A 288,358-nucleotide genomic window follows, 5' to 3' on the forward strand; every position below is an offset into this window, starting at 1 on the left:
TCAAAAACATCAGAAACAAAAGCATTTATCGTAGCAGCAGTAAAAATAAAAAAGCAGTAGGCATAAAATCAGTTAAAATCCTGGGCAATCTTTCCCCCTGAAAACATCTAAAATGTGGCTCTCTGGGCAACCTAGTCATATGGTGGCTTATAAATAATAGTAATTATTATTAAGAAACGCTACAGAGTGGCAGGGATATTTAGAGAAGGACCTCTGGTGTCAGACTTAACTAACAGGTAGGTTCCTTTTTAAAAAAAGGAAAGAAAAAAGCTTACATTTTTAATGAATATATCCCCTTTATAGATACCTCTGTGATGATGATGGCATTCAAATATTCTGTTCTTCTTCAATAAAAGAGAAAAAGGGAGACGAGACCAAAGGTATTTTGGGGGGAGATGCCCTTGATTAGTCGCCGATGGTATGTGAGGTGTTCTGATAGAACAATACTCCAGATACTATTAACCCAAGCCTCTATTGGTATATTAGAGGTTATAGGAAGCAATTCATAAATGAACAACGGAGTATGTTTCTAAATAAAGAACACAATATTTTGGCCTTCAAACTGTAGATATTGAGTGGGGAGGCCCTGCATGTTATAAAACTAAGATATACTAATTTAGTTCTAGTCTCCACTGACCACAAATGCCCTGAGATCAGCCTGGTACAAGGAAGGCACACTGATTGCATGAAAATATTCCATGTGATCTGAAAGAATCAAGTAATAAACCAAACGACACATTGCAGCCCCATTATAGTTAAGCTGCCACCTGGAAGCTGTTGCCAGCTGGCAACCTAAACCCCCAGAAGACAGAGGTGGGACAGTCTTAATCCATTCCGTTCCAATGCCTAATTAGTGTAATTGCATGATAATGGTTAAACATGTGCTCAGGAGCTGCAGACCTCTGTTTCCCGCTTATTAAATTGCCATCCTTCCACTGTAGGGGAAAGCAATGTCTTGAAGAAAAAAGACACTATGGCAACACCACAGCATAAGCGCACGCTGCTTTATTTATTTGTATTATTAACAGCCCGCGGGGGGCATCTGTATATATAGAATAGCTAGGTCTGTCCCATCACCGGTGTTTTGAGCCATTCAGAGAACATCAAAGAAGCAGGGCATTGAAAATTGGCTTGGGGAAGGCAATGCACCGAAGGCGTGTTGTGTCCTGTCTTGGCTAAATGATGAGAGTCCAAAGGCACTCGGGGCACCTTGAAAAGGGCTGACCTCTGAAGCAGACTACAGGGAACCACAGGGATGCAGACATGAGGCAGTAGGTTCACCAATATTTGGGGATGGTCCCAGGCAAGATGTAAGAACCCAAGAAGATTCTTGCTGGACCACACCAGCCCAGCTTTAGCAATCAGATTTCAACTGAGCTGCTAATTTATGAAGCAGGCCTAGAAGCACTAGCCTTGCTGCTCAGCTGAATGAATTGAAAGGAATGGAACTCTTGGTGGATACCACTGAATGGAAACCAGACATGCCCTCTGCCATAGAAGCCAACTCCTAGAGACTGAGGTTCTTTCAGCCCCCTCTATAAAATATTTGAGGGGGCTGTCCTTCCCCAAGTTGATAGGCATTGCCATTCAAAAGGGTGTGTGTGCGTGCCATGTCTTGTGATCAAATATGCAGGGTGGGGCTTACCCCCCCCCCCCATATTTTATTCAAGTTGGCACTCCAGAGAGCATGGAGGAGTGGACCCGGGTGGTTGATGAACAGCCAGAGCTGTGGAAGCAGAACCCCCAGCCTCAGACGGAAGTCTAACAATACAATAATTAGCTATGGTAGATAAATGGAAATTCCAAATTGAGAGGTAATGTACTTTGGAATGGCAGATGCTGAGGACGAGCAAAAAGGATGTTGTAAGCTTCTCAGAAGCAACTGGCTGTCCACTCTTGAAAAGAGAATTGGAGAACCATCCAAGCATTGTTGGACTCCATATCCCATCAACCCCAGCCATCAACAACGACCAATGGCTGGAGGGGTGATGGGAGTTGTAGTCCAACAGCTTCTGGAGGGCCATAGATTCCTCCCTCCTGTATCAAGTGGGTGTTTGGTGCAATCCAGCAAGCCTCTGTTTATGTAGAGTCAGCTGTCAAGTCTTCTTCAGGGCTAGACCATGAGTTGCTCTTTCTCCCAGACTCTTAGCAGTCCTGGGGGAATGTAGGCTGCCTGGGACCAACTGTTGCTTTCTGTCATTCGTAGAGACTGCCACAGCCTCAGCTGCCATTGTTTGAAAACTGGGATGTAACAAACCAGGGACCTAAACAGAGGTGGGTGGTGTCCATTGGGACTCATAGGGCAAAAGGCAGAGAGGCCAACAGGAGCTGGAACCAGAGCCAATCACAGACAGAGCCAACTAATTCCCCACCCCTCTCCCTGCAAGGGCAACAATGAGGAGGAGGAAGGCAACAGGCAGGGCTACCCTTGGACTGGGCATTTAGTGGGGGCAGACAGAAGCTTGTGAGGCAGTGCCCTATTTGGGCCAACCCCCACTAGATCTAAAGAAGCTGAAAACTTCTTGCTTGTGTCCTTATGTCAGACACAGATCAGAGCCAGAGAGCAAAAAGTGCCTCTGGGAATGAAGGACCTTGAGGGAGGAAGGCACTGGCTCCTGTGTCAGTGTTGCCATGAAGAGAGGCAGCTGGGAAGATAGGAGAGGGACGAAGAACCTGGCCCCAGTCAGCACACTTTTGAGACACATATATTATTGCATTTAAGGCACATGGAGTCCACTCAGCTGTTACGTTCCAACATTAATAAGTCCCAACCATACTCCTTCAGTCATGAACTTTGTTTCCAAAGAAGTTTCACTTATAGAAATTCCAGCAAAGGAAGCACTAAATAGTTAGGTTTCTTCACAGTGACCTTTATACATTTCTCCAAGCTCCCTGTTCCCCAGTTTGGTTAAGAAGACAGGGATAAGCTGTATAATTAGCACCTCTTGCAACTCACTTGAAACCAGTCTTATCACTGAAATTGTGCCCCCCACACAGGAAGATGCTGCTGGAAGGGCTCGTCCTCCATGTTAAATCATTATAATTAGTACGGGCTGCACCTTCTTTAGGGTTGTGCCGCACTGAGTAACCCTTTATTATTATTATTTTAATGACTCATCATCTGAAGGAGTTTAGCAGAAATAAAACCCTAAAGCCTCCATTTCAGTTTATTATCACGGAGAGAAATAATTCTCCATGCGTGTACATGTGTAGAATTCCCAGAGTACCTCCAGAAGTCAGTTAAGGGTGAGGATACTCTATTATGTGAGTTCTGACCATGATTGCAATGCATGCCTGTTAGCTTCCCAAGAAGAATAAAAAAATAAGACATAGAACTTATAGCAGTGAACTTCAGGGCATTCCCTCCCCACCTTCTCTTTGTCAGCCAGCTGCAAGAATTTAGCCTTGTTTCTCCTTTACAGGCTTTGCTTGGCTGGTACATGACTACTCCAGACTGGATTACTGCAATGTGCTCTTTGTGGGGCTGACCGTGGAGACAACTTGGAAACTTTTACTGGTCCAAAATGCTAGCTGGAGTTCCCTTTAGAACTCCTAAAATAGCATTGGTTGCCTGTTTGTTTCTGGTACCAATTCAATATACTTTTGCTTAAAGCCCTGAACGATTTATGTCCAATACCTAAAATATCCCTTTGTACCCTGCAGATTCTCTTGGGTGTTAAGATAAGCTCTTCCAGGGATCTCAGAAGTTTGGGGTGCATGTGCTCAACTCAGAAGAAGGTGTTGACTGTGGCAGCTCCTACATTGTGGATTTTTTTCCTCCCAGAGGTGTCTGGCAGCTTCATTACACAGTTTTCATCATATCCTGAAGATGCACCTCTTTCCCCTGGTTTATTAACAACTTGGAGCCAGTTTACCTGTGGGATTGCCTTACCCCAAATATGCCCATTCAGCGGATCTATGGAACTGGCACTGTTACAGGTGGTACATAATCAGCGGTGGAGCAAGACAATCGGGCGCCATGGACAGCGCATATGCCCTGCGCCCAGGGGTGGAGCTAGCCACTCGTGGAGCGGGGCCAGTCACCCGTAGGGGCGGGGCCAGCTGGGGCGGGATGTTCCACGGGGCCTCCGAGGAGTCTTCCGGCCTCCTCCCACTCAGCCGCCCTATAGCTGAGGGGGAGGCAGACTGTTTGGGGCAGTGTGGAGCCTGCAGGTGCCCAGGCCACCGCGTCACTCCCAGGAGAGACACATTGCTTGGGCACACTGCAGGCCCCGCGGTGAGTGCCGCCCGCCATTTTGTTAACCCCCTCAGTGGTGACAACTGGTTCGGCCCGCCCCTACCATACACCCCCTTCCTCCACCCCTGTACATAATACTCATTCTGCATTTGTAAGAAATCAATCTTTCACTGTGGCAGCACTTACACTTTGGAACTCTCTGCCTATTGACATCAGGCAGGCACTTTCACTGTACTTTTTTGGTGCCTGCTCAAACCTTTTTTTGTTTAGGGAAGCCTATTCAGGTAGCGGGACGCGGGTGGCGCTGTGGGTAAAAGCCTCAGCGCCTAGGGCTTGCCGATTGAAAGGTCGGCGGTTCGAATCCCCGCGGCGGGGTGCGCTCCCGCTGCTCGGTCCCAGCGCCTGCCAACCTAGCAGTTCGAAAGCACCCCTGGGTGCAAGTAGATAAATAGGTACCGCTTACCAGCGGGAAGGTAAACGGCGTTCCGTGTGCTGCGCTGGCTCGCCAGATGCAGCTTTGTCACGCTGGCCACGTGACCCGGAAGTGTCTCCGGACAGCGCTGGCCCACGGCCTATAGAGTGAGATGGGCGCACAAACCCCAGAGTCTGGCAAGACTGGCCCGTAACGGGCAGGGGTACCTTTACCTTTACCTTTATTCAGGTAGCAGGTGACAGCAGCCACGAAATTAAAAGACGCCTGCTTCTTGGTAGAAAAGCAATGACAAACCTAGACAGCATCTTAAAAAGTAGAGACATCACCTTGCCGACAAAGGTCCGTATAGTAAAAGCTATGGTTTTCCCAGTAGTGATGTATGGAAGTGAGAGCTGGACCATAAAGAAGGCTGATCGCCGAAGAATTGATGCTTTTGAATTATGGTGCTGGAGGAGACTCTTGAGAGTCCCATGGACTGCAAGAAGATCAAACCTCTCCATTCTTAAGGAAATCAGCCCTGAGTGCTCACTGGAAGGACAGATCATGAAGCTGAGGCTCCAATACTTTGGCTACCTCCCAAGAAGAGAAGACTCCCTGGAAAAGACCCTGATGTAGGGAAAGATCACACAAGGAGAAGGGGACGACAGAGGGTGAGATGGTTGGACAGTGTTGTCGAAGCTACCAGCATGAGTTTGACCAAACTGCGGGAGGCAGTGGAAGACAGGAGTGCCTGGCGTGCTCTGGTCCATGGTGTCACGAAGAGTCGGACACGACTAAACAACTAAACAACAACAACATCATTCAGGTAACTTAGAATGCTGGTGCTTGTTTCAAGCTATTTTTCAACTTACCATTCATTTTAATTATGTTTGAATATTTTAAATAGTTGCTTTTACTGAAAATCTCATTGTTTTTATTCATTTGGTAAACCACTTTGAGGTTTGGGGTTGGTTGGTTTTTTTTTTACAATCGACTGGCATATCAATGTTATTAAATGATGTTATTCTTTTTATAAAAAAACAAAATGAAACTTGATGGACTTCCCAATGATGATGTGTGTAAGCTGGCTGCTGATGTAAGGACTAAAAGGATTGCCCTGCCTGTCTCTGCTTTATTAGGGTGACCAGATCAAGAATTTGAAAACATTTGTTGGTTCATGCTCCATCATATACTTATTGCTAGAAGGTGAACTTTTGATGAAGTAAGGACCCATGCATTATTTCCATTTGTTTGTTTAAAAAACCTTGTGCAAAATCCTCAAAATGTTTTTCTAGCTTGGGAAGTTTAAATAGCCATTTATAAGTTTACATGAGTGGCTTTCCAAGACAGAATTCCTCTTATGTTCTCTTCAAATTGGCTGTAGCAATGGCCCTGGGGAGAGAGGAAACGGAGGCAGTTTGGACATCTCGCATTCTGTGCTTTCCAAGCTTCAAGGGGCCCCCACACCACAGTCCTCAATCAACTTCTTCAAACCAACGTGGCACTGAAAGCCTGACAAATGCTGCAATAGAAACTTGAAGGCTTTTTAAGTGAACGTCCAGAGAAGCTGCAAGAGTCAAGGGCTTTTGTTGTGATCATGAAAAGTAGCAGAGTTGGAATGAGTCACATACACGATCTCTGAAATGCCAAAAATCACTGTTGCAGTTAATAGACAAATAATTTGAAAAGCACTTGACAAGTTCTCATTTGCAGTGCCTATAAATCTCCATATCGTGTCATTTTGACAGATGAGTCTGAAAACAAGGCAGCTAAATCAAATGGGAGTTCTCCCCCGCCTTCTGAATGTGCAGTTACTTTGCCAAAATATTTAATATCAACAGGTACTTCTGGCACAGGTGGATTTTTATTTATAAGTCACAGAATCACTAGGCAGGTTCTGAGTTTAGAGGAGCATGTCAATTTCAAATGTAAACACACTGGCCATGCAGCGAGAGTCCTTGTGAATTAGCATTTCATAAGCCACTAACAGAAAAGCAGGATGTACAGCCGAGTGCTGGACTAGATGGGTCCTCGGCCTGATTCAATAGGACTCTCCTTATGTTCTTATGATGCACTTTGCACAGACACTCAGAGGAGTGGAGGAAGCTGGCTTATATCACATCAGACCAGTGGTCCATTTTGCTCAGTGTTGTACTGGATCAATCAAAATACTCAGTATTGTCTACACTGTCTGGCAGCAGCTATCCAAGATTTCAGAGCTAGCTGCATATGCTAACTTATCACAGCTCCTTTATCAGTTCAGGAATGTTGGATTCCCTAAAACTTTTTATCCAGCTCCCTAGATAGCTTTCCAAATTGCTTTTTCCTTCCACCTTGTCCTTAGGTTAGCACATCACCTCATTGCCTCCACATTCCCATCTCCCTTCACTCCCGATTCATGTTTACATATTTTAGCTGTCAATTCATGTTCATATTATTTATTTGGTTATTCATGTTGACATTTTGCACAAGACTGCTCTTGCACAAAACCTCCATATTATTATTATAATTAAAAGCTTGATGTATGTTCTGCAAATGTACCCTCAACATGCAGCAATTAGAAATAGCCACGCTTCTCGGGCTTTTGGCTCCAATCAGGTGTGGTATCTGTTCTTATCAGTTTAATATCTGATACGTCCTCTATTTGAGGACTATATATTTAATGGATTTTTAGAGCTGGGAGACGGAATAGGGGCTTGCTTCATCCACTCTATGCATCAGCCTGGTATTGCAATACCACTAGGACGGTGCATCCACACACTAAAAGTGCTTGCTTCGATAGCATATATACTAAAATTGGAACGATACAGGGAAATAGCCACACCTGGAAATAAGCATTTATTCATTTTGACCACCAAAAGCTTCCTGAAGGGCCAATTTAATTTTTAATTTCAATACAGCTGTTTTTGCACAAGAGCAGTTTGGCACAAAACAGCTGTTTTTGAAATTGAAAATGTATCTACTGCAAACGTGCCTTGAACAACAACTGGTAAAAATAGGCATGCTGCATCCTTTGCTTTGGGCTGGTGGAAAGAAAATGACTTGCGTTATGCTCAGGTGAACTGAAGTAGGGGACATGGCAGTAGATGGTACACAGAGAAATGTGACCACATTAAAAAACAACTCTTTCACACAACGCAAATATATTTGACATGCAAATATATATTGGATTGTCTTTCTTTAGCAGATTATCTATGGATTGGGAAAATCTGGATTAATGGGGGTGAGGGGTGGGGAAGAGAGAGAGAGAGAGAGATAGGACACCTTTTCATTTTTTTTCCTGGGAAGGAAAACATTTTTCTTCTAACTTTCACTAATTAAAAATCCAAACAAAACTGTTTTCCTCTCCAAATTTCTAAGCAACTTGGGTTTTCTTTTATTTGCCACTGTGAGTTTCTGCAGCACTAGCACTTTCTGACACTGTATTTCAAATAAAAAAAGGCAAAGGGACCCCTGACCATTAGGTCCAGTCGTGACTGACTCTGGGGTTGTGGCGCTCATCTCGCTTTATTGGCCGAGGGAGCCGGCGTTTGTCTGCAGACAGCTTCCGGGTCATGTGGCCAGCATGACTAAGCCGCTTCTGGTGAACCAGAGCAGCACACGGAAACGCCGTTTACCTTCCCGCTGGAGCGGTACCTATTTATCTACTTGCACTGTGACGTGCTTTCGAACTGCTAGGTGGGCAGGAGCAGGGACCGAGCAACGGGAGCTCACCCTGTCACGGGGATTTGAACCGCCGACCTTCTGATCGGCAAGTCCTAGGCTCTGTGGCTTAACCCACAGCGCCACCTGCATCCCTTCAAATAGATTCATTAAAAAAAAACACTCTTTGTTGTTAAATGATAATTATAGGAGGCAGACAATATTAGAACAGGTTGTTTACTTGTGTGTTCTAGACTGTTACACAGGCCCCAACTCTGTCCCCATCCCCCCAAAAAAGCAAGTTACTTTTTCTCAAGCATCTCATTTCTTCACAATAAGTGCTCCAAGGCCTATTGTCCATCTCCGGAAGAAAGAGAATTCTTATTTTAGATGAGCAAAATGCACCATCTAGTGGCATTTTCAGATTATATTCCCATGGGTTTCTACTTGTGCCATCACAATGTATTATTAAAGTATTGTTAACTTGTATTCAAGTTAGGTTGCTTTTACTCCGATTGAAAATGCCACTGCGGACCTAGGGAAACCTATAGAATTGTTTGGAATATTATTTCAAAGTGCAATGGTTTGTTGGCTTTGACTTTGTGGACTTTGACTTTGTTTTGACTTAGTATTTCTGTCTCTTTTGCTCCCTAATTCAGGCATTGCCCATGTATAAATGTCCCTGACATTAACAGCAAAACATGGGTTCTTTTTGCAAAAGGAAGGTTTGACAACCAATTACACTTCACTTATCAATTTACATAGCTTAATGGGAGTTGCACAATTTCATAGAAGAATTCTCTCATTAAGGAAAGTGATCTAAAACCCTTTTCAGTGAGAAAATGAACATTCTGTGTGCTTGACAAAAAAAATCTGACTGAATTTACATAGAACATTACTTTACTTATTCAGTGATTCACACTGTGGATGAACACTTTGTGCTGGCTAGGATACAATTCAATAATAACACTATTCAGTCCCCTTAGGAGAGTGACAGTCAAATATCTACTTCATCAGAATATTTAAACTCTGGTGAATAATGCTTCTCCTCACTTAAGTATTCCTTATGAGGTTACATTCCTACTGGAACAAATGGCTGCCCAGGTTCATTAGTATCTTTCACAGAGAACAATGGACTAGTTTATTGTCTCAGAGGTGCTTCTTTTATCCATCAATTCAACATAATGATTAAGGCTGTTTTTTATGCTTTATTCATCTTTTTTTCTTGCACTAAGTTCCATAGCACACATTTACTCCTAAATGTTAGGTTTGGTTACAAAATGGGATTACAGTCATACCTCAGGTTACAGACGCTTCAGGTTGCGGTTTTTTTGGATTGCGAACGCGCCAAAACCCGGAAGTACTGAAATGGGTTACTTCCGGGTTTCGGCGGTCACACATGTGCAGAAGCACTAAATCACGCTTTGCACACGTGCAGAAGTGCCGAATCGCACCCCGCACATGCGCAGACGCGGCACTGCAGGTTGTGAACGTGTCTCCCACACGGATCATGTTTGCAACCCAAGCGTCCACTGTATTCCTATTGTCAACATGACAGAGTGAGCTCAGGCTTGCCAGAGATGTTAAAAATATTTTTTAAAGGTTTCTTCGGCTACCTTTGAAGCAAGAAGAGGAACAGGCAAGTAGTAGGTCCTCTGTATAGAGAAGAGAGAGAAATGCTATTGGGTGACAGAGAGAAGGCAGAACTGCTCAAAACTTACTTTGCCTCTGTATTCACCCAAAAGGAAAGCAGCGCCCAACTTAGCGATAACAGAATAAATGATGCAAAGAGGGAGCTGCAGCCCAAGATGAGCTGTGGGGAGACACTGCAGAAAAGGCCAGCTCTCCTGTTGCCAGACTCCAGACCAGGGGTGGTAGCTTGAATAAAATATTGGGGAGGGGGGCAGTAAGCCCTGCCTCACAACACTGACAACAAAACATGGTGCTCACAGACTATTTGAATGGCAATGCCCATGAAGTTTAGACCTCTTGTGGAGGAGGCACACAAAGGATAATAGAATCTTAGAGTTGGAAGGTACCCAAGGGTCATCTAGTCCAACCCCCCTGCAATGCAGGAATCCCAGCTAAAGCATTCCTGACAGATGGCCACCCAACCTCTGCTTAGAAACCTCCATGGAAGGAGAGTCCACCACTTCTTGTGGGAGTCTATTCCACTGCCGAACAGCTCTTACTGCCAGAAAGTTTTTCCTGATGTTTAGTTGGAATCTCCTTTCTTGTAACTTGAAGCCCTTGAATCTTACCCTCCAGAACAGGAGAAAACAGAAGGGCCTCAGATGATCATTGCAGGGTCCAGGTTAGTTCATGTGGAGAGAGGAGGTCCTTGAGGTACTGCGGTCCTGAGCCATTTAGGCTTTATAGGTCAAAACCAGCACTTTGAACTGAGCCCAGAAACTAACCAGCAGCCATAGCAATCAGGCCAGGATGGGTGCAAAATGCACTGGCGTAGCCTAGGGGAGCACCTGCCCACCAACCCAATCAAGTAATGATAATCTGCAATGCTGGATTTACGTATAAGCTAAACAAGCTATAGCTTAGGGCCCCACTCTCTTGGGGACCCCCCAAAAAAATTAAAGGAGAAAAAAAACACTGGTTGTAATTTTCCAAAATATAATATAAAAAACAAATAAAACTTACATACAGAATGTAACATACATACATGTTTTGTGTTGTGTACGCTCCTAGTAATGGGCCCCGCCTGCTAGCATGCTCCCTAAAATATCACTGGCTTGCTCATTTCTATATATAAGGTGCCTACATTCTGCTATTTATAATTATTAGTAGTTTGCATCATATATTTACACCTGTTATTATTTCATGTTACAGTTTCTAGAAACTAGATTATGAGTCTTTGTAAATTGTGTTTCTAAAGAAACTTTCGTTATTGCCAAATGCCAATGTGTTTGCATTATTAAGTTTGTTATGAATAAAAAATCAATTTAATTTAGAGCTTAATCATTATTTCACTATTCATATACTTCTTAATTGTATTTCAGGTCAACAATTACTTTTATTAAATACATATTTTGTTCTGTGCAAATGGTTTTAGATACCTATTAGGTCCATAAATTACCATATAGCGCCTATTCGACACCAAAAAAACCAGCGACAATTGGTTGTTGACAAAGGGCAGCTGGACATATAAAGGGCCCTATTACCTTCAGTAGCCTAGGGCCTCATCAAACCTAAATCCGGCCCTGCCCAGGGGAGCACCTGCCCGCCCACCGCCCAATCAGCTAAGAAGCTGCAAACCGGCTGCACCCCGTATCCTCCTACAGAGCAGCTGTTCCAGCGCCAACGGCTCCTCCCCGCTGCCCTTTCCTAGCTCTACTATCCTGAAAGCGGGGAGGAGTCTGCAGGTTGCCCGTCATCAGCTCGGAAGGAGATGCCGCAACGGCCTCCTCGCGCCACGTAGCTCCTCCTTCCCTCTCTCGCGCCAGCCGCGGAGCGATCCGGGGCCCCTCCCTTTCCCCATCCCATCCATTGCTCGGCGCTCGGCACCCCCAGCCCTCTCCCTGCTGCCCGGCCACCGCCTCGGCGGAGAGCCGCCCCTCCCACCCGCGCCATCGGTGCCTCGGCGCTCGCCCAGCTGCCGCCCGCGCGAGGAGGAGGCCCCCTCTCCCCTCAGGTCAGTCGGGGAGGGATTCGGCCCTTCAGGTGCCGTCACTGAGGCCGCCTCCTCCTCGGGCGGGGAGGGAAACCGCCGCCGCCGCCCCTGCCCCTCGCGCAGGTGTGAGGTGGCCTCCTCCGTCCCACTTGGGGGATGTGGCGGGGGGTCTCTGCGGCGCCGGGGTGGGTCGGGCGAGGCGGCTCCCGGGGTTGTGTGTGTATGTGTGTGTGTGTAGACGTCGCTTTGGGTCACCCCCGCCCCCGCCCTGCCTTCCCATACAGTAGTTCTCGTCCATACTCCTGGGGTTGCCTCTTCATGGGGAGCGGCGGGTGTGTTTGTTTGGGGGTGAAGACGCCCCCCTCCCCCAGCAAGGCCACGGCAGCAGCTGGAGTTCCTCCTCAGGATAAGGATTTCGGTCGCCCCCCCAAAAAAAAACTCCCAAAAGCAGCGAGCCTCTTTCCTGCCCCTTTCCACTCGGTTTTTTTTAACGTCTGGGGTTAGATAAGAGCGACGCTGGTTGGCCCCAAGGGACGCCGCTCCTTTCCCTGACAGGTTGGCATGTGTGTGTTCGCCTTTCACAGCTGTGTGATGCGAAGAGATTAAGGAGATTAAAAAAACAAAACCACCCCAACCTCTTTCTGCATCACCTGTCAGGCAGCTGTTGTTGCCTGTGCAGGAATCCTGCTTGAACAAAAGGAAGCCTCCCCGCCTGCTGTTTCTGAGAGGTGCCTGGGCCAGCTGTGTGGGTGTGCGGCCAGATTCGCATGCCCAAACCAGGAGGGAACAGCATCTTGGGCCTCGCCTACTAGGAGCAGGTTTGAGGTGGTGGCGTGCCAAGGTGGAATGCACCACTTCAGTTGGCGGGTGAAGGATTGGATTTTTGGGTGCTCCCCGGTGGGAAAAAGCCCTTCTAGCAAGCAGAGGGTTGTCCTAAAACCTTTCCCCCTGATGTGATAGGTTTCTGTTTACAGGGAGTCTTTTTAAACCGAGTGTTTGCCTGCAGTCCAAAGTGGTACAGGCTATTATACTGCAGGTGTAGACTCAACCCTTTCTCTTTTGTTCTGATGATTTGTATGGGGGAAGTAATTGGGAGATTCCAACTGGCTTGTAACAAACATGTCACAAGGGGCTGGATTATAACAATGATCTGAAGAAAATGGAGTGTGCGCCGTGATTTGTGTGATAGCCCAATTACACAGAATGCTAAGTTGATGAGGGAGTCGGTGTTTGTGTGTTGAAGTATTTATGGATTTCTATTAGTTGAACTATTCTTGTCTTACAGGCTATGATTCCTTTGAAACAATGAATTGGTATCTTGCCTTAATATCTAGTTCTGTCAATGTGCATTTTTTATTTTATTTAAATCATTTCTATACTGCTTTATATTTATATTTGAAACAATCTTAAAGTGGTGTAAAACTTACCTTAAAACATCAAATAGAACATTTCAAATTAAAACATTGCAAATTAAAGTCAAGTGCAGAATACACATTTAAAGCAGCATGATTAACAGGAAAACAAAATCTTCCCTTAAATTAAAAAAACCATTACAAATAAAAAATTCAGTAATACAATAAAACTCCAAATATACAGCATCATTAGCAACTAAACAAAATAATTGAAATGAAATCTGCTCCTATGATTCCCCTGCCTCAGTAACCACTCACAAGTATATCCATAGCAATTTTATTTTGCAAGCCTCACTCTGCATTCCTACCAACCATACAGATAGCACAGCTAACCCTTAGCCAACCTTTTCTCACCAAGCAATCACCTTGTAGCAGATTCTAACTTTTTACTTTGAGCTAATCAAACCTGGATGTTCCTTATACCACCCTAGTTTTTTCTCCACCATATCCCTTGTATTCAACACATGTAGAGAGAAGCATGATGAAAGAGGATGTAGGGCTGTTTGTTTAGTCTTGTCTCAAAGTCATACTGCTGTTCTGCCCCCACTGCTACCACATTGAGCATAACCTCTACACCATGGGTGCAATAAGGCTGTCATTCTGTCATTTCTGCTTGCCAGATGGAACAATCTCCCTTCTCTCCCATCCACAGCAGATTTGGTGAGGGACCAGGAAGAGAGAGAGAGGAAAGTCTCATTGTGCTAGTGGGTGGGTTGCTGGGGTGAAGGATGACTTAAGCACAGCCCAAATTTACAGAGTAGGAATATGTTTATTGATAAAGCAGTCAAATATTGTGCAAATACTTTGCTTTGGAGAACAACCTATAAGCTTGTACACAGCCCACCCCCTTCTTCCGCTCCTTTGCATTCCTTTCCTTTTGCACTTGCCAATCTTCCCCACCCTAACTGCCTTGTTTGTCTTGCCTAGTTAATGGCCTGGATGGAGCAGTTCAAAAGTGTTGAATGTTTACTAGACAAGACAAAATGTTAACCTCATCCCAAACATGTTTGAGGAGGCTCACTTGGTTTATACACATGGGTTTCTTTTAATTGGCTTCCCCATCCTGCCCCATGCTTCACATTTTATCTAAGGGAAGCACAGTTCTGGCAAAAATGTGTGTGTATTGCCTTCTTATTTCAGAGTCATTTAGGCTGTGTACACTTGAGAGAAAATTTCATCGAATTCAATGGGACTTTCTTCTCAGTTAAAGCTCCCACATACAACACACACACACACACACACACACACACAGGATTATACTGTAAGTTTTAGGAAGGTTTAGGCTGGTCACACAGGATTTTGATGAGCCTCCTAAAAGCCCCATAAAGGTTGCTGTTAAAAACTGGTTAATGGATTCAAGGCCACAAACAAAAAGAAGGAAGCAATTAAAAAACAAAACAAAAAGGAAAACCAATATCCAGAAGCCAACAGTATCAATGCCCAACACATTGCTGCCCATTTTGCTTTGCAGTGATTTCTGAAATTGTTTTTGAACTCTACCAAGGAAACAGAAAACCTCCCAGGAAAGCCTATTTGGGCTGAAACACATTGGGTGTTAACAAAAAAGTGCATTACTCTTGAGATAGCTCTTCCTTTTTTGTCTTTAGAGTTGATTCAAAATAATAAAAGGAGACATGAAATAAAATTCCATGGGTCGTATCCAGCAAATAGAATGAGTTCCTTCTGTGCAATTTAACTTCCACTTCCTCTTTCCCCCCAATGTAAGTCCACACACCCAAATCAGCTCAGGGTTTTAGCCCAACTCTCTGGAGCAGATTTGGGCATAGGGGGAGGAGAAAGGAATTATAATTGTGAAAGCAGTAGTTATTCTGCTCATGCAATGACTTAGCTGGATTCAACTCCATAGCAGCAACTTGCTTGGTCTACTAAAGAAAAAAGTGTACCGTTAAAGGATTACTAAAAGATCTGTTTGTTCATATGTATTATGATAGGTTTTATATGAGGATTAGTTTTTTTAAATTGTGGACGTTGATAATTTGAAAGAAACAAGATTTGCCTTTTGAATGCAATGTACTCTACATTTGGCTTGTTTAATAGACTTAGATGGAATTTTCACTTTCATAAGGTATTTCTAGAGCATCCTAATTACTGCCAGTGTTAATTTTTTAAGCTGACATACTTATCAAATGTACATGACTTATTTATTTATGAAATGGATATGATACATGGTGATTTTTAATTATGTTACCGTTGGGTGTGTGTGCTAAATTTATAAATAAAAGAAGTACATAAGACTTAATAAAAGATTAGAGAAAGTTACTGAGTTAAACAGGTCATCTTATTTAAAACTGTTCCTGGATCTCTTTCAGGGCAATGTTTTGCACAAGCAACAGGAGCAAAAGCTACTTTCTTGCTATTAGCCTACTTCTCTAGTGATGAATGGCATGCCATTGTTCCACTGCTGCTGAGACCTGGAGTGTGTCAGTATCTTTGGAGTCCTTGGACCACTATGGCAACGAGCTACACACCTCCATTTGATGACCCCGGGGAGGTGAGAGAGGGTTTTCTGTGCCCCCTTTGTCTGAAGGATCTGCAATCGTTTTATCAGCTTCAGTCTCATTATGAAGAAGAACATTCAAGTGAAGACAAAGATGTTAAAGGACAACTTAAAAGTAAGGAAGGCAGTAGCTGCTGACTGTTATGATGTAAAATATAACTATCCACCATATTTATCATTTGTTGACTTGCATAATTAGCAATATATTTTCTCAGAAAATATTATATATAGAAGGGTATATGTTTTTGAGTTACACAAAACTTCATTAGGAAGAATAGAAATGCAAATAATGTTCAGTTACAGATAGGTAGCCGTGTTGGTCTGCCATAGTCAAAATAAAAAAAATTCCTTCCAGTAGCACCTTAAAGACCAACTAAGTTAGTTCTTGGTATGAGCTTTCGTGTGTATCTGAAGAAGTGTGCATGCACACGAAAGCTCATACCAAGAATTAACTTAGTTGGTCTTTAAGGTGCTACTGGAAGGAATTTTTTTTATTTTAAATAATGTTCAGTTATACAAAGTAGAAAGTTGGTTACAAATGCAGAATTTTCATTCATTTCTGATAGCACAACTGACTTTAGGCCATGAAAACCTGATATAGGGTTACAAAATCTTGAAATGTTTTAGCTATTCAAAACTTTGGAGAACTTTTCCTTCATTAAAAGAATTTAATTAGCATTTACTAAGGATTAAATACATCTTGATGTCATTTGGATTTGATTTTAGTGTACAATTCCTTATAGAAGGCTTTACAGAACAATGCTATTATGGTCTTGCTGGTGTTAGCAGCTGTTACACTTACTTAGAAAAAAAACTGTACCTTAAGGGTTTGCACATATTTCTGCCCCCAAGGACATATACGCAGCCATATTGCTTCTAGTTCAGGAGTACTCCTGACTGTCCTAGTGATTTTGACATATCCACCTTTGCTCAATGATGCTTTCAAACACTGAGAGTGTCTTTGGGGAATGGCATGGGAACTAGAGCTTCGTAATTGTACCATTTCAGCCATTGAATATACAAATTAGTAGCAAGAGCTGAATAGCTATAAAAATACAAAAGAAATGTAATGTGTTCAATCACTAATTATGGGGTATTTTTTCCTGTTTAAATAGCCAAAAACTCTGTAGTCAGTTCACAGTGAATTGCAAAAGCAAGCAGTTGTGTTGAAGTGCTAATTTTCTTCACTTGTTACAAGTTGTTTCCCAGTTCTTTGAAGGGTTATTAAATGCGTCATTGTTCTACCTTTATAAAGTGCTCTTGTATTTTACTTTGTCCGGTGTTCTGTTTCACAAATTGCTTTCCAAATTAAGGCTGTCTCTGGATACAGAACATTCCTTTGAGGTGCCAATAATTGGACTGACTGATTAACTAGCACATTTGTATTCTTGTCAGGTTGAGCCAGGTAGAAGTATTTTATTGGGATTGTATTCTTATGTGAAGCATTTACACAGGTCTTCTCACCTTCAGGACTTCCCCCCACCAAACTTGTAATTGCATTCCTCTGAGAAGGTAAAACATGATTCTGGTGGTCAACAGATGCAGGAGGTGGGAGGCAGAATGGTCAGTTATATTGCTCAAAGTCTTAGAGGCAAATACCTCAAGGAAGTTTGGAAGAAGATGGGTAACTCTTACAAGGATGCTTAAATAAGTGTTTGTGTGTGTGTGTGTAATATGTAGCATTTGATCTTCTTTCAGATCTGGTCCAAAAAGCTAAAAAAGCAAAGAATAAATTGTTGAAACGAGAAGATGACCGAACTGATGGAGGGCCTCAGGAACGATATGAGTCTTACAGCTATGGTGGAGTGGATCCATATATGTGGGAGCCCCAAGAATTAGGTAAACAGTCAAGAATGATGCAAATAATGCACAGCTTTCACTGGGAAGCCCCCTGATCTCCACTGGAATCTATGCATAATGATGCAAAGTTGTCAGGAATTAATAGAACTTTTAAATAGAAGATATACTTGAAACACTAGGGCCACAATCCAGTGCAAAACTATACACACACTTAAGCTCTATTGCTTAATTGCTTGCTTTGTTCTTAAACATTTTTGCTTAGTTTTGTATTTGATTGAGACCTAGGATTACATTGCAGTGCAAATAGAAAATATGTAATAGTGTTGTGCCATTGATTGTTTTAATGTAAGAAGCTCCACCATGACTGCAAGAACTTGTGGCATGCTAGTATGTGAAAAAATATATTTTTAGTAAGTTGGGCTTGACCAGTAATTGAGAGATGAAGACTGTAATCCTGTACCCACTTACCTTGGAGTAAGCCTGATTGAACACAGTAGGACTTGCTTCTAACTAAATATGTATGGGATTGTACTCTAGTAGCTTGTAGTAGCCAGGGAATGTTGTTGCTGTTGTCTTCTGAAATCATATAGGCAGAAATAAAGAGCAGTATTTCATCAATAAAGATCACAACATAATGTAGTTATACATGTGCACAGAACACTATGGCGAAAACATATCATTTCATTTTTTAACACTGAATTTCAGCCTAAGAGTGAGAGAGGAATAACAACATGTTAAACTGCCTTTTAACTAAGAATATAGAGTTGAATGACTTTGGCAAGTTTTCTAACAGTGTTTCTTACCAGGTGCTACGAAGAGCCATCTTTCTGATTTTAAGAGACACAGAGCAGCCAGAATTGATCACTATGTTGTGGAAGTCAATAAATTAATAATCAGGTTAGAAAAGGTAAATGGGTTACTCTTGCATTTTTCACATAAATGTGTGGAAGTTCATTTTAAACTATATGCTACTACAGTATTGCTTCTGATGTGTGGAGAATAGTTTTGTTTGGATCTCAATTTCAAGTGAACTGACTAATAGGTGGATTAGAATCCTTTGGATTCCACATGTCTTCAAATATTGCTTGGTTGTAGCCTTGAAACTGCCTTGGTTGCTCTGGTAGAATACATTTTTGGAAGAGAGATGGCTGGGGAGTGACCCGTTTGTTTGCCTTGGTCTCTTTGCAAATTTTGATATTGTTGACCACAGTACCCTTTTGAAGTAGTTGTGGGAGGTGGGGGATTAGGGACACTGTATTATAGGCATTCAGCTCTGAATTTTGAGGCTTCTTCTTTATTTTTTCCTTCTCTGTTAGAAGGACAATAACATCTGCCCAATACCAAGATAAGTGACGTAAAGGAATGCTCAGGGAAAGATACTGATTTTAGCGAAATAAATTTAGGAAAGCAGACCCTGTAATATTTTTGAGTCCTGTGCTGAACTGTTGTAAAGAGTTCTCTAGTAGAAAACTTGTATTAAGACCTTTGGTTTTAATATTTTTACAGCTTACATCCTTTGACCGAACCAATACAGATTCTGCAAAGATAAGAGGTAGGTGCAAGCATGTTCGACCTTTGCTAATTTGGATTTCATTAGTGATGTTCGATAGATTTTCTCATTCTATTCCAGCAATAGAGAAGTCTGTTGTGCCTTGGGTTAATGATCAGGACGTGCCATTTTGTCCAGACTGTGGTAACAAGTTCAGCATAAGGAACAGACGTCACCACTGCCGCCTTTGTGGGTCTATCATGTGCAAGAAATGCATGGAACTGGTCAGCCTCCCATTTGCAAGTGAGTACAGTGGTATAGATGTCTTGGACCCATGTCTCTGATGCTGGAACTAACTTTCTCAGGTGGGGGGGAGGTGCTCTGTGGATCTGAGAAGCATGGGGGCGGGGCGGTGGCAAGGCCCAGTCAGCACCAGCTTCAGGCAGGTAGGATGGTTGTAGGGGGTTTTCTGGAAATCCTGGATTTACAGTTTTTCTTATAAATGGCTATCTAGGACATAAACCTCACTTAAGGGCTCTAAAGGCTAAAGATGATGATGTGGGGGGGGGTCCTGATTTAGTTCTTTCTAGCAACTGTGCTATAAAATTGGCACTTGATAATTCCTTTTTATGATGAGTTACTGGAGTTGAGCTGAACTGAATTTTTGAACCCATGTTCAAGACCAGCGTTCTGTTGGTTGGACCGTTGGCTTCTGACCATTAAATCTTCTGGATGTATCATTCCAGGCAAACTCACCACTGCTAGCAAGGAAGCCTTGGCCTCTCATACTAGCCCAAACTGCTCACCCAACAGCATTCAGGGCTCTCGCCGTGGCAGCATCAGTAGCGTGAGCAGTGTGAGCTCTGTCTTGGATGAAAAGGATGACGATCGCATCCGCTGTTGTAGACATTGTAAAGACACTCTGCTGAAAAGAGAGCAACAGATTGATGAGAAAGAGTACACACCAGACATTGTGAAACTTTATGAGGTAAAATGACACTAAACAGGAACTGGAAGTGAAGTGGGATTTTCCAGGATCAGTAACTTAAGCAGTATTATTATTATTATTATTTATTTATTATACAATATACTAGGTGCTGTTCAGCTTAAAAACAAGATTGGCCTGTTCCAATGACATGTAATTTCCAGCTAAATACTTCTAAGGTATAGGAAAGAGGAAGTTAGTTTAACTTTATAGTTTTAAAGAAAGTTTTAACCTGGTATTTTTAAGTGGGTTTCTTTTAAAGTTGGGTTGGCTGAGAAAAATGTATAAAAAAATTGTAACTGAAACTGTTTACTCTGATACAGCCCAGATCCAGTTCTGGTCCTGGCTATTAACAGATACAGCTTACTCATCTAAGCCTGCAAATAAATTGATTAAAACATTCCAGTTGCCTTATAGCCTCAGAGTAAACTGGTTTTGTAACTTTTCAGAAGAGAGACCAGTTACTGACAATGTTACCTTAACAGAGGTGCAATCTGAACCATGTTTACTTGTAAGTAAGTCCTACTGAATTCAGTGGATCTTACTTCCAGGTAAGTGGGCTAAAATTGCAGTCTTAGAGATCTTAATTAGAAATGGTTTCAAAATCTGGAGTTCCACATTTAAAATCTGAGACCTGGTCTTCCGAAAGAATAGATCTTGATTCTCTGGATAGCAACTACTACCAAATATTAAGTTGTTACACATAGAGGACAGGAAAAATTGAAGGCATGTGACGCAATTGTGTGTCTGATTTGTTGCTATAAATAACTTTATTTTAATCTATTAATTTTATTGATTAAAAAAGAAACTCCGCATTTGCATGGAAAAGGTTGACCAGAAGGCCCCAGAATACATAAAGATGGCGGAATCATTAAAGTAAGCCTATTCATTTTTAATAAATATGTCTTTAATATTTAATGTTCAAGAAGAAAGAAGCTTGTATTGTCTACACACACACACACACACACACACACACACACACACACCATTAAAGCCTGGTTGTAGTTTCATATTAATGGATGGATATAAAGAAAAAGGAAATTGTGAGGGGTGGGAGGATGCTTGTGGGCATGATGCATAAACTCCAGTCAGCAGATTAGAAAAATCAATATTCTTTTATTCCCCTCCACATTATGCTCAAGATGCATTCTAAAGAATTCTGGCGAACTTGAAAGCTAGCTCGCTACTTCGACATCTCAGTAGGTCTTGATAAAGTTATTACCCTACTATTGCTTTCATCCCCCCCCCTCCGCCCCGCAGTGGATCAAATTGGCTACCTAGAATTTTTGTCATATTAACAGACTATGACCCAACACAGATGTCACTTCCAGATTCTGTGAAGTCCTTCTGAGGTTATTTTCAACCTCACCAGCTTTGTGTGATGCATACACAAATGTATTGTCTGAATTTGCCCTTATCCTGTTCTCCACTTTTTCTCTGTGCTAAACTGACTTTTTCATTTTACAATTTTATATTGGAAACCACCCTGTGATCCTTGGATGAAGGATAGAAATTTAATAAATAAAATAAAATTCAGTGCAAAGTCCAGTGCTCAATAGTTTGATCTGAGATGGGACCGGTAACAGGTCTTTTAACATGAGAACTTGTTCACTTGCAAGTTATTCATCACACAAAACCGATATGTAAAATTGTTGTTATGTAAGCAATTTTTACATTATCCAAAAGTATGAACTGCCGTTCAGATAATAAACGTAAAAAAGTATTGTTAATGCTTCCTGTGTTAGCACTGTCAGAGGAATATTTCCACATTTCTGAGTTAGTAAAGATGCTACATAGGGTTTTTCTCTCTGTGCTTTAACTTTGTTGTTTTTGTAAAGTGTGTTTGTGTGTGTTGGATGTTGTGAAACTCATTGGTATCGGCAGGCCTGATGAACATGAGGCAATTTTGTTTGCTATCATATAAGTGTCTGCGCATGCAACATTGCCTTTGTTACCCCCAAAGAAGAGCCCTTGAAATAAATCTGTCCCAGCTTCTGAGGTTTCATCTTCTTGTTAACTATGAACAACACATTTTCAACTTCTTGTGCTTAAAGTGTCATACCTAGAAAGTGCCACCTTGGCAAGCTTTTAACGTAGGGCCTTGGCTCAGTTTTGATGATGGAACTCTGCCTCGTTTCTAAACACGTTTGCTGAAACTGGTGCACTGGTATAAGCTTCAACAAAACCACTTGCCAAGGTAATTGTGGTAACAATGCATGTTTTCTTCCAGTGTTGGGGAGACAACTTACAGTCTGGAACATGCTAACAGTCTTAGGATGGAGGTGCAAAAAATGTATGAGTTAATAGATGCTCTAAGGTAAGTGACGGAACTCAAAAGGGGGGATTTCTGCATTTGTATTTTGATTTTTGTGCTTAATCTTTTTATATTGTTGCAGACTGCCTTGAAATCAATTTTGAAGGTGGTGTTGTATAAGTAAATGAATATGAATTGCCTTAGACCACAATCCAAGCATACTTAAAGACGAAAAATTTCAGCCAATAAATTTTGATTGTAGTTTGTATTGTGATCTTAGTTGGGAAATATATGGCTCAAAGACTTAGTATGTTTTAATCAGTCAGTGCCCAAAAGAAGTAAAACTGATTTGATTGGGCTACTTTGTGCATTTTTTTCTTTGTGTGCGCATGACAATACAGTCCTGTTGTTGGAGAGTTCATGAATGTCAGTGACAAAATACTGCGATGAAGTGTGTACTGCAAGCAATGCTAATCTATCCGTTTAAATAAAGTTACCAACAATTTACATTATTGTAACTGGGACAACATAACCAGGAAGACTATTTTATATGCTTATATATTGCTCATAGTTGACTGTTAAGTTTGTATTGCTGATACACTTGTGGTTTTTGGGTTCAGCAAGAAGATTTTGACTCTGGGACTGAATGAAGAACCACAACCTCATCCCCGAACATTGCAGCTTCAGAGAATGATCAGATATTCAGCCACACTTTTTGTTCAGGTAGGTCATCTAGGAGGAAGGAGTAGCTCTTAGGTATACAGGACACAATATGACATACAAATGTTGCAGATAAATATTTTGCAGGATGGTCTAAGTTAGGGGTGGGAAACCTAAGGCCTGGAGGCCAAATGCCTCTCTCTGTGGCCTTTAGAGTCTCACCAGGCTGCACTCTTACCAGCCTTGTTCCACATTCTCAAGTTCTGTTGCTCTACTGGAATGTATTCTTTAACTCTGATAATTCCTTTTGCTTAGCAGGATAGAGATAATCTTGCTTGCTTGCCAGGCAGCTAGCTTTACTTTTAGCTAACTAAAAGTATTTGAAAGTTACTTGAGTCACAGTGATTGAAACACTGGTACTTTATGTACATTTGAAGCTGATCTAAACTTCACCCATGGTGCATTTGGGCTTTAGAGAGACACAGACAAACAAACCTGTGACTTAACCCAATGCATAATTAAGGCTCAATCTTATACACTGGTGCCTGGGAGTAAAGCAGATTTTGCTCTGAGGCTTACTTCTGAGTAGACGTGCAGAGGATTGCACTGTAAGCCTCACAGCTCAGTGACCCAGATCAGTGATAGTAGGAACATCAGAGTTGGTGAGAGTCTTTAACATCTTCTTTGACTGCTCCAATTTTTAACAGATGAGCCAGGATCCACATTCCATCTAGCATGTGCAAAGGAGAAGCCACACTTCCTAGTGAAAAGTTGCTTTTGGTGCTGCCTGGGAGCACATATACTGGGAAGGGGCTGCCCCCCCCCAGCTCAGTGGTAAGGACAGTGGTAGCAGGAACACCAGAACTAAGCAGAAGTGTAATATGTCATTCTTTTCCTCTTGCCTCTTAGCTGTCACACCACTGTGTTAATATTGACTTGTAAGTCACATTGGGGATTTTTTAAGTCAAAAGGTGATTTTTATTTTATTTTTTTACAAAAGCAAGCTAAGATAATTAGGAGCTTCACTCCAGGTGCCTCTACCCTAAGAGATTTGGTGGGTGTAAGAGGCAGAGCTCCTTTACAATATCCTCCCCAGATACCTTTTTTCTGGCACTTAAGCTTTTGTCTTTTAGATGTCAGATACTATTATATTTTTAAAAACTTTTAAGCTGAGTTGATCTATTGATTTTAATGCTTTTGGTCCAGAGATAGATTGAATGAGTGGAAAAGTTGCATGGGAGACAGCCCTGCTGAATTCCTCCAAATTTCACATCATGCTGCAGACCCCACCCGCACCCCATCCTGTACCATCCCAGAAGCCCCTCAATGTTCAGAAGCAGCCTTTTTTGCAGAGGGGGGAGCACAGGGAGCTGTAGTGCATAGGGGAGCCAGGTATGCCCCGTTTCCTGAAAAGAATTCCACTTGACTTGTTTTTGATCCAACTTCTTGTATTGTAAGCTGCCTTGACCATATTTGATGGAGAAGTGTTTAATTTGTCCCCCCAACCCCCCCCAAACAAATGTAAGTATAACTATTATATGTTATGTATTTTGTGCCGCTTCCTGTTTCTGAATAAACTTGAGAGCTTGATAGCCCATCCCCTTTTTTAAAAACAATATTTTGAAAACATTTCCTCAGGAAAAATTGCTTGGTCTGATGTCATTACCAACCCAGGAGCAATATGAAGAACTGAAAGAGAAAAGGAAACAAGAACTGGACAGAAAACTGCAGATGGAGAGACAGGTAAATATTTCAGTCAGTATTGAGACACCTTTCTAAGAGTTGTTTTATATCTGTATGTTGATTAAAACTAACGGCTCTTTAATATCCTGTTGAAAGTCTTGTATGCCATGTTCAATGTGGGTCATACTTCCATATAATGCAAATAGGAGCAAACGAATACAACTAATCCTTTGCAACTTTAAATGTTATTTCCACACCTGCTTTATTTATTGGTTTGTTTGTTTACTTGTGACTAGGCAACACTTGAAACGCAGAGACGAATGGAGGAGAAGCACATGGACTATGCTTCCAGATCTTTGGTAGCATCTAACGGTGAGGTGTCCCGGCCAAAACGGGTTGCTGTAAAGAAAGCTGAAGGTTGGCTGCCCACTGCGAACTTATCTCGCCAGCAGGAACTCACAGACCCACTTCTGCAGCAGATTGACAATATAACATCCTTTATTAAACAAGCCAAAGAAGCAAATCGTCTTGATGAGGTCCAGATGTTGCAGGAAAACCTGCGACAACTTCAGGATGAATACGATCAACAGCAAACTGACAGAGCTATTGAGCTTTCTAGAAGGCAAGCCGAGATGGAGGAGATGGAGAGGGAACAATTGCAGATCCTTTGTGAAAAGGAATGGGAGAGGGAACATAAAAAACGAATGTCTCAGCACTCACGGACACGTTCCCTGGATTTCAGAGAAGTGAAGCACAGTAAGTTAGAGATTGGGAAGGAGAGCATAAACCAAATAGCACAGGCTTTGGACCTTGATACTACTCAGAATACAAGTAACCCAGCCTCTAAAGCATCTTCACCATGTGGTGGTGACAAGCTCCAAGTGCAAGAGAGCCCAGTCTTTCCCGGGCAATTTGTAGAGATCCAAGAGCATGACAGCGTACTAGAGCAAAATAAAAATGTTCCCATAAACCCTTTTGAAGATGTGCCAGTAATTAGCACTCTAAAGAGGGAACCAAATAATCCCTTTGCTGAAGATTCCTCCACAGTGGCTCCCTTGCCCACCCAAACCTTGCACAGTGATAAAAAAGAATATAACCCATTTGAAGACGATGAGGATTGTCATCAAGCAAATGGAATAGCTGTCAGTGCTCCGAATCCCTTTAAAGATGCTGTTGGAAATCCATTCCGTGTGCTCACAGCTCGTCAGGAATCTGGAAATCCATTTGAGGAAATGTCTTCCTCCACGAATCCTTTTGAAGAGGATGATGATAATGAAGTGTCAAGGGAAGACATCATAGAAGAGGAGCTACTGCTCCAACAGATAGATAATATAAAAGCTTATATTTTTGATGCCAAACATAGCGGGCGGATGGATGAGGTTGAGGTGCTGACTGAGAATTTGAAAGAACTGAAACGCACACTAGCAAAACAGAAGGAGAAATCCAGCTAGTTGCTGTTTCCATGCACATACAACTTTACAGTTCTCTGACTGTCCCAGAGGCAAAGGCGGGCAGGTGGAATTAAAATGCAAGAGGGAATTTTGGGATTGACTCTAATTGTCTGCACTTTGGCGTGGGTATTTCCACTATTATTCAGACTTTGCTAATACTGTCCACACTATTATGATTTTGTAATAACCTAAAACTGTGTCACAGACCATTTACAAATCTAAAACGTATCACAACCAGTTTTTATCACAACCTAACCTCTTAACATTGTCATGCTTCTTGGCATTCCTTTTATTTCAGATGTAAACTCTGTAGGCTAATACGGAAACGGATGCTTTAGGTGCAGGAACATACAATCCTTCCCTCTGTGTTTGGTTGTTGCAGTATTACGGACTGGCCTTCTAAGCTGGCTTTTCCACTAATAAGGGATCCAGAGTGTCTGGTAAATTCTGTGTCAAGCATGAAATAAGATGGTGCCTTTAGCAAATGTGTGTAACTGCCATATATGCTAAGGGCAAGTGTTAAAAAGCAGGTTGCTGAGATGCAGTGTGACCTGCACAGTACCAAGGCCAATGATCTGACTGTGCAATACAAAAGATAATATAAAGGGATTTTAAAGTAGATTTGGGTAGATGTGATGTTATAGACATAATATCTGTTTTAGAAAATGTAAACCCCAATGAACTTCTGTTCCCTCCATCACCTGTTTTTTCAGGGCTTTTTTATTTTAATAGCTTCCTCTAGCGAACCCTGGGAACAGCACCTTTTGTTGAGGGTGCTGATTTTTCTTGTTGCTTTCTCTCAGAAGTTGCAATTCTCAAAATTCCCTGGCTAGCGGAAATGCTATGACTGTTAAAACGATAACTGCAGCATATGCATGCAAAATGGGGGGGGGGGGAGGAGAGCACCAGTTATATACTATAAGGAAGTCTGATTTCAATGGAAAAGCAAACTGTTAGCCAACTATGATCTGATCATGTGAAGATGGCCTTCCCTCAAGTTTTAAAACAACACTTAGCTACCTCTCTCAAGGTTTGACACCTGTTTTGAATATAAAATACTGTTCCCTTTATTAATCCAGAATGGGAAAAAGATCATGGTGTGTGTTCCAGGAGAGCACAAAGCTCAGATGTTTGGGAGCTTAATCTACCAGCCGTTGTTGCTGTGTAGTTTCTGTTATTGCTGTGGAGGGTCTGTGCAAGCCCATACCCTGTCAAACTAGAGGCTGTGAAGCAACATAGCTTGGGATTGGGTGGTTAATTTTTCCATATTAAAAACTGGTTAATTATGTCCTTTGGATATTTCTTTACTCACTGGATATTTCCAGTTCAAAATATGAACTGGAATTTTTGGGGAAAGTATAAAAATAATTGTATGTAACTGAAGGGCTATCAAACAATTTCTGGTTTCAGTTCTGCTGAATGAACATGATTTGGTCACATTTGATTATTTTTTTAAGAATGAAGAGCAGTTTGAATGTCACACATGAGAGCTGACTCCTGAGGATTATTATGGACTTCTAGAAATCAAATTTTGCTTCATTCATGAGTGGGGGAAAGGCCCAGCCGTTGGGACCTGAGTTAGCTTTGCTGTGTAAAAAAAATGTAATTTTCACGCATTCAAAAGCGTTGGCTTAAATACTACAAACAGAAACAAGGGATTAATCCAGGAGTAGCAAGACACTAATAGCTGGTTCAGGATTTCTAAACCTGAACAGTAATTCAAACTGTTGGGATTCCAGAAAAAATGTTTACAGAGATGTGTTGTTACTTGGCGGTGTGTGCTTAATATGGTCAAGAGTTAAAGTAGCACTTTACGGAATCAATTCTATATATCTTCTTTATCTGGGGCATGGCTTTAGGCGATTTAGTAAAACCCCCATTCCTTCTAGTTTCCCTTTCATTTGATTTTTCTGTCTGCTGGGAGGAATGTGCTCAGTTACATAACTAATTTAATATACATAGTATTGACTAAAACTGTTTCAGTGGTAGCTTTGGTGGGCCGGGGTAGGAGGAAAATGAGCTCAGCTTCAAAATTAATTTGATTTACGAAGTATTGACTAAAACTATGTCAGCTTGTTTAAAAAGCACTCAGAATTGTGTTGAGCCATCCTGTGGAAACAGACCTGAAGACAGCTCTGAGGACAAGAGTACTAAGGGCAGATGACCTAAGAATTTAAAGTCATCTTTTTCTTTTTCTAATTGGAAATAACTGGGATTGGGCTTGCGGAACAGGTGCACCTAACAAATTTAACAGGACAGGCTATTATCGGGTAACCAGAGATGTGTAGTAAATAAAGAAATTTATGTATATAGCTAAAGTAGGCAAGCACCACAGCTTTTATGTGACTACCAGCTAAGGAGCAGTGGTTTGTCTAAAACAAAACCATCTATATACTTTATTCTAGGCAGCAAGACACCAGACTTAACTGGAATACTTTGTATATCCCAGCCAAAATGAATGTTTCAGTGGCTTTTTGTTTTTTTTACATTTAAAATATGTTTCCTTGTTACATCAATTCTGCCTTGTTTTTAGGTACTCTGTAGTCTAATACTCTTTAAAGACATAGTATTGATGTATTTTTACTAGTAACTATGTTGGTTTGTAGCTCCATGACTGCAAGTCAATGTGAAATGTAACTAGCCTTCTTGATAGGATGGTGGTAGACTCACATTTTGACAGCCTTCCATTTGTACTACTGAATTTACACTATGAAACAGAACAAAACCATGCCATTGTGAGAATTAACATTAAAGACATCCATTTATACACTTGCATGCACTACTCTTAATTTGCAAGCTTTGAAGAAATAAAATAACATATTGGTTTGTATGTGTGATTTATTTCTCATGTTAAATAAGAGGCCCAAGTCAGCTGATGCACTCTCAATAGGCCCCTTCCCTTTGAGGTTTCAGCATCTTCTGTGGCCAGTGTGTGTATATGGGCCTCACTGGGCTATGGGGAGTCCTCTCCTTAGGATTTCCCCTGAGAACAAAATTAATACTTTTGTAAATTTATGCATGGTGCCATTTTAGGTACATAGCAACAGCAATTATAACTTGAACATTGCAAATAGAGGGAATGGTGTGTAGCATCGTCTGCTTATAAGTTGGCAACCCACCTCTGAACTGGTTGTTGGCTGAAGATAAAGCTTCTTCGTAATCAACATATTTACATCAGCTTTAAATGATACTTTTTTCTTGTACAAACATAAAGTAACAAAATACAGAATGGTTCTTATTTACAAACGGGCCTCTTCATAGTATAGGCGATACATCTACATATTGAGATTTAGCAAGGAGCTAAGAACAGCCTTAGCCAAAACGGGGGGAGAAATGCAGTAAATTTTAATGCCAAGTTTTCTCAAGGCCCTATGGTTTTGAATAGAAAAGAATATATTTTGACTAAATGCCTCCACCCAGTAGCTCTTGTGTTTTTCATATGGGGCAGCTCAACCTATTGCCAGCAAAAGCAGTTGGGGGGCTGGTTCAGTTTTGTTACTTCACTCTAAACTTTAATTTCCATGCCGTGACAATTTAATTCCTGCCACATGTACATTACACAAACCTGCCTCATTCATGCTAGTTGGATGGACAGGCAAGGAGAATGACCAGCCCTGAAGTCTAGCTAACCACTGGAGATCTTTTTAGCTACCTTTGTTGCCTGGGACTTTAGCAGGCATTATTCACTCTTTAAAGCATGTATTTGCTTTTATGAACACTAAAAGCTTGTTTCTTTTTAAAGACATCCTGTTTAACCATAAGCATCTCTAGGAAGTTAAGCGGGCACCCAATACAACCCATACCCTGCCCTCTTCCACTGCTCCTACAGATCTGCAGCATACCCAAAACTTGCACATAATCCAGAGATTTGTTAAATCCAGAGCCTTCACCACTAAGAGCAGCTATTTGAGTGAAGGGGGAGCCTGTCCTCCCAAGACCAGGCACATAAAGACAGGATTCTGTATTTGGATGGTTGTATGTTACACAAAAAAAGCACACGATTCATTAAACCAGGGTTTGACCAAGATGTGTTCTCCTTTGATTTAAAAACAAATGGCAAACATGTATATTCACAATCCAGTCCATCACATGAACAATTCCAGAATTTATTTAAAAGATTCATCCTTACTTGTTTTAAGTAAGTCCAGATATTTTTCTGTTACTTAAATGGTGGTTTGTAAAAAGACCAATGTGTTGTCATCAGTGTTAAGATGCCCACTTTCTTGTCAGTCTGAATGCTTTTACTCCCTGCTGTAGAAAGCTGGCTTAGGAAGCAGCACTCTCTTTCATGGCAGTTCTATATTTCCCAGTCATCTCCTTTGGTAATGGCACTTTACCAGGGCAGGGAATTTGGCCTTCAATTTCACACATGCATTCCCGCAAGTGGTACTTTTTGGGGCCAAACGTTGCGGGATGCCGTAGCTTCATTTTCTCTTGTGCTTCTCCCTGCAGTGTTTCCCTACAAAAGAAAAAGAAAGTAAGAAAGAAATTTGGTGTAAGGACAAGAAGTGCTAGACAGTGATCAATGCATCGCAACAATCAAACTAGTTCACACATAATTCTTGAAAGTACAGTTGAGGCACCTCTGTTCCTCCAGATGTTGGGAGTGCAACTCTTCACCAAACTGGCTATGGCTATTAAAAGTCCCCAAACCTGGAAAGCCAATGGTTCTTCCTCTCCTCTCATGCATTTAATAGCAAATTATAATTGTTAACAGTGACTTCCTCTATCACAGATGATTGTTTGGTGTTTGACATGCTGCCTCGCTTCATTTCATGTTTTATGTCAAAACTGCTGGGAACACATAACTGCTGTAATAATAGTTCTGCCCTTGAGTGTTTAGGGCTTCTCTCGGTATTAAAGCTGCTCCAAGTCTGCTGTGCTACTCATCTAGCCTCACAGGGCTGTGTAACCCTAGGACTGTATGGTCTGGTTCTGACCGGATGGATACTAGAATCAGCAAGGGATACCCACATGACCTGAAGGTGCTGCTGTGCAATGCCAGGTCAATGATTCATAAGACCACTGCCATCCGTGACTTGATCATGGATGGAGGACTTGACCTGGCATGTGCAACAGAGACTTGGTTGGATGAAGCAGATGGGCCTGTCCTTGCCGCTGCCAGTCCACCAGGTTTCTCTTACGCACAGCAACCCAGGTCATGTGGGCGGGGAGGGGGGGCTGCAGTGATTTTTAGGAAGTCATTAGTTTGCACCAGGCGTCCTATTGGGAAGACCCAGTTTTCCGAGTGCATGTTCTGGAAGTTGGGCAATAGGGGCAGTACAGGATTCCTTTTGGTGTACCGACCTCCTCGCTGCACCAAGGATTCCCTGCCCAAGCTGCTTCAGGTCGTGGTGGATGTTCTCCTGGAGACACCTAGTTTGGTCATCCTAGGGGATTTTAACATCCATGCCAACACGACCTTACAAGGGGCCACTCGAGACCTCGTGGAAAGCATGGCCTCCATGGGGCTGTCCCTTAATAAGTCTGGCCCAACCCATAGCCGTGGACATGCCTTGGACCTGGTGTTTACCTCTATGGATGTTGGTGATCTGACACTAAGTAAAAGTGAAACGAAAGAAGTGCCATGGTCAGATCACTTCCTGGTGCAACTGGACTTCTCTGCGACCCATCCCCTCTGCAGGGAGGTGGGACCGATTCGGATGGTCTGCCCCCGCCACTTAATGGATCCAAATGGTTTCCAGAGAGTGGTAGGGGATGCTTTATCCCATGTTGATGGCATTTCAGCTGATTCCCTGGTGGCCCGCTGGAATGTGGAGTTAACCAGGGCTATTGACTGTTTGGCTCCGAAGCGCCCTCTCTGATTGCATGGAGCCCGGACAGCCCTGTGGTTTTCCACAGATCTGAGGGCAATGAAACAATCGTTGAGACGGCTAGAGCGCCGGTGGCGGATAACTCATTCCGAATCTGATCGGACACAGGTTAGAGCTTGACGTCGAGCCTACCAAGTGGCGATAGCGACGGCGAAGAAGACTTTCTTCACCGCCTCTATTGCATCTGCAGAAAACAGCAGCAGGAGACTTTTTCAGGTGGTTCACAATTTAGCGGAACCACCTGCAACATCGGGGCCCAGTACAGGCCACATGATCTCCTGCAATGATTTTGCAAAGTTTTTTGCAGATAAAATCGCTCAGATTTGGGAAGAAGTAGACTCCACCGTGGGAGCAGGGCCGGGGCGGGAGAGTGCTAGAGTTTTGTCTAGTCAAGTTGCGTGGGATCAATTCCAATCTGTTACCTCCGAGGATGTGGACAGGCTGCTTGGACGAGTGAAACCAACCACCTGTCTCCTGGATCCTTGCCCATCCTGGCTTATAAAAGCTAGCCGGGAAGGACTGGGCAATGGGCTTTGTGGGGTGGTGAATGCTTCCCTCCGTGAGGGAGCCTTCCCAGACCTGCTGAAAGAGGCGGTTATTAAACCGCTTCTTAAAAAACCATCTTTAGATGCGACCACGATGGCCAACTATCGCCCAGTCTCAAATCTTCCATTCTTGGGCAAGATGATTGAGCGAGTGGTTGCTGAACAACTCCAGGCACGCCTGGAAGAAGTGGACCATTTGGATCCCTTCCAGTCGGGATTCAGGCCTCATCATGGGACTGAAACTGCCTTGGTCGCACTGGTTGATGATCTCCGGCGGGCTAGGGACAAAGGTGAGAGCTGTTTCCTAGTTCTGCTGGATCTCTCAGCGGCATTTGATACCATCAACCATAACATCCTTCTGGACCGTCTTGAGGGGCTGGGAGCTGGGGGCACTGTCAAACAGTGGTTCCTCTCCTTCCTCCTGGGCCGTGTTCAGAAAGTGGTGGTGGGGGATGAGTGTTCAGACCCCTGGGCTCTCACTTGTGGGGTGCCTCAGGGTTCTGTCCTCTCCCCCATGCTTTTCAACATTTACATGCAGCCGCTGGGAGAGATCATCAGGAGGTTTGGGCTGGGTGTTCATCAGAACCAGTGAAGGCAGTGAAGGTCCTGTGTGAGTGTCTGGAGGCGGTTGGAGGATGGATGGTGGCTAACAGATTGAGGTTGAATCCTGACAAGACAGAAGTACTGTTTTGGGGGGACAGGGGGCGGGCGGGTGTGGGGGATTCCATGGTCCTGAATGGGGTAACTGTGCCCCTGAAGGACCAGGTGCACAGCCTGGGAGTCATTTTGGACTCACAGCTGTCCATGGAGGCACAGGTCAAATCTGTGTCCAGGGCAGCTGTTTACCAGCTCCATCTGGTACGTAGGCTGAGACCCTATCTGCCTGCGGACTGTCTCGCCAGAGTGGTGCATGCTCTGGTTATCTCCCGCTTGGACTACTGCAATGCGCTCTACATGGGGCAACCTTTGAAGGTGACTCGGAAACTACAACTAATCCAGAATGCAGCAGCTAGACTGGTGACTGGGGGCGGCCGCCGAGACCACATAACACTGGTCTTGAAAGACCTACATTGGCTCCCAGTACGTTTCCGAGCACAATTCAAAGTGTTGGTGCTGACCTTTAAAGCCCTAAACGGCCTCGGTCCAGTATACCTGAAGGAGCGTCTCCACCCCCATGGTTCTGCCCGGACGCTGAGGTCCAGTGCCGAGGGCCTTCTGGCGGTTCCCTCATTGTGAGAAGCAAAACTACAGGGAACCAGGCAGAGGGCCTTCTTGGTAGTGGTGCCCGCCCTGTGGAACGCCCTTCCAGCAGATGTCAAAGCGATAAACAACTACCTGACATTCAGAAGACATCTTAAGGCAGCCCTGTTCAGGGAAGTTTTTAACGTGTGATATTTTAGTCTATTTTTGGTTTCTATGGAAGCCGCCCAGAGTGACTGGGGAGGCCCAGCCAGATGGGCGGGGTATAAATAATAAATTATTATTATTATTATTATTATTATTATTATTATTATTATTACATTAATTGCTGCTAAGCTTGACTATTCTCTAAGCTCCCCAGTATTTGAACATTTTGGGAAGTACTGCAAAACCTTTATCCGCAATAAGCATCTAATGTAAGCTTGTAATTAGCAGATTACCTGGAACAAGTAAGCATTGCCTCCTGGTGACCAGGCTTTTGTAAATTTAAAGAATGAAGGTGTTTTTTCCCAGCTTTCTCGGGCCATCAAGTGGTGCCCATAAATGACATAAAAATGACATTTATGACAAAGGATATGTGGGCTACATACCAGAAAGCTTATTTTAAGGTGCAGAACTCAAGCCTGCAGGAGGATGGAGTTTTAATAGCATGTTTGTGTGCATTTAAAACATTGCCCTTATCCCAGTCCAATTGAATGGGGTAGACTCAAAAGTTTGGTTCTACAGCCAAAAACAAGCAGAGCCATATATGTATTTATGTGCGTGTTTTACTTACTCGCTTTTACCAAGAACTTTCTTAACATGTTCTGCGATCTCTTTGTTAGTCTTCTCTTCCACATCAACCAGGACTTGCTCTCCAGTATCTGCAGAGGAGAGAGCATGACAGGGTATCTACAGGCAGCTGTCTCGACCAGGATGCTCTGAAGACACCGTCTCCTTTGGAGAGTGGCGCTACCCCTTATTTGCCAACCTGTCAACTGTCAGTCTTGGGAAGGTGTTTGCCTAAGCAGAGGGTATTCCAATGCACTTCAACAAAAGCTAAACAAAACCATGCATGTTACTTACCTAAATAGAATTTTAAGAATGGCGATGGTGTCATGTTCTTAAACATCACAATCTGAAGCCAAGGGTTTTTGTACTGAATCTGAGGTATGTTGAAGAACACAAATTTTCTGTGGAAAGAGCAGGAGAAAAGTAAGGAAGACAGTGGATGCACTCGGCGTTTTAGAATATGAATTCAGTGAAACTTAAGACTCTTGCCAAAGAAAAGGAGAAAAAGGCAGCTCTGTGTGTGTGAGAGAAAAGGCATCAGATTCAGGAGGCAGGAACCCAAGCTCAGAGGTAGTTTCCCTCACCCTCCAGTATGTCTCATAGCAGACATATCCGCATAAGCAATGCCAAAACAGTGGGCATGTTAATCAGTTGCTGAAGAACCAAAATGTCCATGAACACTGAGGAAGAGTAACAAATTTACTGTGGTGTAAATAAAAGCCACAGGGAGCCAATATGATGCAGTGGTTATATTGAGCTAGGATGACAGCCCTGGTTCAAAGCCATGCTCAACCCTTTGAGGCTTTCGAGATGGTAACTGGCTCAAGTTACTTCAAAGGGTTGTTGTGAAGATAAAATGGAAGGGTGAACTGCATGCACCACATTAAGGTCTTGGAAAGAAAGATGGGCTGGGCATTATTTTATTTATTCATTTCATAAAATGTATACACCACTCAATTGCTAAAAAATAACATCATTAAAGAGGTTCACAAAAAGGAATAACAATAACAACAGCAAGCTGTTACTTCATCTGACTGTATGAGGAAACTGTGCAGTCTCAAAGTAGGCCGAGAAACATTAAAGGAACATTAAAGGTAAAGGTAAAGGACTGGTAAAGGTAAAGGACCCCTGACAGTTGAGTCCAGACGCGAACAACTCTGGGGTTGCGGCGCTCATCTCGCTTTATTGGCCAAGGGAGCCAATATTTGTCCGCAGACAGTTTTTCCGGGTCATGTGGCCAGCATGACTAAGCTGCTTCTGGCGAAACCAGAGCAGCGCACAGAAACGCCGTTTACCTTCCCGCCGGAGTGGTACCTATTTATCTACTTGCACTCTGACGTGCTTCTGAACTGCTAGGTGGGCAGGAGCTGCCCAGAAAGCAGGACTAGATCTAATGAGCTTGAACTACAAGAAGGCAGATATTTCAGTTGACCATTGGAAGAAACTTGTTGGTATCAGAGGAGCTAGGCAATGGAGTGGGTGGGTAGGTAGACATCTCTGAGAGGTCTTCCTGTTCCGGATTTATCCCGCACCGGAGCAGGCCATGGATAAGGATGGCCTGCGCGGGATCAACTCCAATCCCGTATCTAGCAGTTCCCCTACGCCAGGGGGGCAGCTCGGCTTGCCTTGGGGCTCGTTCCCCAGCCCCTGCGCGAAGCGCACGGCGAGCGCTTCAGCAGCGTGGCGAGCGCGGAGAGATGCGCAACAATCCCTGGGACAGGGGGACGGAGGGAGGCTCCTTGCTCGAGGGGTCCCCGCTCACCTGGCTCCTTCGCTGAGAGGCCCCCTCGTGTTGTAGTTCACCGTCATCACCTTCACGGCGTCCTTGAAGATGATGTCGCCCTGGCTCAGGTACTGCAGCGTCCTGCGGATGGGGAAGCGGCCTTTCATCGGCATGGCGGCGGCAGTCCTGCGCGCACCGCGTAGCCAAAGGCAGCGGCACGAGTCGGCGGCGGCGCAACTTCCTTGCTCCGACCCACCCGGACGGGAGAGGAAACGGAGCGCCGATCGCAAGGGGATGCGGGAAGTGTAGTTTCCGGGAGCGCGGAGGAGGAGGCGGGACGAGTCGGAGGGCATGGGATCGGAAGAGGAAGGCTGTTTACACTGCGATCGGGGGCTGTTTACATTGCGATCCGAGAGAATAGTGATGGCAAAACACCTAGAACTGCGCAAATGGAGAGGCATTCAGTAAAATGCACAAACGCGCGTTCCAGACGTTCGGCTGGCGGCGCTGATTTGCAACCACCGGCATTGTATTTGAGTGCATGGGAAAGTTACGCAGGCTGTTCTCACAACTTTGCGCTGCACGAGATCCTGTTCTGATGCTGCTGCTGCGAGGAAACGCGGCCAGCGGAAATGCTTCCGCTCGTTTGTAAAGTTTGAAGGGCCGCTTCAGTACAAGGCCGAGTTTTCAGCATTGAAGTAAATGAACTAGGAGGGCAAAGCTTTGATTTCCAAAAAAATCTAGTACCAAATTGAGTATGGCATCTTTCCCCTATGGAACCACGTTTTTTTCTTAAACATACCCTAAATAATATATGGTGACCCTGATCATATGTGGAGAAAGCCAGCTTCTGTTAAAATAAAAATCCAAAAAGCAAGGTTCTCAAAATGTGGAAAAAAGGAAATGCATCTCACACAGCTCAGCACTCAGAAATGTTCAAATGCTTCCTTTCTGGCCAACAGGAATTGTATTGAATGGAGTATTCCACCATGTGGAGCTTCTTCCATGATTGTTAAATATGTATCCCACTGCTACACCAAATGATGGTCAAAGCAATTAACAACACAAAATACACTTAGAAATAATCAAATATAATAAAATATCAGTAATCTCAAAACAAAACAAAAACAGGTGTAAAAAGTCAACATATTTTCACTTCAGCCAATGGACCAAATTCTAAATAAAAATATATATTTGCTGACTGTAGGTAATCAGAGATGCTCCTTTTGCAAGGAGTTAGAGACTGGCATCAGCAACTAAGGCCCTCTCCCGCATTCCAACTGAATGCCCTTCAGAAGTAGGCAGGAAAGAAAGATCCTATGAGAACCAGCAGAGAGAAAGTGGTTGGTTTTTCAAATAACTCAGAAGTCAAGTGGGGCTTTGTAGGTCGCAACCAGTCAAGAAAACAGCGTTTTTCTCCATACAGTTAAAACTGCTTCAGTACTCTGGCCAGTGTCCAAAGAGCTATTTTAGGCATGCCCAATGAGGATTTTTGATTTCGTCCACTTTTAGGCAGAAGCCAACCCCAACTACCGCAAACTGCTTTTAAAATCCTCCTTGTCTGAAAAGTCATTTGCCCTATGGCAAGGATGGGAAAACATTCTTATGTTGAAGAAACACTTCGATAAAACCCTATTAGGCAGGTAAAATTACCGGTAGATGAACAATTGTTTGGATCCTAACATTACTCTCAAGGCATTCTCAAAGAATATTGTGAACCCATTCAACAATTTTTATAGTTATGCCATAATTACTTGCTCTGAAAAAAGAACTCGGAGGCCATAAAAGGGTCCTTATTTATTTTAATAGTATAAACCTTCTGTAGGCAGAAATATTAAGCCACAACAATATAATGCCACATTTAGACAGCATTTAATAAAATGCATAAGCATGCACTGCAATACTCTATATACACACACAACAATGCAAATTTCTCTTCATGACTGAAGACATTGATTAGATATAAAAATTCAGATAAAAAAGAACATGCTATTTTAAATGCTATCACATTTACAAAGCTGATTTCACAAAATAAACTGTGAGGAAGCAACAGCTTTTGTCAGGTTTTAAACCTTGTATTTAAAAAAGAAGATACAGAGACAACAGACAATGAAGAGCACAGGGTTACAAAAGGTACCCCAGGGAATTATCACCTATCTTGTGGCAAATAGGTTAGCTTTAGTAAGAGCTTAGCGCTTGAAGGGTTTTCCAAATACATACAACAATTATATAATGGATAAATATGAGCAGTTGTTTTGTTACAAAACTATTGGGAACAATGGTGTTATTTAGAATTAGTGGTTAGTCACAGAAGTCGTTTCGGCATATGAGTTCCATAGATACTGCAAGTAAATATACTGTATTTTGGTCAATAGACTACTCAAAACTCCTCCAGCCTTATGGTAAGATTTCTATTTTTCCACACCCCTGCCCCTCCAAATGTGGTACAGAAAGCAAAAGTAACATAATTGTTTCCAGAAACAGCTTAAATCATCCACTGGCCAGAATCAGAAATCAGGTTAGTACCTCTATTACAGGGGATTGTACCTTTTAAGGAACAATAAAAAATGGGGAAATCATTTTATGATAGAAGTCTTCTATTCAATGTTAACTTTAATTAAAGCAAACAGAGTACCGATTGTCATAACACTAAATCAATGGAGCTTCCTGCCAAAAATGTTTCAAAAACATCCACAGCTGGAATATTTCTTTTTTAAAAAAACAACACCCCCCCCCCCCACTATGTACATTTATTAAGCAGCAGGTCAGGAAATGGAAGCTGGGCAGAAATACTTCTCCAAGGATTGCATGCCCAACATAAAGGAGCATTTAAATCCTGCAAGTGCAAGACTATGCAGGTGCTAGATTTTATACTACTAGGAGCACTTCTTAGTTCACCAAAACTTTTAAAAGATCAGACCTAGAGCACTGACCAGTAGGAAAATGTATGGAGATCAGGTCTTAGACTGTATAGGCATCAGGAGGATTGTTAAGGTGGTGAAGAGAACAGCAAGCTTCATTTTCCAAGAATTAACTTTGGGCATAGTTCTTCCTAATGCTAGTACAATACAGTCGTACCTTGGAAGCTGAATGCCTTGGCTCCCAAACAAATCAGCTCCTGAACAATCAAAACGTGAGTGTTCCGGTTTTCGGAAGTCAAATGTCCAGTGTGGCTTCAGATTGGCTGCAGGACGCTCCTGCATCCAATTGGAAGCTGCACTTTGGTTTTTGAATGGTTCTGGGAGTCGAATGAACTCCCGGAATGCATTCTGTTCAAAAACCAAGGTACCTGTATGTGCAGTGATCCTCACAAGAGACCAATTTCTCTCCTTTCCTCTCTGGATGTGGAAGGATGTGGATATGGTGCCAAGGCATTGTGGAAAAAGCAAAGTGTGTGTACCTCCCAAGCCCTCCATCAAGCTCCTGCCGCCCTCCATGCTATGCATGCTACTTCAATTCCAAAGAAAGCAAAGATTGGATGATGACATGGGAGGCGCACACAGACCTGCCATAGCCTATAATATCTTGGCTTCCCGCTTGGGTGCATGGCTCTCATCCACACATGCCAAAAGAGGAAGGGGAGAAATGTGTCTTTCTTGGAATGTCGACAGAGATCTTTCAATGTACCAGGAAGCATCTTGTCCTTTGTTTACTTCTTTCATTAAAAGGAAACGTCTCCCTTAAAATAATAGTTCATAATTATCTCGGACCACATTCTATACGACTCGTGCATGCTCAGCTAGCTGTCATTCTTGACCAACTGTTGCCGTCTGAAACCAAAGTTTCTTCCATGGGAAAAGAAGGAAAGAATGCCTAAGCAAGCCAGAGTAACTATATAAACAGGTTTTAGGGAAGGTAGGACAGTAAGAAATATTGTCTGTAACACACAAACTACTTTCCTGTACAGGTTATCTGGAAACCTTCAATAGACTTTCACTAGTAGCAGAAGACAATTCCTAAAAGCTTGTTTGTTTGTTTTTTAAAAAAATATTCCTTTTAGTGGTCTGTCTCTAAAAAGAAATGCATTATATTTGCCAGGAAAGATATGGTGCCATGTATTACGTAGCTAGCAGATAGTGACATTTATGACGCTACTCCTGCAGTTTGCCTTATGCTCAGTTACACAAGATGGTTGTCAATACAAAACTACACACATCTGTTGTGCAGCAACCTTGTTCCTTTTCATTAGCAACTTCAAGGGACATACAGACATTATAAACACAGCGATGAAGCTTTACATGCTTTAGAAAAGAAGACTGTATATATATATATATTTTAAAAAAGCAAAACCTTTCAGAAGAGTTTTAAAAGCCCCCTTTGCATGTTGTCAATAACATAAGAAATGTTTATGGTCCACAGATGCAATTCACCAAACACTATCACTGCACAACCTCATTTCATTTCAACAGGGCTTGTGTGTATTTAGAAATAAGATGTGGAACTATTAAATAGTTTCAGTATTTAAGAAAAAGTGCAAATACATCCTGGGTTTAGAAACAGGTGCCTACTCTACCAAGGAACGTGAGATGCAAATGATCATACCAGGACTGAGCTTTGAGCAAGAAATAAAATTTAGGAAGCTCAATCTTTGCAATGCATTTATAAATCTTTTTTTTGTTAACATATAGAAATCTGATATATATGATTACATGACTGTACATAGTTCTATATACATACATACACACTTTATATTACACTGTACATAATATACCAGACTAAGTTAGATACAAGCACATAAAACATCATACACACAAATAAATATGGCCGGGATCCAAAGCACTTCTTTAGGGGAGCTCAAGAGCCTGGGTAGACCGTATTTGACTCCTCCCCCATCAAAGGCATATTATTCCTCCCTCCAATGTTACATCACAAGTTGGTTTTAAAGAAATAGGAACACCTACAGACACATACTTTTTAAATTATGACTCTCCTTTCACAGAAACTATTTGCAGAACTCAGAACCCCTGTAACTCATGGCAAGCGAATCTCTGGGGGAAGAACACGATGTTAGTTAGCTTGCCACATAGGCTCTCCCATAATCCACTGAGGCTGCAGACCAATAGACATGCATGTCTAAGCCCATCTGAAATCAATTAAACTCAAGATTGCCATCTTATTTAACAATTGACAGGGCACACAGTAAATTTGTTTTAAATGCTAATGTTTCCAATCTTGTAGATAGATAAATACATGTATCTTACTGATCTCAAAAGGAACTTGCTTCCAAGGATGCTTACTATGTAACCCTAGACAATCTGAACTATAATCAACAATGAGCAATTACATACACTTTTTTCCCTTAAGAATATGGAAGCTAGGCTAGATGGGAAACAGTGAATGACGAAACAGGTGCCTTTTCGCAAAAAATTAAATATTGAAATATTTCATAGCAGTCATTAAATGACACTATTTAAAAACAGTACTTCAGCTGGATCCAAAATAAAGCAGAACTAAATTAATTTAAGGTTTGTGGATCAAGCTGTGCAAACCTGCAACACACAGATTTCAGTGTAGCAGACATCACTTTTAAAAGTATACCGGTATGCTCCTCTGATTTTTATAAGGAATCATTTTTGGTCTCAAAATTGTACTAAAATTATTTTTAGGATATTTTATCATGTAAATTACAAATTTCTTCATTAAAAGTGCACACTCAAGTCTTGACACTATACATACTCTAAAATATATGATTATATCTTAATTTGTTTATACGATAGTATAGTAGGCTCATCATGTTGGGTCTTTTGTCATTTTTAATTAAGACAAGAGTTGATTAATTTTAATCATGATTTTGACATCGTATTTTCTTTACTGAAAGACATTCAGTGCTCACAGTACTATTGACTGCATGTGCATAAATTATTTTAGGAATAAAGTCAGAGCTAAACAGTAAGTCAAGGAAACACAACACTGTTTCACTTCCTCTGAAGCAGTTCTTGTGTGAATTAAAAGAAGTGACACCCAATGTTGTCTGTCCACTTACGCAATAGAAATCTGCTTGCACAAGGGTGCTTCTGGATTCTCTTCTCTACCCTCCAGCCCCCTGTGCCCCCATAAAAACTGCTCCAGAGGGCCTCCCAATTCTCAAAAACAAGTTTTGGAGGTTCGGAATGGGGGAAAAGAAGAAATAGCCCACTGTGAAGGCAACTTGCATTACATTGTATCTCACCCTGTTTTTTAAACATTTTTAAAAGTAGGAAGTGTAATTGATTTGGATACACCCAGGTGCTTACTAAGTGAATCATCATTTAGAGTAGTGTAGTTTAATGATCTCCGGGGCTATGCCAGCTTAAGTAATCACTGAATTCCTTCCTGAAATGTAGGTTATAAATGAAGATTCTTATGAATGGGGGTAAATAGGTGACTGAACTGTGACTGGTCCTGTAAGACATCCCTCCAACATTCCACCTGAGAGCTTAACTAGAAAGACAAAAAACAACCTTGTTGGAATATGATCTCAACTGAAGAGCAATCTGAGAAGTTGTTTTTGTGTGATTAACAACACATTATCTTAAAAATAAAGCAACACAGATCAAACAGAAAATGGCCAGCTCTTGGAAGCATTTTGACAGGTTATGACACAATAAATATTTCTTAGTACTCCAGACTTTAAAAAGAATCCACAAAGTTATGTTATGGGAGCAAGGAGTCCCTTCATGCATGATACTTTTCCTATATAGAGGTGAGATCTCTGTAGAAATACAGTGGTGCCCCACAAGACGAACGCCTTGGAAGACGAAAAACTCGCTAGACGAAGGAGTTTTTCGTTTTCTTAGCCGCTTCGCAAGACGCATTTCCCTATGGGCTTGCTTCGCAAAACGAAGCTTGCCCCGCAAGCTCCAGGGATAGCGGGGAAGCACAGCGCGTCTTCCCCGCTGTCCCCGGACCTCTTTTGAAGCAAGGGGCGGCAGGGAGAAGATCGCTTCTCCCCGTTGCCAGCCCCGCAATCTCCGGGCACAGAGGGGAAGGCGCACGCGCCTTCCCCTCTCTCCCCGGACCCCTTTTGAACCAAGGGGCGGCAACAGGAAGAAGCGATTCTCCCCGCTGCCCCTTCCCTTGCTTTAAAACAGGTCTGGGGACAGAGGGGAAGGCGCGCGCGCCTTCCCCTCTGTCCCCGGAGATTGCGGGGCAGGCAACGGGGAGAAGCAATCTTCTCCCCACCGCCCCTTGCTTTAAACAGGTCTGGGGACAGAGGGGAAGGCGCGCGGCGCTTCCCCTCTGTCCCCGGACGGTCTCCATAGGAACGCATTGATTGATTTTCAATGCATTCCTATGGGAAACCGTGCTTCGCAAGACGAAAAACTCGCAAGAAGAAAAAACTTGCGGAACAAATTAATTTTGTCTTGCGAGGCACCACTGTATATTTCCATGAGCCCTGGAAAGTGGGGAAATCATTGAAATGTCTATTTTGTCAAGAGATTTATGTGTGTTTGGATACAGTAGAACAAAGCACACCTGAACAGATGCAAGCATGTGGAAATGGGCAGCTGTATGATATGCATGCAGCTGACTGCTAACTTTTTCCTACAGAATTATGCCCAGGTAGAGAAAATGCCATGCGCAAAGTTGCTCAGAATATAACATGCTGTATTGCAAGTGGAGGTTGGAAAATGGCAAGCAGTGGAATTCAAACCAAAGATTCTCCAGGATGAGAGAGTTGGCTTTCCTGGCTGAGTGGCTAAACCAGCATAAGTCCCCCACTCTGGCTCAGCCGGGGCTCAACTATCATAAGTCCCCCCAAAGGGACACGGCAGAGCAAGGGGAGACCTATTCTAACCCCCTTTCAACTGGGTCATGTGACCTAGCAACCTGGCATAATGTGACAACTGAAAAAGGCGGTGTCAGTCGAATTCCTCCTGAAAGGAGTTTGGGATGGGGAAACTCAAGCTGTTTTAAGTTACACTGACTTACCATAGCTAGGGATTGCTCAGAGCAGCTATAATCCTGGGAGTAAGTTTCACTGAACCCAGTGGAACTTTCTCCTGAGTAGACACATATAGGATCTGGACCGTAAAACAGAGTTTCTAACCTTTAAGAAAAAGACTAAGCCTCAAATTCTGAAGTAACCACAGTACTGGACAATGTGATATGCCAAAATAGTATTCTCAAGTGTCTGACAGAATCAATGAGTTTGAAATTATAATGTACTAAAGGGCACATTTGCTGTTTTTGAAACTGATAGCATCCTCATCACTTAGCGATTGAAGCAGCACAATAAAAAGGCATCTTATGCTACAGCATTTATAAGTAAACAGCACCAGGCTCGAAAATCTCAATGGTTACCCTTTACAAAGCCAAGAAGTTAGAATGCTCTTTTCTAGTGTGAATAACTTCTACGGCACCTTACTCAGCTGACAGCAAAGCCATAAATCTTGTGTCACTTATGCTGTAAACATTTAGTAAAGTTTAACTTCAAATAGTATAGAAATCTCATGGAAAGGATCACATTATTAATGAACACATACAATTGGAATTTTGTAGCATAAATGATTGTCTCCCACAGCTCTTCCATGTTTTCACAGAAATCACTAGCATATGACTGCATTTAAAACACAATTATTCATTTACCCTGAATGCTATTAATCACTTACCTTGCTCATACAAGCAAGAGGATGACAAAATCATAGCTTTAACAAGAAGTGCTTTGAAAGTGCTGATAATGACTACATCCTGGTAACTTTAAAATATAAATTAAAATATATAAAATATGGGCTTGGATACAAAGAACCCTTAATCAAGTGGAAAGCACTCCTGCTTGCTCAAGGGTGAGTGTGTTGACAATTTTCTCTGCCAGCTGCAACTTTCCATGTGGCATTCTGGAGCGTGACCTGACCCTTAGGCAGTAGCAGCCCATGTGGTGGCATAGATAAGGACACTACTGCTCTCCTGGCTTCTGAACACAGTGCATCACTGACGATTACCTGGGGGTTTATTTATTTATATTCTTAAATTTATTTATATTATTAAATCTATATACAGCCCTTCATCTGAAGATCTCAGGGCTGTTCACAAGATAAAAACACAAAATAAATAGTTGAGAAGAAAACAATAACCCCATCTCCCATAAATACATTTAAAAGGCCATAGAATATTGATTAGCTAAAGGCCTGATTGAAGAGGAACACTTTTGCCTGGTGCCTAAAAATGTATAATGAAGGCGCCAGATGGATCTCCCTGGGGAGAGCAGTCCACATATGGGAAGCCAGTGCAGAAAAGGCCCGTTCTTGGGTTACCACCCTCTGCAACACTCATGAAGAAGGGCCTGAGATGATGAGTGAGGAGTCCAGGTTGGTTTATAAGGGGAGAGGCAGTCCTTGAAGTATTGAAATCCTGAGCCGTTTAAGGCTTTATAGATCAAAACCAGCACTTTAATTGGGCCTGGAAAATAATTGGCAGCCAGTGCAATTGGCAGCCAGGATGCAGTTGGGCTCAAACAGAGTTGCTCCAGTGAGCAACTTGGGGCTGGGTGGCATGATAGAACCAATCAGACTTGCCAATCAGATGTGTGTGGTATGACAGAGCCAAACACATGCCCTCATGTGCCTACACAGCCCTGAGCTCCTCACCCCTCTCCATCCTGTGGAGAATAGAGAGTGTGCCAGTGGCATACTGTGTCTGAAAATCAAGAGCAGTGGTGCCCCACCTGCACTGCTGCATGGGTTGTTACTGCTTAGGAGTGACTTGGCGTGGCTGCATGAAGGAAGAGGGATTAGGAGAGAGACTCATTTCATGAGCAGAACTCCACCTGCAGTTCTTTGGATCCAAGCCAGCATTCTTACTTAAGTACTTTTTAATAAGTATTCTGATATTAGAGAACCTATTTTTGCTCACAGATAATTTCCAAATAAAAATCTTGCTCAGCAATTCCCTGTAACCCTTTCATCAAAAGGCATTAAAGTATTTCTTCTGGCAGAAGTGAATCCTAGAAAAAGCGTTTTTTGCAGGTTTTAAAATCTTGTTTTTCAATGTTGATAGGAATAAGTTGTTCTTTCAATGTGGAAAAGAATAAATTTAACAAGAAAAGGGAACATGATCAAAATATTTATACACAATGCCAAGGTTAATCAGTGACTTATGATTACTTGGTTGATCTGTGAAGACGCACTGATTTCTTCTAGGAAGATGAGCCTGTTATTTGGCCATTATATTCTGCTGTCTCCATTTTCAATATGTAAGGGATGATACTGTCTATTGGAACATTTCCAATGAGCCCAGTAAAAAAGAGTTCTTCAGTAATGCTAGAGCTCATCAGTCTAAGTGCTGGCAGGCGAACTAGAATCCGGGCTAGTCTGAAATAAGAAGACAGTAGAATATGAAAAGGTATACATCAGGTTACCAGTTTGGCATCCACTTATAGCAACTTGATTAGGTGAAAAAAGAACAGAAGAAGAGCTTGCTGAGTCAGGCCAATGGACCATCTAGTCCAGCATCCTAGAACCCTGTGCTTTGTAGCAGGGTTTTTTTCCCAGGAGATGGGGAAACACACACACACACACAGAGGAATGTACAGATATATTTATTTACAACCCCCCAAAATAGAGTTTATGATACAGGCAAAATGCTGTTTCCCTATCCTATCTTGAGAAGTTGCTTGAAACAGAATTAGCATAGACAGTTAGTAGTTTCACTGTTCCATTTCATTTCTGTAGAGATAAATAGGAGCCCTGGTAGCTTAGTAAATTAAATGCAATTTTTAAAAACAATGAAAAGGGAAATATGTAGATGAAGCACCATGGGGCAATTGATCCCATAACTATCGAAGAGGAGATGGATTATGAAATGATTCAAGTTTGCCAACATGTTTTACAAATATTTTTAAACAGCTCACAGCAACCCCACTGGCTTGGGAGAGTTCAAATAATTTTTAATCCAATTTTGTGTTTTCATACCTATCTGACTGTTTTGTTTTGTTTGTTTTTTACAAATAGAGAATAACCTCATAAATGTATGAGGTTCTAAATGTAACTATTTATAAGAGCTTAAAACCATATTCTGCTTTTATATATGTAGCAATAAGACCATTATTTTTCATCTAAGTTTTCAGAGTTTTAACAGCTTGTATATATTATTATTACTCACAAATCCTCTAGCTAACAACACTAAATGTTGTTACACTTTACTTGTGGATTTTATCACCACTGGACACCTAAACCAATTCAGGTCCCAATGGGTAACAGAGGGGGAAAAGAATACAACTCAGCACACATCTACTTGGAAACAACAGGAATTACTTCCAGGTAAGCGCAAGAGAGAAAAAATACCTGTAAGTATCTTCTGGATACGTTTTTTGAACATAGTCTTGTAACTCCATCTGAGCTTTCTCCTGGAATTTTTCTATTTGGCTGGAGCTTGTGAGACCAGGGTGATCTAAAGAAAACACAAACATGTCATTGTGCATTTACTTGACATTAATTTTTAGAAAGAATCTTCTGTTGCAATACTTCCAGAGGCAATATATGCTATCGCATGACTTTCTGCTTTCCACAGAAAATAAGCAGGTTGGCCTCTACACAAAATAAATGGATACAAATCTGACATTAGAAATAGTAATATTTCAGTCTCTTGTGACACTCAAATGTTTGTGTGCCATTTATACATTCTTTTAAAGTTATTTCAAAATATTTATATACTGCCTGTCATATAAACATTATCAGGTAATGTACAAAAGTAAAAACAATGAAAATATAAAAAGGTAAAGGGACCCCTGACCATTAGGTCCAGTCGTGACCGACTCTAGGATTGCGGCGCTAATCTTGCTTTATTGGCCGAGGGAACCGGCGTACAGCTTCCGGGTTATGTGGACAGCATGACTAAGCCGCTTCTGGCGAACCAGAGCAGTGCAAGGAAACGCCGTTTACCTTCCCACCGGAGCGGTACCTATTTATCTACTTGCACTTTGACGTGCTTTTGAACTGCTAGGTTGGCAGGAGCAGGGACCAAGCAACGGGAGCGCACCCTGTCGCGGGGATTCAAACCGCCAACCTTCTGATTGGCAAGTCCTAGGTTCTGTGGTTTAACCCACAGTGCCACCCGCGTCCCGAATGAAAATATACAGTAGACTAAAAACACAAAAATATTTAATATTCTTCACACTAAAGTCTCTTCAAGATAAGAAATGATTACTATACATGAAACTGGGAGACAAATTACAGAGTTAAATATTAGATGACTGCACTGTTAATTTGCTTCTTAAACAGTACAAATTTATTGTAAGTTGGCTGTAATAGGTAATAGCATTTTCCTTTATAATTTTCAAAATTAAAAGATACCAGACATATTTCTGTTAATATTCCACATCCAATACAAAACATTGTCAGCTTTGCAAACAAAGCCTTCTCCCAAACTTTAGATGTCCTGCACAATTCAGCTCTTTACTCAAAATCAACAGCGGAGGGCCAGTTTTGTCATCAAGTATTTATTCTGACACAAGGACAGGTAATGTTTCCGAGCACAATTCAGAGTGTTGGTGCTGGCCTTTAAAACCCTAAACGGCCTTGGTCCAGTATATCTGAAGGAGCGTCTCCACCCCCATCGTTCTACCCGGACACTGAGGTCCAGCACCGAGGGCCTTCTGGCGGTTCCCTCACTGCGAGAAGCCAAGTTACAGGGAACCAGGCAGAGGGCCTTCTCGGTAGTGGCGCCTTCCCTGTGGAACACCCTCCCACCAGATGTCAAAGAGAACAACAACTACCAGGCTTTTAGAAGACATCTGAAGGCAGCCCTGTTTCGGGAAGCTTTTAATGTTTGATGTATTATAGTATTTTAATATTCTTTTGGAAGCCGCCCAGAGTGGCTGGGGAGGCCCAGCCAGATGGGCGGGGTATAAATAATAAATTATTATTATTATTATTATTATTATTATTATTATTATTATTATTATTATTATTATTATTATGTCTCTGCAGACTGCATCCCACACTATTAATGTTTCCTCCTGGAAAGCCTAAGTTAACACAAGTGGTGTGCAGGCTGTAGAAAAACTGTAGCAGACTGGTTGCAATCCACCAGCCTTACACTGTCTGCTTTAGGGTTATCCTCAAGTGTATTACTGAGTATTTCATGCTGCTGGGGTTATTCCAGATGTGGACAGATGAAATAGCAGCAAAAGGGTGGATTGATGATATAGCTTTTAAGAAAGCGTCTGGCTAATACTTTGATATTAAACATAAGTAAATCCCAATAAAACCAAAAGCAAAAATAAGCAAAAATATGTCAGTTAATTGAACTATATTATGAAGTACCTTCATTCGTAGCATTTTCTCCAGCATTGGATTTAACTGGTGTCAGAGTATTACCATCTTGTAAATTGAGCACCAAAACAGAATTTAAGAGAAGGGAATAATTACCAAATGCCTTACCAGGACTAAAGAGGACTATAGCTTTAAGGTAAGCATATTCATATCCATCAATATCAAGCTTAGCCATGCTATTACAGAACTCCTGAAGCTTCCAGATGTGTTCCATCACTTGTTTTATTCGGTCTCCGGAAAGTTTATCTACAAGTAGACATCACACATTCTCTTAACAGAGCGCAAAACTGTAAGTCAACCAACTATCTAGACTTTTTCAGATGACAACCAGTTTTAAACTGTTCAAACCTATGCAGTCTTTAATGGAAAAATGTATCAAACTGCTAAATTTCATTCTTTTTTCCACATGTCTGGTTACTCAGTGAGTTTTAATTTGTAAACCAGAAGCTTCCGTATGTACTGAATTACAAAGGCTTTGGAATATGACCAAATGTTCACTGGAGACCTAAGTGACTGCCAAGTAACCTAAAATGCATTACCCAGACAGGCATGTTATCTAGTTATTTGAAAGACAAAGCTTAATGTAATAATGACTGACAGTTTCCCTCTATAAATGCATATTTAGAAATATATGCTTTATCTAGCAGACTGGAATCAGCAGCTTACCCTCATCTTTTGAATGCTTCATAGATTTAATTGAATGTTTCTATAACTCTCCTCCATATGCCAGAAACTTACCCCTTGCTATTTTGTTAACAGTGTAGACAATCTGAAAATTAATGAAGCAGTGTATGAGGTAAGAAGGTGATTCTAGTTGGGAAACTATAGAATTGGTGCCAGGCTGAAGCGTGTAAGGGGGAAAGATGGAATGGGTGTGATAACATTTCAAGACTGTTGACTCCTTCATGCTATTTTCAATGTTTTCTTAAAATGATTGAGGAAAATCCAATCTTTGTTGTAATTTATCAGAATTTAAGAGCACTTGACATTTTTCTTTAGATGATAGGTATAGTGTTGGGGACTTTAAATTGTAAAGGTTTGTGGAATGATTCCTTCTCGGTATGAGGCATTTTTATGGTCTTTATATTGCAACATTTGCATTTATGCAAGTCAATGCAAAAGAGCAGTTGCCATTTGTAGAAAAAGATTCTGAACAGAAAGTTGCCATTCAAGAACTAGTTCCCCATTTTCCTCTGTTAAGAACTGCATGCTGCAAAGTTCACTATAACCTAAATATTTTCCTTGGCCTATGTTGGTAATAACTGTAGATATTTATGACTCTTCTGCCACCATATTGAAAACCTTTAATCTACATTTGTTAAACATTGCACAAATAGCAGGCTGCAAGTTGTCCTTTTCTCTTGATCAAAGAATAGCAATGATCTTGCTGTTTAATCTAACCTACACCCCAAATCTTGGGGCAAGAAACATTGCTTTAATTACTCTATCTATCCATGGCCTTCAAAAATTGGTTTAACTCAAAAGACAGTGCACTACAACCATACAGTTGCAGCAAGCTCTCTTATCTACTGTGATCCTTTGCTTTCCACGAGGCCAGTAATTTCACTGTGCCTGTTCTTTCCACAAATCTGGGATGCTGGAAAATCTTACAGCCCTACACTTAATCAAACGTAGGGCACCTACCTCTCCATGGCCTCTGAATATCCTGCCTCTTTCCTTGCCCAGAGGAACTACATCAGTTCTGTTGTTTTTGAGGGCTTTGCTTGGGGGCGGAACCTGCCTATTATAATTAAGTTTGAAAGGATTTAACAAATTAAATCAGTAAATGCTGGTAACTGCTAACTTTATTTTTCTAGACCCATAACAAGCACAACAAGACAGCCAAAACCAAACCCATCATACTAAAAAGTTATCCTGTAGATACATGAGCCTGCAACTTAGTAATATAGTATTACGGTTCTAGCAGATGGTTTTTGTACAACAACTGATATTTCTGTTATCTGCTGGGCAAAGGCAAGCACTCTTGGGACAGACTCTGCTATATCCAGAAATGAAAGTAGGCAAGAACAGAAAGGTATGGAATTCCAGATGTACATTTTACTCATGTTTATTACTAAACATTGACCTTTTTTTTTGCAAACCATGTAAGTTATTCCACAGTTCAGAATCTCTACATCCAGTAGGTACTCTCCAACTGGTACCTATTCTCTTTGGAAAGAATTAAGCCAAAATTCATGCATGACACTGTTGTTTCTTAGATAGTTTTTCTAGTGCAGTTAAGTGGCTATTCATTGGCTTTCATACAGTAATTGTTACTGTCAAGTGCCTATTAAATAGGCTACAATCATTGTTCCACATTTAGAGCTCCATTTAAAACTTCTGCCTATAATTTTAAAAATAAACACAAAAAAGCCAAAGGACTCTTGTGTTTTTCTGAAGAACTATTTGATTTGGTTTCATAAATTTACTATGAAAATCAGTAAATTCTTCAAGGAAACCTTTATGACAGAAAACAAATATGTGCACAAGAGAATAAATATTACAGTGGTTGGTGTATTCCCCTCTGCCTTGCTGAGTGGGCAAGGTTTCCTTATCAACCACTATGTAGCAGCTGAATGTACGACCCAACATGTGTGATCCATGCCTTGTTGTTGGTGAAACATTTTTTCTAGAAACAACTTAGTAAAATTTTTATTCCCACCCAACAGATGCTTTTAGCCTCTAGATTCTATACACATATACTTGGAAGGCAAGTCCTAATGCCATGATTACAACTTGTTAACTGTGCTTAGAATCACAGCTTTAAAAAATAGCCACACATACCTTCCTGTATGCTGTTCTGTAGATGGTTGACAATGGCTGCCAGAATAGTTGACAAGCTCATCACCTGTGCACATTGTGCAAGGCCTAAAGTAAACAGTTCATTCCAGCATGCACGCACGAGGCTTGTATTACAGTCCTGCCTAAAGGTGCAAAGGCAAATAAATATAGTAAGATTTATCAGTATCATTTTTCTGCATAGAAAATAATTCTTTTTTGTAACTACTGAACATTAGAAGAAGAGTTTGGATTTGATATCCCACTTTATCACTACCCGAAGGAGTCTCAAAGTGGCTAACATTCTCCTTTCCCTTCCTCCCCCACAACAAACACTCTGTGAGGTGAGTGGGGCTGAGAGACTTCAGAGAAGTGTGACTGGCCCAAGGTCACCCAGCAGCTGCATGTGGAGGAGCGGAGACGCAAACCCGGTTCCCCAGATTATGGGTCTATCGCTCTTAACCACTACACCACACTGGCTCTCACACTGGATCCATTAGGATTTTATTGTAGGTAAGTTTATTTTATGCAACAGTATTACATGCAATGTTTGACTGGCTCGTGTTGCTATGCTGAAAAGAATGGTGGGATTTGTGTTAGCTTGTAGGAGGGCAAATGTTCCCATTCAAAAAACAGTTACAGCTGGAAGAAAAATTGTCCTGAAAAATGGACAATATGGCCGCTGCTTACAAAGTCCCTTGCTTGCTCCCCTCATTCCAAACATTTTTTGAGATCCTACCCCCATCTTGGTAGTCTCCATGCTGAATAGCAACACAGAAAATGTAATGTTACATACAAACTTACAGTTAAGAAAAAACCACAGAATCAAGAGAGGGAGAAAAGAAGTCACAGGCAAAATATCTGACAAACAGAATATCAGCAGTTATGCAATACACTACTTCATAGCCTGTGCCAAAATGTTCCCAAGTTCTACAGAAATCTTCAAAACACGATAAAAAGTCAGTAGAATCTTGATTACAGAAAGAAAACTGTAGAACCCTTATTTAAAGATAATGTGCTGGTTACTTTGAACTGCTTAAGCTCCCTCCCACAATAGACATAAAATAGTCTAGCAAAATACACAATAGAATCTGTGTAAGATTTTCTGATGGTTTAACTGAAATTGATAGCCGCATTAGGATTTCACACTAAACCATGGTTTACACAAGAGGCTGCTAATGTGGTGCCCAGGAGGTCTTCCTTGGTGCCTGAGAAGCTTCTGAGCCCCCACCTCCCATTCACTGTCCCCTTGGTCAAGAGATGGTGAGGGTTGTTACCTCTTCTTCCTTGAAGAGGGCTGAATGAGGAACTTGCGTATTTCCACTTCCTCTTTCATCTTTATGAGCTTTCCAAGGTTCAGGTCAATTCTAAAGTGTGCATATAGGTACTTTCTTTCTCCTCTGTGTGTGATTAGGAGGGGTGGCACCCCCAGCACTTGCTCAGAAATCCAAATGTACCCATGGGTATAAAAATATTGGCAACCTTGGATTAGCACAGTGTTCATGAACCTAGCCTCATAGGGATTGCACTTTCCCCTCCTCTCTTTTTTCCAGGAGGTCACTGGAAACCTTTATTTAGCTTTTCCTTCAGCTCTGTATATTGTTGCATCTGAATTTGGGGTTGTAGTTTAACAAATAATTAGTTTCAGCAAGCCAGCTTCATAACCCAGAAGCACGTGCACCAATAACAAAATAAGGGTGAAAGGAATATGGGATGTTGGAAAGGCTTTGGGTATGGAGGGGAAATAGAGACTGGGATATATAAGGAGATGGAAAAGATTGAGTTGAGTCTAGTGAGAACTAAGTGGGGACATGGAAGAGTCAGGAGTCTGACAGGTGGAAGAGTGAGGCGTCATTTGATGTGTGATAATTTCATTCTTCACAGCTAGTTTAGATTGAGAAGATCCCTCCAATTCCTTATGTAAAAAATTAAAAAGAAATCATCTGCTCACCCTAGTGCTTGAAAAGCAGGTATGGATCTAGCCCAGTGCATGGAAAGAAAAAGTAAGCGGGATGCTGACTCACAAATGTAATGCACATTCAGATACTCTGGCATTGGGCTTGGCATGGTTAACTGTAAGAGAACAGAAATGTACATGTATAAAAGCCCATTTTCATCAATTCTTTCAAAAATCATTAATAGATGCGTTTTGGATACAGAACATGTTCAGAGCCTTTTGTTATGGGACCATAAATATACCATATGCCTTTATAAGTTATAGTGTTAATTCTTTAAACATTCAAACTCTGTAACAGTTTAATCCAGCTATCTTAATACAAAGTCTGCCCCATTAAAATGACAGCTCAAATGAAGCCACACTTTGTATTCAGAAAGAATTGGTTTGAATTTAAATTAGGGTCTGCAATACAGTTAGGGATAACACTTCAAGACTGTGAATATAGAGTAACTCAGGTACAATGCATAAAACTAGCAATTTGAAAAGTCTGAAATTTACACATATATTGTGAATTCATTTTTGTATTTTACAGATGTGTGGCATTTGGTACATAGTCACAAAACTCTTCCATTTTATAGTCAAGTAATGTGTCCTGCTCTCAAATTTTACGAAGCTGGAGAACTTTTTCAATCAAAAAACTTCTGTAGCTGTCAGAAAGCATGTGTGGTCACATGTATTTAATTTACCATTGGGGTTTAAGGGGTAACCCATTGCTCCCTCCTTTATAAGTTGTAATATGGGCATCAGCTGAAGAGATTCCAATGAAATAGTTAACTCTCAAGGAAAACAGACAGCATGGGAAGTGAAGATGATGTTCACTGACTTATTTTTGCTTGTTAAAAGTCGTTGTGGTGTTTTTTTTTAGAGCTTCTTGGCATATTTGCCCAAATAAATTAAGGGAACACACACACCTTAAATGTCACATGAGTATCTGTAAGGAGGGGTCCTTCAACTTCAATGATTGGCGTAGACTGATCCCTACTGATTACATGAATGTTCCCACCACCTGTAGGATCCATCCCATCTGCCAGATTCTGAGCTGTTGCTCCATCTGTGGTGTTAAGTGCTTTAGCCAAAGTATCAAATGCACTGCAAAGAAGAGCAAGTCTATTAAAACATAATGTCAGTTATACTTCTGTACACAGATACATATGTATCAATAGTGAATTAATCATCTGGCCTGCTTAACATGTCATGCATGGTGAGCCAAACTATAGTTACCAGGGCTGTGCAAATGTGTGGGTTCCCAAAGAGAAACTTGCAGCTGCATTTTTTTTATTATTCTTTTGCGGTGCCGAGCTGAACCAAAGGTTGGCTTAATGTGTTGTCTGAATATATGCTCATGGTCAAGCTGTTTCCTCACTACTGAAGAACTATAGTCAAGATTTATTCAGGCAACACAGCAAGCCACAGGTTGGCTTAGCTCAGTGCAGCAATAAAAAAGTCCAGGAAGGAGCAAAGCAGCTGCAAGTTCCTCTTCAGGAGCCCACATAAGAAGAGCCAGCTGGATCAGGCCAACGCCCCATCTAGTGGGCAAAGGCCTGTGGGAAAGAAGGATTCAAGCATAAGAGCATTATCCCTCCCTGTTGCTTCCAGCAACCAGTTTTCAGAAGCACTACTGCCTCCAGTTTTGGAGGCCAAATATAGCCATCACTGATAGTGGCCATTGATAATCCCTCTCCTCCTGTCTAATTCGTTTTTACAGCCACATAGGTGGGTGGTCATCACTGCCTCCTGGGGAGCGAGTTCCAGAGTTGAACTATGTGCTGTGTGAAGAAGTAATTGAGAGGCACAAATACAAGATGGGTGACACCTGGCTTGAGAGCAGTACATGTGAAAAGGGTCTAGGAGTCTTGGTTGACCACAAACTTGACATGAGCCAACAGTATGACGCGGCAGCTAAAAAAGCCAATGCAATTCTGGGCTGCATCAATAGGAGTATAGCGTCTAGATCAAGGGAAGTAATAGTGCCACTGTATTCTGCTCTGGTCAGACCTCACCTGGAGTACTGTGTCCAGTTCTGGGCACCACAGTTCAAGAAGGACACTGACAAACTGGAACGTGTCCAGAGGAGGGCAACCAAAATGGTCAAAGGCCTGGAAACGATGCCTTATGAGGAACGGCTAAGGGAGCTGGGCATGTTTAGCCTGGAGAAGAGGAGGTTAAGGGGTGATATGATAGCCATGTTCAAATATATAAAAGGATGTCATATAGAGGAGGGAGAAAGGTTGTTTTCTGCTGCTCCAGAGAAGTGGACACAGAGCAATGGATCCAAACTACAAGAAAGAAGATTCCACCTAAACATTAGGAAGAACTTCCTGACAGTAAGAGCTGTTCGACAGTGGAATTTGCTGCCAAGGAGTGTGGTGGAGTCTCCTTCTTTGGAGGTCTTTAAGCAGAGGCTTGACAACCATATGTCAGGAGTGCTCTGATGGTGTTTCCTGCTTGGCAGGGGGTTGGACTCGATGGCCCTTGTGGTCTCTTCCAACTCTATGATTCTATTCTAATTCTTTTAACTGTTCTGAATCTTCCAATGTTCAACTACATAGGATCCCCACAAGGTTCAAGTGTGTCCTTTTCTGAACCTTTTTCAATTTCACAATACCCTTTTGGAGTCAACTAGAACGGTACACAGTATTCCAAGTGAGGTCACACCACAGATTTGTATAATGGCATTATGATGTCAGTTTTATTTTTGGTGTGGTCCTGGTAACCTATAGTTTGGCTTACTGTGACATGCGAACCAGGCCACTGAGTACTTATCCTTTCATTACCAAAATGGCAACTTCTACACACAAAAGGGAGGTATAAGAACTCCAAGGGCTGAATTCCCCACCCCCACTTTCCAGACAATCCAAGAAAAGACTGAACATTGTTAGTGAATGAAATGAAACAAAATGGCTGGAACTCTGAATAGAAACATTCCACACTGAAAGTTTTTGTTCTAGGTCACACTTGTATCCATTACAAACTTAAAGAGAGTCTCTGTAGCAGAATCCCATGACTAGAAAACATCAAATTATAAATAGTTTAATAGAAAATCCCTTCACTATCATAGTATCTTCACAGCAGCATTCTATTATCTTGCTATTTATAACCCATTCCCTGAAATGCTAAACAGAGTAATTAAAGTTATGCAGGTTGATGACAGAATCTAAATATAGAACTTGACAGTGATGCTTTAATATAAGGCATTGCCTATTATCCATAGCCTGGCATGCTGCTGCTCTAGTTTATTCAGTTAACTAACTACATATAATGGCCTGGGAGATAAGTAAGTTTTTAATATGAAGTACCTACCGAGTGATCTCACTTGCAGATTGGTCTTCTTGTGGAATTTCAGAAGTGTCTCCATTATTAAGTGACTCGTTGAGACTGGCAAGTGAAGTTACAACATTTGCTAGCGTCCCCAAGGCACCCTGGCTTGTCTCAGCCTACAAAAGAAATATATATATATGTAAAGAATGCGTGTTAAGTAAACTTCTTTATTAAAACCAATATGCCACTTTCCCAACATGGCAATGGAGAGAAAATCAATTTAAAACTACATTGAAAAAGAAAAAAGAAAAAAATAAACAAAATATAAATTGGCCAGTTGATTGAGCCAAGTCTTTTTTCTTCATTGCTGGGATATGCTCTACTTCACACAATCATCCTTCAATAGTTTTACTGAGCTGTGCTCCTTGTGAGGAATGATGTATTCATATATATCTGCACAGAAAGCACCTTATTCAAGCAACAACGTATGGACTGTACAGTGAAATCTACGGAAGATACCTTGGAATCTGTAGCCAGGAGAACTGTACCATCTTCTCTTATTAGCGGCTGCTGAATATTCACAAGCATCCCTGAATCAAGAAGGCCAGCTGATCTGTTCAAAAAAGGGGAGCATGAGTAATAATCTATTATTAAAGAACCACACCATTTCCCTTTCAGATATTTAAAAGTAGTAGCATGCCTTTCGGTTTTGATAGATTTCTCTATCAAAGTATCTTCAAGTTTGAAAGCAGGATAGCTAATCCATGGCACTCCAGATATTGTTAGAAGCCAATTCCTGTCAGCCCCAGCCAGGGATGACTGGAGTTGTCATGCAACAACATCTTGAGGGCCACAGGTTAGTCACCTCTTATTTAAAATGTGAATATTGGCTATTCTCCTATAGACAGGTAAACACTTTAGGACTTGGACCCAGATATCCTGGAAGCAGAACTCCACTCATGCAATGGCCACATTGCTGGGAAGGAGTAGAACTATTTTTACCAATTTATCCTCTACCTTGTATGCCGCCCCCCCCCCCCCCCGAATGTGGACTAGAAGTTTAGGGGATCTTTCTGGAACAGGGTGAGTGGCTATTTGGGAGGGAGACTGCAGAAGGAAGAGTAAAAATCACTTCCCCACTTGCTCCAGCAAGAGCCTTTGTTGGATCACAACGCCTTCTGTGAAAGAAAGAGGCCCTTTCATTTTGCATGATACAACAGAGATGAGCACATGACAAGTCTTTGTCTCAGGGAGTTTACAATATCACAGCCTCATTTCCACCTGAACAGTACAAATCCTTTGAGGCAAGGTTCTGTCATACATTAAGCTGTACTGTGTCCTTTATAATAAGATTAAGAAGCTATATTTTCTTATTAACATCATGACTTAAGACAGGTAGAATCCAAGTAAGTATGGGAAGTTCCATACTGATACATTATAATAGCATTTGAACTCACAAGAAAGAACCATCTCAAAACTAGGGACTAATTAGAAACCAATTGAGTCACGTTTTAAATGCTATCTTCTATTTCTGTGATTTTGAAAGAGCTCAGAATTACATACACCTCAGTAAGATTCATTTGTCACATACCTAGCCCCATCTTTATCTGCTACAAAAGTTGGGGTTGCTATTAGAGGACTTCTCAAGTCCTTTCTGATATAGATTTTTTCTGTTGAAGCAGCACAGTTCGTTGGCTTCTCACGTTGCACATCAAATGGCTTCCTTTCACTCTGTACAGCTAAATCACATAAAGATACAGAGCTTTAAAAGTAAATCATTCATTCAAAGACTTGTAAAACATGTAAATTCTTAAAGCAAGACTTTAGCTTGTGTAGTCTTAGCTCAATTTGGTTCAGTGAAAGTGAATGCTTTGCACCAGTTCCAGTTCTACCCAATAGTTCTATCCAATAGTTCAATCTCAGAAATGTGGAGATGGCTGATTACTGGTGGCACTGTGGTCTAAACCACTGAGCCTCTTGAGCTTGCTGATTGGAAGGTTGGCGGTTCAAATCTGTGCAACGGGGTGTACTCCCGTTGCTCTGCCCCAGCTAGCAGTTCTGCCAACCTAGCAGTTCGAAAGCACACCAGTGCAAGCAGATAAATAGGTACCACTGTGGTGGGAAGTTAAACGGCGTTTCCGTGCACTCTGGCACTATGAATCATACCTAAACCAGGACTGGATACCTGCAGACATGGCAGCATTATTAAGCATAATAGATACCTACAAAGCAGCTTCTATTCAGTAAAGAGTGACCTCATTGCTTCTACCATCATATAACTTTCATGTCCATCCTAGACATTACTCATCACTGTCAAGCCATGCCATCTTACTTAGTAGTGTTCCAATGTTCTGCCTAGTTGTACTGTCAGGCTACTGGATCTCATGACCTGTGGCTTCTTAACAACATGCCCTGTGTTTTCTTATTTCTTATCATACTGCCATTTTTCAAGGTATCTGACCTTTAGATACACCTTTCACTATGAATAGCATCTTAGCTATTTTTGTAATGTAATTGGAATTTTATCAAACCTCAACCACTGCTGCTACATGGTTGAAGTAACAAAAAACATTTTAAGTCATTTAATGCTTATTTCTAACATTCACAATGCAAATGATCCAAAAACTATGGCTTAGAATATAAAACATTAAATAAATTTTGATTTTGGATAATAAAATTTAAAAAAAGAACAATAGAAATTGATTTTACCCACAAGCCTCTAAACTATACTTGACAGAACAGGCTGTTAGTCTATGCATATCTATCACTTGATAGACAAAGAACCACTCTGTGTGTTTTAGACTCACATTCCATTTTCATTCCCATCTCAAGGCATTTTTTTAGCCGACAAAACTGGCAGCGATTCCGATGGTGTTTATTGATGATACAGTCCTGGTTGCTACGGCAACTATAGGTCAGATTTTTCCTCACACTCCTTTTAAAGAAGCCTTTGCATCCTTCACAACTGATAGCACCATAGTGACGACCTAAAAAAAGCCAGAAATTAAGAATATACAACTAATGTGACAGGAAGATGGATTTTAGAACTATTTTTATAATATGCAGGGTACTTTGTTCAGATGTTGCTGTGGTTTGCTTTTCAGTTTTTTCACATTTTTAATATGCATTGTATTCCAATCAGAAGAAAATCCTCAAGTATTTGCATGCATTTTCAGGTTTCACACATAGACACACAAGTCTCATGCTATTCTATTAGTTAGACTGGGGTGTATTTTGTGCTTAAACCCATCAGTGATGTACTAGTATGGTTCTAAAATGGTTACTCATAGCATTTATTTTATTTAGAATATTTCTTATCCAGCTTTTCAGCCTGAAGGCAGACCAACTAACAGCATTCAAAACACAATAAAACAAGGTTTAAAAGTAGAAAACACAGAACAGTTAAATATATGCCAGTGTAGGGCCAGCTTAACGCATAATCTAAATCATGGGCAAATGAAACACATCAGACTCAGTACCAAGTGGATCAGAGCACCACAGCTATAAGCCCAATCTCCTTGCCAGGGTGGAAGACTTGAAAAGGGGCCTCTGAGGATGATCGTAACATTGAGGCAGATTCATGTGGGAGAAACAGGTCCTTAAAGTACCCTGGTCCCACATTTGAGGCATTTATAGTTAATAAGCTGTGGGTTTCTTGTAAGCAAAAAGTCTTCACCATATAACCTTAAAGGTTACATCAATATTTTCAACTGTGACCAGAAACAGATCAGGGCTTTAAGAATGGCATGATGTATGCTGCATTTGTCTGGCTCCTAGTCAGCAATTTAGCCATTGAATTTTGTGCAGGAAGGGGCCACAGCGCCCCTTGATGGCACCAACCCTAAAGGGTGGGGCAGAGTGGTGGTCAGGTTGGGACTGCACAGGTGCACTGATACATCCAAGCAGTCTTGACCTTGCCAATGACCTTTCACCCCTGTCTAGGTAAAGAACAGTGATGCTGCTGCTGGCTGAGTGCCTGCACCATGTTGGCCGCTCCTGATTTTGTGTCAGCATTAGGAGTCCTCATGTTGCATGGCACAAATTAACCATTAATAAGAGAAAACTTCTCTTAGGGGGGTAATGCTGTTTGGCATGAGTTTTTGGTGCTGTTTCTTCAAACAATGTCCCTCCTATGATTGTTAGGCAGCAATGAGTTGACTAAAACAAGGTGGACAGCTGAAGTGGCATTAATGCTGAATTCTGCATTAAAAAAAATGAAAACTTAGCCCTATGCCAGATTTTGAATTTATGTATCTACCCACAGATATTCAGAAAGCAGAAAATGCTATCTATGCTTTCATTTAGCTCAGGAAACAAGAGTGGCCTTGTTATTGTGTTTCTGTTGCTAACTGGTGTGATGTACGTAGGAGCGTCAAAATATTAGAATTTGAAGTTAAAGTAGTAGAGGAGACTATATTTGGAATAATCCCCAGGCTTACCTTGATGGTGATAAATACTGTATTTTCTGAGGGTTGTATATTTGGATTGTAAGCTTGAGTTGTGCTTGCATAAGGATCAAGATGTATAACAGCTCTTAGGGGTTGATGTTAAACTTCCATCTGTTGTGAAGTTGCTATGCCAGGCACACCCAAATGTGGCCAGGCAATTCATGTCATCAACCAGAAGCTTCCTCAACACCACCTATGACATGTAGCAGCTTATTCTTCTCCAGGCCCTCATAATATTGCTACTTACTCTCAGGAGAAAGTGGAATAGAACTATACTCTGCTTGGCAATATCTAGCTTGAGCTGTTTTGCCAGAACAATGTTCTAGAATCAAATTCATCTGTTTAACAATCCACAAGTGCCATTTTTTGACATCAGTGAGCACAGTCAATTTCTTGCACCGCATCTAATAATTCTCCTACAGAACATACCTGATGCCTTGTCTCCACAGACAACACAATATTCTACTACTTGGGGTCGCTGGACATCAGTTTTAGCCAACAAACGTTCCACAGAGGCAGAGTCAGTCACAATCTAAAATGAAATATTTAGAAGGCTTACAGTGCCACTCTCCATTTCAAATTAAATGAAAAAGGAGCTGCCTAAATATTTTAAACATAGTTGTATCAGAAGAAGTCCCATTCAAGTTATCATAGAAGAAAAGTGAAAGTAATGACACAATTTTAGGTACTTTGCTAAGAAAGAAAGGGGGGAAGTATGGAGACTCTGGAAAGGGAGATGTTCCATGCAGAAGTAGCAGCAGTGAGTAAGTAACAAAAATGCAGAAAAAATGAGATTTGAAAAATAATGAAATGGATAAATATGAATACAATGAGAAAAAAGGGGGAAAAGATACAGAGGTTCAGGCGTGGTTTGAAGACAATGTGATAAACCTTATATTGGATTAACAACAGGCCAATGGAAAGAGAAAAATCACATTAGTGGCAGCTCCACAACTAAATGTTTTCTGGCTAGCATCATATGGCAGGCTTGCTCCATACATTCCTAATCAAGCCAAAAGTCTTGCAGACTAGCATGCCCTTAAGGCAATCTTCTGGAGGCAATTTTTATAACTCCATTCTATATCTTATTGCCATCTCCTTCTGGAGAGCTGTTGAATTGGTGTTTGGAGTGACTAGCCTGAAATTAAATCTGGACAAGGCAGAGGTACTATCAGCCAGTAGGCCTACTAGAATAGGGATAAAATATCAGTCTATTATGGACAGGATGCACTCCTCTTAAGATCAGGCCTAGGAGTACTTCTGGATCTGGTCTTGTTACAATATGTTCAAGTGGCCTGCAGTACTTTTGTGTGCAGCTTCAGCTGGTGTGCCAGCTCTGCCCATTACTACCATTGGTCCAACCTGCATTAGTCACATATTGACTGGACTACTGTAGTCAGAGCTACCATTGGTCCAACATGCATTAGTCGCATATTTACTGGACTACTGTAACATGCTCTATGTGGAGCTACCCTTGAAAAATTCCATTCAATTCAATTGGTGCTGAATGCTGCCAATAAAAAATTCATGGGGCAAACTGGTGTCTTACTGTATCAGCTGCCCTGGCTGCCCCTTCATTTCTGAGTGCAATTCAAGGTGCCAGTTATTCTTAAAGCTCTAAACAGTTTAGAATCAAACTACCCACTCTTCCCATGTGAATTATCCTATCCTTTAAGACCAGCTGTTCTGTGACAATGTACAGGAGTTTTCTCTGTGGCAGCACCTGAAACTCCCTGCCCCAAAATAACATCCTATTTGCATTCTGCCAGTATTTTGAAGATGTCTTTTCAAACCTTTGACTTCCTTGTTACTTAATTTAATTTATTTATTGTTCTGGCTCTCATTGCTCTTGTTCTGTCAAGCTGCTTTTTGTCTTAGTTTTTTGGTAACCTGTTTTAATTATGGTTTGTTTTATTATTGTGTTTGTTTTTATATTTTGTTAGCCACTTTGAGTGAAGAAGCAGGATATAAATTATTGTATAATTAAGTAAATAACCCTGCGAGGAGCTGATCAGTAGCCACCTCAACTGTGGCAGCACTTACATTTTTTTTCAGATAAAACAAGCAATCCTTCAACAGTAAATCATTTTAGATGAATCAGATTGCAACAAGACATGTTATAACTGACCATAAAGCATATCCATTGAATCAGTATATATAACAATCCAGGAAAAACTATATATACCTTCTGCCACATATAACACATAACTCATTCTCAGAAACAATTATTTTTGTTTAGCATTCATATTTATTTATTGTGGTGAATATGATTACTTTTGTTTCACGTGTACATCTTACACTCACTGCATATATCATCCCATGAAACAAACATTTTATTTTTAATAAGCTATGTAACGTTTCCTTTGCTTAATGGCTGACACATATACCCTTATTTAATTGCTGTTTTTACCTGTATTCTGCCTGGCACAATGTTATCTGTGGTGGTAAAGATAAGTTGCTTGGTATTAGAAGCCTCAGGTGCAGCCAATATCACTTTCCCTGTTCCTGTTCCGTCTGGACTAGCCAATATAAACTGCTGCTTTGGGGAGACTGATGAGTCCACTGCTGTTACTATTTGGATTTTCTGCCCTGTTTGCTGATCTGTGACAATCTATAACAAAAATGGAAATATTTTATCACGTGAGATTTAACAATTTAGTAGAATCATATTTTATAACTTCATAAAGTGTTGTTTCCCCTCCACTGTTAGGTTATATGCACAGTTTAGCCACAAAAGGGTATAGAAGAAGTAAAAAATTTTATGTACATGTTATGTGTGTGACAACTCAGAATGCAAATCAGTATGGAATATGAATTGGCTACATCCAATTGGTGCATTTGCACAAGTGCAAAGACTTCTGATCCAGGAAGAAGTGGATCAGTAGAAGAGACTATTTTTGTATGTTTTCTCTCCCCACTACAGCCCACAATTCCCCCTGAAATTTTGTTTTGAAGGGTCCCAAAACAGGGTTTTCTTTTGAGGGAGGGGGATGCTGGACTGCAATAGAGGGGAGGAAACTGGCCTCCCCATCTCCATTAGCAGATGCCTCCTTTGGAACAACAGTGCTAGAAGGACCAACTGGATTCCACCCATTGCACACACCATCCACAGTGCACAAATAAGCAAGAATAATTTCTTTGGCGAGATGTAAACATAAAATACAGTTCCAATAATGAAACAAAACCTGGCAGTAGTTAATTAATAATTGTTAGTAATAATACTGTCTTCTTACTAAGGATGAAACTGAACACATAGAAGAAAGATCTAGGACCAAGTGACATGGATGGCAAGAAAGCTGCTGCAGTGCCTGCAACATCTGTGCCATGCTTGTCTTTCTGCCTGAGAATGTGCAAAACTACACCTGAACCAAGAAAACTCACACCTGCAGAGATGGACTGTCCTGGAACAGTAATGCAGTGAGGGGTGCCCCTGGGAAGTGAGAAGACTGTCCAATGCATAAGACAAACGACTGAAGGAATAGGACATACAGAAGCAGGACTGTCAGAAGCCATGCTCTGTCACTGGAGCTGCAAAATTGATTACATGCCCCCATCTTGGACACTGATTCTGGACCAGAGGAGCAAGGACAGCAGTTGAAGACCTCAGTACTTAAGGTAGCTATGTAAGGTACAATGTACAGAAGAATTCCTGTCACTCCTCAGATGAGGAAGAGAGATGTAATGGTGATTCCCTACTGAAGGGGACTGAGACAGTAGTGTGCGGAGCTAACAGGAGGTGTGCTGTCTTTCAGATGCAAAGTTTCACGATGCGACAGAGACGTCTTATAAAGCCTACTGTCCTCAACCCTTTCCTGATGACTCATGGGGGTACAAACAATACTGCTAGTATCAACACACCCTTGACTATGACACAAGGGACTATGAGACTCTGGGTAGCTGACGGGCCTTGGGGCTCAGGTGTTTTTTCTGGTTTTCCTTCCTGCTGAAGGTTGTGGCCCAGTAAGAGAAAGGAAAAAACTGGAAGTAAACCACTGGCTGCACATGTGGTGTAATCAGGAAAGGTTTGAATTCTTGTACCACGGTCTCCACTTTGTTGAAGGAGGACTTCTGGCAAGAGATGGATTGCACCTTATGGTGGTTGGCAAGAATGTGCTTGCTAAGAATCTTGTGAATCTGATCAGGAGAGATTTAAACTAAAACTTGAGGGGGAGGGAGACAATAGTACAGACGACAGGAGAACAGCTGGTACTGGGGATAGCAGCTTCACTGATGCACAGGAAACTGAGGTGGTGCTATAGCAACCTATCAAAGGGCAGGAAACTATAAGAAGAAAACAGCTGGAGGGAATGACACATGGTTTCACTTGTCTCTAGACTACTGCACAGAGAATAGGAAGCAAGGTGAATTTGAGCTCTTAATACAGGATGGCAAATATGAGCTAATAAACATTACTGAAACCTAGTGGGATGAGACACTTGGCTGGAATGCAGAAATTGAGGGGTATAACCTATTCAAAAGGAATAGACCAAATAGGAAGGGGTGAGGAGTAGCATTTGTGTAGTGTGCGCTTGTGAAGAAATCCATGACTTGGCACATGCAAGGCGGATTGAGAGCATTTGGGTAAAAAATGTAGGGGCGGGGAAACAACAACAGTGACATAACTGTTAAAGACCTCAAAGCTAAACTGAAGACATTTGACAAAGTCCCCCATGATATTCTTGTGGAGAAGCTGATAAAATGTGGGCTGGACAAGATTACTGTTAGGTGGATTTGTAGTTGGTTAACTGACCAAACCCAAAGAATACTCACTGATGGCTTCTCATCATCCTGGAAAAAAATAACAAGTGGGAGCCACAGGATTCTGTCCTGGGCCCATTGTTGTTCAACGTCTTTATAAATGACTTGGATGAAGGAATTGAGGGGATGTTCATCAAATTTGCAGATGACACCAAACTGGGAGGGGTAGCAAATGCTACAGAAGACAGAATTGGAATTCAAGATGACCTCAACAGATTGGATAACTGGGCCCAAACAAACAAAATTAATTCCAATATGGACAAATGTAAGGTTCTGCACTTAGGTAGAAAGAACCAGCTGCACAAAAATAGGGGACACCTGGCTTGCCATGTGAAAAGAATCTACGGGTCTTAGTAGACCACAAGCCTAACACAAGTCAACAGTGTGATGCAGCAGCAAAATAAAAGGCTAATGCTATTCTAGGTTGCTTCAACAGAAGTCTAGCTCCAGATCAACGGAAGTCATAGTAACACACACTTCTGCCTTGGTCAGACCACATCTAGAAAACTTTGTCCAGTTCTGGACACTACAATTTAAGAAGGATATTGACAAGCCGTAACAAGTGTAGAGGAGGGCGACCAAGATGATCAAAGTCTGGAAACCAAGCCTTTATGAGGAACGGCTGAGAGAATTGTATGCTCAGCTGGAATAGGAGGCATGATAGCCATCTTCAAATATCTAAAGGGCTGTCACATGGAAGCTGGAGTAAGCTTGTTTTTTCCTGTTCCAGAGACTAGGACCCGAAACAATGGTTTCAAGTTACAAAAAATGAGATTCAGATTAAATATCAGGAAGAACTTTCTGATGGTGAAAGCTGTTCAACAGTGGAACCGAGTCCTTTGGAAGGTGGTGGACCTTCACTGGAGGTTTATAAGCAGAGGTTGGATGGCTATCTGTCATGGATGCTTCAGCTGAGATTGGACTAGATGACCCTCAAGATCCCTTCCTACTATGATTCTTTTAAAATTATGATTGAAAATACAGTTTTAGCAGCTAGAGAGAAAAGTCAGATGATATAACCAAATTCACAGGTGGGAAAACCCTTATACCTGAATGCGCTGTGGTGAAGCTACTGAAGAATCTGTGGAGATTATCTGGATGCGTTGGGAAGGGCTGGTCATCACTGGAGATTCAGATAATGTTGTCTGTACGGTTTGCACCTATATTGAATAATTTAAAAACTGATTTAATGCATGGCAAACACAATTGTGAAAATGGTTAAAACTCAAATACTAAGTACTTCCAGCAGGAAATGTTTATCTGAAACAATTCACTAATACTCCCATACCCAAAGGACTAACACTTCCTCTAACAGGATGATCAGCCATGAAATCGGATGCCCCAGTTTAGGACTATAGATAAGATGCTACTTGTCTAGTGTTAAGGTAGTAAGTGTTGCACTGATCACCAGAAATCATATACAAAATTAAGTATGGGGTAGTACTGATTGTCTGGGCATTAAAAAAAAAAAACATTCACAGACATTTCCATTTTTGAAAGGAAAGTTAGAAGTTTCCTTCTACAACCAACCAAATATTGAATCATCATGATCACACTCTGTAACAGTGAACTCAGACGCTCGAGTGCCTGAAAATGAAATAGGGTCATTTAAAAATAAAGGAGTGGTTTCTAGATGAGGGCTTCCTGGATAAGCAGAAGTTTGTTTGTCTATTTATTTGAAGTAACAAAAATGTCTGCAAGGTTACAAAATGCAAACAACAGTTTGTATCAACAGAAGGGGGAGAAGGGAGGACCAACGGAACCAGAAGTTACTGAGACTGGAAGCAGTTAAGACACAGAATGTTGGAACATCAGTTGTTTGTGGGAGAAGAGGAAAGAAAATGGAGGTTCAGATTTGGAGCAGGCAGCCCTGTATATGGAGTATTTGGAGGCGGCCTTGAGGAGGCCCTTTCCTACCCCTGAGCCCCTTGCCCAAGAGACCTGAAGAGGACTGCAAGACTCTTGTTCCTGGCTGTATATGGAGCCCAGGACAGCAGCACTCCACTTAGGAGGTAAGGATAGATTGCAGCACTGTGTTGCAAATGCACTTGTTTCTTCTAATACTGAACTTGGGTGGTTCAGTGACTATCCTTTTGGCAATGAATTGGGGCATATAAAAATAACAACAATGGTTCTGCATACTCAGGGGGCTCCTTGAGTATGTAGAATTATATAAAACATTATTCTGATTCTCCAGATAATACACCAGCAGCCTAAATGGTCTATGTTTACTTCTTCCCAGAACCCTGAGCTCATTCGAATGGCATATGGATGTTGTCAGCTGAGGCGAAAAAAAGAAAAGGAATGGGAGGAGGAATTGGCCAGGTTGAGATGCAAACAGCTTATAGGACTCTGAAGGTGGGGATTAGGTTTTCATGAATGTGTGTTGTGGCATTAAAAGAAATCCTCCTCCCACCACAATATGGGGAGGTATTAGGAGTGGTGGAAGGAAAATGGCTACCAGTTTCCAGAAACATCCTGCTCACCTTATATAGCTATAAAATGCTTAGGTTCAGGGCTGGAAGTCAGCCTTAACTCTGTCCCTTTTAACACTATAGAGTCCAGCAGGGAAAGGAACAAGGACTTGAAGCCTCCCTCTCAGAAGATTGACAGGGACAACACTCCTTCCCTCCCCCAGTTATTCTCTCCACCCCACAAGCTAAATATGGTCAAATTCAAAACAATGCAACTTAGAACTATGCTTCTTCCTGCTTGTGCAAGTTTTGCTAAATCAGTGTGTGACATGCAAACACAGCCACTGCACCTTACAGGTTGGCGTGTTTTTGTCACTGAAATCTACCTCTTTTTTCTTGCAATTACACACCTATGACCTGGGTTATAAATCTGAGTTATCTGCATTTTGATTTGTTTATTTGGTCCTTTGCCTCAGAGGACCTGCTGCCTGGCAACTGCCAGCAAGGGAAGACTGCTTCCATTACAATCCAGTTGCTCAGCTTGCCCGCCTTGCCTCAGAGGATTTCGGTGGGGCTGTTACCATATACAACAAGGAAGAACTAGTTTGATGGCAGGAAATGTTGCCTGAATTAGCCTGGCTCCATTAGGATAATTTTTGTATCCGTACAGTACTAGATTTTTTTGTTTCAGTACTAGATTTTTTTGGTAGCCTCTTCAACAGCCTCTCAGGACTACTAATTGGATGTGGAAAAGAGGGCCCTTCAGGAGATGTACCAACTGTGCCCTTTTCTGTAAAAAGCAGATCTAACGTTGGTCACATAAACTCTATAGAAAGTTGCTTCTGAAAACTATTCAGGAACTTCAGCTTATACAAAATTTGGAAGCCAGAGTTTTGTTGCGGGCCCGTTTTTCAGAACAAATACTTTTCATACTGTTCAATCAGCATGGAGTACCAGTTCATTTCTGAGCACAATTCAAAGTGCTGGTTATCACTTGGCTGAGGATGGAGTAGCACAGTGTGGAAAAGGGAGGATTAACCCATTGCTCCTCAACTGCTACCCACGAAATCCCTGTTTGCAGCAATTTAGTGGGGAAAGGCCCTTTTGTGCAAATGATCCTCCACAAGCATAATTTCCTTGTTGGAAATGGGCGAGATTGAAAAGGGGCCAGGGATTCCCCACCTGTGCCCCCAATGGTTGAAACCAGGATACATGAGCCTGCTTGCCATATTCATCAGAGGCCCTGCTTTGCATCCAATTGCCACTGAAGACTAAGTGGTCAGGGCATGAGAGGGGCCTTTTCAACTGCACAGCTGGGCTGTGCAACTCCCAGTTCCAGGAGGCTCACACTGCCCCATTTTTACCAGTGTTTTGGTGTGCTGCAAATTTTTGTTTTGCTGTATTTTTAGTTTGATTTAGTTTCTTTCTTTCTGCCTTCTATGAATTTAGCTGCTATTTTGTTCACTTGTTTAATTCTTCTATAAACTGTATATTGCCTTAACTGATGTTTGTGAGCCACCATAGGCAGGATATTAAGGGGGGGGGGTTAAATAAAAAGAGTTCAGTATGCAGTTGTTAATTTTTGTCTTAATTTAAAATAGAAGCATAAGTATAATGTGGGGCAGGCATAGAAAAAGTCAAATATTTGAGTGATACCTGAGATGTGTGTATGAAAGACCTCTCTATGGGATCCCTGTCAGTGGAGGACAGGCCATTCACCATCACATTGGTGTGCAATTGCAGCAGTTTACTCCTGCTCTGCTAGGCACTAATGGAAGTCATTCACTTTTATGGGAGAAAGAAAAAATGGATACTAAGGGTTATTGCTTAGGTTGTGCAAACAAGCCACTGGTAAATGTAGCTTCTGGCATCAGTGACGGGTCCAACCCTTCACCCATCTGTAGTTGCAGCCTGCTTTCTTTCACCATACGAAAGTAATTGAGCCTCAGAATCATACACTCCCTCCTCCACAGCATGCTCAGATTCTTTCCATTGCCTGCTTAGTTCAGATGTTCACGGCAAACTATAGTTTGTCATGACCAATAGCACACTCCTGTACAGGTGTATGCAGGAGTAAATCTCATTGAGTTCAATGAGGTTTATTCCCAAAGAAGTGGGTATAGATAGGACTGCAGCCAAAGTCGGGGATAGCATAAGGAGAAGGGAGCATGCAAGACCAAGACTAGTGTATATAATGCCAAACAACAACTTGGTACTGCATCTGAACCGAGCCATTGTGAAAGAACCATTTTTTCTATGTAAGAGAATCTAGGGCAAAAGAAAGAATGAGAGAGAGGCACAGAGAGACTCCTCAGACAGACATGTCTTACAAATATGACAATATAAAGCATTTTGTAGCTATTATTTTGCAAATTCGAAATATGCATCTAGCAGTCAACCAAACAGAAAGTTCTGGCCACTTGTCATCAAATAAGTGATCTTGCTCAGTGTCCTTTCACACACAAGACAAACAGAAATTCTTACGTTCACAATTGTTCCCTTAAGCAAATATAAATTCTACAGAACAAAAAGCATGTAAAGACAAAACAATCCCTATCCAGGCTCAAGGTTCTTGTGTTAATTTACAATGCCCTTAATACCTTGGGTCCAGGATACCTCAAGGACCACCTGATCCGTTATTTCTTGAAGACACCACTAAGATCTTTGGGGGAGTCACTGCCAGTGATTCACCATGGCTTTTATACACAGCTTGTATCTACCAGCAGCCATGCATTCAGAATTGTGGTCCCATTTTATGGAACTCCCTTCCAACTGAGGTAAGACAGGTTACCTCCCTTCTGAACTTCCAGTGCCTACTGGAGGCTTTTCTTTTTGTACCTGGAAGGTATTCTGAATTAATTTTATTTTTATAGTTTTAACCAATGTTTATTTATATAGCATTGTGTTCCTTTTACACCACATTGAGACTATTGTAATTAAACAGTGCATAAATACAAAGGAATGATATTTTAATATGAAACACATGCAACAACGTTATCTGATTACTAATTATTTTTTACATTAAGAACACAATTAACTAATTATTATTTCCCAAGAAAAATATCCTCAGAATGTCACTTGTAGTCTTACAGCTACAGGGAGTATCATGGGGAAAGCACACAAAGCCACCATATTAAAATTTTATGCAAAATGTGTTAATTAGGTAAACACAAATGAAATATACAAGTGGTTTGCAGCTCCTCAGCTTGGTCCTTGGTGCTGTACTGCCTACAGATCTTAGATGAAACAGACCAGCTATGTACATAAACAGGTGATATCCAGTAATGTCATACTCAGAACAGGCCCCCAGTAATCAATGTTACTCTGTGTATGACTAACATTAGCTATCACCCACACAATAAAATGGTATAAGACTCGCAGAATGCTATTGTTATCCATAAGGAACGAACATATGCTGAAAGTTCAAAAGCACAATGCAAGAGCTTTCTGTTTAAAAGCTAACTTTGCATTTTTGACACTGACAAAATATAGCAAATGTTGAGAAGATGCTGCACTATGTAAAAAAAAAAAAAGGACATTTAACTTTAAATATTTAACTCCACTTTTAAAGCTACCCAACATGTTCTAACTAATTTATTTTGAATCCTATATATCTGTAGTTCTACAACTATTACAGTCAGTACCCATCGGTTTCTCTTTAAAATCTCACCTTTATACACAGGTCAGAAAAAGGTTAGTCATCTGCAGCATTTGGCAATAGGTAGATAAACAGTTTACTTGGTATCAGATTTATTCCTACTCTGAAATTTTAACCTGTAATAACCCTTAATTTTTGTTGAGCAAAAGGCAGTATATTCTAGTTTATCAGGAAATACAAACTAAATCTTAATACGCTTGTTGTAGAAACTGCTATAAACTGTGGATTAAAATTCTGTGCTAAAATACTGTACATACTATCTAAAGATAACAAGTAGTGCTAATTATTCAAACTATTAATTAGAAGTCAGCTTCCAGATAAATGGCCATTACTGTGAAATTAGAATATTCTGAATTTTAAATCAATTTAAACTAGGAGCAGTATTAGCAATATACTCTTAGTTAAAATTGCTGTTAAGTTAAAACATTTACAAGGATTAGATAAGCAAAGTGAACGGACTATACATTTAACATAAATGTTTCTTCTTAAAAATAACAACACTCCCATCTTCAATAACCTTTGAATCATTTGCTTCCTGGAGCCTCTCGCTTGATACTGTACAGACTCTAGTACTTACAGTGTCAAATCCTTCTGCAGCTTTATTTACATTTTTCTTCAGCAAAGATCTTTGGCCAAAACAATCGAAGAGAAACGAAGAGATCAGTTTTAGTCTGTTCCCAAATGTTTGTATCCGAGCTCCATTTATAAAGATTCCAATCACAAAACCAGACAGAATTGTTTAAAAATGCCCTCTCTATGACCCTGCTCCTCTGAAGGTCAAGTACACTATCACTCCCTGTAACCAAGGAAGCAGAATCGACGTGTTCCTGCTGTTTTGCCAGCTGCTGAAGCAGTTTGTCTAATAATACAATTAATTTCACTGGGGGAGATGTACCCAGGTTACAAAGCTTTTCCTTCTCTTTGTCTCCCCTGTGCCCAACTACTACTGCTCAATAAAAACTACAAAGTAGCAAAATTCAAGAGAAAATAATTTGTCCAGCTCTTGAATAATTTTCAGACCAGTAAAATGAAAAAAGGAAACTATTTTGTTCCCTATGGGACTTATTTTATCTTTACAGTTCATTAACTTAATATAGCTAAACAAACACTACATTCTTGTGCACCCATCAAATATTTTGCGCTGGAATCAGTTTTATTGCACATAATGATAAATCCATTAATTTCATGGTATGTGTTAGAAGAATTAAGGCTACCATTTTAATTCTCTGGAGGAGCAACAACAACAACAACAACAACAACAACTAGATAACTATAAGTCTTGTAAATTAACACAACACACTAAAATTTCCGAAAATCACAGAAACTTCTGAAAAGGTGGGCGGGGACCACATTATGTTGATTCAGCTTTTTTAAAGTGCTGAAACCATGACATTACAAAAAATTATATGCAATATACTTTCACTGCATAAATTTATGCATTGTGTCAGGTTATTATTGTTCAGAAAGTGGTTAAATTAAAGATGGCATTTTCAGTGACATGCTTTGTGCTGAACTGCAATGCTTCCCCCCAGCACTGGGTGATTTACTGTATTATTAGACCAACTACTTCAGCAGCTAACAATACCATCCTTTCCGAGCAAAACTCCAATCCACATAATGTTTATGCTCATTTGTACAGTGGTGCCCCGCCAGACGAATGCCTCGCAAGACGGAAAACCCGCCAGACGAAAGAGTTTTCCGTTTTGGAGGTGCTTCGCAAAATGAATTTCCTATAGGCTTGCTTCGCAAGACGACAATGTCTTGTGAGTTCCTGCTGGTTTTCTTCCCTTTCCCCCCCTTTTTCTAAGCCGCTAAGCCGCTTATCAGCTGATCCGATCAGCCGCTAAAAGCGCTAATCCGTCAATGGGCTTGCTTCGCAAGACGAAAAAAGCGCTAGACGAAGAGAATCACAGAACGGATTCTTTTCGTCTTGCGAGGCACCACTGTACCTGAGTCTGTCCGCCTTCCTATTTTCAAGCACCTTACTGGTAGTTAGGATAGGCATAGTTTGGAAACTGACAGGAAGGGAAAAGTCATAGGTCACCATTGGTGACAATCCCTCTCCCACATGCTCAACGCAAAACTCCAAGTTCCCTGCACATTTTCAAGGGGTGTATTTCACTGTGCCAACTGAGAAACCAATCTCTTGCCCCTCTTCCGCACTCTGGATTAAACAGAAGATTCAGGGGAGAGAAGCGTTTGGCTTCTGGCTCCATATTTTAACTTGATAACAAAGATTCTCACTGCTCATGCCCTTTCCAAAGACCAAAGCACTGAGACCACTCCCCTGATTTTTCTATGTGTGCCAGAGGACTCAAGGGAAGAAAGAGGAGTATGGTAACCACAAATAATGGCAGACTATGTGAAGCCAATATATGTTGCCTCTTTAGGCATGGGATATATAGAGGTTTGAGTACAATATTTCACCTAGGAATAGAGGGTCCTTGTTACATGAGGAGTAAGTAGATAAATCTGTTCTCACCCTAAAGGTTAACATTTTCTTTCTCTTCAAATGAATGGAATACAACATCATTCACCTGGTGGTGTCCTAGTGCCCACTCAACGTCAGTCTCCTCCAGTAATGCAAATAAGAAAATATAACATACATTCCAATAATTTCATGGGCATTTTGCTAATCAGAAAAAATAATCAAAATAAAAAAATTCCTTCCAGTAGCACCTTAAAGACCAACTAAGTTAGTTCTTGGTATGAGCTTTCGTGTGCATGCACACTTCTTCAGATACACAGTGTATCTGAAGAAGTGTGTATCTGAATACACACTTCAGAAGTGTGTATTTCGTTGTCCCCGAGAGGGGACAATGACAATAAAGATATTATTATTATTATTATTATTATTATTATTATTATTATTATTATTATTATCTGAATACTGTGTATTCAGATACACAGTGTGTATCTGAAGAAGTGTGCATGCACACGAAAGCTCATACCAAGAACTAACTTAGTTGGTCTTTAAGGTGCTACTGGAAGGAATTTTTTTATTTTGACTATGGCAGACCAACACGGCTACCTATTTGTAACTAGAAAAAATAATGTATATAGATGTATTTGGTTATTCTGAACTGAAGACTATTTCAGAATTAACTCAGTTAACTGGACAGCTTGGCTAGTGATATTGAAGAGTAAAAACGTAGAAACAACAAATGCACTGCTGTACATGACAGTGTTAAACACAAGACAGAAAACCCAAATGTAAAAAGTAGATGTTGCAATGCTACTGACAAAACAAAGGACTACAATAACTATATTGTGCAACAGAGGAAACTAGTTGAACAATGTTACTTCAAGGAACATTTCATTAAATTTTAACAAACCTTAATTTCAAATGCAGATTTTAAAAAACTGGGATATAATCTTTGTTAATAAACAGTCATCTAGCCTTAAGATATGGTCACTGGATTTAAATCTGAGAAAAATGAACACAGTATTTTCACTAGATGATGATGGTGAGAAGGCTCCTGGCCATTTTAAAGAGATAGAGTAAGCCCACAACCTACACACATTTAACTTGTGCGCATTCAGCTTTATGTGCATGGCACGCATAAATAAATAAATGGGGCAGGGTGCCAGGGAAAATGACTTTGGCAATCCTACCCACCATTGAACCTAATGGGTTTTGACTATACACAATGTTGGCTTTAGGCACGATCCCCAGAACATAACCCCCACATAAGTTGAGAGCTTACTGTATGCAAAGGATGCATAAATGAAATAGAACCCTACAATGCAGGTTTAAAACAGACAATGGGCAACTACTTATCAACAGCATAATCTATGACCTCCTTGACAGAAATACACAATCACTTAACACCCATTCTGTAAGCAGTTCCTGTATGTTATTATAAGTTAGAAGCCTGGTGCGGAAATAAAAAATGTGTTGGCTGGGACGGTACAAGTGGATGATATGAGATTAGACTAATCAGAAAAACATAGATTAGTTCACAGCTAACAGCAAGGCGGGAAGGTAAACGGCATTTCCGTGCGCTGCTCTGGTTCGCCAGAAGTGGCTCAGTCATACTGGCCCCATGATCCGGAAGCTGTACGCCAGTTCCCTCAGCCAATAAAGCGAGATGAGCGCCGTAACCCCAGAGTCGGTCACAACTGGACCTAATGGTCAGGAGTCCATTACCTTTACCTAACAGCAAATAGATCTGCTTAAAAGCATAAGAAATATCTATATGGATGAAGCAGCAGAAGCCACACTGGACATGTTCAAAGACTTGCACATGCCTGCAGGTCTCATCTAGGCCCTTCAGCCAGGCTGCTAGGAATATGCAGGATATAGGGGGATGGCTGCAGAATTAAGTGCGGCCCCACATTTTTTTCACCTAGCAGCACTGTATGACAAGCTGTCATTAGAAGGTGGAGAAGGGCATTACCCTCTGCTCTCCTGGTGGACATTTTGTTATATACAAATGAAGTTCAGTACAAAACATGGGGATTGAAAAATATCGCTTTATATTTTCAAGGGGAATAACCAGCATTTTATGAAAAAAATCCACTTTAGATCTGACCATCTGTAAACAATAGACAATTATATTTTCTTTTTAAAAACCAGTCAAGAGTTACTGTAATATCATCCTTCACTCACCTCAGCCACCTGCTGTGTCTCCACTATCTGCTGAGCCAGCACCTCCATATTGGTTGTCATGGTGAAGGAGGATCATTAGAGAACCTTTTTGGAGAGATGCCAATAACTTCTATCAGCAACAGAAAAATTAAAGCTTTTGCCATTTTATTACTAAGAACAATTAAATATAGTACAGTATACACCCCCGTGATACTACTGAACACAGTTTCAAACGTTTCATTATAAAACAGTGATATTATGTTACAATCATTAAATTGCTTTATTCATGAAAAAAGTAAAAATAACATTTTTAAAAATAAAAGAGGTACTGAGCTCCATATATGCCATCACCAGGTTGCCAAAAGGACCAGGAATCTCTTATTAGTAACTGTATTTGTGGATGAGCACAACATGGAGAGGCCCCTCATCTCTTTCAAGTTCTTCACACACTGCAGATATGTCTCTTATGCCAAGCAAGAGACAGACCCCTGACAAATTCACAGCTCATGCCACCATGGGAGACACTCACATCTGTTTAGAAATATTATCTTGTCCATTGAGTATCTCCCAGCTCATTCAGAGCTTTCCTCCCAACCAAAATCTAAGCACCTTTGAATAGGCATTAATATTGTTGGTTATTGTGAAATAACCAAATCCTGTGTTCAGTTTGTGAAATAGGGTTAATTTTATCAGATTAATGAAATAAGAAAACATTTGCCACTTTCATGAAATAACCATCTCCACTTAGTTCAGAAAGAAACAACCAGTAGTAGTCATTATCTGCTTTTGCAAGCCTTCACTAGCTGCTTAGCAAGGCCAAAGAAACTATGCTTCCTAGCTTCCATGCTTACTGCAACAGAGGACTGAACACTTCTTGCTTTCACATAGCTTTGAGGAAATGCAGGTGTATCCAACTGTTTTTGGTGGGATAATGGGAACTATAAAGTGACTTAACTATATAGAGCTAAAAGAACAAGCTGATTTCCAGATCTTTTCACACTACTGAAATTGCAAATTATCTTAGGATTTCACTTATTATAAAGCAACTAAGAAAATGCCTATCATTGTACTTTGTAAAGAGGAAAGAAAGCCAGAACACAGGCCTGTATATTACAGGATTCCATGGAGGCAGGCACAACACACTTTTCTGCATCATACACAGTGAACCTTTTTCACATTATTCTGCTTACCAAGGACCCACACCTGTCACTAAACTGTTGCATGTTCCAGGCGATCCTGGAAAGGACTGAAGGATGCAGATTAAGTTCACATAGGTTGGTTATTCTAGACTTCACCACCATGCGTGAACTGACACAAAACATGCTGAAGCTGTGTGCTACAGGGAGAGATAGGAATGAATGGCAGCCACTCATTTAGACAGAAGAGTAAAGAGGTGCACCTGAGTTTGGTCACTCTTAAGTGACAAAGTATTCCAAAAGTAGAATGGGAACTAACATTTATATATGAATACTAGCTAAAGGCCAATCCTCTCTCCAAATCTATTTCCTACAGATGCCAAAGCACCAGTGCGGTGACCATTGCTGAATTGTAGCCGCCACCACCTCTTTAGGACGTCCTCTTCCACTGTGCTATGTTGTTGCCAGGAGTGATTAAAGCAACACAACCACCTCCCACCGAAGAAGAGGTGTAGTGCAAGATGGACAGGTGGCACAGGACAGCAGCTTAATAATGTAGATTGGTGACCATCACCACATCTTCTTGTGCACATTCTCTTGGTATAATCCTCCCTGCAGCAGCTGTGCTGGCAAGGAGTTGGACCAAATTCTCCCCATCACCCCAGAGAGAAAGGATGCAAACAAAATAGAGCAACCATAATCTGAAGAAACAGTCACATTCTTCTTCTCTTGCTATCATTCCATCTAGGCAATGCAACAGGGAGAAATGGGTCCAGCAGGACTAAGAGCTATTTTCCCTTTAAAAAGCTCATTTATTTTATTTGTTTATTTATTGAATTTATTTATATACCACCCTATACATTTATATACTGCCCTACACCCAGGGCAGTTCACATACATTCTGAAATATGGCAACCCTAGTAGTGTCATCACTAATGGAACTAGGAAACAAATTATAGTACAGTGGTACCTCAGGCTAAGTACTTAATTCGTTCCGGAGGCCCGTACTTAACCTGAAACTGTTCTTAACCTGAAGCACCACTTTAGCTAATGGGGCCTCCTGCTGCTGCCGCTCCGCACGATTTCTGTTCTCATCCTAAAGCAAAGTTATTAACCCGAGGTAATATTTCTGGGTTAGCGGAGTCTGTAACCTGAAGCGTATGTAACCTGAGGTACCACTGTAATAGTAATGATCTAAAATTACAAATTACATTTGGTTGAAGTAGGGATAGCCAATGTTGTACCCCCAGATATTGCTGGACCAACACTCCCATACTGGCTGGGGCTGATGGGAGTTATATGGAGGAAACTATGTTGGCTACACCTGGGTTAAAGGAATAAAGCACATTCAGTCTATAGTTGTGGCCCATGAGCTCCTCAAGATGATCTGTTTACTGAGCATTCATCCTCATTTGATTACAGTTTATTTGTAAGAAAGGTTTATTCATTAAGCAGTTGTTCAGGTTTGTTTGCTGGAAAGTTTTAAGATGTACAGTACGAGTCTTCATTCTGATTTCCTTGTGAGGTTACACATCAACAATTTACCCCACACTTCTTAGTGCATCTCCATGTCACTTTTCTAACTGCAAAAAATGAGGGTTTTAAAAGTGCATTTGTTGTGTCCGAGAGTTTTAATCCACTTTAATTGTGCAAACCCAAATGTCCGGTGACCGGATCCCTCCTGCTAAATATTGCCAGCCTGGGTTGACCTGTCTTTAAACTAGTGACGGGTTACCTTTGCAACAAAGTACATCACAGGCTTCTGGTTGTGACAATTTATACATTCCAGAAACACAGATGCAAAATTTGGTAAATTTCTGTTAGTGGGGACAGGCTAAGAGCACAATCCTACTCAGAAGCAAGTCCAGCTGAATTCAGTGGCGCTTGCTCGTAGGTAAGCGAGATTACGATTGCAGTCTGAGCTCTGACACGCAATTAAAACGGTGTTCTTGAATTTGCTAAAGGGAAGAGAAACATTCCTAAACCTTGCGTTCCCACAGGATACTGTTGTTCAACGTTTTTGTGAAAAATGAGGATTAATTCAGCCAGGAACTACGATGGCAGGAACGAAAGATTTGACGAGCGTCACCCTCCACAGAACCCCTTTTCGCGCATTCTCCCGGCCCAACCAATCGGCTCTCGTCGCCAGCGGAAAGGAAAGCCCGCCCTCCCACCGCCACAACGGGTATAATTGGCCAATGCGACCGCCCTTCAGGCCACTTCCCCCCTCCGCCCCCCAATTAAAGTTGCGGGGGGGGGGGGGAAGGAGAGATAAGGAGAAAAAGGCACTTGAAGCACAAGATGGCGGAGTTGGCAGGTAGCCAAGTCCAAAAGCTCCGCCATTAGTCTCCCCGCCTTCCCTAACGTTCCTTCGCCCGTAACTGGTCGGGCCCGGTCGCGGGCACCCAGAGCGTGGCAAGCGGCAGCCCAGAGCGGGAGAGAAGCGGGTGGTGGTAGTAGGGTGGGGGGAAGAGTCCGCTTAAGATGGCGACGGGCTGCCCCGTATGCAAAATACCCGCCGCCCCCTCCCCTCCGCCCTCCCGGTGGCAAAGGTAAAAGGGTCGGGTTCAAGCCACTGCCTCCGCCCGCTCAGACTCCATCTTCTTTTCTCCCTCACTCGGAGCCGGTGCAGTTTTCGCGGCATCGCGGCCACGGCAGACCCCGGGAAAGGAAACGGCGCAGCGCCCGAAGCCCGCCGATCTCCGCCGGCACACCCCCACCCCGCCCGCCCGCCTCCCTCTCCGCCTCGAAAGAGCCGTCGCCCCTCCGAGCCCGAAGCGCGCCGCGACCCGCTAGAATAAGGAAGCTCATTTACCTCAGGGTTTGGCGCCAAGCAAGCCCGGCGGTGGCTGCCTCGCAACGGGTCTCTGGCCAGGCCTGGGTTGCCCCCCCACCTTGCGGGCCCGGTGAGGGGGGGGAATAAAGGCAGGCGGAGGCAGCGGCACCGGAGGGGTTAACGTCTTGCCCTGCACGGAGCAGAGAGGGGGGGAGGAAAGGAGAGCCGCTCTGTTGTTATTATTATTGTTGTTTTCTGGGCGGGGGGGGGTGAACGGGAGTCTTGTGCCGAAAGGTCAGAGTTCGTGACCCCGCCGGGCGCCGCTGCCGCCGCCTCTGCCGCCTGGGAGCGTCCCCTCGTTTCCTCTTCCTAGCATTACGCCGGCCGCGGCCCCCTCCATCTCTTCCCCCCACTGCCACCCCCTCCGCCTAATGAGGCGGGGCCGGAGCTGGGGAAGCGGCAGAGAAGAGGGAGGGGCTACCTGTGGTGGCGGCGGCTTCGAGCGCCCGCGTGCCTCCTGTCCCATCCCACACAGCTTCATTCTCTCCCCCCCCCCCCCTGCCATTCCAGCTCTGCGATCCTTAAGGTGCAACTGGCGGCGTCCGGGTTCCATGCGCGCGGCCTGCGCTTTGCAAACCGGGGTAACGGACTCCGGGCAGAGCTCATTCTCGCGCGCCTCCTGGAACCCCGACGCCGCAGGCGGAAGAGCCTTAACCCGCCGGGCGGCGCCCCCGCCATCCTCGCCAAGGGTATCTCGCGTCTGTTTGAATGCGGCCTCTCAAGGGGCAGACGTTCCCCTCAGGGGCATCCTGATCTCAGGCATGCGAGAGGTAATCTCTTCAGGTATCCTGCCCTCGAGCATTGCTTAGAGCAGTGGTTCCCAAGTACGACAGTCCCCGTGTTTTTCAAAAGCCAAAGCCAGGGACTTTTGAAAAGCTCGATATCTCTGTGGTGCTTTTTGTTGTGTGAATGGTGCCACGGACCCCCTACAGTCCCCGGACCACCAGTTGGGAAGTGCTGGCTTAGACCTTTAAAAGTTAACAGCAGGGCTTTAAATTGGGCCTGGAAACTGACTGTAAGCCTGTACAGATGGCAAAGTAATAGGTTGATTGTATTGGCCAGTCCCGGTAAACAAGCTTGCCCCATTTTGGATCAGCTGAAGTTTTCTGCATCTTAGATGGACCCATTAAAAGTACTGCCATGTTTTTTACTGTGTCTGAAACTTTTTTAAATGCTTTTTTTGCAAAACTAAGGAGAGACCCATTTAGTAAGCTGCTTAATATAAGTTTTGAGAGCATTCAGAGGTGTGGCTACCAGGACATTTAAGAGGGCACCTAAGATTTGTGCTTGGCTATGCGGTCTTTATCTGTCAATCTGTAAAGTGGTTTCCTAAGTGGCATATCTATAGAAATTATCGTTAGCGTCCTGCCTCTTTCCTGTCTATCAGTAGGTGAGAGGCATGCATTGTGATTTCTGATGTAAATTTTGAATAAACAAGTTTTAAGTTTTAAAATCTAGTAGTGGATACCACAGAATTCTAACAATGGGGAAAATGTTTCCCTATATTACCTATTTCTCTCTATTGCTTTCTTTGGAAAGTTTTGTGTACATGCCTTTTTCCACCTAAAATTTATTTTATGTTGTGGGGTTGTGTTGTCCTAACATAACATTTCTGTGAATGATTGATTTTTAAATTATATTTGCTGTAATATAGGCCCTTCAAAATAGATACATGATAAATGGCATGAGGTTATAATTTTTTTAAAAAAAGCCTTACTTCTCTGATAACATTCTCAATAGATCTGATCTACCCATGGAGTTGAAAATTGCCAAGCTTTATGCTTTTTCTAGAAAACTAGTATTCTTGGAGTTCAAACAGAGCCTAATCTGAGGGCTGCTTGTGTGTATTCTCTTCAAGAGAACATCCCTCCCTCCACCTAGCTCACAAGGATAATTTATGTTTCCATTCTTGTTATGTACAGACATAAGTTTGTTGCTGTTCCTGAACTTGGCAAATGATGGATTGTTATTAAGCCAAGATATCAAACAATTATCCTAGAAACCAAGAACCCACTGCAAGGAGACTTCTTACAGACAGCACTCTATTCTAAAATTGATATTCTGCAGCAAAGATAGGCCACCAAATAGAAACAAATGCCAGCATTGTTTCCCTCGGATAATATCTGCTACACTATTAGCTCATTCACCTGCTTGTGTCCAAGTTGATATAGGCCATAACCTGCCAACAATGCCTTTCTGCTCCCTACCTATGACAAACAAGTTAGTCTCTGAAAGAAAACATGGGCATAAAAATTGATATAAAAGATGGCAATATTCAGATATTGCAACATTTCAGTGTCCCAAGACCCTCTGCCACTGATCTCAAGTCACCATTCTCCAACAAAAGAACAGTAAAGGGACACTCAGGTGTGAAATTGCTGAACTAGAATTTATCAGTGAGTTTCATTCTACTGGTTTAGGACTGTTCTGAAACCAATAAGTCCTCTCTTCCAGCAGAATGAAACTTTTTCAAGCCTCATTGTTGTAGGGGAAAGGGAATGGTTAACCCACCCTCCCCAGCTTCATTATCCAGGAAGAATACCTTCCTGCCAGCAGTTAGGCTGGAAAAAAGTTGAAATAATGTTTTCAAGCTCCATTGCCTGGAGGCGAATGTGTGTACATGTGTGTGGTGTGTGCATACACTTATATGTGTGTGATTTGTGTGGTGCATGAGCACTGGATGCAGCTCCCAGAGGGTTGCCAAAGAGGGCTGCTCTAGCTGAAAAAGCTCCTTACCCCATGTCAAGCAACCACAAAGTTGCATTTTTGTCTAAATCTGGGTGTTGGATTGAATTTATGTCAAGATGATAACTGACTGAAGCAGTTCAAGTTGTTATATTGGATGTAGTAAAAACAGGACAATGTGAAACACATTAAAAATCCAAACAATAGCCTGTTTGGCCTTTGTGTCACCAGAGGTTGGCACAAATGAAAAGCTCTGTAGACTGCCTATGGTGCATGCACATGGTGTGCTGAGGGCTTTTAAGGGAGAACATAATCATGGAAGTAAAGGGCATATAACATACCTGATTTGTGTGGTGTGATTCACACCAGACAGACAACTGGTTGCATGATTACAGTACTTCCAACTGGTTGAGCTGTGCTTTATAAAACTTTCAAAAGATGTTTAAACAGCTCTTCATGGTAGAGGATCCTACAAGTATAAAAATGCCTCTTGATAACTAATTCTGGCTTATGCATGGCTGATTTAGAGATGAAATATTGATCCTGTTTCCTATAGTAATTTGCAAATATAGTGTGGGGTGGTTGAGAGAGCTATAAGAACATGCATTAAATGTGTTTTAGCAGGCACCTTCACTGTTCTCTTTTTGGCACCTGCTAAAAACATTCCTGTTTAGAGACCCAGAACTATTTTAATATTTTAACTTTTGTATGTTTTAAAGTACAGTTGTAATTTTTTTCTTGATTCTACTGTTTTATCTTTTGTAAACTGCTTTGAGGTTTGTTTTTACAATCAAGCGGCATGTAAATTTTATGAAATAATAAACAATGAATAATGATGATAAATAGCCACAATGCATGGAGAGACATTCAACAGGATAGGGCTCATTCAAGTGGTGAGCTTTTTGTGTCCATGTCTATGAATACAGGCATCTCAACTTGCCCAGGGGTCATGTTCTGGGGAGAACACATAAAGACAAAATCACATATAGTCAAAAGACATTCATTTGGTTCAGTGGCGGATGGAATTGCCAAAGGTTCCCCCCCCCCGATGCCAGTGTTTATGCCCTCCCCCTTTATTTCAAATTGCTAAGTTCATAAAGCTGAATGCACACAAGTTAAATGTGCAGAAGTTGCAAATTACCTGTACTATATAGCAGCCCAAATCATACAAGCTGCTGCTGATAGTAGTCTCATATTAAGGATGTTTTATGCTAAAACCAACCCTTTGAAATATATACAGAATACACATAGAATCATAGAATTGTACGGTTGAACGGGATCCCAAGGGTCATCTAGTCCAACCCCTTGCAATGCAGGAATCTCAATTAAAGCATCCATGACAGATGGCCATCCAACCTCTGCTTTAAAACATTCAATGAAGGAGAGTCCACCCCCTTCCAAGGGAGTCTGTTCCACTGCCAAACAGCTCTTGCCATCGGAAGGTTCTTCCTGATGTTAGTTGGAATCTCCTTTCTGGTAACTTGAAGCCATTGGTATGCAGCCTAGTCTCCAGAGCAGGAGAAAATAAGCTTGCTCCATCTTCCCATGTGACAGCCCTTTAGATATTTGAAGATGACTATCCTATCTCCTCTTTTCCAGGCAATGTTGGATCCCTGATATTTTAGACTTAAGCTTATACCAATCTGCACACAGCAATTACAGCAATATTGGCAGCAAAGGCATGCATGACCAATCAGTCCAGTGCCCATTTGCTAGACAGTATTGTGGCTTTCTCATTAGGTAGATGGAGAGTGCCACCACAGCAAACCAACATTTGTAATGCAGAAATAAGTTAAGCTTTTTATTTATATACAGCCTTTTATTTATATACAGCTATAGATTTCTTGTCTAGCTAGGCTGAGTCTCTTGCTCCTGGTAATTCAGGCATAGTGGAGCATGCATACATGCAGGGTGTTGGTTGGCTAAATGCCCCCGGTCCAAAAGAAGAGAGAAAGGGTATTTTCACTGGGAAGTTTAGAATTCATTGCAAAGAGTATCTGCCAATTTTATAGGTTCAGGATTAATTTATGTAAATACTAATTTCCAAACCAAGAAGAAATGGCAACAAATTCCTAGGGACCTGGTATTTCCTCATTTTATTTTTCCATGTTTCTTAAAACAAGAACTAAATAATTACTGTATTTTTACAATGAAATTTGAGTAGGTGTTTGTTCTTCTGCGGACTTCATACAACAGTAGTTAAATGCTAGCACCAAAATATCATAATACTGTTATTCTGTAGTGCATATAAAAAAAAAAAAAAAACCAAAGCAAAAACATTTAGTTACTTACAGTGCAATCCTATATCTGTCTACTCAGAAGTAAGCCCCACTAAGTTCAATAGGGCTTATTACCCAAGTAAGTTGCAGTCTTAACCTGGGAGTCAATCCCACTGAACTGGTTTAGTTCTGAGTAGACAGGGTTGCACTGTTAGTGTGTTACATTTGGCATTTAACATTCTGTTCCTGTCAGTGCAATTTTTTCCCCTTCTGCGCCTCCACTTCATAATAGTATGATTTTAGCAAATCCAAATTTGAAACCGGAAATGTGACTGAACGTTAACTTATTTGAAGGTAATGTGAAAGTTGTGTTTTCATAATTCATTTTTATATACTATCTGCTTTATGAAATAGAAAACTTGATAGTGAAGTAACAAATCCATGCTACTGTGTTTGTTCCCTCCCCTAAGACACATAGATTATAGAAACACAACAAATAATTGTGTGTTTGAATTGGTGTGAACCTTTATACAAATGGGGGAAGCTCAAACCCAGTCAAAAGTCTAATTAGGAGGTCAGGTCAGAGAACATAATATAAATACTAAGGTTATTATTTATTATTATTATTTAACAAAAATGTATTTTACTGTACACCTGAAATTTTTGAAGGCAACTTTAAAAATGAATGAAAATCTGTTTTGCTGAAAGATACAACAATATACTGATGCTGTGTGTCACAAAGACTGCCACTAAGGTACCAGTCCTACTCGGATTTGCTTGCCTAGAAGATCTCAAAATAAGCATTTGGGATAAAGGTTTGGCACAGAAATGTGCAGCAGTGTATTGGTCTATGGTGGAACTGTTAGTATTGACATTGCAATATCCACATGGATTATGATATTTGATTAACACAATATTTAAAATCCCCAACCTAAACAGTTATTTGGTAATGCAGCATTAGGCTATGTCACTTTAGTGCAATACTATGCCTTCCCCTCTCCATTACTTGGGTACAAAACACAGCTTTTCAAGCAAAATAGTGCACAAACCCTTTGGATCAATGGGTACCATACCTAAAACATGGCTTCGCTCTGGTAGTCTCAGTGGCTTAAAAATGAGGCCCATCCTCATAAAAGCCCTTTAAAGAGCAATCCAGTTTTCGTATGCTCTGCCACTGGAGTTCTAAAATGCTTCTCTAGGCTTTTTTAAAAGCAGTGTGGAGATGTTTATTTGTGTTACTGGCCCTATTACCTGACTTCTTTATGACATCACATCAGCCTCTTCTGTGGGTCCTGCTACCATCACCTACTGATGCACTCTGATTGAAAGAATGAACCAAAGCCCAGATTTGCAAGTGAGCATTGAGGGAGACAGTATCTCATTCCGATAACCAGCTGCTACATTGTGTGAAATCCACTTACATTTTCATTTACTTAATTTCTTGTTATATTTATACCCCCCTTTTCCTCCAGGGAGCTGAAGGTGGCGTATATGCTTCTCTCCCCCCCCCCCCTGTTTTATCCTCACAACAACCCTGTGAGATAGGTGAGGCTAAGAAAGATGGTGAGCATCATGCCTGAGTGGGATTTTGAATCCTGGTCCTAGTGCAATATGCTAACCATTATACCACATTGCCTATTTAAATACTTCCCGTCAGAGCCTGATTCAAGGTAGCTTGCAAACCCATGGAGCAGTATGAGTATGTGCACCCACTGGAGATACACTGTGAGGTGTAATGGCTGCTACATCTTCGTAATCCTTTGCTAGACAAGGAAGCATTAGTGGCAATGGCCACAGTATGCTTACATTTGCTCCGTTGGCAGAATACAGTGGAATACCAGCCACCATTCTTGAAGTGAGTGGCACAATTAAAGAGTGTAGTTGCGTATATTTCCTTGGATGAAGCAATAGCCCCACTAAGGCACTCAGATGCACATGGTTGCCATCATATGAACAGCGGTTGCCCCTTCTCTTGTGCTTGCTGCTTTCCCCCACCCTACACATTGCAGGAAAGGTCTTAAGCAGGGAGCCTGCTTTAGGCTTGTAGGTTCCTAGATGTTTTACGTGATCAGGGTTCTAACTTGGCCAAGGAGCCTATGCACATACAACAGGTTTGTGTCTTAAGACCTTCATGCATTGAAGATGGGGATGTAAGAGATTGCCACTCATATGTTTAAAGTACTCCTGCACCACTGTAATAGTCATGGCTTCCCCCAAAGAAACCCAGCAACTATGGGCAAAGGGTTGTTACAAGACCCTTCAGTAAGCCACAGTTCCCAATTCTCAAACTACACTTCCCAGGATCCTTGGGGGGAAGCCACAGCCATCAAAGTGGTGCAAGAGTGCTTTCATTGTATGGTGTGGGTGCAGCCTGAGTACCGGAGTAGAGCTGGTGTAAACTGAATGGAATATTTCTCCCAGCTTTCCTTATCTTGCCACCAAAACAGTTAAATGTTTTTCTGCCTTTGGAGTTAAGTGCTGCTGACACTAGATTGAAACAGGTAAGAAAGAAGACTTACCACCATCTATGTAAATGTCAAGTTGAATTAACCTTTTTGTTCCTTACCATTGAAATGGTTTACCATTGTGTGGTTTACGCACATTTTCTTTGGCAGGAATTCCAATAAGCATGACACAGTTTCACCCAGGCACTGTAAATGGATTAGTGGTATGTCAGTCCAGAATTCTTTAGATAAGAAGCTGTAATCTGAATAAAATTTAGGACACCATACTTCAGCTTCATGGCTGACAGAGAAACAAGCTGATGATACTCTCTAAGTAAATAGGACTGAACCAGTTGCTATGAGTGACTAAGCGTATCTTTTTGAAATAATGCATACATTTATTCTAAATCTTGAAAATATGCAACTGTATTATATGGGAGTGGAGTACAGCGAAGGATGAACTTGAACTTGCAGAGATAGAAAAAAGGACCATAAATATTCCTTGTTTTAAAGGTTTCCACCTGTAAGGGAATAAGCTTGAGGAAGGAACAAAATAGTCTTATACAAGTTCTCTCCTGTGTGTTTAGCCACATAGGGATATATACAGTTTCTTCCAACAGAAGGGTGCTGTTGCAAATATAAATGTGTTCATTCAAAGTCCACTTGGTTGATAACTGCTATAATACAGATGCTTCCTCCATGGCTTCAATCCATCTAAGAAAAAAAAGAGTAGAATCATAATCATCTTATTGTATGTCTCTGTTCAAAAGCTCATGCAAGAATTAACACACATATGCAGAATGATGCATAGCCTAGACTTGATTTTTGGGGTTACGGGAACATTGTTCAGTTTGCAACACTGGCTTTTCATCACCTGCTAGGATGCCAGATACCTTCCGCACTTCCCTATTTGCATGGAAGATGGTTGCTATAATGTATGGACAGCTGTAGATACAAATAGGTTTCAGATTTGCAATCTTATACACACCTTGAACTCAGTGGTCCTTACTTCCAAGTAGATATGTGTAGGATTGTGCCGTAAACCTCCTGCTTGTATGTTCCATTGCTCCATTATTATTATTATTATTTTAAAAAACATAATATGCCACACAGGTAAAATTTGGAAAATACTAGAATGAGTTGCCTGATGCATTTTCCACCACAGGATCACTTATTCACACTATCCCTTATTTGTATAAACATTCACTTGTGTTTGCATAAGTGCACAGCTTCCATATCAACCTATGGCTGGCTACAATTACAGGTAAATGTAAGCTGGAGAAAGCACCATTGGACTTGCCTGCTAACAAACATGCATAGGTCTGCACTGTAAATTACAAGCATTCATGGTTTGGTAGGAAACAAACCTACCCTAACAGAATATCATGTATTCCCACGTATGTTCAAGCACAGCAATTACAGGAGCATTCTAAGACCAATACGTAACTGTCAGAGCTGCTTGAAGATCCTAGCTCACAGAGGATCACGCTAGCCAGCGATCATTAAGTAAAAGTCTTTATTGAATTACAGTTTCCATTCTCACGCTGCTGCGCGCAAACTCTACGTCTAGTAGCTAGATCGGCGAAGCTCCGTCTGAGTCTCCGCCCCGTGAGCACCAGCTTAATATCCTAGCTTTGCTCCACCTTTTCCGCCTGACTGTCCTCCTCTGGGTCCCTCTACCCCCCGGGGCCTCCTCTTTCCGGGATTCTTCTGACGCTGACCCGGACCCTCCTGCCTCCTTGCGCCGGGCTTTAGGACCTGGTTCCCTTTCGGGGCTGCTTACTGCGCCGCCTTCCTCTGCATTTGAACTTGGCGCGCGCGCCCAACCTTCCACCTTCCTCTTAACCGTTTCTTCGCTCCCCGATGGAGGTGTGGCCACTCCTGACTCATGCCCTCCCTCCTGTGGTGAGCTGCCAGCGCTTCCCCCCTGGCTCCCTTCCTCTTCCCTGCTTCCTGGCGGTGACGCTGGTCCCGATTTCCAGCTGCTCCCCCCTGAGTCCCTTCTGGCTCTATCTTCCTGGGGTGCCCCCCTTGACTCCCCCCTTGCCCTGGCCACTGGTGCTCCTTTCTGTGAATCCTCTGATTCACTGGAAAGACTAGGAGATCTCGGGTCGTCGTCATCACTCATCTTTTCTTCTGCCTCCTCCCCTTCGCTCTCTGTTTCCTCCCTTGCCCGTGCCTCTGCTCCTAAACCCCTGACATCCATCCCCCCCTCGAAGCCCCCCATTCCCCCCTCCCCTCCTTCCGGTGCTGGAGCTGGGGGCTGCTGTTGCAAAGGGACGAACGTCGGATATCGGTCGCTTCCCGTGGCGGGCCTCCATCTGAAGTCTTCCGGTTCTTCCTCCCTGCTCTCGTCGACGACGGTCACCTCCGCTTCCATCTCTGTGCCGCCGTGCTCGAAACCAGGGTCGTCCCCGAAAATGTCCATGTCCGTCTCTCCCTCACTCCCTCCTGGCGGCGTTGCTCGTCCTGAGCATTCCAGCCACTTTCTGCGGAACTGCTCCTCCGGCCTATCGTCCCACCAATACGAGGGTTCCGAGGCGGATCCCGAGGGTGACCCCTCCGGGGAACGGACGTCTCGTGTCGGTTCCTCGTCCGAGTCGAACCCCCGGAACGTGCTGGCCGAAAGCGTGGGCGTGAAAAGCCAGTCGTCGAAAAAGTCTGCTGGCATAGGTCTATGTGGGAAGAGGGCATGAAACTCGTCTTTGAGCAGAGGTTCGTCTAAGGCGTAGCCCGGCACCCAGCTGTTCGCACTGGCCGGGGTGCCCTCCTTGGCGAGAAAGTATTCTACCCCCTCTTCCCCCCATCTGGAGTCCAAAATCTCCGTGACTTCGTTGATGCGCTCCTTCTGTGCCACTCCCGCGTGCCCTGTTCTGTCTCTGGCCGGACTCGGCGCCGTTCCGGGTTCCTGGAACCTGTGCGGTGCCTTGTAGGGAGTGAGCACCGATCTGTGGAATACCGGATGCATCCTGGAACCCTCCGGAAGTGCCAGTCTGAAAGCTACCGGGTTGACCTGCTCTTCGACTTGGTAGGGCCCCAGTTGCTTATGCCCTAGTTTCTTCTTGGCCAACGACCTGGCCGGCACTGCGTGGGCTGCTAACCAAACCCAGTCTCCCACGTGGAGCTCTTCTCCAACCCTTCTGTGCTTGTCCGCTTGTACCTTGTATGCGTGCTTGGCCAGCTCCAGGTGGCGCCTCAGCTGATCGTGGACTTCCTGCAGCCCCGACGCGAACGCATCTGCTGTCTGCGGCTCCCCCTCCCCCATTCTTTCCAGTCCCGGGAAGGTTCTGGGGTGTCTCCCGTTGTTGGCGAAGAACGGCGTGACCCCCGTGGACACGTGCTTCGTGTTGTTGTAGGCGAATTCGGCAAGCGGCAGGTAATCCACCCACGTCGCAGGCTGTTGATTTGCATAACATCTCAGGTACTGCTGCATGATGGCATTGACCCGCTCCGCTTGCCCGTTGGTCTGCGGGTGTCTCGCCGACGCCAGGTTGATCTTGACGTTCAGGAAGCCCATCAGCTTCTGCCAGAAATTCGAGATGAACTGCCGCCCCCGGTCGGACAGAATAGACCGTGGCAGACCGTGAACCTTGAACACGTGGTCTATGAACAGTTTGGCGGTTTGCTCCGCCGTGGCCACCTTAGCACACGGAATGAAATGGGCCATCTTGGAAAACAGGTCCACCACCACCAGCACTGCCGTCTTGCCCCTTGAGCTGGGCAGATCCGTGACAAAGTCCAGGGCCACCCTTTCCCAAGGTTCGACCGGAGTTTGCAGCGGTTCCAACAGTCCGGCCGGCGGTTTGTGCACCGGTTTGGCCCTCTGGCAGGTGTCACACCTCGCCACGTAGTCTGCGACCTCCCCTCTCATTCCAGGCCACCAGAAATCCCTGGCTACTAATTCCACCGTCTTCTCCTTGCCAAAGTGCCTGGCCGTGGGCGCGTCGTGCAGCTGCTGCAGCACCTTGGCTCGAAGTTCGTCTCCCGGCACGTAGATGGCCCCTTTACGGATGAGCAATCCATCTCTTAGCTGGAAACCGTCGGCCGCTGCCTTGCCCCTTTGCACCTCTGCCATCTTTGCTCGTGCGAAGGAGTCCCCCTGCAACGCTCGTCGCACCGCCTCTAGGTCCACGGTCGCCGCGGCGCACGCCCACACTGTCGGTGCGAAGATGTGCATGGCGGCCGCTGGTGTTGCGTCCTCCAGATACTGTGGCTTACGGGAGAGAGCGTCTGCCATGATGTTGGTGTCCCCCGGGACATACTCTATTCGGAAGTCGAAGTTCGCAAAGAACTCAGCCCAACGTATCTGCCTCTGATTCAGGAACTGTGCCGTGCGCCAGTGCTCTAGATTCTTGTGGTCCGTGCAAACCTGCACCGTGTGCTTGGCGCCGATCAGAAAGTGCCTCCACGCCTTGAACGCTGCGTGAATGGCCAGCAACTCCCTGTCCCATATGGTGTAGTTCTGCTCGGACTTGCTGAGCTTCCTGGAGTAAAACGCTCCCGGTCGCCACACCCCCTGCGGGTCTTTCTGCAGCAGGACCGCCCCCACGGCTCTGTCCGAAGCGTCTGTCTCCACCCTCATCGGCTTGCTGGGGTTGACATGAAGCAGCTGCTCTTCCGACGCGAAGAGACGCTTGAGTGCCTGAAAGGACTGCTCCGCCTGCTCTGTCCAAATGAACTTCTTTTTCTTGGAGCTAAGCGTGTCAGTGATGGCCGCCGTCTGCATCGCGAAGCCCTTGATAAACTTGCGATAGAAGTTCGCAAAGCCGACAAACCGTTGGACCTCCTTCCGGTTGCGCGGGCTCTTCCAATCCAACACCGCTCGAACCTTGGCGCTGTCCATGGCGAGCCCCTTGTCAGACAGCTTGTAGCCCAGAAAATCCACCTCCGTCACGTCGAATTGGCACTTCTCCAGCTTGGCGTAGAGCCTATGTTGCTTTAGCCTGCTCAGCACTTCCTTGACGTGTTTGTCATGCTCCTGCTGCGACTCCGAAAAGATCAGGATGTCATCTAAGAAACAGACGCACGTCTTGTAGAGAAGTCCCGCCAACACGTGATGCATAAATGCTTGAAAAACGTGGGAGCCATTTTGCAATCCAAAAGGCATAACTCTATATTCGTAGGTCCCCAGTGGCGTGAACATGGCTGTCTTCCACTCATCACCCTCCCGCATGCGAATGAGGTTGTACGCCCCCCGCAGGTCCAACTTGGTGAACACTCTGCCCTTCCGTACCTTTGCGAGGAGGTCGTCAATTCGGGGCATGGGGAAGTCCGATGGCCTAGTCACACTGTTCAAAATCCTGTAATCCACTACGAGTCTCTTTTGGGGCGTGTCCCGCTTCTTAACAAAGAATACGGGACTGCCCCCCACTGCCTTGGACTCCCGGATGAAGCCGCGCTGCAAATTATGATCAATGAACTCCTTGAGTTCTTGCAGTTCGTCCTCTGACATGGAATACAGTCTCCCTTTAGGCAGCGCCGCCCCCGGCAGCAGGTCAATTTTGCAGTCATATGGTCTGTGAGGGGGCAGCCTGTCTGCCTCCTTCTCGCAGAAAACTTCCAAAAATTCAGCGTACTTGTGGGGAATCGCTTGCAGCGTGCCGAGCAGCAGCTGTGACTCCTCTTCCTCTCCTTCCTGCCTGGGCACGATGCAGTGTTCAGCACAAAAGGAAGAGCCGAAGGTCAACTGCCTCTGGTACCAAGCCATCGTTGGGCTGTGCTTGTCCAGCCAACTCATGCCCAATACAACGGGCGTGTCAGATAGTTGAGTGACGTTGAAGCTGATGATTTCTCTGTGATTCCCAAGTCGCATCACCATTGGTGGCGTCTGCTTCACCACTTGCCCCCCGAGCAGCTCCCTGCCATCCACCGTGACAACCTGCAGGGGCAGTGTGGCCGGCAGCAACTGCACAGCGTGCCTGTCGACAAAGTCCTGCCCTATAAAGTCCGCATTGCTGCCTGAGTCAATGGTGATTGGCACGTCTATGGTGATTCCATTGGGCAGCTGGAGAGATGCTGTGAGCCTCACTACTGGTTTGGGCGGGAGGGGGTTCACGGGATGTAAAATCTCTGGGGACTGCGTCACTAACACGTCTGGCTGGGCCCCAGTGCCTCTTCCTCCAGCCAGACCGCGTCGTTTCCCTGCTGTGGTCCTCCTTGCTGCGTTGCTGCAGTCACCATTGCTGAGGCTGCAGTGAGCTTGTGGGGCCTCTGGGGACACTCTTTTGCCATATGCCCTGGTTCCTCACAGACGTAACACTTCCTGTTCCCTCTAGGAGGCTTCGCTTTCACTGCTGCCGGTGCTAGGGCTCTGGTTGCTGACTGAGCCCTTGCACCTCCAACCTCCATAGGTTCGGCTCCTCCTCCTGGCGGAGGCGTGGATTGCGCCCGCGCTGCTTCTCTGGGAAGGAAGGAGGGGCCCCCGGCTGGTTCGCGCCCTCCACGCCCTTCGTCCTTGCTCCACGGACGTCCTTCCAGCCTCACCCCCACTGCCAGTGCCCTCTGAACGACCTCCTGGGTGGTTCGGGGTCTCTCCCCCCTCGCGATCTCATCTTTAATCGAGTTGTGCAGCCCCTCCCAAAAGAGGTCTCTTACAGGAGCCGAATCTCTGTCCCATTCCAGGGCACTGACCAAGGCGAAAAAGCGGGCATGATACTGCCTGACGCTGGCCCTCCCTTGTCTCAGCCCATGCACCTCCTTCCGTGCAAGATCCACGTCAATACTTGATAAAAAGCACCCATCCATCGCTTTAATAAAGGCATCCGCATTCTGGAGCGCCGGATCCTTATCTCTCCATAAATTGCGTAGCCATGCTTTCGCATCCCCATGCAGATGGGACATGATGAACCCCACTCTCTCTTGTTCATCTCTAAAGTCTTTATGCAGCAGTTGCAGTGCGCACAGTACGTCGGCTCTAAAGTTGGGATACTGTTGCAGGTTCCCATCGAAGTGAGAGACCAGCCCGCCTGTCCGTCTCGCCAACCCAATTCCCTCCTGCCGGGGTGTCTGCTTTGTCAGCACGTCTAACCTGACCTGGAGATCCCTGCAGGCGGCAGCTGCCTCCTCCTCTCTCTTCCTGGATGCGAGAACCTCGGCGTTCAGTTGTGCCACTGCTTTTCTGAGGTCCTCTATCTGCTGCTCAGCCGTCATGTCGTCTGCCGTTCGTGAGCTCGCTAGTAGGCACCTGTTTCTCTCCCCTCCTCGAGGCTGTAGATGCCCACAATGGAGAGACGGAGCTTACTGTCAGAGCTGCTTGAAGATCCTAGCTCACAGAGGATCACGCTAGCCAGCGATCATTAAGTAAAAGTCTTTATTGAATTACAGTTTCCATTCTCACGCTGCTGCGCGCAAACTCTACGTCTAGTAGCTAGATCGGCGAAGCTCCGTCTGAGTCTCCGCCCCGTGAGCACCAGCTTAATATCCTAGCTTTGCTCCACCTTTTCCGCCTGACTGTCCTCCTCTGGGTCCCTCTACCCCCCGGGGCCTCCTCTTTCCGGGATTCTTCTGACGCTGACCCGGACCCTCCTGCCTCCTTGCGCCGGGCTTTAGGACCTGGTTCCCTTTCGGGGCTGCTTACTGCGCCGCCTTCCTCTGCATTTGAACTTGGCGCGCGCGCCCAACCTTCCACCTTCCTCTTAACCGTTTCTTCGCTCCCCGATGGAGGTGTGGCCACTCCTGACTCATGCCCTCCCTCCTGTGGTGAGCTGCCAGCGCTTCCCCCCTGGCTCCCTTCCTCTTCCCTGCTTCCTGGCGGTGACGCTGGTCCCGATTTCCAGCTGCTCCCCCCTGAGTCCCTTCTGGCTCTATCTTCCTGGGGTGCCCCCCTTGACTCCCCCCTTGCCCTGGCCACTGGTGCTCCTTTCTGTGAATCCTCTGATTCACTGGAAAGACTAGGAGATCTCGGGTCGTCGTCATCACTCATCTTTTCTTCTGCCTCCTCCCCTTCGCTCTCTGTTTCCTCCCTTGCCCGTGCCTCTGCTCCTAAACCCCTGACAGTAACACTCATTGGCCCCAAGTAACATGGTATGCTTGGACTGAGCAACTCCCAATTACAGTGGTACCTCAGGTTAAGTACTTAATTCGTTCTGGAGGTCTGTTCTTAACCTGACACTGTTCTTAACCTGAAGCACCACTTTAGCTAATGGGGCCTTCTGCTGCCGCCGCGCCGCCGGAGCACAATTTCTGTTCTCATCCTGAAGCAAAGTTCTTAACCTGAAGCATTATTTCTGGGTTAGCGGAGTCTGTAACCTGAAATGTATGTAACCTGAGGTACCACTGTATTACACCAGAAATTCATTTGCCTTCACAGAGCTTCCCTATCTGCATCAATCCAAACCATCTCAGACCCTTTGCCATGGCCAAGCCAATTCTGTTGCTGGGTTAATGCTTGCTGGACTGTTTGTGTTAACAGATTGCACTATGTAAAGCTGATGCAAAAGCAGTTGTGCGTATTTAGCAGCATTCAAAGAGCTTCAAAAAGGAAGTGAGAGCACATTAGAAGAGCTAGAAGCGTTGCAAACAGTGTTTCCCCCCACAGGTTAGTATGTTATCGTGGGCAGATCAAACACTCAGTACCTCTGTGCTGAATTGTTATCCTCTGCTCGGAAGCTATAAAACAGAGTTTGCTTGTGGTAAAGATGGAAAACTGCATTCACATTTCCGCCTTCCTTTTCTGGGGCAATTGTGAAACCCAGCAAAGGCAAACTCTCTGTGGCGACTTTATCCTGAAATCAGTGCAGAAGGGAAGATGGGCTTTAGAGGGAGGGAGTGCTACACACAGAGATCTGAGCTCTGAGAAAGAGAGTAGGCCCTTTCTCATTGTACAAGTGAGTATGCCCTGGGGCCTCAGCAAAATATAAACAAAGCTGGGTTCCAGATAACCATCTTCGGAAATCTCCCACTTGACGATCATAGCGAAGTTCAGTGGCACATTTTAACGATCCTGAAGTGTCATACAGGTTTAAAATAACCATTTTATGCCAGTGGGGGATAAGAGTTATCAGTGCCAGATACACTTTCCAGTTCTGTGCATGTAATGTGCAGTACATGATAGATAGCCTAAGAATGATCTCAAATGACAGCAGACCTTACCTCACTCGCTGTGTAGGTGTAGAGCACTTTCCCTTTGATGACAAACCACAGCTTTTTCCAGTGCCTTTTCCCCTTCTTACATCTGCTGAGATAGCCACTGATAGAAGAGCCCTCTCCTGAAGCTGCCACCTGTAAATGGGCAAGAACCAAACCATTCATGACAACAAATGCCTTGGAAAGATTAATTTGAAGGACCAAGAATGTGCCCCTCCCCTCTGATTTAAATAGCTTTCCATTCAGATATGTACATACCTCTGAAACAAGCATCCATGTCAGTAGCAAGAATATTAAAAGCATACCGCTTTGCAACCAAATGGACCCTTTGCACAACCTAGGTGTGTGTTCCCAAATCTTTGGCCATGCTGCCCATTTATACTACAGTGGTACCCCGCAAGACGAACGCCTCGCGAGATGAAAAACTCGCAAAACGAAAGGTTTTTTCGTTTTCGAGTTGCCTCGCAAGACGAATTTCCCTATGGGCTTGCTTCGCAAAACGAAGCTTGCCCCGGGGACAGCGGGTCTTCTCTTTTGAAGCAAGGGGCGGCAGGGAGAAGCGATCTTCTCCCCGCAGCCCCAGGTCCGGGGACAGCGGGAAGCGCTTCCCGCTGCCCCCGGACCTCTTTTGAAGCAAGTGGCTGCGGGGAGATCGCTTCTCCCCACCTGCCCCCACCGCCCGGCTTCGGAACGCTGCTCCGAAGCGGGGCGGGGGGGGGGCGGGAACACCTGCCCCCACTGCCCGGCTTCGGAACGCTGCTCCGAAGCGGGGCGGGGGGGGCAGGAACACCTGCCCCAGCCACCCCGCTTCGGAACGCTGCTCCAAAGCGGGGCGGCGGGGGGGGGAACACCTGCCCCAGCCGCCCCGCTTCGGAACGCTGCTCCGAAGCGGGGCGGGGGGGCGGGAACACCTGCCCCAGCCGCCCCGCTTCGGAACGCTGCTCCGAAGCGGGGCGGGGGGCGGGAACACCTTCTGAAGGCGGGCGGGGGGCGAAAGTCTTTGTCCCCCCTGCCTGCCTTCCCAGGGGCTTTTAAATCGCCCCGGACAGCGGAGAAGTCCTCCGCTGTCCCGGGGCGATTTTAAAATGCCGCCAGCCAGCATTTTAAGATCGCCCGGACAGCGGAGAAGTCCTCCGCTGTCCCGGGGTTTTTTAAAATGGTGGGGGTGGGAAGAAAAGCCCTTGTCCCCCCCCCAGCCTTCAGAAGAGGTCCGGGGACAGACTGTCCCCGGACCTGGTCTGAAGGCGGTTTCCCTAGGAACGCATTAATTGATTTTCAATGCATTCCTATGGGAAACCGTGCATCGCAAGACGAAAAACTCGCAAGACGAAGAGACTTGCGGAACAAATTAATTTCGTCTTGCGAGGCACCACTGTACTAGATTATGTCTACCTGGACAAGGGACAGTAGTTCTGAATAATGGTGCACATGATGGGGTTTTGGTGTCCATTGTAGAAAGCACAGACCAATATTTACTTGGCAAAACAGCATTTTTCAGTGAGATGGAAAGTAAGGTTGATGCTGCTAGATTAGGAGAGTTCTAACTACTAATAATTTGAAACCAAAATGCTGTGGCACTCACAGTTGGAAGATACAAAACTGGAGTATAAGACCATTCTTGTGGATTATCCTAGTGATATTCACAGTGGCATCTCTTGAATCCTAGTGTCTCATGACCTGATAGTCTCTATTTTTGGCAGGAACCCCCACATTAAGCAAAACAGCATTTATAATGCTTCACCTTGGCTATTTTTCCAAGTGCATAGAGAGGCTGTAGTTCACATGTATTTTGCCACTGTACTGCAATCCTTTGTTGAGGGGAGTTTGTTAATTGAAGAGACGCAAAGGGGTGCTTTGGTCTTTATTAGCATTGCAGGGATGAGCATTCACAAGCCTTAACCTAGTGCACTTCCATCACCCCTCTCTTATGTTGCAGCCACAATGAGGTCAGAACCACCTGATTCCCATTTTTAAACCACAGCTCACTGTGGTTAGCTTAAACCCTGGTAAGTGAACAAGCAAGGGTGATAAAGCCACAGTTTGAACTAACCACAGTTCCCATGAGTTAGAATATAATGGAGCTGTGGTTAGTTTAAAACTAGAAGCAGATGCTTCTGATCTCACAACTGCACCAGATGAGGAGGTGGGGCAAGCTCATTCACTAACAGTAAACCATAGTTGAATGCTGCATCTGAAAATGGACTACTTACAGTTTATTTTTATTTAATTGATGTTTACGCATTGAAATGTGTTTTCAATTCCTTAAAGCTACACTTCTGTGCTTATTTTATTTTAAAAGGCTTCCAACTGAATTAAAGTTAAATATGTCCATATATCTGAATTTATTTGCTTTTATTACAATCAGATAAGTTTGGCAGTGTGAATCTAGAAGTTAGTAAGGCCAACACATTTTATATGTTTCCATTCTAGAATATCCCTTGGTACAACAGCATATCCCAGTAGAAGCTCACAGTGACACAAGTGATGTGCAGAGCAGGCTAATTCTGCAATGCAGAAAATTACATATACTGATCATAGAACATGAGCATTCCTGTCTTTTAGTTTCCTTGCCTTTTTGCAGGCATCCTTGATCCTACCTCCAAAAGAGCTGAAGGGATTTTCTTTTGTCTTTTGAAGGATGAGTAGTGGATATTGTGGAAGACAGAAGAGAAGGCACCGCCTGAAAACCTGGATGAACTTGTAGGGAAGCTCACACTTAGTGGCCGCTCTGCAATAGTAGATACAGGAAGCAGGGGAAAGAATTATTTGCTGTGCAGGCCGACCCTGTTCTGTATTCAAGTAACAGATCCAGTCTCAAAGCACTTCATTCTTATTTCTTGCAATTGTTTCCCACCCTTTCTCCAGAGTGCTTAGGACAGCATGCACAGATTTCCTTATTTCACCTTCCCAGTGGCCCTGTTAGGTAGGCTAGATTGCAAGATTGAATATAGCTGAGCTTAGGCTTTTTGGTTCAAGTCAAACATTCATCCTACACCACCAAATTGGATCTCTAAACTCTACACACAAAAGCCCATTGGTCTGACTAGGATGTGGCAGCGATGCATAAAAACACCCCTCAGTAATTAAGTGTTTCACACAAGTCAAAACTTCTGAGATATTATTCTCTGGGAACAAATGTGATCTTTGTGTACTGACTGACCCTACATCAAATACAGCATAATGTTTTCCCTCCAGGAGTGGCGGGGTATAGCTAATTGCTCCAAAGAGAACTGGTGCAGTAACCAGCTCATGCCTGCTGCCTGAATCTTGCTGAATGGCTGGTGAACACAAAATTAGTTCTCTGTCATGGGGGCAAAATGGCCACAGGAAAGTATAATCAAAAAGTGCTGCTCCCCAAGAAGCCTTTTGCTTTTGGTATGTGAGGAGGGACAGAGAGGACTCACCTCTCCTCCTCAGTTCAGTGTAGCAGCCATCACAGACTTTTGCAAGCCGATCTTTGAGGTACTTCAGAGGATACTTGTTTCTTGAGCAATTTCGGCATATAATCTACAAGAACAGAAGATGTGGTATGTATGCATTCTGCAGACCAGTGAGACATGAATAGAAAACAACCAAAAGAGACTTAAAAGCTAATCAGTCCAGGACAATCCAATCTCATTGCTGCCACCACTGCATATTCATCCAACACTCAATGCAATATGCCCTGAAGCGGAAACCAGGTGCATTAAGCAGAGGACAGGATAGAGAGCTTGAGGTGACTCATGTAATGAAACAAGTCTCTTTAATTCTATTTCCTGGATATAACCACATTGTCATCTTCCACTTATGTGTGGCCATCGTCCTTCTCATCGTTCTTTATAGTAAAGCTACATCCTGCCCATCATCTTCTGAAATGAGTAACAGCAGCATCAGCACCATGTCAGGGATCAGCCTCCACAGGCCTTCTGGAAGCACTGTAGAACTGATCTGTGCTTGACTACAGTCCCAGCTGTGTTCATGAAGCACAGGGCAATGCTGTTATGAAATCCTATGTGCAGAAACGGCATCTCCACTTTTGTCATAAGCTGCTAGAAAATCCTACTCGGTGCAATGAAGAAATTTTGAGCAGAGTGCTCTTAATTGCTAAGATATGTGAAAACAGCCAGGTTTAACACGAATTACCTTCCCACATGCATGGCAATGATGACGTCTCAGCGTGAGCTTGAAGTCACAACCACAGTTCATGCACATCATTACATGAGACACGGGTACCAAGGTTGGAGGTCTCTCACCCAAGGACATTCCCAGCCTTTCCCGAAGCTGAAAATATAATGCAGAAATGCACTGGCTTTATTCTTAGCTCTGCCACGTAGTACAGGCTATGCTTCACCTGAAATACTCACTGGCGGATATGTGCATTGGGATTCAGTGCTAGCCCCAGTCTTTTCACCATTCAGCATGAAAAGTGCAACCCACAAAAACCTGATCTGGTGGGTCCTGCTTCCTGGTCTCTCTTGCAATGGCAGTAGAGGGGGTAGGCAGTGCCTCCAAGGCAGTGCTTTGCATGTGCTTTATGTGCAGACTTCTAAAGTGTGGTTGCATTTGAGACGATGCCATCTCAAAGAAGATGCAGACAGTGATGCAATAGATACAGACAGTGATCGTCTTGGAGACATTCCCTTCCAACATTCTGAGGATCAGTCAAGAGGGTGCCATTCCTCCAGTAAATGGAACATGCATGCGCAACACCATCTTTGAGTCACTTCCTCTTTTCTAGCACCATTGTAACAAGAGACCAAAGTCTGCCACCCTAGCATATTCCCCAAGCTTCCAAATGAAGCATGAAATGGCTACATGTAGGGAGCTGGCTCTGGATTCACCCTAAAAATCCAGACGGAGTCTAGAACTGCTCACAGCAGGCGACTACCACAGGATTTAATTTAATGGAAAATAATATTTTATTGCTCAATCCCAGACAAGTCTACTTTTTATGATCGCCTAAAAGAAAATAATGTGTATGTTGTAAAGCTACACTTAGGCCAGATACACGCTATTGTTTATCATGAATGAATGCATGTCCATTTTGCTATATGTGCAAATAAAGAGGTGAGTGCAGCACACAGTTGTGTCTACATGCACAAAACTTACATCTAGGTAGGAAATTGTATGTGAAGCAAGCCTAAACTGTCACTTTAGGGTGTCTTAGGACATCTAACAAATTGTTTATAGATTTAATTTCATTAACAACCCCAAATCTAGTGTTCAGTCTGGATTTTTACTGAATGCATTGGTTCTTATTCCAAATCTTTATCTGTCCTCAAAAAAACGAAAGAGGATTTTTTTAAAAGAAAAAATGTTCCCAAGGTGCTATTTTGCTTTCAGGTTGTACAATAGTGTGCATACAGGTAGATTCATCTGGAAAGGGGGATACCTATGTGGGAAGAAATATAGAATTGCAGTGGAAATTTTTTTTACTTACTGTATGTCCTTGCAAAACATCTTTCATGCCAACTTTATTTACAAGTTACAGTACAGACAATCTTGTATTGCTCTTTTGTTCTCTATTTCTTGCTTTATGTGATTTTTGGTTTAATATTATTGCAGTGTCTGTTACCCTTGCATGTTATAAATTTTTAAATTAAAACAAAACACATTCAAGCACAGAGAACCAGGGTTGAAAATAATCAAAAGGCCATCCAGTGCAGCCTCAGCAGGAGCACCCACCCACCAACTCACACATCAGTCTGAGAATCCTGGACTACCACATAATAGTGCTTTGCAAAAATAAAACACCAACTAATGCTAGCTTCATTACAGCAAGATACCTGGAGTCTCCTCTGTACAGTATCTCATTGCACAACAATAAAACTGGAAAGAATGTTAACATTCCAGGAACAACCGCATGATGGATGAATATTAAACACACATGCTTTGGTGACCTTTGCTGTCTAGCCTTGGCAGAGCAATTTACATGAAAACAATCCAAATGCCTGGCCATAGGGGACTCTTTTCCTTGTTGTCGTTGGCATCCCTCTGTCTCCATAGATAATGGAGTACACCTGCAGGGGTGAAGTAAAACCGCTGCATTAGCAGCACCAAAGTGACCTTCCCGGGGCACGAGCCTAGGCAGTGTGTATGGAGGTCCTGGGCTGCCCAGACGACAAGACCCCCTCCCCTTTTGGCCTCACTGATGTGATCCAAAGGAAAGCAGAGCAATACGTTTGACACCAGCTTGGCTGCAGGAGTTTACAGAAGGAGGCGTACAAGGCACCATCCAACTGTTTTAGGGACTGCACTCCGAATTTGTGTAGGGTTTACTCTCCCAAAGATAACCTGCACGGTTTATCATCAGAGTTTTCCTTGTGCTAGGTGAGCTACCTTCCCAGGTTGACAAGCCCCATCTGCCTCTCACTTCTCTCTACAGTACGTGCAGAAAACCTCCTTCTTGACCATTGGACCCACTATTGGTCTTGTCCACTCAATCTGCTGGAGCCTTTCTTCACATGCAAGGGAAGACCCTAGCTCACGGAGGGTTTTCTTAAACCTACTCAAATAGGTCAGACAAGCCACTGGAACATGCTCTTACTTCAACACTGTTGTGAAAGGCAGCTGTAGTGTGAACTCTGTAGTCATCCGGGATACATCTACTGATGCAGCTGTACCACTCATCCCTTTCAGAGCATGAGCTGTGGAGAGAAATGCAAGCAACTTGGTCAGAGTTGGGCATCCTGTTTCTTAACGGCAGGTTTTTGTCCTTAAGATTCCTTTCCCCTTGCTCTTCTTCTGGCTGTCCACGGAGGTCATGCAAAGCCCTCCCAATCATGGCAGTCTGTCCATGTGCCCTTCAGCAGAGGAAATCTGCATTGATCTGGGGTGCTTCGAAATGAGTCTTAATTTGCAATGGGTTATGGAGATGTCACAAATGAGTCAATTAAACAACAACAACAACAACAACAACAAACGCGTCGTAGAAGACACATTTTTGTTTTACAAAAATACTTGCTGGATTTCCCTGGGGGAAAATACATTTCTGATGGCAACGACATGTCAAGGCTGCAAAAAATGACAACCCCAAAAGTTGCATGCAAGAGCAGTAAGCCCATACTTCTGCAGGCTGGTCATTAGAGGTCGCTGTTGCACTATGAAAAGCTTTCAGAGAGCAATTCTTAGGGAGTTAAAACTATTCCACCTGCTTTGCCAGGGCTTCAATAGGAATTGGCCCTCTGCAACTGGCATATGGGTATCTGTATGTTTTCCCCCATAGGGCAAATAGCAGCTGTAGGCAGGTAGGGTGTGAAGAAATAGATTTAGAGCACCAAAAATATGTGCAAGTAAAGGCTTGTCCGCCCTTCTGCATGTCTCATGCCTAGAAAGCACAGGTCTGAGCAGTTTTGGACCCAAGTGGCTTTTGTCCTGCTGCTTTCCCCCAGAAAACCTGCTCTTTGGCGCTAAATTGGAACAAATGACAAGCTGCAGAAACTTGATTGCTGTTGGTTCCAATTCAGTGCTAAACCGGGGGCTTTTCTGGATGAGCCCTAAGGACCCCTCTCCTCCATTGCCGGGGATCAGAGCTGAATCCCCTTCCCAGCAAAACTGCATTTGCTTTTTTCTAAAAACATGGGCGATCTAATTACGAATTTCCTGCCCTCTCATCTAGTTGTGAGGAAATGGCTCAGTGGTCACAAAAACCTGCTCCATTGGAAGTTTTGTCTTGCTGGTGCTCTAAACCTCCTTCTGTCTTGAAGTTGAGAGAGAGCAAGTGCCTGAAGCAGAAATTGCAGCTTGTAGGCTGAGTAGCCTTAAGAACGTTAAGAGTGGGCGAGGGTTAAAGGAGAGCCAAGATATCAAGCTGAAGAGTATAAAGGGTTGATCCCCTGATCCCTCCTGCACTGCATTCCAGCTTCTTTCTAGTCTCATGTGAAACGCCATTTGAAGAGTTCTGCATTTCAGTCGGTTAGAAGTCCTAGATTTTATAAAGTATTGCTGGGTTGCAGGTTACTAACGTTGCAGGTTGGTTGGTGTAACCACTGGCAGGGAATGAGACCAATGGTTATTACAAGAAGCTAAATTAAGTTCCCCTTTGCAAAAAAACCCAAAAACCATTCGTTCCAAATTTAGACTGAGGGAATTTTGTATCAAAAGCATGCAAGATGCTGGTGACTTTGCTCCGCCGTGAGTGTGCAGTTCTGAGGTCTCTCAACTTTACAAAGAATTGACACTTGAGATATATGTATTTTAGGACCCACCCTGGTCTTGTGACTGTAATCCGTTTTACACTGGTTTTAATGCTGTGTTTTAAATTGCTGTAACCAGCCCTGGAAATTTGTGGTTTGCATGGACAAAAAATAGAAATTAACAGCAGCAGCAGCAACATCTTAATGTGACCTACTCTTTAGTTTCTGTATAAAACCACCACTAGCATCAGTGCTGGGCCTGCAACATTGCCCCTGTTATCTCTCTAGCCTGTGCTCTTGTGTGCAGTATCAGGCAAAGACATCTGAGACTAGTTTATCTTTTGTGAAAGAAAACCAGAAGCTGATCAATGGTGCTTGACTGAGGCTGAATCCCCACACCCCCATGAGCACTTAACTGTGAAAAACATCAGCTGCTATAAAACTCAATTACCCTGCTGGTGAGAAGAAGGCCCAGGACGGAGGCATAATGAGATGAGATACCTTGCGCCACCTTGCGTCTGTGCCTCCCAGCTTTATTTACTCTCCACGTGCTTCCCGCACCCAAGTCCTTACTTGCAAGATGGCATGCACTACAGCAAAGTTAGCCAGAACATCTGATCAGGGATTATATGCCAACAAAAGCCTGATCTTCCACAGACACTTCCCATCTGCTTTCTGCTCCATTAAACTGCTTCTGGACTGATATATTGCTTAAGTGAGGAGAGAACACTTGGCTGCTGCTTTGTTAATTGGCACTGATCTTTTCTGTGTAAGTAGTTTGCTGGGGATGAAGAAGGGCACATAGCTCTGGATGCACAAGCCAAAACTACCAAAAGTACCACCCAAGGTATCTTGCTTCTGATCTGTAAGCTGCCTTGAGTCCCATCAGGAAAATAGGTGGGGTAAAAATAAATGTATTGTTATCATCATCATCATCACCATCACCATCATATTGTTGTGGCCTCCTGAGCCCTCATTGTGAAAGCTGGTTTGTTTTTAACTCTGCATATCAAGTGATGAGCAAACCGCAATATGTTTTTTTTTAGCAGAACCCTGCTTCACCAAGTGCAAAAGAGATACACTTAGAATTCAGTAATTCTCAGCCCTGGAATTTGTTTTTTGAGGACCAGAACTGAACTAAGCTTACAGTCCTTTCACACACAAAAATCATTCCTGGTTACCTCTTCACCCCTACCCCCAATTTCAATGGTATAATTACGAAGGGGGAGTCATATTGCTGTGGTCTTGTTCAACAGTTTGGGAGCCAAAAATCCTTGCCTATTCACTTCAAATTACCCAGAGATCCAACAGTTAATCTTGATTTACATTTTGCCAATTCCTGGTTTAAGAACAGTGGAAACGTGGACCCTGATTGCTACTGTACTGTGACAGGCAGCAAAAAACATCAGTGCAGCATGGGAACTAGCCACAAGGAAGACCCTACAAATCTCAATGCTAAGCAGGGTTTCACAGCAGCCTAAAGATAATTTTGCTGAATAGCTTCCTACAAGACTATCTAAAGTCTCGTTGTTACAGGGGCACTGCCTGGTTGGGCTGACAGACAGATAAAGCACAAATAATCTCATTTGCAGTCTGCAGAAGAGCTAACTCCAGCCAGCTACACAACAAAGATGAGAGAGATCTCAAGGCCAGATATACCACTAGCTCTGCCTACAGATTCCCCCCCCCCCCGTGGTCTTGATCCGTGCCTATGGCAGACTTCAGGGGTCATCTGATTTCTTAAAAGTTGTTTTTAATGGGTCCCTGCGACCCATGCATTGATACAATTCTAATCCTTTGGCTATTTCCTTCTCACAGTGCTTAATTGCAACTCATGCATCTTATTCATTCCTACTTCATGAGAATGAACTGCTCAAAGGTAGGGAAAAAATAACTTTGACTAACGTGTGGTTCTAAACATGTGCTCTTCTGATTCCTACCTGAACTGCTGCTCTTTGCCAACTGAGGTAAAGGGAACTAGTGGGCAGGGTATAGAGGCAAAACCCTATGAATGTAGTTTTTTCTAAGACCTAAACTTTTCTTCACTGAGCCCAGATGCCGTAATAGCAGCAAGGTTCCATTTGTGCTGCCGGCAATCCTGTGATCTCAATGCACTTTTTGGTTTTAATAGTTGTTAATTCATTAGGAAGGTTCCTTGTAAACAGAGACCTCCATTACATTGTCAGTATTTTTTTAAAAAATAATCTTTCCTCTTTCATTTAAGCACTATAAAATGCCCTAAAACCCACCAGGCAGAATTAGGTAATTATGACTTTTTATTAGCCCACCAGTTACCTCAGGGACATGACAAGTGAAGTTATAAGAAGCGAAAGAGGCAAAGCGTGACAGCAGGGAAGTTACGAAAGATCAAGAGACAGACCACGAGTCTATTAGAAATAGATTTTCTGCTCTCCGCTCTCTGTCTAAGATCTTCTGAAGTGCTGAGCTAAAGCCTTCGGCTCATTATAAGTGCTGAGACAGTTATATCTTCTGAGCTATACGTTCAAAATGAATGCCTTCTTTATAGTTGAACACTTGCCCATTATCCACTAGGACACCATGGATATGAATGGAGTTTAAATATAGTGAGATGCCAGCTAAGTCTTGGGATGCAGTTGCACTCGTCTAGGGAGTCAATTTTTTCCCAGAAAAACAAATAGTGCTATGATATGGCTTACCTTGCCGATAGAGTTAAGCAATTTTCAGCGTATTCGATCTTCAGGACATTTTGTGCCTTTTCTGTCACTGGACGGCTAACCTAAAAACAAATGACATTTGTCTGTAGGTAGGAAGGAAATCTGTTAAAAGCCATCCATGCCCAGAGCACGCAGACACTTAAATCTCTTTTGTCATAGAGCTGGGGCAACGTGGTGGCCTCTGTTTCCCAAGAAGGTCTCAAAGTGCCCATCAACACAGACAGGCTTTCTGAGGTGTTCACATATTATAAAACTAAGTGATGGATTTTCCAAGGAGACATGCCAAGTGAAATATACTCAAGAGAACAGCCATAGGTTTCATGGAGTTTTTTTCAGCTGGTAAAAACAGTCAGTCATTGGGTGTGTCACCTGCTGGCCCCTCCCAAACCCAAGCTATATATCCTTTTATTCACACCCAAGGTCACACCTGATAGGCTAGTTCAAACTTCTCTTCTGGAGCCAGATTGGATGGCTCCAATGGCCAATCAGATGCTACATTATAAAACCCTCCCTGCCTATTATTCAAGGATCCCAACTCCAGACATAACACCGAGTAAACACAGGAGGAAGGCCAGTGGAATGAGTGAAAGCCTTTGTACTCTGTTGGGAGCAATGCATCACCTCAGGCAGCTGCAGGGCCAGACCAAGACATTTTGGCACCTGAGGCAAACCTCAAAATGGCTTTGCGAGTGAAGGTCTACATCAGGAACAAAGGGGGGGGGGAATAAAGATCTACAAATGTGGGAGAAGACCAGCAGTGCTTCATATTCACCAAGAGGCCTCTGTAGAGGCAGAATTGGGGGGGGGGGACTACTGGGGAAGCAGCAGATCAAGCCTCCAAAGAGCATGCCAGCAGATCTTTATTCCCATGTTATGAATGGGAAACCGAAGCTGAGAAACAAAGGGTTGAACTCTATTTTAGTCACACTCATTGAAATCAGCAGACATCACTAAGGTGTTTTAATTTAAATAGGTAGAGTAGAACTTAGTCGGCTACAATGCCAGGTCAAGACCACCTGGTCCACTGGATCCCACTCTCTGGAATTGAGATGGTGGAAAAGTGAATGTTCTTAAAGGATGAAAAAGAATAATAGACATTTGAAGAATAAAAAAATTCCTTCCTGTAGCACCTTAAAGACCAACTAAGTTAGTTCTTGGTATGAGCTTTCGTGTGCATGCACACTTCTTCAGATACACTGAAACAGAAGTTGCCAGATCCTTCTATATAGAGAGAAGGTGGGGAGGGGTATTACTCAGAAGGGTGGTGGGAATGGGAGATTGGCAGATAGCTGAGATGAGCCTGTTGATGACTCTTAACGACTGCAATAGGTCTTACAGGAAAAGGCAAGGGGTAAGAAGATGAAAAATGGCTAAGTCATGTATAATGAGATAAGAATCCAATGTCTTTGTTCAAACCAGGTCTCTCCATGGTTTTAAGTTTGGTAATGAGTTGCAATTCAGCAGCTTCTCTTTCCAGTCTATTTCTGAAATTCCTTTGTTGTAAAACAGCTACTTTGAGATCTTGTATAGAATGTCCTGGGAGATTGAAGTGTTCTCCTACTGGTTTCTCTGTTTTGTGATTCTTGATGTCTGACATTGCCACTCATTACCAAACTTAAAACCATGGAGAGACCTGGTTTGAACAAAGACATTGGATTCTTATCTCATTATACATGACTTAGCCATTTTTCACCTTCTCACCCCTTGCCTTTTCCTGTAAGACCTATTGCAGTCGTTAAGAGTCGTCAACAGGCTCATCTCAGCTATCTGCCAATCTCCCATTCCCACCACCCTTCTGAGTAATACCCCTCCCCACCTTCTCTCTATATAGAAGGATCTGGCAACTTCTGTTTCAGTGTATCTGAAGAAGTGTGCATGCACACGAAAGCGCATACCAAGAACTAACTTAGTTGGTCTTTAAGGTGCTACTGGAAGGAATTTTTTTTATTTTGACTATGGCAGACCAACACGGCTACCTATCTGTAACTGGAGACATTTGAAGGTTTGGATCCATTCAGCAAGGCTTCGGACAGCAGCTTTCTAGGCAGTGTGGAGAAATTAAGCTAAACAGATATCACAGGCCTTTCCCTGTTGTTTAAATTTAAAATGTTCTGAATACTTCACAAATCAGGCAAATACTCTGCCCTCTCACCAATCTCTTAAAGAAAAAAAATTGGGGAGGCACAGGTGCAATGAATAATTTTCACATTCTTCAGAAACATATTAATTTAAATTTATCCAAAACTTCTTACACTGCCACATCCAACAGCACATTGCTTCACTACTTGTTGATGTGGAGGAGGGCTTCTTGTTAGTGCTCCAACATTAACCCCTAGCTAAAGCAACTCTCAGTAGCTGCAAAGAGAACCAAAGGGAATCCTGACTAGATAGTAAATCAATTTTGATTTACATTATTCAGGACCAGCCTCTTTGGAAACTGCCTCATTAGGACTTTATTAACATCCCTGCCCACTGCTGCTGAACTTGTTCTAAATTCCTGCGCTTCAAATACTTTTCTCATTTTAGCTCCTGTAGCAAACAAAGATAACCTGAAGATAAAACGCCTCTCCCTCCTTCCAGCCAAAGAGAACTAAAAGGCTTCCAGCTGGATAAAAATGCAGTGCTAAACAAAAGAGAGGGTGTTCACGTTACCCTCATGCCAGACACAGCCAAGGTGTTCTTCAGGCGATACTTGCCATCCTTCTGGGGATACGTATACAGCAGAACATCATTCATCTGTACAAAGAGAAAGACAAAATCAATTACTTGCAACATACCTTGCAAGTCTCACTGGTATTCTAGGTCCACTAGAAGGAGCAACTTGATGAACTATCTGGGGAACGGTCTGATTGCCAAATTCCTGAAAGGACCAAATGGAAGTGTTTCAAATGTGGGTGGGAGGATTTGTCATGTGGCGGAGTGGCGGCTTTACCACTCGCCTGCTTCATAACCCGGCTCACATTAACCAAACACCTGCGTAACTTCTACCAGTGGGTCAAATGACATAGGGCATTTTCAGATTATCTGTTTATAATGCAATGAGCAGACAGTTCTTCTGGAAATTTTGTTGTGGGAATAGACATTTCTCCAGCATAATTAAATATGCAATATTTTGGGAATCTGTAACAGGGATGGGGGGAGAAATAGGCCGTAACCAGCCAGGAAAGCTACTGAATGTTTGCACCACAGGGGAAAGTGTGCCGCTGTTCCATTGTGTGTGTGTGTGTTTTAAAATCAAATGGGGCAACGGAAGCTGAACATGGAAAACATGAGTGGAGTATGTTGTGATTATGATGTTACACAGATACCCTGTAAAAGTGAGTAAAGCACGGCTATTTCACAGTAAGCAGTGACACTCAGCTGAAATCCTGAACTGCTATTTGTAGATTTTATATAACAGCACACACCTTTCTAAGTGCTGGATGCCACAAGTTAGCCAACTGTACCACTGTGTCCTGAATGATTCTATCTAAGCAGGCTTGTTTTTAGTGTGCTTTAGCCAGTATTCACAATACATTTTCTTACTGTTATTACTTTTCTTACTTCTTACTACTTTTCTATATAACTTTTGATAGTTAATAGGGTTCGTGCTCCTGCTGGGTGAGGCTACTGTGTGAAACCATGGATTCATACCTCACACTGGGATTGATCAGGTGTTAAGGGCCAAGCTAGACAAAATGGCGGAAGATTCAGAAGATCTCTCTTTTAAAGTATAATCTGCTACAGTGGGGAGAAGGCAAATCAGGGCCTTCCTCCCCCTGTACATTTTCTCAGGCTATCATTATTCCCTGAATAGTATCTATATGATTCCACTCCATGAATCTCCACAGGGTCAATAAAAAAAAGCAACAATCCACTACTATGCCACTACCGCCAGATTATTTAATCAGGCTGCCAGAACGTCTTAATAAAATCTCTGGATAAAAAATGAACCCCATTATTATCTTGGGATCAGCTATGTAAGCAAGAGGCACATGGATAGGCAAAGACTGAAGATTGAAAAGCACAAGTCACAGAACTGATATTAAAAGTTAAGATTGAATTCATTATGAGGGAAATCAGACATCGCAATGCATTTAAAACTAAGAAAATATTTCAAGACTGGGGAAAATGGGTGATTTGTATGATTGGAGCATAGTGGGTTCCACCAGCCCTATGGACAATATGAGAGGAAAGAAGCTCTCTTCACAAGGAAATGTAGTGTGTTTATCTGTGTTTCTGTATATTGCACCCACGCAAGTGTAGAATTCAGGAGCAAACTCCAGCCACCATGATGGTGACATAGTGTTGACTTACACAGGGTCTTTGTTCAGGGACGCGGACTTATAAAAAATATTGGGGGGGCCCGGGAAAGCTCATGAATAATAAATAAGCTCATGAATATGCAAATAAAGTGGTGCCGCCTCCTCGTGAGCGAATAGGGGAGAGCGTGCTGCACCTATTAATCAGCTCCGGAACAGCTGATATGCGGGAAACGTGGGGCTAGCCGGAGAAGAGAGGGCTGGCTGGGAGGTGTGGCCGGTCGGGATTCCCCTGTTCTCGCGGGGGCTGAAACCGCCAGGAGGAAGATAATTCCCCCCGGCAGTGCCTTGGCAGTGGCGGTGGTGCTGCGAAGCAGCGAGGCAGGAGCCCCCGCCCCCGGGGATTCCCTAATCTCGCGGGGGACGCCCGGGGCTCTCCGACTAGGGCGCGCGGCTGGCTGGCTGGCTGGCGAGGGAGCAGGTGGGGAGGAGGCAGGGGACGGCGGCGGCGCTCTGCTGGAAGGGCGCCCGAGATTATTGGGGGGGGGCTGAGCCCCCCCAAAATTTTTTTTGAGGGGGCTCGAGCCCCCTCAGGCCCCATGGAGTCGGCGCCTATGTCTTTGTTCTGTCTGACTACTGTCAACTTTTAACAGCAGTTTGCCTTCTTAACCATAAAACATGCAGTCCTTTAACTGGAGGTATTAGGCGTGCAACCTGGGACCTTACACCTGGCAAAACATGCACCATAGCTCTGAACACTGGAAAATAGAACTGGAATGCTTGAATCCTGATCATTAGTTCCTTCCATGCTATACACTCACCCTGCTTCCTGCACATTATTCTTTGTCTATCAGATTTATTATGGCACAAGGAGAAATATATTCTTTTCTTATCCCTTTAAAGAGCCCATGTTTGCTTCTCAAACAGCCTCAACAGCAGACTTTCCATATGACAAGGTGACAAATGGCTTGTCAGGGAAGTTTTTGTATCATTTACTTATTGCTTCATAAATTACCCACCCTGCCAACATTAATCTAATCATCTTGGTGACCCCCACGTTGTTGTGATCTCATTATGTATCCCTGTTTAACAAGGGCTAAACATACCCTCAGAGACAAATTCATTACAGCCTCTTGGAAATTGGGGATTGGTGAGGTTAGCAGAGGAAAAGCCTCAGCTATTAAGAAATAGTTCACTGAAATGAATTCGGCTGTGGTTATTTATTTCAAAAACAGATTAAATATGGGAACTAATGCCACAGGAAGAGTATCAAGAAAAATTAATTTTGATACTAAGCCACAAAAATGCTCTTGGTTCATGCAGCTAGTAATTCAGCCTCCCAAATGAGATGGTGCTGGTGCAAAAAAATAAATAAGAGAATTGGGCTGCAGCACCCTTTGCATATTCAAAGTTTGCTTAATTACAGAGAAGGCCATACATACACTTTCTTTGCCTGTAATGCAGCCACATTGTTCAGGGTCATTCCAAGTCTCAGAAAAGACAGCTAATGAAGGGCACCCCGCCAACAAAAAAAAATGAGTTCATGTGAGGCATTGTCAGGCTCTTCCCAGCATGCACTGCTACACCCCTGGCTACAAATTCTGCTTATTTTATTTATGAGAAATATTTCCACGAAACCAAAGACACTGTATGGTTGGTGATGATTAAGGAAGCCACCCTAGTGCACTGTTGCTATGGTAGCCATGATTAGTATCCCTCAGTTTTATTAAACATTAATGGTGGTTGTGTTTTGTTAATTGCCCATTAGAGTTATTTCCCATCTGTTTTGTCTTTACATTCAAGGAAATGTGTCTGCAGTCTCTTCTAAGGCCTCACTGGCCATGACTTGCCACTATGAAATTCAAATTAATGCTACTCAGCTTACCAGGAGGGGGATGGTAATGCTAAATATCCATGCAGGGTCTGAGTATCTGTATAAAAGAGCAGTATGAATGAGATTACGCTGGTGTAATTACCTAACCAGCACTACGTACCAGCCATTCCCTCCTCCCCATTTTTCCCCCATTGCTATTTCATTGCTACCATTATAGCAATATTTTAGCCAGTTCTTGACTGACTGAAAATGCTTCTAGGCATCCTTAATCTGCAGAGATACCAAGGCAGCATACAAATATATAGCAGGGGAAACCCAGATAATACCATTAAGAATGGTAAGTGGCAATAGCCAACTAAGTGATGCTCAGACTTAAGTAATTTTGTAAGTGCCTATCAAAATGTTTTCCCTTTTCCCAGTTTATAAGACAAATGAGAGGCAATGTTTTCCTAAATAATGCCTGGCATAGTGGTATTGTATCTGAAGTAAATCAGTGAGCATGTACACATGGAAAAGGTTAATTTCAGAATGGGCTATTGATAGCATTTCTGGGAAGAACTCTATACCTCATCTATGCTATTATATGTGGATGGGATCAATTAAAAAAGTTATTTCCATGAGATAAAACAAAACAAAACAAATTTACAGTGAGCTTTACTATCTGTCCAGTCAGATCTGCCAGGAAACCCAAGACTTGCATTTAGCCTTTTTGTATAGATGAAAAGATTGGAATCACTACAAATACAGAAGATAGTCCGACAGAGAGTATATTGGTGTGTAGGTGTCTGCATGTGTGAAGAAGTGTGCATGCACACGAAAGCTTATACCCAGAACAAACTTAGTTGGTCTCTAACGTGCTACTGGACAATTTTTTAATTTTTAAAAATTTATTGTAAAAAAGAAGTTATTTAGGATAAAGATGACAATATATTTGTACAGTATCTTCTCATGACTATAAAACAGCATTCATAAATTTAGGTTGGACATCAGACTTCTGGAGCAGTTTTCCTAGAGAAAGTGTGGGAAAGAACCTCAACAATTTTGAGATGTTCAAACGAGCTGCAGAAGAACTGTGGAAGAAGCGTGAATGATTATTTCCACGCTGTAATAAAAGCAGGGATTCATGCATTTCCTCTGATGCAAAGTCCAAAAAGAACAAGGAAACGGGAAACATAAATCACTTGGTCTTCCTCTGTCACTGCTTGCTTCTTTCATCTGTGACCAGTTGCATCTAGTTCTTCAGATGAGGCCCTCTTCAGTTTCATCTGCAAAATGCAGCCTTAAAGGACAATGCCTTCTTGGTGGTGATCTCCCAGCAGTGGAATGCCCCCCCCCTGCCCCCAGTCAGACTGGCACAGACATTGTATTCTTTTTGGTTTTCAGTGCCAGGTTAGGACATTTTTTATGTGCCCAGGATTTTTAATCCTGCCTACTTGTAGTGCTCTGTGATATGAATTATATGCATGATCTTAGTTTGTGCCTCTCAACATTTGAATTTGGGCTCCATTCTAAGGTTATGCTCCGTTTTCGGTGCTGGATTTTGGGGGTGGATGCAAATGTACCTCTTCCTCTAGTGTGCAAGGATCTCTGCATATTCACAAATCAGCATACAACCCACAAGTAGCCACCACACACACACAAAACCATTAAGGGCTTGTTCCCATTCAATCCATCCAGATACAGGCTTCTGAGAGATCAAGGTGCAGCCTGACTCATAATCTTGCACCCTGGAACCTGTGCCTCCTCCTCCAAATGTTCCGGCACCTTCAAATTTGATCCAAACCCCACAACTTGAGAACTACTTCATTAACTGGTAAGGGGAATAATGAATGGGGAAAACCTATGCTACGCTGGGAGCCTGGATGTACCGTATTTTTCGCTCTATAAGACGCACCTGACCATAAGACGCCCCTAGTTCTAGAGGAGGAGAACAAGAAAAAAAATGTTCTCTCCCTCTCTGCTCAGCGCCTCTCCAGCAAAGCGGGAGGAGAAATGGAAGGGGCTCCGTTTCTCCTGCCACTTCACTGAAGGGGTGCTGGGCAGCTTTCCCTCTCTGCACAGCGCCCCTTCAGCAAAGTAGCAAGAGAAGCGGAGCCCCTTCCATTTCTCCTCCCGCTTTGCTGAAGGGACACTGCGCAGAGAGGGAAAGCTGTGCAGCCTGCATTCGCTCCATAAGATGCACACACATTTCCCCTTACTTTTTAGGAGGGGAAAAGTGCATCTTACAGAGCGAAAAATGTGGTAGTTTTGCAGCCACAAAGTTGTGCAGTATTGTTGAATTTGGTGCATCCTGGCAGGATGTTTGTTTGCTCTGTTTCACTGGATGCCTGCCTGTTTCCTGAGTCCATTGTCTGTTTACAGAGATGCTGGATCCTCTTTTCAAAGATCACCAGGTACGCTGCTGAATTACACTCTCTACCCCCTCCAAGCTTAAACACCTTTGGAATATTCTGTAGGCATTGAACTGTCAGCCAATTTACATGTGGGGCATGGAATGAAACCTGCATATGGATCACCAAATTATTTCAAATAAAAAATTGTCTGTTTGCTGTGCAAAATGTCATTTCTAAAGGACCATCTTTCTGCCACCTGAAGATCCAGAAATCCCATTTGGTCAGCAGCCCTTTATGTAAGGAAGTAAGTCCCACTGAACTCGGTGTTACCTCCTTCGAAGCACACATTTACTCAGACTGTTTCAGTCCCACGCTAGAAAATATCACTGCACAATCTACATGTTGGCTCCGTTTGCACAGCAGGCTTTCACTTGCACAAAGGAACTTCCCTGTCTTCTTCCGTGCCCCTGCATCCCCACACAAAGCCTCAAAATCTGGTAGAAACATCACAGTCTGATAGCATCTCCAGTCTACATGGTCTTTACTACTCATGCAATGAAGCTTCCCCATCCTCTCCTCTGCAGCTGCCTCCCAACCTCAAACTCCAGATTGTGATATTCCTACCAGAACCACTGATGGCTTTCAGTTCAATCGATAGTGTTGAGAAATACATCACAGGTTTCTCAGGCTTTTATTTTCCTGGATTGTCCTAGAAATCTTTCCCTTTAAAAAAAAATCACAAGAAACTACCAAAAATGGGACTGCATGGCCCAGATGTTTCACTTTTTAAAATTGGTTGATCCCTATTCTTCCTTTTCAATCTAAACCCCAGCAGTTTTGTCTTTCGTGATACTACACATGCATGACCATATCATTCATTTCTGGCAGGAGAGCATTAAAAAAAAAGTCACTGGTATGTCTGTTAAATCCCACAAGAATGAGCTCATGCAGTATCTCCATATGCCAAGGGATTATTATTATTTCCCCCCCTGCAGTGAGCAGCCAGTTTTAGCCCATTCAACACAACGTTTAACAGAAGCCTAAACTCATGTCTCATGGAGAAATTGCCACCCCATAGCCCTTTAATGGTAAATTTACTCTCATTTCAATGCACACTTTGTTTCAGCAATAACACTGCCTCCGTCTCTGCAACTTTTTATGATGAGGACAACTGTGAAAAGCATAATTGAAGCCGCGGCTATGCTTACATCTCCCACTGCCTCTTCAGCATTGCAGCAAGAAGGGCGAAGGAACACTATTGCAAGGAAGTATTCTGGTCCCTGGAAGATCTGCCTGCTAAAACCACAGCAGTGGCTAGCTGAAGCTCCTTAGTAATCAAAGGAAGGCACACTTCTGCTCAGAGGCACCTCAGCCATGGATATTACTTTGCATGCTCCAGAGCTAAGCATACATGAAAATAGGTTTTAGTGAAAATAAGGTGTCAGCCTGATCTTATAGAGTATTAGAAGCAAGATGGACATGATGTTGAATGTGTGTGATTGCATTCTACCTGTCTAGTTTTGTTTTGTTTTCCAAATAAGAGCCACAGCAGGACCAGGGACACCAGGGTCAGGACTGTAGCAGAGGTGATACTGAACCTCTCCCCCAACAGTCCTGACAGAAATCCTCCTGCCTAGCAAATTTGTATTTGCTCCCAACAGAGGCACTTCCATCAGCATCAAAGGAAGCTAATATATACCTAAATACATTGAAATCAATGGGTTGAGGAGGCACACCTAACTAACGCTGCATAGGATATAGCTGTAAAAAATAAATAAACCCTGCTACAAATTAAAATATTGTCATTCCTTGTGCCAAATAAATCCTTAGACCAAAAGGGTGGCTCCTATTGGCCCATTGTTAGGGTATAGTGGTTATGAGACAATTAATATGCAGAGTCATATACTATGCCTGTTTATGCAGAAGTAAGTCTGCTAAGCACACTGGGAATTACTTCAAAGTGGGTGCATGGAATTGCAGTTTCGCTGTGCCGTCCTAACCATGTTTGCTCAGAAGCAAATCCCACTGCATTCATTGTAGCAGGCCTCCTAGCTGGGATGTTTAGATCACAAGCCTCAGTCACCAAGACCCACTTGTCTGCATGGTGTCAGCAGTGTGAAAGAGATTAAAGGATTCTTACCAAGAACAAATGTCGAGGGTGCCTATTTTTCCCACACACCTTCATTAGCGTCCCTTCTTTAAGAAACACCTGAGGAGGAAAACAGAGCCTTCAGTCAGTACCTCCTGCCTTCAAAGATGGGACTGCAGGCGGCAGCTAGCGCTGAATGTGGCAGCTAGGTTGCTGGGGGGGGGGCAAATCACAACTAGCATATAGCACCTGGTTGCAGGATTTGCACTGTCTGCCAATCCGCTAGTAGGCCAAGTTCAAGGTTTTGGTGTTGACATGCAAGGCCCTGTCCAGCTCAGGACCAGGTTACTTGAGAGACCACTTTATCCCTGACATAGGTCACTGCATTCTCCTGCAGAGTTTCTTCTTAAGGTCTCCAAAATATCACAACTCAGTTCCACAGTAACTTGGGGTAGGGCTTTCAGTGTCAAAACCCCTGTTCTATGGAGCAGCATTCCCGTTGAGATACAACAGACGTCCACGATCTGTACTTTCCAGAAACAACCAAAGACATTTTTGTTTTGACAAGCTTTCTCAGCTGCATGAAAAGATCTCTGCCTTAGATGTTTGTCTTGTATTTTCTTTAAACCCATTTTGGGGTTTGTTTGTTTTTTGGACTGTTTAAAAAAATGAATTTTGCCTGTTTTGATGACATGCATATAAATTGCTTTGAGACTTTTATGTAAATGGTGATTCATAAACAATTTAGTAGGAGTAGGAGTAGTCATAAGAATAAGCCTGGGTGAATTCAAAGTGTTTTTTGCTTTCTGCCTAGAAGTTGAAAATGTTGGGGGCAAGGGAAGCCTCTCCAACAATGGTACTCCATAACTGAGATGCTATGGCTGAAAGGACCTTCTCCCTCACCACTGAAGGAGGCCTTTGGAGAAGGGCATCAGCAAAAGAGCTTAAAAGCACCAGCAGCTTTTCTCTTTGGGGTGATAACCAATTCTAGCAGAGGAAGCAGTCCTTGAGGTGATGGGGCTGGGGTGTTGCAGGGTGGAGGTGAGGTTGTGCCTGCAAGGATGTGCTGCCAGACCCCTTGCTGGTGTGTCGGGGGGGGCATCCTTGCCACCACCCTACCCCATCCCAGGCCTGTTCTGCTAAGATGCAGGGATGCGGGTGTCCAGAGGGCAGTTCAGGACTTACCATATAAGCTGCTAATGATAATAGCTATTGGGGCCTTGACAGAAAAAAGGATGGCAACCTTACAGTAAGTGGAACCGAACCCAGGTAGAACTCACCCTTCCTGGTCGAAGGAGATTGCTCTGCCCTTTGACACTGTGCTCTATATGTACCAGCTTCTGCAAATTTTCCTGTGGCAGAGAAAGGACCAAAAACAAACAAGAAAGGTTTAGCTTTTGATTCTTAGAAGGTGATCAAAACATTCCCTTTTAAGTTCAAAATGCACCAAGACAGGGCATTTTGCTACCTGAGGCAGAACAGCAAATGGCACCCTCTTCCCTACAAGTCAAGGTAAATAATTTCCAAACCTCACCAGGTTATTTGGGCAGTTGAAGCAGGAAATGCCACAAACATCTCTGTCTAGCTGTTATAAAGAAACAAAGACTTAAGTCACAGTTTGCTGCCCTTTCATGACCCCCTAATCATTTTTTCCCTGAAGCAGCTGCTTTGCTCTGCCTAATAATAGGGCCGGCTCCACACCTAGATTTCACTAACTGGCTGGGCCGAAGGTTGCCTTCCCATTAGAAAGCATTATCATTGCTGAGGCATTAATCTTCTGAAGTGTGCTAGAAGCAGAATTAACCTGAAGGCTCCAGACAGGCACTTCAAAAAAAAATAATCATTTATTTTCAAATATTTCTACCCTGCTCTCCAACTCCAAAAGAGGTTCCAGAGTGGCCAGCAACTGAGAACCAATAAATTTAAAGCAACTTTACAGAGCATTAACAATAGCAGGGATGTGAAAAGCAATAAACAGCTGCACAACTGTTAGTAGTCACACAACAGGTGTGGCACGGGTGGATTTGAGCAGAGAGTCACTGAACCCTGGAATACCTCAGTGTAGTCTTGTGAACCAGCCTTTATACAAGAAACACTGTATTGCCCAGAAGTTAATGTGATCTAGATCATCTTATGATGATTAATCAAGAGGAAGCAGCATTCCACAAAGGTTCACAGCAACATTAATTAAAAGTTTTTTCCTTTTGGGTGCAGTATGTAGTCTGCAAACTATTCCTTTGAACAGCTTGTCTTAAGTGCCTCCGCTTCCATTTCCAGGGTCACACCTATACTTTTAAAGCACATGACTTCCCCCAAAGAATTCTGGGTAGTGTAGTTTATCCCTCTCAGAGCTATAATTTCCAGCACCCTCAACAAACAAAAGTTCTCAGGATTATCGGGGAAAAGCCATGTACTTTTAATGTATGGTGCAGCTATGAACTATGTGTACAAAGGAGAAGAGAGTTGGTAATTTATGTTTTTATACAGAAATTTGTGTATTAAAAAACAACAGCACAAAAATAATGAAAGGAAACTGCTAATTGTTTCTCCCACTTCAGAAACAGACATTTCTGCTGTTCAAGGGGAAAGCAATATGCAATTTTGTCACTCAGCTATCCTCACTGGGAAACAGTAAAACCTGCTGAATCTGCAAACAGGAAGTGTTTAATTAAAGACTCAGGAGCCCTTAGAAACCACAACAGAAGTTTGCCTGCCCACAGTAGACAGGATGGAGCGGCATCAGGATTTTATTGGGGGTGGAGATGTACCACAAATCAGGGCTGAAAAAGCAAATGCAAACAATACAGAAAATAATGGAATGCAACATCTGCATTTTCCATAAAAAGTGAACAGAGAATGGTAATTCCAGAGAAAAGGGTTGTTGTGGAAGTAGCCTAAGGCCCCTATATAGGAGTGTTGCCATATTTTTATGGAAGAAGAACTATATCTTAGGAACTGAATCAACACCAGGTCAACATGTGAAACATTTCTTGGCATTGAGATGCAGTAATGAGAAATCAGCTATTCACTCACTGCCTGCCATCACAAAGGCACACAACAACATCAGTATAGTTAACTGTTTTGTCTCTGTGGACAAACATTCCTTCCCGGGATATTTAGTTCCGTAACAGGGGCAAGGGATCTTTATGAGAGAATTTTCTGTCTACAGCATCACCAGAGTACCATCCCAAAGTCTACTTCGGAGACCAGGAGTATAAAATTACTTATATGCAGTCACAATATTTGCCACGTATCTGTAATGTTGGGAAGTAGTCTAGTCCATTTCAGACCTCCTCTAGGTCATATACATCACACAATCCAAAGTTCATAGACTTTATGTGGTTTAGTGCATTACATTTGTTATTAACTGAATTCTAAATAGGATATTTTATACTGGGTTTGGGTTTTATTATTGCAACTTTTCCTGAGCTGCTTTGGGCTGGATTATAAATTCAGTTGCAAAAGAGAGAGACAGTAGATAAAAGGGAGTTATAAATAAATAAATAAATAAATAAATAAATAAATAAATAAATAAATAAATATTATGCAAATTCTTAAAAAAACAAACACCTCAACAACAACCCACCTTTGAATGTCATAGAACTGTTGACAAGATTATTTGTGATGCTTCACCTTCAGTAGCAATAGATATGTAGCTGTGGTCTTTACAAGCAAGGTTAAGTATTAAGTAAGTAATGAAATCTGGTGTCCTTTGCAGAGATTAGAGAACTCATTAACGGAGTCTGACCCTATTAAGGGCCTACCTGCATTGAAGAGCTTGGACACAATCAATGAGTCCTGGCAAGTTGTGTAATCTTCCACAGTATGGTATTTAAAATGAATCTAATGAGACCTTTGTTCCTATTACAGTGACAATGCTGGATGGCACTTCAGTACGAAAGGGATGAGTTTTTAATGAATTGCTCTCATTACATCCACAGCATCAGTGCGTTTGGTCTCCTAACATCTTGGTCTGCACGTCTCCATTGCAGTGATGTTTTCTTGTTCCCATGAAACATTTTAATTGGGCAGATGGTTTGTTGAGGCTGCAAGTCTATATACGCTTACTCCAGTGTTAACTGCTTTTGAGGACACTGGGTCTTATTTCCAACTTAACACACACAGGATTGAGCTATGAAGGAGACTTGGAAAGGAAAAGAACAGTGCTAGTTAAGTTTTGCCCGGTGCCAATAATTACGGCTGAATTAATTGACTAATTGGTATGATGAATTGATTAATCAAAAATTAAAGGAGTGGACTGAATTTTAATCAGGACCCTGTCTGGGGAAATGGAAATCCACAGGTGATGCTATGTCTCGTGATACAATCAATGCTTTTAAAAGCATTTTCTTCACAATGCATCTTTTTTCGGGGTGGGTATTTCGCTGAGAAAATTTGCTAGCTTCATTAAACAACAGAAAAATATCAATTGAATCGGGGGTAATTATTATTTTAATAGGTTAATTAAACAGCCAGTTAGTAAAAAGCAAGATATATAATTTATTTTAAAAGTCTTTCATTCAACCAAAAGTAATGTTAGGAAGTGAAGCGTCATTCATTTTTATTGCATTTTTCATTGTTGCTTTGGTATATATTAAATTTTACTTTTGAAAAAGAGCCATACACCTTGATTAGTGACCATAAAGCTTCATAAAGCAGTTTCAGAGTTGGAGGGCAGAAGATAAATAGGTGGGTATGTTTAAGGGGAGACTGGTAGACTTAGTTCATCTCTCCACCTCCCCTTTAAGCAGTTTTCATAGAGTTTAATAACAATAATAATCAGTTGGTGGACCGGTGGGTTTCATGGAGGCAGCTGATGAAAGGGAAAGGGATGGCATAGCCACAGACTTCTAGATCATGACCCTAGTCTTATTCTGAAAGGAATTAGATTTCTGGTCTAACATTTATTTTCAGGAAATGCTTAATATCGATTCAGCTCCTGTGGGCAAAGTTAATGCAAAAAGAGTGAGACCCTTGGCTTTTCAGGATTTGTGTCTTCAGCTCTTTAGAAAGTTGCCAGCTTTTCTGTTGTCCTCCCTCTTGGGCCTTTCACAGCAGTCAGATGTGCAAAAATTAAACATTCCCCCCAGCACTTCTATCAGTATGCCAGGGGAAATTTCACCTTCAAAATGTATGTGTGCCAACCTTCAGAGAAAGGCACAGGAGCTGCGCCAGAAAGATGGCGGTGGGGAGGAAGATGTAATCCTGCTTGCAGGTGGTAATGCACCCAGCCCCGCCAAATCCATTTTCTTCCCCTTTAATGAAGTGGAAATGGCAGTGTGCAAATGTCTACAGACTTTGCAGTGCAAAGACCCATCTGTTTTTTGTCCACAAGGAAAACTGTTGCTGAAACCTGGGCAGTAAAAGAGACCATGAAAATGTTGGCCGTGCTCAGTCTTGGCACATGTTTCAGAGACATGGATTTTAAATCCCACAATCGGAGATTCCCAGCTGTGTGGAAGTGGGGGACATTCTTGGCCATATTTTAAGCAGCTGCTTTGACTTTCCATCTTGACAAAGCACATGGCTTCCTTTTTTAATTTTTTTTTTAAGTGGAAGCTTCGTTTCCTCTTCACAGGCACACAGCAATCCTAAATTTCTGTAAAGAGAAGGTGGGCTGCATCTGACCAGACGCAAGCTGTCGGGTGGATCTGGCTCACAGACACTTGGCAGGCTACCCTCCCCAGACGCTTCCGCCTTTCAAAAGCATAACAAGATTCCTTGCACAATCCCCCAGCAGCATATAAGAGCAGGTGAATTAGTATAACAGTCCCCACCATGTGGTTCCACAGAAGTGTCGGAAGTCCATGAATTTCCTATCTAAAAGCCATAGTTAAGAAGTGAATTTGTTTCTTTGGTGGTCATCTACTGTAGGGTTTAAAAAGCATGCAAGTGTCACGGCACCTGTACACAGGCTCTTGTAAGAGTTGCCTCTATATCTTAAAGGTAAAGGTAAAGGGACCCCTGACCATTAGGTCCAGTCGTGACCGACTCTGGGGTTGCAGCGCTCATCTCGCTTTATTGGCCGAGGGAGCCGGCATACAGCTTCCGGGTCGTGTGGCTAGCATGACTAAGCCACTTCTGGTGAACCAGAGCAGCACACGGAAATGCTGTTTACCCTCCCACCGGAGCGGTACCTATTTATCTACTTGCACTTGGACGTGCTTTTGAACTGCTAAGTTGGCAGGAGCAGGGACCAAGCAACGGGAGCTCACCCCGTGGCAGGGATTCGAACCGCCGACCTTCTGATCAGCAAGTCCTAGGCTCTGTGGTTTAACCCACAGCGCCACCCACCTCCCACCCTCTATATCTTAGGATGCAAGAAATGTCAGTATTTTTCATCCCTCCCATTGCAAGGACCACCTAATCATGTTGTTTTACTTTCATACTATGAGAAAGGAGGAGGCAGAAGCTACTCTTCAAGACTTCCGTCTCTAGTACTGTTGCACTTTTTCCCCTTTGAATGGTCTTGCGACAGGATGGCTGCATGAGAGTTGCTCCTCTCGTACCTGTTTATTATGTTCTTTTATTGGTTTAATCAGTAGAAATAAATTAGGTATGCTGCAAAACCTCCACAGCTTTGCTTCCGTTTACTCTGCATTTGAGTGCTCACAAGAGCAGATGTGAATCCACAGCACCAGGACTGATTCCTTGGAATGCTGAGTTGGTGTTCCTGCGTTCCTGTGATCGGAAGGTCGGAGAAGCTGCTCCCATCACCCAGCCCATGCAGGCGCTGAAGACGTGGGCTGAACATGGGTGCATGGAAAAGAAAATGTATGCCGCCAAGTTGCAACTGTAGATCAATTTTCTTGATACAGCAAACTTTAATAGGAACACAGGATGGTGCTGACACCGAGTGAGACCATTGGTCAGTGTAGCTCAGGACGGTCCCACACTGACTTGCAGAGACTTCCTAAGGTTTCACAGTTTCCAGCCCTACTGAAGATGCATGGGATTGAACCTGGAACTTTCTGTGTGACCAACAGATGCTCTATTGCAGGTATTGTTTCTTTTTGGTCCCAACATTGGCTTCCATTTCCTGCCTGCTGAGCAACACCCCTGGAGCTCTGTTTGCTAGAACGGGGGGGGGGGGGAGGAAATGGCACAAGGGAAAGAAAAACTGCTACATTATGGAATTAAAAGTTACGATGTAGGTTTCCAGGTTGAACTCTATTTGTGTGGGAGCCAAACTAGACGTGATGCAGCAGATCAATTGTTAGATCTCTGGAAATGTTTCAAAAGCAGCTGCCACGGAGACTTTGATGCTCTGATGTTGGAAGTGTTTAATCCGAATTTGCATAGCTATTTTGTCTATTTATAAGCAACCTGCCATACTACGGCAAACCATCTAGCTCAGGCATAGTCATATTTTAACACCGGAATGTTTCATTGTGGCTTTACAGCACAGTCATACACATGTTTACCCAGAAGTAAGCTTGCAATACTAACCCCACTTACCAGGGAGTAAACCCCACTGAATTCAATAGGACTTGCTTCTGAGTGGGCATTGGGGAGCTATCCTGTGCAGTAAGTTTTACACTTTAACATTTATTTCTGACAGATAATTAAAAATAAATGTTGATTTGAGATATATCTGAACTGATAGCACTTAGGAGGCATCAGGGCAAGGTGGAACTCACCCCTTGCTGCATGCTGTCATTGGCTCGGTCCGCAACTTCGGAGACGATGAGCAAAGCAGCTGGGGTGGAAGAAAGCAGAACACGTTAATTGAGGTTCAGAAAAGAAAAGATGTGCATATTTTTAGGAGGAAGAATATATATCCTTCATAGGTATGGAGTCTCGCTAAGGCCAAAAGAAGTTGTACTGCCTAGGAATTAATGCTGTTCAAGAAATACATGTTCAAATTCCTGTTCAACCATTACTTGGTCTGGGAGCCTTAGCCAGCCTCACTTCTACAAAATGAAAGCAACATTCCTATTGAACAGGGGGCTATTGCACACTTGTCTCAGTTACAGTTATTGCAAATATACATTATATGTAAGGTAAAGGTAAAGGGCCCCTGGATGGTTAAGTTCAGTCAAAGGTGACTATGGGATCTTGCTTTTCAGGCCGAGGGAGCCGGCATTTGTCCACAGACAGCTTTCCAGGTCATGTGGCCAGCATGACTAAATCACTTCTGGTGCAACAGGACACCATGACGGAAGCCAGAGTGCATGGAAACGCTGTTTATCTTCCTGCCGCAGCAGTACCTATTTGTCTATTTGCACTGGTGTGCTGTTGAACTGCTAGGTTGGCAGAAACTGGTGTCAATACACTGGATAAATTTACTAGAATAAATGTGAGTCAGTGAGCAAATGCAATGGTAGAGTTCAGACTTTGGTGGTGTTTTTAAATTTATTTTTTTAAGCAGAATATTGTGTTTGCCTCTGTTCAAACAACACATTTTGGAACCCTCTTGCTTTTGGATCTGGCCACAATCTGGCATATGTAACTGGTTATACTTTGCACAAATCCAGAAGACAAAACATATACACTTTGGTTACAAGGCATTAAGAATGCTTCAAATGAGAATGCTGCACAGTAAAATCCCTTTCATGGATTCAGTTTTCCATATAAATCAAACTGAGTAGTAACAACCAGTTATTGACCATGAACATAAAACCAACTGCTTTGAAAAGTTGCTTTGAAAAGTCGCATTGAGTTGCCTGCAGCAAGAAAAAGTGACTAATAAATTTAACAAATAATAATAAATTATTATGAGGGCCATTTGCAATGCAAGCCTATACACGTCTACAGACAAATAAGCCCCATTGAGCACACTGGGACTTATTCACACTTAAGTGTATATAGGATGGCAGCCTGACAATTCAAAGTGTTGTCACTACTCACGATCAAAGTTTCAGATAGTAAAATTATTTCATGTTAAGTATTTGGTCATCACATACATTGTTCATTCTAAATATCTAATATGACCTATTTTGAGGCCACAAGGAACTTAAAAATCAGAGAACAGTACATGTTTTGATGAGTGAGTGGCCCCAAATGACATGAGCAAGAGAGGTAATTTATCTTAAAATCAAGCTGAGATCTGAGTGCAGTGATGTTGTTTGTTCACAGACTTCTTCCTGGACAAGTAGAGACGCTAGCTATTTATTAGGCAAAATAAATATTTATTATTATCATTTTTTTAAATTCTGAATTACCTTGTGTTTCTTCATACTCAGCGGAATCAGGACAAAGGTTATTCAAGTAATCTGTGGGGAATCAATCAGATATAAAGCAGGTAGTAAGTCTCAAATAAATTCCTTTTTATCCACTCTAAACACTAAACCCTTAATCTAGGTGGGTTTTCAGCCGAGATCTCAGACTGGTGGAAGGCAGGCGGCCTCAGGTTGCAATCTATTGCACATTAAAGCTTAGTGGGATCTACCTCCGAGTTAACATACACAGGATTGTAAACCAAACTGAACCTAAGGTTGAAGAACAGGTTTGCATCTTAGGAGTGTTCTGGGAACATAAGAAGAGCCTGTTGGGTCCATCCAATCCAGCAACCTGTTCTCACAGTAGCAACCAAGATGCCCGTGGGAAACCTCAAGCAGGATCCAAGCCTATGAGTGCTCTCCCCTTCTGTAGTTTCCAGTAACTAGTCTTCAGAAGTTGTGGAGGCACAACATAGCCTTCATAGCTAGTAACCATTGGCAGCCTTCTCCATGAACTCCTCCAATCCTCTTCGAAAGCCGTCCAACTCAGTGACTACTATGGTCTCCTACCCCATATTTCAACCACTTGTAGACCTCAGTTTTCTGTTCCCAGGCAAAATGCTATCAAAGAGGGGGCCTGGAAGATTCCCCAGGCAGAGAAGTTCTGCATCCTATGTCCCATAACAAAGATGGCCCCATTGCACTTCAGAAAGCAGCAGGAAAATACAAAAAGGGTTCTTCAGCTGATCTAAGTGGATGGACAGGATCACATGGGATGAGACGCTCTTTTAAGTAGTGGAGAAACAGAATGCATGAGGACATGCATAATTCCCCTATGCATAAGAACGTCGGAAGCTTTAAAAGTTTCAGTTCATTCAAGAAGATGCCAGTGCTAGGTTAAGAGTAAAAAGAATGGGATTTTTAATTGCAAAATTCCAAACTGCCCAAGATAATGGAACAATTTCCCCCGCTGACACATCCCCCCCGGATTAATTATATTCTAGTTTAGTTAGAGTGGATACTCCTATGAAGGATTAAAAATAGATAAACACAAACTTATTCCAAATTGAGAAATTATGTTTAACTGAGTAAAGCAATATTTAATCCTTGACTGCATGCTACTTGATGCAGATTACAACTGCGCTGAATTAATGAATACGAGTTGCGTTACTGATAGAAGTTTATACAAGAAGATGAGGGAATCTGTTATTTCTGGATCTCCCTGGACTAAGGGAAGAGCTGTTGCAATCACCACTTTGCAATATCTGTGTAGGCTATACGCAAAAGCTGTCGCTGGGGACTTGAGGCATTGCTTATCCCTGCCGGATGAATCATTGTGGTCTACAGTAATTTTTCCCAAATGTGTATGGGAAGGCAGAAGCACTGCAGCTGTAGTGCTTTGGCTGGTCCTCCTAAGTGTATCCTGCAATGAATTTTATTACTCTTGTTTGGTAATACAAATGAGAGCAACAAGGCTGGAATGATGGGCCCCTGTCAGGAGGAGATGCAACGGTCCTTTAAGTGGGGGAAAGGGGTCCTCTGAGCCCTTTTCAGCAAACAAACATTCATCTCCCTACTTGGAAAAAAAGAATTAAGGCAAGAGAATGTGGCTGCAAGCCACTAGCCAGTTACACATGCTTAAAGTAAATAGGGCATAAGGATCAATAGCAGCTTGTACAGATGAGGAAGGTGTGCATCCAAAGAACTGCAGAGTTCAAGACATTTGCTTGACAGGAACAAGGGCAGCAGGTTGGATCCAGAGTCACAGAAGGAACTGCAATCCAGCTGAGGTTCCTACCAGAAGAAGGATGGGAGGAAATTTTTGTCTCCTTTTCCCTGAGTCCCCATACCATCTCCTACACTTGAGGATCTCAAAGCACTCTTGAGCAGCTTTTCAGAGAGCAGAGAGAGCTACAGGGAAAAGGAGCAAGCAGCAAATATCAGCCGCCTCTCCCTACAGCAGTACAGTTCCAAGAGCGGTTCTAAGTCAATGATTTTTGAGGTCATTGTTATGTTCTCCGGAAAGTTGACCAGGGATCAACCAACTAACAGTAAAGGTCTTCCCACTTATAGAGCACATGCACTCCAGAGTATTTGCGTTTCTTGCAACCTGAAAACCTTTCCCCTCCCTTTTCCTAGCAAATGAAATTGACAGAAAACTTCTCATTGTAGCTGAATTAAAGTTGGACAGGGCAACGTAACATTGAACTAGTTCCCAAAGAATGATCCCTTTTTTTAGATCAGTGCAGACAGAGGAAAACCTTGTTAACACCCAGTGTCAGACCTGTCCATGTAAGCTGTACTGGTGCTGAGATCAGGAAGACATCTTATAGTATCTGGTAGCTAATGGGAGTGTGACATTCACAGGGCTTGTTATGCAGCAGACAAGGTGTTTGCAGGCATGCTATATGCCAGGGGTGGCTAGCCAGTGGCTCTCATTGGACCCTATTTCCCATCAGCCCTAGCCAGTACAGGCACTGACCTAGAATGATGAGAGTTCTGGTCCAGCAACCTTTGGAGGGTCACAGTTTAACCACCCCTGTGAATACACCAAACTCATCTCACTACTACTATTACTAATTTTATTATTTATACCCTGCTCATCTGGCTGGGTTTCCTCAGCCACTCTGGCTGGCTTACAACATAATTTTACAGCAAACAAATCTGTTTAATGTACTAAACAGAGGCATGGACCTATTAAGATAGTTGTAGTGAACTAACGCCCCCTTGCTTAGCATCTGTGGAGGAAACCAAATCATCCAGCAAAATCACTCATTGGCATCTGGTAGTCACTTGTGCTGCTGTTCTTGCAAAAACAAAAAAAAAAAAACCCCACAAAAAACAGGAACCACTGCGAAGACAGCATTTCTTTGGACTTATGATCAATGTTCTTGGACCAAGATGAAAGTACTTCTAATCAGTGCTGTGAAGTTCTCTTCGGGAAGTTCCCTTTGTTCAAGTCCATTGATTTCAGTTCTTTCTAATATGTTCTGAAGCTTTTTTTACCACTTGCTGAATATGGGTGGGATTTCTTCCCACTGCCTGCCCCCTGCAAACTTCATCATATGTCACTCTCCACCAAAAGACATGGGCCACCCCCGCCACCCCATTTGCTTGCCCTTCTTTATGCCTGAAATGCTCCATAGCTGGAATTCCTATGGACTCATCTAGCATGTTATGTCATCTTGCTGGTGCTTTGCTTTGGGATGAGGTTGCTTTCAACCCAGCCTGCAATAACTTTTCTATTATTTTCTGCTCTCCTGATGGCTTCCAGGCTTCCAGCAGTGATAATGAAGGTGACATTTGGCTGGCAGAAACACTGGGGTTACAAATACAGCTTGACACAAAACAAGGGATGCTGAACATTCATGGGGAGGAGCGGGAGCATAGGATCAGGCCTTGTTCCTGACATACATGTGTTCAGTAGACTTTGGGAACAGATCCTGTGCATAAGCAAGTGGCTTCTGATCATGTATACAGAGCCTAGCCCATGTGCACAAGGTCTGTTCTCAGAGTCCATTGGGGATGAGATCAGCTACCACACTCTGTTTCCTTCCAATGCATGTTGGCTGCCCCTAGATTTGTCTGAGAAGGAAGGGATATAGAGTTTAAAACAGTATTTTCTGATTGGCATAAACTCCACAACATCTCAGATGCAGGACTTTCCTCACACTCCTGCAACCCGAGGCCTTTTAAAGTGGAGAAGACAATAATCTTACGTGTTGGAAAGTATGTTCTCTGCCACAGAGCTACAGACTTTCCACTCCATTTTTCAGTGGCGTTGCTGTCACTGAGAGAAATCCACAATAACATTGACAATGGAAAACAAAAGGTTGAAATGTTTAAGTCAAGTGCGCTATGAGTCACAAGAGTTATTGGGATTCTCTCAGACTGTATGGGATTCTTGCTCTAATTCATTCTGCCTCTGCCTCTTCAGATTCATCAGTATTTCTCTGTCAGTGCTTTGTGGAAAACCCAAATTGTTATTTGCACCGACTGTGCACTAAAAAGCGGTTCTCCCCGGAGGAAGACAGTGGGACCAGAGGATGTGCGGATAAGCTCTAGGTTGACTTTCAAGGGTGATAATGCCTGAGGATGACTATAAACTAAGGGCAAACCAGGCAAAGGGAGGAGCCTCCTATCATGGGAGTGGCGTGTGTTATATCTTGCTTACCTGTGAGGAGCACATGGTACTGGAATATGCGCTGCACCACTTTCAAGAGCTGATGTTTCACATTCAAGGGACTGCCACCACGAAACTGCTGTCCTCAAGAGAAGGAAAATAAGAAGGGTGAAGGTCAGAGCTCAGACATCCGCAATCAGAAAATAATCAGTCATCCATCCAGGTTCACACGCCTGGCAAGAGAGACATTTAAAGCACTGTCAGAGAGAAGATGTGCCCAGGTAGTCTCCAGGAGCTGACAATTTGCCCACAATATTTCAAAATGAAACAAAAACCCAATATTAAATTTTCATGATTATTTATATTTTGGTCGATAGTCAAAATAGACTTCAGAATTCAGACTCCATGCGACTACAGATTTCAAATGACCCTTGTATATTTTTGTGGCTACAGCTGGTTGACTGGAGCCAGCTGGAGGGTTCCTGCCACAAGCAGCTTGATATTTATAATGCATGAGTATCTCAAGTCTAATATAAAATCCAAGAACTTTCCCAGAAGAAGTTGACATTAGTGCTGTGCGCAATCCACAGGGCAAGTGTCTCTTCACTTGGGCCAAAAGGTCGTGAGTATACTGTGGGGACCTGACATGAGCTCAGTAGCTAATCATAGGGCTAGCAGAGAAAATAGATGTGCCTTCATGACTATTTGACACATCTGGTGAGATATGGCCCATTGACCTCAACACTGTTCTTCTCTATTGTGACATGCTCACAAATGGTATTAAAAAGTGAAAGGACCACTTTCCTTTGGAAAAGCAGGCGGGGATTACCGAGGTAAACACTGAGCAGGAAGCAGGCTACTCTTTTCCTTTTAATACAGAATTTCTGGCAGAAGTTTTAAGACGTATTAAAAAAGGTAAAGCTACCCCTGCCCGTACGGGCCAGTCGTGTCCGACTCTAGGGTTGTGCGCCCATCTCACTTAAGAGGCCGGGGGCCAGCGCTGTCCGGAGACACTTCCGGGTCACGTGGCCAGCGTGACGAAGCTGCTCTGGCGAGCCGGCACCAGCGCAGCACATGGAAACGCTGTTTACCTTCCCGCTAGAGAGCGGTCCCTATTTATCTGCTTGTACTTAAGGGTGCTTTCGAACTGCTAGGTGGGCAGGAGCTGGGACTGAATGACGGGAGCTCACCCCGCCATGGGGATTCGAACCGCCAACCATGCGATTGGCAAGCCCTAGGCGCTGAGGTTTTACCCACAGCACCACCCGCGTCCCTGTAAGACGTATTAGCAAATGAAAATTGTTTCATTTCCCCCAAACAGCAGCTCTGAATATAACCAACTGCATGAAAAAGTATACACACTCTTGGCTGGGGTGAAAACTAGGCTTGCCTTCCCATGGTTCAAATAGTAGAAAGTATTTTGTCACAGAGCTGAGTCAAAGTGAGGGGAGTTGTGTAAGTTATCACTAGCAGAGACTCAAAACTGATGTCAAGTGCCATATTTGAATTATCTTATTGTCTCGGGAGGGCGGGGATCTGCTCCTATTTTTTCTAATGTAATTTATCTTCTTTTTTGTAAGCTATTTTGAAAATGTTTTTTGTCGAAAAACAAATAAATAATATCTTGGATAGCAGCAACACGCTCAAGAGCTCTACATATGGGCAGATTCATATAGGAGGAGATGTTCCCACAAGTAACTTGGTCCCAAGCAATCCATGGCTATGAAGCTAACAACCAGCAACTTGAATTGCACTCAGAGCTGAACCAGCAGTTAGTGCAGCAGGTACAATAATGGGGTCACATGATTCTGCACCGACTGATGTTTCCAGCAGCCTGTTACAGTTGCCCAATCATTGATGCAACACATGCATCCATCACTCATGGTAATATATGAGAGGGCTTTTTCTGTGAGGGCAGCACTCACTGCTCTAAGAGCTTGGATTAGCTCTCTCTCTGTGTACTTAGGTTCCACCAGCGGTTGAATCGTTTTTCAACAAGCCTTTGATCCCTGCCGCTGCTTAAATTATTAGATGTTTGTTCTGGCTCTCTGGATTGTTTTTCTACATTTAATTTTGGTCATGTGTTTATTATCTTAGGGTTGAGTTTGTGTGTTTTTGGATCCTCAATGTTCTTTAATTGTACTTGTCTCGCTACGTTGTGGGTTGCTTCTTTGTAAAGTCTCATGCCTTGAAAACGGAATGGAAATATCTCGACAGGGAAACAAACAAGTAACGTGGAAATAAGCATCTTGTTACTGCAACGACTCCTCCTCCTGTTTCCAAGTCCGAGAACAAACTTCAGCCAAAAGTTAACAAGGGTCATCTGGCATGGATGAACTATGAAACAGGTTGCGACAATCCAGGCTGCCTTGGCCGGCCCTGGAGCCATTAAAAATGAATAGCCATGTCTCTGATGGGACGACGTTGCCACAACGTACTCTCTCATCCGTTTGCTACTTTCCACCTAAAGTTTCCATAGCAGCTTCAACAAAGGAAACAAAGCAGAAACCCAGGGAGTTTGCATTAGAGTTGCTAGCTAAGTGGCACTTAGGAACCTTCAAAAGCTGCCTTATACTGAAATGAGACCATTGATTCATCTGAAGGAGCGTCTCCACCCCCATCGTTCTGCCTGGGCGCTAAGGTCCAGCTCTGAGGGCCTTCTGGCGGTTCCCTCACTGCGGGAAGCAAAGTTACAGGGAACAAGGCAGAGGGCCTTCTCGGTAGTGGCACCCGCCCTGTGGAACACCCTCCCATCAGATGTCAAGGAAATAACCAACTATCTTACTTTTAAAAGACATCTGAAGGCAGCCCTGTTTAGGGAGGTTTTTAATGACTGAGGTTTTAATGTATTTTTAATCTCCTCCTGGAAGCCGCCCAGAGTGACTGGGGAAACCCAGCCAGGCAGGGTATAAGTAATAAAGTAATAAATTGTTGTTGTTGTTGTTGTTGTTGTTGTTGTTGTTGTTGTTGTTGTTGTTGTTGTTGTTGTTAAACTCAGTATTGTCTATAGTAAATGGCAGTGGCTCGCCAGAACTTCAGGCAGGACTTTGTCTCAGTCCTACTTGGAGATGCTGGGGATTGAAGCTGGGACATTCTGCACGCATAGTAGGTGCTCCACCACTGAGCTGCAGTCCTTCCCTGAGATACCCACCTGCTGCTGCTGCTACTTTTCTTGTCATGGATTTGCGGTGAAAGGGGAAGCGGCGTCTGTTCGGTTTCTGATTCTCACCATCATCATGCAGTGATGGCCGCTTCAAGACAGCTGTCTATTGTCCACTCGGTGCTGTTCATGCATGGAGGATCTTCTCAGCATCCACACAATGCTATCCTCATCAAAATGTCACTCCATATTTCCCCCCACCTCATTTCATCCAGATTTGCAAGTTTTGCAGATTTCGCCCACCCCATCAAATTTTCAGTGGAAATGCCAAATACGGAGGAAAAGAAGAGGGGAAGGGGCTGTCATTTTGATGATGGTGAAGACACTGTGCAAAACTTCCATGTATGAGCAGCACCAAGTCCTCCCAAAAACTGCCATATGGAGGCACCCTAATTACTAAAGACGCTGTAGGCAACCCTTTTTACTGACCAAGCCTTTGGCACTCCCATATTCAAACATTTCCAACATTGCACACACACAAATATCCGAACAGGATCAGGATCAGTTTCAAAAGTGATACAGTGGTACCTCTGGTTACTAACTTAATTTGTTCCGGAGGTCCGTTTTTAACCTGAAACTGTTCTTAACCTGAGGTACCACTTTAGCTAATGGGGCCTCCCGCTGCCACCGCACTGCCATTTCTGTTCTCATCCTGGGGCAAAGTTCTTAAGCCGAGGTACTACTTCCGGGTTAGCAGAGTCTGTAACTCGAAGTGTTTGTAACCCGTGGTGTTTGTAACCCAAGGTACCACTGTACAGGAGAGATTTGCCTTTCTTCCATCACCATCCCTTTAAATGAAGTTACTGAGTGTTATTCCTATTTGGATACTGTTGTGAGCGGGGAGAAGATCAAGGATACAAAAACGCGAAGCAAAACCCAAACCCACAGGAAGCTTCTGAGTTCAGATTTACGACTCCAATAAAAATCCCATTAACTCCAATTGTAGCGGAACTGAGGGGCAACACACCAAGCTGAGATAAAAGCATTAACACGGCAACTTTTATCCCTTACTTAATAGTAGGGTCTGTGACGTTCCTGTGAAATACATTCTGACCCTGCTTCCTGGGGCATTGCGAGGGAGATGGGGAAAGGGCAGAGTAAGAACCATTGATCTGAAACACACCAAAGGCATCTTCAGAAGAGCTGTACTGATTTATGTGCCAGACAAGAAGAGCAGGATTAAGGCAAGACTCTGCATTAGTCCCAAGGGAATAGAGCACATTCAACTGCCAAGCATAAACTCAAAGAGAGTCGGGACCTTTCTGGATATAGGGTCAGGCACTAATTTACCTCTGAATTGGTGAACTGGGAGGACAGTTTAGGCATACATATCAGAATTAGGCAAGGAAGAATCTGAGAGTGTATTACTGGGGCTAAGATCAAATCCCTCCCCACCCCCGCAAATGTATGTGGTGAAAATTGGGGGGGTTGATCCCAGAAATAGTTAAATCTTCCTTTTTTATTTTTAGCTTTTTCCTACCTATTTTTCCATTGCTGCCTATGGGGACATTAAAAATTGAACTTTTTTTTTTAAGAGAGAGAGAGAGAGAGAGAGAGAGAGAGAGAGAGAGAGCACCCCCACACTAATTTTTTGGATCTTAGCATGCCCCAAACACAACATTCTTCTGGAGCATGGTGGTGGTAGTGAGGAAAATAGCTGCTGCTAAAATAAATATGGCTGCTGTTATCTTTTTGTGGTGGCAGCCATTTTCCTCCCACAGTGCCCCAGAATGCTGCTGTATCTAGGGTATTCTGAGGCTAGAAAATGGTGGTAGATTGGTTGCTGAAGGAAATGTGTTACTTTTGGCTGGTGACAAGAAAAGGAAGAACAAAAACAAAGACCCTACTACTAAAGGAGAACAGCTCCCTGAATTTGGGAGTCAAAATTTGCACCTGCTACCAGCATTAGGGTTGCCAAAATGATAATTACCGGTACATCAATCCTGATCTAAGTTCTGGTGTCTACACTACAAATTTATACAGGCTTTATACCCTTCTAACCATTATGGTTTCCACAAAAAAATCCTTTGAATTTTAGTGAAGGGCGGAGACAGAGAGCCATGCACCTGTCAGTCAGCTAATGTCATATGATTTAAATCACAACAGGTGAGTTAAATTTCTGGGAAGAGCTCCCAATGTATCCTTTGCAAGTCTCCCTTGAATGCAGCCACAGCTGTAAAGGAAGATTGATTCCTCAAATTGAAATTGGCACCGTATGACACTAGATGATGGACATGGTGAGCCAAACCATGTCCTAGGCCAAATGGGGAGGCCTGGGAGCCCCAATGAGGCCCATGGGTCAGACGTTTCCCACTGCTGGTGAACGGACTGACAATTCTCTGTTACAGTCAAGGCAGACAGACTTAGTGGGATGGAAGTGTTTTGGAACACATATTCTCTGCCCTGCAAGTATTACCTTAGAAAATGTGTTTACAAATAAGAATCTATGTCTAGAAGGCTTTCAGATGAACCAACCCCATATGTTGTTGTAAGTGTAGAATCCCATAGTCTTCTCACAGTCAATGAATATGCAGCCCCTGAAGGAGCAGAGCTAAGCCAGGTGCTGTTAGCACATCTAAACCTCCTTCCTGTCTTTATTCTAACAGAGAGTTCTCAGTTTCTTCCACTTTACCCCCTCACAAAATTATAGCTTACAAGGTTCTCTGGGGAAAGAGAGTAAGTATTAAACCAGATAAAGTCTGTGGTATGAATATGCTCTGAATATCAAACACAGAGAGATGCATTTTGTGAATATATCCCTGCTGGTGAGAATACTGCCATTGCCTTTGAGACAAGCAATTTTTGACTCTAGTATATTGAACACCTGGGCAACAAGGAAGTGCAGCCCACAGGATAACCAAATTTGAGATAAGCCCCAAAAAACAATTCTTGCAATTAGAAGTCTGCCTTTCCGATCAAAGCCTTCAGAGCAGCATTCTTAGACTCCGTTTTTACATTTTTGGCCTCCAGAGTTCAGACAGTGAAATATCCACGGGCAAATGTTGACAAACGGTCATTTTAATGAATTATCATTATTAATATTTCAGATGCGCTGCAGAGGGAGACATAATCCATATCTCAAGGGCCTGACAGCCCCAGCCACATTAAAAACACAGCACCCAATTTATCCTCGTAACCTTTTCTGTCAGATAAGTAAATATTACTACCTCTCCTCCCCTACCCTTTACAAATGGAGAAATGGATATATATTAAGGCTGACATTGTGTGCCTCGCCACCAGAAGAAGAAGTGTCACTGTGGCAGGAAGCAGAAGAGAGGGACAAAGTTTGCATTAGCTCCGTTCAGGCACTCTAAATCCCTTCTACACTGAGCATGAGCACACTAGCCCTATGGTTTTCCCTGTGACGGCTTGGAAGATAACCTCTGAGACTGCTGGCAAGTTAGCAAAGGCCAGGAATGTGCAGGACAGAAGATGAAGGAATTACATGGTTTCCATGGTGTCAGGTATGGAGTGCTCAGTAACAAGACAATCCCTGACCTAGAATTCTTGCTGCTTCCATCTCCCATAGCTGCCCACAGTTATGTGAGAATGGATGATCACACATTCATTGTTGTTGTTTATTATAGCAGCCCTTGTGTTCCATGCATAAGTGCACAAGCAACCCCAATTCTTCTCACTTGAAGGTGTGCATGTGGATCTAATAGGTACTCCTCCAGACTTAACCCTCCTCCAAAGCTATCCCTGAACTGAGTCATCATTAACACCCCCCTACGTGGCCCTTTCTGAGCTCTGAAGGGAGGGCACACAAGGAAGGAAGGAGAGAGTGATAAAGAGAACTACAGGACAGTCGTAAAGGCCCTTACCTCAAATTCCCGAACGACAGTATCCAGCTGGGAAGTTTTAAGGCGGGCTTCATCCAGCAAAGCCAAATTCCTATCAAACTGCATAATGTAAGCCGTGTGGTGAATGAACCTTGATTCCCTGGAGAGGAAAATGTCAGCCACTTTCTGGTGATCTTCCCTAAAGCCACATCAGGATAAACAAACAAACAGGTTACAATGTTTGGGGTTTTTTCATTTAGGAAAAAGGGAAGTAAGAGAGGTCATGATAGAGCAGGCATAGGCAAACTCCGGCCCTCCAGATGTTTGCGACTACAACTCCCATCATCCCTGACCACTGGTCCTGTTACCTAGGGATGATGGGAATTGTAATCCCAAACATCTGGAGGGCTGGAGTTTGCCTATGCTTGTGATAGAGGCATATGAAGATTATGCATGGTGCGGAGACAGTGGACCGGGAGGTGTTTTTCTCCCTCTCTCATCACGCTAGAACCCAGGGTCATTCAGTGATGTCACATGGTGGAAGACTAGTGTGCAGACAAGAAGAAGAAGAGTTTGGATTTGATATCCCGCCTTTCACTCCCCTTCAGGAGTCTCAAAGCGGCTAACATTCTCCTTTCCCTTCCTCCCCCACAACAAACACTCTGTGAGGTGAGTGGGGCTGAGAGACTTCACAGAAGTGTGACTGGCCCAAGGTCACCCAGCAGCTGCAGGTGGAGGAGCGGAGACACGAACCCGGTTTCCCAGATTACGTGACTACCGCTCTTAACCACTACACCACACTGGCAAAAGGAACACACACACGGAACTACTACCACAAGATGTGAGGATGGCTGCCATCTTGAGTGTTGTTGTTTTTAAAAAAGGGATTAGACAAATTCATGGAGGATTAGGCTGTCATTGGCTACTAGTCATGGTGACTGTATATCCTGTCTCCAGCACTGAAAGCAATATGTCTCTAACTGCCAGGTGCTGGGTAACATGAGCAGGAGGGTGCTATTGCCCTCATCTCCTATTCTTTGCTTCCCAAGGAAGCCATATTCGCTACTGTGGGAAACAGCAGAGGGGGTCTTTGGTTTGGATCTTTCCCACCTCTACTGTATGCTGCCCACAGCCATTCCCATTTATCAGCCCTGAGCTGCTTTGTGAAGAACAGGCCTTTTTAATACTCCAGGTCCACACATGATGCAACACACGTATCTGAAGACAGCCCACTGGCCACATCTGGTGGCCCAGCAGAACCTCAACAAACCTCCTGTTCGGGGAGCTGGCCTAGGACTGTGAAAACAAGGATTTCGTCAAATGTCCCACAAGCACAGTATATGGTTGGTGGGCTATTATTTGTCTTGATGGCAAATAAATAGGTTCTATATATTTAAAATGTTGATATCCCACCCTATCTATTCAGGCTCAGTGTGGCTTTTGCTCATCTCTTTTCACTTACACAAATACTGCAGAAGGTATCTGTGACTTCCTTTCTTGTTATCAGGATCCCAACCTTCCAGCAAAATGTACTTTAACAATGGTAGAGGAAACATATCTGGAATCTATTGAAAATGAGGTCATTCAGTAGCCAGATATATAATGCCTGAGTGCATAGCATCTGGAGTTATTACATATCATGCTACCATGTTCTTGTAACAGATATAATGTAAAATCTCAGGGTGAAGTATAGCCTCTTAGCATTCAGGGTGAGGCCATCACAGAGGCAAGTTGTCTCACATTCAGCTACTTTTGATTCTCCCTCTATTCAAAAGAAATAGATGCTTGGTTTTCCTAAAGATTTCAGGATGTCGGGAAATGATGCCGCCCTGAGATGGCATGAAGGCCTTGCTAAATCACTTACCAATTGAGAACTTTTTCTTCCAGCTCTTCCAGTATTTCTTGGTGCAGTTTGTAGATTTCTGGGATCTCATTCAATCCTTCCTTGAGCTTTGCTTCTTCATGGTCATTGTTATCTTCATCTCCCAGCACTTTTAAGACAGCTTCATAGAAATCCTGTGTACACACAATTCAGAATATCATCTGTAGGCTGTTGCCAAATCCTACTCACATGTTCAGGACTACCATATTCAAAATCTGCCATTCAGTGCCAAATTTCTTGTCTGTGCCTTGGTCATTTCTCTTCCTGACTAGCCATTTGCTTTCCTTACCTCTTGTTGCCTCACTTTTCTTCAACTAAGTTAAGGTTGACCCAAACCATAATTTTCTGATGTCACACAGTCCTCTTGTGGGATTCAAGCACTCCCTTGTCAAGAGCTTGAAAACATTTCAGAAAGACCCTTGAAACAGGGTTCAAACTTGACACAGAGGCACTGTGTGAAATCTGAGATGTCACAAATGAGAGAACTAGACCAGAGGGACAATGATTGTCTCCTTGTTTGTTGGTTTGAACCAATTTTTACAATGCTAAAGAAAACCTTTCCCCATGAAAACAACCTGTCTAGTTTTGTATCACCACAATAACATTACCAAAACATATGTACTAGTTTCCTTAATTTTATGCATCAATTTTCTATCCCTAGTCTTCATATTTAAAGACTTCCTACTGTTCTGCTCCAAACTACATTTCAATTCCATCTTTCCCTTAATCCCCTTTGTAAAAAACAAACAAAAAACATAATGCGTTATGGTCACCCTTTGTTTACCTCACTGACGCGCCCTTTTATACTTTCCTCAGTACTACTTCCTTGCCCTACAACATCTGCCTTCGCTAAATAAATCCTTCCTCAAAACAGACTACATTATAGTGTTGTTTTTCAAGATAACAAATTCCTTGCACATCCGTGTGGAAAACTGGAATTTCAGTTCTGTCTGCCCTTATGCAATAGTCAAGGCACTTCAAAAAAACCACAAAACCCCTCCACTAAAAATTATGATAGCTATGTACTCCCCTTCGCCCCAATCATAGAGATGTAGAGGCAGCACTACTGGATTTAAGCTGCAATCGTATTCCTGCTTACCTGGAAGTAAGTCCCTTTGGACTCATTGGGGCTTACTTCTGAGTAAACACGTACAGGATTGCACTGTTAAGGTCCCTAGCATGAGACGGAATCTCTTGGAAGTGAACAGTGTCACTGTCAACACCACCAGCAAACACATCTGGAAAGGCACAACGCAGAATGCATGCTATTTGAAAAGAGTGTGAAAGGCATGCAGCAGTTTGTTCCCCAGACTTTCAGAGCCCAGGGATCTGAGTCATCTTTTCACAGATGATTGTATGGTTTCTGCAGAGACCTGCAGGCTAGTGTCTATCGGAAAATATATAGCTCCAAGGCATTTCAACGGAACCAAATCATAAATCACTGTTCATCTGTCCTTTTTGTAATAAGCATCTTGCCTCACTGCTAGCCCTTGTTAGTAGGGCTTGTGTTGTCACACATCAGCAGGTCCATTTATTAGTCAAAAGCCGGCAGCAAAAACAAGGCAAAAGGGGTGAATGGTGCCCACCAACAATGTTGTTTAGTCATTTAGTCGTGTCCGACTCTTTGTGACCCCCATGGACCAGAGCACGCCAGGCACTCCTGTCTTCCACTGCCTCTCGCAGTTTGGTCAGCCTTCTTTATGGTCCAGCTCTCACTTCCATACATCACTACAGGGAAAACCATGGCTTTAACTATACGGACCTTTGTTGGCAAGCTTTGTCTCTGCTTTTTAAGATGCTGTCTAGGTTTGCCATTGCCTTTCTCCCAAGGAGAAGGCGTCTTTTAATTTCGTGACTGCTGTCACCATCTGCAGTGATCATGGAGCCCAAGAAAGTAAAATCTCTCACTGCCTCCATTTCTTCCCCTTCTATTTGCCAGGAGAAGCCATGAGCTATGCCATGCAGGCCCACCAACAATAACCCATAGCAATTGTTTTGTCATTGTTGATTTTTAAATGTACGTCAAATGGGACCGCGTTCAAGTTGTGCATGTCCTTTCATTGTGGTAGCAATAGGCAAAACTATCCCACTGCCAAGGAAGGCTTAGTTTGAACCAAATTTCAACTCTAGGAACTGTTTGGTGAAAAGGTTAAACACTGGAACATATGGTGATAGGATGCATAGCACCTTTCCTTTACCGTAGACTGCCCATCACCCCTTTTGCCAAAAGTTTTCAGCCTAATGGTATACATTTGTGACTATTTGCACCTTGCAAATGGCTGGTGCTGCTAAATACAAGTTGGTACCTATAATGACAGGGTCTCCTTTTATTTTTATTTATTTTTTTATTTTTATAAAAATTTTTATTGCGTTTCTTTCCATAGGTTAACAGATTTGTTTACATAGCAACATGCAAGAAACATTTTTTATATATGAAGAAAAATAAGAAAAAGAAGAAAAAATTAAGTAACTTTCACAACGTCCTTCAACAGTTCGCTTTCTTTTTGGACCTCCTCACATCCTCTCAGCATTGCATTCATTATTCTAGCCAGTTCAGCAATTTGTTATCTTGTTTCCCATCTTATTATACCTTTGAATTTATTATGTTACCAATTTCGGAAATTTGTAATTTAGTTTTAACACTCTTAATAAACATAATATTTTGTTTCTAATTTGTCTCGTTTTTTTCATCCATACTTACTTTATCATTTACTTAGATAAATTGCAGAAGCATAACGTTTCTTAATCGTGCACAATCTTAACATTCAAACAACTTATAATATTTTTGCAAATAGTCCTTAAATTTTTTCCAGTCCTCCTCCATTGTTTCTTCGCTCAGATCTCGAATTCTGCCAGTCATTTCTGCCAACTCCATATAGTCCATCAGCTGCGTCTGCCAGTCCTCCAGTGTGGGTAAATCTGGTGTCTTCCAGAACTTTGCAATAAGAATCCTAGCTGCTGTGGTTGCATACATAAACAAGGTTCTGTCCTTCTTTGGCACCTTCCGGTCCACCATGCCCAGGAGAAAGGCCTCTGGTTTCTTAGAAAAGGTATATTTAAATACCTTTTTCAACTCATTATATATCATTTCCCAGAAGGCCTTTACTTTCGGGCAGGTCCACCAGAGGTGAAAGAATGTCCCTTCTGCCTCCTTGCATTTCCAACACTTATTATCAGACAGATGATATATTTTAGCCAACTTGACTGGGGTCATGTACCACCGGTATACCATTTTCATAATGTTCTCTTTCAAGGCACTACATGCCGTGAATTTCATACCGGTGTTCCATAACCTTTCCCAGTCCTCAGACATAATATTGTGTCCTACATCCTGTGCCCATTTTATCATAGCAGATTTAACTGTCTCATCCTGTGTGTTCCATTTAAGCAGCAAGTCATACATTCTCGAAAGTACCTTAGTCTTTGGTTCTAATAACTCCGTCTCCAGTTTCGATTTCTCCGTCTGGAAACCCACTTTTTTATCCATTTTAAATACCTCTTGAATTTGAGCGTAATGTAACCAATCTCGCACCTTACTTTTTAATTTGTCCTGGCTTTGGAGCTTCCAGTTGTCTCCGACTCTTTCAATTAATTCCCAATATTTTGGCCAGTAGGCCTCCATATTGGGCCTTTTTTTAGAAATCTTGGCTTCCACTGGTGATAACCACCTCGGGGTCTTACTTTCTAGTAAGTCCTTATACTTCATCCAGACGGCAAAAATTGATTTTCTGACAATATGGTTTTTAAACAGTTTATGAACCTTCGCCTTGTCATACCACAAGTATGCATGCCAACCATAAACATTGTCAAACCCTTCCAGATCTAGGACATCGGTGTTTTCCAACAGAAACCAATCCTTCAGCCAGCAGAAGGCTGCAGCTTCGTAGTATAACCTTAAATCCGGCAGGGCAAACCCCCCTCTTTCTTTTGAGTCAGTTAGTATTTTGAATTTAATTCGGGGCTTTTTGCCCTGCCAGACAAACTTAGAAATATCCTTCTGCCATTTTCCAAAACATTCCATTCTGTCCACGACCTGGAGGGTTTGAAATAAAAATAACATTTTTGGCAAAACACACATCTTTATAGCTGCGATTCGGCCTGACAAGGTAAGTTTCAATCTTGACCAAATATCCAAGTCTTTTTTAATTTCCAGCCAACATTTTTCATAATTATCTTTAAATAGATTTAAGTTTTTGGTGGACAAAGATACCCCCAGGTATTTCACTTTTTTAACCACACTTAGCTCTGTCTCTTTCTGGTACCCCTCTATCTCTGTAGGCGTCAAATTTTTGGCCAAAACCTTAGTTTTCTGTTTGTTTAGCTTGAATCCCGCCACCCGACCAAACTCCAAGATAAGTTCAAGAACTCTTTTTGTGCTAGATTCTGGCTCCTGTACTGTCAAGACTAGGTCATCTGCAAAAGCTTTCAGTTTGTATTGTTTCGCTCCGACCACTATACCCTGCACCAACTGGTCCTCCCTGATCATATTCAGCAATACCTCCAGAACAGAAATAAATAACAGAGGGGATAGAGGGCACCCCTGTCGTGTCCCTTTTTCAATTTGGAGTTCCTCCGATACCACATTGTTCACTATCAGTTTAGCTTTTTGTTCTGAATAGATTGCTTCTAATCCATTTTCAAACCCCCGTCCCACTCCCATCCCTTTCAAGTTTTTCTTCATAAACATCCAAGAAATGTTGTCAAATGCTTTCTCCGCATCAATAAAAATTAAAGCAGCCCTTGTGTTTCTAATTCGCAACAGCTCCAATATATCAATAATGTTCCTGGTGTTGTCAGACATGTGTCTACCAGGGAGAAAGCCTGCTTGGTCCTTGTGAATTACTTCATTTAGTACATTTTTAAGTCTATTTGCTAAAATGTCTGCAAATATTTTGTAATCCACATTCAGGAGTGAGATGGGACGGTAGTTCTTAAGCTGGGTCTTTTCCCTTTCTGACTTGGGAATCAATGTGATGAATGCTTCTTTCCACGTTTCCGGTGCCTTCCTCCCCTCCATGATCTGGTTACAAACCTCCAACAACGGTTGTATCAAGAAGTCCTTCAAAGTCTTATAATATTTGGAGGTGAGTCCATCCGGGCCTGGAGATTTGCCCAGCTGCATATTTTGGATGGCACCTTCAATTTCCTGTTGAGTTATTTTGCTGTTAAGAATTGATCTTTTATCTTGACTTATTTTAGATAATCCATTTGTCCTCAAAAATTGATCTATTTCCGATTCTTTCTGAGGCCCCTGTGCGTAAAGCTCTTTGAAGTATCTGTGAAAGCACTTTCTTATTTCTTCTGGTTTCTGAACTATTTTTCCTTGAATCTCCAAGTTTGTAACCGTATTTAACTTTTGTCTTTTTTTCAGCTGCCAAGCTAACAACTTTCCACATTTATTTGCTGATTCAAACGATCTCTGCTTCATTTGTTTAATTTTCCACTCAATCTCTTGATTGATCAATTTCGAATATTGTGCTTGATGGAATTTGATCTCTCTTAGCACCTCTTTTGACTTCGGTTTGGTTCTCAACTTTTTCTCTCCTTCACTTATTTTCTCTAAATTTTTTTCCTTTTTTCCATTCCAAAATTTTCTCTTTATTGTATTCTGTTGTATCAGAAACCCTCTCATTACAGCTTTACTTGCATCCCAGATTGTTCTTTTCTCCACCGTAGTGTTCAAGTTTATTTCAAAATAGTCCTTTAGCGTTTTTTGGGCCTTCTTAACAATCTCTTGATCTCTTAACAAGGTGTCATTCATTCTCCATCTGAAGGATCCAGTTGGGAAAAGTCTCAATTCCATTTTTAAGGCATTATGGTCGGAGCAGGTTTTTGGGCAGATTTCCACTTTTCTTGTTTTCGGGGCCAGCCCTCTAGATATCCAAATTTGGTCAATTCGTGTCCATGACAAGTGGGCCTCAGAGAAGAAGGTTCCTTCTTTACCCAAGGGGTTCCTTGTCCTCCAGATATCAATCAAGTCCATATTGTCTGTCATTTCAAAAAAGGTTTTAGGGAGTCTGCCGTCTGTTGTTAAGTTTTGATTTTGGGATTTGTCCATATTTGTTGACACCACCCCATTCATATCTCCCATCACAATAATGTTAGAATAGTCCAAATAGTCCATCATTGTCTCATGCAGCTTCTTATAGAATTCTGATTTTCCATCATTTGGCGCATAAACTCCTAATATCAAAATCTTTTCCCCTTGTGTTTGAATTTCAATTGCGAGAATTCTTCCATGATCATCTTTGAATAGAAATTTTGGTGACAGGTTCTCCTTTGCATAAATTACAACGCCTCTTTTTTTAACTTTGTCTGATGAGATAAATTCTTGGCCAAGTCTTTTATTGATTAATACTTTCCTGTGGAGCCTAGTCACATGTGTTTCTTGAAGGCATATTACATCCAATTGTTCTTTTTTTAGGATATGAAATATCCTCCTTCTTTTTTCCGGAGAATTCCCGCCATTTATATTCCAACTAAGTAGCTGCAGAGACATCCTGTTCTATTTAAGATGTTCTTAGGATGAGGTGCCTTCCTTTTGCTCAGATCCCGAGGGTGCAGGCGTTGGCCCGCTTCCAGGCAGTATTGGTGCTGGTAAGACTGGAAGCCAATCTACTCCTTTTTGGAGATCTTCTCCGTGGTCGTGAAGGAACTTTTGGTTATCTTCAGGTGTTCTAATTTTAACCTTCCTTTCTTTGTAGGTGAAGGATAATCCTTGTGGGAACTCCCACCTATAGGGAATTGCGTTGTGTCTCAGCAATTTTGCTAGTTCTGTATAGGTGGCTCTAAGGTCCAGCAACTGTCTCGGAATATCTCTATAAATTTCCACCCTTTTGTCTTGTATTTCAATTGCTTTTTTGAAGTGAAGACCTAGGATCTTGTCTCTCTCTTCCTTTGATCTTAAAATTATCAAACAGTCTCTGGATCTGTCTTTCCTTACCAATCTTCCCAATCTATATGCCGAGACAATCCTGAAGTCTGTATCTTCCTTTAAACCCCAGAACTTCGAAAATTCCTGTGTCAAGTATCCAATCAAGTCTCCTTGCTCGAGTTCCGGGATGCCTCTCAATTTGATGTTACTCTCACGATTTTTCAGTTCCACCATTGACAGATAGACTTGTTGTTCACCCACCTGTTTGTGCAGGGGCTTAACTTCTCCTTTTATTTCTTCAACTTCTTTTTGTAGAGCTCCCACTTTCTGGATTGCTTCTCCAGCTAATTCCCGATTTTCCGCTGTTGCTCCTTGCAAATTCTCTATAGCTTGCGTGTGCTGGGAAACTTGATCAGTCAATTTTTGAATCGAGGAAGTCGCTTTATCTATCTTCAAAGACTGGTCGTCCACCTTCTGATTTAAACTTGATAATTGCTCCAATATTTGTTTTAATAGTGTATCTGACCCACCTGCTGCCATATCTTCCTCAGTGGACTTCTCAGTTATTTCCCCTTGTTCCCTTTGGGTCACCAGTACAGCTGGAACCGACGATCGGCGTCCTTGAGTCAGTGTTGTTTGTACAAATTGTGCTGGTTTTCTTTCCTTTTCTTTTTCCTTGGCCTCTTTAGATTCCTTAGCTTTAGATGCTCTTGTTCTCCCTGCACCACTCATTACACATCTGTCAGTGTTCAAGGTCAGGTTGTCTATTGTTCCATGGGAGAGACAAATTCAGTTATAAACAACCAGTGAAGTGGAATTCAAAACAAAAGTCAATTCCCAGGATTTTATAATCCGAAAGCCCTGTAGGGGGAGTGCCACCAGGTTTCAAAGACAAAGAAGGAAGTAATCCGCCATTAAAGTTCCAAATTATTTCAACTCAGTAAATTCGATAATCCAACAGTCCCTTCAAAGACTCAAAATTCCCCAAAGCACCTTTTAAAGTTCAGCAAAGTTTCACAAGAGGTGCTTGCAACAGTATCACGTCCAGTCTTTTCTGCTCAAATGTATCAGTTACGCTCGAACAAAGTTTTTGCAAAGTTTTTGCAACTGTTTCCGCAGTTTGACACAGTCTCCCTCTCCGGCAGCCCGACGATCTGGCTCTTTAGAAATACAGCCCAAAGAGGAAGGGAGGTAGGAGGGAAGTCCCCGTTACTCCTTCTTTTAATCAATGTCCATTTCCCCCTTCAGTTCAGAAGGAAAAAGAGCAGGTCTAATAGCACGAAAAAGTTAAAACTTCCCACAGTCCCGTTTCAAGCGCTTTCCGCTTTTTAAAGCTTTGCTTTGATCTTGTCAGCAATGTCGGAAGACGGACTTCCCTTTTCTCGTCTCCCGTTTTCAGCCAAATTTAACAAATTCTTTGCCAATTTTAAACCCTTTACTCACGGGTATGTTGCTTGCAGTTTGGTGTTGGTTTTAGGAAGAAGGATCAGCGCTCATCTGCAACGGCCGCGCGGCTTCACTTCCGCGGAAAGAGCGATGAACTCACAGCACCGCTACCCCTCCTTCACTCCGGGTCTCCTTACGGGGTCCCTTCTGTGTTTTCGGAGCAGCTTCTGGTGCCCGCCGAGTCCCACGGCCACGGGCTCACTCTACCCGTGGTTTATCTTGATGGGTCGTCGCTATGCCGCAGCGAACGACCCTTTTCCGCGGAGCCCCTCTTCAGAGCCCGAAGAGGACCGCCATTACAGTTTCGCGCCGCCCCCGGAAGTCTATAATGACAGGGTCTCCTGGCCAGAACCCCCTTGATATGATGTTATATCTCCTTGCAGACACAGATAAGTATGTGACCTGGCGGGTAGCACTTTTTGCAACTGCTGCTAGGAAAATTAGAGCAAATTATATAGCCAAGGTAGCCATTAACTGTAAAGGAGATGAATTTATTTGATCCTATCTATCTACCTCAGGCTATGCTCTATCTTTGTCACCAAACTCTGAGTATAAATTGCACACTGTATTAATTGATATTGTTTTTAACATTAGTGACCATGTGATGATTTTAGCTTATGAATTTTATCGTTTAATGTTTTTATTTGTACATTGGGGTACTTTTATAGCTTTGTTTAGAGTATGTAATGTTTTAATAATATAAATGTTTTAAGTCTTTTTTTACCAATTCAGTATATTTTCTTTTAATTGTCAAATAATTCTGTGTACATTGCGGCAGCCTTTGGCTATGTGCAATAAAACTGACTGAGACTGAGTTATATTGTTTGAATAGTAAATAGCAGGGTAGCAAAAGCACTTTCCCTCACACCTTTCACTTCTTTTTCCTTTGATTCCCAGATAACACATAAGACATGGCATGAGTCAAGTATTTTTGCTATCAAATTCAGTGACATCTATCAGGGCCTCACTGGGCTTCCGTGAAGCACTTTTCTGTCACTTTATCATGAGGTAAATAAAACTTCATTCCTTTGGTCTGGTTTAGAACCACTGTCACACTATCCAAGTTTAGTTGGGAGGCTGGATTTACCATTTCCATGCCTTCTTTTTAATTATACGATGGACTTGATGACCAAAACTGAGCCACTATGTTACTGGCGATCTCTGCTCCTCCTCTGGTATCCTGCATCATCCCATAAGTCTATGCCCTTATGACAGTAACAAAACATGGCAGGGTTTGTGCAGAGAAGCTAGCCGAGTTTTTCTACTGTGCCTGGCAAGTATCCTGAAGAACTATTCATGGGTATAAATCTTTCTTTTTATTCCCCTGGAGCGGATACACTTAGAGAGGAGTCTGAGCCAGGCAGCTGGGTGTTCCTCGTTCTGGCCTGCGCTAAGGCTCTTGCAGGCAAAATGTCTTCTTTTCTGCCAATCTAATCTTTATGGGAAAAATAACTGGATCTTTCGTTGTCTACAAAAGTAAATGCACACCGGAGGGAACTGGAAGCAAGCTGTAAGCTTCTGCTAGCAGTGGAGGACCATATGGAATCACTTAGAAAAACATCTAGCGCTTTCCCAATTCTTCCTCTGCATCCCAATAAACCATGGAAGTGCCTGGAGATTTTAATTGCACAAGAAAAGGGAAGGAAGGGAGGAAGAACGAGCAACCGAGAGAGGAAGAGTGGGACCCATCGACTGGAAAGCCAGCATGAAAGAGATGTCCTCTGAAAGTTGCAGAGTTTGAAAGCTCCCTGGGGTTCTTCGTTGATAGCAGCCGCAGCAGATGTGGATGTTACAAAGCTTCTTGGTTTCATTTAAAAAAAAAAGTTGTATCTGTCCTGATCTGACCTTCCTTTGCTGTTTATACACACCAGTAACTCTTGCAACAGACAAAACTACCTGGAATATCACAATGGCACTGTAGCTATTGCTAATATAGTCGTACCTCTGCTTATGTATCCCTCTGGATAAGTAAACTTTGGGTTGCGAACGCAGCCAACCTGGAAGTGTATACATCCGGGTTTTGCCACGCACACATGCACAGAAGTGCTCTGCTTGCAGCACGCAAGCGCACAAGCGCTCTGTGCATCGTGCACATGTGCAGAAGTGCTCAATTGCACTGCATGCGTACACAGAAGGGTGCCTCCAGTTATGGACTTTTTGGGATATGGCCGGGCCTCCAGAACAGATCCCATCCATAACCGGAGGTACCACTGTACCAGGAATATGCCTGGTAAGAGACATAGTTGGATTATGGGTGACGGGAATTCCAGCTGATCAAAGGATATCCTGTGACACACATACACACACAAGAACACAATGTTCTTGCGCCTGGAACTTCCTCTCTTTCCCTCAGTGTCACTGTTTTCATGTGTCATAGCATTGTTATCTTGTATGTAGGTCTACACCAGGCATAGGAAAACTCGGCCTTCCAGATGTTTTGGGACTACAACTCCCATCATCCCTGACCACTGGTCCTGTTAGCTAGGGATAATGGGAGTTGTAGTCCCAAAACATCCGAAAGGCCGAGCTTGCCTATGCCTGGTCCACACAGTTGCTTGTACACTAGCCTTTTAATCCAGAATGGATGTCTTCCCTTCCCTTACATTTTGGAATCCACACACAGCATTGCTGTCCTCCCATGTTTTGTTTTGTTACAAAATTCAACTGCAGCAAAGCACTATTAGGGCTTCTGAGGGGAATTGTTCCTTGGAACTAAAAGTTACCTGTTTGCAGGCTCAAATTGTTTTACTGGTAGCCCAGCCAGCATGAATGACTTGCCACACAGTTTAAAATTAAGGCTGTAATCCTAGCTCTGCATAATCAGAAGTAAGTCCTAGTGAATTCAGTTGTTGCTGTTGTGTTCAAATCCTACTTGCTGGTTTCCCACAGGCATCTTCTCAGCCCCTGTGAGAACAGGATGCCAAACTAGATGGCCCATTGGCCCAATTCTCTTCTTATATCCTTATGTTATGTTCAATGAACAAGGAGTTCCTGTTCACATAAATGCTAACCAGATTATTTATTTTAAAAATATGCATATCCTGCCTCTCAGTTAAAAATCCATCGTGAGGTGGTATCATCCACAACACATGTGGAAATTGTTAACTGTAAAATTATCAAAAAATAAAAACAACAACAGTTAACACAGCTGAAGCTAACTAAGCAGCAAAACCTAGCCAGAAACTAAACTTAAAACAGTCCACACTTCTGAAATAAAACCACCTTTGATTGGCTCCTGAAAGCTGAGAGAGATGAAGCAGTGCTGTGAGGGCCTGTTCCCAAGGAATTTCCCATTCAGTCTCAGATGGGGAAGGCCACACACAGGCTGGGCCCTTGGAGAAAGATCTGAATATATGAATAAGTTCATATTATAGAAAGTGATCCTTGATGTGTCATGGACCGAGCTGATTTTGAGCTTCAAATGTCATGCTGAGTGCTTTGAATTAAACTAGGAAGCCATCTGGATCTAGTGAAGATGTTGTCAACACCAACATTATACTGGATGACAAACATGGATGGAAGTTCACTTGGTGCCTTTGAGTACCGGCCTGTGTATGATCCTCAACCCAGTGTTTACTCACTGGGCCAAACCTTAGTAAGACCCAAAGGGTTTACATTTCAATTCTAGCCATGTGTACTAAGAAGTGATTCTTACTGAATTCAGTGGGGTTCTGGTGAAGATGAGGGAGAAAATCAATTCAGTTCCTATTTAAAGACAAATCTATTGAATTCACACTTTGTAAAACAATTATGAGAACCAAAATGTAGCCATCCATTGAAATTCATACTTATCCAAATATTGTGATGCAGGTCTCCAAACAAACAATGTTCACAAAAGTGAATACATGAGGTAAAAGCATGCATTAAAAATGACTATCTTAGTGAAAACAACATACATTAGGAAAAATTCTTGGGAAAATGTGTCTATGAGTCAAAACTGTACGCAAAAAAATATGTTTATTAGGAGAAAGTCACGCTAAAATGCTGACGGATTTTCATGAGGATATTTTTTAAGTTGCTGATTGCTGCAGGAATATGGAGAGCTGAATTTAAGATTGGAAAAAGAAGAAACCGAGAGAATCAAAATGGACAGGTCTTTCCATCTCTACTCTCAGCTGAGTGGAGTTAGAACTGCAGCCTTAAACATTGCTTTAATATCATTACACTTTTAAACTTGAGACAGGATATTCCATGTCCAGACACTTTGGATAAATCCTGGTGAGAGTTTGTGTTTTTACAGACTACTGTACACAGAACAAGCAAAAATTTAGAATGTTACCAGCCAGAGTGGAGTACCAGGCAGAGGGGAGTGCAGCTGTTTTAACAATCCACCAAAAGCAAAGATTCAGCAGAGTTAATAGAAATAGCAGCCATCATCCTCTCAAAATTGTGAATGACCATTTCCCAGTCACACTGCATGCAGTATGGCAAAACATGCTATGAGCGTGCAAGAGAGTGCTTTAATAGGAAACTACCATGGCCATATAGCTCATCCAAGGATGCCATTCATACGTCATGCATTTAGGTACCTCTATAGATCGGGTTAGATGGAATGCAAAATCAAACACTCATGTTTTCAGTGAAGAAACTCGAAATTTTATGGCTGCTTTCAAAACTATGTTGACTTTCTTCAGCAAGCACAAAGTAAAAGTGAAGTTTACACAGCGTAGCCATTCTACTGCTACACCTTTACCACTGCTGGTAAATTGCTCCGAAAGCTTGGCACATTATCTCCCTCCATCATTAATACTAGCACTGTATCACTTTGCCACTTTCCATTTCCACTCATGAAGAACTACACAGGTACTCAAAAAATGTATAGGCACTTTCGATCTTTTCCTCTCAAATTAATCTGGAACTTTTGGTATTTTCATCTCAAATTAATCAGGACTGTTACTCAGTCCCATGAAACACACCATACCAATCTGAGAGAACATTGATTATTCGTCTTTCAAGCTCTGAACTAAAGGGATTGTATCCAACTAAAATTCACTGAATTGAAAGGAACCAAATTAGTCATGCCCATGAATTTCAAAGGGTATACAGTGGTGCCCCGCAAGACGAATGCCTCGCAAGACGAAAAACTCGCTAGACGAAAGGGTTTTTCGGTTTTGCGTTGCTTCGCTAGATGAATTTCCCTATGGGCTTGCTTCGCAAGACGAAAACATCTTGCGCTTTTTTTTTAAAGCCGCTTGAAGAGGCGCAGTTGCGACGGACCGTGCTTCGCAAGACGAAAAACATCGCAAGACGAAAAGACTCGCGGAACGAATTATTTTCGTCTTGCGAGGCACCACTGTACTCTACTCTGAGTAAAACTAATGTTAGATACAACCCACGGTGTCCTGAAAATCTGCCTCCACTTTTTTTGGGGGGGTGGGGATCCATTCTATCCCTGAAAAAGTGGAGGTAGATTTTCTGATGGTTTGCAGAGTGGGGTTAGGATAAATTTTGAGAAATATTTGAGGGTGGGTGTGTTTGGCTAACCCAAGTTAGACAAGGTAGTTGAGGGCTTTTTTAAAAAAAACAACAAAAACCTTAAAGAAAGATTGGGGGGTGGGTAGAGGCCAGTGCAGCTGCTGTGAGCAGCCACATAACCAACCAGGATTTCTATGGTCTGTGCTTCCTGGAGCCTGGGCAGACTTATCATGGAATTCACTATGTGACATGATGCGATGTAGTTTAACTCCCATTGTAATTTTGTCACAGGCTACAGAACATGCAGTGGCTGTGGAGTTTTACAGCAGCTGCAAACATCTGTTTGCTTGGGGTTTTTAAATTGATAATGATAATCTATAAAAATGAAAACAATTTTGGCCATCTCATCTAACTAAGGAAAGCCAATCTGAACATTTTTTAATGATGTATTGTTTTCAATACTCAATTGGGAGCCGCCCAGAGTGGCTGGGGAAAATCAGTCAGATGGGAGGGTATAAATAATAAATTATTATAATATTATTATTATTATTTCTCAGAATACCCCCTCCTGTTGGTTTTTTTTTGGGGGGGGAGGGGGGCATTTTATTTTTGCCCCACATGAACTGAAAAAAATGGCCCAGCCCTCTCCCAAATGGTCCCAGACATAATTACTTTAAGGGCTGTCTGCTTCTATATTGACCTGCTTGGGCTTTCATATCTGCTTTGTCCTCCTTGCCATCAACTCAGTGTATTACAAAAGTGAGCATTTTCAGTGATGGTGTCAAGGCTCTGGAATACTCTCCAAGTGGAGACAAGTCAGGCTTCCTCCTTATCGTATTTTCGAAATAGGCTTTCATGTATGAATCTGCTGCTCTTGATTTTAAAACTGACTGCTGCTTTTAGATATTTAATATATATCTTTGTAATTGTATTATTCTCCTTTAATCTGAAATGTATTTTTTCTTTCATTCTAACACAAACTACTCTACCTGAAAAAGAGCAAGATTTATCTAACAGGAGAATTTTCCAAGACATATACCACTCTCCATGTGGGCTGGTGTTTGAGGATCAGGGCTGATGTTCACGAGTCTATGTTGGAGATGCACTAAACATTTTCAAATGTCAGGGTTCACTTTGAAAGCAACGCATTCAGATGAACGAATCCTAGGTGGGAAAAATGCTCACCAAACATTCTCACTGCTCCAATGCTCTTTGGTGTCCTTTTATGTCTTTCTGGCTGACACTGGTGCTTCTCGGCTGCATTTTCACTCCTCACACACTTTTGCCTTACTGACTGTGGTGACCCAGAAACTTTGAAAATTTTCATCCATGATACCATCGCATTACACAATGTGTTGTGGTGTCACTGAACAGATCAAGTGGGTTATTAAAGCCACTGGTAACAAATGGCAATGTGGACACGTGGAACCAAGGGTTGTGGCGAAGAAGATTTAAGCAAAAGGAAAATGTTGCTGCAAAGAACACCACCGAAAAACAGATGTGATCACAAGTGCTGAATATAGCAGGAAATGGAAGGTGATTGTGAACACTCACAAAAATGAGCATGAAATGAGGCAAGTAGTGTTGGCTCATTTATCTTCTCTTCTATTTGTCTTTTTTAAAAAAGCAGAAGGAACATTTGCACTGTGTGATATATCTGTTGCTGCCCTTTACCATTTCAGTTTAAAGGTTGACACTATTGAGAAATCCAAGAATTTCTCTAGATTATTTCCCCCTGAGAGTTCACTACACATCATCACACTATAGCAGCCAAAGCTATGCCTCAAATCTGTAAAAAAAAATCACTTAACGAAACTAAAGTTTTTCTTTCTCATGGATTTCAAGCAAATGTTACTATATTATTAATTGCCTCAATAGACGTGTGATTATAATTAATTCTCAGACAAATGAATTAATTCCAGCAGCCAGGATGGCTAGCCTCGCAATGATTAATTCTGCAAAACCAAAGCCTAATAGTAATGCTGTAAGCATCCATAAAAAGAAAAAAATGCTGTTGCCTAAAGTGCTGAAAGCCTGGGAAACCATTAATCACAGGTAAAGTACTTTTGCAGTCTCAATAACTCTGATCAATCACAGTACCCGAAAGGTCTCCAAATTCATCATCTGAGAAACACAGTCCAAGAAAGAAGACGGAAAAGGTACCAAATATTTTTTAGCTCATACAATTCCCTGCTAGATTCAGAACTGAGGAAAGAACTAGAACCATCCAATTATATTCTAAGTGACTCATGAGGCTCAAACTGGAATGTATGCTCCTGGCACTATTTCTGCCATTAAAAGAATTGCAACTGTTATTTCACATTCACAGAGTGCCAGCTATTTTCTAGACACTGTATAGAACATAAATGTGACATGGTCCTGAGACCTAAGCAAGAGAATTTGAATCCCAGCATTTTGTAGCTCTCCCTCTCATGAATGAATGCTGGAAGTGTCAATTAGTCAATGGCAGCATTCAGATGTAAAAATAAACTATGGCTTATTACACTAATGATCTTGGGACTTGTCAGCTCCCTCTTCCTCTTCCCTCCACCTGTGCAGCTGCTCAATTGAAAAGTAGTGTAGCATTATGTCTGAACCTTAAATGCTGGTTAATCTCAACCAGGGCCAGCCCAACTTGAGGTGAACCACAAAATGGCACACATACTCCACCAGGGAAGAAGAGGTAAGTGAAGATCAAGACCAGGAACGGGGGGGGGGGAGGATAAAGGGTGGGATGAGATCAACAACACCTATCTGCCAAGAGGCTGCTGTAGAAGTGGCATTGCAGTGGGGGGCTGCCAAGGAGAAAACAGGAGACCATGCTATCAGTATGGTCAGCTAACCAGAAAGCCTGATGGCTTCCTCATGTCAAATGTACTTGGTGCACCGATTCAGCAACTTGCACTGTTCTTAGCAGATTTAAGAGACCCTGATGGCACACAGAGTACAAGACAATCTCTAAGTCTCAACTTAGAGGACCAAGCTACCACAGTCTATGCTTTGAGCTAAGCTGAGGCATTTCTGAGGGTGCAGAATGAGTGGCCTTGCATGGCAGAGAACAGCAATGCTCTGAAATCTTTTCATTGCCCACCCTTGTTTTTCCAGTTGAAGATGAGCTGCAGTAAATTCTAACACAGCAGACACAATTTGCCTACTATCCTTCAACTGCTGGGTGGAAATTAGGTCATGGATCGTGAACTCAGTACATGCACTCACTCATTCACTCACACACACACAAACTTGCGCACACACCAAAATCAAATGAGGCTAAGCACTGGCAAACTGTACAATGCACGTTTCAAATACTGTACCAGTAGGCTGTTTGCAAAGTACTTGGCCAAAGGCCAAGAAGGGCTGGCACACATTCTCTCTGTGTGTGTGCGTGTGCGTTTAAAGGAGGGACACTAAGTAGTTGAACAGCCATTTTGGCTTCCTGTTCCCTCTGTAAAGACCCATGAAGAGTTATTTTCCCACCTGCTGACTAGGAAAAAATGAAGATGCAGAAGAATAAATGAATCAGCCAATTGCAGCTGAAAACAGCCGATTGTTCTCAGATGTTATATCCCTCTAAGCTTTTGTCAAGTGCTTTGGGCACTGTAACATTCAACGTATTTTTTTTCATTTAGACAGACTTCTCCCATTCATTGGGAGATTTCATTAGCAAAACAAGCACTTGATTAGTCCAACAGGACTTTCAATGCTGTCCAAGAAACCCAAGGCAGAAGAAAGTGTGCTTTGGCTCATTGCTCACTACCCCTCCTAATCATTTCCAGTTAATTATTACTGGCTCAAATCTCATGATGTTTGCAACACATGTAGCATTGTATAGCTATATTCAGTTTGGTCTTTATGCTTTCTGTCTTTCTAGCAAACCACTGATGCAAAAGCAAAATGACAAATGGAAGGACTTATGATGGTACTGAAACAAATGTTCTCTACAAAGAACTTTCAGCTCAAATTCTGAGCCACAGTGGGGTTGAGGGGTGTAAGGGGGAATCACCTGGCAAATTTCATGGGTGGGAGGAGAAATCTGTGGGAAGCTGAACCTCCCACCACTTCTGGGGCTTATCTCCCAGCAAAATTTCTTGGGCTTGCCCTGTTTGAAGTGGTGCCTAGTGTGCTGGTCCCGGGGGGAAGGTTACTGTTACCGTAGTCCAAGTTCAGTCCTAAGTCACTAGCCTGGAGATAATCCACAAAGTGCGAGGTGAGGTCCAAAACAGGGAGCCGGGCGGGAACAGGAACACTCGAAGATCAGAAGCAGGAAGCCAGGCGGGGAACAGGAACACTGGAGGAACAGGACTGGATGCTGGCCGAAACAGCTCTTCAATAACGACGTTGCTCCCGCAACCTGGGACCGGGCTGACTACCCTTTATCTTCTCTAAGGCCAGGGGCGGTCCCGGCCCTCAGGAGCCCCGCCTCTCCTGGCCTTAAGGCGAGCACTCCTCCTGGGAGAAACCAGTTCCCCCCGCCTCTCTGCCCTAAGCCTCTGCAGTTCAGGAGAGGCCGAAGGGTTACTGGGCCCCGGGGAAGGCTCACCTGTAGACACTGAGTAGATAGGTAGCCGTGTTGGTCTGCCATAGTCAAAATAAAAAAAATCCTTCTAGTAGCACCTTAAAGACCAACTAAGTTAGTTCTTGGTATGAGCTTTCGTGTGCATGCACACTTCTTCAGATAGACACTGAGTCCTCAAGCACCTCTGGGTCCAGAATGGTTTCACCTGGTGCCTGCTCCTGAGGATCTGGCACAGGTGCAGGCTCCTCAGAATCTAGGCCTTGCCCCAGTTCAGCCGGCCCTGGAGGCGGGGACTCCTGTGCCGGCTGGGATTCCTCCGGTTCACTCTCAGAATCGGAATCCCAGGCCATCACACCTAGTGACAGTGCAAGTTCTCTCTATCGTGTTTGCTTTCTAGTGGCATATATGTGAGTCAGCACTTGATTCTGCAGTCATCATATGATGAACATGGTATGGAAACTAAGTGCTGACTCACATATATGCCACTAGAAAGCAAATTGTGGGGAAAGGAGATTAGGCAAAATTAAGAGGAAACTAAGTGGAGACTCTTAATTTTGCCTAATCTCCTTTCCCCACAATTTGTTGAACTTCTTACTAAAACACTGTAATCAAAGCTGGATGAAGAGCAGCTACACTTCTAGATTAACATCATACACTTTATTTTTGAGCCACACCAGCTAATATAAAGTTTGAGCTCACACAATGTTTCCACTCTTTCGGTTGAATAGCAGAGTGAGTATATGGAAATGTCATCATTTTGGCAATCAATCAAACTATTAAGGTCCCTGCTGAAAGGCCAAACTGATTCAGTTCCGCTGAATGGAGTGGGGATCTGCTCCGATTTGCGGGGAGGGGGAGGTGTCAGGGAAAAGTTGGTGTTCCTGAGACTTTGAGGAGATAAAAAGAATTTTTCTTTTTCTAAATGAAGGTGTGGTGCACTTTTGTTTGCTCTCTAGAGATGTAACAGAAGATACAAAGTGGTTTTTTTAAAAAAGGTCCCCCCCCCAAATGTTGAATTGACAGGAACAGTGATAATGAATCAGAAATAAGGGTGTCTAAGAGTGTGCCCGGGGTGGCGCTGTGGTCTAAACCACAGAGCCTAGAGCTTGCCGATCAGAAGGTCGGCAGTTCAAATCCCCATGATGGGGTGAGCTCCCATTGTTTGGTCCCAGCTCCTGCCAACCTAGCAGTTCAAAAGCATGTCAAAGTGCAAGTAGATAGGTACCGCTCCGGCGAGAAGGTAAACAGCGTTTCCGTGTGCTGCTTTGGTTCGCCAGAAGCAGCTTAGTCATGCTGGCCACATGACGAGGAAAAACTGTCTGCGGACAAACGCCGGCTCCCTCGGTCTATAGAGCGAGATGAGAGCACAATTCCAGAGTCATCCGCAACTGGACCTAATGATCAAGGGTACCTTTACCTTTACCTTTTAAGTGTGTTCCTAATAATGACAAAACTACCTATGTTAAAATAGCTGGCAAGAAGAAGGAATCCTGGGGGTGCCAATCCCCCCTCTGTTTGTGGCCCTGCTCCTGTGTTCTTAATATGAATAAAATTGGGGTGCATGGGGTGAGGAAAGGGGTAGAACCTCCGGTGGGGGAACATTTCATTTCATGCTCCTTCTGGGATAGTGTGTCAACCTTCGGTTTTCACCCTGCACTCAACTTTTACCTGTGGCTCCTAGAAGCTGTCAGCATGCGACAGCGGCCAAACCCCGGGAAACAGCTTTGACTGGCCAGCTGAAACAGATGAAGGTAGCCAATGGGTATCAAACCCTCAGTGAGTTAGGGACATCCCCTGCATGCAAAGACAGGCTCCAGCAGATGGAGCAGACAAGACAAATAGTGGGGCCAATTGTCAAAGAAGGCGGTTTCTGCAAATGCTGTGAAGTGAGGAGCAGATGGGGCTCATCCACTTGGGAAGGTAGCCCATCTAGCAGAACGAAAACTCTGATCCTAGACATCTGCTGCCTTGCAGAATATATTCAGAAGTATACCCTCCCTACACAAATCCAGAGTGGTGTCCCTAAAACAGTTGGATGGCGTCTTGTACGCCTCCCTCCAGCAACTCCTGCAGCCAAACAGGATGTGGTTTCCTTTGGACCACATCAGTGAGGCCGAGAAGGGGGTCTTGTGGTCTGAGCAGCCCAGGGCCTCCTTGCACACTGCCCAGACATGCACCCTGAGGAGCTCACTTTGGTGCTGCTAATGCAGCAGTTTGACTTCACCCCTGGATGCACACTCCATTGTCTCTTGAGACAGACCAATGCCAACAATGGAAAAAATAAAAGGCACATGAGGCTTTTTAAAAATCACTTTCCCCTGCATATCAATCACAGGCTCTTAAGCCCAGGACAAGCCCTAACAGCAATGTTGATTGGAGAAAAGTATCGTGTAAGAAGCATGTGAAAAGGGAGAAAAATGAAACAGTCAGCTGACATCCCTGGCAGTGGGAAATGAGTAGCATGCTCTTCTAGCCTATATCTCTCCGCGCCCCCCCCCCTTCCTTGAGCTATGTGACATCTGGTCAACCCCATATTACACAAAGATTTCTGGAAAGTTCGTGAATTAAACAAGGCAGAAGTGAAGGAAGTGAGTGGTGAATATCATCGGCTCAGACTCAGACTTTCCACCAGAAGGACTTACACCACAACAGGTGGGGATTGTTTTGTGCAGAATGGTTGATAAGATAACAGGTTGAGAGAGTCTAGAGCATTACCAGACCACCTAGCCACTAGTTAATAGGTGCTTGTTCCAGACACTGGTACTTTAGGGTGACCTCACAGAGATTCTCACATTATTTCCCAGAATGCCATCTCCAGTGAGAACTCCATGCCATTTACGTACAGTGCTATTCTAAGCTTGTCTATGCAGAAGGCAGTCCCAATCAACTCAACGGGGCTTACAGCCTAGAAAGTGTGATTAGGACTGCAGCAATGGTCAGTTAATTAACTGACTTATTGGTTAACAACGAGCTATTCGACCTTGTAATTATTAATTTTCCCCACACAAAATGATTCATACAAGAAATTCCCACTAGTGCAAAAATGAGAAAATGTCTTTTAGATTAAGAGATGATTTATGCTTTTGGCTCCACAAGAGACCTGTGAACTGCAAAGGTCTGAGATCCAAGTGGGAGCTGACTGTATTTCTCAACCATACAAAATATTTGTTTGCACAGAGATAGGGGAAGAATTCGCTGGAGCCATCCCATGCTGACGAAAGCAGCTCTAAAGAATTATTCCTTCTTCCCATCCCAAAGTTGTAAGGAAATACTCATACAATGCCTCCAAATTTCTTTCTCTTCTGTCCATGAAATGGATTTCAATAAAAAGTATGTCGTTTTAGACAAATCATCCTATCAAGCTGTTCAAAATTCTATTCCGACTGATGAGGAACTCGAGAGTCTACATGTCTGGCACATACAGAGCAGGATAGCTTTTATCACAAGACAGATTCCTTTGCAATGGTCCAATGAGCATTTCTGCATGACAAGCCACTCCTGACAGAGTTCACCTCAGCCTCTTCAACTGCCTTTTCTGTCTCCTAAATTATACCTAAGTAAGAGAGCAATTAGGTTTTGACAATTAAAATGATTTACTTACCATATGTAACAGCCGGAGCATCTCCACATATCTGTGGAAAGAGACAGTTTTATTAATTGTCAACCAGCTACTGCTGAATAAATCAGTGTGCAATGCACAGCCCAGCTTACTGCAAACCAAATTTTAGCTGGTGGACTTACTCTTTCTCTGAAGACACAAGCTCCTGGGCAATGAGGTGGGCTCTGGATTGTCCTTCTTTCTGTACAAAACAAAATAAACAAAGGTCAAAAATTCTCCATAACAGAGAATGTAAAATAACAGAGAATCCTCTCAGTCTGAACACTCTTTGGACCTGGTGGTCTAAGAACGTCAAAGTACTGTGGAGGCGGATCTTAAACTTCAATACACACCCGCAAACCAACACAACATATACACCCCATCATAGTATCTGTCAGGTAGAGGAATGTGCAAGATCTTTCAACCATTTAATATGAAAAGGTTAGTTAATCTTTTCCATATGGGGCAAGCAGGCACAACTGATAGGCCACATCCTAGCATCTGTCTGCTAAGAGAATGTAAAAGGTATTTCATCCATTTAATGCAAAATGTTGATTAGGTGCTCATCTTTTCCCATATGTGAGACACACGTCCAAGGAGAATGACTGCAGGAAATATAAAGTATGGTGTATAAATTATGCTTTGCGCTTGTGATTTGCTTTTTCAAGGAATGTTAATTTCTAAAGATCACATGGAGCTGGTTCTCCGTACGATAATTACTGCAAGGGTGACATTTGAGAGCTATTGGGAAACTCAAAATAATCTATTAAAACAGCATGGTTAATTTAGCTATAGATTATTATCCTATACGTAAGGAACAAAGAAGGAAGGCAGAAATGGATAATTTCAGAAAGAACAGGAGCCCCTTCTTAGACAAAAATTGTTCCAAGTTCTAGCTATTTCTTAATTTACTATATAACAGAACAAATTAAATTTATGACATTTATTGTAACATATACAGAGGGCCAGCTCCGGAAAAGATGGGTAAAGTTATTGCCACCACATTCCTTGCTTTTGTGAGACATAGCATGCCCCTAGAATCTAGATTCTAGGCAGAAATGGATAATTTCAGAAAGAACAGGAGCCCCTTCTTAGACAGAAATTGTTCCAAGTTCTAGCTATTTCTTAATTTACTATATAACAGAACAAATTAAATTTATGACATTTATTGTAACATATACAGAGGGCCAGCTCCGGAAAAGATGGGTAAAGTTATTGCCACCACATTCCTTGCTTTTGTGAGACATAGCATGCCCCTAGAATCTCTAGGGTAGGGTTCCCCAAACTTGGATCTCCAGCTGTTTTTGGACTACAATTCCCATCATCCCTGACCACTGGTCCTGCTAGCTAGGGATGATGCCAGTGTCACCAAACGTCAAGGAAACATACACTAAAAAGGAAAGAAACAGACTCCAGTGACATCGCAAAATGCTACAGTGGCATAAGCTTTCTTGGAAGAGTGATGGGCAGGCAGACAGAGAGGGGCACACATGTCTATAAATAATGCACACATTCACTTGGGTACAGAGGAAGCTGCTAAACAGCAGCGCCAGAAAGCCCTGAAATGCACCCTGGCCACTCGGCACGTCCTCTACTGATGGGCTTGGCTCAGATATGCCAAGAAGCGGAGCATATTTCACTACTGACCAAGGCCCCTTCTCTCTTCTTGTATACAGTTTGTCACAGTCAGCCATTCTATTAGTGATTGATTTGTCTTGAACCAAAAGCCAAAACACTGGTACCCCTGGTGTCACATGGCCTGTCTAGGGCGAGTTCTGAGACAGTGTCTCTAGGCGTTGCCCCGTCTTGTGTTGTTTAATTGCTGTTTGTTTAACCAGGAAATGAACTCTGAGATTGACGACAGTGTCCGGAGACAGACTTCTGGGAACAGGGAGATGTAGGGAGCTCAGGTCCTTCAACTATCAGGTTCCTAGCACTGAACCCAAGCGGTGGTGAAAATATGAAGATCTGCCATTTCATTTTAGAGAACTTTGCCAGCTGCTTGCTTTCTAGCCTAGCAGTAAGTGCTTTGAATGTACACTTCCTTCCCAGACTCGTGTTTCCCAGTAGCTGCAGAGACTCCAGCCCCCGCTGTTAACTTTGGTGAGGGAAGCAATGGATTTGACACAAAGTTCTGGCTTCTTGCCTAGACAAGCCCTGTTGCTTTTAATAGCCTTATCTTTCTCAAGATCTAAGGGCCTTTCCAGATTTTCCCTCCCTCCAAATACTTTTACCTTTAGCATGGTATTTGCAACGGCAGTGCCATTAATCCAATAAGGGATAAGGAGATAAGTCCACAGAGAAGGAAAATAGTACTGGTGGTGGTGATATAATATCAGAGGAGATATGGATTTTAGCATTGGGGAGGTGACACACCCAGACTTCCAGGGGGTGGGAATTGTTTAAAAGGAACAAGTGCAAAATGTGGGACATCGGGAGGTGGTGGCATGTGCTAGCCATGACAGGTTGTTTTGTTTTGTTTTGTTTGCAAAAAGTCAAAATCCTGCTGACCCCTCACCAGCAGTGATGATGAAAGAGGAAAGTTGAAGATAGGGGGAGAGCTTCCCCTTCTGGAATTTGCTGCTAAAATGTTTGGTTATTATTGGTTCAAGATGGAGCCAGTTCTGATGAGGTGGGTAGTCTTTGTTATGTTAGCCACCTTCTTTGAAAGGATTTCAGGAGCAAGAGAGCGCTCAGCCTTTCTAAAATAAAATGTTATTTTAAAAGGTTTAAGTTTCAGTAAATGGCATAGCCATGAATGCACGAGATACCTTTGCAAAGTCAAAACTGCACTGTCGAATACACTGAACAACCACCCAAACATCAGTTGGTTCATAGAGAAATATAACTTGCAACGAGAAATTTATACCCTCTTAGCCCAAGTCCTATTTACATTTAGTTATAACCAGAAGCGTTTGAGTAAAGAACAGGCTTAAGTGTGCCTAAATCTCTTCATATATGCTATATGAGAGAAGCATGTGGTGGAAATTTACATGCCCGTGTCAGCTAGCACAATGTCCCTCTCAAGGCTGTTTTTCCCTTCCTTTTGTCTTCATCTCTGTATGCTCAGGTGACACCCCAAGCAGATAAGACAGGAAAAGACACAGACAGCATGGCTAAAACAGAGACTTGGCCCTATATATGAAACGCATGTGTCTTATTGATATTGTGCCACTGTCTGCCAAAGGGATGAATAACAGGATAAATATCAAGGAAATGCTGGCTAGGGTCTGATGTGAAGCATTGGCAAGAGCAAATGTGTTTCGGGAGGCCATTAACACTTTGCAAGCAGCTCTTCATTCATTCATGAGGTGCTTACCCTTTCTAGTACAGGCACTTTTATGGATAACATCCGTTCATCATTCTTGGGACAGAGAGCCTTAGCTCACTAGTGACACAGCTTCCTGTTTTCCTATTCCAGCCTGTTCCAGGTAGCCATGTCTGAGGCAGCTACTATTTTCAGCTGCTTACTGATTTGATAAGAACCTGGAAAGCTACATTAGGTCAGGCTAACTGTGCCCACCTGCTCTGATGGGCAGCAGTCTTCCAGGGTTTCAGGCAAAGCTCTTTCCCACCACCTGCTACCTGGAGGTACCAAAGATCAAAGCTCCAGCATGCAACGCAAGTGCTCTGCCTCTGAGAGTTACTGTCACTCGCCTAAAGATGATGTACATGCTAGGGGGCTTGCAATTCTGAAACAGTGCAATGCCTTAAACCAGCCTGTTCCAGTTGCCTTTTTGGTTTAAAAGACCTGACATATGCATGATGGAAAATAAGAAGGTTAAAGGATGGAACATGTTAGCGTTCTTTGGGATCTAAAAGCCTTACAGAAAGAAGTACAGTGGTACCTTGGGTTACATACGTTTCAGGTTACATACGCTTCAGGTTACAGACTCCGCTAACCCAGAAATAGTGCTTCAGGTTAAGCACTTTGCTTCAGGATGAGAACAGAAATCGTGCTCCGGCGGCGCGGCAGCAGCAGGAGGCCCCATTAGCTAAAGTGGTGCTTCAGGTTAAGAACAGTTTCAGGTTAAGAACGGACCTCCGGAACGAATTAAGTACTTAACCCGAGGTACCACTGTAATTGAGAAGTAAACTGTTCAGTCAGGGCCATCTTACCCATAGGTGCTAGGGGTGCGGGGCACCCGGGCGCAGGGCTCTCAAGGGCACCAGGCTGAGAGTCCGGGCCCGAGAATTGAGTCCTGGGAAGAGCCCGCCCATCAGTCAGAGCACCGCGGCGGGCTTACTGCTGCAGGCGGCTCAGAACCGCAGGTTTGGAGGCAACCGAGCCAGCGAGACGCTGAGGCAGCTGGCCAGCTCTGCCCTCCTGCGCAGCTGGGACTGGGCAACTGGGGGGGGGGGGCATGTCGGGCGGATCTTTGCACCCCGGCACTGCATATACTTAAGACAGCCCTGTGTTCAGTCCTGCAATCAAATATAGGACCTGTACTTAGCCAAGTTATAGCAGGATTGGGGGAAAGAGAGAGAGAAACCTGTAAGTTTATATTGGGCAGCAGGACAGTTTGGGAAACCCTCCATTTCTAGAGGAGTTAAAGCCAAGACTGAGCAAATTTCTGGAAGAAATACGCTTCGGTGTAGTTTTTCTTGCCACTGAATCCAAGAGAGATGATGAGAATGCTAGATTTCAAGGCAAAGGTAACCCTGCCACTACCATTGGCCTCAATGCCTCTTCTGACCCTGAAAGAGTGCAGCACTTTGATTTGGTGGTCACTGGACAAATATAATTATTAGAGGCCTGTATTTTACAAAAAGACATGCAACCAACCTACTGCGCATATAGTAACTTTGCTATTCATGTGGGTTTGGAGTCCAAATTGGCAGGTGACAAATCTCCAGAAGTTTCTTGTTTTATTGTAATGGGCGAGGGCATATAATGCTGGTGAGCCAATACCCGCAGTATTTCCACTGACCTTTGTATCTGCTCTACCACTCTAGATATCACAGTAGGACTTTGGAGGCAGTGGTGGCATTATTTCTCTGGGTGCCATTAACCCAAGCCTGCTATCCACTGGTGGCACCATTTAGGCTATGAAACAAGTAGTATTCAGAGGGAAGAATTCAACATGGCTCTATGGCAATTGTTCTGTCAGTCCAAGCCCTGTTGTGCTGGTGGAAGTCCTTGCATGGACTTCATCTAGCGAGACTAGTTCATTCAATCCCACTCAGAGAATTAGTTCACTATGGCAACACAGGGTGGCAAATAATATCAGGACAATAGTGCTGAATCACAGAAGGGTCAGTTGAACTTAAAACCTATGTGCCTCAAAGTTAAAAATTAAAAAATGCAAACTGGAAAATTATGTCTCCTGCTCCCTTCTTGGAGGGAGGTATATCACACCATCTCCTGGGGAATCTGTTTAATTATACACATCCTCTTAGTGGGGCGGAGTAGGGGGAAAGAAGCTTTCTAAATCTGTCTCTTCCTTAAAGGGATGCAAAACAGTCACTCCCCAAATACGTGGCTTATGCTCGAGGTTTTTTTTTTATTTTTTTTTTAAGTATGTGGGCTTGCTTCATTATACGAAGGTTAAAGGTTTGCAAAACAGAATGATTAATGGAGCCTGGAAACCAATCCCACCCAGTAGAAAGATAAGAAAAGGCAAAGACAATTTGACGTGCTGCAACAGTGAGGCTGTTGCTGCTTGGCTCTCTGCAAAATCTCTGTGGCCTAGCCTGCTATTTCCTCTATTTGCAGACAGATCTGCTCTGCATGCTGCAATTGTTCACCATCCTGTCCGTTGCTCTGTGTTGTTGCCATACATTTCTGGCAACTCACTAGGGCAGTGTGGGGGTGATGGTGTCTCATTCCCACTGATGAGCACGTATCAAAGATGTGAAATTCTGAAGACCTCACTATGCCTGTTAAACGGTTGTTGCACCCAGGTATATTAAGGTTTTCTAAAATGTAGAGGTTTTCCTTCCTAGACAGAAGAACCCACCAAGAGGGGACCAGTCTCAGGTTTTATTTTTAAAATATTTGGCACCAGCTCGTCGCATTGTAAAGACTTTTCCAAATTTGAAGCCAACACAGCAGATAAGATGTTGACTGCCTTTCCCTGTAGAGAGACAGGAGAAGTTGCGAAAGGGAGCCTGTTCTTGCATTTTCAAGACTTTATTAAGAAGCCCTACAGCAGCATTTTCAAAGCTTTCCTTGGGAGGTGGACTAAGAGTGGTTTAAAAGAACGGCAAGAGAATTGCCACTTGGCAAGTTTTAAATTAGCCTCGCTGGGTTTATTTTATTTCTTTTGTCTCTAAACCCATTAAACAGTTTGGCCTCAGCGCTAGGAGGACAGCAATTGCAGATCAACATGCATTTAAATTAATTAGTATAGGTAAATGAGCATGCAGATAATAAGGGCCAGTATCTATTCTCCCCCCCCCCCAGCAGAAAGAAGTAGAAATGATATGATTTGAGGTGCACAGGGGTAGCACATGGATTAAAATGTACAGGACATGAGGGGACAGCAGGCTTGTGTCTGATGACCCTGGCTCTTGCCAAGACCTATACATACCGTATTTTTCCGTGTGTAAGACTAGGTTTCCCCCCCTAAAAAATAATGCCCAAAATTTGAGGGCATCTTATACATTGGGGCCTTCTCCCCCATCTTCTTAAATCGGAGTACCCCAAAATGGGGGTTGTCTTACACATGGGGGCATCTTATAGACGGAAGAATACAGTAATCAGGATTCTCAATAATAGTGGGAACCTACATGCAGACCTTGCCCAGGGACGGCCCACCCATGAGGTGAGGTGCGGCAGTAGCCTCAGGTGGCAGATCTGGCCTCAGAGAGCGCATTGATCCCTGCTGCAGCTTCCTCTGTTGCCACCTGCTATGGACTCTCTGGCCTCCTTTTGTTCCCCCACCGCCTTCAGCAAAGTGGGGTGTGTGTGTGTGTGTGTGTGTGTGTGTGTGTGGAAGATGCACTGGGAGCTGTGGTGAGGGATGTGGAGGAAGAAGAGGAGAAGGCATGCACCTCCCAAATAAGTTGATTAACTGGTACATAAAGGTACAGACAGATTGCATCTTACATTAAGTTCACGTACGTAATCACAGCTTCATGTGGATCACTGAAAATTTAGAAATAAATAAAACTGAAGCTGAGGCTCCAATACTTTGGCCACCTCATGACAAGAGAAGACTCCCTGATGTTGGGAAAGATTGAGGGCACAAGGAGAAGGGGACGACAGAGGACGAGATGGTTGGACAGTGTTCTCGAAGCTACCAGCATGAGTTTAACCAAACTGCGGGAGACAGTGGAAGACAGGAGTGCTTGGAGTGCTCTGGTCCATGGGGTCACGAAGAGTCGGACACGACTAAACGACTAAACAACAAAAAAACAGGGCAGGAGAGAAAGAACCCCCCACCCCAGGAAGGGCCATCTGAGATCTCAGGGGAGCCCTCAAGGAAGCCCACACACAACCTTTCCAGAGCTGGGTCTCTGCCTCGTGGGGCAGGGTGGAGGGCAAGGTGCACTCAGTGCCAGTTTTGGACATGTAGAGATGGTTGCATGGGGCCCTTCCCAGGTTTTACATGATTTTACTTATACACATGATAGCCAGGAATGCAACCCCCAAGTAAGATGAGGTCTACCTATACAGCAGTGCTAGATTTACATATAAGCTAAACAAGCTATAGCTTAGGGCCTCACTCTCTTGGGGGCTCCCCCCCCAAAAAAAGGAAAAAAACCCTGGATGCACATTTCCAAAATATAAACTAAAAAAACAAAACAAATAAACTTTGATAAAATACATATTTTGTTCTGTGCAAATGGCTTTAGATACCTATTAGGTCCATAAATGACCATATAGCATATAGTCAACACAAAAAACCGCAGCAATTTGTTGTTGACAAAGGACAGCTGGACATATAAAGGTCCCCAATACCTTCAGTAGCTTAGGGCCTCATCAAACCTAAATCCGGCCCTGTATACAGGTGCTGATCTGAATTTAGGCTACCCACAGTCTTTTGTTCAAACAGAGCAGCCTTTGCTGAAGGCCTCAAATTAACAAACCTCCATGTTTGGGAAGTTTGTTTATGGGTCTTGTGGATTATATGAATAAAATTGAAAAGGAATGTGCAAGTCAGGTGCAGCTCTCCAACGCCTAGGGGTCCCTGAGGGTGAGAAATTTCTGGTGCTTGTAGGTGATAGTTACCCCACTGAAACCATTTTGTGTGTCTACAATATACTCAAACGGGTATAGAGAGACACAACGGGAAGGATCTTAATGCTCCCCCCGCCTTTTTTGTTTTTTACTCTTAACATAAATGGGGCTTCCCCTTGGAGAAGAATCAAGCTGAGTAGACATACAAGGGAAAACATGTGCTGCTCCTAGCTCCACATTTCACATTAACTTTTTGCATTGAAACCCCAGGCAGCAGTTAAGTATAATGAATGTGACTTTTTTTATTTCTCCTGCATTGAGAGTAAATGGCAGGCAGGACCATGCTACAGCTGCAAACGACTTTCTATAAATCCAAAATCACGCTTAATTGCCTCTATTATGACCTTTAAACATCTGTATCCTGAGTTTTGTCTTTATAAACATTAGCATTACTGCTGAGATCACATTAATCCACTTTAATCTTTACCGTGAAATCATTTTGCTTCCCATATATAATTTTCAGCTGCTCGTACAAATGTATGCATCTATTTTCTCCCAGATACAACGGAGCAGCCATGCCGGTTTACGCCTTCCCTGTTCACTGAGGATAAGAACCTGTCACTTGTTGGACCAAACTAAGCTCAGATGTTTGCTGCTTGGTTGGGGTTGATTTGTGCCATTGACTGCATGCAAGGAGCAGATATAGCTTGCCCCTGGTTACTATTGTCCATGTGTTTGGCACCTGAAATGATGAGGCAGCCCTCCTGCAAAGGGCTCTCCTTATCTCAGGCTGAAATGGTAATTTAATGAGGATTTCAGGGAAAGGAGGCGTTTTTGTGCCCCAATCTGATGCTTGCTTCCAGCAAGCTTTTTCTTCAACAAGCTGGAAAAAGGCAAGGTCACCTTTGCTCAGAGCAATGGAATAAATATATAAAAGAGACACACATGTGAAGAATGGCCTCAATATGCCTCTTAGGTAGTTTTTAGCTGACCACAAACTTGACATGAGCCAACAGTGTGACGCGGCAGCTAAAAAAGCCAATGCAATTCTGGGCTGCATCAATAGGAGTATAGCATCTAGATCAAGGGAAGTAATAGTGCCACTGTATTCTGCTCTGGTCAGACCTCACCTGGAGTACTGTGTCCAGTTCTGGGCACCACAGTTCAAGAAGGACACTGACAAACTGGAACGTGTCCAGAGGAGGGCAACCAAAATGGTCAAAGGCCTGGAAACGATGCCTTATGAGGAACGGCTAAGGGAGCTGGGCATGTTTAGGCTGGAGAAAAGGAGGTTAAGGGGTGATATGATAGCCATGTTCAAATATATAAAAGGATGTCACATAGAGGAGGGAGAAAGGTTGTTTTCTGCTGCTCCAGAGAAGCGGACACGGAGCAATGGATCCAAACTACAAGAAAGAAGATTCCACCTAAACATTAGGAAGAACTTCCTGACAGTAAGAGCTGTTCGACAGTGGAATTTGCTGCCAAGGAGTGTGGTGGAGTCTCCTACTTTGGAGGTCTTTAAGCAGAGGCTTGACAACCATATGTCAGGAGTGCTCTGATGGTGTTTCCTGCTTGGCAGGGGGTTGGACTCGATGGCCCTTGTGGTCTCTTCCAACTCTATGATTCTATGATTCTATGAAAACTGAGCTATAGGGGCCTATGTGAAGGACACCCCCTTCTCCAAGGAGTAGCACGGCAATTTTAAAAAATGTCAGCATCCTGTTGGAAATTTGCTAGCCCAACACCAGCTGCCAGGGATTCCCCCCCCCCCCATGGATCCAACCTTGATAAGAAGATCCAGTTTTAAACAAAAAAAAAAAAAAAAAAACTTCCCTAGAATACAATGTGACTCTGAGGGTGGGATGGGGGGACACACACACACTACATATTATACAAGACAAACTACATATTATTATGGGGAAAACCCATGACGTTCTGGATGTCCCAGAATATTCCTTCTTTTTTAAAAACAAAAATGTTCTGCACGAATTTGCCAGGTTGATTGGAGTGATGGGGCTGCAAAATGAGAGGGGGCCCAATCCTTCCCCCAGCATCAGGTCTGGGATCAAAACTGCTCCCTGCAATCTGCTGTTTTATACCACAGGGGAAAATATTTTGTTCTTTGCTTGTACAGTGGTACCTCGGGTTAAGTACTTAATTCATTCCGGAGGTCCGTTCTTAACCTGAAACTGTTCTTAACCTGAAGCACCACTTTAGCTAATGGGGCCTCCCGCTGCTGCTGCGCCGCTGGAGCACGATTTCTGTTCTCATCCTGAAGAAAAGTTCTTAACCTGAGGTAATATTTCTGGGTTAGCGGAGTCTGTAACCTGAAGCGTATGAAACCTGAAGCGTATGTAACCCGAGGTACCACTGTATGTATGTATGTATGTATGTATGTATGTATTAGCTGCCTTGAAACATAACAATGGTATGCTGCATGCTTCATTTCAAAGAGGTTAGCTCAGAAAAGCAGAGATCCACAAGATGTAACCCAAATGTACACTCCAGACTAAGAATCAGCGGCAGAGCAAGCCAATCAGGCACCTGGGGTGGCGCACGTGCCCTGCACCTAGGGGCGAGGCCAGCCGGGGCAGGACACTCCATGGGGCCTCTGAGGAGTCTGCCTGCCTCCTCCCACTCAGCCGCCCTACAGCTAAGGGGGAGGCAGCGGGCAGACCATTTGGGGGCAGTGCAGAGAATGTGGGCGCCCAAGCCACCACATCACTCCCAGGAGAGACGCATAGCTTAGGCGCAGGCCCCACAGTGAGTGCCGCCTGGCATTTTGTCATCCCCTCCATGGTGACACCCGGGGCGGACCGCCCCCACCACACCCCCTTCCTCCACCCCTGCTAAGAATGTTGGGTTTTTCTTTGTTTTTTAAAGTGTGGTCAAGAGTCAAATTATGTCCCCAAATTTGCAGAGAGGTCATGCCTAGGGTGGCATAGTCAGAAGTGGCATAGTCAAACAGTATAGTGATTCTATGAAAACACAAAGGCACTACTCAGCCAAATTTAAGGGATGGTGCTTAAGTCTCTCCCATTCAGTGAGACGAAATTAAGTACGTTTCACCTGATTGTGCCTTTGGCTACTTTTAATATATATGCTTATTTGTTTTTATTTTTAACAGCCCCATTCTAACCAGTATAAAATTACATGCAGAGACATAAGGGGATCTAAGCTCACAAAACTGAAAAGCAAGAATCTCTTGTATAGCAGATCCTTCCCACCCTCAGTAGAAGCACTGTTAATAAAAATAAAGTACACTTTCTGGATAAAACCATAGATCTTATCTGCTAGGTGATCTCATGCCTTTATTCAGACTGATTTTCCCCTGGGAGATGGAAACCATAGACTAACAAGCAAAACATTAAAAAAGAAAACCAAAAACTTACTCTTGCTTCCAGACCAGCCCAAATACTGTTTTCACAAGATTAGCTCACTTCCAAATCCTTGGTACTATTTTTGGCATCCAAACCTACTGAAGTCTGCCAATTCTCTCTAAGTGACAGTGCACTGAAATTTGCTCTTGTTTTACAACTACTTCATCTTGCGCTAAGGATTTCCCAACAAGAAAGAGACAGTACTTTTGCTGGGTACTTAGATTATTTACTTGCACTTCATCACTCAGACATGGCTTTTTGATAAAATGGCTAATATTGCAATCCTTCTTTACATGTGAATGCAGAAGGAAGTTCCACTTAGTTCAATGGAACCTTTTCTGAGCTAAGTATATACGGGACGGAAGCCTAAAATTCTCTCAGAGGGCTGAGAGTTTTTTGGGTGAAAGCCTCAGAAAGTCGTAATATATTACCAACTATGACAAGCGCTACGTTATGGTATCAGTGACATGCCATCCTTCTTGTTCAATCCTGTCAGGAGTGTCTCTGACAGCATTCATCTTGGGAATTTAGAGAATGCTAAATTTTATCAGTAATTCTTAAGAACTGAAAGGTCTAGGAGGAAGTGTCAGAAAATTTGTGGTGGTGGTTAAAATTTGTATACTGCCCTTCATCTACAGATCTCGGGACAGAATTATCACACTGACCAGCATTTCTCCAGTATTTTCCAATCCATGTCCATAACTTAGGGGAGGCTGTCTCCAGTCAGACACATAAATACTGGACTAGCGAATGACAGTGTCTGGGCAGCTTTCTCCTCCAGCAGTGACTGACACTGCAAGAGTCTTCAGGGTGAAAGCCTAAGGTGATCTCACATTGTGAGCAATTGATAGGGAGCATAGCACCCATGAGCAATGAAGGGGGTGTTCTTCGATTGTTGATCAGCAGTTTAATGGAAAAGATGGTGAGGCGCTCCTATTCTCTGCTATACTTTTTTTAATGGCGCCTGACATAAATAGTTAAATAAGACATTTTGCTGCCTGAGGGAGGCCACTCTGTCGGATAGCCTGGAATGCCAACTGGATATGCAGCTGAATCTTACTTCTATATCAGCAATGGGACAGCAACCTTCACCACACTTGTGGGCAGCAGGCTAGCTCAGGGGGTACAGGGCTGGCTCTGTGCCTGATGCACACAGCTCTGTCTTCTAAAACCGAGGAATGCCTAAGCAGGGCTCAGAAGGAATGGCCAGGAGGCTGCTGCCATTGCTCCTCAGTCTAGAATCTGTTGTCTGAAGTGGCTGCCTCACTCTTCTAATGCAGGGATAGCCAACCTAATACCTTCTGGGTGTTACTGAACATCCATGGCCATTTGACGCTGTATGGGACTGATGGGAGTCTAATAATATCTGACAGCATTCATCTTATCATCAATAATATCTTATCATCAATAATATCTGACAGCATTCATACCTTGTGCCTAAAGGAAAGGCTGGCCCTGCCAACTACCTGAAACCTCAGCCTAACAATGAACTAATTTCTGTTTTCCTGGTTCCTTTTCACTGCAGAAAATTGTATTTTGACTCACGTTGAACTGCTGCCTTTGCCTAAAGCAGAACAGTCATATATTTGGCCCAGGCATAAGACTCAAACTTCCAACATCTGCAGCTAATTTTCATTCAGCATCAAATGTTTCAGCAATATCTTGCTTTCAAAATGATTCCGTAACTGGGCTGAATGCAACAAAGGAAGATCAAAATTAAAATGGCAGGGGCACTTTACAAACGCTTCCCCTTTATTCTCCCTGTATGTCAGCCATCTGACGGCCTACTCAGTAGTGGCACCCTGGCTGTGAAATGCTCTTCCCAGGAAGGCTCACTTTGCCCCTATTCAGATTTCATTAAAGTGCCAAGCAGAAGCATTTTATTTTCCTAGGCTTTTTTTTTTTTTTAAAAAAAATATCTTTACATTGTTCTCATTCTACTTTGTTTTATTGCTCCCAATGGCTTTTATACTGTTCTTTTATACAATGGTGTTTTAAACCATCAGCTTTTACAATATGTTTTATTGCAATCTTAACTTTTTGCAGGCCACATAGTGAAGACAAAGAAATAAAAAGTGGGCATGAGTGGAAGAGCAAGTGGGAAAGAAAGGAGGGGGCAGCTATACCCTCCAACATTTCTCCGAGGAAAATAGGGACGTCCCATTCCAAAATGAAAATTTTACTATTTATACCCCACACTTCTTATTGGGTTGCCCCAGCCACTCTGGGCAGCTTCCAACATACATAAAAACATAATAAAACATTAAACTTTTTTTAAAAAAAACCCTTCCCTATGCAGGATTGCCTTCAGATGGCTCAGGAGTTGGATAGCTCCATACCCTCCAACAACCAAAAATGGTCAAAGGCCTGGAAACGATGCCTTATGAGGAACGGCTAAGGGAGCTGGGCATGTTTAGCCTGGAGAAGAGGAGGTTAAGGGGTGATATGATAGCCATGTTCAAATATATAAAAGGATGTCACATAGAGGAGGGAGAAAGGTTGTTTTCTGCTGCTCCAGAGAAGCGGACACGGAGCAATGGATCCAAACTACAAGAAAGAAGATTCCACCTAAACATTAGGAAGAACTTCCTGACAGTAAGAGCTGTTCGACAGTGGAGTTTGCTGCCAAGGAGTGTGGTGGAGTCTCCTACTTTGGAGGTCTTTAAGCAGAGGCTTGACAACCATATGTCAGGAGTGCTCTGATGGTGTTTCCTGCTTGGCAGGGGGTTGGACTCGATGGCCCTTGTGGTCTCTTCCAACTCTATGATTCTATGATTCTATGATTTCTCCAATGAAAATAGGGACATCCTAAGGAAAAGTGGGACATTCTGGGATAAAATCAGACACTAGGATAGCTTCTCTAAATCAGGGACGTCCCTGGAAAATAGGGACACTTGGAGAGTCTGAGCAGGCAGGACAATCAAGAAGGCTTCTTCCTTATCTTGCCTACTTCATGTATACATCTGCCTTTCTATCTAAAATACCTGTGGATGAATAGAGGCCTTGAGCTGGTACCTGTGGTGTTGTGCAGGCCAGATGGCAGCTCCCAGGAGTCCAGCTTTGCCTCAGGGGCTGTCAGTTGTCAGTTACTTTCACAGTCCTGTTTTGGGCAGAACTGAGAGTACGATAGAGTACGAGACTGCTTATAATGGGAAGACGCTTTCAGGAATAAATATATGTCCAGTGCGTCTTCTGACCACCCATGTAATACTGACACCCCACTTGATCATTGATCCTGGCTGCAAGTTCAGACAAATGTGATGTGGGCACATCGTATGTTGTTGGTATCCTGCAGGTAGTAGCTGAATCCAGTCAGTGAGCAGGGGCAGGGGTGGAATCTATTGCAGAAATGGCTCAAGACACCTCACAAGATCTATTGGATTTGTTGCAAGACCTGCCTCCAAAATTTTATTTACACACACAGCTTTAAGAATGGTGTTTTACCTTATGGATGAGGTTGGACTCTCCCTGGTTCCCATCCTCATCTCCAGAACTTTTCTGCTCCTCATCTGATGTGACGTCTTCAATAGGAATCACAGAGATAGGGCACACCTTGTAAGGTTCTGTGTAGGCACTGTGGACAGAGGAAAGCAAGTTATTCTAAGGACATGATGATAACAAGAGAGGCTGCATGCAACAGATTCCAGATTCTGGTCCTCTATCACTATGCTGGGTCTGAGAGCTTTGTGCCATATTGTAAATTGCATCATCCTGCTAGATTCTACTACCTACAAATTCATATTCCATGTCAGTCATTTCGGTGTTGTAGAGAAGTTTGATGTCAAGCAGGTCCCGGTGTGTGTGTGTGTGTGTGTGTTTTAACAGTGAATGGCAGAAGAAAAGTAGACTATTCCACCTTCTTCATAAAGCAGTGAGGCATTCACAGAACAACCACTTTGAGTCCTACATTGCAGGGGGCTGAAGTCCCTTCCAGCTCTCGAGTTTTGACTCTATGAACCACAGAAGCGGGAAAGCATGACTGGCAGGAAAGAATCATAGAATCATAGAGTTGGAAGAGACCACAAGGGCCATCGAGTCCAACCCCCTGCCAAGCAGGAAACACCATCAGAGAACTCCTGACATATGGTTGTCAAGCCTCTGCTTAAAGACCTCCAAAGTAGGAGACTCCACCACACTCCTTGGCAGCAAATTCCACTGTCAAATAGCTCTTACTGTCAGGAAGTTCTTCCTAATGTTTAGGTGGAATCTTCTTTCTTGTAGTTTGGATCCATTGCTCCGTGTCCACTTCTCTGGAGCAGCAGAAAACAACCTTTCTCCCTCCTCTATGTGACATCCTTTTATACAGTGGTGCCTCGCAAGACGAAATTAATTCGTTCCGCAAGTCTCTTCGTCTTGCGAGTTTTTCGTCTTGCGAGGCACGGTTTCCCATAGGAATGCATTGAAAACCAATTAATGCGTTCCTAGGGAAACCGCCTTCAGACCAGGTCCGGGGACAGTCTGTCCCCGACCTCTTCTGAAGGCTGGGGGGGGGGGGACGGACAAGGGCTTTTCTTCCCACCCCCAGCATTTTAAAAAACCCAGGGACAGCGGAGGACTTCTCCGCTGTCCGGGGTGATCTTAAAATGCTGGCGGGCGGCATTTTAAAATCGCCCCGGGACAGCGGAGGTCTTCCCCCCCCCCGCCTGCCTTCAGAAGCCGTCGGCGACAGCGGAGAAAGGCGCTGCCTTTCCCCGCTCTCCCGGGAAGGCAGGCGGGGGGGGGGAAGACTTTCGCCCCCCGCCGGCCTTCAGAAGAGGTCCAGGACCTCTTCTGAAGGCCGGCGGGGGCGAAAGTCTTTGCTCCCCCCGCCTGCCTTCAAAAGCCGTCCGCGATAGCGTGAAGCGCTTCCCTGCTATGCCGGACTGCTTTTAAAATGCTGGCGGTGGGGAGCAAAGCCTTTCGGCCCCCGCCGGCCTTCCTGGACCTCTTCTGAAGGCCAGAGGGGGGGAAAGGCTTTGCTCCCCACCACCAGCATTTAAAACAGGTCCCCGGAGATTTCCCTATGGGCTTTCGTCTTGCGAAGCAAGCCCATAGGGAAATTCGTCTTGCGAAGCTCCTCCAAAACAGAAAACCCTTTCGTCTTGCGGGTTTTCCGTCTTGCGAGGCATTCGTCTTGCGGGGTACCACTGTATATTTGAACATGGCTATCATATCACCCCTTAACCTCCTCTTCTCCAGGCTAAACATCAAGAAAGAAAGATGTTTTCAAACAAAAACATCTTGGAGGTCCCAGGCCACAGAGAGGTTAGGCTGGCCTCAACCAGAGCCAGGGCTTTTTCGGCTGTGGCTCCGATCTGGTGGAACGCTCTGTCACAAGAGACTAGGGCCCTGCAGGACTTGACATCTTTCTGCAGGGTCTGCAAGACAGAGCTGTTCCACCAGGCCTTTGGCCAGGGCACAGGCCTGACCCCCTCCTTTGGCAATCCTCACAGAACTCTAGCCCAATGATTGCCATTCATCTGATTTGAACCAATTTTAGAATGAAATGATTTTAGAATGTTGTATCATTTTACTGTTGTTAGCTGCTTTGAGCCTGGCTTCGGCTGGGGAGGGCGGGATATAAATAAAATTGTATTATTATTATTATTATTATTATTATTATTATTATTATTATTATTATTATTATAAGAAAGAAACTGGTTTATGCACCTCATGAGGAAGGATTCTTCCAAAATGCATCAGATCTTACATCAAATCTTACTTCAAGTAACTGGAATTCATCCCCCCGCCCCTGTAGCCTCCAGATCACTTGATGGGAGGAATTCGAGTGCGTCTTGGAAATTGAGATTTTCATAGTTCAAAGAGCTCTGTCACCCTAAAATCCCTATCATCTATCTATCTATATATCTATCTATCTATCATCTATCAATCTATTTACTTTTTGATGCAACAGTGAAATGCAGTGAAAAATATGGTATGGACAAATGATTAAGAAGAACACATTAAAGAAACACTCACTAAGGAAATCGGGATAAATGCTCGTTGTCATATAACCTCCCCACAAATAAGTCAGAATAAAGTCTCAATGATCTTCCTTCTGGTAAGGTTTTGTGAAAGCAGATCAGGATAAATGTTCAATAAACAGGTCCCCTACGGAAGCCCAGTATTTTCTGAAGAGGTATTAGAGATATGGTGAGGAGAGAAGTCTTGATCATCAAACTTTGCTCTGCATTCAGCTATTGAAGGTACATAACAAATAATGGCTAGCGTCCTGACCTCTCCCTTTCAGATGATATTTTCCCAACTATATAAATGGGTCTTTACCACAAGTGTCTACTTTCTGTGCTTTTAGTCTTGTTTTAAATGTATTTGTTGTTTTTGTGTTTTTAACTGCTTTTAATTATCTTCAGTGTAAAATTGCCTTGAGATGGTTGCTTAGAAGGCAACAAATCAATCAGCGAAGATGAGAATATGTACATAGGGCTGCTGCCTTAAGATGTTTACTTCTGAGAAACAGCTAAATATTATTGGAATGAGGAAGTTAATCTAATGTAACAGAATCTGGATTTTCTATTATTATTATTATTATTATTATTATTATTATTATTATTATTATTAGTTCATTACACATCAGCGAAATTTGATTAATTATTGTGAATTATATCTGTATCCTAGCCTCCCTCCACATAATTAAGTGTAACATTCATGGGATTTATGTCATTTTTCTCATATGAACAACATAATGAACAAAGAAAACTGAGTTAAACCAGTTGGCTGTCTTACCAGTTGACTGTTTAGAGTGTTAAGGGAAGGGTAGTACCTTTGGCAAAAACGTTCCTCTTCAACCAGGCCTTTGGCTGATTAACATCCTATACCCTTTTTAATGTGGAAGAGGAGGGTTATTGTTTTGTTCTTGTTTTTATTATGTATTTTGTGTTTTCATCTTGCATTTTTATGCTGTGAACCACCCTGATATCTACAGATGAAGGGCAATATACGAATTTAGGAAATAATAAAAATTAAAATGAATGCAATATATTTCTCCTACCACTGGGTTAGAAGCACTATCCATTCTTCACAACCCTATGAAGTAGGTTAGACTGAGGGACACCCAGTAACTTACATGTCTTAGTGAGAATTAAACCCAGGTATCCCAAATCTGACACTCCACCCTGGCAAATTGGTAGTAAATATGTTGCATACATATATATGAAGAGAAGACAATGTTTTGTGATCCTTGTATCTCTCCTGAATAATAGTTCTACTGACTCCAAGAGGCTAATAGGATTTGGTGCCTAAGCCAAGTGAGATCTATCTATCCTGATGTTCAACTGTTGGTACCTGCTGTTGGATCCCACATTCTGGGACTGCAGGGGTAACCAACATGGTGCTTCCATTTGCTGTTGGACTCCAGACATCATGTTCAATGGTCAGGAATGATGGGAAATAAGAGTCCAATAGCATCTAGAGGACACCACACTGGGTATTCCTGCGGCAGTGTAGGTCAATCCCGTATTCAAAATTATGGTCCTATGATACCTTGCCTGTTCCAATTCTGAGGGAAATCAAGAGTACATAAAAAAAAAAAATGACCGTAACATGAGTTGACCTGTCCTGGATGTTGGCATGGGGCACAGCAACTGTGCCCCATGCCAACATTTGTCAGTATTACAACTAGGCATGCTTTGGGAAAGTTCTGCAGGAAGACTCAGCCATGCTCATTCACAATATTAACATTCAGAAGACTTTTTTTGTTTTGTTTTTTTGGCCATATGTACTGAAATTGTCCCCCAAAATGTATACAGCCTTGTATACATAGAAGCTGGGCTGGAAGAGCATGTGACTGATATTTCTTTTATCTCATTCCAAGCAGGCTCTAGACTAATCATCTAATACCTCCGATAACAGCACATAACAATTGTTAATAATGTCTGGTGTACACGATGAGGCCATAATGGCTTTAAAATGAACAGCGACTGCTTAAGGAAGAAACCTGTGGCACATTTTCACAGGCAGCTATGCAAATGCAAGTCATTATGATTCCCCTAAGCACTGCAGTAGGAAACTCATCACCTTTATGATTCCCCCACTGCCCCCTCCCCGCTATTAGATATTTATAGCCTTTAATTCAGTAAATAGCTCCAGGCTGAAGAACAGCCAAACTTTCCTTCACGTCATTGGGACCCTACGTGCATGGGCTGAGAACCATCGCTCATATACTATCAATTATGTGGTTGCCCTAAGCATTTTTGCATTACTTGGTCCAAGTTTCTCACAGTTGCTTTTGACAAAGGAGACCCCTTTGTTTTCCCAAAGATCCAGAATTTTTCAGTCACTTTTTCTTGGTAACCATTTACCCTAAATGCTGCAGCAACCCAATTACACAAAAACAAAGCCCAAAGCTACACATTTTCATGCTTTTGTGTATTCCTAGCCCATTTCTGGGCAATATATTTTTGGTGGTCAACCACACACACATGTAACCTCATATGGTTCTCTACGGCCTTTCCGTATTCCCTCTAAATTCACTCACCACTGTTCACTTCCCTCCACTGTCTTCACCACTTCCATAATTTTCAAGTCACCATAGTTGCGGGGAGGGGGAAGCGGGATGATGGCAGCAGGTTGCACCTTGACTTATGCACATAAAGGCCTCCACACAAACAACCAAACACACAGAGGGTTCTCTACACCAGACTTATTGATACTAAGAGCAATTTGGCAATGGAACCAAGTACCTAGAGGGGTGGTGGGTTCTTTAAGGCTGTGAGTCCTCAAGCAGAGACTGGGCAGCCATTTGTTGGAGGTTCTCTAGATTTCCTGCCAGGTCAGATGGCCTAAAAGGCCCTCTCCAACTCTACGATTCTATGACTATGACTGACAGGCCTTGAAAAGCAACTGGATATATAGGCGCTCTATAGATGTTGTAATTAATGTGTCAATGGGAAGAACCTGCAAAAAAACAACATGAGAGCCTACCGGGTGGCCAACCAGTTGCCTACAGGGAGCCCTCAATCCTCCTCCACACTCCCAGCTTATGTATGTCTGATAGGGGAGATGTGGTCATGTAAGGATGGCGCAAGGTGATGCAAGGTGAATACATTTTGGGACTTCATTTTTCTATCACAAAAGAAAGTTTATGGACAAAGAAACAGAAAGGGAAAGTGTAAGGGCTGCCTCAGGTCTCAGCTCACAAAAGACCAACGCCAAGCTCTTCTTATATACAAGGATGTTTATTGCAGTTCATTCTTGGTTCCACAATCGAGGTGCGCAGCCCCACGTCTGTTAGCCTTAGACCGTTGAAGTCCCCTCTGAGTCGGTCCCTCCCCTGCACCAGTTTAAGAGGCTTACGCTGCTCTACCTCTTCCTTTCTTTCCTTTTCCGCAGGGTCTTTCTGCCCGCTGGGGTTCCGCCCCTCCTGGACTCCTCTGACGCGGAATCCCCAGACTGCTCTTCCCCCCTCCTGCGGGCTTTGGGACCTGGCTCCTCCTCCGGACTCCCTGTTCTTCCGCGCGCCTCCACATTTGAACTTGGTGCGCGCGCCCAACCTCTAACTTTCCTTTTGACAGTTATACTACTCCCTTCACTACTCCCCTCCCCTTCCGGGAAGGTGGCTTGCTCTGACCCCCCTCCTTTCTCTGCTGCCGGAGCTGCTTCCTCTGATACACTGAAACCTCCACCCCCCTTCGCTGCGCTCTGGCGGGGAGGCTGGCCCTGACGCCCAGCTGCTACTTTGGGATCCCCTGCTGGCCCCCTGCTCCTGACACGTCCCCCCTGGGGCTCCCCTTGCCTTGACCACCGGCGCCCCCTTCTGGGAATCCTCTGATTCGCTGGAAAGGCTCATGGAATCCCTTGAGTCATTGTCATCCTCTTCCTCGCTGTCCTGGGATTCATCTCCATCGCTCTCCATTTCCTGCCTCCCCTGTGCCTCTGTCTCTGAACCCCTGACATCCATCCCCCCCTCGAAGCCCCCCTTTCCCCCCTCCCGCTGCTCGGGCGCAGGTTCCGGGAGCTTCGTTGTTGCGGGGGTAGATGCTGGATACAGTCCGTCGACGTCGATCTCCTCAGCTTCCAGTTCAGTGTATGTGTGCTCGAAACCGGGCTCCTCCCCCAACCCGTCCATGTCCTCCCCGCCCCCTGTTACTTCGGGCGAAGCTGTTTTCCAAGGCCCCCTTAGCCACCTCCTGCGCCACTCCTCTTCTGGTTGATCGTCCCACCAGTAAGAGCGGTCCGTGTCCACCCCCGAGCACGATCCCCTTGGAGGGCTCGATTCTGACGTGGTCTCCTCTGCGGAGAACCCCCGGAACGTGCTGCCTGAAAGTGTGGGCGTAAAAAGCCAGTCGTCAAAATAATCTGCTGGCATGGGCCTGTGTGGGAAGAGTGCATGGAACTCGTCTTTAAGAAGAGGTTCCTCCAGAGCATAGTCCGGCACCCAACTGTTGGCGCTGGCCGGGGTACCTTCTCTGGCGAGGAGGTATTCTACTCCCTCTTCCCCCCATCTCGAGTCCAGAATTTCCGTGACCTCGTTGAGTGTCGTGGCCCTCGGTGACCTCCTCCCCCTCTGGTGACTTTCTGCGTGGGTCTGGTGCCGTCCCTGGCTCCTGAAATCTGTGTGGGGCCTTGTAGGGTGTGAGCACCGACCTATGAAAGACCGGGTGCATTCTGGAACCTTCTGGAAGGGTCAACCGGAAAGCTACGGGATTGATCCTGGCCTCAACTTGGTATGGCCCTAGCTGCTTGTGTCCTAGCTTCTTCTTAGCTAGTGACTTGGCCGGCACCGCCTGGGCCGCCAACCATACCCAGTCCCCCACCTGGATGTCTTCCCCTTCCCTCCTGTGCCTATCTGCCTGCACTTTGTATGCGTGTTTAGCTAGCTCCAGGTGCCGTCGGAGTTCTGTGTGGACCTCCTGCAATTCTGCTGCTAAGTGCTCAGCTCCCTGCGGCTCCCCCTGCGTCGTCGTCTCCAACCCCGGGAAGGTTCTGGGATGCCGCCCATTGTTGGCGAAGAACGGCGTCACCCCCGTGGACGCGTGCTTCGTGTTGTTGTAGGCAAACTTGGCCAGCGGCAGGTAGTCCACCCAAGTCGCAGGCTGTTGATTGGCGTAACATCGCAGGTACTGCTGCATGGCGGCGTTGACCCTCTCCGCTTGGCCGTTGGTCTGCGGATGCCTTGCCGACGCTAGGTTGATCTTGACGTTCAGGATACCCAGCAGCTTCTGCCAGAAACTGGAAATGAATTGGCGGCCCCGGTCAGACAGGACGGACCGTGGTAAGCCGTGAACCCTGAACACGTGGTCTATGAACAGCTTGGCGGTCTGTTCCGCTGTGGCCACCTTTGCGCAAGGAATGAAATGCGCCATCTTGGTGAACAGGTCTACAACCACAAGTATCGCCGTCTTGCCCCTCGAACTGGGTAGATCAGTTACAAAGTCCAGCGCCACCCTCTCCCACGGTTGTAGTGGCGTCTCCAGTGGTTCCAGCAGTCCTGCTGGCTTCTTGTGCACTGGCTTGGATCTCTGGCAAGTGTCACACCTGGCGACGTAATCCACGACCTCTCCTCACATCTGGGGCCACCAAAAGTCCCTGGCTACTAAGTCCGCCGTCTTTTCCTTGCCGAAGTGCCCCGCGCTGGGTGCGTCGTGCAACTGCTGCAGGACTTTCACGCGGAGATCGTCCCCCGGCACATAGAGAGCACCTTTGCGGGTTAGCAGACCGTCTCGTATCTGGAAATCATTGTCCTTCGCTGTGCCTCTCTGCAGTTCCTCCATCTTGGATTGCGCGAACGGGTCCGTCTGCAGCGCGCGACGCACCGCGTCCAGGTCCACGGCTGCTGAAGCGGATGCCCATGCCTGCGGTGCGAAAATGTGCTTGGCCACCACTGGTGCCGCTTCCTCGAGATACTGCGGTTTCCTGGAGAGCGCATCTGCTATGACATTGTTGTCTCCCGGGATGTACTCTATCCTGAAGTCGAAATCCGCAAAGAACTCCGCCCATCGGATGTGCCTCTGGCTCTGGAGCTTCGCCGTGCGCCAATACTCTAGATTCTTGTGGTCCGTACGGACCTGCACGGTGTGTTTGGCTCCAATGAGGAAGTGCCTCCACGCCTTGAAAGCCGCGTGAATGGCCAACAACTCCCCGTCCCAGATGGTGTAGTTCTGTTCCGACTTGCTGAGCTTCCGGGAATAGAAAGTGCAGGGCCTCCGGTTCCCTTGCGGATCTTCCTGCAAGAGGACGGCCCCCACCGCTCTGTCTGATGCATCAGTTTCAACCCGCATGGGCCTGCCAGGATTCACGTGTAGCAGCTGTTCCTCGGACGCGAAGAGGCTCTTAAGTCTCCGAAAGGACTGCTCCGCCTGGTCCGTCCAGGTGAACTTCTTCTTCTTGGAACTGAGGGTGTCCGTGATAGCTGCCGTCTTTTTCGCGAAACCCCTGATGAACTTGCGGTAAAAGTTGGCGAAGCCGACGAACCTCTGGACCTCCTTCCGATTGCGCAGGCTCTTCCAGTCCAACACCGCGCGGATCTTGGCGCTGTCCATGGCCAGTCCCTTGTCGGACAGCCTGTAGCCCAGGAAATCCACCTCCGTCACGTCGAACTGGCACTTCTCCAGTTTGGCGTAGAGTCTGTGCTCCTGTAGCCTCTGCAGGACCTCCTTTACGTCCCTCTCGTGAGCCTCCTGCGATTCCGAGAAGATCAGGATGTCGTCGAGGAAGCATACGCATTTCTTGTAGAGGAGTCCCGCGAGCACGTGGTGCATGAAAGCCTGGAAACAGTGGGAGCCATTTTGGAGACCAAACGGCATAACTCTGTACTCATAGGTGCCCAACGGCATGAACATGGCCGTCTTCCACTCATCACCCTCCCTCATGCGTATGAGATTGTATGCGCCGCGTAGATCCAACTTGGTGAAGATCCTCCCCTTCCTCACCGTCGCGAGCAGGTCGTCAATCTTGGGCATGGGAAAGGCCTTGGGCTTTGTCATCAAGTTTATGAACCTATAGTCCACAATGAGCCTTTTTTGGGGCGTGTCCTTCTTCTTCACGAAAAACACAGGACTGCCCCCCACTGCCTTGGATTCTCGGATGAATCCCCGCTTCAAATTGTGCTCTATGAACTCCTTGAGTTCCTGCATCTCATCCTCAGACATGGAATACAGCTTCGCAGTCGGCAGCGTCGCCCCTGGTAAGAGGTCAATTGCACAGTCGTAGGGCCGGTGGGGTGGCAACTGGTCAGCTTCCTTTTCGCAGAAGACCTCCAAAAACCCCTTGTACTTTTGGGGCACTGCCTGCACCATGCCTAGGTGCAGCTGCTGCCCCTCCTCCTGGCCCTCCTCCTCCTGGCCGGTCTGGATGCAATGTTGCGCGCAGTAGGAGGAGCCAAAGGTGAGCTGTCGCTGGTACCACGCTAAGGATGGGCTGTGTCTATCCAGCCAACTCATGCCTAACACTATAGGCGTGTCTGACAGGCGGGTGACGTTGAAGCTGATGACTTCGCAATGATTCCCAATCTGCAGCACCATGGGTGGCGTCTGTTGTACCACCTGCCCGCCCAGCAACTTCCTGCCATCAACCGTGACGACGTTCAGGGGCAGCGTGGCTGGTAGAAGCGCTATGCGATGCTGCTTGATGAACTGCACCCCCACGAAATCTGTGTTGCTTCCAGAGTCAATCGTAATGGGGACTTCCAGGGTGAGTCCATTAGGTAGCTGGAGAGTTGCAGTGAGCTGCACCACTGGCTTGGGTGGTAAGGGATCTGTAGGCTGCAAAAGCGCTGGGGACTGCTTTACTGACGCGCCTGGCTGAGCCCCAGCATCTCTGCTTCCAGCCAGGCATTGTCGTTTCCCTGAAACTGCTCTCCGTGGAGCGCTGTTTCTGTTACTGTTGCTAAGGCTGCAGTGTGCTTCTGGAGCCTCTGGGACACTCTCTGGCCATGTGCTTTGCACTGTCACAGATGTAACACTTCCTGCTCCCTCTAGGAGGCTTCGCCTTGACTGCTCCGGACGCTGGGGCTCCGGCAGCTGCCTGAGCCTGTGCACCACCAAGTTCCATCGGTTCCTCCCCCTCCTTCAGCTGAGGCGAGGGATGCGTACGTCCCAGGTCCCTGGGAGGAAAAGGAGGCGCTCTAGCTGGTGCGCGGATGTGGCGACCCTCCTCATTGTGCCAAGGGCGTTCTTCGTGGCGCACTCCTATTGAGAGTGCCCTCTGCACGACTTCTGCCAGGGTTTGAGGTCTGTCCCCCCTGGCCAATTCATCTTTAACCCTTCCCAGAACAAATCTCTTACTGCCAGGGAGTCTTTTTCCCAGCCTAGCACGTTCAGCAATGCAAAGAAGCGAGAATGGTACTGACGCACTGTAGCCTTGCCCTGCCGCAATCCATGCATTTCCCGGCGCGCCACATCCACGTCCACAGTGGATTGGAAGCAAGCGTCCATGGCTTTGAGAAATTCATTAGAATCCCTGCGGGCAGGACCATCTTCGCGCCACAAATTGCGCAACCAGGCTCTAGCTTCCCCATGCAAGTGGGACACAATGAAACCCACTTTCTCCTCTTCATCTTTAAAGTCTGCCCGAAGCAAATGCAGCGCATACACGACGTCTGCTCTGAAACTGGGATACTGCTGCAGGTTCCCATCGAAGTGGGCTACTAAACTGCCCCCCCGCCGTCCGAGTCCGATTCCCTCTGATCTGGACCCCGGGAACCCCACTTTGCATGCATGGTCCCACCTGGCTTGCAGATCCTGGCATCGCTTTTCTGCGTCTTCACCCTTCTGCTGGGAGACCACTACCGCATTGGAAAGCTCAGTGACTGCGTTGTGCAGGGCTCTTATCTGCTCCTCCATACTCATGGCCACCAACCTTCGTGAGCTTTGCAAAAAAAAAAAATTGCGTTCTTTTTGGAGAGGGGACTTACTGTAAGGGCTGCCTCAGGTCTCAGCTCACAAAAGACCAACACCAAGCTCTTCTTATATACAAGGATGTTTATTGCAGTTCATTCTTGGTTCCACAATCGAGGCGCGCAGCCCCACGTCTGTTAGCCTTAGACCGTTGAAGTCCCCTCTGAGTCGGTCCCTCCCCTGCACCAGTTTAAGAGGCTTACTCTGCTCCACCTCTTCCTTTCTCTCCTTTTCCGCAGGGTCTTTCTGCCCGCTGGGGTTCCGCCCCTCCTGGACTCCTCTGACGCGGAATCCCCAGACTGCTCTTCCCCCCTCCTGCGGGCTTTGGGACCTGGCTCCTCCTCCGGACTCCCTGCTCTTCCGCGCGCCTCCACATTTGAACTTGGCGCGTGCGCCCAACCTCTAACTTTCCTTTTGACAGTTATACTACTCCCTTCACTACTCCCCTCCCCTTCCGGGAAGGTGGCTTGCTCTGACCCCCCTCCTTTCTCTGCTGCCGGAGCTGCTTCCTCTGATACACTGAAACCTCCACCCCCTTCGCTGCGCTCTGGCGGGGAGGCTGGCCCTGACGCCCAGCTGCTACTTTGGGATCCCCTGCTGGCCCCCTGCTCCTGACACGTCCCCCCTGGGGCTCCCCTTGCCTTGACCACCGGCGCCCCCTTCTGGGAATCCTCTGATTCGCTGGAAAGGCTCATGGAATCCCTTGAGTCATTGTCATCCTCTTCCTCGCTGTCCTGGGATTCATCTCCATCGCTCTCCATTTCCTGCCTCCCCTGTGCCTCTGTCTCTGAACCCCTGACAGAAAGTTTTATAAAAAAAATATATAAACATAAACATAAAACTAAAACTAAATATAAAAAGGGAGCACCATTCAAGTTTGGATCACTGAACGTGAATGGTTTTGTGAAAATTTATAAAGCACAACAAGCATGAAGTGCACCCTTTTCGTTGTGTCTTTTCTATCTCTGTATTATTATTCCTGATGAGATTGAAGCTGTGTGGGCTCAGGATCATTTATGACAGTGGTTCCCAAAATGAGTGATACCCGCAGAGGGGGCAGTGGGATTACCTGGGGGGGGGGGTGTTCAGAGCATGGCAAGGGGCACTGAAGTTGAACAAAGGAGCAATTAATTGTTACTATTGTGAATTTTATTCTTAATCGTGCAAACCATGATTCTGAACAATGTTTTTTATAGGGTAGGAAGCACTGGGATGAGTTTATGGAACCAAGAGGACGGTGGCCCAAAAATGTTTGGGAACCACTGATTGACACCACTCAACACATGGCAAAATTAAAAATGTGTTAGGAGGATAATCAGCACAGCAAATTTCAAAAGGGGGGGGAATACAGTTGTTTAAAAAGCAGCAACACACATAATATAAGAGCTAGCCAAGAAAGGTTCCTGAGAAGAAAGGAAACCTGGTATTCTAACAGTTTCCTAAGGATTATAATGAAAGATGCATAGATCACATTAATTCTGTCAATACATTTTTAAATGGCATGTGATTTAGTAAGACCATCTCTCTGAATGGTCTTGGAATGAGATATGATATTTCATGGCATAGATATTCGGTGCACACAAAGTATATGATTGCAAATGCATCCCCCTTGCAAGCATTCATCTTCACCCTTGATTATTTATGATGGGCAATCTCTTCTCCACGTTGGAAGGCTATTATTCTTTACAATGCAAGAATTTTAAGCAAAACCCCTTTCCAGAAAGGGCAGTAGAACTTGTCAACAGGCTATGGATTCCATTTGGCTGAAGGAGGGAAGGAGTAAAAGCAGCTCTAGGTCACTGGTGCAGTTCAGAGATGCTTGGAGGAACAGGGCAGCCTTCTTTAGCTCTTCCAAAGAAAGTAGGGAAGGGTATGCATTCAGACCCTGTGTGAGCTCCTCTCCTGTGCATTGAGCATGAAAGTCTGTTAGAGGATTCTAACTACTGTATGTTCTGTAGAACATGGTTAGAATCCCCCTTGCAATGAGGATCCCTGAGCGATCAGGGTTCCCAACTGAAGAGAGGATTCTAACCACATGCAGCTGGATGTGGTTAATATTGTTGAATGGTTTCTTTACATGTAAAGGTTCATCATTGTTCCACCCGATGTGTATGTCTTTAAGGGGCCAGAGCAAGGGCCAGAGCAAACTAACGAGACCCAGCTTTACAGCTGTGAAACATAGCAGGTGCTGCTGAGTTGTATTGATTAAGCTGTGTAGTATATAAGGAGCAGCACCTAGCTCTCCCATTACCCTGGGGGATGGGTTGGTGGTTGGGTCTGGTTTGTTGTTGATGTATTTAGTGTAAAAGGAGTTTTTGTTTTTGTAATTAAAACCTTGTTTAAGTTATTTTTGAGTCCCTTTTTAATGCATGGTCTCCCCAGCAAGCTCTCTGCAGCACTACCATACTGCAAATAGCCAACAAATATCTCGCTGCAAGCCTTCATCCCCAATACACAAAGCTTGGTAGAAAAGGGTAGTGTCCCTCAGGTGTTCATTGAAGCGGGATAATGTTGATGCTATTGCAGAACTTCAGGATTTGGCAACTGCTTCCACCTCAACTCTTAAAACAACAGCAGGCCTAATGTATGCTGCAGTCCTGGACTCTGGGGTGTAATAAATTCATTGCAATCTCTGGACCATGTATGGTGTGATCTAAGTTTGGGAGATATGAAGTGGGAGGTACGGTCTGAAAATTCTGTGGCACTCCAGTTACATCAACAAGAATATAACAGGGCTTTCAATGTGGAAAAAGGTGAGCTTTTAATTACAGATTTGACTTTTGGGGAAACAGTTTGGTTTGCAGAGCCCAAATACCAACTGAAGACCTAGGTGAGCTCACCCATTCCAAGGGTTCAGCATATATGTGATGTATTGTTGCCCAACACAGGAATAGGGTTTCAAAGGACTTGTGAGGGAGTTACACTGGAAAGAAGCTGGTGAGCTGCAGAAGACATTGCCACCAGCGGTGGCCAATAGAGCCACAGCAGAAGCATCCTGACATTGGTCCCACTGAATAATACTTGGATGGGGCTGGGGTAGGGTAGGGTAGGGTAAGGTAGGGGGGTGGTAAGGCCAGGGCAGTGTAGACACTGTGGTGGACCAATTTGTCAGCTGCACTGTTTGTTGCATCCATCCAGTCAAATCACCCCAGGAAAGTCCTAGAGTGGAAGAACGCCGAGTGTTTCTCCATGGAGGGCAGAACCCAGTTGCATTTAACATACCAGCACTTCAAAGGCAGGCACTTTCTCTCGATACATGGGCTAAGTTCCTACAAGGACCGTGTTTGTGTGCAGCCTTCAGAAATGCAGCTCTCTATTTACCCAGAAGGACTCTACCACCTGCTTTTCACAAATGTGCATGTCTCCTCTTTATCCCACCCTAAGACAAAATCCCTGAGAAGAAACTATCTGCTTAATGGAGCTCGATCGTTACTTAGGGTTTCCCATGAAACAACACCATCGCAAATGCCAAAATAACTTTTTGATGATACATTGCAGTGAATTTCATGGCGAAAACAGAGCGGAATGACTTTATAGCATTGCCTTAGATTGCTCATAAAGGAACTTAAAAGTACACTCTGTTGTTGCTCTCTCAGTATCTCTGCTGATAACTTAATGAGCTCCAGTGGGACAGGAACTAGCTGTTCCCGCATTTAGAGGTAATGATGAATTATCTTTCAGCTTGTGTCTCTGAAAGTGGTACCAGTGTTGGTACAGCGATCTCAAGCAAAGCTCCATTTCGGAGCTCCTTATTCATGCGATCAGCAGTTTTGTGCCATGAAGTCATGACATTTGTCAAACACAGCAAGTATTCTGCATATTTCAAGAGGGGTTGGGGGGGGCGCAGGGGTTGTGTGTGTTGCTGCTGATAAACAAAGACAAGAGTGCGAGTGAGGAACTGAGGCCAGAGTGCGCTTCTCTCCAGCTCTGCAGTCCCAGGGTAACACTATTTAAGAACAGTATCGAAAGATCCAAATGATTTCTGTAATTGCACAACTGCAAAAAGACAGCCAGTTCCTTTTTCTATCAACCCACTGAAAAGGAGAGCTGGTGCAGAACCAGAAACATATATGCTCGAACTCCTATCACGATGACACACCCTCCGCAGGGAAAGCGAGGGGAGAATCAGGCAGACTATTATAAGGGCTCCTTTCTAGCTCCATAGCTGGAAGACAGGTCTGTCTGCCAAAAAGCTGAATCAGTTTTGCTCCTGTCCTTCAATGGCCACTACTACTCCCATCATATTCTGCTCTTTTCTGGCTGGGAAAAGCACCCTCAGCTTGGCCCCTAAGAAAAGAGGAGGCTGCACCACTCATTCCAGTGAGATGATGGGGCATGAGCAGAGCCGTCTTTCCGATTGGGCTTAGTGGCGTGTTGCGCCAGGGCGCTCGCCTCTCAGGGGCGCCCCAGCGAATGGGGGAGCTGCGCGGCTTTGCCAGTGGCCTCCCCTTTCCCTGCACGTCCGCCAGCTGTGCCCCATCAACCATATGGCTGGCGGGTGTGCAGCTTGCCTCCCAAGCCTCCGCGGGAGGAGAGCGATCCCTGCAGAGGCTTAGGGAAAGGTTGGCAACTCTGTGAAAGGGGAGGGGACGCCGGAGGGATCTTTGCACCACGGCACTGGATATGCTTAAGACGGCCCTGGGCATGAGAGGCAATATTAAGAGGCAAGATCGTCCTCTCTTCTCATCTGCCACTTGGCTGCAGGATGCTTCACTGATTGCCCTGCTTGCTGCCATCTTCTCCTCTGGTTGGGGTAGACAAGCAAGTGGTGACAAGGCTGACAAAACCATACACAGCGCACACCTGCCTTTCCAACTGCAAAGCCCTGGACACCCCCCCTGTTCACTTATCCACCTCCAACACAGAGCAGGATAGTGCCTGCTGACTTTGCTCCAAACCTCCACACACACATTCAGTGGAAGGACCATTTGGCATGTTCACACATAAGGTTTTCCACCTGATCCTGATCACGTGTAAGAGATTGTTTATTTTTAAAACAAAAATCGAAGCCAGAATGCTCTCAAGAATGCAGCACGGGTTTAATTTAGGGGAATGGTGATTGCTGATTGGTGAATGATGTTTGGATGGTGAACGGTGATTGTTCATAAATCAGAAAATCTGGATATTTTCTGATGCCTTAAAGCAAGTGTCATGTCTACCCCCTTTTTTCCTGGAAGTGTCTGTAAACATTCCCTGTAAGCACGTAAGTTGTATATAAATGAGTTGCCATCCTGGGTGCTACAACCAAGAAGACCCTGTCTCTCACATTCTAGCCAACCATAGTTCCTATGGCAACGAAATGCAGAGCAAGACCTCAGTGACTTTTTCAGTGGGCAGGCAGGCTCCTGGGGAAAAAGATGATCCTTCAGATATCCCGGTTCCAAGCTATGTACGGCAGGGATAGACTCCAACTCCCGAGCCCCAGACAGCATACTCAGGGATGATAGTTGTGGTCCAAAATATCTGGAGGGCCACAAGTTCCCAACCCCTGGTTTAGGACATTATAAGTAAACTGCTTTGCGGTTTTATTACAATCAAGAGGTATATAAATCTTGTGAAATAACTAATCAATCAATCAATAATTAATAGATAATGACGTTTTCAGTAAACAGCGCCTTTGGGGTGCGGGTGGGAGAGGAATAAAAGCTTGGTGGGAGTGATTTTCGGTGAAAATGTGCATGGGAGGAACAGGTTAATCCCTTCCTGTGTGCCACAGTTCTGTTCTGGATCAGGGCCCTATACAACTGTCTTTATTTTCTGGAAAAAAATGAATTGGTCCTTGCTGAGCACTCTTAAGTCTATTGATTGGTCTATCAATTTATCTCTATCACTGTAGATAGCAAACAACTAAAGCACCCCAAAAGAATCATGGGAACTGTAGTTTACCCATCAAAGAGTTACAATACTCAGCACCCTTAGCAAACTACAGTTCCCTTGATTCTTTGCCAGGGGTGGGGGTTGTTTGAAATGTATAGTGTATATGCAGAGCCATCTATTAAATGCAATGTGTAGTTTGACCTTAACATTAAATATAAAATGCAGTGTGTAGTTTGACCCTTCCTAGAAACACTCAAGAACCAAGCCCTTCAAGGACCGATAGCACTTCATCCAGAGAGTAACTCTGGAATGGCTGCTTTTATAGCCATTCTGGGATGTGAGCAGCGCTGTGCATTCAGGACTTGCTTCCCTGCTTCCTTGCTCACCTCCCCACTTCATACCTGCATAAATTCTCCAGGCCAATAATGCACAAGCTATATTGCAAGCCAGGGAGAAGGAACGCCTAGAGGGAAGGTTGCTACAGCAGAGAAGTCAGCAGGATTCAGTGGAGGAGAACAGGGAAGAGTCCCGGGGAAAGCAGAGCACTTCCAAAGGATCTGGAGGGCAGGCACAGATAAACGCTTTCCCAGAGAACAGAAATGCCAGTTTTCTCCTCTGGTCAGCTCTGCACTCACAGTTCTAAAACGTATTTTCTTTTCATCTGGCGCAACTGCAGAAGACCATAAACAGACCTGCACATCTTAATAATAAATAACTACCATGTGAGAATTAACCGAATTTCACTCAGTGAATCAATACTGGCACACAATCAGCCTCAGGGCAACTGAAAGTGAAGGGGATGGGGAAGTTAACACCCATATAACTTCAGTGTAATAAAAATTACATCATCACTTATTCTATGTAATCCTCCAGGAAGGGACTAGCGCAGGAAAGGGGAACTAGCCACCCTCCAGCCACTTTTGACAGATGGGCAGGGGCCTGGTGGAATAGAGCCTCCTTCCTTGCTCCTGTTGCACTCCTTGCTCTCTTGGTTGCAATTTAATTGTTCTTAATATTGTATTTTTAAATGCTTGTAACCCACCCTGGAGCCTCACTGTGAAGGGCATGTAAGAAATCTAAAAACCAAGCATTTATAGTATCGATATTGCATTTATATTATTAATATATCAATATTGCAGCTGATACTGTTCTCATGGGATGCATGGCTAGGGATAAACATTACCCATTTGCAAGCCACCCTGGAAAATCCAAAGTGTCTAGAGAAAAGATTGGTCTTGGCCGATGGGAGTTGTATATATAAAAAGGGCCTCCAGTTGAAAGAGAAAACCATGACGAAAGATGGCATCAAAAGACAGAGGGCAGGGATGGGGAAACTGTGGTCCTCCATTTGTTGTTGGACTCCAACTCCCATCAGCCCCAGCCAGCACGACCAATGTCAGGGATGATGGGGGTTGTAGTACCCCCAACATCTGAAGGGTCACAGCTTTCTCATCCCCAATACAGGAGGAGCAAAAAGTTCTAGTTACTAGATCACAGTCACTGGAAATGGGAGGTATATGTTAGCTGTAAACACCGGGAGGATAGCTCTGTTGCAGAGCCACCCCCAGCTTTCCCCACTCCCTACCTTTTCCCCCTGTAGTGAGATTGAACAAAATAGCATTTAGTTGCCCAGAAATGGGGGGGGGGGTGCTCTTCTCTACCAGATATGCCCAATGAAACACACCCCAATTTTTTTATTTTTATTTTTAAATGGCTTGGGCCTTCAAGCAGTGATGATGCATTTGGAGATATTTTTTGTGCAGGCACTTTCCTTGAGCTACTAGATGGCGGAGTCGTGGAGGAATTTTGCTAGCTCCCATAGCTTTGCATTCTCCTTATTTCATAGCTGTGCAAGAAGTCAACCAATGGCAGAAGAGCGCTGCATGTGTCCTCCTTCAGCTTTGATTCCCTCTTGTGACAGATTTGGATTTGTTTTTCTTAGGCTGCAGCATTCTCAGCCTCCCACCTCCCCCTTTGTACTTAATGTACAAAAGCCACACACCCACCTCCACCAACCTGCTGCCACCAGATGTTTTAGATTGCAGCTCCCATCAGCCCTGGAATCCAAGACATCTGGAGGGCACCACATTGGCAAAGGCTGCCAGTACATTACACATGCAAGCAATTTCGTAGCATATTCCTACTTGGATCAAACAAAAACCGACCATCTGATGCCATTCCGAGAGTGTATGTAATAATGATGACTAATGATCGTAAAATGATGTTCGCCTCCTTCTGTTATCTTTCCCCATTAGAAGCTCATCAAAAGGAGACACGTTCGGAAAGTACCCGAGAGGCTGCAAAGTGGCAGAGCAAAAAATATGAGCCGCTTGCTCAGCACAAGCAAAAGCAGCAGCAGCAGCGAAACAGACCCCGGGAACAGATTGAGAGCCATTGCAACAGCTTTGCTGGTCTCTCCAGGAAAGTGCCCTTTTTTGCCATTTGTAACGGATTGCCCTAGCAGATGCCGAATTAGGTTTCTCTCTTCCGCTCCAAGACAAATGGCTGCATTGCACTTATGTAGAAGCACTTTCTAATCTGGGGAGAATGTCTCAAGTGTATTACGGCACTAATTATTCTGAATGGCGCTATTAATGACCGGTACAGTAGCAACGCTTGCAGAAATGCCTTTCTACGGTGCGGGGTCTCGTTTTTGGGCGCAGCTCCATCGGACAGTGGTGGTTTGTCTTCAAAGGGCTGGCAGTGTCGCTCACAGTATTTCCATGGCTCTCGGTCTACCCTCCAGATGACCTCCTTTCTTTCTAAGCCGTTCAAAAAAAGCTTTTCTCTTCCAACAGATTAAGTCAGATCGCTGTCAGAGGGTGGTGACCTTGCGTGCTTCCAAAATGGGAGTTTATCGTGAGATTGGTACTCCCTATCCAAGGAAGTATTTTGTACCAACCCATATTACGCAACCCCTCCCCATTTAATCCAGATGTCTCTGTTCCAAGGAAAATCTGATAAACAAGAAAGTCTGGCAAGCACGCCACATTCCAGGTACAAATGTTTCAGCACTAGCAACGGGACAGCACCCTTCGCTGCACCTGAGGGCAGCAGGATAGCTTAGAGGAGCCTTTCCCAACCTTGGATGCCCAGACGTTGTTGGACTACAACTACCGTTTCCTGCTTGGCAGGGGGTTGGACTCGATGGCCCTTGTGGTCTCTTCCAACTCTATGATTCTATGATTCTATGATTCTACCATCATCCCTACCAATGGTACTGCTAGCTAGGGATGATGGGAGTTGTAGTCCAACCACATCTGGGCACCCAAGGTTGAGATGGCTGGCTTAGAGGGTGCAAGGCAGGCTATGTGATGCTCGCAGCTCTTGTCATCTCTCTCCCCATACCTAAGCATCTGCCACTCTGTATGACCACCTCATTCTATCTCATAGCAGGGTCACAATAATTGCCGTGGGACTTGGGAAAGTTTCTGATGGGCTGACCTTGGACTTGGATGAAATGAGAAAGCATCCTCAGTGGTACTGGAAACTTCCTACTTGTAACCCAATTTGTCAAAGATCAGCTGTGCAAAATCCTGGTTATCAAAAATTTCAGTTTCTTCCCTGTGTCCTGAATAGACACAGTCTTATGAATTCTTTTCCATTTTAAGTCACTTGTTTGTTTGATTTCCAATTTCTCCAATATTCTTCACAGCATCTGCAGCATTAGGCACTTTTTTAAAAAATTAACAAAATTTATATGCTGCTTGATTGCTGCAAAACCTTTAACTGGTTTATAAGAAATGTTAAAATTATCAATAAAGATAGTTGAAAACAAGTAACTGCAATCGTTTTTTAAAAAAATAAAATAAAATTAGCAGTAAACTAAAGAGATGTTAAAATGCATCAACTTCTGTGTTTCTGGATAAAAGGTAAAGGTAAAGGCCCCCTGACAGTTAAGTCCAGTTGCAGACGACTCTGGGGTTGCAGCGCTCATCTCGCTTTACAGGCCGAGGGAGCCGGTGTTTGTCCGCAGCCAGCATGACTAAGCCGCTTCTGGCAAAACCAGAGCAGTGCGCGGAGCACCATTTACCTTCCCGCCAGAGTGGTACATATTTATCTACTTGCACTTTTTGGCATGCTTTTGAACTGCTAGGTTGGCAGGAGCTGGGACCAAGCAATGGGAGCTCACCCTGTCATGGGGATTTGAACCACTGACCTTCTGATCGGCAAGTCCAAGAGGCTCAGTGGTTTATACCACAGTGCCACCAGCGTCCCTCATGTGTTTCTGGATAGCCTGGCCTAAATAAAAATATTTTAAGCAGACGCTGAAAAAAATACAGCAACGGCATCTGCCTAATGCCAATAGGCAGGGAGCTCCAAAGTGCGAGAGCTGCTAAAAGAATAATTTTTTACAAGTGTGGAATGAATATTGTGCCAATGCCGGTTCTTCAGATTGAAGCAACCAAGTGGGCATATATGGGGTAAGGTGAACCCACAAATAAACTGATCCTAAGCTGTTAAGGGCTTTATACACCACCAGTAACACCTTGAACTTGGCCTGAAGCGGTATCAGGCAGTGCCCTGATATTTGCAGACTGTAATGACACAAAACTATTTGAAAGATAGCATTGTAGAAAAACTCAATTGACATATGGCAAGGAAAAGAAAAATCTGTTGAATGGAGACATTTAAAGGGTCCCTCATGGTATAATATCTTCCTAGCTCAAACACTTTTTCAAAGGTCAGCATCGGTGATGTGAAGCCAGGTTAAAGCTGAGAATTGAAAAGACACCCTTAGGAATTTAACTCCAGCAACATTTCCAGTGAGACTTCTTGGCAAAGCTTGGCCTTTGCAAAAGGTTCTGCAGCAATTTTCTCAAACGAGACTTCTGAATTTCAAAATGAAAGCTGTCCAGAAATGATGGTGGTGCCCTGGGAAACTTCCTTCAAATTCTTAGACTAGGACTTGGAGATATGCATGTCAATGGGAATGACACCTCCATTCCCGTCCCAGTCTTTCCAGGGAGCTCATTTTCCTTGTGTGTTATCAAGGCCTTGCTGGGTAGGACTCTCTTATTGTCACAATATCTGTGCAAGGCAGATGAGATAAAGGTAAATAATAATAATAATAATAATAATAATAATAATAATAATAATAATAATAATAATAATTTTATTTATACCCCGCCCTCCTTGGCCAGGGCCGGGCTCAGGGCAGCTAACACCAAATATAAATTACATTAAGTAATAGAAAAAAAAACAAAGGAAAATAAAGTTAATTAAAATACAGCTTAAGGCATCCATATAAGCATCCATCTCCCTTTTTCGGGTTTACTGAATTTACAAATCACCCCCCACAAAAAAATAAAGTCCCAAAACAACTTACAAGAAGAAGAAAAATACAGTAATGGACATACATAAATGTATTAAAAACATAGATTAAAAACCCCCAATCCTGGGTGGAGCAGAATGCAATCATTCCACCCTCTGGGAAAAAAATCAGTATAGGACTAAGCAGCTTCCCACTCATCCCAAGACTGGACAGAAAAGCACTTAAAAGGAAGCACTTCCCACTACCCACTAGGAGGGATACTTCTGGGAGCATGACACAGGCAGAATGCTTTAGACGCCTCTGAGAAGTTCTGGCAAACACCGTTAAATAAACAGAGCTCCTGATTATGCACATCCAATGTGCTGTATGAGCACTCCAGTTTCCCAAACCCTTCCAGCAACTTATGCAGCATATTCTTTAAGTGTATATAAAATGTGGCCACTTCAAAGTCATTATCTTAAACTACCGCTGCAACAAGGCTCAGATTTTCTATAAAATTAACCATTATAGGCTCATAAAACGCTGGAAGCCTATGCAAAAAGGGGAGTTGTGTTTCTTAATTCAGCTAAATGATATTCTTCCTTAGATCGTTAAAATCACTGCTAAGTAAAACTTACTGCAAGCAATAAACTTTAATGCAGCAGCCAAAGAGAGAGAGAGAGAATATGCCAGTAAAAGTGTATATGGGAAGGTGGGAAGAGATGGGACGAGAAAGACGCATAGCTGAGAGCATCGCCGTAGACTCTCTAATCCTCAACTAATTTCCCTGCTTGTAGCAATGATATGGCTGAATAAGAGCAGATTGCAGACATTTTATCCTCTGCTCTTCTGATGATTGCTGGCAATCATTCCAAGAGTTAGCCAGCACACCAGAGGAAGCAATAGGCCTTCTGGGACAAGCTAACCTCAAGCTGACTGAATCAGTACAAGTGGAGGCAGAGAAAACAATTATTCAGCAGTGCTTCCAGCATAACTAGTTATTTGGCAACATGAGGTAAGAAGAACCTCTACATGTCTGCTAACATCTGCTTATCGGAGAGATATTGCACTGGTTCACCGATAACTACAAACTGTTCTCTATCCTCAGGCTTGCATGCTCTCTCCTTCCTTTGGTCCTTGTGCCCTCCCAATTGATTCTTCTCCTTGTTCAGGTAAGATAAACCATTGTTTCTTGAATTAGAAAACTATGGCTTGCATTTGCCCTCCAAACCAGAACAGGAAACTGTTCTGAAGCCAAAGTGGGCTTCCAATTCTGATTTCAAGGGTAAACCCAACTGTTCTTGTATAGCAAATAATGGCATGCCCCAAATCAGAGGTGAGAGAGCATGTGAGGGAAGGATGAAATACATAGGTCCAAGTCTCAGACCCAGCAGACAAACCATGGTTGCTAAGGTTACATCCAAAGAAGTCCAGGTTAGCAGGTCTCCTCCCTGATGTAAGCAAGGAATATTTCCTCAAAGAAAACTGATTTTCAGTGATGCTATGCACCAGCCATATTTACTTGATTGCCTTGTGACATCTTATCTTGTCCTATTATTTTCCACTAACACAAACTGCCTACTTGAATTTGTAAATTGCCAAATGGATGATTGCCTACAGATGTCAACCATTCAGGGTGGTAGAAGGTGATTATTACTTTTTGTACCTGTGTAAAAGGTTAGGAGGGACGCGGGTGGTGCTGTGGGTTAAACCACAGAGCCTAGGACTTGCCGATCAGAAGGTCGGCGGTTTGAATCCCCGCGATGGGGTGAGCTCCCGTTGCTCAGTCCCGGCTCCTGCCAACCTAGCAGTTCGAAAGCACGTCAAAGTGCAAGTAGATAAATAGGTACCGCTCTGGCGGGAAGGTAAACGGTGTTTCCGTGCACTGCTCTGGTTTGGCAGAAGCGGCTTAGTCATGCTGACCACATGACCCGGAAGCTGTACGCCGGCTCCCTCAGCCAGTAAAGCGAGATGAGCACCGCAACCCCAGAGTCGGTCACGACTGGACCTAATGGTCAGGGGTCCCTTTACCTTTACTAAGAGGTTAGGGGAAGAAATTGCCAGTTAGTAGCATTCATAAACTTTTTATATCCCTTATTTATTCTGCTGGTTAGTAGATTTTAAAAAATAATTATTAATAGTTAAATGTTTTCACAATCTGCTACACTCTACAGATGGATAAATATGGCTCATCTTATAAATCACTTGCAAAATTCCAGTGCATCAATTGTTTAATAAATGAATATATGATTTAGTTTTATCTTTAATTATTTCAGCCAGCTCTGGATAATAAATGAGAGTATGGCTTGCATTATCAAAACATTAGCAAGAACCAAATAAACCAGCAAATTAATTATGATGTAGTTTGTAGGAAGTCAGAACTGAGAAAACTAGGAGTTCAATAAAGAATGAGCCAAGTGAAGGCAGGCACTCACAGCTGGAATATTTCCTCTCCCTCCCTCCCTCTCTGCAGTCCCAAACATAGCAGCCAACTCCTAGGGGTCATGGTCCCATTGGACCCCCAGTAAAATATTTGATGGGGCCAGGCCCTCACAAAGATGTTATTCAAATAGTGTGCATGCACCACGTCGATTCTGCAGGGTGGGACTTACCTGCCCCCCCCATATTTTATTCAAGTTGGCAACCCTGGCCTGAAGTCTACATTTCAAGAAGTATTCTGATTAGGGTATTATAAAATGAAGAGCAATGAGTGGTGACAGCAATGGTGACTAGAACCAAAAGCTCGGTCTAGCTTAAGCTGGTTGTGATTTAGGCTGCAACTGCAAGTTAATTCCCACACAGACTTTCTAGACAAGAAGTCTCATTAAACTGCATGATCTTTTAAATCAGGGATGGTTAACCTGTAGCGCTCCAGATGTTGTTGGACTCCCAACTCCCATTAGACCCAGCCAATGTGACTGGTGATCAGTTTTGTTGGGAGATGGGAGTCTAAACCTATCTGGAGGACCAGTTTCCCAATCCCTGTTCTAAATGAACATGCTTTGAATGGCACTGCACATCTCACTGAAACCAAGGGTACAGATTATTGACTAACTCAAGTCTCATTGCTTTTAATGACTTAGCCACAACTATCTAAATTTCTAGACGGACAAGAAAAGCAGCTTAGGTCTCCTACCATCTTTCTAGCTGTGTTATGATATACCCCACACCCCATTAGTGAATGGTTTTCTTGCATTCCTCCATTACATTTCACCAGCTTCTTTAAAAATAATTGCAAAAGCAAATTCAGTGACGCTAATAATGCTCATGATGTCACAACCTCAGCAACCCTGCAAGATGGGCTATTCTAATATGCACTGAATGCAGCCAACTCTTGGAATGAAAAACAAAGCCCACAGGCGTTGCCAGAAGTATTAAGAAAAAGGAAAAACCAGGCACAATCTTGACTGGTTTCAGCTGCCCAGGATAATACATGGGACTCGTTGAGCCTTTATAGTTATGGCATATCTTATCACCTAGCAAAGGACGTTCATCTTGCTTGTTTTCTGCTCCATGACTCCTCTCCTACCACTCCTAGCCTGATACTTCCATCTGATAATGTCTTTGTAATACACCCTTCATGACCTCAGTTATGTTTTATGATGCATCTGAAGCATATAGCCTCTCCATCAAGAAGAAGAAAAGTCATAGAGAATGGGATGGTAACTGACTGTCAAATCGAAAAAGCCCATTAGCTCTGTTATCTTAGTGCCAGCTTTTTCAAGGGTGTCCAGCCTGCAAGTGCCAGTATTGCTGCTGCTGCTGTACTTGCAAGCTGTAACACACAGCAATTTGAAATTGAATCAGCCTGTGAGGGGGATATCTGCAATCCATTTGAGCTTTCTGGGCCAAACCCAGGCAAATGTTAAGGTAGCTATCAGGCGAAGGAATTGTTCAAGCCGGGAGAAAAGGCGGACCTGGCACGACCCAGTGGTTAATAGATTTAACAACTGCAAGAATCTGATCAGGCTCCATAACGAAGAGGAGAACCTTTCATTTAGCTCTGCCAACTGGATTGTGGCTTCCTGGTACACATTCTGGCAGGCAGGAGATTCCTTCATCTCTTTCATGGAAAATGGATTATTACAGGAGGGCTGGGGAAGCCTCTGACCACATGGCCAGGGTTCTTGAAAAGTGAGGAACTGAGCCAAGCGTCAACTCTGGACAATTCACAGGGATCCTCTTCCAAATTCTTAGGCCGCTGTGTTTGGGACATGCACAACCACTGTTCTTTTAGCAGAGAGGCAGGCTGATGAAAATATTAAGAAGAGCAGGAAAGCAAACACCCAAGACTGAGAAAGTTCAGAGTCACTCCAGGAAGCAGTGAGGTTGATATGGCCCCAAGATACAAGGAGGTGGAGACAGAGGAATGCTTTATACACCCTGTCCAGAGTTACAATTAGCAGTTTAGGGGTTACCTGCACATTGCATGCAAACAGATGTAGCAGAGCTCTAAAACAATTTATTGGAGAGATTCTGGAGTGGTGACGTGGCAGAGAAGGTGGGCCTTAACTGTTTTCCACACTCATCACTTCTCTGCTCTAAACCCCATCCACCCCAAATCTACTTTTCTTGCAGTGGCAATCCAAACATGGGGCTGAAATGCATCTCTCTGAAGCTCCAAGCAAGTACTATGATGACTTGCCTTTACAAAATTTTGGGTTTTGAACATGAAGGAAGGGAGGTTTGAAAAAGAAGCATCTCAAAGCATTCTGTACTTGGGACTCCTGGGATCCGCCTCCGTTCAACCAAAAGCTTTTACAAGCTTTTTACATCTCACTTTGCAGTTCTGCTTGCTGTCTTGGCCCTCGTCCTGCATTTCCTGTAAACAGGGAACACTTCCTCCCTGGAGATGACCTGGCAATGAACTAGCAATAGTTGATGTTGGATGCACCACACCCAGAACCCTGCTGTGCTGGAAGGTACAATTGGTGACTGTTAACATATAATAAGTTACTAAAAGCTCACTGAGCCTGTTACAGGATTCTCTGTATCCAACACTGACAATGCTGGAAATGTTCATTCGTGTCATAAATGTGGTTTTATTCTAACAAAACAAAATGGCGGAAACATAATCAACTTAGGCTTTCTAGTTGTTTCAACGCTACCTTTTCACTGTGATGGTATCTCCTGAACTTATCATTCTGCTTAAGTATCAAGCTTAGACCAATAAATTCATATCCCTTCACATAGGGAACCTGTGTCCCCCGCCCCTGAGGTTGCTTGACTACACCTCCCTTAATCCCTCAGCGTTGTCCATGCTAACTGGGACTGATAGGGGTTGGAGGGCCACAAGTTCCCTGTCTCCGATCTATGGGCATGCCTGCACTAGATACTTCAAGTGGTTCAACAGGTCTTCCATTTTCTCAGAGAATAGTGGCAACTGCAGCTCTTGGAGGGAAATTTAGGGATCTCTTTCAGAATTATCAGCACTTCACCAATCTACAAGTACCAGGATACTTTGGGGGAAGCCATGGTAGTTAAAATGGTATGAAACCAATAGAAGCTTGGAAGGGAGGGCAAAACAGAAGTTGGCAGCGTAGCTTGGGGGACAGTTAGTATAAATTGTAGAATGAATGTTTATGATGCTGCATTGGTAGTAGACATTGGGAGGGGGGGTTTGATTCATTTCACATTTAAAAGTGAACCTACATAATCCATGCATTTCAAAACAATATGATAACCCAAACACATTCCTCCTTTAAAATTTGAACTTCTCCCCTCCCCCCAGTGCTGTTCTCCAGTCAAGTAATGTGTAAAAAAATGTATATTCTATGGTAAAGTATGCATAGGAAAGCATATATTAGTGAGAATAACATGCATTTTACTGGGGGAAATTGCTTTGCAAAAGTGCATTTGATAAAATTGCATTAAAACATATGTATATGAGAAATTCACTCCCGAAGGCTGGTGAATTTTCATGAGGCTTTTAACAAAATCGCACACTGACGTGGATGTGTGGAGAACTGAACTTATGTTTGTGAAAATTAGAAACTGAGAGAACCAACACAGATTCACCCATCTCTAATTAGCAGTGAACTAGTAGATAAATCTACACTCTGCTCCCCGCCCCTTGGCTTTTATTATGTATTCTCTTCAGACTCTATTATTCTCTGCCGTTTGTAGTTACACTATGTCAAATAAAGCAATGCAAACATTTCTAGGGCTATTACAGCACATCTCCTAGCCAACTGGAAAAGTAATTCATACATTTACGCGTTTTACTAGGATCCCACCCTATTTTGTGGATGCTTAAGCCAATGCAGGGGGCTGGGCAATTAATAGAAATTTGGTGGTGAAACGTTGCATGGACAGATCTAGAGCAGCAACAACTTGTTGTAGAGTAATACCAGAACATTTCACCCACCTTCCTCAGTAAATAGGCCCATATGGGTTTAAGACTAGAAGTTCTGGGGAAATGGGGTGACAACTGTCATCGCTGTAAGCAGCCCAAGGGCAAAAGCAGTTATCAAGAAGCTTAAGCTGAGCATCACACAGGTTCAAGCCATCACTCACCCAAAACACTGGATGTGTAAACACCACCTTTTCTGCCCACCTGTCAGAGATGCAAGAAAATTGTCTGGATATATTGCAGCAAAATTGGCTAACCTTCTTGAGCCTTTCTCCCACCCTACCCCCTTAGTTTTACAGTCGAGACTCCTTCCAAGCAGGCATTTGTCCTGATGGTTTCTCTACAAATACACACACCAGACAAGGGCAGCAACCTTGGAAGATTTATCTAGTGCTGCTTCCCACAGAATTGCAACTTGGGGGAGGGGGAGGGGAGACGGAGAGAGAGAAAAGTAGAGAGGCATCTCAGTGAATACTAGAAAAGCATAATAATCTTGAGAAAGTGTCACCAGGCCACAAAGCCAGACAGACTGGAGCTGTGTTAATGGCACATACTGGAGATTGTTTTCACTGCTCAGGACTTAGAAGAGAATCCAATCATGAACTGTAGCGCAGTAAGTTATTATCATTCTGTGGGTCTACAATATACAGTACGTGTGAGGTACTTAAGATTTATAAAATGTCAGTGGAGGCTTAAATTTAGGGACTGCTTACATGCATAACACTCATGTACACACTTACGAAAAAGAGAAAACACAGAGTAGCATTCAGTGGAAGTTCTACTCAAATTAGACCCAATGAAATTAATGAACCTAAGTTAGACCACAGTTACTCCATACGTTTAATGCACACTGATACCACTTTCATGAGTTCCCACAAATTATGAGTTCCCACAAAGAATTCTGGGAGCTGTAGTTTCATACCCTTCAACATTTCTCCAATGAAAATAGGGACGTCCCATTCCATAATGATAATTTTACTATTTACACCCCACACATCTTACTGGGTTGCCCCAGCCACTCTGGGCAGCTTCCAACATATATAAAAACATAATAAAACACTAAACATTTTTTAAAAAAACTTCTCTACACAGGATTGCCTTTAGACAGCTCGGGAGCTGGATAACTCCATGCTTTTCTCCAATGAAAATAGGGACATCCTAAGGAAAAGTGGGAAATTCTAGGATCAAATCTGAAACTGGGAGGGCTTCTCTAAATCAGGGCCATCCCTGGAAAATAGGGACACTAGGAGTGTCTGTAGTTTGTTAAGGGTGCTGAGAGTTGTTAGGAGGCCCCTACTCCCCTCAGAGAGCTATAATATTCTGAGTGGTTTAACAATCAATCCCTCTTCAGAGGACACTGTGGGAATTGTAGCTATTGGGGGCGAATAAGAGTCTCGCTTACCAGACCCAGACCTGCTTAGTTTCAGCAGGGTGGTAACTTCATGTGCTTTCAGACCAGCAAAAGATGGCACCCTGACCATTTTCAAGGCAGTTCCACATAAAATGGGCCACAGTAGTAAGTTAAGTAAGGCATGAGGCATGAGAAAACATCAGCAGAACTTTTTGACATTTCACACATTTCATAGGGCAGCAAGTAGGTAAGGCTGATCTGATCACAAAACTGTAGAACAAATGAATATCTTTCACATTATGGCCCCATATACAATAACCAGTAGAATTCCCCCATAACTCATCTCTCTGGAGAAAACAAGATCAAGGACGCCAGCTTAGAAACCAACCAGTTCACACATAAGTCTCAAACAACACCTTCGGATAGTCATTTTTCAGTGACCTCCTTATTAATAGACTTTCCTGCCAACTAATCCCTGAGGCTTCAGGCAATGGCTTCGCTGGCTGAAGATGGAAGAACAGTTTTACAGCAAAGATGGTTTCTTTTATTTTTTTGTAACTGCTAGGAAACTTGCCAGTGAAGAGTTGCAAAGGTAATGCTCTGAACACCCTTACAAAATTGCTGCCGCTGGTAAATTTCAGCTGTTTTCAAGATCTCTACTCCAAATATGTTTGAAGTTATAAGCGTAAATTAAAGGAAATTATTACTCAAAGTAAATAGAACCATGAGGCCATTACATAGGACTTGTTTACTTTCTGAGATCCAAACCCAATCAAGGCTTCAATCAATCATGTTATTTGTACGCTGCCATTCCAAAGTTAAAACCATGCTCAAGGTGGCTTACAACATGTAAAAAATTACATCACTGCAGATGTAACAGAAGTAGTCAAAAACAATAAGCAAAATATCAAAAGTACACAACCAAATTGGGTTGCAAACGTGATCCGTGCGGGATGCACGTTTGCAACGCACAGTGTTCACAACCCGTGCCTGCGCATGCGCAAAGCACGATTTAGTACTTCTGCGCATGCGCGACTGCTGTAACCCGTTCCCGTACTTCTGGGTTTCGGCAGTCCGTAACCTGAAATAACACAACCTGAAGTGTCTGAAACCCGAGGTATGACTGTGTTTCCACATAAATCAAAAGACACACACACACAAAATACAAAAAAACCAGCAACAACCTCATCCCAACCCTGCCTCCTAAACAACACCCCAGCCCAAGGTTCTGTTCAGCAACCTCAGCTTTTGTAGCTGGAGTCAGTCTGCCCTCCCAGGCCAAGTGAAAAAAAGGCTGCAAGGCAGAGACCATGTCTTCCACAGCTCACAGCTCAGACGCAGCATGTTCACATGGTGCACTCATAGTCACAGATTCTGTTTGGTGAACTTCTAAAATTACTGATCATCCAGAATGCAGACAGTGTGAAAATTGCAAATCACTCTGTGTGAGGGTGAATCATAATCAAATAACTAATGCAAAGCATTATCGCAAAAAAAAATATTGATTTCATTTCCCCTTCAGCCATGTGTAAAAAGGGACTAAAAACAGATAAAAAGCAGGAGAAGAGAAGATATGGAGAAACGGAATCGGATCTGGATCTCTGAGAAAATGATTAAAAGGAAGCAAGAAATCCTTAGTTTGCTCTTTGCTGTTCAGTGAGGGAGATGAAGTGTGTGATAGACACTTCCTTCAAAGCAATAACAATGCCCAGAGCCCATGATTCTCACTTACACAGCACTTTTTAGTATTCAGAGCACTGTACGACTTTTTTCTCTCACCCAGCCTCAAAATGTCCCTATGAGCAAATAGCATTCTTGCAGCTTTGTTGCAGACAACAGACAAAGCCAAAGAAGAAGAAGAAGAGTTTGGATTTGATATCCCGCTTTATCACTACCCTAAGGAGTCTCAAAGCGGCTCACAATCTCCTTTCCCTTCCTCCCCCACAACAAACACTCTGTGAGGTGAGTGGGGCTGAGAGACTTCAGAGAAGTGTGACTGGCCCAAGGTCACCCAGCAGCTGCATGTGGAGGAGTGGAGACGCGAACCCGGTTCCCCAGATTGCAAGACTACCGCTCTTAACCTCTACACCACACTGGCTCTAGAGAAAGAGAAAGGGCTGGCCCAGAGGCAGTGTAGTGTAGTGGTTAGAGGACTGAGGAAACCCATGTTTGGATCCACACTCTGGTATGAAGCTCACTGTATACCCACCCATGTATAAATCACATGGAGTTTACTGCAAATAAGTACAGTATGCATATGATGACTGTTTTTAAAGGTGAAATGAACGCTGTTCAGTGTGCAACTACTGCGATGAAATAGGCTGTGGCTCATCCCTGCCTGCAGTTTGGGCCATGTGATGTGAAAGTCACAATCCTCCTAGTCTTGGAAATGTTGGGTGAGTGTCATGGACTGGCTAGGTGCAGAGGAATGGTGGGAAAAACCAGCCAGGGAACCCTCAAAGGAAGAAGGCTCAGAGCCCAGGGAGTGGTGGTAGGGTGGCAAAGGGTGGTCAGGGGAGAAAGAGACAGACGACTGGGAGGAGGACATGTCAGAAACTGAAGAAGTATCATGGCTTAGTGAGTTGGGAGAAATGGAAGTAGGAGAGTGGAGTGAGGGAAGTCGACAAGCTCCCCTCCCCGCTGGTCTCCCAGAACCAGAAGAGGTATGAAAAGGGTGGAGAAGTTAGCTTTACAGAAGTGCAGTCTCAGATTGCTTGGGAAAGGCCCTGGGGAGGAGAAGACTTAGGCAGATGTGGAAAGGCCATCTCCGCAACTGCCTCATAGGGGCAAGACCTATCGAAGAAGAATTGCTGTGCTCATTAGGCCTGCCACTCGTATGCAGATCCTGATTTTGCTAATGAAGACTTGACTTCATTTATTCCATGTGATTTTCTGCTGGCTCGCTCCTGGCAGTGAGAGCTGAAGTAGTCCCAGTAAACTCTGTATATAACCAGAATCTTTCTTATCTGTATTATTTCTTCACTTTCTGCAGCCTGATCCCCAATACCTGAAGGAGCGTCTCTCCCTATACTTGCCTGCCTGTGTTTTAAGATCTTCTGCTGCAGTCCTACTCCAACTGCCTTCCTTAGTGTTACGGAATCGCAAAGAGGAGGGCCTTCTCAGTGGCAGCACCATTCCAGCTTTGAAATACCTTCCCTAAAGAGACTTGCCTAGCTGGCATCTGCTTTTTGCTCTTTTCAGTACTGGGTTAAGTTGTTTTTATTTACCCAGACATTGCATAATCCCACAGTCTGCCCTGTAATTCTGCTGTCTTTTATTACGGTTGTCACTGTTAGTATTTTATTGTACTGTGTTAGGTTTTTGCACCTGGAATCTGAAGTGATGAAGGTGGTACAGAAATATTTTAAGCCTTTTTAAAAGGTTTTTAATGTGGACCCTCCCCTAAAAAAACCCCACCTGGTTTTACACTATATTTCCTCATTTCTGACCCACTGGATTTATTCTTAAAGTGTAGCTTGCAGCCATTCAGTGACCTCGGCTGTCTTCATAACGGGGAATTCCACACAAAGAATAATACAATTCATATACTGGGTGGAACAAAACATGGAATTTTCCCTGGCAGGGGGTGAACAACTTGTTGATATAAATTTGCAGACCAATTGGATGGAGAGTATAAAAAGGACAATTGTTTTGCTAAGATTATTTCCAGATTTTCCAGGCTGTTATGGGCCAACACAACAATCAAGAGCTGGCTATTCATAATAGGAAAAAAACATAGAATGAAAGAGAGCGATTCACAGATCAGTTACAAAGGCATCAGCCTACTGAAGCCAATAGCATTGCACTGGTGTGACATGGCGTGTGGAGAGTGTGCCTTGTTAATAGGTTTGCTGTTTCCTCTTCAGCAGAATTTCACATATAATGATTTCACATGTTTCGTGATAAATTGATTGACTTTTAGGAGATTTATAGAACGATGAAATTCTATACTACTCATGTGGTACCATAAGAGGCAGCAAAGAAACAACAAGAAGTAGCAATATTAAGAATGAGAACTGATACTCAATAGATATAATTCCTCCACTGATTTTAACTCTCAAAGCCTGAATATAGTATTTATTTAAAATAGATTTTTCTAGCATTCAGTTTTCTGACTATAAACTCACTCTGAGTTATTGCTGAACTCATAATCCAGGAGTGAACAAATGAAGACAAAATACTCTCATATGGACTGGTAACACTGTACGTATTGTAGAACCAGGACTGTAAGCATGGTCCTAATTTGTCTAGATTTCCCTTCTCGGGTTCCCTTTTCTTTAATTTTAAAGCCAAATTATTACTTTTCCTTTATTTGTGTTTGGCAACATGACTTAATCATGAAACTTGAATCTAGGTTCTTTACATTTTATTTTGAATTTCTTGCCAGTTTCCAAGTCCATTGTTTCCATGGAATTCCTCATGACAAGGACAAGGAACAAGCTTCTAAACAAGTACAGTACAGGAGAGAACAAGTTGGCTTTCTGATCTGCGGAATCCATGAGAGGACACTACCCAGTGGTACAGCACATGCTTAAAGGCTCAGGTGGAACCGCTGGGATCTCCACTTAAAAGCAGGGATGGGGAACCTGTGGCCTTCAAAGGTGTTGTTGGACTCCCAACTTCCATGAGCCACAGTCAACATGGCCAACAAATAGTCAGGGATGATAAGAGCTGGAATCCAACATCTGGAAGGCCACAGATTTCATAGCCGTAACTTGAAAACATATAAGTACAGAGCTGGGAAAGCCCTCCACTTGAGCCACAGCCAATCTTAATGGACAGACAATATTGATCCAGGTGGGCAAACAGTCTCACAGTTTTATATGTCCACAGTTGGAAAATGTTTGTACTTTGGAAATCTGATAACAAGTCAAAGGGTGGTGCATTGCCACTTACAGAACAGATCCAATGACCTACCATGTACTAATGCAAAACGTGCCAAAGAATAGGAAGCTATCTCCCAGTACACATTTTCTGAGCCCGTCACTCCAGTTATTTGACTCCATGGTGAAGATGTCCAATGGCAGAATAGCCACTGGCAGAGAGGCTGAGGAAATTCACCTGTACTAGCACCACGTATCATTGCCTCATCCCTTTCATGACACATTGCTTCAGGTTCTTCTCTGCTATGGGCTGTCCAGCACTGGCTTCACTATTCCCTCAAAAGGAAAATAAGGACAAAACTGGGAGAGTGCTTTACCAGGAACAGGCACCACACCTTGAACAGGGTCTGCCCCAGATAAACAATGGCATGGCGTAAAGTGAACTGAACTTCAAGAAAGCTACTGAGGCCTAGTCATGGGATCTACTTCCTGCATTGGTAGACGGTCTCCACTAGAGAGAGCAAAGGAAACAAAGATGCAAGAAGGAACTATTCTTTCAATATGCTGTTGCTTTGATTATGTCCTACAGTATGTGTGGTGATGCCCCAGTGACAAACCCAGTCCAAGCTGATAGAAGTTCAGCTTGTGGCCAGTAGATCATGGAAAGGTGTTTGGTGGTGATAGGTCTAATTGTGCTTACTTTAGGCCTTTGAAGAGATACCCCCTAATTAATCCGACCAATTACCCAAGCGAAAGGGTCCTTTTATTGGCTCTTTAAGAGGGGTCCTGGCAAAGCAGACCGTGCCTCTTAAATACATTCTCCCATCCATTAACTCTAATTGGTCCATTAAGATAAAATTAATTGTTGCGTGCCAGTGAAAGGCCAATATTAAGGGGCTTTACATTAAACCCCCATGGGTCCCATCAAAGCACAGTTCTTGCAGGATAATTAAAAGTGGACTGTATGCTATAAATAACTGTGTCGGATTGAACAACAGACCATAAACTATTGAATTAGATTTGTAACAACTGCAACTACAACACCCAAAAGCAATTGCATTTTTAATGCTATGGGATATAGGCACTGTGTATCATTAAGTAGCAAGGAAAAGAAGATTCACGGGCTGCCTCAGAGTGGTAATGCGCCATGCCTCATCCAATAAATCTTTGCAATAAGAGTCGGCAAACGGCATATAGAGAAGATAATGCATTCCTATGCAGGATAGAACAGGAGTTGGTGATTTCTAATGTGAACATACGCTGGCCATATTCTCATTCTTCTTCTCATTACAGGCAATACCGGACTAGTTTTGCAGGCTGATGAACTCCTTTCCTATCTGTAACAATTTTTGCACTCTGGTGACGGGAGCAGAAGAGACAAATATTATAGCCAAGGTAGTATACAGTCAATGTTGCTAATGGCACCAGGAAGGAATAAACAATCATATGGTCTAGTAGTTACAGTTGCTGTTGTATACGGCAGTGTTTTGCTTCCATACCACTGGTTGTGATAAAGGAACAGCATCACGTACACAACTAATTGCTACTGGCACATCATGCTACCTTAGGTATTAGCTGGTAAAGGGGAATCCACACAGACATGTCTCTGATTATTAACAATAATGGTGATGAATTTAGCTGATGTAATCCCGTGAATGCTTATACAGTGGTACCTCGGGTTACAGACGCTTCAGGTTACAGACTCCGCTAACCCAGAAATAGTACAGTGGTGCCCCGCAAGATGAATGCCTCGCAAGATGGAAAACTCGCTAGACGAAAGAGTTTTCCGTTTTGGAGGTGCTTCGCAAAACGAATTTCCTATGGGCTTGCTTTGCAAGACGACAATGTCTTGTGAGTTCCTGCTGGGTTTTTTCCTCCCCCCCCCTTTTCCTAAGCCGCTAAGCCACTTATCAGCTGATCCGATCAGCAGATAAGCTGCTAAAAGCCGCTAAAAGCCGCTAATAGCGCTAATAGCACTAATCCGCTAATCCTTCAATGGGCTTGCTTTGCAAGACGAAAAAACAGCTAGACGAAGAGAATCAAAGAATGGATTCTTTTCGTCTTACGAGGCACCACTGTACCTCGGGTTAAGAACTTTGCTTCAGGATGAGAACAGAAATTGTGCTCCGGTGGCGCGGCAGCAGCAGGAGGCCCCATTAGCTAAAGTGGTGCTTCAGGTTAAGAACAGTTTCAGGTTAAGAACGGACCTCTGGAACGAATTAAGTACTTAACCCGAGGTACCACTGTACATAGTGCTAAACTTTTAAGAAACTACTGCATGAGTGGGTTAAGACTATAGGGTAAGCTGTCCTGTCAGGCTTAGCACCTTGGGAGGAAGGATTACCACTTTGTTTTCTCACTTCCACCATGTGAACCCTACCAGCAAGGAGATCCAAGCAAATTATGGTACTTAGAAACTCTTACCATTTCGGAACCTAAGTTATATTGCTTGTCTCTTCTTTTTGCTATATTAGGGTGTGAAACTTAATTTTTGCAAATTTATTCAGTGAGGGGACTTAAAATAAGTTTTTGGGGTGTGAGAAATTCAAATCTGCTATTATTTTTGTGATTGGACAACATTTAGCTTGGTAAATCTATGTTTGATGAAGAAACACATAAAATGCTTTTGGAAAACTAAGGAATTTTAATTTTACTTTCTGAAAATGTCAGGTGATGCTAAATATTAAGAATAAGAATATATAATATAACTGCATGTACTTGGCAATCATTTTAATTAATTAATCATTTTTAATTTCTATGCAATTTTACACACATTTTACCTACCAAGTAAGACAAAATTATATTAATTTAACCAAAATATCTTTTGTATACCCAAATACTGTGGAATGCCCCCCCCCATCATATGTCAAACAGATAAATAACTATATGACTTAAGGAATACATCTGAAAACAGCCTTGTACAGTTAAGTTTTTAATAGCTGATGTTTTGTTGTGTTTTTAATATTTTGTTGGGAGCTGTCCAGAGTGTCTGGGGCAACCCAGTCAGATGGGTGGTGTATAAAAAATAAAATTATTATTACTGTTATTATAAGTTGTGTTACAACTTTTAGCACCCCTCATTTTTGGAACCTGAAAGTTGAAAAATTAAACATGCCCTACAGTGTCCTGCCTTTGAAGCATTTGTAAGTAAACCATTTTTAACTTACCAAGCATGTGGTCTTTTTCCGTGCTAAGGGAAGTGAGGAACTTAGAAGCAACTTAGAAGGAGATATTTTAAAAGCCTAACAGGCTATATTTCCATGCTTTTACTTTGCTGCATGTTTCGTGAAAAAAAGTCCTGACAACATCCCTAGCCAACTTTATGATTCGACAATGTGTAGTTCCGCCCTGAATTATTGTTCATCTTTCAGTCTTGGATTTCCTGGTTGTATAAGGTAGGCTTCCCTTGCAAAGTTCCTTATGATCACAGGATAAACACTGGGCGAGGTATTTTGCTCCAAGAAAGCTTTCTGCCTAAATTGTACTCACTCGTGGATAAATTGGCTCATGTTTTATGCCCCAGTCTGACGTTTCAAGTGGCAAGCTGACAGCAAATGCCCTCAGCCAGGAAATCAGCTTGAAAGGGAGGGATTCAGCCAACAATTCCCACGCTGGCACTTGGCCTTGCTAGGCAATCCTGGCAGGCTGCCTTCTGGTCTAGTTATAAGAGGAACCCTGTGGATCCGACCAAAGAGGCATCTAGTCCAGCTTTCTGCTTCCACACTGGCTGACCAGAAACATCTGAGAAGTCCACTGTCAAAATATGTAAGCAATAGCAGCACGCTTCCATTCTTGTGTCCCAGCCTTTGATATTTGTATGTAGAATGCACTTGACCCTAAAAATCCATCACAATCTTTTCCTTCATTAATTTGTGTAGCCCCCTTTTAAAGTCCTATAATTTGCAACAGCAAATTTGTACAAATTTGCCCTAAATCCCCAACTACTTTAATTGGATGAGTCCAAATTCTAGTATGATGTGCTGGGGGGTGGGGGTGGGACGGTGTCTCTCTGTCTACTTTCTGTACACCATGTATTATTTTATAAGCATCTGCCATGGCACCTACTTACTGTACTTCTATCCCCCCACCACAAGCCAAATGTGTCTCCTTTGCAGCCAAAGAGCTGATAAGAAAACAGCCCTGCTGCAGCATACTCCAAATGATCACTCTTAGTGCAAATCTATATCTTAATATTCAACAAGGGAGAAGGTGCTGAAAATGGCATATCCACATCAAATTGTCTCTCACTCTTCCGTAACATGAAGCACACCCCCCCGGGCTGACAACCATCACAACCTGTGCATTTCCTACCCTTATCAGTTGTAGGCAATGGTGTGCAGTGGGGGAGAGGAAAACACACCAGACCATTACAGTGGTACCTCGCAAGACGAATGCCTCGCAAGACAAAAAACTCGCTAGACGAAAGGTTTTTCCGTTTTCGATTTGCCTCGCAAGACGAAATTTCCCTATGGGCTTGCTTCGCAAGACGAAAACGTCTCGCGGCTTTGTTTCCTTTGTCTAAAAACAAAGACATGTTTTGTTTATAAAGTTAATTTATTTTCCCTTCAATTTTTGAACTGCTCTTTACAGTATGTGTGACTTTAAAGAGCAGTTAATAAACTGTTGTTGTACCAAATTTGGCTTTGTTTCGACTTTTTTTGACCATAGGAACGCATTAATTGATTTTCAATGCATTCCTATGGGATTTCGTGCTTTGCAAGACGAAAAATTCGCTAGACGACAAAAATTGCGGAACGAATTAATTTCGTCTTGCGGGGCACCACTGTATCTCATTATGATACAGGAGGGGGTGAAAGAGGATACCATTCTTGGCAACAGACCCATGGCCAGTGTCATGCATATCTCTGCCCTTAGGCAGGTTTCTTCCACACTACAGACCTTTTGTGGTGCATTATTTTTTCCAAAACCAGCTAGAAGTGGAATTAAACCGGAGGTTCCACACAGCACATCAAAGACCACTATATTATCCGAGAGTGCCCTTTGTCCCACTGCCAAAACCCTCCAGTAATGTTTGCTCAACAGTAAGTTGCATCCAGCAAAGATTCCCAGCAATTTTTTTCCTTGTAGGTTCAACCTGTTTTCTGATAAGTTTAGGTAGGGGATTAGCGATGAATAGCCTATTGATTACGTACTTCTTGACTCTCTAGGACTTCCAGGGAACTTTTCTCTTTTATTTTTTATGTCATTTTTATAGCAAAATAATGCTATTTCTCTATTACACTGTGTGTGGGGGGGGGACCTAAGTGATGTAAGGAAACTATTAATTAAAGTCACCTCTTTTTCCAGAAACAGTAACTGACAGTGGGGCAATTAACAGAGGCTATACAGAGGTTGAATCTGTAAACAGGAAGTGTTTAATCAAACGTGTAGGAGCCCTTAAAAAGCTCAGTAGTGTTTTGCTTATCTACACTAGACAGGCTTGTGCTGCAGTGAAGTATATCTACCCCTCCTTTTGCCACAATTTAGATATTAAAAACCAAAGGGGACAGCACAGAAATCCACTTGAATGCAATGGAAGGACGACATCATCAGAATGCTCTGTAAACACTTAATGAATGAAGTTTTTCAAAAAGTGAAGAAACTTAGGAAGCCAATTTCAAAGGAAAGGGCTAGTGTGGAAACAACCATAGCACGCAGACCAGGACTTAACAGAGCTGTACAGCCAGGGCAGGCGAGATCCTACAGCAACATGCATCAGATACTGCATTGTCAAGGGGAAATGTAATATATTCATTCTCTGCTTCTATTAACTCAATTTCCATTCCACTACATGGCCCATTTGAGCTCTCGGGGTGGCTAACCATAATAAACAGACAATAAAACAACAATAAAAACCAACAAAATAAAATACCAATTAAAAGAAGTGTTGCCAAGATAATAGTAAGACAGATTTGCAGTCACAAATAGATAGAACTGAGCTGTGGAATGTAAAGCTCAGACCTAAGGAAAGGCAAGAGTGACTTGCATCAGAAAGCTCTTTCACGAAAGTTTGAAAAGTGCACAAACAATATGCTCATAGATGAAACCCCCTTGTGCTGCTAGAAAGAGGGTATCAGTCTGGGCCCCATGTTATATGCATCATCTTCTCCACACCTCTAGGTAGTTAAGGAGCCTGATGGGAAATATGGGAAAAGGTCTAGTTCTGCTCAAGAGTAGACCCACTGAAATGAATGAATCCCAATAAGATCTGCCCGTTAATGTCATGGGGTCAACCATTTGCACCTTTTCGTGTGTTTATTATACATTGTGTGAGTTCCGAAGCATTTCATAACAACAACAAGAACAACAACAACAACAACAACAACAACAACAACAACAACAATTTATTATTTGTACCCCGCCCATCTGGCTGGGTCTCCCCAGCCACTCTGGGTGGTGTCCAAAAAAGATTAAAAATACATTAAAATGTCACACATTAAAAACTTCCCTTTTTAGAAGAAGGGAAGAAAAACTTCCTCCTTTTAGAAGGAAATAAACTACTTTCTGACATTTAGAAGACATCTGAAGGGCTGCCTTCAGATGTCTTCTAAATGTCAGAAAGTAGTTTATTTCCTTGACATCTGATGGGAGGGCGTTCCACAGGGCGGGCGCCACTACCGGGAAGGCCCTCTGCCTGGTTCCCTGTGACCTCACTTTTCGCAGTGAGGGAACCGCCAGAAGGCCCTCAGCGCTGGACCTCAGTGTCCGGGCAGAATGATGGAGGTGGAGACGCTCCTTCAGGTATACTGAGCCAAGGCCGTTTAGGGCTTTAAAGGTCAGCACCAACACTTTGAATTGTGCTCGGAAACATAGACAGCACATCTGGCACAGTGGTTCGAGCGTTGGACTGAGACCTGGGAGACTGAGGCTCTAGTCTTCACTCAGCCATGATGGTCAGGGGCCTGTGGCTGTTTCTTAGCCTACGCCTACCTCACAGGGTTGTTGTGAGGTTATAAAGGGGAGTGTAAGACCCATGTCTGCCACTCTGAGCTTCTTGGAAAGAAAGTGGGATACAGACAACAGCTTTCAGTCAGTTTGTTTAACTTTGATCGCAGTGATTGCCATTGCTGCGAATTAGTCCCTTGCAGAATAATTACAAGTCCTGAATTTCACCTTTTTTTTTACTTTGAAACCAATTAGCTTCTAGTGACAGCTGACAATCATCTCTGATTGTGCTGACAACTGTATAAGAGGAGCCATAAACACAATTGGCGATTTGAAAATGTTAAAGCAGTGCAGTTTTCATCTTGTTAAAACTGCCCAGCGCTCTCATCTGCCTAATATTTGGAACGGCCTCATCATCCCCAGAATTCTGATCTCTTATTCCATACTCTTACACCTTTACCCACAGAAGAACCATCTCACTCCCTGCACCAGACTATTGGGAATTCAGTGCTAACTAGCATTATATATCCCATGAAGGGTTGTCTTCTGTTTTGAAACATAGGAGTCACTCCCATAGTTTTGATGTTCAGAGGTCAGAGTTTCTGATGTATCCAAAACAACACCATCCATGGAGAACGAGGAGATATCATCAGGTGGGGGGGGGGAACCCCAAGGTTTACAGAAGTACAAGCAATATTTTCTAGGGGGATACGTAGGTGGGAACCCAGCCCCCAAACAGCACCAGGATGCATGCTCAATAGATGCAGAATGCAGACTGCTGGGGGCAGGGCAGAAAATCAGGAGGGAAGGACAAGGGGATAAAATAACCTGAACAGGAAAATTCTACATTGCAACATTTTGTTCAGGTTCCACATGCACAGACTATAAGCCATACAAGACTGTGTGACTTTTCAGAGACAATGGACAAAAACCTTCATCCATCACCACCACGCCTTGCCACTGGAAGGAACCAAGAGCTGCCTGTGCAAGGAACAGAAGGAAATGACCTTGTACTAAATCAGACAAACGCTCCATCTAGTTCAGTATTGTCTGCCCAAACTGGCAGCAGCTGGCCAGGATTTGAGGCAAGTGCTACCTGAAGACCTTCTCTCCTGAAATTCCCGACAGTGAGTCAGGTTACTCATGGGGAGGCCATTACAACAGAGGTATTTGTCTTTCTTTCGGAACACACTGCTTCCTATAATGTTGGGATTTCACCGGGAAAATATAAAGTCTAGAATGATACTCCAAAAACAAGAGGTGAAAGGCAATATGCTGCTAGGCCACATCATGCAGCAGAAAACTCATCACTGTGGGGCCCATAGGCCTTCTCCACACGACATGACTAACTACTTTTCACGGAAAGAAGAACCTTAACGGCATTTCTAACGCTGCATTACCAAATTATATTTTAATTATTAATGCTAATTGGCTAAATTTTGGGTAACGCTGGTAACTGCCCTTCAGGGGACAATGTTCCAGTTACTAAGCCCCACATCAGTAATTGAAAGGAAAGATTATCTCTTGCATGCTTTCATTACTGAGTCCTTTCGCTATCAATTTGATGGAATCTAATTAAAAAATATTAGCCAAGATATACCACACCCACCCGCGCAAAGGCCTTTATCTCCCCTTTCTTTTCTGAAGAAAAGAAATTAAAAACCGAAATCTTCTCTCTGGCCAGTTGTAATAAACCCCTGCAAACACTGGGGCTTCCGAGGCATCTAAATGGTGTTGTAATTTGATAGTGTTTTTTGAATTCTATTCATGAAACTCAATACAGAAAAACCATCGTAATGAGGACTAGAGCTGGTGCAGTACAGAGGTAGGTAAGAGACTGAGATGCAAATCAGGAAGTCCCCAGATCACATTCTGTCTCTAGTATGAACTCGCTGGTTGATCTTAGACAAACCTCTCTCTCATAGTCTTCATTTCCCAATCATAATACTTCCTCACCCTACAGGAGAGGTGAAGGTCCCACGAGCCTCCTGATGTTAATGCATTATATTAAAGAAAGTGTGTATAGAAGTGAAAACAATGTACAAAAGCAGAGTACAAAATTTCTTCCAATATTAGGCATAATTGCATACAAAACTGGATATATCTGGAAGAGTGAAAGAAAATGTGGGAAGATGGGAGTTGTATTCCAGGAACATCTGGAGGGCCACCAGTTCCACACTGCAGCATTACATAATGTAAGGTTTGCAACCTGATAATATACAAAGTGCTATACAAAGTGAAGTGCTTTGAACACTTGAAAGCGCTATACAAATGTTAAGTATTAAATGTATGTTTGCAGTCATTATTTCATTCCACATCCTGATATCTTAAGAATCCCTTAAAGCCTATATTTCCCATCACTTATTACGAGAAGTGAACATTGGCTAGTGGCCACCATTTCAACACACACCCTGGAAGAAATATGGGAGTGATACCACATGATCATGTGTTATGTTAGTCCCAAAGAACCTCTAGTGGGGAGACTGTCCTGGACACCCAAACAATGTACTGTTCTGGACACCTAGCTCTGTACTGCCTACACCAGTGATGGACAAACTTGGCCCTCCAGATGTTTTGGGACTACAACTCCCATCATCCCTAACTAGCAGGACCAATGGTCAGGGATGACGGGAACTGTAGTCCCAAAACAGCTGGAGGGCCAAGTTTGGCCATCACTGACCTACACTGACTGCCAACCACTCTTGAGGGTTTTGAGCAGCGTTCTATCCCAGCCCTACCTGCAGAAACTGGGGGCTCAACCTGGGACGTATGAGGCAGATGGTCTACCGCTGAGATGTAGCCCTTCCTCATTGATTTCAGTGGGTCTACTCTAAGCATGACTAAGTCTGGACCCAACCCACAATGCTTTAATTGAAGCAGGGTTTTCCAGAACCATAGAGGAAATCATTGTCTCTTGTCTTCCTTTTACAAAATGGGTGGTTTCATCCAGTGCTTTTTTTCTTTAAAAAAAATGTTTAGGGGTACTCTCATTTTCCTACTCATATTGAAATACTGCCCCTCAATGAGGCCAAACTTAGATTCACAAAATGTTTAGGGGTATGCGTACCCCTGCATCCTCCAAGAAAAAAACAGTACTGGTTTCATCTGTTAAGTCTTTTTTATAAATAAAATAAAATAAAATAAATTAATCAAAAGCAGTTGTCAATTTTTCCCAGAGTACCAGTGCTGGCATACATAGAAGCAGCCTTGAATACTGTGCTGAAACTTCCTGAACCAGTTTTGATTGGCTTCCCCTTAACAGACCCATGCTTCCATGGGAAGTTCATAAATGTGTCACAGCCATTTGCGTTGTTCAATATTTTTAACTTTTATCCGCAAGGAACACTCTGAAATTGCACTTCACTTGACAACAACAACAACAACTGAGACGTATCAGTTTTCTCAGTCCAGATGCGACCACCGAAAGTGCCAGAGATAAACACCTATAAAGCCGTTTGTGTGTGTTCAGCTACGAATGCAATTCTGTGTCTATATACTACTGCCCAACCAAGGCTATCAGGCTGATAACAATGAAAAAAACCAAACCAGAATGGTGCATCCATTGACAAGTGAATCTAACTAGTATGATTCTTAAGATTTTTCTTTGGTCAGGTCCCCAGAAAAACATGTTAAAAACTATGCAAAAAATTCAGGATTCAAATTTAGCTCTTGGAAGGCAAGACAGTTTTCACACACATCCAAGGATAAACTACATGTGCACGAAGTCTTCTAGTAGTACTTATTTATTTATTTATTGAATTTGTATACTGCCCTTCATCTGAAAATCTCAGGGCAGTTCACAGCATAAAAATTCAAGGAAAAAAAACCACAAAATGCATAATAAAAACAAGGGTAAAAGCAAAACAATAACCCCCTTTCCACAAACACATTTAAAAGGATATAGGATCCTTGATGTTACACGGATGTGGAAACTGGTCCTCCAGATGCTGCTAGACTACAACTCCCATCATCCCTAATTATTTACCATGCTGGCAAGGGTTGATGGGAGTTGGAGTCCAACAACACATCAAGCAGTGCTTTTTCTCAGGGGGCACTCAAGGGCACACAGTACCGGCACATCTTTTTTGTTATTGTTAAAAAAAGTGGCATTTACTGTAACAACTTCATGGTGAGTACCAGCACCTATTTTTCTAGAAAGAAAGCACTGGCCTCAGGGATCACCAGTTCCCCATCCTAACTTTATTATGTCAGAGTATTAAAGCATTCTAGTTTAGCTGTGCATAGTGCAACTGCTAACTGAAGCTGTGATCCAAGATTATGGGCAATGTACAACAAATGGTAAATAAAGTGAAAATCCCATTCATTTTTTTATAGAAATGTGTGTGAATGTCTCACTCGCTGGTTGCCTTGACTGCCACCAAATATAATGATGAGTTTGGATAGCCCATAATAGCTAAGGAAATAGATGCTTCTTTCCCACACAGTTGTTCTTTCCTCTTTTTCTGCCTTGACTGCTATGGGGACAGATTTGCTTTCAAGTTGACTGGTGTTTCCTCTGAGTTATAAACCTGTGAGGGATTGTTAAGATGGAATGTCAAAGCAAAAGAAATCTTTGCTTTGATAAGAGAAAACTAGTGAAATTAAAGGTTAGATCAAGATAGGGGTCCCCCCCCTCTCCAAATGATCAGAAAGAAAAAAGCCTCACTGATGTCTCAGATCTCACAGCTTTGGATGTGTTTTTCAAATGATTCGAAAACTCTCCCAAACATTGATCATGACAGACTTTGGTAAAAATAGCGAACTTCACATAGTTTGTAATGGCTGAGTTTGGGAGAAGTCTACAGATTAATCCTTTAACTTTTGGGAACCAGAACTGACCCTTACAGGAGCAAACGAGAATAAGGAGTAGCATAAAAGCAGGCAATGTAGAATGCAGTGTGGGAGCTAAGGAGGCAGGTAATGGACGAGCCACAAGCCCCAATGAAATGACAGCATCTAAATCAAACAAGCATGCAGACACATTATCCAGAATAAAAACAAGCAAGATTCAATCTAATCTCTGTCGAAGTTAAGAAGTTCCTTAAAGTAAGTGTTATGAGAGAAAAACTGCTCCTTTTCCCTTATGGGTACCCAAGAGCCCATATAGAGTCCTTTTGTAGGTTCTCTATCAGTAGGAGAAAATAACAGAGACCAACCAGAGAATATTGAGAAGCAAAGCAGCTAGTAAGCCTGATCTTTATTAAAGCTGTTGCAACAGGGTGCTCCCCCCTAGACACAGGAGGGGGGGACCCCAAGCCATGCACAAGCCCTTATATAGACATTTTAAATTGCCCACCCAGGAGTCCAAGACCACCCCCAGAAACATCATACATACATCACCGAGGGGGTGTAGCACAAGACCACCCCCTTTATACAGCAGAGAAGGGGTGGAAAGGCGTTGTTTTTTCCTGTCTGCCAGGTTACCTGATTGGATTACCTGGGCGTCCTGGCCACTCTTTTGCTATGATAACTACTCAGTTCCTAAATCCAGATCACAGGTCACAGGCTCACACCCTATGCATATCTTAAATGTGCCCTTAAGACAGGAAAGAGACAGTGGGGAGATTTCCCATTTCCTTCAACATTGCAGAGAAATATTTGAGGTCATTTTGGGAGAGAGAAAATGGTTTCAGGACTTTTCTGTGGGTTTCAGACATGTGCTTTACATATTTGTATGTGTTTGGTTGGTACATTTATGAACAACTATTATATATATATATAAGACCATTATAAAACTCTTATAACACTAAGCTTTGGTTTTCCCAGTGCTTCCATATACGGGGATCTACAAACCAAGCATATAGATTAGGGGACACTGAAACTTTCTAGTGACTCGCTTTTAAAAATATATACTATGCCTTTTAAAAATACTGTATTCTTCCCACTCTTCTATAGAGAGCATTTCCTGAAAAAGCGAGATAAGCCCAGCAAAGTTGAGAATAAGCCTACAGCTCCCAATACACAGGAAGCCTAGCTTCTCCGGTCAAGGCTAGCAGGCCTTACATAAATATGTGTTACAATACCTTTCAGTTTCCTGGCTGGTAGGTTGCTGCTTGTTGTTCTCAAAGGCTGTAAAACTGCTCATATCCACATAGCCGTCATTCTCGTTTGCGGCAGATAATGCCCTGCTAGGATCTTCAAAAAATTCAGTAAAGGTCCCAGCCCTGGTTGGCCTTCGTGGGGGTATTTGTATGTTTTCATAATCGGAGTTCATAGCTGGGATGTTCTCATAGTCAGACGTATCAGCATTAGGAAATGAAATAGACCTGGGCTTAGTTAAAGGAAGGGGCATGAAAGGAGGCCTGGAGCGATCCTCAAAAGACTCCACCCGTGACACACTCCTACTAAAGGTTTTGGGCGTCCCTTTTCTTTTGCCGTCCTTGTAGAAGAGAACAGTTGGAGACTCAGATGCCCTCAGCTTGCCGGTCCGTGATATCAGCTGAGGGGAGCTACTCAAACTCCTCCTGTCGAGTTCCATGAGTCTGGAAGGCCCATGATAACTAGACTCTGAGGAGGACCTTGAAGAAGAAACATGAACGTCCACATGGACTTTATTTTCCGTCTTCTTCTTGAACTTTAAGGTGAGAAACTTCTTGAAAGAGGACTTCTTTTTCTTGCAGTACTTATCAGGAGAGTCATTCTCAATTAAAAGTGAAGGCGAACTTTTCGTTATTGGCTTCTTGGTGATACAGGCAAGTTCAAAGGGAGGTGGAATATCCACAACTGAGGACGGGGTGGAGACCCCACTGGATGGAAGGTGATTCCTCTGGGAAAAACTACCCGAAGAACCAATGACGCAAGGCAAAGAGAGGTCTTCTGTTCTGTTTATTCTATTGTAATCCAACATGGAGGTCTCACTTTCTCTATATAGAGAGACAGGGATATCTCTGCCTTCTACTGAAAAAGATCGAGGGTATAAAACAAAGCGCCTTGGCTTTGCAGGTAGGGCTCTATTCATTTCCATTGTCTTTCCTTCTGACAGAGAGAAGCTTTGGCTTACATCTTCAGACATGGTGGAAGCAGAGGCTGAGGACTGCAGTTCAGTGTCTGGGCCTGTTTCTTCTGGAACTGTTTCTGGCACATACCCAGGCACTTTCCCGGAGAGGGACCTTGTTCTAGTAACAATGCTTTTCCGATCAATGGAGAGCAAGTGGTTTTCACTGTCCATTCCCCCTCCCTCTCTGAAATCACTTGAACTATCTTGGACACCAGCCTCCCCCATTTCTTTTCCAGCACGGAGGATTTCATTTGCTGAAGGCAAGCTGTCTCCCAATACGTATGGGTCATCTAGGGAGTCACTGCTGATTTCTCCATCATTATCAGGAACAACCACCACTTCAGGGACTGCTGAAGTTCCATCAATCACATATTCACTGCCTGAGTCTATTTCCGTTTTTCCGGGGTGGCAAACGTCCAGTTCTCCTGTGGAGTGCCAGGTACCTTCAGCTGTACCTTCATCAGGTGTACTTGGGGCAGTATCTTCAACACTGCTGTGATCCACCGCAAGCATTTGGTTATCTGATTGTGTATCTTCCAAAGCACACTCACTTATGCTGTGATCTCCAGGTAAAACATCTGACTTGGATCTTTCTGCCAGCTGCGAGTCAGATTCGAGCTCATTAACTTCTTGAAGGCTGAAGGGCTGGTTATCACTGTTCATTTCAGTCCCTTCTAATGGCAAATCTTCTTCAGAAGAGTCAGGAGCATCCTCACTGCACTCTTTTTCAAAGGGAATGATCTGGCAGCTGTCATCCATGGTCTCTGTGTCTACCACTTCATCCTTTTGTTCTTTGGAGTCTTCCCTTGTATCACATGCTGCCTCTGATGTTTCCTCCTCGCTCTTCATCTCAGTGGTTTGGTAGCCATCATCTGTATTTTCTTCCTGTTCTACGCTTGTTTCACATTCATCCGCTGGGTCTAGTTCCTCCTCCTTTTCAGCACTGGCTTCATTTGTGGCCTCCCCCAAAGTCTCTTCAGGATCAGGACCAGCTTCATGTAGTTCTAATCCAGGATCTACTTCTTCAGAATCATTAGCAAGGGGGTCGCTTAGGCTTGCACAAGCATCCTCTGCAAACTCTGTTTCTATATTTGAGGCTGGTTCATCCCCATCATTATCCATTGGGCCCATTTCTGCATCAGCATTAGACTGCTCCTCTTCTAAAACCTGAGATAGACCATCCTCTGCTGGAGCCTCACAAATTGGTGACTGATCCTCTGAAGATGGTGTTGGCACCTCTAAATGCTGTAAAATAATATCTTCACATATGGCATTATTCAAAGCCTCATCTCCATTCAAAATCTCATTGTCCACATTATACTCATTATTATCCTTTACCAGATGTGGTTCTTGGAGTGCTTCATCAGACTCATCTGCACAGTTCATCATCTTCTCATTGACATCAGTTTCATAATCCACCTTGTCATATCCACCCTCAGAAGCATCCTCCTTTTTAAGGGCTTCAGCGTCGCCAAGAGCTTGAATTTCGGATGGTTCAGTTTCATTGTTCTCCAATAAATTTATTTCAAGATCACCGATGTCATTGCTGTGGGTACAGTCATCCTCTTCTTCATGTGCTTCCTCAGGAGTGTGTGAGATCTCGTTCTCTGCTGATTCTTGCTCATGTTCAAAGTCATAAACTTTATCAATCAATTCATCTTCAGAAATCACTATATATTCATCATCAGCTTCTGATTCTAAGAACTCTGTGTTGTTGCACTGATTTCCTTCATAAAGCTCTCCCTCCAGTTTTCCATTGGTACATTTGTTCAAGGTATTGTTGGCATGAACACTGGATCGCTGTAGAATCGATGGATCGTTGTCAGCAGAGATTTTTGGCTTGGGAGCAATGGGTGGTTTTGGACCTCTAGACATAGAGTTTGAATTGTTAAGTGTGCCAGACCTTGATAGCGACGGAGGAAATTTGGAAGCAGCTATGGAAGCGAGATGACTGAGAATTTTTGGTTTTGGTGCTAATGGTGGCTTTGTAAGATCTGGAGAAGGAAGGAAGAACAGGAAAAGCTATATTAGCAAGCTTCTATATATATTGAGTTGTTAGTGCTACTTAAAATAAGGAGATACAAAGTCACTGATACATCAGTTTAGATTGGTGGAGAAAAAATTGCCCACATCCCCCAAAAGGCATATGGTTGATCATTGTGGGAAACAGGACACTGGACAATATATCCAACAGGGCTCTGCTTACATTCTTAACCTATGACCCATCCAAGCTGAATGCAATTGCCCAGCCATATACTTTGCCACATGCTTGGAAACCCCACCTTTGTTGGATAACAAAGCTGTGTGATATTCATTTGAATGAGTTACAAATTAGATAAGCCTAATAGTTCAAATAGATATAGATATAGTGACTGAATGTGGCAATAAAACTATGACAGCAGCATTCCCTGGATAACAATGGCCTGTTTTATACACAGCACTAAACTGTGGTTTGTTTGATGATCTGAACCCTATCCAGTCTTAACTATGGTTCACATACTGCCAACAAACCACGATCTGAAGCCATAGTGGGCTGTTGGGTTATGAATCTTGTTTGTTTTAACTGTGGTTTGTGCAAATTCAGCAACCTTTCATAACCATGACTTGTCCGCTCCCAACCCTCATCCCAGACAATCAATAAGCTACAGAGGCATGTAGTAAGAGCATCGGGGGATGGACGGGGACCAAGCCTTTACAAAACAAGCCATGGCTTATTTGGCTGTCCATGGGAATTGTGGTTAGCTCATGATTTGTTAAACAAACTATGGCTTTGTGTTCCATGAGAACCATGCCTATAAGATTACCCTGTTGGCAAGGTTATTTGTACAGTTATCTTTAAGCAATGAACACAAATTATTTTTAATCAACTGATGAACCAAAACTCTTACTTCCACTGACTACCATAGCAAATAATTCCAAAGATATTCCAGTGGCAAGTCAGTCAATAAAGAATAATTGTCAATAAAATGTGGGCGTTTCATTAAAGAACTGCTCTCCCACCGAAAGTGATGGGACTTAAAAGTGCTCAACTTTGGCTAAATGAAGTGCCTCCCAATGGCTATGAAGTGGGCAATATTTGTGATCAAGACATGAGGCTAGAAATGGTGTCAGCACAAGTTCAACTTCCCCAAATAATTCCTTCCGTTGTTTTGCTTTCTCTAAAGAGCAACACAATAAGGGTAAGTCTCCTTGGCAAGCAGCTTTCTTTTGCTTTAAAGTTACTGTTGGTGCTCACAAAAGCTTTATGATGGATAGTCTTCGCGGCTATTGACTCTGTTTTAGTTGCAGAAGAGGAGGGAATAGTAGCTTTCTTTGCTACACCCCAGAGCAGGATATCACAACAAGACTTGTTTGCTTTCTGCCATCTTGAGATATACAAGAGAATTCCTGCTGTTCCTGAACCTTGTTTATTATCCCAAATCACAATTTGGTGTGGGTTTCCCTTGCATTGCCATAATGCCTCATAAACAAAAATCCAGTTTATGATGGCTTTTGATTGTTCAAACACACTTGGGGAGTGCATGCCATTAAACCCTCCATCCCATCAACTCAGTTAAATACAACTACACTGTCGTTATAACAACAGCTTAAGAGATTTGTAATGCTTGCGGGGAGGGGGGGATGAAGAAAGGGTTAAATAAAGGGGAAATAATCTCTCCCAACTTGCCCAACACATTTTGCTTACTTTCTGAGGCTGGTAGTTCTCCATGACTATCCCTTAAAAAAACAAAACCTTTTCTTTAAACAATATAGATTATAGGAAGACTTTTTAGGAAAAGGTTTTCCCCTATCTACAACAAGACAGCCATCTCCTTGCTGGATCATGTAGCCAAAGAAATGCCTCTAGGAAGCTCAAAAAACAGCCTTCTCTTGTCATTTGTTGCCATTTTTCACCTAAAGGCTGTCTCTAAGTTCTATTTTGATATCATGGATCAGGGGTCAGCAAACTTTTTCAGCAGGGGGCTGGTCCACTGTCCCTCAGAACTTGTGGGTGGCCGGACTATATTTTTTTGGGGGGGATGAATGAATTTCTATGCCCCACAAATAACCCAGAGATGCATTTTAAATAAAAGGACACATTCTACTCATGTAAAAAACACACTGATTCCCGGACCGTCCTTGGGCCAGATTTAGAAGGCGATTGGGCTGGATTAGGCCCCCAGGCCTTAGTTTGCCTACCCATGTCATAGATGATAACAGCTGTGGATCCTCCACGAATTTGTCCAGAACTTTTGTGATCTCAGTAGCTGGAATACAACGCTTTTATCCATTACTGTTTCTCTTTTCAATTTTCGAATGTACAGTGGTACCTCAAGTTACATACGCTTCAGGTTACATATGCTTCAGGTTACAGACTCCGCTAACCCAGAAATAGTGCTTCAGGTTAAGAACTTTGCTTCAGGATGAGAACAGAAATTGTGCTCCGGCAGCGCGGCGGCAGCAGGAGGCCCCATTAGCTAAAGTGGTGCTTCAGGTTAAGAACAATTTCAGGTTAAGTACGGACCTCCAGAACGAATTAAGTACTTAACCTGAGGTACCACTGTATAGATGAAGTCACCAATACATAAGTGGGCACTGCTGTCTAGGAAAGAGATCCATTGACTGGAATGCATCCAGAGGGGTGTGTCAAAGATAGTTAGAAACCTCGGGACTAAGTCCTACAAGGAGAAAAAGGTCTAAGGAGTTGGAAAGCTTGTTGAACCTGGAGAAGAGACAGGGCAGGTAGTAACCCTTCAGGTTTTTTAAGACAGTTATGTAGTAGATGGAGCAATTTCTACACAACAGCCATGTTTAAATATCCGAAGGACTCTCAGCTGCCTCTTCTCTATCTTCTCCAGATGGAGTGAATTTGTCCTCAACTGATTTGGGTCCTACCTTATGAAGCAACAAGGTTCAAGTGACAAGAAAGGAGATTTTGGCCATATGATTGACAGTGGCCTTGCCTTCACTAGAAGGTTTTAGGCAGAGGCTGGATGTCCACCAACCAGGGATGATGTAAGAGTAGGTTTCCTGCATCAGCAAGAAGGATGGATTACATTACCTTTGAGGTCCCTTCCAATTCTACTATTTTAATTACCAAATAGGATTTAAGCTTTTGACTCATCTTTACGAGACGTATGGGAAATGAGCAGCTTGCCCAAGAACTTTATCAAAGGTTTGAACCAGATGGTACGAAAGAGGCAAGCCTTTGGGGAGCCATATGCAGCCAGATTCACACAGTGTCTCCCTGGCCTTATCCAATATTCCACGTTCTAATATTTCCAAGAGTGCCATCTTCCCACGATTGCAAGATCTTTAATTGTTACGACCTGCTATTGACTAAGCTCATTTTAATCACTTCCCCATTTCTTCTGAGTACCAGTGATCAGGGTGCGCATGTGTAAGGTAAGCAATCAAGTCAAGTATTAATAATAATAATAATAATAATAATAATAATAATAATAATAATAATAATAATCTCTCCCAGGACAAAGTATCTCAGTGGCACTTTTGTCAGGGGCAATTTCACCCCCAATACGTTTCTGCCTCCGTTGCAGCTGGCCAGTGCAGAGGTTTTCCACTGTGACTTTGTGAAGGACAAAATATACAACACCACGAGAAGCATGTAGGCTTTTAAAATGGTAAACATGCCTGTTTGTTTCAAAGATCTGTCACTGGGCTGCTGGGTTGAGAAGGGGGGTGGATCAGATCAGAGAAGAAAAAGACACCCTGTACCTATGGAAAACTGTTTTGGATCAGACAGTTTTTCTTGTGTTTCTCCTCCCCTTATTGTTTGAGGTTTCCTTGTCAGCATCTGTTTCTTCCTCTGCTTGTCCACTTTCCTCTGGGTGAGACTCTGTTCCAGCAGAGCTACATCCCTTTTCGGAAAGGCCATTCAACTGCAATTTCAGAGCCTCAAAGAAATGCTCTAATGAAGAGGCAAGCAATTCCCTGCCTTTCCCGCCCCCCCAAAAGGTTGAAGTGATAATGTTAGGCTTTTATTTCTTTATTCTTCCTCATATGGGGCTCATCCAGACTTACTATTGTGCCAAGTTTCTAGACTATGCTTTAAAGAGCCATGTCCAGACCCATTTTTTTTTAAAAAAAATATTGGTCCTGGTGCTTTCCCCATGAAAACTCTCTCTTTTACTGCTGCATTGGTGCAAACAGCAATTCATGGAAAACCTGAATTGCTATTTGTTCTGATTCAGTCTTAAAGAGTGGGTTTTCACGGAGCAAAAAAATAAAAAGGCACTTGGACCCTTTAAAGTGTGGGTCTTTGCCTAGGAAGTGTAGGGCAAAAGTTAAGTGTACATAAGCCCATGGTGGTAAGACCTCTGTTGCACAAATTCACATCATGTATCTGTACAATTATGCAAGGAACAGATCGACAAAGCAGTGCCCGGACTCTAAAGTAGTCATATCTCAGAATGCAAACCCTGTTTGTGTTGTTCTGAATGTGGAAACACAGCAGAGGGAAAGTACACGGGACATTAGGAGAACAGAGCAGCTCAATCATCACAAATGCAATCACTTTCAGGATATCCACAAGTCAATTCCCTTTGCATAGTGCAGAGACTGCAGAGCCGGACTAGAGTCTGTGATGCAGTCCCCCTGAAACTCCACCAGAGTGCTGGAGCTTCTCGCTGATGGGCTACAGAGTCAGCTAGCCACCGGGTGGGGAGCAAGAGCACTTGGGGGGGGGATAAAAGGAGCAGTTTCTGAGGGAGAGTGTTAGATAGGGCTGCATTTAAGATGAGATTTGGGCTGGATTTGAGAAGAGGGTTAGGATTTGATTTGAGATGTTTAGAAAGGTTTCAGGTTGGGAGATAGGGAGTGAAATAGGGAGAAATGGTTCTGAGTTATACCATTTGGAATACCTCAGGTATGGGATTGTAAAGAGAGTGGGTAACTGCAGAGAAGTGCCCCTCGCTCATGAACCAAAGTATTAAGTTGTGAAGGAAGCAGTATGGTGCTGAAAATATTTAATTGTAGTATCTAAGTGACAGAAACTGAATTGAGAATGTTACCATCTATTCCAGAAAACTGAACATCTACCACCTGAAGTGTAACAACTGATTTTCAGCAACTGAAGTTTAAGAAGAGCTGTGCCTATAGTGTTGCATTTAAGCCTGAAACACCTTAGTTAGTTAAAGTAAACAAGGTAACGTCTACCCGAAGGAATGCATTTCCTGACCCACTTTGTTTCACAAACCTTTTTGTTGTTGCTTAATAAAACTTTTCCTATTTGTTTGATTATTTTCTGCCTGAGACTCTAATTATCAAGTTTTCCCTCACACAAGTTCCCCACTATACAATTTGTGGTAAATTGTAGAAATTTGTGTAATTGGGGTACCTTGAGGTGGATGCACTATAATTAATTGGGGGCAGTTAGCAGGAGTAGATCCGCTGTATTATTAATGGGTGGTATTAATTGGGAGGATTCGCTACAGATGCTTTAGCTGAGATTCCTGCATTGCAGGGGAGGTGGGGATTGGACTAGATGACCTAACTGTACAATTCTTTGATTCTTTGATCCTAAAGATTATAGCTGCAATCAAGTGCATTATTAGGAATACTTGAGTTACGTTGACTTAAGTCTGTACCTCTCCTATGATCCCAAACCAAAGGTCCCCTCCAAATGAGCTAACACATTCAATTTGTTCCTGTGGGTGGTTTATAGAGACATTGGAACCAAAGAGTCTCTGAATTACTACGCATAGGCACAATCCATAAAAATTAAGATGTGACTAAGTCCCAGCGGCTGCTGCTTTGGGTTAAACCACTGTGCCGCTTGGGCTTGCCGATCGAAAGGTCGGCAGTTCGAATCCCCGCGACGGGGTGAGCTCCCGTTGCTCAGTCCCTGCTCCTGCCAACCTAGCAGTTTGAAAGCACGTCACAGTGCAAGTAGATAAATAGGTACCGCTCTGGCGGGAAGGTAAACGGCGTTTCTGTGTGCTCCTCTGGTTTCACCAGAAGCGGCTTAGTCATGCTGGCCACATGACCTGGGAAAAAACTGCCTGCGGAAGTGGACGAACGCTGGCTCCCTTGGCCTTTAAAGTGAGATGAGCGCCGCAACCCCAGAGTTGTTCACGACTGGACTTCATTGTCGGGTCCCTTTACCTTTAAGTCCCATTAAAAATCATGGGCCTTTAGTAGGGCTGGCATCAGGGGTAGTCACCTGCCAATGCACTAGGAATCTGCCAAACAACTCACACCTACAGGATGACTACTGCTAACCTCTGGCTTTGCTCCTCCTCCTGCCTGCCCTTTCTGAGCATGTAAACAGTGTTCAGAGTGAGGAGACAGAGCAGCATCCTCTATTTGCTTTCTGCTTTACCTCTGGGTGCTTGTGCAGTCTAGGCCTGGAAGCGGAGGGCAAGGAAATGTCCGGAGGTGACAGTGAGAAGGAGGGGGGCTCTCTCAGACAGAGGAAGCACCCACTGTGAGGACACCTTGCCCAATGCCACACCCAAACCACCAGGAACCAGCAATGGTCTGCAGCAGGAGTTCCCAGACTATGGTCTGTGGACCGCCAGTAGTACGTGAGCTTCATTCAGGTGATCTATGGCATGTCTGTGGATTTACGGTTGAAGACGGGAGATGGCACATCCATTGCATCAAATATTCATATTGATTTTAATTGCATTCTCATTGCTTCTTTTATTTCTTGTATTGTATTTTACTGCATTGCAATCGGAATTCTGCAGAATTCAAATTGTAATACAATAAAATACAATATACAAGAAATAAAAGAAGCAATAAAAATACAATTAAAAAGCATACAGCATCTAGCACAGGGCATTACAACAGGCATAAAAGCCATTACGTGGTCCACCAAGACCTTCAGCAATTTCCTAACACTATCAGTAAAGCTAAAACCAAAGGCTTGGCAATCCACTATTACTGACTATAATAATAAAAGATGAATATTTTTTTTATCCTCATTTATTTTAGCTCATTTCAGAAGTGCTGCACTGAGATGAAGTCTACAAATGCTAATTTCTGCTCCTCAGGCTATCTTAACCACCCAATAAACCACAGTTTAATAGGGCTGTGCGGATAAGCCATATTATCATTTTTTCTCTCAGAATTTAGATAAATCTGGAGCATATGCTTTGTGACCTGATTCCCATATGTTATAGAGATTGTTAAATTGATGGGTTGGAGTGATTTACAAGGAAATAATTCCAGCAAGAGGAGCTCCACTGACGTTATAAACCATCTGAGCTGTCATCAACGGTATCGCGGAATGAAACTGTAAATAATTTCAAGACGTCATGGATTTCACACCCCTGGGGTTTCGCTCTTTTTCATGAGCTGTGTCTATATATGAGGTCCAAACTACGTATCACGATTGTGGGGGATGTGTGTGCAAACAGTAACCCCCCATCTCCCCAGCAACATCAGCCGCCCTTGCTTCCTCAGAATTTCACCGCCACTGCTCAGCATGCTTTCTGAAGAACAGGGGCAGGGCAGACATTGGTCTTTCAAATTTCAGCAGCACCAAAATTCAGCAGTGAGGCATCGCTCATCTTTTACCTTCCATTCTGCTCAGTTCACTACATCATAGTTGTGATCACACTGCCCTAAATCCGCCTCCGACAAGGGTTGGGGAACCTTTCTCAGCCTGAGAGCTGCATTTCCTTCTGGGTAACTTCTTGAGGGCCAGAGGCCAAAGGAGGTGGAGCAATGAATGATAATTCCCCCTTTGTGCAGTGGGCTTACTTTTTACATACATTCACACACCCATCTGAATCCTCCACTCATGGAAGCAAGAGGCATTGTTAAGAGTTCAAAAACATATTCCAGACAAAAATACTTGGCGTGTGAAGTAAGGGATGTGGCCTGTGGAGGGGGGAAGTAGCTAGATGGAGAGAAGTGGCAAATTTTGGGCTTTCATATCTTGGCAGCGCCCTGTGCAACGCTAAAATTTAGCGCATCCTGCCTCTCACGCTCTATTCTACAGCATTGTTTTGGCGACCCCTGCAGGGAAGCGTCCAATGTGACTGCGCCAGTCATGCCATGCTAAAACTGCCTCTGCTTGGAGGGCTACATTTGGCCCTCAGGCTTGAAGTTCCCCGCTCCTGCTGCTGAGGGTGGTGAAACTTAGCAGACATCATCACATTCTTCCTTTACTGGAAGAATTCAGGGGGGAGAGGTGTGGCTGCCAGTGGCACCATTAGTGAAGTACTTTGGGGTAGAAGCTCTAGGCCCCAATCAACGTAATGAGTAGGAAGGCCTGCAAATACAGCAATTATCGTCTAAAGGAGCCCACCTTCATCCCATGGCATCTAGAGGAGTTGGTCTTGCAAGCCCATTAAAATCCAAGCAGGCCTGGCCCTGCTATAGGGCAGAGTGAAGCAGCCACCTCAGGCAGCAGGTGGTGGTGCAGTGAGCAGTGGCAAAGGAATAGTGTGTGTGTGTGTGTGTGTGTGTGTGTGTGTGCGCGCGCGCGCGCACACACACACACACACACCTAGGGATCTGTCATGAACCACTTAGCTAGCTTGCTGTCCTCAAGTTCAGTGGAAGATCCTGCCCCAATAGCAGTGCTGAATCTTGTTCATTCAGCTGCAAATCTTGTTAGTTTCTGTAAAATGCCTGGGAGGGGCAACAGGTCCCTTGCTTCGGAGAAGAAATTGACTTAGGCCAAGTCTAAGTGCCTCACTAGAGGCTGCTGTGGTACCCATGGTTCCCTCATAATGTCTAGAAGTAGGTATTAGTGGACCTTGAGAGATATCAAAGGAATTTTACCTAAAGCAAAACAAAAACAAAGTGAACTTAGAAGTTTTCCGTCAGGTGAAATGAAGAGAGTTTAAATATGACTAATGCAGTTCCTCATGATGACAGTTCTACCAAAACAAAACAAAAAATGCTATTGGATTTTGCCTCGAAACAAATTGTGCATCTAAATAATGTAGAGGGTGTCTAAAATAACACGAACGGAATTAATCAGGGGGTGGACTGGCTTTATAAGCTTCCTAGATGGTAAACCTCCTGGAAAACCTGCTGTAAAGTCCACAAGGGAAGAGCAGTGAAGAAGAATAAATGAATAATGCATTTTGACCCCTTAGATCTTCAGTGGAGGCATTTCTTCTGCACCAGCCCCACTCAAGGCTACCTTGGCAACCATAACGGCAAGTCCTTCTTTGTGGTGATGCCATAATTATGAAAAGCTCTCTTTCACTTGATCCACTTAATCCAGTTTGGGTAAACTTCAGGAAAGCTCCTGTACCTGTTAGTGACTATTTGGCAGGTGCAGTTGTGAAACAAGTACAAAAACTAGGGTAGCACCACTGACCAGCAAAAAATAAAAGGAAAAAGGAACCCCAGTTGTTAGAAATATAGTTTATTCTTGGCCCAACATGAAAAATTAACAGTGTATTCCATATCTAAATTTTTGTATTGGGTTTTATAGACAAGAATAATGTTATACAAATAAGTATACCAAGTTTTCTCATGTCATTTGTATATCACAAAAATAGCATAATAAATGTGGAAAAATATCTACAACATACGTTTCATTATTAGTGGTCAGTGTATAAGTTCTTGGTTCATTAATTGGTTTAAACAATTAGGAAGAAGGGGAAAAAGAAAAGGGGGAGAGGGAATGGTGAGTGGGGTGGGGTGGGGTTGGGTGGTTATGCTTCTATTATTCTACTTAGTGGGGGGGGTTGTGTCAGTGCTATTCACTTGTATTTCCTTGGTGGTGAGAGAGGTCGGGGTTGGCTTAGGGTGGGGTTGGTTGGCGGTAGTGAGAATTGTTTTTGTATGTGAGTGGGGTGTGAGTGTGTATTTTTGATCAGGTTAGCCAGATTGATTTGTACGCTACCATGTGATTCTTGTCTTGTTGGGCTGTGTATGTGATAAAGGGGAACCAAATTGGGGTGGAGGTGTCTTCTTCTATTTGTCCCCGTGCCAGTTTCAGTTTATTGGTTAGTTTTTCTAATAAGGCTGTTTCCTATACTCTTTGACACCATTGGTCCATGCTTGCTCCTGACAGGTCTCTCCAGTGCCTGATTATGATGTTTCTGGCTGCTGAGAGTAGGTGGGTTCTTAACAGTGTATTCTAATGGCAGTTCTCAAGTCCAAGATAAACTGCAGCAACTCCTGCACAATTGTGAACCCTAGTTTGGTTTAGCAAATGGATGACGCTGGGACATAAGAATGGATGGATAGATGGATGGGTGGCTACTAATATGTTTATACCAATTAATATAAACACTGACAACTGGGAAACACTGACCTGCAAGCACTCCAGTTGGAGAATAGCCTTTACCAAGGGTGTCATGGGCTTTGAAGACACTCAAACTCAGGACGCAAGGGAGAAACGTGCTAAGAGGAAGCCACGCTTGGCAAATCCACACCGTGATCAACTCCTGCCAGGAAACCAATGTCCCCACTGTAGAAGGACGTGTGGATCCAGAATTGGCCTCCACAGTCACCTACGGACTCATTGTTAAAACCGTGTTTATGGAAGACAATCTTATTCAGCTACAAGTGATCGCCAAAGAAAGAAGACTAATTTGTCCCTCTCTCTCTTTCTTACATGCAATCAATGGTTCTTCTGCCTATTTCATCTCTACTCTTTTTAAAAAATAGAAAGTGTCGCGCTCATGTCAAAGATCCTTTGGTCAATCTTGAGTTTATTTAATTTTCTGCTTTGTTCCTAAATGCTCATTTGAAAGACTTGGCCAAGCATTAAAAAAAGAAAGAAAAAGAGTAACTGCTTTACTGTAAAATTTTATGGGGAATTTGGGCAGGAATGTCAGAGCAGGAAGTCACTTTGCAGAGATAAAATGAACTACAGTGTAATGATTCAAATTACTCCCCCTCCACCTCACCAGATGAAACCAATAGCCCAGAGCTACTGGGATGCCCAATCAATAGGTCAGAATTTTTACCGTATAAGTTTTGTTATCACCCATAAATGTAATTCAGTAAAGTAATATCTGGCAGACAGACATTGGCATGAGAGGATAGGACCTGGGCCAGTGTGTAGGAAGTGACAGTGGTTGACTCAAATCTGAGCGCCCAAAGTTCAATTACCTCCATCCAGCTAGGTGCATCCACTTAGAAGCCTCTCTCTCTCTCTCTCTCTCTCTCTCTCTCTCTCTCTCTCCCACACACACACACACACACACACCCATGTGATTCCCTGCTGGGACCCTGCCCAGATAATCCTAGTAAGATGCTCAACAATTACACTGATCAGCTGTTCATGAGATGGACAGATATCTGAGAATACGTGTCTACTTTGGGCGTGATCTAGCTAAAACACTGTTGTTCTACTAAAAAAAAGAAAGATCTTGCAAGCAGCCAGAAGTTTGCCCACCCTTGATGTAAAACTCTATTCTGAAAATCATCAAGCCTTAGAATTCAGCACCTGTCCCATATCTGAAGGTTATCTACTCCCGCCTTTGTCTGCATTCAGTCATTCCCCTATGGTTGCCATTCAAAGCATTGCAGAGAGGCAAGGCAAATTTCGATCCATTTCCTTCAGAGCACAATGAAGCATTTAAAAAGAAAAAGAGAAAAAGTGTTGACTATCTGGAGACTGAATCAAAGTCAAGCAAAAGTGGCAGGATGGTTTGGAGAACGGGAGGGAGGGTACAAGTTTAAAGAGAAAGTACCTGAGCCCATGACATAAGCTTCAAGGGAAGAGAAGGAACTATGCCCAAAAAGCTCTTCCCATTTCAAGCCATAAAGGACAATGACTTTGCATATAGGGACATAGGAAGCTGCCTTATACGGAGTCAGATGATTGGTCCATCTAGCCCAGTATTTTCCACACTGACCGACAGCAGGCTTTCAGGCAGGAGTCTCCCCCTGTCTTACCTGGAGATGTTGGGGACTTCTGCACACAAACCTTCTGTCACTGAGCTCCGCCCTTCCCTTTCAAGGTATATCTTGCATAAACCAAAGCAAGCACCCACAAAAGTGTGGCAACTGACAGCATCTCCCACTCCCCCAATACAATAGCAGGAACAACTAAAGACAGGGATGAACTCGCATAAGCCCCAGCTAGCAAGGCCAGCAGTCAGAGATGATGGGAGTTGTAGTCTACCAAAGTTCACATGTTTCCCATCCCTGCTTTGAGAGCAGCCAGAGCAGGGTTTTTTTAAATAGCAATAGCTATCACAAGGAGCAACTGGGTTCTGCTACAGAGAAATTCCATCAGTTACTAAGTTGATCTTAATATTTCAGAGATTACTTTTTTCTCTTTGTCTGTATGCTGCAGTTTCTTTCCCCTGAACATATTCTACAGTCTCCTTTCCTGGATCTCACCTTGGGGAACATACACGCACAAACACCACCAATTATGGCAAAGGTTAAGAGGTTCTTGGAGGTCCCTGTCTTCAAGGAAGGCTTCTCTAGCCAATTATTTCTACTCTGGAGGATAAAGGTCTTTTACTCAAAATCCTAGAACTATCATTTTTTATTCCGCTTTCACACTGATGATTGAAATAGCTGCAATAACTGCATAACTCAGTCTTATGGGCAGCACTGCTGGGGGAATCCCTGAAGCATGAATCCTATGGAAGCGCTGCCTTTCCCTACTGCCCTCCCCCCACTGACAGTTCATCGGACATTTCCTCAGGGATGTATTATCATCAATCTATCAGATGCCACACAGAAAAGCATTTGGGGGTGGGAAGGGGAGCAAGGAAGACCTGCAATCATAACTTAAGGAAGTACTATGTTGCTCAATGGTAGAACATCTGCTTCACACACAGACTCCATGGTTTATGCATTCTCTTTGGTTTGTGAGGGTCTTTCACAGTCCAAGGTTCAATTCCCGGCATCCCCAGGAAGGGCTGGCAAAAGCTCCCTGCCTGCGACCCTGGAGAGCCGCTGCCAAGTCAGAGTAGGCAATACAGAACTAGGTCTGACTCAGTACAAAGCAGCTTCCTACATCTCACAGAAGCAGCAAATGGTGCGGGTATTGCAATAATTATACTGTTGCCCTCTGCTGGAAAGGGCCCAAATCAGGATGGGTAAAGTGATGAAAACCAGAGAAATAATAAGAGGCAATTGATCTCTGAATCCTGGCTATTGCAATATGGCACTTTGGCCCTCCAAATGTTGTGGGGAGTCCACCTCCCATCAACACCAAATCAGCATTGACAACGAATTCCTTTATGTATTACAGAATCATAGAATTATAGAGTTGGGAGGGACCACAAGGGTCATCCAGTCCAACTCCCTGCAATACAGCAATCTTTTGTCCAACACAGGACTTGAACCCAAGACTCTGAGACTAAGAGTCTCAAGCTCTACCAAGGGAGACCATCCACATCTGGAAGGCCACATAAGAAGAGCCTCTGCTGGATCAGGCCCGAGGCCCAGCCAGCCCAACATCCTGTTTCTGGCAGCGGCCAAGCAGTTACCCACGGAAAGCTTGCAAAGAGGACTTGAGTGCAAGAGCTTGCTCCCAGCTTGCTCCTCGTTCCCGCGCATTGGAAAAACCCGTTCACACGGACGGGCAGTTTTAACCTTTTGCCTGCCTGCCTGCCTGCCTCCCGCGTCGATTAAGCCTCTTTCGCTCTGCGGAGCCCGCCCTCGGCTGCCCAAGCCCGGAGACTGCAAAGGAAGCGCCACCCCACTCCCCAATTAACCTCCGCCGCGAATGCGCTCCCCGGGCGCACTGCAACGCACACACACATCCACAAACTGCAGCGAGACAGCCTCAGCATAACAAACAGCGCAGTGTGTCACCCGGGTCCTCCAAAGCTGCTGGCTCCTCGCCGGACCGGCAGGGCTGTGCCAGCCGCGGAGAGATCCGTTCAACCGGGTTGTGTGGAGAGGAAGAGAAAATAGGGGGGAAAGTTGGCACCGCCGATCCTTCGGGTCAGAGGAGGAGCCCGGGGAGCCCATCATCCCGCTGGCGGGTCAGCTTGGGAAGATGGCCAGGCACACACCCCTCGACACACACGAATCCTGGAAACTTTAGTCCCCCCCCCCTCACAGAGCTATAATTCCCAGCACCCTTAGCAAACTACTATTCCAAAAAATCTTTGGGTTGGGGAGCTGGACGCGCTCTAAACGCCTGGTGCGTATCTGTCCAGCCCAGGCTGGGAAGGGGAAAGTCCCCAGAGGACGACAAACTCTCAGCTCCATAAAATTAGCAGGTCGTTAAGAAGAGGACACTTCGGGCGCGGAGGACTCGGGGGACCTGGCGAGGCTCCGCTTCCCGCTCTTGTGTGCGCGCCCGGGGCGCGGGCGGAGAAGGGAAGCGGGTCCTTCCTCGCCAGGGCAAGAGCTCTGCTCTCGCCGACCCTCCCCTCTCTCGATTCTGCGAAAGAAACGACGGACGGCCTGGAATCGATTACCAAACCGGGTAGCGGGATCGATCGATCCATCCATCCATCGGATATAACCCTGGCGGGGTGGGTGGGAGAGGAAGAGTAAACGCCTCCCGCAGGAATGAGAAAGAGGCAAACTCTGCTTGAGGAATCCCTGTCCCTCAGCACGTCTGTTTTGGAAGGGAGTCCCCCGATCCCCGCCAGAGTTTTCCCCGGGCTCCTCGACTCGCGCCCGGCCAGGAAGTATTCCTCAGGCGCCGGGGTCGCCCTTGGGAGCCCCTTCTCCTCTCCGGGTCGCGTTCCAGGTCCTTACCTGCGTGGCTCATCTTCCGGAGTCTCGGCCAAAGCGCTCGACTGGCTGCGTCCCTCTTCGCCGCTTCCCCGGCTTCAAATCATGTTCTCCGCCTGGCAGGCGCTCAGGGTTGCTCCCTAAGCCGGAGCCCCCGGGCTGCTAAAGTTCAGGTCGGGGCATGGAGAGACTGGGGAAAGGGGGCGGGGAGGAGATCTCTCCAGCCAAGTTGCAAGCGACGGGAGGGGATGCGAGGAGAGAAAGAGACGCGAGTTGCCACAGCAGAAATCTCTCTCCCTCTGTCTCCAAAAGTGTCCGGACGGAGCCTCTGGGACAGGGATTGGGTGTGGGGGGGATCAGTGCCTCGGGGAGCCCTGGTGGCCCTGCCCCATCGCTGCTCTCAGCTCGCTGCAAGTGGAAGGTCCGCGGTCGCTGCGCGCCGTGCGATGCCCAGGGCTGCTGCTGCTGCTCTTGCTGGTCTCCCCCTGCTGTTGTTGCTGCTCCGGCCGGCAGGCATTTCCCTTCCTTCCCTGCAGAGGAAGCCCTTTTGCTCACGCAGAGATTGAAAGGCAGCAAAGAAACAGAGACGGCGGCGGGCGGGGGGAGAAGAGCGCGGGTGCCAAAACAAGCGGAGATTTAAAGAGACCGCGGAGATTAAAAAAAACACACCAAAACCCACGAGGAGAGGGAGAGAATAGGAGGAAATGATACCGCCGCCGCCGTCCCACTGCTAAACAGACGCTGGGCAGGTTCAAAGCAAGAGGAGAGGAATTGTGCGCGTTCCCAGTCCGGGCGACTGTCTCGGGTTGCTCCGCGGAACTCCCCGCGACAGGATTGTCGATTACTATTGCTAAGGAAGCAATATTTGGGAGGAGGGGAACTAGGGGTGGTTATTGGCTACTGGCAGCAACTCCGTCTTCAGATTAGACAAGACGTTCGTGTTCATCTGACAAAGAACCCTGTGTGTGAATATGTAGGTGCATAGGCACACTAATATATTTTTATCTTCTTATTCTCCCCCCCCCCCAAAAAAAAAAACCCTGAGGAGCGATCTGTGATGTCACCCCCTGGGCGCACACACATTTTCACATACACTCGTACTGACCAGTTTTAGCACATAGTACTGGCGGAAGAACATTTTTGCAGGATTTCCAATAATCCCCAAAAGTCGCGGCCGTGAAATGCCCAAGCCCACTCAGGAACGTTGCGGCTCGCCTTTGCGATCCTAGAAGCGCGCTGTGCTACGATCCCCAAACGTCCTGTTCTAGATGCGCCCCGTTCCGCCACCGTGGCTTGTAGGCTCCTCAACCGCGGTCCCGAAGCCAACTAAGCTGCTCTCATCGGGCCGCTGAGGGACTCCTAGGAGCCGCATTCCATCCAGTGCTTCGATTTCCTCACCCAAAGACGCACAATCCCGTGTGGACGCGTTTGCTCCTTTTCTTTTTATAGACGCGCTCCTTTAAAACAAGTCGCTTGCATTGATCCCGATCCTGTCCTCGTCAACACCGAAAGTCACCAGGCTCAAGCCTAACACGTCTACTCTGAAGTAAACCCTACTGATTTTACTTACTCCCGGGCAGCTGCCCATAAGGTCAGTTCCTTATTTCAGTGAGATATTGCCTCCTGGGGCAATACGTACAGGGTTACAGCCTTAAGCGCCTCTAGGATCGCAGCCTACAACCGAAGTGTAAAAAGCCAAAGGGACGCGACAGTTGTCTGATTTGCCCCCCAACCGCATTCCTTAATAGTAGGAGGCGCAGGCCCAGGGACATAAGCCGGAGGTGCTTTTGCGCTGGTGGAAGTGGGAAGGGCAAGGGCAGCCGCCCTCTACGCCAGAGGAGAGCATCTCCGTTGGGATAAGGAGGGGAGACAGCGGGATTTACCTGGAAGCCGATCTCTCCTGCCACAGCTCCCGCGGCGGCGTGAGGAGAGGAGAAGGACTGGAAACAAGTGCGCAAAGCGGCTCTCTTGGAGAGGAGCTGTTCCTCGCGCCCCGTCAGCCCCGGGAAGGGCGAGCGAAGCGTTTTAAAGCGTGCTTTGGGGCCGTCGCCACCCCCACCCGTTTCGCGCTCTCCTGTTCTTTCCGAGGATGACATAATTTCCTCCTCCTCCCATCACCATGCAGCCTCATTGACAAATCCCGACTGTCAATCTGGCTCCTGCCCATTTCACAGAAATTTTGGAGAAAATTCGCTGGAGGCTAAGGGCGCTTCCAGACTCCCGGTTTCTTGACTAGCCATCCTGATTCGTTTCGAAGGAGAGGGCTGTTGGCTTGCTGAGCACTCATAGAATCAGAACTGTGGAGTTGGAAGGGACCCAACGGGTCAACTAGTCTAGCCTCCTACAGTGCAGGAATCACAGCTAAATCACATTCACTCTGATTTGTTTGCGGAGAGGCTAGACGGCTTAACTGTTCGATGAGCATTAGCTGTGATTTCTTTGCACCATCTCCACTATAAAGTAGTACAGTCATGGCTTCCCCCCAAGAATCCTGGGAGCTGTAGTTTGAAAAGGATGCTGAGAGTTGTTAGGAGACACCCCCCCCTATTCCCCTATCTCACAGAGGAGCTACAATTGCCAAAGCTGTTTAAGGATCAATCGCTCTTGCTAGGGAATTTTGGGAACTGTGGTTTTCTGAGAGGAGCAGGAACCTGGAACTTCTGAAGTGTGGGGGAAGCAGTAATTGAAGAGAGGCAGCAACCACACAAAGCACAAATACATCCCATCAAGCATCACCTGCTAGTGTGGACAGGAAATGCCATATAGATTTGAATGGAAAGTGCTCATGTGTGGACAAAAGTGCACATAGAAAAATAACTCAGAAGAAGAAGAAATAATTTATATGCCACCCATCTGGCTGGGTTGCCCCAGCCATCCTGGGCAGTTTCCAACACACAAAACAAAAAACCTCAAACATTTTAAACCTCCCTGTACAGGGCTGCCTTCAGATGTCTTCTAAAGGTTATACAATTACTCACCTCCATGACATCTGATGGGAGGGTGTTCCACAGGACGGGTGCCACCACCGAGAAGGCTCTCTGCCTGGTTCCCTGTAACTTCACTTCTTGCAGTGAGGGAACCACAAGAAGGCCTCAGAATTGGACCCAAGGGTCCGAACTGAATGCTGGGAATGGAGATGCTCCTTCAGGTATTCATGGCCAAAGCTGTTTAGGGCTTTAAAGGTCAGCTCCATCACTTGATGTGGGAATGTACTGGGAGCATACACATCCTCTCAGTGAGAGGCCAATAGTGGGCAGGGCACCATTATTGATCAGCTGTTCACTCATGGGGGCAAACCACTAATGTCCAGTCTCAGTTCCCCATCTTAAAATGGGATTAATCATGCCAATAGTGAAGGTAAACAGAACAGGAATCCTAAGGAACCAATGGCAATACACTTTGAGGGAATGACTGCTATTGGGAGTCACCAATTTGATTGTTGTCTTTGTCCATGGAGTTTTCTTGGCAGGGATACTGGAGTGGCTTGCCAGTTCCTGCTCCAGGTGGATCATGTTTGGTCAAAACTCTTCACTATGACCTGTCCATCTTGGGAGCCCTGCATGGCATAGCTCGCATGAATTTGACCAAACTGTGGGAGGCAGTGGAGGACAGGAGTGCCTGGCACGCTCTGGTCCATGGGGTCACAAAGAGTCAGGCATGACTAAACAACAAACAACAATTTGATTGTGGGAAACGGCTTAAGACCACTTAGTATGCATTAGCTTTCAGAAGTATGGTAGTTTCTTTGAGTGTTTTCTAGTTATAATGATTTGGGATTCCCCATTCATTCCCTTCTGTTCTTTTCCTCAATTTGCATGCATGCTTAACAAAATCCCAAGGAGGAGGAATTTCATTTGTCTAAGGATTGCTCATGCGAATAAGGACCTTTCCATGCAACTGGTTCTAGCACAACAAGTGCTCATTTCTTGGGTACAGTCTATGTGGTTTCCTAAAGGATATGCTTCTGTTAGCACATCCTTTTTTAAAAAATGAAATGTGATCACTAGATGGAATGTGGTTGTGGGAGGCTAACAGGAGCCTACTGAATACCATTTCCAAGGCAATTAGTGACCAAGTACTTCTCCCCCACCCCTGTCCCAGCGCCATTGTTGAAATGAAACTCTTTATTAAAAAATATTTTTATATATTCTTTTTTTTTTGCAGGCTGTTTTCCATTTTCCTAGCCCCAAGTGACAGATTTCCTGTTTGCCTATTCAGATTTTGGTCAGTGTCATTTGCATTGCTGTTTCTCAGCGGTGCCAGTCACTTCCTTCAGTTAGACTCTATATAAGCATTTTTCATCCATTTGTATTTTGTTCACAGCAACTCTGTATTATGGTTTCTATAGTCTTAAGGCTTCATAAAGAGCTACTTGTTGTGCATGCACGAGTCATCTGTGAGTACGAAGACATTTTAATACAAAAATATTGAAATGCTATGGAAATGCTGATGTAGCGAGAACACACCATGCACGCTCATGTCAGCAGACGCATTAAAAATGGCAGGTGTCAGAAAAACTGCCAGAATGTGTGGATCAGGATCCTAAAGTGATGAAACTTTGACTTGCATTCCTTTTTTCAATGCCAATGTCTATTGGGTTTGTGAATTATATTTGTAGTTTTAAAATTTGCTTTTCACCTTGGGTGCCTTTGGCTACCAGTGGCTTCCTTTTAAAAGGTGTGGGGGTTGAAAAGGACAACTTCCCACCCTTGAGTAAGAACAGCAGGAAGTAGAAGAAGGTTGTGCCTGTCAATCTAGAAAGGGACATTTATTATAAAGATCAATGAGTCATTTGGGAGCATCTGATGCTGGGCAGAAAATCAACTAGGAAACTCCGTAAGAGTAGGATACAAGTAGAAAGAGATGCTCTCTTTAGACCTAATTCTAACAGAATAGGCATGGCATGGCTGCAACTTCCCAAGGGCTTTGGCTTATACTGTACCTCTCATAGGAAGAACTATACACATTCAGAAAGCAGAGGTCCTAATACTGATCATGGGGGGCTCCCAACTTTTAAACTTGCTCATAAATGATCTAGGTGTGGGCACTGATGTATCCTAGTTTGCAGATGATACCAAATTATTCAATGTGTTTGATGATGACGATGATGATGATAATAATAATAATAATAATAATAATAATAATAATAATAATAGGGAATAATAGGGGAATAATAATAGGGGAAATAATAATGTTTAGGAAAGCTTTTAATGTTTAATAGGTTATTGTATTTTAGTGTTTTGTTGGAAGCCACCCAGAGTGGCTGGGGGGACCCAGCCAGATGGGCGGGGTATAAATAATAATAATAATATATTAATAATAATAATAATAATAATAATAATAATAATAATAATAATTTATACCCCGCCCATCTCTGGGCGGCTTCCAACAAAATACAAACAAAAATACAAAAATCCTTTAAAACAAAGGATTGTGAAGAGTTCCTAAAGGATATCATAAATTCAGTGTGAGCAAGTGAAAAGTGACACATACTGAGGCCCAAGAAAAATCACATACGTGATCATTTTTGTTGGGAAAATGAGTTGAGTTTTTGCAAATGTCCAAGTCGAGACTTTTTTTGGCAGGCCTTCACCTTAAAGGAAATGATCAAAGCACCATCATTTTCCCACAGAGATGATTAGACTGGTGATCCCAGGCCCATTCCTAATGACGAAATACACTTTAACAGCATCATTGGAGTGCCTCTGGCCAGTTCCCTCCTCCCCTTCACCAAGGTATGTAAATGGATCCTTGAGAGACGTAAAGGGGGTAGGAAGCAGTGGTTGGTGCTTGCAGATTCAAAGCAAGCCTGCTCCCCTAAGATCTGTTCACAAACCTTCAAACATGGGTGCTCTTCCTTCTAACTCAACATCCATAAACCTAAACATGTTAACTTAGAACTATGTCCAATTAATGTCAACGAGGCTTACACACCAGTAAAAACCAGTGTGGTGCAGTGACCAGAGTGTTGGACTAGGTCTTGGGAGACACAAGCTCTAAATCTACTCCCAGCCTTGAAGTTCACTTGGGGACATTGGGCCGGGCACAGTCTCTCAACCATACCTACCTTACAGGGTTGTGAGGGAAGATGAGCTGCAACTATAACAAATTAAGTGTGCTTTGGAACTCGGCCTAAATTTCCACAGCAGGCTGGGATGAAACCACTTTGGAAAATGAAATATTATTTTGAAGAATGGAGGATGAAGTTAATGGACTATGCAGAATTGGATAAACTAACAGGAAGGATTCGAAACCAGCGGGACCAGAAGTTCACCAAAGACTGGAGTAAATTTACGGATTATTTGAAAAGTATTTGTGAAGACCAGATGACATTTGTAGGTTTGCAAGATGTTTTGTGAGGAGTATTATTGGAAGTATTGCAAAAATGGAGAAGGGGGTTGATATGTTAAGAGAGGTAAAGGCAATATAAAGTTAAGAAATGCATAAGAAGTGGTTAAGATGGAGGATCATCAGAGGTGCTGATGGAAGTCCAGTAAGATTGTATAAGTGATAAATTGTGTGGTACATTTTACAATTTGTATGTTAAAATCAATATATATATATATATATATATATGTGTGTGTGTGTGTGTGTGAAATATTATTTTTTTCTTACCTAACTTTCAGAAATGGAGCTTTTGATAGCTTGAGAGATGGTGCTATTACATTTGTTTCATGAAGGCAGAATCTAGTGAGGGCGCTCGCATGGTGCTAGGTGTGTGTCTTCTGTAACACAAATGCTTAAAAGAGCCCATTCTGCTCACAAACAGCCCTACAGCAGGTGGTTTGGCCCAGGAGTTAGTTGGCTCTTCACTTGTTTTATTGAGGTGCTGAATATGCGGGAGGAGGGTTTGCTTTCCTTGATCGCAATTCCACCGACAACAACTGAGTTTACACAGAGCTGTTAGAGGTTCAAAGAAGTCCTGTAAATATTTTATGTGCCTGGAGATTATTTGTGTTTGGCGGATTATGCGCAAGGTGATAAGAATCACTAATAAGGAGAAAATTCTTCGGCAAGGTGCAAACGTACCGCAGCCCTGCTTCTCTCGGCAATATTTCATGTTTATTTCATTCTAAAATACAGAAAAAGCATGCTTGTCGCCAGCCCATTTACAGCGCTGGGGCAAAAAAAGAAAGACCATATAAAACTATTCATTGTGCTGCTTTCATTATAATCGTGATTAACAGCGTTTTATGGCGAGATGGGAAAACCAGGGAGATGAAGGCAAAAACATAGAGCTGGGACACAGATAATTGAACTCCATATGTTATATTTTTAAAGCTCGCAGGTGGAAACCAACAAAGCCTATTTAACAATGAGGGTTTTTATTCTGTGGTCCTTTGTGGCACCTGACTATGGCACCAGTGTGGTGTAGTGGTTAAGAGTGGTAGTCTCGTAATCTGGGGAACCGGGTTCGCGTCTCCGCTCCTCCACATGCAGCTGCTGGGTGACCTTGGGCCAGTCACACTTCTCTGAAGTCTCTCAGCCCCACTCACCTCACAGAGTGTTTGTTGTGGGGGAGGAAGGGAAAGGAGAATGTTAGCCGCTTTGAGACTCCTTAAAGGGAGTGAAAGGCGGGATATCAAATCCAAACTCTTCTTCTTCTGACTGCAGGTCTTCCTGTTGCCATTACCTGATAGGATATGGCACAAGGTTCTCTCTCATTTCTCATACTGATAATCTTAATGCAAAAACCTCCATCAACTAGAGTGTGCTTTTGACTGTAGCCCTGCTCAGGTGTTCACCTGTACATGGATGGTCTTAAGCCAGAGGTTGGGATGGGGGCATGCATGCAAGTCCTAGCCCCTATGTCTCCAGGCACACAGCTCCTCCGTAGACCTCCATGTGTTTAGTGTGAAAGTCTGCATGGTGTATGTTTTACTGTGGACTCAGCTATACAGCTGCAAATAAAAAAAAAATTAAGTACAGTATATAAATGTGACACTAGATGGAAATGGTGAGCTATGGCAAATTCAATATATTTTTTCAAAATGGTTTTTTAAATAGCATTTTCACAGCGTTTTTTTATATGTGTGTATATTCCACCTATATGTATATAAATTGTCATTCTTACATGCATAATTCAAAAAGGTCTCCTCCTATATAAACATTGTGAGAATGTTAAGAAAGGTAGGAGAGGACATATTGTTTTGTTATTATCTCTCCTCACTCACGCTAGTGAGTAAACAGCAGAGCACATTCCCCTTGCAACTTATTGGAGGCAAGTTGATGATTCGTTAGATAATCCTTTAATTTAAGGTTACCAGATTTTTTTCAATGAATCCGGGGACACTTCAGTTGGAATGGATGGATTTGTCATGGGACTGATTTGTAAATCTGGGGACTGTCCCTGGGAAATGGGGACGTCTGGTAACCTTACTTTAATTAAGCAACCCAGTCCGCTTGTCCATTCTGGATTGTTCCTGGTAAGTTTCCCCTTTATTTCCCTCTTAAAATAATAATAACACAACACAGCCTTCTTTAAAAGCAAGAATAAAGTTTTACTCACATTCCGTTCACAGCAGTAATCTGAAGGCAGGCTTTACCTTGTAGTTACAGTGGAAAGAAGTCTGAACTACACCTCAGACTTTCTGCTTGTGGGCTCCATCCCATGTGAAGGTCGAGCCATGTGCCGGCTAAGAGCCAGGAGAGTCCAAGAGTAAGAGTAAGAGAGTAAGAGTCCAAGAGATATATGGTTGCATGGCCAGCCCTTTTATCTGGTCAGCTAGGGTCACACCCATCTACCTGGTCACACACAGGGGGAGGAAACTCCAGAGCAGGTATGACAGGAAGTCCTCCCTGTCTGGAGCCACATTCCCCTGTGTATCCATTCTAGGCAACAGGAAAATGTACTTGACTGCTCAAGCAATAATACTCCCACAAGCATGTATCTATCTATATCATCTATATCTATATCTATCTTCATACTTATTTTTACATCCTTAAACTCTTCCTTGCCACTCCTGCTTCTGCCAGAAGGCTAGTGCTGCAAGCCACTTCTGTGTAAAAACCCTCTCAGGTTAAAAAACATGTGGCATCATGACAAGACTTGGGGTGAGGGGAAGGGAAGCTGTTTGAGGCTGCAATTCAGCACACACTTCCCTGGGAATAAATGCCATTGAGCTCAATGGGGCTTTCTTCTGACTGGACATGAATTGGATTGCATGGCATTGTGACGTAAGCCCGGGGCTTTCTGAGTTATTCAAGACAAAACCTTGACTTCCCATGAAACTTGCTTTCAGTTTTTCCTCGTATTGACCCTTAAAATCGGCATCAGAAGTGCCAAACTAAATGAAATGTGGGTGACCACATTCTCCACTCCCTTTTTAAAAAGGAGTTGCCAGCAGGTTACTTGTTACTTGTTTTAGAATGAAATAGACATGAAATATCTCACCCCCTTGAACCGGTGGATTGAAGGTATGGTTCTGGGGAAGGGTCAGTCAACCCCTCCAATGCTTTCTTTTTAAAATTGAGCTCAACTTCCAAACACTGCTGTTTGTCCCACTGTAAAAATGCATAAATACAGCCATGCTCATAAGGTTTCTTGAGCAGAATTTTGCAAGTAATAACAGCTGACAGATTCTAAATCTTAACACAGAGAAAGAAAAACTGCAGATAGCGTAAAAAATCTGAGGCAGTCCACAGACTGTATTTACTGGGTACCCATTCATACATTCTTTAATCCTGTGCAACGCTATCTAACTGAGACAGTTTGCTGATGTTCAGGCACTTCATTAGGCTGGTTATGAGGTTTCATTTGTCCGTGCTTTTTAATTAATTTAGGAGCCATATTCTCTTTTATTGTTATTTTCCCCCTCCAAGTATTCATGCAAAGGGAATTTGCTCCTACTCTGAGCAGAGGGGGTTTTATAGGTTGTTACATACTAATGTGGCTCTTCATATTCCCAGGTTTATTCTTTATAGCAGGCGTCCAATAAAGGAAACTTGGCTGCAGCTAGACTGGGGATAAGGGCATCCCACACAGCAAAGATGATCATAAGCAGAGCTGGCGGTGGCAGAAAAATCATAACAAGTTTCCTGCCCCCCCCCCAAAAAACCAGCAACTGTAATATCCCTTGCATAAAATACTCCTCTAATATAATTTTATTATCTTTGTCCACGGTGCCCAGTACTTTTGTGCTATATTGGTATGTAGCTAATGATTTTCTACAGGACAAAGAAAAACGGTTGCGGTTCATAATTCTGTTCAAGGTTTCGTTTTTGTTTTGCTGGTTTTCAGTGTGTGGAATGTATATCATTGCTTTAAATGTCTACCCTCCCCCATCATTATACAGTGGTACCTCAGGTTAAGAACTTAATTCATTCTGGAAGTCTGTTCTTAACCTGAAACCATTCTTAACCTGAAGCACCACTTTGGCTAATGGGGCTTTTCGCTGCTGCCGCACGATTTCTGTTCTCATCCTGAAGCAAAGTTCTTAACCCGAGGTACTATTTCTGGGTTAGCGGAGTCTGTAACCTGAAGTGTCTGTAACCCGAGGTACCACTGTATAGAATTTTAGTTTGCAAGGACTGGACAGAGTCTCTTTTTCTCAAAACCCTGTTTGGGAAATGGTGGTTGCTCTTTGGCAGCCTGGCAGCCATTTGCCCACGGCCACCACATACACGTGTGAACCTAGAGAGCTTGCAGTTCTGAATCTTTACCCAGTGGTCCCTATTGATCATTTCCATAATGGAATGGGCTGAAAAGGGATAGCTGAAAGGTCTGTTCGTACAAGAAGGCGCAGGGGAAATGTGAGTGTGCCAGCTAGTGCCAGGTTAAGCTTAGATGAGAATAGTTGCAGTCATGGTCTGCTCAAAGAACAGACCTCAAAGAATAGACCTCAAAGAGTACTATTGTACTGTGAGCCTTAGGAGAGCAATCCTAACTGGTCCAACAATGCCAACCTGTCAGGCTGATCAGTGCAGCAGGGTCACTGCTGCATCTGCAGCCCTGCCACTCATGGTGACCTGGGTGGAAGGTGGGTGCGCAGTGCAGAGAGCAGGATCTGGTGTCGTGACTGGGCCCCTGTTGTGCCCAGGGCCACTGGAAGAAGGTAGCCAGGCCAGCTCAGGAGTCAATGGCTCCTAGGCTGACTCAACCCCTCTCTGCTCTTGGAATGCCCTGGGGCTTTCCACTAGCAGCTGTTGGTGGGGATCCAGCCAGTTGCACTTCCACTGGGCAGGCAGAAGGGAAGCGCCACACTGGTGGAATGGGGCTGGTGTTACTCCGAAGGCAACAGCTGGTGAGAGTCTAGTGGCAGCTGGCAGGGCTGGCCAGGGGACATTTCACCCCATCCATATGCACACACCCCAGCCTGGCACAAATGAGTCTGGATTGCTCTGCCAGTTTGAACCCTGCACACCAACCAGACATGGATATCAGCTTTCTGTCAACATTTCCCCCGAAGTTTTCAATAGTTTTTATTTTAATTTGAAGCCCCAGAAATTTAAGCCTTAAAAATCACACAGGCAAGTAATGGGTACTGATGTCTGAGTCAGTACTTGTTATGTTTTAGCTTCCTTTTCGTAATATGAGACAATATAGACATACAGATATAATTTCATATATTTCCATACCACCCTTCACCAAAATGGTCACAGGCAGTTTACATTAGAATAAGGCAATGCAAAATGCAATCAACTAAGGCATTAAAACAATTCTCATAAGTATAAAATCAGCAGCACCAAAAACTCGGAAATGACTCACTCTGACAAAAAGCCACTACTTATTTAATATATCTATACCACCTTCCAAGAATAAAGTTCTTCCCAAGGCCAGGCTTGGATAGGACTGACCTTGTGCAAGAATTATTCATCACAAGGAAGCAGCTAGTGGCTTCTAGGAAGCAACTCAATCACTCAGGATTCCAGACTGCTCATGTGAAATAAACAACGATTACATAGTTTAAACCTGTATCTAAAGTGTCATTCTGGAATATTCTAGGTTCTAAAAACACAATCTTAAGCATGTCTACTCACAGTCAGAAGTGCAGCCTCTTGAAATTAATGGGGCTTACTTCCAGGTAAATGGGATTAGGGTTATAACCTAAATTCTCACATTGATCAATATTCAAACAATGGGTTCCTTTCTTAAAGTGAACCTTATACACTTAAAAATATACTTTAAAAAACCAGCACCGTTCTCTTTTTCAAATCCACCTACACTGAGATTTGGGTAACATGAAAATGGAAGTAAATCCTATTAAACTGTGACGAATTATTTATGCTTAACTTTCTGAGGCTGCAATCCTAGGCTGCTTTTTGGAGTAAACCTCACTGAATGCAATGGGGCTCACTTATGAATAGATATGCATAAGATTGCCCTGCTGGCAGTCCTATTGACATGAGTACGGAAGCTCTGCTACTGGGCGTTAATTCAACAAATGTTTAAAAGAGTTTTCCTTGGCTCTCTTCCATTTAACAGAACTAGCGCTCACTTTTTAAAACCACTGTCACATCAGCATAACACATTTACCACTTTAATGAACGTCTAAAGCCTTCACCAGTCTTCATCATTAATAGCTTTTCTTTGAAACATGTGCTTACTTTTGCTGATTGAGTAGTTTAAGATGATGTCTGCCTCATTACAAATAGATCTACAGTTCTTGAACAACACTCTCCCACACTGCTGATTAGACTTTTTGGACGTCTGCATCAAACGCTGCTCAAAGTTAAAACATAAACCAGCCTCTAAAGAAGAACAAAAGGAAGCTATAAGGCACCAGAACACAACATCTTGAATATTTCATTTACTGATTTCCCATTTCTTCCTGGATAAGCTTTTGAGTCCATTACTGCCCCGTCAATCTGAGTTTTGGGCGGCATGAAAAACTTGGGAGGCCGCTACGTAAAAAGCACAGGGATCGAGATCAGCTGCAGCATCCTTGCTAGAAAATTCCTCACATATTTTCACATATATTTTTGCTACACCTATTGCAAATGATGGCTTATAGGCTATATTCCAAGTAGTATAATCCAAGCTATCTATCTATCTATCTATCTATCTATCTATCTATCTATCTATCTATCATATGCACCCAGACAAGAAATGTCAAATTATGCAGCCTGTACACATCATGCAGTCATCACCAAATTTACATAATTTATTCTTAAATGTCTACTACTTTACATAATTTATGCAGCCTTTTTTTGTCATGGGCAGTGGTAAGGAGTACATGGGGCATGGAAGCCCCATCTTGCCCTCAAATATATATATATATAATTACTCAGCCCCTTTGAGGTTTCAGCAGGTACTTCAGAGAGCAAACACAGCTGTCGTGTGGTATGTGAAACCTGCCCCGGAATCAGTAATGGTGAAGGATGGATCAGAAATCTCTTAAAATAATCACATTTTCACAGAAATATAGAATTGCAGAGTTGGAAGGGATCCCAAGGGTCATCCAGTCCAACCCAAAACCATTTTAAGCTTGCTTTTGCACCAATAATGGCTAGAAACATGAGTGTTGGGTTTTTTAAAATGATGAAACCTGAGATTTTCAAGAAGTACAAAATTCTGTACCCCATACAGTGGTACCTCGGGTTACAGACGCTTCAGGCTACAGACTCCGCTAACCCAGAAATAGTTGTTGTTGTTTAGTTGTTTAGTCGTGTCCGACTCTTCATGACCCCATGGACCAGAGCACGCCAGGCACTCCTGTCTTCCACTGCCTCCCGCAGTTTGGTCAGACTCATGCTGGTAACTTCGAGAACACTGTCCAGCCATCTCGCCCTCTGCCGTCCCCTTCTTCTTGTGCCCTCAATCTTTCCCAACATCAGGGTCTTTTCCAGGGAGTCTTCTCTTCTCATGAGGTGGCCAAAGTATTGGAGCCTCAGCATAGCTGTCAACTTACAGATTTGAAAATAAGGGACCAGCAGCCTTGAAAATAAGGGACCAGCAGCCAAAATAAGGGACTGCAGCCTCACCTGTTCCAGGCACTCCAGTCTTCCTGTCCTTCTGCAATCTAGTCAAACTCATGCTGGGTAGCTTCGAGAACACTGTCCAACCAACTTTGTAACCAGAGGTTCAATTGATTAGAATCTGAATCACATGCACCACAAGACCTATGCAGCCTCAACTTAAGATGGCTCCCCAGCCTGGCTTTGCACTGCAAAGTTTGCAGCAGCACGTGCAACAAAATGGCGTCCAGAATTTGAAAACCTCCTCAGCTTGCATTAACTAGCCACACACAAGGCATGCAAGCTCCACCCCCCAGTCGTTCTTAGACTTCTTATTGGGTGAGCAACACAGGCAAGCAACACAGTTGGAGCCTCCCTCCTCCCTGGCCGGCAGGGAGGGAAGGAGAGGAGCTGCTTCCTTCGAAATTTAAGGGAAATCATTTAAGGGACATTTAAGGAACATCCATCAATAAGGGACAGCAGCGGGACATGGCACTGGAATAAGGGACTGTCCCTTCAAATAAGGGACACTTGACAGCTATGAGCCTCAGCTTCACGATCTGTCCTTCCAGTGAGCACTCAGGGCTGATTTCCTTAAGAATGGAGAGGTTTGATCTTCTTGCAGTCCATGGGACTCTCAAGAGTCTCCTCCAGCACCATAATTCAAAAGCATCAATTCTTCGGCGATCAGCCTTCTTTATGGTCTAGCTCTCACTTCCATACATCACTACTGGGAAAACCATGGCTTTAACTATGCGGACCTTTGTTGGCAAGGTGATGTCTCTGCTTTTTAAGATGTTGTCTAGGTTTGCCATCGCCTTTCTCCCAAGGAGCAGGCATCTTTTACTGCTGTCACCATCTGCTGTCACCATCTGCAGTGATCATGGAGCCCAAGAAATAGTACCTTGGGTTAAGAACTTTGCTTCAGGATGAGAACAGAAATCGCACAGTGGCCGTGGGAGGCTCCATTAGCTAAAGTGGTGCCTCAGGTTAAGAACAGTTTCAGGTTAAGAACGGACCTCCAGAACGAATTAAGTTCTTAACCCGAGGTACCACTCTACTGCTGTTAAGAGACACTTCAGCAGCCTAAAGGTGACTTAGGAACAACCTATTAGTACAGCAACAAATTGGCAAATACACTTCGTGCATGCTCCACTCATGCCTCTCTGGCTGCTTCCTGAGTCTAAAAAGTAGCACCGGCAGGACCCCATATCTTGTTTTGTCCAAAGAAAAAACAGGAGTGATTAAAGGGGGCAAATGATTTCTTTTTAAACCGTGAAACCCTGGTCAGAAAACTGGAGGGAGCAATAATGAAAAAGGAGCCTCAGTGAAAGGAAAATCAGAAGAAATGCATAGGAAAGCAGTTCACCACCACAGTGTCATGTTGAGCTGCAGATGATAAAGTCTATTTGTGTCAGCCTTATTCTGACTTCCCTGGGTGTGATACATTTGTGTGTGAGTTACATGTGCGGAAGATGGGGGGGGGGAATCCCACTTCCACATGGTGTTCAGCTGTGTCTCTGCCTTGTGTTGCTGTTGTTTTGTAGTCACTGTCCTTCCCTTAACAACTGTGTAACCCACATATGCCTCCTGATTTAGGTGTTGCAAATGCTGTGGTTATTTATTACAAAGGTTTAAAGAGAGAGTGAGCAAAGAAAGAAAAAACCCCACTTAATATGCCCTTGGCAGCTGTGTTCTCCATTTCCAGTTCACAAATCTGCTTTCTGATTGGAGAAAAACAGCCCTTAAGCCTTCTTGAAAACAGGAAACTGCTCCCCCTGCTTCCTGAAGTACAGGAACAGTTTCCTTGGCAACCTCTGGACAAAGAGAGCTCCTGTTAACCACTGGGGTGCCATAACAGATACAATGGGAAGGCGATAAATTACATGGCATTCCTATCTTGAAGGATTGAATAGCTTTTTCTGTGTACTCGCCAGTTGTTTTAGGTGGTCCTAGTTCACATTTATTTTGCTAGCAGCTATTTAGAAGTCAAAGGTGTTGAAGTGTACTTTTGTTCTAGTTTATGAAACCTCCATGTCCTCTCACCCCACAGAAATAAAACATTATCTGTGTGCCTGGCACATTGCAGACAGATGCATGTCCCAAGGAGCTTACATTTTTCTCCCATCATGTTTGGTGCTTCCTCTAGATGTTGCTGTTCTGCTGCTATTCCCCCCTCTTACTTACTACTTCTATATCCTACCTTAATTAGTCACAATGCTGATCCCAGTGAAACAGAGATCATATGATGAACATGATTATTCCAGAATGGGAATGATGCCAGACTCAAATGTGGTGACATGATGGTGTCTTTGAAAATGTGGGGAATTCTTCTGAATGAGGCACATGGATGATCCTAGCCAATTGGGTATCATAAAGGGAGCAAAATAGCATATCCATACCGCATAGCCAATCTGTTTTGGATACGTGTTAAAAGCACTGAGAGGAAACAAAATTGTGAGGGATGGCAGTGGATAGGTAAGGGCAAATTAGTCAACTTAGGTTTCTCTCTGCTTCTTATTTTACTAATCTTAAGTTCAGTTCTTCACAAGTGGGTTTTTTTAAAGTCCTCATGAAAATGCATAAGCATTTTAATATGAATTTTCCCTAATATATGCACATTTGTATGCAATTTTGCCTAATGTATACATTTTTTGCAAAGCAGTTTCCCCTAATATACAGTAATGCATTTTGTATGTTATTTTCACCAAGATATGCACTTTTATGCACACGTTACCCTAGTATATGTATTGTTCATGCTACTAGGTTGGAGATCTGCACTGAAAAATTCAGAGAAATGCGACTTTTGAAAGATGGTTGTGTTTTAGTTCTCACATTGGTTTGGAAAACCTGAATTGGGTAGTTTTAGCTTTAAATGCAGACTGAGCTGAATTTCTTCCCCATCTGTATCAGGGGTAGAGGGCATACAAGACAGGGCATGGCTGTGTATTATCAATGAATAGGCAAACATCTTCCAGGCATGTCCAAAATATTGTCAGAAGCATATTTGGACATTGCTGATAGCGCACCTGAAAAACAGGTATAATATGACCAGGATCGAAAATGACAAAGGCTGCCATGCGACAGCAGCCCTGACAGCACTGATATAATCATGAGGGAAGAAATGGGTATGCAGAGCCCTTTTCTCACATCCTGTATATTCTCGGAACTGACAGTGATGAAAATATCTTAGGCTGATGTGGAGCACCTAACCTGTCAGTGTGTAGCCATTTTTATTCTGTAACAAATACCTAGTGTTTCAAAAAAGATATTACATTGCAAGCAAATCTTAAAAAACAAAAACAAATGAAAATTCAATTAAGATACGCACTAAACTGACAATTTAACTCTCTTGATTTTCTCTTGGTATTGTTACATTTTATTTTCACTCTGAAGGGAAACTATTCTCAGAATTTGTTCCTTGTCCTGCCACTGACCTGTCCAACACTTCACATTAACTTCCCAACAATGATCAATCTGTTGGTACTGATGATGTCACTGGTACCAGCAGCACCCATCCCTTTCCTTCCTGTGTTCTGACCAGCCAATGGCTTTTCCAGCATCTCTCTGTACTTCCAAACCAGTCGTGATGATGTCATTTGTTCCAGCACATACCCCTTCCTTTTCTGTGTTCCGGTTAGCCAATGGACACCTCACACTTGTTTGTGGCAACGGATGTTCCGTTGGCATTCAGTGGTAGCAACACCTATGCATTTCTTTCTGGGAGTCAAATTCCTTCTGTCCATCTCAGCCTGAAATCCCATTAACACCGAGAGCAGGTCCTATTGAACTCAGATGGGCTTACTTATAAGTAAACATACCTAGGACTGGGCTCTGAGGTTTGCTTTGTCTGTGCACCTGTCTGTATGACATAAAACAAGAAGGCTCACAAAATTATAATTAAAATCTATATAACCTGTTGGGAACAACTGTTCATGCAAATGGCTAGCTATGTGGAGACATTCTCATACAGGAGCCACCAGTGGCTGTACATAGGGAGCAAGCCTGATATTAACATTCCATTGTAACTAATGGCAGGATCTAGTGATAGCAAGGTTCGAGTTGCCTTAATTATTTCAGATGCAGACTGGCTTATCAGATGCAGGGCTATAGAGGATGCAATCAGCCACCAAAAAAAAGGTGCAAGCAAGAATACATGCCACATTTTAATTATTTTAAGATGAGAGAGGGAGAGAGAAATCCCTGGTCTTCCCCCTTCATAAGGGATTATGGAGGGAAGTGAATCCCTTTTACTTGCCCCACAAAAGATCCTGGGCCTATTTGTATGTAATTTGGTAGGCTTAGCACATTCTGGAGGAGGTCCTGTGCTTGCAAATTTCATCCACTTTGGCTAAAAGGTGAGGGGGAAGATATAGCCATTTTTAGATTCCCCATTATGGTGAATGGGGAAAGAGAGAGCTTTGTTTTATACAAAACAGTTCAAAACCCAAAACACAGATTGAAGTGGAGATATTTTTAAAAAGATGAATTTTGGGGCCCCTGCTCACTCATACCATTGACTACCCCGCCACTGGGACAGCTTACTTGTGCAGCAATTTCTCTAGGACCTAACTCTATTATCCTTTAAACTTGAAATTTACTCACTATGCTTTCTTCCCATCTGTTGCTTCCCCTATACAGTGGCACTCTTCAATACCCACCTAATAGTATCTCACCGCAATGTTGGCCAAAACATGTAATGCAAAGAAGTCACATTGTAAAAGAAAACTTTAAACACTCTTTATGGGTCCCTTTGGTCTTAAGGGTTGATTTTGTTTAACTTGGATTTTAAATGTGCAACTTTAAATTCAGTTTTGGACAGTAATGGGTTTCCTGCCACTGCATCCTGCCCTATTTGTTTATTATCAGCTACACCTTAAAATCACTGGTTTGTATTGGGTTAATAATGGGTTGAGTCACATCACTGCCCAGTGCATGACTGTTAAGTGGGGAAGCTACTGAGGAAGGGTGTGAAACATTACAAGAATGTCAACTCCCTCCTTACTGCACTTGATAACACCAAGGTTTTGCCACCCCCCTCCTCACCAGATTGCTCTTGGCACTGATAATTAATTAAATCATGCAAACGTTGACCAAGACATGCAGGGTAAATGGATAAAATTTTATGGGACCAATGCCTTATAAACCTCTTGAGCATCAGCAAATTGTTCTATTCTGCACAGAGAACGCACCATCTCAACTTCCAGCCATTCACAGTTCCTCAACTACTCCTAAGGCATACCATTCAAATGTTAGCCGTTATAGGGTCAGAACTGAAGTACCTTGATTCAGAGAAAGATGCCTGTTGATTGGCTGGGAGCAACTCTCAATAAACATGTGGCATCAGGTGTGGGTAGGTGGATTATGTTTGGGGGAAATGGCACCACAGGCCAAATTGGGGCCACGAGCCAGATAGTCCCCAGCACTGCCTTAGATTGTGTCATCGGGACATTTGCGCATGCAGATAACCTTCTCTCTGTTCCTTTATTTTAATTTTTTTTGGCATTACTGTATCATCTAAAGCCAGACGTATGTTGGACACTGGGTGTAAGGGGAGGGGGCAATTTAATCAAGCAATATTGATAAAGGCCATTTAATTTCTGTGAGTGTTTCCATTTACCAGAAGACGAGATGACCACCCTAACCCCTAATTATTGATGTCCTGAAGTGTTGAAGACTTAGCTCTCTTTTCATATGCCAATTAATAAATTGTACCTAATAAATTGTGGGCTCCCGTACTAAGCAAGGGCAACATACATCTCCCGGTGCTGCAGCACAATCCTTTCAGCCCTCATCACTTTATGGGGAAAAGATTGCAAGATGACTGTCACCAGGACCGTCCGTTGTAACAACCATTCACAATCCACAAGTGAATAAGACAGTGCATTCAGTTCAGCTTCACAAGAACTTAAGCTTACTTTTGTTTGCTTCTTGCACGACCAATCAAATAGACCCTGGTTGTACATGCAGCAAACTCCAGACGTGCTTTTCCTGTCTGTGGTGTCACTTCCAAAACTCGCATCAGCAAATATCTCAAGACCTCCAGACTTCTGATTGTTAAGCTCAGTCTGTAGTGCATAGTGCCTATCAAATAGCATGCTATGTGTTTCCAAGCTTTCCAATCCTTAACAGTAGGATTGTTGACATGTCTGCTTAGATTCCAGCATTGCAGGGGGTTGGACTAGATGACCCTTGTGGCCTCTTCCAACTCCACAACTGTATGATTCTACAGTGTATGATCCCTTCCATTGCCTCAGTGAAGAGTGAACAGCTTCCACCATCCATTGTAGGGAAGGGTGACGAGGTCCTCATCCAAACTACAGCCAATCAGGAAGCTGCAATGGCCCTCTGCATTCACATTGCCTTTTGAATTGCTAGTCTCTGCTGGTGCAGCAGCAGTGCCTGTTTGCTCACCCAGAACATTTGGTTGGGGTCATAGAGGAGAGGGTAGTCACTGGTCCCTCAAACCATCTGGGCCATGGCCCAGTGTCCCTCGGGGTGGGGTGGGGGGCTCTTGGCACCGACCTGTTCCAGCCCCAGGCATCATATGAGGCAGAATAAAGGGGGGTGTGGCTCACCAAGAATAGCTTTCCGGACCAACCTCTGAGGCTTGGCAGACCTCATTAGGCCCATGGGGCAGATGTTGAAGAACAGTGTGCTATCGGCTAGCTGGAAAAAAAGTCTGTGGTTTGTTTTTGTTTTGTTTTTAAATGTTAACGTCAATCTAGAAAGCACTTTTCATATTTGGGGAAATGCAAAACATCTGTTTGTTTTAATACTGCAGCCTTTCTAAAGGCTGCAAATTTTGCAAAATATTCGGCAAATGAGGACAAATGGATGATTATCAATCTTCATTCATTGCTTTCAGTCCTAGTAGAGAAAAAGCTTTGGGCAGAAGCCAGAATAGGAAGAGGAGGCTTTAATGCTATCTCTCTAAATAGCTCTAGCTAGCCGGTACAGTGGTTTCTTTTTATCTGTTTTACCACTTAGCTAATCTCTTTTTTGCCAAAGCCATTAAGATGCTGGGCATGGCAGCCCTGGCTGGGAGATTTAAGTCGCCCTATCCCTGCTTTTCATGTTCAGAAAGAGTTTATTCTCTCCTGCAGAGCGAAGCACTCTCCAAAGTCTCGAGGAAAGCGGTAATTTCAGAATAATGGAACCTTAAGGCAGCAAATTGGCAGTGGGAACAGAAACACAGAGCTGGTTTTGCTATCCTACGTAAACGTCACCAAGGGTCAGTAGCAAGGAGAGTTTGTGACTGCTTTGATGTGGGAGGTGGGATTCAGCTAAAGTGTCCTGCCAGTGGAAGGGTTTCCGCTTGTATAATGGGGCTTTCCTTCTCTTTCCCCTGCATGCATGCTGCACCCCAAAAAATATGGCTGGGGGGGGGGTGTCAAGAAAACCCCAGAACAGTGTATGCAGGGAGGAGGGGATACTGTTCCATCTGGCAAGCTGAAACGCTTCCACTGATGGAAGATTCAGAAGAGCACAATGCTGAATTCCTCCCACGCTCTGTAGGAAACATTTACAGTGCATTTGCATTCTTTCATCCCAATTTGTATTCTTTCCTCCCTGTGCAACCCCAGTCACACTATAAGAAAGTACACTTCCGCATGACTAGCGGCACCAGAATGGGGGTGGTGATACAAATTTAAATGGATGTCCTGTTGAAAAACACACGCTGTGTGGATGAGCAGCATTGACACTCCAGGGCAGATTTGGACTTTGCCACCCCTATGGGCCAGAAGAAGTATGCCTGGCCCAATGAGCAGTGTGCAGGGTTCAGTTTTTATGCCTACAGTCCCTGAGCTGGAAAGCAATAGGCATATGGGGTGCTGCTTGAGGCCATGGAGCTTCTTGGCTGCATCAGGGAAATTGGGAAAGGGAAGTCAGGAAGTGCCCCTGGTTTGCTGAGACATGGGCAAAGAAGGCAAATCTTTCCTGCAGGGTGAGAAGGTAAGGGAAGAAATGGCTTTTGCCACCTGGGTTTTGCATTGATATGGCAACAAACGATACACAGAGCAAAGCAGAAGAAAACCGAAGAGCTAAATTGATGGAAAATCAAATGTCACGGAGACATTTATCAGAACCATCAGTGGGCTTAACAAGTGGTTAGACTGGACTGTGCTGGACTGTAGACCTCCTGTTTAGATCAAGGGGAAACGCATCCCTCCTTAGTTCTTTAGAACCTATGGTCCGTAGTTGTGCTCTTCTGAATACCCGATTTCAAATTGAAATGCAATATGTAAGAACATCAGTGGCTTTCAGCAATGATTGACATTGAGGAATCTTAAGTTGGTTGCATTTTACAATTAATAACTGTAGGATTGGCTGCCAACATTGCTAACTGCCAGTGTCCACTTACAGCGACCTGACTTCCATTTAGATTGTACAAGCTATAGGTGTAGCAATAACATTAACGTGTAACTCCAATGAATCTTTAATTCTGGAGGATTGCCCAGGCTATAAATCTAGATCTGTGAACTTGCACATCTTGCAGGCTGTGAAGTAATGAATTAGTCATCATAAATGGGCATCATTGCCACCTACTGGACAGCACTGGGAACAGATGTAATCTAACATGGGTGCTCCAGTGCTGTTGACTGTAGAAGGTGTTCCATGGATACAAGCAATAATGGCGTCTGCTTTCTTTTAGAGAAGCAGGAAGCTTTGACTTGTGATGTTATGGTTACCCAAAAGCAATGTAGGAACTAATGACCAATGTGAGATAATAGGCAGATGTGCATTTGATGCAATAATACATAAAGTATAATGGGTTTCAGCCACTTCTAAAATGCAGGCAGTATTAAACTATATTATAGTAATACAGAATTTGCTTTGGGCATTATATTTTTAATCTCAGGGTCATGGGTTCAAGCCGCATGCTGGGCAAAAGATTCCTCTATTGCAGAGGGTTGGACTAGATGACTCTCGTGATTCCTTCCAACTCTACAATTCTACAATTCTATTATTCTAATCTAACCCAGAGGTTATTAGAATCTGCCCTTGGAAGTTCAGGTTAGAGATTAAAGCCAAGGAAAACTACGGTATCTGTCTTTGTGTTAATGTAGGCATGCCTCTCATTTTCTGTAATTCCACAGTTTGGCTTTACCTGAAGGAATGCTTCATCAAAATCTGCTTTCCATCATGATCACAGCAGATGCATTTATCTTAGCTTTGAGGGTAACAGTGGAGTAGTTCTTGCTACAGTATAATTAGTTTCTAGCCAATTTCTATCTTTCTGAGTCACCTGGGTTATTAAAGAGCTCACTTCATGCTCCGAAAGAATATTTAAATTCACTCCATTTAGTTTTATTCAAAAACAGCAAACTCAAAACATCTGTCAGTTGTTAATTCAGAAAAAAGGATTATATTTGACGCTCAGAGCTTTCATTCTGTCACTGTTGCATCCAGATCTCTGCTCCAAATCCTGGCAGCTTGAATTTTGCAAATGTTCAGACTGGGAGACACAGTTTCATCCCCTGCTCCCTCTAAATGTATCTGATATATGATGATTTAGTTCTGCTGGGGGAAAGCTGGTGGTGGGATAAAAACTTTTTAACACTCCCAGCTTGCTGTTGCAAACAGGTGGGGATGATGTCCATCAAACATGGTGCTTCACAGAAGCCTCCCCCAAACCCCAACCAAGCATCATGCAAAATAAAAGTGATGTTGCTTCATATGCATTGCCCCAGTGATCCTAAGTAGTCAGGGAGAAGGAATAAGCTTTTATGGCATGCACCTATTAGATAGGTTGAGCCACAACTCATGGATTGTGACTTTGATCAAGCTTAAGAAGTGATGAGAAGTACTAGTGTTGCAATGCTATACATAGGGCCAAGGGACCCCCACTTTCATATATTTCATGGAAAGCAGACAGCTAGTCTCACTACCAATACGGTTGCGTAGCATCTCTACCTAAGAAGAAAGGGATATGTCTTGTGCAACTGGCTTATTGGAATCCCTGGACTCAGCCACATTGGTAAAAAAACAACAACAGTGTTTTGAACGCATTATAAACATGCAACACCAGATGGTGCTGGAGAGCAAAAAAAAATATCTTTGTGATTTTCCATAGAGTTTCCCCCCTTTTGTTATAACCATTTAATTTCTGACTTTTTTATAGTGATCCCCCCCCCCGTGTGTAGATCCACCCCATATGTGCCCTAGATAGCAGTGAGTTACTTGAGCTGGAGACTGTCTTAATAGTGTGCTATCAAACTGCCAATATTGATGTTTTCTTGATAGATTGTTTGGGGTTCTATGCACTGGTCAGCCCATTCACTTGTTGTGGCCAAGCACACATGGATCCCAAGAAGGCATTTGTACAAGACATCTGTCTTTCTTCCTGGATGTAGATATGTCATGCAAACCAGTCATGTGGCCTTAATCCACATTGTGCCCATGACTCTACCAGCAGTTTGGATTGGTTGGTTGACCAAAAGTTAAGAAACAATTTAGCTACTGCAATGGATGTCAATAGTTCAATAGAAGCTTCCTCTCTGGATAGCTACTGTGCTGGTTAGATAAAAAGAACTGATGCATTGTAGAATTAATAGGGTCTCAGCTACCTGATAACAGAACTGGGAAGCAGAAAAATAGCTTCCATAACCTTTAGCAAGAGGAAAATAGATGAAAAAACTGAGCAAATCCAAAACATGTTTTTGCTGCGAAAATGGCAAATATCCGATGTTTTGGGAAGCGTGGGCATACTTGTTTTCCTTTTCTCCTTTATGGTTTTGGTGTTTTTGTAACAACTTATAAATATTCCTATGGCAAGATTTTCAAAGCAAAACATGTTTTCCAGCCTGCATTAGCCTTCCTCTTCCTTATTTTATTTTATTTTTCATAGGACATAGGAAAACGTAGGGGTATGGCGCCGAGTCCCTTAATGATATTTTTCCCCAGTCCAATTTGCTTACTGATTATAAGACAAGGCAAAACATGTTTTCTCCCTGTGCCATGAAAGGAAACTAGATCAGTTGTTTTCTGACTTCTTAAAAACAAAACTACCCTCCCGTCCTGGAAATTTTCTTGAAGGCCAGCTGGTTCATGGGATATGCAATGTAAAAAGCAGCTCCATGCGATGTGTTTATACTTAGCAGGTAAAATCTTGCTCTCTCTTGTGGCATTGCAAACTCATGGACTTTCAGGAGAATCCATTTAGACACAGTGATGCCTTGGTTCTCAAACTTAATCCGTTCTGGAAGTCCGTTCCAAAACCGAAGCCTTCCAAAACCAAGGTGCACTTTCCCATAGAAAGTAATGCAAAATGAATTAATACGTTCCAGACTTTTAAAAACAACCCCCAAAACAGCAATTTAACATGAATTTTACTCTCTAATGAGACCATTGATCCATAAAATGAAAGCAATAATCAATGTACTGTACTATAAAATAAATACGACAGTGTTGTAGATGATAAAAAATAAGATGATTATTATTTTCTTACCTGCACTGATGTTAGTCATTGTTTGGATGGGGGTTTTTTATCCATTTCCACAGTCCCACAATCAATCAATCAATCAATCAGTAGCTGAACTGGGTTCCACACAGTCACAAAAAAAATTAATTGAAAAAGCCTCAAAAACAAAAACATAAAATAAAGCACCAAACTTAATCAGTTCTGGAAGTCCATTTGACTTCCAAAATGTTCAAAAAACAAGGTACAGCTTCTGATTGGTGCAGGTGCCCTGGAAACAATAGCCGACAGCTGCATCGGATGTTTGGCTTCCGAAAAACATTTGAAAACTGGAACTTTAAAACTGGAACACACACTTCTCGGTTTTCAGTGTTTGAGAACCAAGGCGTTTGAGAACCAAGGCGTTTGAGAACCAAGGTACCACTGTACTCATGAAACTGAATGTGTGTGGAGTGTGGTGGAGTCTCCATCTTTGGAGGTCTTTAAGCAGAGGCTTGACAACCATATGTCAGGAGTGCTCTGATGGTGTTTCCTGCTTGGCAGGGGGTTGGACTCGATGGCCCTTGTGGTCTCTTCCAACTCTATGATTCTATGATTCTATGATTCTATGAATGCAGCAGAATTCATATTCATACACACTCACTGTTTCCTATAGAAAGTATGTGGAATTTCAAGAAGGGAGGCTTATTAACGCCAGTTCTGGTCCTTGCAAGCACAGGGAGCCAGACGGGGAGGGAGTGCTATTTAATGCCATCATTTGGAATCTTCCACAACTGCTGTGTGCATGCCTCCATTTGTGGGTGGGAGCCTAGAACAGGGATGGAGAGCCTTTGGCCCTCCCTCCTGATGCTGTTGGACTCCCAACTCCTGTCATCACTAACCATTGGTCATGTTTGCTGATGGGGGCTGGAGTCCAATAATATCAGGAGAGCCACAGGTTCCCCATCCCTGCCTTGGAATATCAATTGTTTATGCATAAGCAGATACATGGATATTGGTTTATCTATATCCATCATTCTACCTTTGTATGCATATACATGCAAAATTATTATTGTTTGTCGTTGTCTACAACTAAACCAGATGTACATGATGAAGGTAATCAAATACTGTATGCTAACATTTAACCAGATCTTAGGGATGCAAACATCTAGGGTGGCATTCAGCTAAGCTTTACTCAGAGTAAACCCACTGAAATGAATGAACATGAGCCATTGATTCCAATGGGTTTACTTTGTGTAAAACTCAGCTGAATATCAACCATATAAATTTATTTTCACGGGTGTTGTGCTTGAACTTCTTTATTTTTATAGCCATTTTTTGCTTGCAAATTTGATTTTAAAAACCATTAAATTTAATAAACAAAGACTGTCATTTATTAAATTTAATAGTTTAGTACTACTACTAATAATACCTTCCTTCAGGATCCTCATAAGGCATATCCACTAAAGATAAACACAATCCTAGTAGCATTACTATATCTTTATGGGTCTCTGGGCACACTGAAGATTGCACACAAATGACTCAAGAACACTGAAAATAAAACAAAACATTCTGGCAACAAGAAGTTTGGGATCATCAGAATGTGGACTGTACTGTGTATGAACAACTTAACATGCTGTAGTAAAGTAGAGGCTAACATTTCAAGTTTATGCAGCAGATGCCGTGAGAAAAGATCTTTTCCTGTGCAAATAATTTACAGTGTGTACATGTGTCTTCCCTTTGCCACTTGACCTATTGTCTTCCACTTCCACCAGAATTAACAGATAGTATTTACTTGTAGTTAACTCTTTGCAGTCCAGTGTGAAAACATAATTCCAAAGCTGAGAACTCATGAGTCTGAATCCATTGCATTTATCACATCCAAACTTATTTTCCCCCAGCCATGCTGCTTTGATTGGTGATAATGTGTTAGCACAGGCCCTAAATTGAAAGTGGCACTAATTGCATTCTACTCTGCTCAAGAGGGAAACTCCCTAGACTAAGGCTCTGATAGTTGACTGAAGGTTGAGGAAGAACTGAGACATTTTGGGTATTAACCAAATTTACTAGTTGGAAACAATTATTAATGGAGGGAGAGAGGTCAGATAAGAGAGATCTTTCAAGATACAGTAACTAAATAGTTACGGGTTTGCCACCTGTTGTGCTACCAGACTATGGTTTTCTTGATGTCTGCTTAGGAGCAATATTTTTCTCATCCTTGTTATTAATTAATCAACTAGTCACATGTTACGTTCCTTCAAAGAGTCCTCTGGCCAACCCTGCAGATTGAAGGCATTGGCCCCTCTACCCAAGAGGGCCAACTAAATGGATGGCATGAAGCACAGGAGAGAACATCTCCCTCTTCTGCCAAGCTAACAAGTACTGTAGTACCAAGAGTAAGACACCTGAATCCTGCTACTGCCAGAGTCCCCAGCCACATGTCCTCCAAAGAAAAAGTGACCACAGTTGTCACAGGTAATAACTACAGTGGTACCTTGGGTTACATACGCTTCAGGTTACATACGCTTCAGGTTACAGACTCCACTAACCCAGAAATAGTACTTCAGTTTAAGAACTTTGCTTCAGGATGAGAACAGAAATTGTGCTCCGGCAGCACGGTGGCAGCAGGAGGCCCCATTAGCTAAAGTGGTGCTTCAGGTTAAGAACAGTTTCAGGTTAAGAACGGACCTCTGGAACGAATTAAGTACTTAACCCGAGGTACCACTGTATAGTGTCTCTGCCTCTGCTCTGTTCAGAGTTGCTCAGTATGAATCTATCTGCATTTCTCTGGAGAAGAGTATAAACTCAATATTGTGGGCCATTTCCTCTCAAAAAAATGTAGACATCTCCCAAGCATCTTACACAACAGTGTAAGAATTTTAAGGTCATATATATATATATATATATATATATATATATATATATATATATATATGAAGCTGTATGCCGGCTCCCTCGGCCAATAAAGCGAGATGAGCGCCGCAACCCCAGAGACGGTCACAACTGGACCTAATGGTCAGGGGTCCCTTTACCTTTATATATATATATATATGTTCATAAATGTACCAAGCAAACACATACAGTCATACCTCATGTTACATTTGCTTCATGTTACATTTTTTCAGGGTGTCCCACAGTGACCCAGAAGTACTGCAAAATGATGTCATGCGCATGCGCAGAAGTGACAAATAGCAACCCGTGTGTGTGCAGACGCGCCACTGCCGGTTCCGTTCCTTTCATGTTGTGAATGGGCCTCCGGAACGGATCCCGTTCACAACCAGAGGTACCACTGTACAAATATGTAAACCACATGTCTGAAACCCACAGAAAAATCCTGAAACCATTTTCTCTCTCCCAAAATGACCTCAAATATTTCTCTGCAAGGTTGAAGGAAATGGGAAATCTCTCCATTGTCTCTTTCACAAATCCTGTCTTAAGGGCACATTTAAGATATGAATAGGGTGTGAGCCTGTGACCTATGATCTGGATTTAGGAACTGAGTAGTTATCATAACAAAAGAGTGGCCAGGATGCCCAGGTAATCCAATCAGGTAACCTGGCAGACAGCCAGATTTCCACCCCTTCTCTGATGTATTAAGGGGGTGGTCTTGGGCTACACCCCTTCTGTGATGGATGATGTTTCTGGGGGTGGTCTTGGACTCCAGGGCGGGCAGTTTAAAATGTCTATATAAGGGCTTGCGCATGGCTCGGGGTCCCCCCCTCCTGTGTGTAGGGGGGAGCACCCTGTTGCAACAGCTTTAATAAAGATCAGGCTTACTAGCTGCTTTGCTTCTCAATATTCTCTGGTTGGTCTCTGTTATTTTCTCCTACTGATAGAGAACCTACAAAAGGACTCTATATGGGCTCTTGGGTACCCATAAGGGAAAAGGAGCAGTTTCCCCCCCTCATAACAATAACAAGCCCATGCAAACTGATGTAAATATTCTCAGCTGTCAGAGGCTGTTTCACAACAGGCCTGCTGTGCAGGTTTTTATTCTTAGCCAGGAAAGAGGTGGCACTCAAAAATCAGAACCTGTGTACACCTTCTCCCCCCTTTGGGCTGGATGATCTACTTTTGGGATGAACCTCTTACCCATTTGGGGGTTCTGTACAATTTGTGCCAGCAGCCGAGAGAAACAGAAGTTTTGAAGTATTTTTAGATCTCTGGCACACGACCATTTCTGCTGGCTGCTCTCCTTTAAACGTAAGGTACAAATGCAGCTGCTGTTTACCTTCTCGTTGTTGTTTCTCAATAAAAGCACCCAGAACACAGAGCTGCTAAGGACTTGGGCTTGGCGACTCAGGGAATTTCCATTATGCTTCTCAACTCTCCACACACACACCCGGGGTTGGCCTCTGGAAACACACTCATTGTGTTGTTTTGACGCAATTTCAAGCAAATATTTTGCCACCAAGAGGCAGTGCTGGGTCACGGAGGTCCCGAAGACTTTAGTATCTCGCTCCACTCGAGTAAACAATGGTCTATAACTCATTAAAACTCCCTCTTGATTACCTTTTCCTGTTTCTGATTGTTTTGGAGCGGCAGAGATGGATTCCGTAACTCAACACACTTCCCCCACCCCACTACTAAATTTAAAGTGCCTTAAGAGTAAAAGAAGGCTTTGGGCTGAATAGACTTTGTTGTCAAGACTGCACAAACCGAAATTAAAAGTGTAAACAAAGGCAGTTCTGAGAGGCAGCCTGCATCAGACACAGCAGTTAATCCAAGACGTGCTTTTTGCCTCAACTACAGTCTTGGCACCAGGATTTAAGTGCCCCGAGCGATAGAAAAGGGGGATAAATTAAATTCAGGTTGTGTTTATAGGTGAATTTACCTCATTCATACTTTCCAAAACAATATGTGGACCAAAATGCAGCCATCCTTTGAATGGAGTTCTTCACCCTTGCAGAAGGTTCCAGTTCAATTCCCGGCATCTCCAGCTAGGCCTGGGACAGAGTCCCATCTGAAATTTTGGAGAGCTACTGCCAGCCAGTGTAGACAGACAGTACTGAACTAGATGGGCCAATAGTCTGCCTCCGTGCAAAGCAGCTTCCTATGTACCGCCAGTGTCATATACCTCTGAGTACAAGTTACTAGGTTACACAAGTGGGAAGGGTGCTCTTGGGCTCATATCTGCCTGAAGGTTCCCCATGGGTTTCTGATTGGCCCCTGGAGATCCTAGGTTCTTACGGATTTGGCCCACCATCTCTTGAATAAATGTAGTTGGTGTGGATCCTTTGCATGTAATCCCTGCTCTTCTTCAAGCCTAGAGGCTCAATCCACCCACACCTGCATTTTACTGTTGAATTTCTGCCACTTTCTGCACCAGGAAGATTCTAGAACACAAAATGCATTAGCTGGAGAAGTGTAAACCATCTATGTGGTGCATGTTTAAATGTTGTGAGGACCCTATGCCCTTTTAAAATGTGGTTTTTGGGGTAGGGGGGTTATTGGGTTGTTGTTTTTATTTTGATTATGTATTTTCTGGTTTTATATTTTGATTCTGTTCTGTGAACAGCACTGAGACCTCCGGGTATAGAGCGGTATATAAATAAATAAATAAATAATAATAATAATAATAATAATAATAATAATAATAATAATAATAATAATATGTCATCATTAGGATTGTGGATCCACCAGTTATGCCCTTGTCCTCATTTGTGATTTCATATTGCTTATTGGTTACACGTATGTACCGTATTTTTTGCTCTATAAGACTCACTTTTCCCCTCCTAAAAAGTAAGGGGAAATGTGTGTGCGTCTTATGGAGCGAATGCAGGCTGCGCAGCTATCCCAGAAGCCAGAACACCAAGAGGGATTGCTGCTTTCACTGCGCAGCGATCTCTCTTGCTGTTCTGGCTTCTGAGATTCAGAATTTTTTTTTCTTGTTTTCCTCCTCCAAAAACTATGTGCGTCTTGTGGTCTGGTGCGTCTTATAGAGTGAAAAATACGGTATATTCTTTCCTTTGTCAAAGAAGCTCAGGGTAGTTTCCATGGTTCTTCCTTGCCACTTTTATCTTCAGAACAACCCTGTGAGGTAGGTTAGGCTGAGAGATGGTAACTGGCCCAAGGTCACCCAAGTATAGCTCTATGGCTGAGTGGGGACTTTGACCTGGGTCTCAGCCCTACCCTGATACAATGCACTGCTGCATCCACACAACCTTATTGTGTTCAGGCAAGGGCAACATTGCACCTGGCCTGACCACATCAGGAAATATGTGAACATGCGTGGCAGTGAGAGCCTGTATGTAGCTGGACGATGCAGGTCTGTCCACCCCTAGGTAGTTGGTCTCGATTTTAAAATATTGGAATACCTGTGTGAACATCATTTGACTTCTCAACTTAGCACTTGAGGATGAATAGCTGCCAAATGTGAATAGCTGCCAAATGTGTCAACTGACCCCCAAGGAAGAGGATTGCATTTTAAGTGAAGTGAACAGCCCACTGTTGGTGGGGGGGGGGGAAGCATCTCCAAGATTTGTAAGAGGGAATGCATGGAAATAAGGAACTGGCATTGAAACAAATTGCACAGACTCTGTTTTCCTCGGTACACTAGTAAAGTATTAAGACAGAAACAGCTCAGCAAACTCTGTGCTGCGTTGCAGGTATGCCTAGCATAAAAATAAAAATAAAGGGCTGTGATACCTTCCCTGAGGTCTCAGGATTCAAGAATAATTGACATTGCAATGCTGGGTAATAATATCAACTCTGCTCTTTGCAGACATCTCCCATAAACCTCCCATCCCATTATGGAAGAACGGGAAAATGAATGCAAGTGTAAATTCATTCTAGAAGCCAGAGGGTGTGATTGACTCTACCAGTGACCCTTAGACAAAGAAATTTGTGATCCTGCTGACATAATGGAACATCTTCATCCTTGGTGTAACCCCGCTCACGCTGGTGTAATTACACCAGGCATAAACTGATCCTAGTGCACACTGTTGTATTATCACCTTTCACTTCAATGGCTCTGTAATTGAATAATGTTGAGTGGCACCCTCAGTTTATTGAATTAAAGTGAATTGGTCAGTTGATTGCCCATTTGATTGATTATTACATTAAAACCAATGGTTCTGCTTGCACTTCAGCAATAGTCTCAGCCAGCACCTACCTGATCTCCCATAAACATGTCTGAAACTCATTTATGTTTCTAAACAAATAAAAATTAACTTTCATCCAAGAATGAAAATGTCATTATTATTATTATTATTATTATTATTATTATTATTATTATTATTATTTAAATGCATTTTATTAAGAATGACTCGCATGTTTTGGTGGAACAGATATTGTTTTTAAAACATCAGAAGTGAGAGATTAATGCAGCAATTAAGTCATAAACTTCCAACATGACACCATGGAAAGAAAGCAAAGAACAAGAGCTGAAACACAAGGCAGAAATAATGTCCCCCCCCCCCCCACTTGCTAGACCTCTCCTCCTTATTTGCATTTTCTATTTTGATTGGAGACAGGACTATTCTGAACACGGCTTGACTTGTTAAAGATAGCCGGGCACTTCCTAAATGTCTTGGCAGCATCTCTGGCTGTGTATAAAGGTGACCTTCTCAGCTGCTTGATCCAGATGTGAAGGTCAAACATGTTTTGAATTTTTTAAAAAAGGTTGCAGTGTTTGCGTCTTTCTCTAGTTTCCTGTTGGCTTTTCACCTAGATGGATGACTCTAGACTTCTCTATTATGGGGCTTAACAATAAAAGCTTTCTACAGCTGGAAACAACTTTGCGTGTATCATTTATTTGAAACAGCCGAGTTCATGGTTTGCAGGTCTAATTCATGATTCTCATGCCTCTTAGCAATCTTTTGGGTTTCTGATCATGGCAGGTTTGGGTACAGGTGAAATAAAGTCATAAACTGCATTGCACTTTCCCATATTCTGTAAACATGGCAACTAGTTTGAAATATTTGATTTGATGGACTGGATCGCTTTAAATTGATTCACATCCAAATTTCACCATCCACAAGCAGGTGCTATGGACAGGAAAGTAGCTGCAACCAAGCTGAGCAGAATACAGCTCATGACAACAACGAAGCATTAACGAATAAAGGTAACACTTCCTAATATAGAAAAAGAACACAATGAAGATACAATATATATAATAAATGAATCAAAACTGTATAAATCACAAATTATGAATCAATCAATCCTGCAACAAAAAGCCAAACAAGTCACCCACATATCTCACCCACAATGCACAGACTCGCTCTCCCACCTTTTACCTGGGGTTGAACAGGTGTCACAAACAGGCTCTGATCCTGGGGTACGAAACCAGTTCTCTGAGAGCAGCCAGGAGACAAAACATTCACCAATCACACATTGTAACAACTAGAGTTGGGAGAGGGAATTTGATGCTGGTAATAGTTTTCGTCAGTTAATGCAAACAACTTCCTTATTGTTTGGACCTTGAGCACATCACCTGCATGATGAGAGGTTTATGGATGGTTTAAATTGCAGAAGTTCTGCCATATCTTCTCATAAGCGACAGCTCAGATTGGCTCAGTAATAACCCACATACTAATCTGTAGGAGGTGAGTTAACCAATGTTTACAGTTTTATATACCTGGTATATTTTTGTGGTTCTAATTATGTTATTCCCCACCCCCTGCCCCCAAATTTTGGTCACTGTTTTGTGGGAAAGTGGTACATATTTCAAATGATATATATAAAATGAAACTGCCTTGCGATCCAACTGCCTCAATTTAGCCGGGATGGCTACAATTTTCACCTGCAATTGTCGGGGGGAGGGGGAAATCCCACCTTCCAATTCTCCTTATTTTAAAAGAGGAGGCTGTTTATCTTTCTCTCTGTATTATACATTCCTATGCCTATTCCTAAACAAATGTACCTGGGAGTAAGCCCAAAGGAACACAGTGGGACTGACTTCTGAGTAAATAGGCACAAAATTGACATTTCGCTGCCTGAGGTAAATCAGCTCCCCATTCCATGTAGGGAAGCCAACTAGACGGCCAACTGAATCTTATTTCAGCACTTGCAATGGGACAGCATTGCATCCTTCGCCACACCTGACGGCAGCATATAGTGGCCATGTTAAACAGAACTAGACAAATTCATTGAGGATAAGGCTACTAATGGCTACTAGCCATTATGGCTGGAGGCAGTATGCTGCTGAATACCAGATGCAGGAAACCGCAGAAGGGGAGAGGGCTCTTGTGATCAGGTCTCACAGACATTTGATTGGCCACTATGTGAACAGAATGCTGGACCAGATAGGCCTTGGGCCAGATCTGCTCGTTCTGTGTTCTTATATTTTAGTTCTCTGTTTGGAGAGTTGTCTGCACCACATTCTGGTTTAAAGACAAGGGGTCAGCAAACTTTTTCAGCAGGGGGCCGGTCCACTGTCCCTCGGACCTTGTGGGGGGCCAGACTATATTTTTTGGGGGGTGGATGAACTAATTCCTATGCCCCACAAATAACCCAGAAATGCATTTTAAATAAAAGGAGACATTCTACTCATGTATAAACACGCTGATTCCCAGACTGTCCACGGGCTGGATTTAGAAGGCGATTGGGCCGCATTTGGCCCCCGGGCCTTAGTTTGCATACCCATGGATAAGACCGTAAGAAGGACCTTGAAGTTTTCCATCAGCAGCAAGAAGCTGGATGGTGGATACTGAGCAGGTGCACAAATCACAGGTTTCCCCATGATGGCGAGGTGCAGTGCTATTTTCCAGACAAAGAGGTGCCAGAATGCCTCCCTTGTTCTCTTTTAGTGGCAATGGCACCCACCTAAGAGGTGCCGGAACTAAGTTCTGGCAAGTTCCAGCTGGAAAAAAAAGCCTTGCTGAGATGTATTGTACCTATATTTATATCGTAGTAACTATTTCTCAATTTGCAAGCTAGCCTGTGCTGGTGTGGGGAGGGCACAGGGCAAGACTCATGGCATACACAACTTTTTCCTCCAAACATCTTGTCACCTAGCATCCACTGCCTGAGGTGGCCACCTCATTCTACCTAAAGTCAGAAGCACACCTGGACTCCCATCATCAGTGTTGCTGTCCTTACTGGGAGGGTGGGGAGGTGGGCCCAGTGTGGGCACACCTTAGGGACATTGGTGGAGCACAACAGAGACAATTTTGCTGCTGCCTCCTGGTAAGCACAGTGATCACACAGTTGGGAGGCCAGGTGTAGGGCACACTCTTCCTTACTGGTTGCCCCTGCCTAATGGTAGGGCTGCCCTAGTTCAGAGAAGTCCAAATGTTATAACCCTGGGAAGCCTCCTTTCACATTCATCAACCTGCTGTGGAATGCTTGTAGACCTGGCACAGAACTGGAGTCAGGACTAGCCTATAAAGGTCGCACCTGAGGGTGACTTCCCATTCGAGGTGCAGAAGCTGACCAGACTGGTGGTTGGCTTCAAGTAGGCGTCAAGACTGCAACAGGGCAACATTTCCCATGCATCCAAGAGCAGCAGGCTAGTGACATGTAGGACTCTGTCCTCCAACACCTCAGCATTCGTCACTTGAGGGAGCTGTCTCATTCTGCCTAGCAGTAGGGCACACTAGCTAAAGTTGAAGCCCAGGGACTAGGAGTCAAAAAGGAGGTGTGTATAAACTCTAACATCCCTTAACTTTATGGTGATGCCAGAAACACATTTCTTATCCCCAGTTTGGTCACATGTACAGCAGTTCTGATCCCCAATTGACTGGCAATTGCAGGGTACAGCTTATAGATGGTTGTTGTTGTTGTTTAGTCATGTCCAACTCTTCATGACCCATGAAGAGTCATAAAGAGTCTTCATTTGATCCATGACCCCATGGATCCCTCTCCCTGTAACACATCAAAGCTGTTCTTTACCTCTTTTTGGGTGTCATTTAGAGCAGCTTCTTTCATGTGTTAAACTTTCCTGTCATCCAGTCCTTCCTGGCTCTACCATCTTCTCTATGGTTTTTGACAGCCTTGCCTTGTTACTGCCACCCATTACTCCTCAATGTTGCCAGAGAATTCTTTATACAGTGGTACCTTGGGTTAAGAACTTAATTCGTTCTGGAGGTCCGTTCTTAACCTGAAACTGTTCTTAACCTGAAGCACCACTTTAGCTAATGGGGCCTCCCATTGCAGCCGCACGATTTCTGTTCTTATCCTGAAGCAAAGTTCTTAACCCGAGGTACTATTTCTGGGTTAGTGGAGTCTGTAATCTGAAGCGTCTGTAACCTGAAGCGTCTGTAACCTGAGGTACCACTGTAAAAGGAGAAGCTGCTCTTGTAAGGGAGGGGAAAGGATTGGTAAACATTTTTCCTCCAAGAGAGAGTGCACAGGAATGGACTTTTCTCTTATATAATTATCTCTCATTAATCTGAAATTACTTTCCATACTGTGCTGGTGCCCGTCATCGTCAACATAGAGCAGTTTAATTTAGAGCAACCAAGCAGTTTAATTTAATTCTTCTTCTTCCACATCTTTAATAATTTAGTTCTCGCACGTATATCTAAGGAATATGGAAGAAAAATGGAAATCTCTTTTGCTCTTGTATCTTAGAACGTCTTAAGCCAGGCATTGGCAAACTCAGCCCTCCAGATGCTATGGGACTACAACTCCCACTATCCCTAGCTAACAGGAACAGTGGTCAGGGATGATGGGAATTGTAGTCTAGAAACATCTGTCGGGTCTATGCCTGTCTTAAGCTATCCACCAGGAATTTAAAATCTCTCCTTTTTGTGTGAAGTGACTGGTTATGTCAGATTAAAAAATATGAATCTACCTTAATTCCTAGATTCCCCCCAATTACATACATTGTTTATACGAGGTTGAATCCAGACTAGGAATGTACATGAAGTTCACAGTTTTTGAAATGATTTACAAAATATCACACAATTTCCTATTTCATTCCATCTTTGTAGCAAGTGCACACTGAATATGACCCCATGAATGTTTGTGGGGTTATGGTGCCCTGGACTGTCCTTGCCTGAAATCTTCATAAATATTAGCTTCAGAAAGGATGGGAAAATTGAAAAGTGTTCCTCTGCTCTCATTTCTGCCCTGCTGGTGAAAGTGCAGCAGGGCTTCGGGTGGCTGGTTCAACCATCTTTTGCTTCTCCCTCTCCTCCCTGCTCCACCATAGGATTGTGTGACTGCAATTGGTTACACTTAGGTCCTATTGAAGTCCACGTGAAAATGTATCATGGCACAAGAACCACTTGTTTCAATGCAAAGTCAGTTCAGTGAACATAGTCTAGATCCAACCCATGTTCTGTATTTCAGATACAGTGGTACCTCGGGTTACATACGCTTCGGGTTACATACGCTTCAGGTTACAGACTCCGCTAACCCAGAAATAGTGCTTCAGGTTAAGAACTTTGCTTCAGGATGAGAACAGAAATCGTGCTCCGGCGGTGCAGTGGCAGCGGGAGGCCCCATTAGCTAAAGTGGTGCTTCAGATTAAGAACAGTTTCAGGTTAAGTACGGACCTCTGGAACAAATTAAGTACTTAACTCGAGGTACCACTGTATAACCTGAGAAGCAACCATTATACCCTTCATTGTTTTCTTCCCCATGGCCAATTATACAATAATTCTACATGAAATGTTAATTGATTCATCAGAATCTGATTCCCAAACTGTTTGTTAAAAAAAATAACTCCAATACACAATGAAATGTCACTTTGCGCTTTGCTCTTCAAGCCTCAAGGTTTTTTATATTGGACTTCTTGCTGTTGTTGTCAAGGGTTTCCTCTTCAGTTTTAAATGAAGATTGTACATATTCATTTTTAGAAACAGCTAACACATCCATCTGGAATCTGTATTAGCTATAGGACTGCCTCAGAAAGATCCTGCTTTCAGGGGACAAAGAATACTTTTTTTTTGCAGAGATTTTAACAAAGACATTATTGTCACTGCTTTAACTGTAGAGTCACTAAATATAGCTGATGGCTGTCTGGAAAGAGAAAATCTGTGTTAGTAATCACTAGTGTCATATAAAACTTGGATGAATGCATGCTGTAAACCATGCTGTAGCCATTCCAGCCCAACCAGAGCAGCCAAATTTCACTTGCAGGAGCCAGAATAAAGTGTATGTATACTCCATTGTATAGCAGGGGATTCCTTGGCATTACGTGACTGCAGCAAATTTGTTTGAACCAGCACCTCAATGGGATTTTGCTAATTTCAGCCTCGCCAACTGGCTCCACGAATCTAATTAAGACATGGCTTGGACAGCATGGCGATTGTACTGATTATATTTATTGACTTCTGCAAGCCAAGGACAGAAAGTATCATTGCGAAAGATGAAATGTTAAAAGAATCATCTCTTTTAAAGAAGGCTTTAATAGTATTCTGCACAGTGTGACCAAGATAATTAGGTTATCTTTCCAGATATTTTTGTCCCTGCTAAATTTGTGAGTTTCTGCTCATTCTGCAGCACTATGTTGTCCAGAACATTTTGCATTGGTTTCTACAAGACTTTAGTGTGGAAAGAATACTTTTACAGTGGTACCTCGGGTTACATACGCTTCAGGTTACATACACTTCAGGTTACAGACTCCACTAACCCAGAAATAGCATCTCGGGTAAAGAAATTTGCTTCAGGATGAGAACAGAAATCGCGCGGCGGCAGCGGGAGGCCCCATTAGCTAAAGTGGTGCTTCAGGTTAAGAACAGTTTCAGGTTAAGAACGGACCTCCGGAACAAATTAAGTACTTAACCCCAGGTACCACTGTATAAATATGGGGGCTTCCTGCATTTTAAAAAAAAAAATAAACACAATGCAAGCAAACATTGTGGTGTGCATAGTTGCAGCCATGAATGATAATGCTTCCATATCTGGTGAGGCATAATCACTTGACTGGTCAGAAAGATTTAATCATTATATTGGATGGGAAACTGGTTCGATGAACCTACCAGGATTATAAGGCTGATCCAGCTTTGCTCATACTTGGTTGTGAGTAGTGACTTGGGTTGGGGGTGTGTGCTTTCATCCCCATATCCACCAAGTGCAGTACAGATTGTATGGGCATCACATTAAATGTTGTGTTTCTGCCTCCAGATGCCCTTCCACACCAGCTACATGGGAATTAATCTTTGCTGGAGCAGATTTCTGTACAAGGAAATCACAACACATTATTCTTCTGCAACAATAAATGGGTAACATTTTCTCCCGTTTAGTGGTGGAGTGTTACTGACATCTTACTGGAGTTTGAAAAATTCTAGACACGTGGTAGCACAAACACCTAAACATTCAAGATCAGGGACAAAGGTTTTTGACTTTCCCAGCTTCCAGCTTCTCTCCATCTGTTCGATGGGTGGTGTTTCACCTCTTGCATACTCTGTATGTCCAAAGAGTAACTGGTACAAAGCCTGCGGTTCCTCAGTGTGTACATCAGGAGCATCATATATCCAGGTAGCAATGTTGGCAAACAGGCAGATGGTCACAAATGGGGAAGCTGATGATTGAATCAGTGGTCAAATTAGTGCCGGTTTTGAGAAGGGGCTTATATTAGAAATGTCTCCACCTACCTAATTTAGGTTGATCTGAATCTTACATGAAGATGTGTGTGGACATGGAGGACCATTTCTGCCTTTTCTTTATGATACTCCATCAATTGCCATGTGCACTAATAGTGGTAGGAAAAGAGTGAATCAATAATCATAATTTTGCACCAAAGGGCAGGGTTGCTACAGTTTTCTGGATGATGTTCCGTGCCATTTCCAGCTGCAAGGCAGCTCCATCCTGGAGAAAGCACCGCCAAATGAATTTCTGCAGCTGTCCAAGGCACACAACATCTGTCAACGGTATTAAGAACTAGAAACCCTACCATTTCCTCCCCACAGGAAGCTTGTTCTGCTGTCCAGCTGGAACCAAGCATTTACACAATGTTACATTTATATATCCCCTTTCCTCCCAATGAGCTCAAGGTGGAGCACATGGTTCTCCTCCTCCCCATTTCATTCTCACAACAACCCTGTGAGGCAGGTCAGGCTGAGAGATAGTGACTGGCCCAAGGTCACCCAGTGAGCTTCCTGGCTGAGTGGGGATTCAAACCTTGGTCTCCCAGGTCATAGTCCAGTGCTCTAACCACGATGCCACACTGGCTCTGGAATGATATACTAGATGCACACTGTACTGGAAGGGTGGTGATGGCGGAAGCTGGCGTTCCCATGGGCTTCCCGCATTGCAAAGAAATAGAGCATTTTTGAATTATGGTGCTGGAGGAGACTCTTGAGAGTCCCGTGGACTGCAAGAAGATCCAACCTCTCCATTCTGAAGGAAATCAGCCCTGAGTGCTCACTGGAAGGACAGATCGTGAAGCTGAGGCTCCAATACTTTGGCCACCTCATGAGAAGAGAAGACTCCCTGGAAAAGACCCTTATGTTGGGAAAGATGGAGGGCACAAGGAGACGGGGATGACAGAGGACAAGATGGTTGGACTGTGTACTCCAAGCTACCAGCATGAGTTTGACCAAACTGTGGGAGGCAGTGAAAGACAGGAGTGCCAGGCGTGCTCTGGTCCATGGGGTCACGAAGAGTCGGACACGACTAAATGACTAAACAACAACAGGGCACTTTTCTTGTGTGAGATGCCTCCGATGAAGAGCTGCAGCAACAATTATGGAGCAACAATGACCGCTCCCCGCTTAAAACGGGGGACGCCCTTTATGTGGACGTGCGCAGCCCCTGGATCTGGAGCGGCTCCATCAGCATAGGCTTGGCTTTGCCTTCCCTCAGGTGGGATACCTGGAGGTCTCCGCCTACCTCAGTCAGTTGTGCAATCCCACCTGGGGGAAGCGTTGCCAAGGAGACCAGGCCAGGTAGTAGGGAAGGGATTACCTGCCCACACAATAGAGGGAGGATCTTACCTGGGAATCCTCACTTGGCTCCAGAGCTTCTCCCACCCTACCCACCCTCAGTTAATGTCTTATTTTGCAGGTTAACTTTCCTTCACAGGTTTTGCAGGTTAACTTTTCTTCACAGGTATGCGGGCGCTGCTACGTTAAGGTCGCTGTTAAAGGGCGGGAAAGGAATTTCCCTGCATTGGCAGGTTTCGCCTTACTCGTAGCAAAATGTCACAACTTTGGCAGTATCAGGCCTTGGGCGGAATCCTTTAGTCCATCTTCCTCTTTGCGGCGGCGATACCAGGGTTCCCCGTTAAAGGGGTTTCTGAAGGGAGGCTTTGACCGTACGCCGAAAGGTCGTCATTGCTCTCCCCTGTGGTGGCGGCGTAACGGGGGCGGTTATCTCTGCTTGAACATATGTTCTCCAGAGCCGGCCCATCCCCCCCCCACTGGATAACCCTGAAGCTCCCTAGGTCCCCGGCTGGGGACTGGGGAGGGAGAACGCCCAATGCCTGAGCCAAGGTCTACCCACATTTGAAATTTAATAAAGTTGTGGCCAATTTAATCCCATAGCACGTTGTCTTGAGTCGTTATTCCACATGACAGGGGCAGACCGCTCGGGATCTGGGGACTCCGCCTGTCCACGCAATAGCAACCGTTGTAATGGACCTAGAGAGAATTAGCACTGGATCACTTCCTGCTTCGACAGGTGCCAGCCTGGCTTTGCCAAATCTGTGCTGATAATTATCCCCCCAAAAGCCATTAGGCAACTAGCATGGATAAGCTATAACCCAGGAATGACAATAATTCAGGGGACTTTTGTTCCGGCATCTCATTTGGTAGATGCATCGCATATGCTTTTAGCAGTTCTTTGCTAGAGAAATGTGCTTGTAACAGAGAGGAAATCATTTCATGGATATATTAGTAAGGGATGGGGGTGGGGGTTGGAATCCTTAAATTCTCTGGCCTGGCTTTTTCTCCATCCTCTCATAAACCTTGCTCCCGTGTCCGGATATGCTGGGGAAGAGAACGAGAGAGATTGCAACATTTTTGCCTTTCCTCATCTTCTTCTTGCCTAACAGCCTTGGGTTTGTATCTCTTAGCCATCAGGAAAAAAACAGCTGCAGGGGTCTTGCGATCTTCTTGTCCCTGACAGCTGGATTTTTATTCCAGGCCCTGAAACCCCAGGCACCTATTCAGATTATGCAGCTGTTTCACCTGTAGCTCTTTCCCTTTCTTACCAAGGCCCGAGCATCATCTTTTGGGGTTCACAATAAACACGTAGCATGGGGTCCCTCCTACACACATACCACAATCCTACCTCCTATGATCTCAAAAGCCATGTCAGAAAAGTTTCCATCATAATTCTGAAATTACATTTTCTACATTTCTCAAATTATACCATGACTCACAATGGGGTTTTTCTTTTTATTCCATACAACACCACTTACCTCAAACTACAGTTCCGAGGATTCTTGGGATGGGGCATATGCTTTAAATGTCTGGCGTGTGCACAATCTTAGACTGTTGCAATGCACTGTACTTGGGGCTTCCTTTAAAGAGGAAAGAGTGCCGTGTTTCTTTAAAGAGGAAAGAGTGCTGTGCTACTCTCATTTTGCAGATGGGGAACTGAAGTTTTTAAAAAGCGGTGCATCATGCAGTCTCATCACAGAACCTCAGTTTCCCCAAACCAACAGTTTTTTTTTTGCTGGATTGATGTCGAATTTATTTGTGTTCAATGGCACAAATATTACTGTAATGCATCTAAGCAGCAAAATTACCTGTTCAGCACTCAGATGGTAATCCTCTAACAAGATTGTACTTGTTCTTTGTCCAATTATTCAGCCAAGGGCTCAAGTCAATTAGCTAATCAATTGACTTTTGAAATAGAATTAACTTACCTACGAAGAGCTCAAGATCTCCCAGGATGCAACAGTGGAATTCCACTGATGTCGCTGTGGCTCCTGTCAGCACCACACAGGGACAACCTTAGCAAGCCCTTCCTACTCCAGAGGGTCCATTATCTGTGATATAATTCAAGTTGCTGGATTTCTTGTCAAGTAAAAGCATTAGCCAATTCATCAGTGCAATTAACCTATTAGAGGCCTGATTGCATATAAATAGCCATCTATCAGCATTTCTCCATTGCCAAGAGATCTAACTGGCTCCTTTACTATCTCTTCTCCTCTGCTCTTTCAGGTGCATGAGGAATCTTATCACAAACCCTGTGGGGTAAATGAAAGGATAAGGAGCAAAGGGACAAGGGAATTTACCTGGAGAACCATAACCTTCTCGCTTGTGTACTTGCATACTGATATTGTCTTAAACATGCTGTACAAATCTCTCTCTTTCATAACACTAGAATGTGGACACCCAATGAAGCTGAACGTTGGAAGGTTCTGGAAAAATAAAAGAGTCTTCTTCACGCAGTGCATTTTCAAACTATGGAATGTTGGGAATCTCAGGTGAGATCCCCATGCAGTGGAAGTTGCTCCCAGTAGAAGTCACCACACGGAAGTAGAGAAAGGTTCAACTAGGTTACTGGTGCAGAAGATAAGGCTAAGCAAAACAGCTGTGGACATAGATATAGCTTTTGCAGATACAGATACATACAGATGCATACAAGGACAAAGTATCTCTGTTGCTCTAAATAAGTTCAGCAATCCAAGGCATAGCACTGGACAAGTAACTCTGGCTAACAGACAGACAGACTAGCTGCAGACAACAGTCTACTGAGCTGACATATATTAATCACATATATAGTCTGGGCACTGGGCTGTTGTCATAGTAACTGGCTTGGCTGTCCTTGCACCTGCAGTTAGCTCATCCATGGGATGATGTATGTTCATGAAGGAAACTAACCCCTTCTCATGTCCAGTTACTCTAACAGGAACTCGCTCCCACAGAAGGCAGTAATGGCCACTTCCTGGGCTACCCTGCCCAAGCTTCTGAGGGCAGAGGAACTACCAAGAGGCCCCCTTCTGCCAATCTTAACAACTGAGATGGCATGCACGGAAGGAGGCAGTCTTTCAGATATTTGGGGCCTAGTTTAAACAACACCTTGAATTCAGTCCAGAAACGAACTGGCAGCCAACTATGAGGATATACCACACATAATTTTACATACCTCTATGTATGAACAAAGCACAATGGGTGCCTGCACAAAATGGCTGCTATGAGCAGTCGAAAAAGAGGCAACGGCACTCCATGTTCCCCCATCCCCTTACCTACCTTATCTTCCTAAATGAAATAATCCCAAGCATTGCAGTCTTTTCCAGTAGGGGAGTAAATGCCTGATCATTTAGGCTGCCATTTTCTGCATATATTTTTTAAGCTCTTTATGTTTCTTTGTTTTGTTTTAGATGCAGTGACTAGGACTGGAGATAGTGTTTCAAGGATGGTCACAGGATAGATTTGTATAAAAGTATTAGCATAAAGGCTATCGGCGTGTCTCTGTTGTGGTTAAACTGACATTTTGCCTTTTCTTCTCGAGAGATGAATACATTTTACCTTGCTCTTGAAGAAAGAGGGGTTACCCTGATGACAACCTGCCTACTTATTCCTTAATGGCGACGGAAATGTCACCCTGATACTGCTCCTGTTTCTGAGATGCTGTTCATCCAGATACAAACTGTGCCTCCTATTAATGCCAGCTGTGTTTTCTTTCTTTCTTTTTTACACCAGCTCTTTATCTTTCACTGCATGTCTCTCTGATTATTTCTGTTTTTATCCATAATATACCGCTAAATACACAACTAATAAGTAGCCCCCTGAAGTCTACTGATGCACTGTAAATATAGTGTGAGAATTTGGTGTAATGGGTGATGGATGAGAATTAGCTGGGCTTCTTGGGCAAGGTTCTTGAGCGTGTGGTTGCAGGCCT

General features: G+C 43.5%; 4 protein-coding genes across 16 annotated transcripts; 1 reads left to right on the plus strand and 3 right to left on the minus strand.

Annotated features, from left to right (window-relative positions):
• The first annotated feature begins 11,761 nt into the window (after positions 1-11,761).
• RBSN (rabenosyn, RAB effector) lies at positions 11,762-28,955 on the plus strand. 3 transcript variants are annotated; one of them, XM_081184090.1, is made up of 12 exons: positions 11,762-11,898; positions 15,620-15,922; positions 17,506-17,646; positions 18,414-18,514; positions 19,114-19,159; positions 19,238-19,399; positions 19,843-20,084; positions 20,887-20,957; positions 22,312-22,398; positions 22,956-23,058; positions 24,634-24,738; positions 24,975-28,955. In XM_081184090.1, the coding sequence occupies exons 2-12, from the start codon at positions 15,760-15,762 to the stop codon at positions 26,127-26,129; spliced, it is 2,376 nt and encodes a 791-aa protein (XP_081040216.1). In that variant the 5' UTR covers positions 11,762-11,898; positions 15,620-15,759; the 3' UTR covers positions 26,130-28,955. The 3 variants fall into 3 exon arrangements, with proteins under 3 accessions (XP_081040216.1, XP_081040214.1, XP_081040215.1); XM_081184088.1 differs by having other exon boundaries at positions 19,114-19,399; XM_081184089.1 differs by having other exon boundaries at positions 11,850-12,000; positions 19,114-19,399.
• Positions 28,956-30,221: 1,266 nt separating this feature from the next.
• MRPS25 (mitochondrial ribosomal protein S25) lies at positions 30,222-36,480 on the minus strand. Its single transcript, XM_081184349.1, has 4 exons — positions 36,242-36,480; positions 34,774-34,880; positions 34,484-34,571; positions 30,222-30,588 (listed from the first exon to the last, which is right to left on the minus strand). The coding sequence occupies exons 1-4, from the start codon at positions 36,373-36,375 to the stop codon at positions 30,396-30,398; spliced, it is 522 nt and encodes a 173-aa protein (XP_081040475.1). The 5' UTR covers positions 36,376-36,480; the 3' UTR covers positions 30,222-30,395.
• Positions 36,481-46,230: 9,750 nt separating this feature from the next.
• NR2C2 (nuclear receptor subfamily 2 group C member 2) lies at positions 46,231-81,762 on the minus strand. Of its 7 annotated transcripts, XM_081184163.1 has the most exons (15): positions 81,266-81,762; positions 77,336-77,419; positions 67,701-67,811; positions 64,304-64,504; positions 62,323-62,425; positions 60,253-60,432; positions 59,037-59,184; positions 57,965-58,058; positions 57,488-57,621; positions 55,099-55,276; positions 54,182-54,303; positions 52,237-52,376; positions 49,561-49,698; positions 47,464-47,569; positions 46,231-46,491 (listed from the first exon to the last, which is right to left on the minus strand). In XM_081184163.1, exons 2-15 carry the CDS (start codon positions 77,393-77,395, stop codon positions 46,317-46,319), a joined length of 1,890 nt encoding a protein of 629 aa, XP_081040289.1. In that variant the 5' UTR covers positions 77,396-77,419; positions 81,266-81,762; the 3' UTR covers positions 46,231-46,316. The 7 variants fall into 7 exon arrangements, with proteins under 7 accessions (XP_081040289.1, XP_081040290.1, XP_081040292.1 ...); XM_081184164.1 differs by lacking the exon at positions 77,336-77,419; XM_081184166.1 differs by lacking the exon at positions 64,304-64,504.
• A 4,278-nt stretch (positions 81,763-86,040) lies between these two features.
• Positions 86,041-237,176, minus strand: FGD5 (FYVE, RhoGEF and PH domain containing 5). 5 transcript variants are annotated; one of them, XM_081183942.1, is made up of 22 exons: positions 237,056-237,174; positions 225,824-228,791; positions 177,932-178,061; positions 163,123-163,181; positions 162,983-163,013; positions 141,116-141,267; positions 139,294-139,450; positions 132,361-132,448; positions 128,190-128,240; positions 126,666-126,724; positions 120,306-120,377; positions 119,077-119,145; positions 111,181-111,264; positions 108,511-108,590; positions 104,245-104,344; positions 101,841-101,978; positions 101,123-101,225; positions 100,290-100,446; positions 97,725-97,853; positions 97,209-97,357; positions 87,721-89,348; positions 86,041-87,656 (listed from the first exon to the last, which is right to left on the minus strand). In XM_081183942.1, exons 1-20 carry the CDS (start codon positions 237,069-237,071, stop codon positions 97,285-97,287), a joined length of 4,716 nt encoding a protein of 1,571 aa, XP_081040068.1. In that variant the 5' UTR covers positions 237,072-237,174; the 3' UTR covers positions 86,041-87,656; positions 87,721-89,348; positions 97,209-97,284. The 5 variants fall into 5 exon arrangements, with proteins under 5 accessions (XP_081040068.1, XP_081040067.1, XP_081040066.1 ...); XM_081183941.1 differs by having other exon boundaries at positions 100,316-100,446; positions 132,361-132,445; positions 237,056-237,172; XM_081183940.1 differs by having other exon boundaries at positions 100,316-100,446; positions 237,056-237,172.
• Between the last annotated feature and the right edge of the window lie 51,182 nt (positions 237,177-288,358).

Source organism: Podarcis bocagei (genome assembly GCF_964188305.1).
Source record: "Podarcis bocagei genome assembly, chromosome: 2".
NCBI classification, from domain to species: Eukaryota; Metazoa; Chordata; class Lepidosauria; order Squamata; family Lacertidae; genus Podarcis; species Podarcis bocagei.

Coding starts and splice junctions, on each gene's coding strand:
- FGD5 (XM_081183940.1), bottom strand. Junction 101,979..104,244: donor CCTTTCACAACAGTGTTGAA/GTAAGAGCATGT, acceptor TTATATTTTCAG/CTTCGGGAAAGGCTGGGAAT. Junction 97,854..100,315: donor TCCCTTCAGCTCTTTTGGAG/GTAGGATCAAGG, acceptor GCCCATTTACAG/GTGGCAGCTTCAGGAGAGGG.
- MRPS25 (XM_081184349.1), bottom strand. CDS start 36,375: ATGCCGATGAAAGGCCGCTTCCCCATCCGCAGGACGCTGCAGTACCTG. Junction 34,881..36,241: donor CCTCTCAGCGAAGGAGCCAG/GTGAGCGGGGAC, acceptor CTCTTTCCACAG/AAAATTTGTGTTCTTCAACA. Junction 34,572..34,773: donor ATTCTTAAAATTCTATTTAG/GTAAGTAACATG, acceptor TCTCCTCTGCAG/ATACTGGAGAGCAAGTCCTG.
- NR2C2 (XM_081184163.1), bottom strand. CDS start 77,395: ATGACAACCAATATGGAGGTGCTGGCTCAGCAGATAGTGGAGACACAG. Junction 62,426..64,303: donor TTGTGCCAGGCAGAATACAG/GTAAAAACAGCA, acceptor ATTTCATTTTAG/ATTGTGACTGACTCTGCCTC. Junction 47,570..49,560: donor TATAGTCCTCTTTAGTCCTG/GTAAGGCATTTG, acceptor TGTTTTCTTTAG/ATCACCCTGGTCTCACAAGC.
- RBSN (XM_081184088.1), top strand. CDS start 15,760: ATGGCAACGAGCTACACACCTCCATTTGATGACCCCGGGGAGGTGAGA. Junction 17,647..18,413: donor GTGGGAGCCCCAAGAATTAG/GTAAACAGTCAA, acceptor GTTTCTTACCAG/GTGCTACGAAGAGCCATCTT. Junction 23,059..24,633: donor CAGCCACACTTTTTGTTCAG/GTAGGTCATCTA, acceptor ACATTTCCTCAG/GAAAAATTGCTTGGTCTGAT.